The sequence below is a fragment of the Ascaphus truei genome, chromosome 6, assembly GCF_040206685.1.
Source record: "Ascaphus truei isolate aAscTru1 chromosome 6, aAscTru1.hap1, whole genome shotgun sequence".
NCBI lineage: Eukaryota > Metazoa > Chordata > Amphibia > Anura > Ascaphidae > Ascaphus > Ascaphus truei.
This window is the reverse complement of record NC_134488.1, coordinates 61598918-61887275: the sequence shown is the minus strand read 5'-3', so window position 1 is coordinate 61887275 and position 288358 is coordinate 61598918. Positions and strand designations below refer to the sequence as shown.

General features: G+C 44.1%; 6 protein-coding genes, 1 long non-coding RNA gene and 1 pseudogene across 24 annotated transcripts; all 8 read left to right on the top strand.

The window, feature by feature from the left end:
• Positions 1 to 14294: 14294 nt before the first annotated feature.
• THRAP3 (thyroid hormone receptor associated protein 3) lies at positions 14295 to 53524 on the top strand. 8 transcript variants are annotated; one of them, XM_075604539.1, is made up of 14 exons: positions 14367 to 14419; positions 14862 to 14946; positions 20116 to 20185; positions 27934 to 28002; positions 35794 to 35949; positions 39810 to 40670; positions 43610 to 44251; positions 45172 to 45344; positions 47325 to 47436; positions 47886 to 47994; positions 49421 to 49608; positions 51569 to 51770; positions 52273 to 52422; positions 52690 to 53524. In XM_075604539.1, exons 5-14 carry the CDS (start codon positions 35822 to 35824, stop codon positions 52909 to 52911), a joined length of 2787 nt encoding a protein of 928 aa, XP_075460654.1. In that variant the 5' UTR covers positions 14367 to 14419; positions 14862 to 14946; positions 20116 to 20185; positions 27934 to 28002; positions 35794 to 35821; the 3' UTR covers positions 52912 to 53524. The 8 variants fall into 8 exon arrangements, with proteins under 8 accessions (XP_075460659.1, XP_075460658.1, XP_075460657.1 ...); XM_075604544.1 differs by lacking the exon at positions 14862 to 14946 and having other exon boundaries at positions 14295 to 14419; positions 47910 to 47994; positions 52273 to 52416; XM_075604543.1 differs by lacking the exon at positions 14862 to 14946 and having other exon boundaries at positions 14295 to 14419; positions 47910 to 47994.
• A 9772-nt stretch (positions 53525 to 63296) lies between these two features.
• LOC142498108 (olfactory receptor class A-like protein 1) lies at positions 63297 to 66107 on the top strand (annotated as a pseudogene).
• Positions 66108 to 68354: 2247 nt separating this feature from the next.
• Positions 68355 to 134221, top strand: SH3D21 (SH3 domain containing 21). 4 transcript variants are annotated; one of them, XM_075604534.1, is made up of 19 exons: positions 72435 to 72453; positions 72809 to 72934; positions 77596 to 77756; positions 79442 to 79508; positions 91675 to 91787; positions 95322 to 95412; positions 96098 to 96180; positions 98397 to 98439; positions 102222 to 102340; positions 102874 to 102972; positions 104039 to 104084; positions 107692 to 107787; positions 118732 to 118849; positions 120883 to 120944; positions 122159 to 122274; positions 122822 to 122905; positions 125142 to 125332; positions 126150 to 126213; positions 133890 to 134211. In XM_075604534.1, the coding sequence occupies exons 2-19, from the start codon at positions 72922 to 72924 to the stop codon at positions 134028 to 134030; spliced, it is 1707 nt and encodes a 568-aa protein (XP_075460649.1). In that variant the 5' UTR covers positions 72435 to 72453; positions 72809 to 72921; the 3' UTR covers positions 134031 to 134211. The 4 variants fall into 4 exon arrangements, with proteins under 4 accessions (XP_075460650.1, XP_075460649.1, XP_075460648.1 ...); XM_075604535.1 differs by lacking the exons at positions 72435 to 72453; positions 72809 to 72934 and adding an exon at positions 68355 to 68427 and having other exon boundaries at positions 133890 to 134221; XM_075604533.1 differs by lacking the exon at positions 72435 to 72453 and having other exon boundaries at positions 72589 to 72934.
• A 7032-nt stretch (positions 134222 to 141253) lies between these two features.
• CSF3R (colony stimulating factor 3 receptor) lies at positions 141254 to 203271 on the top strand. Its single transcript, XM_075604532.1, has 18 exons — positions 141254 to 141800; positions 144658 to 144709; positions 156428 to 156561; positions 172378 to 172473; positions 174516 to 174812; positions 175167 to 175290; positions 176432 to 176619; positions 177625 to 177779; positions 180834 to 180987; positions 182593 to 182678; positions 184435 to 184645; positions 188048 to 188227; positions 188823 to 188924; positions 194327 to 194473; positions 197550 to 197690; positions 198126 to 198222; positions 199011 to 199089; positions 200481 to 203271. Exons 4-18 carry the CDS (start codon positions 172413 to 172415, stop codon positions 200949 to 200951), a joined length of 2493 nt encoding a protein of 830 aa, XP_075460647.1. The 5' UTR covers positions 141254 to 141800; positions 144658 to 144709; positions 156428 to 156561; positions 172378 to 172412; the 3' UTR covers positions 200952 to 203271.
• Positions 203272 to 205451: 2180 nt separating this feature from the next.
• MRPS15 (mitochondrial ribosomal protein S15) lies at positions 205452 to 225276 on the top strand. Its single transcript, XM_075604531.1, has 8 exons — positions 205452 to 205662; positions 215497 to 215550; positions 215979 to 216054; positions 216889 to 216937; positions 221950 to 222034; positions 223233 to 223291; positions 223514 to 223705; positions 224695 to 225276. The coding sequence occupies exons 1-8, from the start codon at positions 205548 to 205550 to the stop codon at positions 224782 to 224784; spliced, it is 720 nt and encodes a 239-aa protein (XP_075460646.1). The 5' UTR covers positions 205452 to 205547; the 3' UTR covers positions 224785 to 225276.
• Positions 225277 to 226025: 749 nt separating this feature from the next.
• On the top strand, positions 226026 to 238397 carry LOC142497129 (uncharacterized). Its single transcript, XR_012802184.1, has 5 exons — positions 226026 to 226169; positions 226981 to 227091; positions 230055 to 230191; positions 235297 to 235390; positions 238173 to 238397. It is a non-coding gene; the product is annotated as an uncharacterized LOC142497129 (long non-coding RNA).
• Positions 238398 to 238701: 304 nt separating this feature from the next.
• OSCP1 (organic solute carrier partner 1) lies at positions 238702 to 264629 on the top strand. Of its 4 annotated transcripts, none has more exons than XR_012802183.1 (11): positions 238702 to 239882; positions 241551 to 241580; positions 245847 to 246001; positions 248367 to 248534; positions 250083 to 250163; positions 251787 to 251890; positions 252206 to 252334; positions 252556 to 252625; positions 252720 to 252796; positions 253324 to 253463; positions 253958 to 254021. XR_012802183.1 is itself a non-coding variant. In XM_075604529.1 (11 exons), the coding sequence occupies exons 1-11, from the start codon at positions 239771 to 239773 to the stop codon at positions 263087 to 263089; spliced, it is 1161 nt and encodes a 386-aa protein (XP_075460644.1). In that variant the 5' UTR covers positions 238703 to 239770; the 3' UTR covers positions 263090 to 264629. The 4 variants fall into 4 exon arrangements, 3 of the variants coding, with proteins under 3 accessions (XP_075460644.1, XP_075460643.1, XP_075460645.1); XM_075604529.1 differs by lacking the exon at positions 252720 to 252796 and adding an exon at positions 262973 to 264629 and having other exon boundaries at positions 238703 to 239882; positions 253958 to 254012; XM_075604528.1 differs by lacking the exon at positions 252720 to 252796 and adding an exon at positions 262973 to 264629 and having other exon boundaries at positions 238705 to 239882.
• Positions 264630 to 265544: 915 nt separating this feature from the next.
• Positions 265545 to 284348, top strand: LOC142497124 (antizyme inhibitor 2-like). 5 transcript variants are annotated; one of them, XM_075604526.1, is made up of 10 exons: positions 265545 to 265564; positions 276879 to 277041; positions 277471 to 277644; positions 278607 to 278779; positions 280642 to 280776; positions 280989 to 281154; positions 281801 to 281963; positions 282167 to 282273; positions 282561 to 282775; positions 283024 to 284348. In XM_075604526.1, exons 2-10 carry the CDS (start codon positions 276943 to 276945, stop codon positions 283151 to 283153), a joined length of 1362 nt encoding a protein of 453 aa, XP_075460641.1. In that variant the 5' UTR covers positions 265545 to 265564; positions 276879 to 276942; the 3' UTR covers positions 283154 to 284348. The 5 variants fall into 5 exon arrangements, with proteins under 5 accessions (XP_075460641.1, XP_075460638.1, XP_075460637.1 ...); XM_075604523.1 differs by lacking the exon at positions 265545 to 265564 and adding an exon at positions 275700 to 275796; XM_075604522.1 differs by lacking the exon at positions 265545 to 265564 and adding an exon at positions 276109 to 276198.
• The last annotated feature ends 4010 nt before the right edge of the window (positions 284349 to 288358 follow it).

Genomic DNA, 288358 nt, shown 5'->3' with positions numbered 1-288358 from the left:
CCCGATCATGACAGTGATGATATCAATCTATATATAAAATTGAATTTTGTGAGGTTGGTGCTAGATGTGGTGAATCCGATTGGTCCGTGGGTCTGTCACAGCCTCTGGCCAATCAGATTGGTCCGTGGCCTGGCCCCGCCCCTGCACGCCTCTCATTGGCTTGCTTGCTTCTATGACCTCACCCAACCACCCGGCCACTATCCTCTTCTCCTCCTCACCCCGTGGCCTGCCACCCGGCCACTCTCCTCTTTCCTCCTCACCCCATCAACCCCCCTCACCCGCAGCTCAACTCCCCGCCGGCTCCCCCCCCCCTCCCCCTCCCCATCACTCCCCCCCTCACCCGCAGCTCACCTCCCCGTTACCTTCACCCTCAGCTCTACTCTGGCTCCCAACCCCCGCCGAGGGCGCTCCCCCCTCCCTGACCCCCGCCACAAAAGACCATTCGCCAAATGGCACAAGCCTCTCAGTGGTAGCTCTGCCAGCCCCCTCTCCTCCTCTCCCCACGACAGCTCCAGCGAGAGGCAGGCAGTGAGCAGGAAGCATCAGTGTCACTCCGCAGAGTGCGTTCTGAGGAGCACATTCACAGCCACACCAGCCAGTAACACAGGCTACTCCCGCCCCCCAACGCTCCCCAATACTCCCAGCAGCCACAGAGGCGGAAGGCCAAAACGTGAGGAATGTGCACACACCAGAGCTCGCTGCATTTAACCCCATGGGGAGAGCCCCCCTCACAGACTGGAGGGAGCCACAGACAGCACAGGCAAGAGACTCCAAATGACTGCACTGTGTGTGTGTGTGTGTGTGTGTGTGTGTGACACTGTGTGTTGCGCAGGGGGGGGGGGAGGACCAGAGCTGCGCAGGGGGGGACCAGAGCTGAGAGACCCGGCGTTGCCCGGGATTAAAATTTCCCGCTCCCTCCTCACTCCACTCCCCGTCTCTTTCTCCGCTCCCCCAGTCTTTCTCCGCTCCCTCTCTCCGCTCCCCCCCCCCCCCTGCGCATCTCCGGTCTCCCGCCCCCCTCCCCGCAGCTCTGTTCCCCCCCCCCTGCGCAGCTCTGGTCCGCCCCCTGCGCAGCTCTGGCCCCCCCCTGCGCAGCACAGTGTCACACACAGTGTCACACACACACACAGTGTCACACACACACACACACACACACAGTGTCTCACACACACACACACACAGTGTCACACACAGTGTCACACACACACACACACACACAGTGACAGTCATTTGGAGTCTCTTGCCTGTGCTGTCTGTGGCTCCCTCCAGTCTGTGAGGGGGGCTCTCCCCATGGGGTTAAATGCAGCCAGCTCTGGTGTATGCACATTCCTCACGTTTTGGCCTTCCTGCCTCTGTGGCTGCAGGGAGTATTGGGGAGCGTTGGGGGGCGGGAGGAGCCTGTGTTACTGGCTGGTGTGGCTGTGAATGTGCTCCTCAGAACGCGCTCTGCGGAGTGACACTGACGCTTCCTGCTCACTGCCTGCCTCTCGCTGGAGCTGTCGTGGGGAGAGGAGAAGAGGGGGCTGGCAGAGCTACCGCTGAGAGCCTTGTGCCGTTTGGCGAATGGTCTTTCATGGCGGGGGGCAGGGAGGGGGGAGCGCCCTCGGCAGGGGTTGGGAGCCAGAGTAGAGCTGAGGGGGAAGGTAGCGGGGAGGTGAGCTGCGGGTGAGGGGGGGAGTGATGGGGAGGGGGGGGGAGCCGGCGGGGAGGTGAGCTGCGGGTGAGGGGGGTTAATGGGGTGAGGAGGAAAGAGGAGAGTGGCCGGGTGGCAGGCCGCGGGGTGAGGAGGAGAAGAGGATAGTGGCCGGGTGGTTGGGTGAGGTCATAGAAGCAAGCAAGCCAATGAGAGGCATGCGGGGCGGGGCCAGGCCACGGACCAATCTGATTGGCCAGAGGCTGTGACAAACCCACGGACCAATCAAATTCACCACATCTAGCACCAACCTCACAAAATTCAATTTGATATATATATAGATTAGTTTTGACTAAAGGGATGATGGGCCTATTAGTGTATTATTTAACCCTGTAAAGAAACCCCATATAGAGAAATACTAAGTTTCCTGCCTTAATCTGGAACATAAGATCCTACGCTGTGACGGAGACATTACAATATAATATAATATATATACCGTATTTCCTCGATTCTAAGACGTACTTTTTTTTCCCTTTTTCACGTGTCTGAAATAGGGACTGCGTCCTAGAATCGATGTACTCAAAAAAACACACACAAAAAACAGCCAGGGGGCGCTGCAGAAGCCACAGCAGCTTTCAGCGTTTGCCCTGCGTTTCTGCCACCCCCGCCCCCCCACACAGAGGAGTAGTGTGTCCCGTTACATGCCCCGCGACTCTGCCACCAAAACCCCCCCTCCCTCCAAGTGCCGGTCCCCAAAGCAGCAGTGTATGATCGGCTGCATGTCCAGCGCTCCCCCCTAGCTTGCTCCAAGTGCCGGTCCCCAAAGGAGCAGTGTATGTTCGGCTGCATGCCCCGCGCTCCCCCCCTTGCTGGAATTACCGCCCCCACACAGGAGAGATTGATTCAGCAGTGTGTGGCTGCATGCCCCAAAAGCCCTCTGTCTGGCTCTGCTACTCACAAGCCCCCCCCCCCCTGCTCCAAGTGCTGGTCCCCAAAGGAGCAATGTATGTTCGGCTGCATGCACCATAAGCCCCCCTCCTCCCCCGCTCTGCTCGTTGGAAGTGCCGCCCCCACACAGGAGAGATTCATTCGGCAGTGTGTGGCTGCTGCATGCCCCACGTTCCCTCTGTCTGCCTCTGCTACTCACAGCTGTGCTGCCGGCACCACAAGCCACCCCCACCCCGTGTCTGTCTCTGTCTCTCTGTGTTTGTGTGTGTGTGTGTTTTTGTGTGTGTGTGTGTGTGTGTGTGTGTGTGTGTGTGTGTGTGTGTGTGTGTGTGTGTGTGTGTGTGTGTGTGTGTGTGTGTGTGTGTGTGTGTGTGTGTGTGTGCTTTCATTCTCTCCCCTCCCCTCCCATCTCTCTCCCACTTCTCTCCTTTCTCTCCCCTCCCCCTTCTCTCCCCCACTCCCCTCCCCCTTCTCTCCCCCACTCCCCTCCCTCCCCCCTTTCTCTCCCCTCCCCCTTCTCTCCCCCACTCCCCTCCCTCCCTCCCCCCTTCTCTCTCTCCTCTCTCCCCCCTCTCCTCTTTTCCCCTCTCTCTCTCTCCTTTCTGCCCCCCTCCTCTCTCTCCTCTCTCCCCCCCTCTTTCTCCTCTCTCCCCCACCCTCTCCCTCCTCTCTCTCTCATCTCCCCCCTCTCTCTCCTCTCCCCTCTCTCTCTCTCCTCTCCCCCTCTCTCTCTCCTCTCCCCCTCTCTCTCCCTTCTCTCCCCCCTCTCTCTTCCCCCCTCTCCCTCTCCCCCCCCTCTCTCTCTCTTCCCCCCCCTCTCTCTCTCTTCCCCCCCCTCTCTCTCTTCCCCCTTCTGTCTCTTTCTCTCTTCCCCCCCTGTCCCTCTCTTCACCCCCCCTCTCTCTCTTCACCCCCCCTCTCTCTCGCTTCCCCCCTCTCTCTCTCCCCCTCTCTCTCTCTTCCCACACTCTCTCTCTTCCCCCCAACTCTCCCTCCCACCCCCCTCTCTCTCTCTCTTCCCCCCTCGCTCGCTCTCTTCCCCCCTCTGTCTCTCTTTCTCTCTTCCCACTCTGTCCCTCTCTCTCCCCCCTCTCTCTTCACCCCCCCTCTCTCTCGCTTCCCCCTCTCTCTCCCCCCCTCTCTCTCTTCCCACTCTCTCTCTTCCCCCCAACTCTCCCTCCCACCCCCCTCTCTCTCTCTCTTCCCCCCTCTCTCTCTTTCCTCTCTCTTCCCTCCCCTCTCTTCCCTCCAACTCTCCCTCTCCCTCTCTTCCCCCCCCCTCTCTCTCTTCCCTCTCTCTCTCTTCCCCCCTCTCTCTCTTCCCCCCAATTCTCCCTCTCTCTCTCTCTTCCCCCCCTATCTCTCTCTTCCCCCCCACTCTCTCTCTCTTCTCTCTCTCTTCCCTCTCTCTCCCCCCCCTCTCTCTATCTTCCCCCCCCCCCTCTCGCTCTTCCCAGCTCTCTCTCTCTTCCCCCCCTTTCTCTCTCTTCCCCCTCTCTTTCTCTCTTCCCTCTCTGTTCCCTCTCTCTCTCTTCCCCCAACTCTCCCTCTCTCTCTCTCTTCCCCCCCCCCTCTCTCTCCCTCTCTCTCTCCCGAAAAAAATTCTGCACATTTAATATAGTGGGATTTTTTTCCTCAATTTTTTTTATTAAATCAAGGGTGCGTCTTAGAATCGATGGCGTCTTAGAATCGAGTAAATAGGGTATATAATATTTTAACTTGTGCTTTATGGTCAGGGGCATTCTTAGCCCAATGGCCTCTACTCTAAGGCTAAGTTCCCACTGGAGGCTGCTGCATGCGTGCCTGGCTTCGGGTGGCGCATGCACAGCTGAAAACCGCAACCTGCGGTCTGTTGGCAGTGATCGGAGGTGTGGGGGCGTGGCCTAAACGGGATGGGTGGGCGCGACCATGACGGGGGGTGTCAATACTTTTTATTACAAACGGAGAGTGCCGATACTTTTTAGTTACACGTTCAGAGTACTTATACTTTTATTTGCACTGCATTACGAAAGCGATTTATCTATGAAAGACTCGCCCCCTTTCTGTTCCCTAGTATATAACTCTGAGCCCGTCTTTCGCCTTTTCAATCTTTTCCTCTCTAACTCCCTACAGTTGCTGCGCTCCCATTGGCTCAGGCGATCTCCCCTCTTGATTGGCTCACAGCGCACCATGTGACAGCGTTGCCGCACGGGAACACAATCTTGTTGTATTCTCTGCTGGCTGACGCGCCACAGCGCCTCGTGAGCCTAAACAGGAGACAGCAACAGAGGTTAGTAACTGGTTAGTGACTGGTGTGCGGTGTGCACACCGCCGCGCACGCTTCCGTCACCACCGGGGACCTAGTCTTAGGGAGAACCCTCCCAATGAAATAGAATATATACATATTACACAGTAAATTATGACACTGCGCCCTTATACATTTCCAGTGTCTAATGTAGCAGCCAAATAGGCCAATGTTAATGCCAGCACAGCGTTGGAGCTGTTATCTTAAGATGGTGTGTAGTCGTGTTGCAGGCTTGTTAAGGATGGAATATTTGTGAGATGATCGTGTACATTCACAAAGGATACTTAAAATGGGACGAACCAGCTGTCTGTTATCTGGCCGCGTCTTAACAGCTTAGCAAATATCCGCTTTACAGCTTGTGAAGGGACTTCTTCTCTCAACGCCCTCACTGGACCCTAAAATCGTGCTGGCTGTCTCACATACTGTCAGACTGTCACTAGCTGTCTCCCTTTGTGTCTCTTAGGCACGTTCTATAGTGCCGGGCGCGTGCGGAATTGTAGTTGCCTGACGTCAGTCAGCCTTTCTATAGAAGGGCCGCGCGCGCACGGCAAGGAGAGGGGAGCCGACAGACAGCGGCGAAGATGAAGAAATTCATCTTTTCGCGCCGCTACCGGCTATGTATGTATGTATGTATGTATGTGTGTGTGTGTGTGTGTATATGTATGCATGTATGTATGTATATGTATATGTGTGTATGTGTGTATGTCTACACAAGTATGGTAAAAATAAAAAATGTATTAATGGTTTTTTTTTTTTTAATAAATTACACAAACACACACGCACACCCATATACATACACATAAACACACACAAACACACACAAACACACTCAACACTGCATACACTCAACACAGTATACTCACGAAAAGCAGGCAGCACGTGCACGCGCGTTCGCATAGGCACGCGCGGCCGCACGCTGTATATAACAGCCCTTAGACTATCACTAGCTGTCTCTCTTTATGTCTCTCATGTCTCTCAGACTGTCACTAGCTGCCTTTCTCTGTGTCTCTTAAGTCTGTCACTAGCTATGTTTGTGTGGATCTCTCAGACTAGTTGCTCTCAAGATTCTATCTGTTTTTCTTCTATTAGTTGCCCCCCCCCCCTCCCCCTGCCTGATGTAATCCTAATCACATTACTTTTTTTTAATTAATTGGTAAAACATGACAAATTTTATAGGTTTGTTTTTAAATAAATCAGCATAGTTGTATAAGATAATACTGACTGCAATTTCTTTTCTTCCCCATCCTCTCCTTGATCCTCTGCCCCCCCCCCCCATCTCCTTCATCTGCCCCCTCCTCCTCCCTCTTCTGGGTCAGACCGCTGGGGCGTGCTCCTCCCCGGCCGCCCTGCTCTGCCTCCGTGCAACTCTTAACTCCTCTGCCGGCTGTTTCACTCTGGTGGCCTGCCGCCACAGCGTAATATTTTTCCACCGCCATCATCTCCCCTCGTCTGCCTCTATCACCACCCTGCTTCACTCTGTGCCCCCCCTGTAAAATTTTGCACCCCCCAGTTTGCGCACTCCTGGTTCACAGTATACATATATTTGTAGCAGGGCAAAATGGCTGCAAGGTGAGGGCTCGCTCCATCTGGCCATAGAAAGTTGCAGTGTCATCGGGTGATAACAATGTGACTTTCTGTGACCCCTGCGGCCTTGTCTGTATTTTTTTTTGTGCCAAAACCAGCACAAAAAAAACTACAGATATCTTGGGAACCAGGGTGTCCACCGATCAGCTCTGGGGGACACCCAGTTTAGGTCAGGTTATAAAATAATAATTTTGTAGGCGGACTGCTGCCTTAATAGTAATAATAATAATCATTCTTAGATTGCAAGCTCTTCGGGGCAGGAATTTCCTTTCCTATTGTCTGATTTTGCTGCACTTATTGTATAATTATAATTCCCTGTACTGTACTCTTTGTGAAGCGCTGAGTGCACTTTTGGCGCTATATAAATAAAGACATACAATACAATACAATTCTGTTATATTGCCTTGATGTGTACACAGCGCTGTATATAGGTGTATAGGACCTTTCGCTGCCGCCTAGCCACCAGGGTAATGTATACCGTAACCCCCTAACCTTACACTAAAAAACCCTATCCTTAACCCCTTACCCTAAATCTCCTAATGCTAATCTTCACCCTAATAACCTTAACCCTTACCTTAAAACCTCTAACCTTAACCCCTCACCCTAAAACCTCTAACCTTAACCCCTTACCCAAAAACCTCTAACAACCTAAAACCCATATAGTTAACCACTAATGCTAATCACTTACCTTAGGGGTGCAACGGCCGGCGGCTGACTCCCATTGGTGGCTGAATGGCAGCGGTGGAGTACGGAATAATGTGTCATCCTCCAAGGACCACAACCAGTGAGATTTGTGGGTTTTAGGCCAAAACAATTCATTTTAATGAAAAAGTGTGGATTATATCAGCGGGATGCCATTAAAGTCTCTGAGACGCTGATGCTAAAAATCAGTGAGACTGAGAAAATCAGTCAGCGTTGACAAGTCTGTGTATATAGAATTTCACAGACACACTGAGTCTCTAACATTTGGTGCTTAAGGTACAGGGAGATAAGGTTGACAGCAGAATTTGCACCCACTTCAAAGGCAGTGACGTTACCAATGCTTCAAAGGGTGCGTTCCCCCCATTACATTTCTTAATGAGGCAACATCATGCTTTCTGAAGTGATTCTTTCATTTCACAATGTAATACTGTCCATATCTGCTGAGAGATTTGCAGGCTCCTGTCAGCTTTCAAAATGGCTGCCATTCCTCTCAGACAAATTATGGCAATGACTGAGGCCTTCTTTGTATCAAAATGGCTGCCATTCCTCTCAGACAAATTATGGCAATGACTGAGGCCTTCTTTGTATCAAAATGGCTGCCATTCCTCTCAGACAAATTATGGCAATGACTGAGGCCTTCTTTGTATCAAAATGGCTGCCATTCCTCTCAGACAAATTATGGCAATGACTGAGGCCTTCTTTGTATCAAAATGGCTGCCATTCCTCTCAGACACATTATGGAAATGACTGAGGCCTTCTTTGTAATGCGTTGCAGGCCTCTCTGGCAGCACAAGTTTTAGGGTTTGCAATAATAGCTTTTCAAAAGTTAATATTATTTATTATCACATTAATAACATCTTATTAAGATGTTGTAGACGCCCATGGCTACAAAGGAGAATTCATGTAACTTAAGTCAGGGATGTATGCATATGAGTTAAGGATGCTGCTGGGATTCCAGTCTTGCAGTCACTCTACTCTTTCCTAGATCTGTCTCAGCATCTCCCCTCATGAAATCACTCTCCTGGCTTCCGATCAAATCCCGCATCTCACACTCCATTCTTCTCCTCACTTTTAAAGCTTTACACTCTTCTGCCCCTCCTTACATCTCAGCCCTAATTACTCGTTATGCACCATCCAGACTCTTGCCTTCTTCTCAAGGATGTCTTCTTTCTACCCCTTCGTATCTAAAGCCCTCTCCCGCCTTAGGCCTCGTTCAGGGTGCCAGAGGCAGGAGTTGGAGGGCGCACGTTCGCGTGTGCGAGCTGCAGTCTGCTGGGCGATGTGTGCACATCCTCCCCAGCAGACTTTTTCAAGAGTTGAGGAGGCGGGAAGGGGGCGGGGCTACAGACAGCAGCTTAGGGATCGGTGTTGCTGTCTTGAAATCAATCTCAAGAATGATTTCATTGGCTGCCGAGGTACCAGTGACGCTGCTGCAGCTTTAAAAACAACTTGGGTTGTAATTGAAACTGTAGCCAGCGTCAACTCTGTACTTCGGAGACAGGGCAGCTGCTACACTGACAACACCAATTCACTTTAATACATTGTTTCTGACGGCCGACCGCACGTAAGCACGCCCTCCCTCCGAAGCCAGCACCCTGAAAGAGGCCTTAAACCCTTTTCACTGACTGCCCCACACCTCTGGAATGCCCTTCCCCTCAGTACCCGACTAGCACCCTCTCTATCCACCTTTAAGACCCACCTTAAGACACATTTGCTTACAGAAGCATATGAATAGCACTGTGGATATTCTGAACACGATACATAAAGCTTGGCCCCCTGCAGACGCACTTACCAGAACTCCCTCCTACTGTCTCTGTACGTTCTCCCTACCTACCAATTAGACTGTAAGCTCCTCGGGGCAGGGACTCCTCTTCCTTAATGTTACTTTTATGTCTAAAGCACTTATTCCCATGCTCTGTTATTTGATTACCACATGTATCACTACTGTGAAGCGCTATGTACATTAATGGCGCTATATAAATAAAGACATACAATACAATACAATTAGGCCTGGATAATGATATTCATTCAGGGCGGCAATATTTTATAGGCCCTTTAATAAAACTATTTGAGGGGGATATTTCTTGTGGTGCTGCAATCTGCTGTAGGACTTCACTTTGTAAGGTGTGATTAGAAAAAAAAATATTTTTCCACCGCCATCATCTCCCCTCGTCTGCCTCTATCACCACCCTGCTTCACTCTGTGTCCCCCTTGCAAAATTTTGCACCCCCCAGTTTGCGCACTCCTGGTTCACAGTATACATATATTTGTAGCAGAGCAAAATGGCTGCAAGGTGAGGGCTCGCTCCATCTGGCCATAGAAAGTTGCAGTGTCATCGGGTGATAACAATGTGACTTTCTGTGACCCCTGCGGCCTTGTCTGTATTTTTTTTTGTGCCAAAACCAGCACAAAAAAACTACAGATATCTTGGGAACCAGGGTGTCCACCGATCAGCTCTGGGGGACACCCAGTTTAGGTCAGGTTATAAAATAATAATTTTGTAGGCGGACTGCTGCTTTAATAGTAATAATAATAATCATTCTTAGATTGTAAGCTCTTCGGGGCAGGGATTTATTTTCCTATTGTCTGATTTTGCTGCACTTATTGTATAATTATAATTCCCTGTACTGTACTCTTTGTGAAGCGCTGAGTACACTTTTGGCGCTATATAAATAAAGACATACAATACAATACAATTCTGTTATATTGCCTCGATGTGTACACAGCGCTGTATATAGGTGTATAGGACCTTTCGCTGCCGCCTAGCCACCAGGGTAATGTATACCGTAACCCCCTAACCTTACACTAAAAAACCCTATCCTTAACCCCTTACCCTAAATCTCCTAATGCCAATCTTCACCCTAATAACCTTAACCCTTACCTTAAAACCTCTAACCTTAACCCCTCACCCTAAAACCTCTAACCTTAACCCCTCACCCTAAAACCTCTAACCTTAACCCCTCACCCAAAAACCTCTAACCTTAACCCCTCACCCAAAAACCTCTAACCTTAACCCCCTCACCCTTACCCAAAAACCTCCAACAACCTAAAACCCATATAGTTAACCACTAATGCTAATGCTAATCACTTACCTTAGGGGTGCAACGGCCGGCGGCTGACTCCCATTGGTGGCTGAATGGCAGCGGTGGAGTACGGAATAATGTGTCATCCTCCAAGGACCACAACCAGTGAGATGTGTGGGTTTTAGGCCAAAACAATTCATTTTAATGAAAAAGTGTGGATTATATCAGCGGGATGCCATTAAAGTCTCTGAGACGCTGATGCTAAAAATCAGTGAGACTGAGAAAATCAGTCAGCGTTGACAAGTCTGTGTATATAGAATTTCAGACACACTGAGTCTCTAACATTTGGTGCTTAAGGTACAGGGAGATAAGGTTGACAGCAGAATTTGCACCCACTTCAAAGGCAGTGACGTTACCAATGCTTCAAAAGGTGCGTTCCCCCCCATTACGTTTCTTAATGAGGCAACATCATGCTTTCTGAAGTGATTCTTTCATTTCACAATGTAATACTGTCCATATCTGCTGAGAGATTTGCAGGCTCCTGTCAGCTTTCAAAATGGCTGCCATTCCTCTCAGACAAATTATGGCAATGACTGAGGCCTTCTTTGTATCAAAATGGCTGCCATTCCTCTCAGACAAATTATGGCAATGACTGAGGCCTTCTTTGTATCAAAATGGCTGCCATTCCTCTCAGACACATTATGGAAATGACTGAGGCCTTCTTTGTAATGCGTTGCAGGCCTCTCTGGCAGCACAAGTTTTAGGGTTTGCAATAATAGCTTTTCAAAAGTTAATATTATTTATTATCACATTAATAACATCTTATTAAGATGTTGTAGACGCCCATGGCTACAAAGGAGAATTCATGTAACTTAAGTCAGGGATGTATGCATATGAGTTAAGGATGCTGCTGGGATTCCAGTCTTGCAGTCACTCTACTCTTTCCTAGATCTGTCTCAGCATCTCCCCTCATTAAATCCCTCTCCTGGCTTCCGATCAAATCCCGCATCTCACACTCCATTCTTCTCCTCACTTTTAAAGCTTTACACTCTTCTGCCCCTCCTTACATCTCAGCCCTAATTTCTCGTTATGCACCATCCAGACTCTTGCCTTCTTCTCAAGGATGTCTTCTTTCTACCCCTTCGTATCTAAAGCCCTCTCCCGCCTTAGGCCTCGTTCAGGGTGCCAGAGGCAGGAGTTGGAGGGCGCGCGTGTGCGAGCTGCAGTCTGCTGGGCGATGTGTGCACATCCTCCCCAGCAGACTTTTTCAAGAGTTGAGGAGGCGGGAAGGGGGCGGGGCTACAGACAGCAACTTAGGGATCGGTGTTGCTGTCTTGAAATCAATCTCAAGAATGATTTCATTGGCTGCCGAGGTACCAGTGACGCTGCTGCAGCTTTAAAAACAACTTGGGTTGTAATTGAAACTGTAGCCAGCGTCAACTCTGTACTTCGGAGACAGGGCAGCTGCTACACTGACAACACCAATTCACTTTAATACATTGTTTCTGACGGCCGCCCGCACGCAAGCCCGCCCTCCCTCCGAAGCCAGCACCCTGAAAGAGGCCTTAAACCCTTTTCACTGACTGCCCCACACCTCTGGAATGCCCTTCCCCTCAGTACCCGACAAGCACCCTCTCTATCCACCTTTAAGACCCACTTGCTTAAAGAAGCATATGAATAGCACTGTGGATATTCTGAACACGATACATAAAGCTTGGCCCCTTGCAGACGCACTTACCAGAACTCCCTCCTACTGTCTCTGTACGTTCTCCCTACCTACCAATTAGACTGTAAGCTCCTCGGGGCAGGGACTCCTCTTCCTTAATGTTACTTCTATGTCTAAAGCACTTATTCCCATGCTCTGTTATTTATTTGATTACCACATGTATTACTACTGTGAAGCGCTATGTACATTAATGGCGCTATATAAATAAAGACATACAATACAATACAATTAGGCCTGGATAATGATATTCATTCAGGGCGGCAATATTTTATAGGCCCTTTAATAAAACTATTTGAGGGGGATATTTCTTGTGGTGCTGCAATCTGCTGTAGGACTTCACTTTGTAAGGTGTGATTAGAAAAAAAAATCTTTTTCCACCGCCATCATCTCCCCTCGTCTGCCTCTATCACCACCCTGCTTCAGTCTGTGCCCCCCCTGCAAAATTTTGCACCCCCCAGTTTGCGCACTCCTGGTTCACAGTATACATATATTTGTAGCAGGGCAAAATGGCTGCAAGGTGAGGGCTCGCTCCATCTGGCCATAGAAAGTTGCAGTGTCATCGGGTGATAACAATGTGACTTTCTGTGACCCCTGCGGCCTTGTCTGTATTTTTTTTTGTGCCAAAACCAGCACAAAAAAACTACAGATATCTTGGAAACCAGGGTGTCCACCGATCAGCTCTGGGGGACACCCAGTTTAGGTCAGGTTATAAAATAATAATTTTGTAGGCGGACTGCTGCTTTAATAGTAATAATAATAATCATTCTTAGATTGTAAGCTCTTCGGGGCAGGGATTTATTTTCCTATTGTCTGATTTTGCTGCACTTATTGTATAATTATAATTCCCTGTACTGTACTCTTTGTGAAGCGCTGAGTACACTTTTGGTGCTATATAAATAAAGACATACAATACAATACAATTCTGTTATATTGCCTCGATGTGTACACAGCGCTGTATATAGGTGTATAGGACCTTTCGCTGCCGCCTAGCCACCAGGGTAATGTATACCGTAACCCCCTAACCTTACACTAAAAAACCCTATCCTTAACCCCTTACCCTAAATTTCCTAATGCTAATCTTCACCCTAATAACGTTAACCCTTACCTTAAAACCTCTAACCTTAACCCCTCACCCTAAAACCTCTAACCTTAATCCCTCACCCAAAAACCTCTAACCTTAACCCCCTCACCCTAAAACCTCTAACCTTAACCCCTTATCCAAAAACCTCTAACCTCTTACCCTAAAACCTCTAACCTTAACCCCCTCACCCTAAAACCTCTAACCCCCTCACCCTAAAACCTCTAACAACCTAAAACCCATATAGTTAACCACTAATGCTAACGCTAATCACTTACCTTAGGGGTGCAACGGCCGGCGGCTGACTCCCATTGGTGGCTGAATGGCAGCGGTGGAGTACGGAATAATGTGTCATCCTCCAAGGACCACAACCAGTGAGATTTGTGGGTTTTAAGCCAAAACAATTCATTTTAATGAAAAAGTGTGGATTATATCAGCGGGATGCCATTAAAGTCTCTGAGACGCTGATGCTAAAAATCAGTGAGACTGAGAAAATCAGTCAGCGTTGACAAGTCTGTGTATATAGAATTTCACAGACACACTGAGTCTCTAACATTTGGTGCTTAAGGTACAGGGAGATAAGGTTGACAGCAGAATTTGCACCCACTTCAAAGGCAGTGACGTTACCAATGCTTCAAAAGGTGCGTTCCCCCCCATTACGTTTCTTAATTAGGCAACATCATGCTTTCTGAAGTGATTCTTTCATTTTACAATGTAATACTGTCCATATCTGCTGAGAGATTTGCAGGCTCCTGTCAGCTTTCAAAATGGCTGCCATTCCTCTCAGACAAATTATGGCAATGACTGAGGCCTTCTTTGTAATGCGTTGCAGGCCCCTCTGGCAGCACAAGTTTTAGGGTTTGCAATAATTGCTTTTCAAAAGTTAATATTATTTATTATCACATTAATAACATCTTATTAAGATGCTATAGACGCCCACGGCTACAAAGGAGAATTCATGTAACTTAAGTAAGGGATGTATGCATGAGTTAAGGAAGCTGCTGGGATTCCAGTCTTGCAGTCATTAGGCCTGGATAATGATATTCATGAGGGCGGCAATATTTTATAGACCCTTTAATAAAACTATTTGAGGGAGATATTTCTTGTGGTGCTGCAATCTGCTGTAGGACTTCACTTTGTAAGGTGTGATTAGAAAAAGAGTGTAATTGGAGTAACATTTTAGCAGACATTATACATGCCTGCACCTTGAGGCACCACAGCAACCCCTAGTGACAACAGACAAGCATTAACCCACAAGCCCCTGCGCGTCCCCGACGTAGAGCAACCTGGGAGGTGTAGTCCTTGTTCCCGCCTCTCTACTCGCTGCTCTACCACGCTGCACTACAACTCCCAGAAGCCCCTCGCACAGTCCTATGTGTCTACGCCACGTTCTGAGGAGATGCGCTGTTTCCTCTGAGGTAGAAGGCGGCAGCCGAAGCAGGTGAGCGGAGAGCTGGGTCCTGGGTTTTGGAAAATTGCACCGGTGCATCTTTTCGTTCGTATCTATCTATCGAGCAACGCAACCCATAATTTGCGTCTGCGACACAACCAGGCATACGCCATTTTCTCTATCTTCCCGGGCTTTCCCCGCTCTGTTCGGCCTAGGGGCGGACGCCGAGCCTGCGCTAGAGTTTGGGGCTGAGGTGAGAAGCGATCGATGGGGTGACTGAGTCTACCTTTTAATGCGTTGCCGGCCCCCTCTAGCAGCGAAAGGATTCAATTAATGTTATATAGCGCGATTCTATTTAATTTTAATTGCGGGATTCAGACATGTATGGTCTGCAAAGGCCTCTCAGCCCTGCCATCGTTTTTCTCATCTTTACATTTATACAAAACTTTATATAGTTAATATAATCGTATTGTTTTTCTCTCCCACACGTCAGCAGATGGTTAATGAGTTTTGTAACCAGGTCTGCCTCTGTCGTCTTGTTAAAGCGAAAACATTGTGACTGGTGGAGCGCCTCTGAGGTACAATATATTCAGTAAATAATGTCAGTAAATAATGTCACAATAATTGAAGATCAATTCAAACAATATGACGATCTGGTTTGGTCTTTGTCCTGAATCCAGAGGACTCCACGTGGGTGATATCAAAGAATATTCAGGGCAGGTGGAGAAAGGAAAGACATGGTGTAATACCGATGGAACAATTGGGGTACAATGACAATTAAGAGAAATAGAAGGGGGATGCTTCAGATAGTCTAGGAGTCTCGGATAGATGAGTGAAAAGAGTACAATTTATTAAAAATAATGCATATAAGAACAAATGCTGTGCAGGTGGTCGCCCAAAGAGCAACCATTGGAATCCTACTTATAACAAGTATGTAGGTGATGCGCATGTAGCATAGTGTCGTTCAAAGACTATTCTGATGTTTGGCTGCTGGGGGAGGCGTCTAGCGTCCCAGATTGGCCCGTCCGTATAGTTGCTGGCCGCGGATTAAATCTTGCTCGCTGTCAGCAAACGGAGCAGGTACCTCATTGGCGCAGCACTTGAGTTTATATGCATTGTTTTTAATAAATTGTACAATTTTTCACTCATCAGTCTCCTATATTATCGGAAGGATTCCCCACTCCTATTGTTCTCATTGCACCCCAATTGTTACACTATGTATGTCTTTCCTTTCTTCACATGCCCTGAATATCATTTGATATCCCCCAAGTGGAGTCCTCTGGATTCAAGACTCCGACCAAACCAGATCGTCATATTGTTTGAATTGATATTCAATTATTGTGACATTATTTACTGTATGTATTGTACATATGAGATGCTGCACCTAACCCACTGACTATCTGTTGCACTTTTCTAAATAATTGTTTCAGTTGTTACCACTAAGTTCTTTCATAGCACATATTGTATTAGTAGCACTATACACGTATTTTCTTCCTTTTGTTAATACACTACACTTATTACAGTAATGTTATTACGGTTGGCATTATCGCATTCACATGTTATGATGAACATGTTAGATGCCATCACAGGCTGTGAAGTTATTGACCTCTGTGCTCAGCTCTTCCGCTTCCTTTATCTTGTATTGTTTTAATTACTATTAGCATTAACCATTATTTGGGTAATGTGTTTTATGGACACCCCGCGGGCATTAAATTGGTGGTTACGCTTAGTCTCCATGTCTTCCACTGCTGGTTACGGCTTCCACATTCTAATATAGTTTTGCATTTAAAGGAATATTTGCTATACAAGGAACAGCTTGTCTAGCTGTTTAGAGGTCAAGGAGTCGTACACCCACAGGGTGCAGGGCTAAGTTATAACCATTTTTTTTTTATATGAGTGGGAAAACAGGTGGTCTCTGTAGCAGAATTGCATTGATTTCAGCTTCAGGGATGCCCCCTGGTCCCTGTGATACATACCATGAAATGTGCTGCCAGTACTTCCTTGTGTGTAAATCCATCAGACCAATACAGCTTCCTATTACCCTGTGGGAGCTTGAAACCGCCATTTTGTATACCTTCGCTGGAATGTACTAGTGCTACCTTCAGTGATAAATAACTCGGGAACATGGAGCTAAAACATTTCCAGCTTTGAAGACCCGCTGCTTTCTAACCATGAAAATTAAAAAAGGGTGGCGGACAAAGAAAACCTGATAGGGAAAACAACACTGACAGAGTTAAAATATAATTTTGCTATTAAAGGAATATTCTTTGCAGGCCCCTCTAGCTGTGAAGTCGGCATTCCTCCCAACAACTGGAGAATTTTGCTGTGAATAAGTTAACAAATCTGAATTACGGCAATAATACATATCCAGTAGGACGACACTATTGCAAGTTTGCTAATTTGAATGCTTTTTTCCATGGCTATCTAATTCTAATGTACTAATATGAAATCTATTCATTACGTAATATGCGGTGTGAAGCAGTTTTTTGTCCCCTTGCTTGGGACGATTTCTGCTCTATATGTACTAATGAGACTTAAATCTTTTCAGTCAGATGGAAGATGGCTGCACAGCATATAAATGGCCCTTATGAGTGTGTAAAGCTCTCTATGGTAGTCGGGGCCTTCCACAGAGTGTGAGGAGGATTTAGCTGGTTGATCAGGGATTACTAGTTCCCTCCCCCCGCAGTTGTTTTTAGGTTTATTATGCAAAGATAAATGGGTTAAGTGCCATTGGGACGTAGAAACTAATAATAATTTTTCGTCTTTAATGTGACAATCCCTTATTAGTTTAACTCATAATATTAGTATTTTGCGTCCTGCGCATGTCCTGATTTTTTTTATTTTTTTACATCCTGATTTTTTACTTCTGAGGTTACCGTGGTAACTTTTAGACAGCAATGGGCTCTGAGGAGAGGTCAATTTTAAACACTTCTTTCCAGAACGGAATAATCAGATTTAAAAAATAAAAAGCACTTTGGAAAAAGCAAGAAGAGATCTCTTAAAGTGAGTAAAAAAATAATGGTGATCAGTATGGACACGGTTTTAAAAGTTCAGTTTAGGTCTAAAAAAAAGTTGCCCATGGCGACTTGTAATACAAAGTAGAGAGAACTATAATCTATCTATTCCAATCTTAACTCCGTTGCAGAAGGGCCTCTCTGGCAGCAAAGGGGTTAACTGAAAGTTTGCTTTAACCTTTGAACTGTAAGGATCTGTTTGTTCTGTGCTGTTTGCAGCTCAATGCAAATATTTAGCAAGTAGAGAACTATTTATGCTCAAATTTGTCTGCCAGGAAAAACAAAAGAGATTTATTTTTGAATCGGTTTAATTTACTCCTCTCTGGTGTATTCCATTTAATTAACAGCCCAAAGGGCTTCACTGATCCCAGTTTGTTTTGTTTTAATTAAGTGCTTTTCCACCTGATAAAGTATACTGGAAGATGCAGTGAGGTAACAACTCGGCATGTAAAAGTTACTTGCAATTTAAAAAATGATCATAATGTTTACAAAGCTTCGAGGCCATTGTTTGGGGGGGAGGGAATGAATGCAAAGAATCAAGGCAACGCATACCACTAAAGTAATCCATACTTATTTTTATTATATTTTCATAACTATATATATATATATATTAGCCGGGGTGCGCAAACTGGAGGGTGCAACATTTGGGGGGGACGCTCACAGAGGCCCCACGCTCCTCCCCAAAGCATTTAAATAAAATGCCGGGGGAGTGCGTAAGGCCTCTGTGAGTTCCCTTACTGTTGTCTCCGGCGGCTTCTGGCTGCTCGTCCCCATGGCAACGTGGGATCACATAACTACGTGGCGTCAAACGCCAGAGGTAAGGGGGGGAGGAGAGCAGACGGGGGCGCATACGAAAAGTTTGCGCACCTCTTCATTAAGGCACCAGAAGGGCTGAGTAAATAAATATTTGAGGTTGGTATGAATCAATATGCTTCCGAAATATGCATTTTACAGTAAAGTGTTTGATATGGAACATACAAGTAATTTATGGGGAAACCTGATATAGAAGGCATGTGTGGGATTACACTAGTGGTTTTTCAACCTTTTATTTTTGATTAGGGAACCCCAGAATTCGATTATGAAATCCTTGGTTACCCCAACACTTGCCCCCCCATCGCTCCGTCTCTCTCCCTCCCCCATCGCCCTGTCTCTCTCCCACCCCGTCTCTCCCCACCCCCCCATCGCCCCGTCTCTCTCCCTCTCCCCCATCGCCCTGTCTCTCTCTCTCCCCCCCCCCCCCCATCGCCCTGTCTCTCTCCCCGCCCATCGCCCCGTCTCTCCCCACCCCCATCGCCCCATCTCTCTCCCTCTCCCCACCCCCCCCCCATCGCCCAGTCTCTCTCCCCACCCGCCCCGTCTCTCTCCCTCTCCCCCCCCCCCCCCCATCGCCCTGTCTCTCTCCCTCTCCCCCCCCATTTCCCCGTGTCCCCCCCCCTGGTTTAAAATCACTTAATTTCTGCCTCTGTAGTTGTCAGTAAGAGAAAATGATCCGTGCTTACATGAGTTTTCTTGGACGGTAACTTTTAGAGTCACATCATTGAATGCATATAGCACATGGGTAATTGTAAGACATATTTAAACCCTGATTAATACAGAGCAGTTTTAGTGACATGTTTAAATCCTGTCAGCACTAGAGCTGATTGCAATTCAATAAGCAATTCTTTGCAAGTTTTTTTGCAGCACTGACATGTTTGATATAACCCTGTTATTGTAGCGGCTGTTAATTGCTAGTATGTATATCTATATTTGGATGTCATACTTTTTAACAAAATTCATCACTCAGCAGTAACTTTTAGTTTCTGTGAGGGGGGTGATACCTGCAGCTCTGTTATCACTCCTCGCATGTAAGAATATTAACAATTTGCTGGCCTTAAAGCCAAAGTTCTAGCGTCTTATGTACATGGAGCGCAAGGAGACGTGAACCTTGCCCGAGCGATCCGTGAACCTTGATGGGGAGGTGTTTCCGTGACGTCACCAGGCTGGTTCACCCTCATTGGCTGAACCGCTCACGTGACCTGGCCGTCCTGCGAAAACCCAATTATTTGTTGCTTAAAAATTCTGCCGCGCGGCCGCTATTCCTCGCATTCATGGTCGCGCGCACTATGGCATACCTGATAGATGCACTGTATTTTGTGTGCGCGCGCTATAAACGCAGCCTAAGGCGGCGTCCATGGTTCCTGATTGCGTGCGGAGGCTGAGGGAAAGCGGGTGCTTTCCCTGGCCTTAGACCGCGCGCCGTCGGGGGGCGGGCCAGTGACGTCACGGAGCTGGTTCGCCCTCATTGGGCGAACCGCTCACGTGACCGGCCCTGCGCTCCGGCAAGCGCGAAAATATAAAATTTCGCTAAGACTTACGCTTGCGTAAGCGAGCCCCTGCTAAAGCCGCTCTCATTGCGGCTGCAGGGGTTAAGTGCCGAGCGTAAGCGCGCCTCACACTGGCCATGTCCGAGGCCTAAGGTGTGATGGCAGCAGAAGTGATGTTAGTGCTCTAAAGGTTAAACTTGTTAACTTTTTTTTCGATTTTATAGCCCATTTTCAGCACAGATCTTATTCCTATTCATCACAGGCTCTTAAGAGTGATTGGATAACTTGTTTATTTTATAACAAACTTAACGTAGGTTCATTATTGAAAGGTTACTCTGCTCCACTAAAACTTGTTATTTAAGTTTAAATACTGGACTTGAATTCATATAGCCTCAACTTACTTAATTTTGTGTTTTTTCCCTCTTTCCAGGAGCAAATTTATCTGGGAAATAGTATTGAGTTTACTTGATGTTTGTTTTTCATCCCAAGACATTGCTTAGGTAAGTAAACATTGCAGTGTTGTGATGTTTTGGATCCTTGACAAAATGTTAAGGATCCACAGGTTACAATTAGAACCTGGTTCAGCTGTAGCTTTGCACCGATCACATGCTTATAATGATGCTTCTCAAGTTCCGCCTTCTATGCAAGGGTTTTAGGTGGTAAATCGGCTCCTCTTGCAGATTCTTTCTTTGACAATGATTAATTAAATCGCTCCATGCGGATCTATATACACTTGTTTTAAAACAAATTATTAATTGAGGGACGGCATTTAAGGTCTTAAATAAAGATGAATGCATTTTTATTCTATCAAATTTATTCATCTTCACTTAAAAGACAGCGCTGTCCTGTGTTTTTTTTATTTGTTTGTTTTGTAATTTTTGTACCTTATTGGTCTGGCACCGGGGGCCATATGACGACAACATGGCGTGCCTGGATATATGTATGTATACGTTTATTTGTAAAGGACCAACATATTCCGGAGCGGGATACAGTGTAATATATATTATATAAACAGGACATGACAAATAAGGACAAAGCACAAACTGATACAGAAGGTAAGGAGAGAGATCTAGAGAAGAAATAGATGCACACTGACACGTGTGTGTGTGTGTGTGTGTGTGTGTGTGTGTGTGTGTGTATATAATATGTGTGTGTTGTGGATACATACATATTTACACTTATTTATGTGCGTATGCATCTACATGCTAAAGTAGCTTAGTGGGAATGTCCCTGCTTATTGAAGCAAATTGGGAAATGCTGCACACTTATAAACACAAAACAAAAATTGGATACAACTACCGTTGCTCCTAGTCCAGGGATATGTGTGTTATTCCAAATCTATATGGATAAATAGAAGCAGGGGCACTACGGATTTAGATAGTGAATTTAATGCCAATAAATCGACGTTTCGAACTCAGCAGGCCTTTTTCAAGAGTGAGTATCAAGATGAATCTCCTCACCAGAATTTTATTTTTGTTCCTCAGTCCCGCATCCCGGTCCCGCATCGGGAAATTCAAGATTTACAGTCCCATATAAAAAGGAGTTTATGTGGAACAACAAGAGACCTAGAGTGGCCAGAACCGTTCTCAGCCAATCCAGACTGAAAGGTCTGGCTCTACCGTGCCTACTCATTATAAAGCAGCTCAATTTAGCCAGATTTTCGCCTGGCACTCAGATATAGGAGTTAAGGGAGTGCTGGAACTGGAGGCGGAGTTGCTGACCCCCTTGGAATTAAGATCAATGTTGTGGTCCCCTAAGATCTCCCAAAAGAAAGCAAGTGTCTGTTTACCCTCTATCTCACAATTTGAGTTTGTGGAACAAAAAACAAAAAAAAACTAAGCTCACTATCGATAGATCAGGGTTGACACCACTGTTTCTTAACCCAGAGTTTTTCCTGGGTATGGCGGGTCAATTTTTGAAGCATGGAGATCGAGGGGGATCCATTGGATAGTAGATGTTATGGACATGTCCATGGTCCTTTCTTTTGCCACCCTCAGAGACAGGTATGATCCCCCAAGTGGGACATTTTCAGGTACCTTCGGATCCATGCTTTTGTGCCTAGCTCCACCTCTTGACTTTTTTCAAGTCACTGCCGCAAGACTCCAATTCAGAGCGTCGACTGATAATTTATTCCTCAATCTTTCTCCCCTCTCTGAAAAAATAATTCCCTTTTATAGCCCAGTGGGAAAGAGACCTAAACCAAACTCTGGAACCAGAAATATGGGGGGAAATATTTGAAGAAGCAGCAGCCACAAAATGTATATGTACACAGATCAAAGAAAAATGCTTACAAAGTATTATATAGGTGGTACCTAACCCCGGAGCGTCTGGCCAAGATGTTCCCGGGAACGTGTCCTAAGGGCTTTGGCCAACACGCCTCGTTTATTCATATGTGGTGGCTGTGTCCCGGGGTGGCGGAGATCTGGAAGAGGGTACATAGGCTGACGTAGAGAGTTCTGGGTATTGACTTCCCTCTTGACCCATCGGTATGTCTCCTAAACAAACCTCAGGAGGATATGGACAGATACCAAAACATACTTATTAGCCATATGACAGCAACCCGCGTTGCCATAGCAGCAGCATGGATAAGCCCTAGCCTGGTGGTTCTCAACCAGATAAAAACAAGACTCGGTATTCTCTTAAAATGGAACGACTTGCTGGGATTCTGGGTGACTCTTGCTCAAATTTCAGAAAGTATGGCAGCCATGGCTGATTTATGAGACTCTGAACACGCAAGGATACCCCCCCCCCCCCCCCCCATAAACCAGTCCAACATTATCCAGTGAAGACCTCTGTTTTCGAGGCAGACAGCCAAGCAAAAAAGTATAAGACATCAGGGTATAATTTAATTTGAAGTATATGTATGTTTATATTTACTTATTTTTGCCATTGGTCATTCATTGTGTATTTTTCTAATGGAATATGTGCTCGTCGGGAATGTTGCACCATTCCTCCCCACCCTCCATCCCCCTCCCATTTTGATTTCTGTATCCCCCTCCCCTCCCAATTGTTTGAAAAACTTAAGTATTAAAAAAATAGGCAAATCAATCTTTAAAAGGTGATACTATAATGCAACTTCAGTGTATCTTGCATGAAGGAACAGGTGATATGCAGAGAAGGGGTTAGTAATTATCACAGCTGTTCAGCCTTGATGACGGAAGCAGGCTTATAATGATGCTTTTCAGCTGTTGCAGATATAATTTATTTGTTGGGGTTGGATCAGTCACTTTAAATGGTAATCTGATTGCATTTTAACATCTTGAAATTAACTTCACTCTTAAGCACTAAAGAAATGAATCTTCACAGTTTTTTTAAAAGACCAGGCCTGCCTTCCTTGCATGGAAACATGGCCCCCCCACTGGCTCCGGCGTCAAATGATGCTGCAGGGGTTATGTGACGTAGCGTTGCCATGGCAATGCTACACCATATAACCATAACGACACGTTGCTGGAAGGTAAGTGAAGTTACAGAGTTACTAGTCTTGAACTTTCTCCATTTGTAGACTATCTTTCTGACGGGATTAGTTGGGCCCCAAATCCTTATAAATGTTGTTTTAACCCTTTTTAGACTGATTAGCATCAGTAATACAGAAATACAAAAAACACAGCGCACAACGCTCATAGTGCATTAAATGATAATTTTAGTAACCGAGGTAAGTAATGTGCGTACATTTAAACAAAATTAAACAAGCATTTCAGGGTTATTGTTACCCAAACACCAACGGACGCTCGTGATGGTCTCGTGGCTCTCTCCTTCTCACTCCAAAACAGCCTCGGTGTAGGGCCTGGATAATCTCCACTCCAGTCACTGGTGTGCCAGCCCCTTGCCTCAGGGTAGGTCTTCAGCAGTCTCACGTTTATGGTAAACAGCAGTCCCGTTTATTTTGCGCAATGCCCGCTACTGCACAGGTCCAGCTGGCAATCGAGCAGCAGAGCGCACGCTGTTTGGCGTCCTGCTCAAACACTTCCTGGTCTGTGACGTCATGCAATCGCGAGAGTTCGCCGCGAGTCTGCAAATCACCGGACCGGTTCTCTGGGAGTGCTGTGTTGTAGGTGGCTCGCAAAGGTCTTACAGTTCTTTAATCCAATGCGTTTCGAGACCACATGGTGAAGACCCTGATGAAGAGACACATGTGGTCTCGAAACGCATTGGATTAAAGAACTGTAAGACCTTTGCGAGCCACCTACAACACAGCACTCCCAGAGAACCGGTCCGGTGATTTGCAGACTCGCGGCGAACTCTCGCGATTGCATGACATCACAGACCAGGAAGTGTTTGAGCAGGACGCCAAACAGCGTACGCTCTGCTGCTCGATTGCCAGCTGGACCTGTGCAGTAGCGGGCATTGCGCAAAATAAACGGGACTGCTGTTTACCATAAACGTGAGACTGCTGAAGACCTACCCTGAGGCAAGGGGCTGGCACACCAGTGACTGGAGTGGAGATTATCCAGGCACTACACCGAGGCTGTTTTGGAGTGAGAAGGAGAGAGCCACGAGACCATCACAAGCGTCCGTTGGTGTTTGGGTAACAATAACCCTGAAATGCTTGTTTAATTTTGTTTAAATGTACGCACATTACTTACCTCCTTACCTTGGTTACTAAAATTATCATTTAATGCACTATGAGCGTTGTGCGCTGTGTTTTTTGTATTTCTGTGTGCTTATAGGGGGGACCAGAGCCATCCCTGGTGTCACAGCTGCAGGCGCTCCCTACATTTCAAGTTATATTTATGGTCACCCATTTATTTTATATCACTTTATCACGTCACTTAAAGTATTGTAGTTGCGCACCTTTACTCTGTTCACCTTTTTCACCTGATTAGCATCAGTACCTGCTTTTCTGTGGACCTCAAAGATTTCTTTTGTTCGTGGCATGTGTTTTCACACACCTGTATGGTGAAGACCAAACTCACAAAGTTTCCGATCTTTATATAGGGTGGGGCCTGCCAAACTCTCACCTGAAGATGTACCTAATTATTTAAACACTTGATTCTAATGATCCCTTTTAATTTAGCTGGTAACACCAGGGTTTTGCTTACTTTTGCACATAACCTGACTCTTAATTACTAATTCTTTGTCTAATTCATACATCATTTTGTTTAAAAAGACATGTAATAAGTTAATATAAACACTATTGGATATTTAAGAAAAGACTGGTTTTGATTCAAGCAGTAGGGTACAGTAATTAAATGCGCGCTGGGCGTTGGAAGTTTTTCTCTGAAATCCCTCTTCAGTGCTGCTCCCCGTCTCCCGTGATCAGCGGGGCTAGAGAAAACTCACACATAAACAGACAAAAGGATGGGGGCGCAAAAAAGAAGGAATGAATCACTAAGTGTTCAAAAAGTATATAACATTTTATAATGGCATAAAAAAGTACAAGGCTTTACAATAAAATGAGGATCTAGTTGATCCAAGTTCACCAGGCAGGTAAAAAACACAACAGGAGCTCCGTAGTCCAAACCCCCCACCCCCCCTCCGGATCGCAGATGGTATGTGCCGAGGGGAAGTTCCAGACCGGCATCTGCTGGTAATCTTCCCTGCACTTGTGTAAGCAGAGCTGGGTCTACAGCATCATCACGTTCATACCCAGCATGCAAATGGCTCGCCTACGGGTTTCGTGTCACGTGGGACACTTCGTCAGGGCATATATTTAGTTTGCTCCAATGAGCATTGTGGCTATGCCCTGACAAAGTGTCCCACGTGACACGAAACGCGTAGGCGAGCCATTTGCTTGCTGGGTACGAACGTGATGATGGTGTAGACCCAGCTCTGCTTACACAAGTGCAGGGAAGATTACCAGCAGATGCCGGTCTGGAACTTCCCCTCGGCATATACCATCTGCGATCCGGAGGAGGGTTTTTTTTGGACTACGGAGCTCCTGTTGTGTATTTTACCTGCCTGGTGTACTTGGATTAGCTGCAATTTTATTGTAAGTCCTTTTTTATGCTATTATAAAATGTTATATACTTTTTGAACACTTGGTGATTCATTCCTTCTTTTTTGCACCCCCATCCTTTTTGTCTGGTTTTGATTCAAAGGTTATCATGGAAAATCTATGTAATTTCTGTAATTATCATTGGGGTTCACAATTTTTGTCACCACTGCATCTGAAAAGATTACAATAGCACTTTTCCCCTCCTTGATAGGGTGCTTTGTAGTCTGAATGGACTCTGTTCTACCTGGTGTAGTGGATATGTGAAAATAGGCATAGTTTACCATGTAAACGCTACTCCAGGCCTTTGTAAATGAAAATACAACACATGGCCAGAAATAATAAGGCTGGTGATCTGCTTTTAAGGGGCATCATATTGAGCTCATTTTCAGGATAGGTCATTTTTGAGGGGCATTGCACCGTTGTCATACATACTCACAAAAGGCATTCATCACTATGATTAACCTAGATCCATTAAAACCTATATATCACCTAGCTTGCCTGTGGGGGTATAATGTTCAGTCTTAGACTTGTGGCAAGTCATTAGTTATCCTGTTTCCAAGTGAGGTCCAAACAACCCCTGGCTATGGACTTGAAACAAGAGGTGCAAAATACCCTAAACGACAGCTGCTATTCCAGCCAGCCTCACAGCACTATAAATCTTGAGCGGAAAATGTCCCACTTCCGTGTTCAGCTGTGCAAACAGACAATCAGTGCTGGTATTATTTTAAGGGTACTAGTGAGTGGCAGCTGGCTTTCTGTAGGTCAGTGGAAACTTATGGTAGCTGATGTCAGATGCTATTCCATAGTGATAAACTGGATACGTCGGTATTTCCCTAACACACAACCCCCACAAGCCTCTAACTTTGACAGTGACAAAGCTGCTTGTTTGGATCGAGCTTTGTAGATCACTTGCATACTTCACCCCTACCATAGAATTACACATTATCCTTCGCTAATCATACTACTGCTGTGCCATTGTATTTCAGTTAACCTGTTACATTTATTTTGTTGACATAAAATGTAACAGATTATCAGTGTAAGAAGATGAAGTATCATGGCAGAATGTTGACAAAGCAGACAATGGAAGTAGTTTATATCTGTGTATATAGCACTGTAATTTGAATACACGTTTGCATTGAAGTTGCTATATTTTTTTTCTTACATCTGAATTTGTTGGTTTGGAAATGTGCCCACAGCTGGGAAATAACGTCACTTTCTTATAGTTTTTTTATTATTTTTTTCGGCATACATTTTCCCTTCTTGCTTTGCCGTCTTATTTCATAGAAAAAGTACATGGAAATATTCATAGAAACATCTTGAGATGTTTGAGGAAAACAGCACACTTGGAGATTAGAGATGGGGGGGGGAGCAGCTTTCAGAAAATTGATATTCAGCCAAATTACCTCGATTTTAAAAAAAAAAAAAGTGTGTTCAAAAACTGTCCATCACATTTAAACTATGTATTTATAGTCTGTGGCTAAATGCTTTTGTAGCACTGTCTAATTGTATTATACATCTTTCTGTTTTTGTTTTTACCTCATTTGGACATTGGTGTATATGTGTGTATGTACAGGCAGTCCTCGGTTATCCAACACAATGCGTTACTCAAAATGGCGTTGTAAAGCGAAACTTTGTAAAGCGAAACACGTTTTCCCATAGGAACACTGTTTAAATGAAAGGTTCCGTTCCTGAAGGCATTTTTAACACTAAAATACACCAAATATTTTAATGCGGCAATAAGATATGCAGCACACACATAAATTATATAATGTATATACTGTATTATATAACATAATAAATAATATATTATATAGTATAATATTATATATACGCTCTTACGACGCTTTGCAATGTTGTTTATGTGAATGTGTGTGTATATATATATATGTGTATATATATATATATATACACACATACACCCACACACAACGTTGCAGAGCGTTGGATAAGCCATTTTGGCGTTGTAAAACTGAATATAGGTATGCATTGCATAGCGTTGGATAAGCCATTCGTTGTAAAGCGAAGCGTTGTAAAACGAGGACTGCCTGTATATGTTTTACTTCCACTTCATTATTTTTTGTTTTCGTTTTTAAGGCAAAAATGTTTAACAGGATATGGAATCAACACTTCCATTTTCTTCTAATACCTTTTTATAATTGTATTTATATTGGGCACAGTTCTAAACCTTTTAGGTTGGAGATGAGCATATACTGAAATGTTGCATTTCATGGTGCAGAATTTCTGTTCCTCCAAGCAGAAAACAGTGTTGCTGTTCTGCAAGTATCTTACTGACTTTTTTTTCTTTCCCTCTAGATTTTATTTGCAGAATACGGCTTGCTAGACATCTTAAGGCCTGTTGGGCTCATTCTGAATCCTGATAAGGTAATTTCATATAAAAGGAAAGCACACATTTAAATCTCGAGAGAGAACCAAGTTCTGTTCAGCTTGGCTATTACATTTCTTTAACAAGACACCTTTCCTATCACACCTAATGTTTTACTCACTACTTTAGTCTTCAGATGCTTGTTTTGTTGCCTGATTAATTTAATTATTTGGCCCTATTAGAATATTACAGTTTCGTCTAATCGCCTCCAATTCATTAAGGACATTTTTGTGTGTTTTCTGAAACGGTGGGGACATTTACTAGAGCCCTATTGGATACCAGAAACTGAAACAGCTATTCTTGTTACCAGACACCAGCTACTCAATGTAAAGTTTTTAATTTCAAGCAGCTTGTTTAATTAAACTAGTATTTATAGGGTCACTGTCCAACCTTGACTAATGTGTGTTGGGAAGTTAACACCTCCTGTTAGCTCGTGGCCCATGGAAAGTTCTCATGCAATATAAAGTACTCCTTTGTTTCTAGAAGTTCAGCACAGCATTAGGGCAGCTGGGATTCTCTAGACAGCTCTGTGTATGGCTGACAAGAATAGCCCACATTTTCTAGCACTTTTCTTGCATGTAATAGGTAACTTTAGCTTATTGCGCTGATGGTGAGGCGTGGCACATGTTCTATGCTGCAAGAAAGGCATCTGTTGGGGTTTTAGCGGCAATCCAAGCGATGAGTTTTTATTTAAAAAACCGGGAATGTAGGATGATGAGGTCTCCGGAGCTGTACCCCGTTAATTTAATCTGCGGGGACCCCATGCTTCCTGAGATTCCTACCTGCATAAGTGATACCAGTAGCAGCTCTGGCTGGGGTTCCCGTAATGGCGACTTCAAAGCTCCAACGTAACCAGAACCTTTAAACAGGCCAGAGATACCAGCACCCCCTTCGGAGACAAGTATCTCTGGAAGCGGTGGGTCCCTGGAGCAGAAATTAATGGCGTTCAGCTCTGGAGACCACCTACTTCAATTCTATTTTTTAGAAAAACGCATATCTTGTACTGCTCCTTTTAATACTTGCAATAAAACATTATCCCCCTATGTCTTTTCATACACTTTTTTAGACTGTCTGTGAGTGCTTCTTTACATTGCTGTATTAGTGTTTAATTACTTATTTAAGGATTTCTAAGGAGAATGTGAAAAAAAGATCAATATTCTCTGTATTTTTAGTAGTACTTTGGTTTTCTGCAGGGAGTTGCTTGAAATGTAACACAATATTCGAGCCTAATTAGTTGAGCTGTTTGCACATTTTATAGAACCAACATTACCATCCAGTAGTTACATTTATATTAAATTATTATTTATTAATCCTTTTCTATTGTTTCTTGCTTATTTTACCAGATTGTTGCTTGTATTTCCTCTCAAATAAGTCGTTAGCCAGTTTAGGTGGCTCAATGTGGATTATAATGAAAACAAACATTTAGATTGAAAGTGTATTATGTTTATATATAAATATATATTTTTAGAAGGGTGAATATTTGAACAAGTTGCACGTGTCGGAGATGTGAGTAAATGATGGCAAATCAGATTAGTCTCAAAAGGCATGCAGTTTTACCAAATTAAATGGGCACACTAGGGATTTCAAAACCTTTGGAAAATATTACCTTAAAATTGATATGGATGAGTTAAATCTCACCTTGCATGTACTTATTCAGTGTTAATGGAATAAGAGAACACCCTTATGAAGTGTCTGTTGTCCACCAGTGATCTTTAACCACAGTTTGAGAATATTGTTCACATTTGTTTTTGTGCAAGCTTATATTACATTTCTGTGAAATTGGTTTCCACAGTGAGGTTTGTAGTTATGTAACATATTATACAAACACATTTTAATTGCATTCTTATTAAATACAGTCTTATATTTGTTATATCTATTAATGTATTTAATATCACTTGTGAAGGTTTACAGGTAAAGGGTATTTTTAACTTCTTGCTGCTAAAAGGTACTGCAATCAAAATTGTGCGCTATGGGAAAATACTGAACACAGCTTCAGGGTTTAAACAAATATGCCCAATCCTCTGAAAGTGCATGACAAGCTGCACCTGTTCTTTCATAAGGCCAGTAACTCATTTACAGAGAAGCACTCTCCTTAACTACCTCACTGCCAAAACACACCACTACCCAAATCACCATTGCAGTCAGTACAGCTGTCTTTTTCTAACAAATAAAGCTACCTTCAAATGTATATATAGCATATACTTTGTTACATTTGCAATCAAATATTTTATTTCTGCTTTTGCTTTCATAAAACCGACACTGATTACCGGTTATGTGTATGTTGACAATCTCGCTGCGCAATCAATAATGCAACAATATATTAATATATATGGTCATATCAAATCTTTCATTGTTGGACGTTTGTTTAAAAAAAAAAATTTTAAATCCATGTTTCTGTAGCATAAACCATATACAAAATAGATCATTACAAGAAATGTCACACGTGCTTTTTCTCACATTCATATTTTCAGTGGTTCGCTGTAAAATAAAAAAATGCTGTAATTAAGGAGCCTTCTTGCCTGGTAGACCAGGTTATAAATTCTGGCACAATGTCATCTGTTGTAAAATGATCTGACCGTTGAGTTGCAGGTTCCTGTGTTATCAGAATAGTTTAAGGTGGCATTTGAATATTTTTTTATTATGGCGTCTTTAATCTTTGGACATTGCAGCATTACGGATATTGAGCCTTGGTGCCATTGTACTGTGGAGTTGTTATTTATCTCTGCCAGCTTGTCTGGGCATTGACATAGCAATGTTGCTGCAGTACAATTAACTTGGTAACTATGAGTCAACAGGCAACATATTAAACCTCTCAGAAGTAATTGGAGGCCCCCAAAGTGAGGGCTAGAGGTCGGCTATATTAAAGCTATTAGTTTTCTAGGTGATGGTAAAATCTTTAATTCTGCTTTCCTAAAATTTTTGCTGCATTCAATGAACATGGTGGATCTTTGCATCCGACTCCCCCTTTCAGGAAATTAACATCTTCAGTGCCAGAGATGCCAGCCTCGCAATGTAAACCACTGGCACCAAAGGAATTAATGAGCAGGTTAAACGTGTATATATTTGGTTTCTTGCTTAAACCCAGCAGGGTGTTGCAAATAACGGACAGTGCAACAGTGAAGGTTGCATTGTTTGTTCAGTTGGAGACTACCCTCCCTCCTGAGATAATGCTCGACTGTATAATGATACTGTTAAACTCTAAACCTCCAGAGGGCCCCCCCATATGCCTGCTGATGTGTCATATTTGCCATATGTTACCCCCTGCTGCAGCTCCAACTCTTCCTAATAACCAACAGGAGCATGTGTCTTCACAGTAAGAGGGTTATGGGCGGGTGGGTTGAGGCTTGGGGGGTAGGCAGTGCTGTGAGCAGCTGCGTTTTTTTTAAAACATTTTTTTTTTGCTGAAGCCTGTTATTTTTAATAAAAGCATCCAGCAGTTGAAAGCCATACACATAATTGTAGCTTGTTGTACTTTTTGGGGGTTTCAGGAGGGCCAAGGCAAATGATGAACCCTTCTTGTGCTTTCCAAGTTCCCATGTGAAATCACGTCTGTTCTCAGACGCTGGTTTTCTTAGAGCGGGCTTACGAATGGTAATATCACTTTAATAGACCAGTGAGGGTGGAGCCTAGGCCCTAGTGATTTGCAAAAAACATTTTGTTGAAACCAGGAAGGAAATTTAACCTTTCTGGTGTGGCTGGTGAAGAACTCTCCCGCGCCTCGGCACACTGTAAGTTCTTTCTCTGATCTCTTGACACTTCCCCCCCACCCCCTTGCTGAAATATGATTTTGTTACCAGCACAATTCAGACTATATTCTAGTATTTATGCTACAGTATCGCATTGTTCTCTTTGGGGGGGATTTGGATTTCCCAGGCAGCAAAAGCTAGAGTCCAAGCAACCGGCCACTCCCAGTTCTTAGAGCAGCTTTGATTTATGAAGTGTAGCTGTTAAATATGTGCAAAGATACTTTTGCAAATGAAGGAATAAAATGCTTATTATTTTGGCTAGGATTGATTATTGGATAATATATCACTTTACAGGCTAATTAATGAGGTGGTTTCCAGTTTTTGCACAATTGTCCCAACCTCTCCCAAAAGCAAATGTTTTTGCCTTTGGGATCCCCATTCTCGTACTGGTGCACAAAGCAATGTGATAAAGATTTTAAGGGATGGGATCAAAAAAAAAATCACATTTAAGAGACCGGTATTTGTTGTTTTGGTTTATTCATGAAGGGAAACTATCTTTCTCGGTCACTTGTCATTTATTTGTATTTTTTTGTGTTTCACGCTTCTTTTCTTCAGTTTGCTGTGTGTCCCACCTGTTACTTTGGGCTCTGCTAAATAAAAAGTCCCTTGAGCCCCCTGGTTGGGAAACACACTGCCTTAAGAAAGCAAGTTTCCTTTTAAAATGCTGCCATTTCCTTGATCCTTTTTCTTTCAGCTAACATTTTCTATACATATTTAATGTAACCCCTTTTTCGGTTTACGAGGACTAAACTAATAAGGGAGTTTATATAACCAAAGCTCTAGATGAAATGGTTCAGTTGTCTAGAATTAGTTGCCGTTTATAAACTAATGCAAATTAAAAATGTTAGGCATTTGTGGTTTGAACAGTGTCCAGTGTTATAATTAATTAAACTTTGCTAGTGGTCTCTGTTGACTTTACAAGTCACATGTAGTTAGTTAGCTAACAGAGCTTGTAAGGTTTGTAGACTTTGAACCAAGTATCTGTACCAATGGCTTCCATGCTGTGGCTGAATTTCAGTTGCCACATTATTGCAATTGTGTTGCAGTATTTTTGTGGAAGGCCACATCAATTTCTGTAAGAAATAAAAATTTCAATTTCTACTAGCACTATATCATCAATACTTGCTTGTGTATACTTAACAAAAAAAATTCTAGGGAATAGTTTAAACCTTTCACTTTTTGTTCAGCCTTTAGAGCAAATGGAAGTGTGGATCTTTGTCTTGATTTTGACTGTGCAGTGTTGAAGATGTATATAAAACATGTTTAACCAATGTGGAGATGACATCTACAAATTGCTACTTTAATAAATTAGCAGAGATTTGCAAAAGCACACGTTCCTTATATTGTAACTGTTTCTCAATGTATTGCTGACCCCGATAGCCATGAAAGGGTTAAAGTGGCAATCTTTTCTAAAATATATTGTTGATCTTATATTAATGCATTTATTAGGAAATGCCCATTGAAGACCTACACACCTGTATTATACCCTTTTTGTGTGTGTGTGTGTGTGTATATACACGCACCACAGTCCCTGAAATCTCGCTAAATACCTTGTTCTGCACTTATTTAATGTGACAGTACGTAGCACTGTGTTGTTGTATGTAATCCACAAAGCCTCAGGCCATGTCAAGTTGTTTGTTCTACCCAATACCCTCAGGGGGGTGGAATCTGCGTTCTCCTGGGTATCAAAAGGATAAACAGTTTTCAATCTTTCACCTGCTGCTTTTTTGAGTGCCAAAAAACTTTGGAGAGCAGCAGAGTTCTGGAATAAAAATACTCTTGTTAGCTATTCTGGAAATATCTGTGCAGGTGTTAATGGTTCTCTCCGATCCAGTTTTGTATCTGTGACTGGCGTTTAAGAGTAAGGCAAAATAATAGGCACAAAATTTGTAAAGAAAGTGTTTTTAAAAATGTAATTCCCATTATTTTGTTAACTTTCTGCGCTTCCGGAAGTCAATTTTTACCTTCTATTTACTGTTACACTAAAAAAAGAATTTGGCTTTTTCCAAATCTTTGACATCGGTCAAAAGTTCACATCACTAGTGAAGGGGCTGAAGAAGATTGTGTATTTTTGTCAAAGAAAGTTTTAATCTTCACCTATTGGGGATGGGCAGGGGGAGGGTTCCCTGTGATATCACCTCATTCTTGCCTTCGCAATCAAAGCCATTGCATATAGTTCAATTACAAATCTTGAGGAGTTGATCAGTGGCGTGCAAGTATTTTATGGCACAAAACATGTTTCTGAGCTGGTGCAATACATTTTTGGGAAAATAAAGTAATATGTTTAGTTTTTTTTTTAATATGTGTGTGTGTGTGTGTGTGTGTGTGTGTGTGTGTGTGTGTGTGTGTGTGTGTGTGTGTGTGTGTGTGTGTGTGTGTGTGTGTGTGTGTGTGTGTGTGTATATATATATATATATATATATATATATATATATATATACACATATATACACACACACATATATATATATATATATATATATATATATATATATATATATATATATATATGTGTGTGTATATGTATATTTTCAGTAAGGATTAACATCTTCTCACCATTAATAAAATGGAGACGGAAAATGGGTATTTGTACAGTTTCATGAAGACTTTGCAGCACATCTGAGATTCAAATTAAGGTTGTATTTCCTCATAAAATAATGTTGGCAAACAGCTGCCATCTCTCAGCTTTCTAAAGTTTCATTTGCCTTGCACTGGGTATTTTAAAGCACTGTAGTTAAATCTATTTGCAGGTTTTCTCCTATGTATCTGGTTTGAACTCTGCAGTGCCGTGCTTTTCTGCTGTTTTTTGACAGTGGCGTTACTGCTAGGGTATTGGCTACAATTACATATAATCCTTAATAAAAGGGTTGTTTGATGACTACCAAAGGTTTAAGCAGCAGCAGTTCAAGCAATATCCTACATGTTTTTTTAATAAATCAGTTCTGTACTATGAGAAAATACTTTTAGCATTTTAAAAAAATGTTAAAAAAAAAATGTTTTAAAGACATTTTTAATGTTTCTAATGTAGGAAGCATTTCTAAAGTGACAGCCCCTCCCCCTTCTGATAGGCTCTGGCTCTTGAAACCATCCCTCTCTCTAGCAGTGCACCAATTGTATCTAGTAACTTACCAGTCAATCATGTGGCAGGACTACATTGCCCACAATGCTGGGCAAGAACTGAATTAAATAGCCCTGAGCAAGCGATCGATTACAGGAGAACGGATTGATCTGCAGCTTAGCTAATCACTTGTCAGTGTGCAGATTGTATTGATGCACATATTGAATGGGGAAAAATGTATGTGTGATTTTTATTTATTTTTTTAAATTTATTTTAAACACCAACTTGAACTGCCAGGGCTCAAAACACGCGGAAAGGCTAAAAAAATTTTTTTCTTTTTTTCCAGCAAGTTAATACTTTAGGAAACATGGCTTATTGGGTGATTACTTAAAATGTGTAGGAAACTTGACCTATTTCCGCTTTTTATCAAATAATAAAATTAAAATCCTGTAGTCACTGACTGCATATGCATTGATAGTTCTCTGTAATTCTGTTTTATTGGAATGTAATTAATTTGCTTTTTGTTTATTTTGATTTAACATGTTAACCCATAAACTAAAAATAAATCAACGTGCTTTACATAAAATTCAGTCTAGACTTCATTTTCTTGCTGAATATTTAAGTTGGCAAGAATGAAGAAAAAATATAGCAAGCAGAATAAAATCTGGTATAACAGATCTAGGACCAATTGTGTATGTTCTTAATAACAAATCTATTCGTTATTGACTCTTACAGTAGAATGTTTCCCATTAAAGTAATTGGCTAATATCACATTGAAATAAGGAAAACTGTTCAAATTCTCTTGTGAACTCAAAGGTCAGAGCAAATCGCCACACTTGTCATATCGTTAGTCATGTCAGAATAAGTGGGAAAGCAGACGCTGCACATTCAATCCCTTTTTTTGCACCTTATAACATATTGGTTTAACAGGCAATTGCCTTGTATGATCAGGGGCTTTAAAACGCGTTCTCTCATCCTTTCCACAGACGTGCCCACAAAGGAGAAGCCTAGGAAATGTCCAAAAACAAATCCAAGTCCAGGTCGGGCTCATCTCGCTCCATGTCGCGCTCTCGGTCCCGTTCCTTCTCAAAGTCGCGGTCCCGTTCCAGGTCTCTGTCGCACCCACGGAAGCGTCGGCACAGGTAAGACGTCTCCCCAAAACCCTCCAAAGCTTGTGCCATAAAAATGTTGCATTTTGAAACTTACTTCATAGACTTTATTCGTGTTCATTTCTATAAAAAAAAAATTAAGTTGTCTATCTGCTTTCTTTGGCTAAATTTAAACATGCCACTGTGTTTGGTTACTTTCGTCCTTGGCAGTGCTGCCCCTTTAATGAGTTCATTTTTGTGCAGGAAATTCTAAAGCGCACGAAATTCTAAAGCGCATCCTCATTTAGATAGAAACTGGAATTGAAGAAAAAATTTCCCTTCAGTTAATAGCTTTTTCTGCTTTGTTCAATTCGTGTCAAGAGCCTCCCCCTCTTAGTGCCACTGAAGTACACATATGCGTAATGACTTTTGTAATAGCGGTGAGCACGGAATCACTGCAGCTTTATGGGATGATTGTGTGATCTGGTGTTTTCTGAAGGAAAATATTAAGGAGACACGTTCTCTTCACTGAGGGATCCTTTTTTTGGACTGGTGTTTGCTCTTGTATCAAAGCGGCAAATATTTTGTTCCCAGCCTTCCTTTGCACTTTATCAAGTGTAGCGTTAATGATTAGTTATACTTGTTCTTTATACAGATAAGGGAATATTGTATATTGTGCTGGTGGCTTATAGACAGTGAATAGATGTCGCCTTCTGGGGTCCAATTCCAATGGCCTCAGGCGAGGTGAATTTTGCTTGTGCAGACAAACAATTTCCTCAAAGTGCAGGTCTCCGCTAAGGCTGCGCTTCTAGTGTCTGGCGACGGTGACGCAACTCCAAAACAAATGCATTGCCGTCGCAAGTGCTTATAGGAAGCGCAACGGGAGCGACGTCGCGACCAAAAATATTGGTAGCCGGTCAAATTTGATTTTTCAGAGGCTGTTGCCACATGTGACAGCCTCTGAACCAATCAATGGCCAGGTCGCTAGCGACATCGCTGCAAAGCAAAATTCAACTTTCGTCAGCTGTCGCGGGCACTATACGCGCGGCCTTAGAAATACAAAGCAGTGCTCTACAGTACTCACAAGTTCATAATGAAATTCTCCTATTAATGTGACAACCAAGAACAGGGGGAAAACTGTTTCAGGTCCCACATGGACCTTTCATCCACCTGATGAAAGGTCCATACGGGACCTGAAACGTTGTCTTTCCCCTGTTCTTGGCTGCCACATTAATGGAGAATTTCATTATGAACTTGTGAGTAGACCTCTATATCTCTCTCTTTGAGGAAGCTCCTATGCTGACGGGGTTAATTTTTTCTTTAGCTTAGAATGTGTCCACCGAGAGGCTTATAAATATAATTGAATCTCCCAGGTGGGAGGTACAGTTCCATGTGTGGCAGAAGTGATTTCAATTAATAGTTGGTCCCTGTCCCATGAGGTATCAGTCATCCCTGCTGCTCTTTCCAAGCAACCTAACTCTTCATTTCTCTATATTGTGTTACTCGTTGGTCGCACCGTGGCTGTTTGTTCTTTTTTAGCAATATCGGCAAACAGCCCGCCATTTTCCAGTGCTCGGTATTTGCCTTCATATACGGTTGCTGCCCTATAGAAAGCGGGTTTAATCCTGAATAGATGTTCTTATGCACTGTGTGTGTGCAGTTGTTTGCAGTAGTAATCTATTCTCCCGGGGAGTGTAGGATGAGCAATGCTCCTCTTGGTGCATTTCGGATTGCCTTGCTCACGTTCGTAGTATAAGTTTTTAGTTCCATTCAACAGTCCAATTTAGCTGCGCTCGCTCTCCTTGTCTCTCTCTCTCTCTCTGATATTGTTTCTACCTCCATTCAAATGAAATCCAAGAAAAGGTAAGGAGTTCAAATCTTGGCTCTTCTGTGTATTTTACACATACTGTATATGCTTTTGTGTGCAAATTTCCTTTAATAAAGGACAACTTTGTTCTCACTCTTAATTTTTTGTTTGTGTATATACATACACTTTTTATTATTTTTGATGAAATCTTCCATTTTGACTGCTTCTAAAAGTGCAGCTTTCCAATTTTTGCAATTGTGAAAATTATTTGTATATATTGTTGCCTAGAAACTTTTTTTTTTTTTTTTTAATCTGTCAAGGTATGTTGTTCTTGTCATGGTTTTCGTTTGTAATTTAAACATTTCTAAGTTTCTTTGCAGAATAAATACAAGCTTATATCAGGTGTTTGCTAGACTGTAGCGCTAATAAAAAATAAACTGCAATGTCAACAGCTTAAGTTTTTCTTGCTAATCTTATTTGTTTTGATTGATATTTTATTGATTTGGCGTTGGTTGCATTTGGTTCTTTGTTTGGAGTTTCCCGAACAGCTAAGATTAAATGATATTATTTAAAAAAATTATATTTTAAAGTTAAAAGATTACATCCCGGATCCATCTTATTTATGATCAGCATTTTGTATTATATGTATTTTTATTGTGGGAAATGTGGATAATTTTGTAAACCCAGTTTTCTTGAATCTTTAATTCCTTAGGATAAATGTAAAAGTACGTTTTAAACTACAACATTTTAATTGAAGCCAGATAGTTACACAATTCCCACCGGTTGGTCTCTGGCTCCAATTAAAATGTCCTGGTTTCTCTCGTAATTACTGCTTTGGGTACCTTAATATTTATAGTTTGAGATATGTAGCATTTCATCTGAGAGGGAGTGTTAAGTTAAATATAGTAAATGTGAGTCCTGAAACAGTTGCTGTTACTTCCAAAGCCTTGTGTTTTCATTTGATACAGCTGCTTTAATATTCCTTGCACGACAGATTTCTGATTGAACCCCCACCCCTTCACCCATCCCCCATTCACCCATCTCCCATCCATTCTTAGCAGTGACGAGCACCTTGAATATGGGTCTTGGAGGGTGAGGGGGATTTTATATCTTTATATCTATCTCAGCAATCTTGCTGTCTCTACTTCATTTTTTTTTTTTTTTGAAGGGGAAAAAAAATTGTCATCAATTATAATGCTGACCCCTGTCCCCCACTCCTCCTGTCCCCCTCTCCCGATTGCTTTATAAGATCTAGAACTTAGTGCAGCATTCCTGACTGGGCATTTCCATAACTGTTTCTTACATACGTGAGCCAGTAGGTCCTCCGCTGCTGAATATCGATCTTTCATCAACTGGGTTCCCCAGATAATTCCCAGTATAGGGCACGGGCTCCCTATTTGGGATATAATACGGATGCCAAATTTTGCATAGCCACAATGTCAAATGATGCAGCTTCACATTGGTTGACTCCAGCAGCCATTTTAGATTATCCATGAGCATGCACCGAACAACTTGACATGAATCAGTAGTTTTTGTCTCTGAAATTGGCACTGTTAAGCATCGGAGGATCACTAGACTAGTTACTTATATAAATACATTGGATTCTTTAAGCAGCCACAGTTATCTTGAGCAATAGTGCCCTCTGCTGACTGGTGAATTAAGCTGTTTAATGTGCATATTGTGTTCTATTTATTAATACAGTTTTCATTATTAAAAGCAATCTTAAATTAAAGCACAATGTTTGGAATTAATTTCAAAATGACCAACTGTGTAATTGAGCTTATTAGACGTTACTCTTAATTCGTAAAGTTTTATTTATTTTTTAGTCCATATTTTAGACAACCTTACTCTAGTGATGGGCCCCAATTTCCATGATCTCTGCCGTGATTCTGGGATGTAATTTGTGATTTGGAGAGAGTTAAATTATTGAGAATGTTGTGACCAAATACAGTTTTTCTGACTTCTCAAAGTGCCGGACCTGAATAATGAGGTGCCGTGTAGAAAATGGAAGGGATTGCACTTTGCTAAGAGATATATAGTTTTTAATATACATTGCTTCTCCCCCCACCCCCCTTTTTTTTTTTTTGTGTGTGTGTGTCTTATTCAGTTCTAGATCTCGCTCAAGATCGTACTCTCCCGGGTATAACCGAGAACGAAATCACCCCAGAGTTTACCAAAATCGCGATTTCCGAGGACACAACAGAGGTTACCGGAGACCCTATTATTTCCGAGGGCGTGGAAGAGGGTTTTATCCACGAGGCCAGCATAACCGTGGAGGGTATGGAAACTACCGCCCCAACTGGCAGAATTATAACCGTCAGCCATACAGCCCTCGCAGGGCTCGGTCTCGCTCCCGCTCTCCAAAGAGGAGGTCCCCATCTCCTAGATCCAGAAGCCACTCGAGGAATTCAGACAAGTCCTCCTCGGACCGGTCTAGGAGGTCTTCCTCTTCCAGGTCCTCCTCCAATCACAGCCCAGTGGAATCTTCCAAGCGTAAGTCCAGGAAGGAGAAGAAGTCTCATTCTAAAGACCAGCGAGGCTCAACGCTGGCTGCAGATGACGACTCAAAGGATCTGTCTGTGCCTGGAGCAGCAGACTCGGGGAGCAAAGCTGAGGGGTCTAAAGCATGGCAGGATATGGAGGCTTATGACACAAGCCCCATCCCACAGCATAGCCCTGCGGAGCGTGCTCCAACACTCAAAAGCTCTGTGCAGTCTGTAGTGGTGAGGCGCTGTTCCCCCCGGCCCAGCCCTGTGCAAAAGCCCAGCCCTCCCTCCCCCTCTGTCTTGCAGAGCAGCGCCTCCTTCCGGGGATCCTCTCGCCATAGCCCATTTGACCATAGTTTGAGCCCACCAAGGAAGAGCCCCCTTACCAGGAGCCCACCCTCAATGAGTTCATTGTATGGTAATCAAAAGGAAGAGGGCAGATCTGGGGAGATGTCGGCTCCAATAGGAACTGGGTATAAAAGGTACGTTGCTTCACGTATACTGTGTAGTATAGTTATTCTGCCACCTTGACTCCATGCTGGCATGAGATTTGCCTGGTCCTACTTTTCCCACTCAAATAAGAAATTGGAGACTTTAAGCAGGCGCATGTACTTAAAGGGGAAGTGGGGAAAGAGACTGGTGCAAAATGTCATGAGGACGTGGAGTTAAGTGGATGTTGCTGGTATTGTGCAAAACCTCTGCATAGTTGTTTTTCAGACATATTCCTGATCTGTAGGCTCTCCTGGGCAAAGACTGGCCCTCATTTTCTAATCGGCAACTGCCTTTAGCAGTCATTAGTTATGTCCTAGACATCGCAAACAGCTTTTTCCATTCTGTAAGAATCCTCCTTTGTGCACTCATGCAGCCTTAATTTCTTTTGAAATCACCTTAGTGTTTTATCTGTAAACCACACTTGGAGTGGGTCATATTAGATGATCACTGCTTCAGATGGTAATGGAGTGCTGTATCCTACATTTAGAACAGTTTATTTTCTGTAGAGTATTTTATACTTTGATATCTGCTGTTGTAAGGATGCTCTTTCAAAGTCTGTATCTAGAGATGAAAGATCAGGTTCCCCTTAGAATGTTTACATTAGAAATGGTTAAATGTTCTATTTTCCACTGTTCAATGTCTTGGATTACAACTATATGCAGACTTTGTATCTATATTTAAGGTGCTGCAGTACTAATGACTGCAGTATGTAAACTGAAATTTAAAACGCAGCATAACTACCTTTATTTTTTTTCCCCCTGCTAACTGGCATGTATTTCCACTTGCCATCTGACATCGTTTTGTGCTTGAAAGCAATGCTTGTTACTATACAATCAAGCACAGATAATGTGCACTTTGCCAAGCATGCAGTACAACATTATTCACCTTAAGGGTTATTCATTTGAGCGTTCAGCAAGTCCTACCATGTGATATTTCCCTTCATTGCAAAAAAATGCTACTCACCATCCCATTTTGGCTATATAACTTAATGGTGTCTCTGAAACTAACATGAATTGCTAGTAGCTGAAGGAGGCAACTCTGCCACAATATTCTAATGTGTGAACAAGTGATAATTGTATTTATATGGAGACTATTTAAGTAAAACAATATACTTTGTAAATCAGAAGCCTCTACGGTATAGTATAAATAAGTCCATATGAAATGAAGACACTCCGCTTGTCAAGATTTATTGTGGAAAGATAGTGCCTGTTTCATATACTAGATATAAATCTCTTAACTTTGTAACTGCTGGATACCGGTGCCAGATGCCAGTGATACCGACCATAGCTGTTTAACGCATGCAAGCCATAAACATAGATATATCAAGACTAACACATTCTGTTTCCTCTTGAACATTTTGTTTTTTATATATATTTTTTTGTGTTTTTATTTTGTTTACAGTGTGCAGACAATTTTTAAATCCTCTAGGAGACTTGCATCAAAGTGTTGGTGTTTTTTGCCCGCTGAGGCTTTGTTTTCGTTTGTGTTCTTTTAAAGACAAATGCTTCGAAGCAGAGGAAAAACATTATGATCTTATAAATACAGACAAAATAAGCTAATCAGATAAAAAGCACACTCAAATGCCGTTCTGCCAAATGCAGGTTGGTAAAGTGACCGCAGTAGTTTGGATAAAAGCATAATTTCGCGCTCAGATCCAAAGATAAGTTTAGGACAAGCAGTGGTAAGTAGCTCTGTTTTTGATTGCACTGGGACAGGCTTCACAGATATCCCTTCACCATCTTTAAGTCTTAAAGCAGCAGTTCTACCACTTAATTTATTAAAGCAAAGTTAGAAAAGGAAATTTTTACATATACAATTAATGGTATAGGTCAAAATGGAACCAAGTGTATATTTCAGAGGAGATAACTACAATAGATTGTTTAATGTGGAACAGACAGTGCTGGATGGCCCTTGAAAGACATTTTTATATAATTTTCAAATTTGCTTTGGACAATTAGCTACTTTAATGGCTAAGCCTGCAGGGGTTTAAAAACAATGACAGTATTACTTCTGCATTCTGTTAATTTTCCAGAATTTATGAACAGATCATCTACATGTTTTTCTTTCCTTTGGAAATCTTGACTGGTTATATTATGTAAGAAAATTGAAGTGCCTTTTGTTCATTATCCACATTCTGTGGTAACCTCACTTTAACATTTCTGACATTAGTAACCCCAGAGATGAGTATAAAAGGTTAGGGTTTGATTATAACCAAAGGCACACACCCTTTATTTCTAGGACGTACAATCAAGAGCCATAATGATATTAACAAAATAGGTGAAATATTACAAGCCATGCATATTTCAGATTAGGCAGCCTATAGCAGAGCCTAGAATTAAACAGCAGAGGTGCTATTTAGAAGTGAAATGTGTGGAGTGCACATGTGGAAACTGCTGCTTTCAATTCATTTGTCCCGGAAATAACCATCTAATACATGTGTTTAACCCATCCCTGCACTGCATAGTAAAATGTTGCAGACCTCTTATCAGGGAGGGGTTTCACATAAAAACCTGTGCCATCCGAACACTTCTCTAGAGTAGTGTCATTGTTCCATTTCACATCTGTATGTTTCAGCCATTATTATAAATATTGTGGGGAATAAAGAAGTGCCTTAATCATTTCACAGACAAGGTTTCTTGGATCAGTGGATATCCTTTTGAAATGTAAAATGTGTTGTCATGCTCTCAAGTATTTCAGTTATTCCCAAAACCTGCTGTGGTTGGTGTCCCTTCCAACCCCAGGGTAGGTTTGAGGACCTCTGTTAGTTTTGTTGATTTATAGTAGCCATTTCCACAAGAATAATTAATAGACCAAAATGGGTCTCTAAGCTGCCTAGTTACAAACATCACGTTCAGTGGTGAGATCTCTTTAACACTTGTAAGACCACACTAAAACCAGGGATAACAATCTTTAATCTATATCAACCCAGGTTCATGGAAGAGCAGAAGAATAAGGCTTCCGAACAAGAGAATGGGAAGGAAAAGATGTCCAGCCTGGAGAAAATGAAAGACCGGAGCAGCCCCACAGATTTTGCCATGAATGAACTGGAGAAGGCTTACCGTAAGAGCCAGTCACCAAAACGTTACAAGATGCGTGAGGAGTTGGAGAAGATGAAATTGGCAGAGTTCCGCTTCGCCAAAGAGGAAGCGGAGCAGGAGAAAAAAGGCCGTACCAGGAAGGACTCGGACAGCGACTCCAAAAACCAAGATCCATACGACCCTGCCAAGTGGGAGGAACTGTCCTTTATACCGAGCGCGAAGGAGAAGCGCAGAAAATCTGAGGACATGGAGGACGATCCATACACAGAGAGGCCCAAGAAGGAGGAGAAGGCCTCCAAAAGAGGGGAATCCGCTCACAAAGGGTTCCTTCCCGAAAAGAATTTCAGAGTGACAAGTTTTAAGGCGGTTAAAGATAGGAGTGAGTCCCCTCCTCCCAGGAAAGCTGCTGAGGCCAGAGAGAGAGAGAAAGTGGCAGCCAAGGAGGACCTGCCCTTCCCCAAATCCACATTCTGTGTTAGCCGGGACACAGGCCCTAGTGTCCGTTTGGATTCTTTCGATGAGGACCTTGCACGGTGAGTTATGGCCAATATTTGTTTTCCCCAAAACAGTTGGTGTCTCCCAAGTCTCACACACTCCATTGGTTATTAATGACTGAGCTAACCAGGTTCTGATTTATTACACATGAGACTTTAATATGTTGCAAAGCGAAATATATGGTAGCACACTTGCTTTACTAAATGGGTCTATACCTGGTATAGTATATAAAAAAAAACAGCAAAACTACCCATGGAGATGGATTGCAGATACTGTACAGTGGATCTTTTAAAGAAAATGTTAGACCTCGTTTTAGAAAGGGACGGTGTTCAGGGATTTGCCAAAGAAGTTAAACAGAAGATTGTTGAACCAGGGAGAAACTGGATTGCCATTACTAGTCGGCACAATTTGTATCCCTTATGGCAAATATTTGATTGCTTTCCTCTAGATCAATAAAACTATTAATATAGGAATATTTTGCCCAATTAGAACTAAACAAAGGTTGATCTGGGATGGTTTTTATTTTTTTTTAACCAACCAAAGCTAATGTTAAGTTAAAATACATTAATTGTCCATTAGGAAAAAAACAAAACATGGAGAATGTTGACTCTTAAAGGAGCACTACAGACAACACTGAAGCAGGTGGTCTCCATTGCTGAACCACTTTGATTTCAGCTCCGGGGAGCCCTTGCTTGGAGTGTTTTAATAGATGAAGGGCTGTTATGCATTTTATCTGTGCTAGTGTCAGCGGATACTCTGGCACTGATATGACTTGTAATGCCTCCATCTAGCGAACTGTAGTTTGCAGAGCAGGGCTTCATTCATTTCATCTACTTTCTTATTTTGCTGATAGGGTTGAGGAAGATTAGGGATTCCCACCATTTCATCCTAACATAGCATTTGTTTGTAACTGAGATGTTGCTTGGATTTGTAACAAGTTTCCTTTTCACTCTTTCAGCCCAAGTGGTATATTGGCTCATGAACGTAAGCTCTCCCGGGACCTTGTTCATAGCAACAAGAGAGATCTGGAGTTCAAGTCTATTTTCCAGCATATACAGTCTGCACAGCCTCAGCGCAGTCCCTCAGAGTTGTTCGCTCAACATATAGTCACCATCGTGCACCATGTGAAAGGTACCATGTCAGACATTGGTTTCTGTTTGCCAGGGTAGCTTCAATGCATCAGATTTGCTAACAATTTTCATTTATTTATAAAAATGTTTTACCAGGAAGTAATACATTGAGTTACCTCTCGTTTTCAAGTATGTCCTGGGCATTTTTTCCTTCTCTGCAAGGATACCTTTTAATAATGAACGGTGGTATTGACTTATTTCAGTTTAGTAACCTAGTAAATTTGTTCGAACCCCGTTGCTGCCGGAGCGTGATGGACCTTTCTTAACGCCACTATTTAATTGGCAGAGTTCCACTTCGCCAAAGAACTGCATTGCATGTCTGACCCATTTTAGCACCTTGGAGATTGCAGTAAGCACAGGGGTCAACAAAGTTTGTAAAGGTGTTTTTTGGGGATTTTTTTTTTTTTAAACCTTCAATTTTTTTTGTATTTTTTTTTTTGTATTGGAAGGATGAACTGCAGCTGCTGTTTTATGATCCAAAGTTGCATTCATCCGTTTGGATAATAGTTCCCATAGAACTGTATATTACTGATATTTACAATTATACTTCAGCTGTAGATGCAGAACAACTTCTGTTATTCAGTCCATAATAACCCATTTCTTGTGGCCTGCTCCGCTTCACCATCTACAATGATACAGTTGGTTAAACTAAGGTGAAGCAATTGATGTCATGACTTGGGGTGTTTGTGTCCTCCCTACTAAGCCACTACTGCTCTATGCTTAACACCAAGTAATTCTAAAGAAAAAACATTTATTCACACCGTGAAGATTGTACATACTTCTCATGCAAGACCATACTTTCTCATAGAAACCCAGGCCTTCATATCAACTTATCCATGTAAAAAAAAAAAAATCAAAAACATTTCAATAGTTAACGGTGTACTTTTGAAAGGACCAACTGCATACATTTCAGATAATATTTCACGGAGGAAATGCTTGTGGGCTTAAATATGCCCCAGGTGGTAAATTCAGACCACCGTGTAAGAAAAAACACTGAAGAGGGATCAGACGGGCATACAATGCGTTATCCTCTCTAGTTTGAGTCCCAGCTTATATGCAATATACTTTCCCAGGTTACGTACTGAAATGTTAATGAAGTAAAACATTGTCTCCCGTCGCTTTTCTAGCCAGTCATTGGTTTAAATGGGAAACAAGGTTATTTGTCCTGACCGTTATTTACCCAATTTTTCATTTGAAACACTTCCACAACAAGCTACAAAGTCTCTACCTGTTCTGTCGACTGACACCACTCCGCACCCTTTGATTTCAGATTATAAACCATTTTTGCAACAATCTGCCGCACAGCCGGCCACGTCTGCTTTTTGTGATTGCTTAATGGGAAAGATAAAAGGAGGACATAAACCAATGCAGATATTCTGCGCAGATTGCTGAATTCAATAACTCAAGTCGAAGAATACTGAATTGGACCTGTGGATTGTGAGGCCAAGAGTGCACGTCCTGCTTTTATTATTTCTGTTCAGAGAGGTTGGAGATGAGAGGTTCTCCTGGGTATTTGTTCTTTAATCTGGAATTCTGTCATTTAGAATGCACATTTGAGCAGTTGTATACTGTGGAATTTCAGCATTACTTTGCTACATGAGGTGCGTGCACTGCAGTTAGAGGAACATCACTTACAGGCCAAATGTGTGGTACCATATTGCAGTACATCACTTGCCTCTCAAGGGTTAACAGAATTGCTTGTGGAGCAGTTTTGCTTGATCTGTGCTGGCAAACCTTGGCTTTTATAGGCTTTTAAGATGTCTTATAATTGGTGTAACTAATGGTAACACCTCACTTGCAGTGCAATAGGACTACTAAAACCTTGAGTGAATAAAGTGGTTAAATCCACAGCCCAAATTATATTTGAAAATTGTATATATCAGCAACCATAATCCTAGAGCTGTCTTCGACACTCTTACTTGTTTGTGATTTATCAACTCTGTGTAATTACAATGTCATGTATGTCTTTGGCATCCAACAGAGCATCATTTTGGCCCTACAACAATGACATTGAGTGAGCGCTTTACTAAATACCTAAAGAGAACAAAAGACCAGGAATCGTCGAAAAGCAAGAAGAGTCCTGAAATTCACAGGTACATTCATTGAAGGTCTTACTAAATTTGTGTTCAGAAAGCATTGCCATAGTATAACTGGGTATCAGTTTTTCTTCACCAACCCTAATGAATTTGTTTATACAATGGTTAATGGCTTTAGTAAGTAGCTGTTTTGTTTTTAAACCCCAGCTGCCATGGCTTCAGTTAAATTATCTTTAAAATGTTTATTTAAATTAAGTTTGCAGGGGAAGAAGGCAGGTCTGTTTTTAATTCCTTTGCCTATTTACAAAGCATTACATACATGCCAAAGTATACATTACAAAGCATTACATATTTATCAAAAAGTTAAAGTTGTTGGGTGCTCACCACTCCAGTGTGTCAGAGCGATTCACTAGCCTGAGGAAAAATAAATACTTTAACAAAACGTTTCGGAGTGCTTTTTCAGACCTTCATTTTTGGTGAAGCTACCTTTGTCGTTTCTCTAAAAGCTTTAACTCTGCTGTCTTGCGCAGGAGAATCGATATTTCTCCCAGTGCTTTTAGGAAACATGGATTTTTGCACGAGGAGGCCAAGCACTCAAAGGAATCCAGCCACAAGGTAAACTGCTACTTTTAACTTCATTCAATGACCGTAATTAAGATAAAACCCTAACAGAACTAAGTGGGTGTATCTTAACAAGCCATGCTTCTCTTGCTCTCTACTTAAGTTTGTGTTTTTCTTTTAAGGATGTGCAATAATTCTAAAAATGAACTACAAAGGGTTAAATTTTTAATAAAAACACTATATATCAACAACCTTTGTGAAGTGGTTAGAATATGGTAAAAATGAAATCACCCCAAGGTCTATTGTGGTTGAACTTGAGACACAATAAAGAGGAATTTTGGATCACAAGTGCCCGTGATGAGAGACTCGCCCTAATGGGTTTTTGTTTTCTGCTCGTAAGTATCCACTCTATTGTATACCAGACATTGTTACACAATGTGTTATGACAACCAATTGCATGTCACAGAAGAGCAGGCTCATGAATGCTGTGTGTCATTTGACGTGATGCTTATTTAACACAGTTACTGGTGGAGAGGCCTCTGACGCATCTTGGGACAATGCACCACAGGCCCCTCCATCTTCACAAAGGTTAACATTGTGTGGCTGGTATAAAGAAGAGACCAGTGGTACAGCTGCCAAACACAAGCATACTACCTGGGTTTCTATGCCACACGAGGTACAGTTTTTGGCCGTACTACCTCTGACCTAGTAGACATACCTTTTTTTTTTATATATTTAATTATAACCAGGTGCCACTGTTCAAGTAGTCACACAGTGTTATTTATTAAGCCAATTATCTCAAACTGGCCTAGCGAGTGGTATAAATCTGTACTGCATTATTAGATGTGTAGCATTAATTTCATGCTTTTAATGTGAACTGAATGTGTTAATATTGCATTAGTATGTCAGAAACTGATGGCATAGAAACCCATTTTATACTTGTGAATTAATCTGTCATGTGAATTGTCATTTAACCCATGTGCTGTGTATAGCATTTTCCTCAGTGGTACTTGCCCTTATTACTTACCATGGGTAAATGCAATATTCACTTGATACTTAAATGAAAAATGCCTATCGAGTAATAAAAAAAAGAAGGCATTCCTTTTTAAGAATGGAGTTTATCGGTTATTAATTTTCTCAATACCAGCAATGTTTTTTCTTTCACAGTTTTCTGAAAGTTCAATAAAATATCCAGGTTCTGTAGGACACTAAAGGTGGTTTTTTTTTTGTGTGTGCACGCCCTCTGAAATGTAAACCACTGCTGTGTAGTAGCATTATTCTGGCCGTTTTTAAGCATTTGTATTGAAAATGACCTCTTTGCCAGATATGCCTTCAAAGCATTGTTTGCAGTAAGTTGTAGGCTCTGGCAGGAGACAAGTTAAGACCATATAGCGGGACGGAGGTTTCCGAGATGTATTGGAACTCTGTAGGGTTAACCTTTTCAACGGCCCAGCCTGATTCTTACTTGCCATCATTCCAGGGAGAAGGAAAATACAGAGAGGAGCCCTCTGATTTGCGGCAGGACATTGAGCGACGCAAAAAACACAAGGACCGCGATTCCAAGCGTGATCACTCACGAGACTCTGGGGATTCCAGAGACTCGAGCCGCTCACGAGAGAGATCACCTGAGAAAACTGAGAAGCCGAGGAAATCCTCCAAGAAACACAAGTATGTGAAGTTTGCCGAACTCACAGCAGACCCACTTGGTCATTCTCCTGCCTGATCCTAAACCCTATTTATTCCATGACCTTTCCCCATGTTTGAAATACTCATGTGTGCTTTTCAAGCATTTTTAATTTGTCAATTTCTTTCTCGTATAGCATGGACTGTGTATGTAGTGCTGTACGTAGAATTTTGCATGCATGTAGAGTCCCTGCACCATGGAGCAAAGATAGTGGCTTGTACATGGTCATAAAGGAACTGAGTTCAGGATTTAAACAAGACTCGCTCACTTAAAAGGCCACATCCTTTCCATTTGGATACTACTTCAGCCCTATATTTTTACTTCATAGTTTCATTAAAGGCAGCTTCATTCACACACACTGCCTCCAGTAAATACTTCCTTACTTTTTGTCCTTACCCACCCACTCTTGAGCTTCAGTAAATGACCACTTGTCATATGGGCAAAAGGAGTAACAAAATTTCAATGTCCCTGCCTTAGAAGTAGGTGAAACCAGTAAGAATCTCTACTCTGCTTGTGGGCATGTCACTTTATATACTTATGCTTCAGGCAGTAAAATTAGATTAGAAGTTCTGCAGGTCAGTATTTGTGCACAAGGGATAACCGGGCGCTCTCTTTAATCAATAACTCAATTATGTGGTGTGAAAATTAAAAATATTACCAATCGAGGGAACCCATGTGCCTCCTTCTTGGGAATGCACTTCCAGGGATCCCCCGTTTGCTGCTCAGACCCTTCTTGGGAGATATCCTTATTCTCCCATACAGAAAACAGAAAAGACAAGGGGAGCGCAAATACACATGAACCAATAAGCAAATAATACACTTGTTGGGACTGAATATATCAAATAGATAGTTAGAACACTATGTACTCACACGGGCCTGTGTGAGTTGATACCCTACGGGGTTAACTCTGTAGAAAATCTTGTCCTCTGAGTTCTGTCCACAGATGTCAATGGGCACACGAGTCCTCGATTTGGTCAATCACCCCTAAGTGGAAAAGAGGTACCACAAGGATATCAGTATAAACACTGATAGGGACCAATGGGGGGGGAAATATATATATTTATTGAGCAACGCGTTTCGATTGTCTTGAAATCTTCCTCAGACTAGATAGAGACAGAGGAAGATTGCAAGACAATCGAAACGCGTTGCTCAAACTCCTACTGCTGTCGGCGTTTATTGTATGATAGGGACTGATGGACAGCCGACAGCAGTAGGAGTTTGAGCAACGCGTTTCGATTGTCTTGCAATCTTCCTCAGGCTCTATCTAGTCTGAGGAAGATTGCAAGACAATCGAAACGCGTTGCTCAATAAATATATATATTATATATATTTCCCCCCCATTGGTCCCTATCAGTGTTTATACTGATATCTTTGTGACCAAATCGAGCACTCGTGTGCCCATTGACATCTGTGGACAGAACTCAGAGGAAAAGATTTTCTACAGAGTTAACCCCGTAGGGTATCAACTCACACAGGCCCGTGTGAGTACATAGTGTTCTAACTATCTATTTGATATATTCAGTCCCAACAAGTGTATTATTTGTTTATTGGTTTATGTTGATTTGCGCTCCCCTCGTCTTTTCTGTTTTCAGGTCAGTTTGTGCCTACAAAAGTATATATGTACAGTGCAGTATAAACGGTCTGCACTATTTAACAAGCAATATCCCTTTTATCTCTTGGTAGCGACTCCTTTTAAACTTTGCTGCCAGAGGCACCTGCATTACATTCCTCAGTTTATATATTGCAGGCCCCTCTTGCAGAGAAATGGTCAATGAACCACAACTTTCCTGTCTGTAGTACTCCAAATGAAGATCTGGAAAGACTTCACATGTGATGTGTGTGGGTCCATTACAATGTGTAACCATCTACAATGTTGTGCTACAGACACCTACAACTGTAGCATCACAGTGCTGCAGGTCCTTAATTTTGTCTATTGTTCAACAGGAAACACAGAAAAGTACGTGAGCGTTCTCGCTCCTCTTCTTCCTCCTCTCACTCATCCCATTCCCAGCGGGGGCCAGCAGCGGAGGAGTACCCCGCAGAGGGCGAGGACAAAGAAGAAAGCGCTGCTAACTTCGACAAGTCACGTTTGGGCAACAAAGATTTTCAAGGACCCAGCGAGAGAGGGAGAGCCCGAGGGAACTTTGTAAGCAGCCATCTTAATAAAGAAACTTTTAGTGAAGGTGTTATATGCATAATGCTGTAATTCACTGTAGTGAATGGTGATACCAGATGCTATTCTGCTGCTAGAGTGTAGGGAATGAGGTCCTTAGTGGGTTAAAGAATTGTTGTATGATTTGGTAGCTACCTTTCACAATTTTACCTGTTATGTTTCCTGTGTCATACGTTCAAAATAATGCTTTGCAACTTAATAGTTTTACTTTCCCATCAAAGGAAATATAGGGAATGCCTTTTTAGTTGAGTTCTTCTTTGGTACAAAAGTGAACATAGCGTGAGGACTCACAGGTCTTTTCGTGTACATGTGTAACTGTAGCAGTACAACGGGAAGGACTATTATAGTACAGATGAGCAAGATGTTTCCACATTACATCTAGAAACTCTTGTTGTTCCATCAAAAGATAACAACCTGACGAGCATCTACGCTTTGAACTTACTAAAGGTCCCTTATCTTTCTAACCCTTTCACAGCAATACAGGGCCAGAGGTACCAGGGCATGGGGCAGAGGTGTCTTCCCCGGGAATAACAACAATAATAATAATGATTTCCAAAAACGCAACCGAGACGAGGAATGGGATCCAGAGTACACACCTAAGAGCAAGAAATATTACCTGGTACAAGTTCCTATTTTCCTTTTTCCCTCGTCTTACAACTCTTAAGGGTCTATTATTTTACTTTTGAATTGACTGGCATTCTTTTCTCTGTGCAGTAATCTGTAAAGGGGGTGATTTTTGCTTTTTATAGTGGCATTTTCATGTGCAGGGGTAAACTCTTTAACACGTAGTCAATGTAAATTAGGGATGGCTTAAATCTACCTACAGTTGCCCATTCATTACAGTGAATCTCTGTATATACTCCCATCCTGATCTATTTGCGTGTCTCTGCAGCACGACGACCGGGAAGGAGAGAACGAGGAGAAGTGGGTAAACCGCGGTAGAGGCCGTGCCAACTTTGCTCGGGGCCGTGGCAGGTTCTTGTTCCGCAAACCAGGCACCAGCCCCAAGTGGGCCCACGACAAGTTTAGCGGAGAGGAGGGAGAGATAGAGGAGGATGAGAGCGGAGCGGAAAACAAAGATGACAAAGGCAACAACATGTCGACTGTGGAGTAGTGTGATGCGCGCTTCTCGCACATATGAACTCTGCAGGTTTGAGAGGGCTTCCTGCCCCAAATCCTGTTTTAGGATGTCCTGAGCAGCAGCGTTCACGTTCCATTAAATCTGAAACTGCTGTTTAAAATGAGCTTGTTATACTCTTTTTCCCTCTTTCCTTTTGAATCTCGGCTGTAGCTGTTTTCTTTCCAGGGGAGGAGAGCATAAGAAGCGGTTTTGCAGAGAGCTGACCGTGGGGAGTAATTGATGAATAACTGGGGCCTAGGAATTCAGATATCGCCCCCTCCCCAGCAATCTTCTATGACTGAAATAAACACTTCTTGTTGATTTGTGTGTAAATCCCCCCACCCCCCAAATCAGATTTCCCCTTCTGTTTTTTCTAACTGTTATGGTTATGACGTTTAAGTTGTGTGTTTTTTTTTTTTTGCCCTATTCTAAAACAAAATTTGTGCTGAGTTTTTTTTTTTTTTTTTTTTTTAATCATTACCTGTTTTAAGCGTATGTAGTAATACCAGTTAAGATACCGATGGTATCATTTTTAGAAAAATATTTTCAAGACTTATACCATAGATGGAAAAAAGCACGTTGAAATAAACGTTTAAATGGGACCAAACAGTTGTGTTTTTGTGATACTAGAGGGTTGCTTTGTTATAGTAACACAAAAAGGGCCTAATGTGGTTGCAATTAGATCTAGTCTACTCTACCTCACCTGAAGCTAATGTCCTGTTCCTAACTTTGGGAATTACGCAAAATAACCAAGCATGAAATTCCGGGACTAATTCTTCACTTTTTACTGACAGATACGGTAACTACGGCAGCATTGTATACTATAGCTGCAAATGGGGTTAAGTGTCCTTTTATTTTCTAGAAATATTCTGTTTCATCCTGATGACATTAGGGAATCTATGCAATAAAGTTCCATAGATCTAATAGATCAATAGCTGTTAAAGTGACTAGCCGTAAGTGAATTATGCATTTGGAAATACTTTTAAATTCTGGTTCTGTCTTCAGTGCTTGCACTTCAATGTAAGTTCAGTATGTTTCTAAAACCTTGATTCAATATGCTGTGAAGTTCAGCGCCATCCATTCAAATGAATTCTTAAGACAAAGTAACAAAAGGAGGTAAACACTGGAAATATAAACTTCAAATGTGTAAATCCCACAGGTACCAAGTCACGTGATGCACCAAGTGATACAAAAGTGATTTAGAAAAGTGTTTCTTTAGTATTAGTGAAAAATTAAAAGGATATAATGGGTGATTGTGTTAAAATCAAATAATGGAAAAAGTGTCGGTTAAAAAAACAAAACAAAAAAGGCAGCTGCCCAAACTAGATCTCCTTAGGGTCCTCTTCATAAACGTACATAAATTAATTGAGCCTGGCATAGGAAAAAATAAAGCAGAGGAAGAAAATTGTGTAGTAGGGTGCAGATGCCAGGGTTAGGAGGTATAATTTCATGTAAGCACAAGTAAAATCTTATTGACACCCGAACAATTCCACAAGATCTTACTTGTGAGCATAAAACTATTATCCGTTTCCTAGGCATCTGATTAAACCTACTACTCCAAGGGTAGACCACTCTGTCCTCAAGGGCCACCAACAGGTCAGATTTTCAGGCTATCGCTGCTTCAGCAAAGGTGGTTCACGGTTGAAAACTGTACTAGACGATAGTAGTCTCCCCCAAAATCCCCTATATTTGTGTCTAAATGTATATCCTATGTAAATTCAAATGGCTATCTGCAGATTTTCCCAGCACAGGGAAGCGGCTTGTTGAATGGAACTACTCCCCGTGCATTGTCAGAAGAATCACATGGTACATTTTTTAATAAGATCTATTTATATATTTTTGTTTTTCATTCACAAATCATATTCATCTGCTATCCCTAGTGTAAACTCTTGCTAGTAAGTACTGTGGAATAAATAAAGCATTTTTGTCTGCTAGCAAATGGCCCATTATAACTAACAGGTCTGTCCCAACGGTTGAGACTTCTCAGGTTCACATTGTTCAGTCAACATAAACAATGTGCTTTTCAATTGAAGCTACTTCAATGTTCTGGGTTTCCCTGGACAGTCCCGGCTGGCGCGGGTCTTTAGAAAAATTGAAGATCTGCCATTGAGGCAGCATAAAATGGATTAAAGTAAGAAACTTTTTTCCTTTTATTGTTATAGAATATTTTTACAGCAAGTTGCCATTGTTCTCTAGTGCAGGGGTGCGCAAACTGGGTGCCATGAGATTTTTTGGGTGGTGGTGGTGCGGCGGAGTTTACAGATGCCCCGTGCTCTGCCTCACAGGATTAATTTAAATGCCGGGGAGCGTTTAAGGCCTCTGTAACTTACTTACCTTGGCTTCGGGACCCCGCCATGGCAACGCGTTAAATGACGCAGCGGAGTGATGACACATGACCCCATGGCGTCACGAGGCTGGTTCCTAGGTAAGGGTGGCGGGGGGGAGGCGTGAGCACTAGGACTGAGTACGCAGGGTGGCACAGCACAACGTTTGCGCACCCGTGCGCTAGTGTAAGGCTGATTCATGTAAACTCTTTCGGTGGCATTGTTTTAATGCATGATAATTTCATTTCTGGTCCCATTGGAGGAAAAAGCGGTTTAACAGTGCAATTCCTCTTGGCGGCAGTCTGTGGCATAAGAAAAGTTGTTTTAATATAAGCAGCCTTTGATTACCTTTATGGAAAATAAATAACCTAAGCTGCCAATTGGTTAATTCTGTATTTGATCAGCAAAGATCCTGCTTACCAGTTCTCACTAAATGACTGGAAACAATGGCGGATTCCTAAAGTCTCACTAAATGACTGCCTTTCCGTTTCAATCAATCCTTCAGTGTAACTCAGTAATATAAGGCTGCGTCCATGGTTAGCGTTATCGCGCAACTGGCTTGATCAAAATGCAATTAGTGTGGCCATAGCGTGGCACGAGTGCGATGTAGCGTCTGATACTTTGCGCGACAATTGTTTGAATTTGCTGTGCAATGGCCGGGTCATGTGTCCGGTTCAGCCAATTAGCATGAACGTCATTCTGGGAGTACCCCTATAGCTCCACCCTCTCCCAACACTGCTCACAATTTTCAATTTGTCTCAGTATCCGAAGAGATTACACAAGCGCTCCTCAAATTAAAACTAAGCAGCCAATGTGGACCTGACCTACTGCAATCTAAGTTCCTAAGACTTGGTGCACCAGCCATTGCCAAACCAATTGCTTCCATAGTCAATTCTATCCTATTGGCCGTGCGCGGCACTTATATTTGCTGTGGTTAGTCAGCCTTTTATAATGGTGCCGCGTGTGCACACGGCAGTGAGCGTGGAGCCGGCTGACGGGGGAAAACAGGGAAAAGAGATTTTGTGCCGTGTGTGTGTCAGTTGAATAAATAAAAAAAATTATTGTGCAAAATGTTTTTTATTTTAAAAATATTTAATACATTGTGTGAGTTAATCTACACACCGTACCTTCGCTCACAGCATACACACAAAAAGCGTGTGTCACATGCACAGGTGCGCGTGCCCCCGCACCTACTATAGGACAAGCCTAATATCTGGAAAACTGCCAGAGTTGTCCCAATCTTCAAAAGTGTGAACAAAAACACTGTCTCAACTACAGGCCAATCTCTCTTCTCTCAATACTATCCAAAGTCATGGAAAAATTTATTCACTCCCAATTAAGGCATTACTATACCAAGACAAGTTTCCCTAGCCAATTCCAATCTGGCTTTTGCCCCAAACACAACAGTAACTACCCTGCTAAAATTTTGCAATGAAATCCAGTGTGGAATGGAACTGGGACAACTCAGTGATGCAATATTCTTAGAGTTTGCAAAGGCTTTTGATACTGTTATCTTGCTTAAACTTTAGTGCTCTGGGATAGGTAGGCATGAAACCAGTTTAACGCATGCTTCCCTATCAGGTAGAACCCAATGATGTATCCATCTACCGCTCTAACTCTAACCCCTTGGATATCACCTGTGGTATCCAGCAAGGCTCTGTTCTGGGGCCCCTACTCTTCTCAATGTTCATCCTACAGCATGTAAGGGAGCTTCAATACACATGTATGCAGATGACAATCTTGTATGCACACAGCCCTAGCCTCTCTGACCCTGAACACATACTTCAATCTGACATTTTGAGACTTGAAATTGGATTCCCCAAAACAAACTGTTTTTAAACACTGACAAGACTGTAACAATGGTATTTGGGACCAAGGCTACATTTTTAAAGCTTCAAATGACTGAGCTCCAGATTAGAACCACTGCTAATACCACCCCAACTCCTGTTACTAGTTTTAAATACTTGGGTGTATGGTTTGACTCCCATTTAACATTTGGAATGCACATTGATACCCTGACATCCAAAACCTATGCCAAACTAGGTGTAGTTTACAGGAACAAATCCTCCCTAAGTCTGCTGGTCAAAGTGTATCGCATAGCAGATCCTAATACCAATTATCGATTATGGGGACATAGTATATGGCTTGGCACACCATACACATCTTAGCAAACGTGATACCCCTCTACAATTCAATATACCGTTTTGTTCTACAATGCAACTAAAACACATCACTGTGAAATGCTCAAAGAACTAGATGGAAAGTTCATCTATCCTGTCTTCAAATACTTTCTGGGCAAGCTACCAGTCTATCTGAACAAGCTCCTTGCCCCTACCACATGCAGCACTTATCATCTGAGATCTGACTCCAAAAGACTGTTCATTGTCCAAGGTTCAGCAAAGTATCCTGCCGCTCCACCTCTTACCGTGCACCCCAAAACTGGAACAATCTACCAGAGACTCACAGCCACCACCAGTCTATGGCCCTGCTGGAGGCTGCTGCACGTGCGCCTGCCTGGCAGTGCGTGCACAGCACAAGACCGTGGTCTGCAGGCAGAGTTCTCAGATGTGGGGGTGTAACCAAAACAGCACTGGGCCATGACGGAACCACAAGCACAGCTCACCAGCCAGATTTTATAAGGCAGAATAAAGTTTTAAAACTCATCTGTGTCCTGCAGTTTTTCCAATACACACACCCCGACTTTATTTTATTTTAACCACTTGTGCAGACCTCTCTCCCCCACTGCTCACACTCCCCCCCCCCAAATGAAAAACCTGCAAATGGAAAGCCACTGCATCAAAGAGATCACAGGGCTCAAGAAGCTGAAGAGGAGTATTCAAAGTTGATGAGGTGATGGGAGGGGCAGGAGCAAACCACCTCTCTGGCTTCCTGGCGCACCATGTGACGCTTTGCCGCTTGGGATCACAATCCTGTTGGCTGACGCGTCGCAGTGAGCCAGGAAGCGAGGGGGCACTGGGGACAGCTAGTGAGGAGGTAAAGGGCTGGTGAGAGGTGCCCGTGTCGCCGGCTGCAGCAGGGACCTAGCCTTAGTTCTTTCAAAACTAAAGCCGTCTCACATTTTAATCTGGTGTGTAACTGTTAGATATGCCTATAACATATATTATCTCTAACTGTGCATGCAATGTCTTGTATATAATGTATACCCTGTTCACTTAAGTAACTATTTGTAACCATGCATTATTTGTCATCTTAACTCTATGCCCAGGACATACTTGAAAATGAGCGGTGACTCTCAATGTATTACTTCCTGGTAAAACATTTTATAAATAAATAATTAGGGTAAACCGCTCACGTGTCGTCACAGGAACAGCTCCTTCCATGCAAGCCTGCAGGCCACGGATCACTTCTAGTACAGGCGCGCGTGATGTCATGCGCTCCGTCGCACGCCTGTACTAGATCCGAGGCCTAAGAATACATTGTAGCTGCTAGTATAGCTATTGTCACAGTTTGCAGCTTAAACTGCTGGGAATATTGGCAACAAATTATCACAAACCAGAAAGTGTTACAAAGATCTTGCACTGCTGGGGGAATTATTAAAACCCGCAATAGAAATCAAAGGATGCTCATTAAAACTGGTATAACGAGTTAAAAAAAATGTAGCAAGTATTAGCTAATACTACAGAACTGATTAATAATTTTTTTTTTTTTTAAACATGTATATGTTGCATGGATCGCACCTTTTAAGCACAGAACTGCTCCTGCAGTTAAAACTGGGTAATAAAGTATCTTATGGCAGAGCAATACTTGGTGTATATGGGTCTCGATGTCTTGCAGCTACTTTCTTGTGTGATACTGGTGTCTTGAGCTGTGGGAAACACCTTCTTTAATAAGAAAAGTTTCCTCCATTCCAAAGAGTCTCAGCCAAACCCTTCATTGTTTGTTTAATGAAGACCATTTCAAGTTTTACCATTTTCTGAGTTAATAGGGCAAAAATAAACTAATGGTAGTGACATGTTTAAGAGGTTAAATCTGGATGATTGACAACTTGACAAATACCAGGCACCTGTAAGTATTTGTAAATCGTTTGTAATCATGGTGAGATGAGACTTGGGAGGGGTCTTGATTTCCTCTGACTGATCCCTTTTGTCAGATGTCACTGTTCAACAAGCATTTGCACAGACAAAGCTCTTTTTGACATCCTTCTCTCAACAAAACTTAACATACATAGCGTATTGTATAATATCGTATAAAATGAGTTATATATTAGAGTACCGCATGTACAATAACACGTTAACTGACAGCATTGATACTAATAAAAATAAAAAAAACACAAAACCAACAATCTGACGTTAATAAATTATACGATTAGACCAAGATAAAATAAAAACTAGAAACAAGTAAATCTCATAAATAGTAGTCCGGGTTATCATTATCATTCTCACTATGGCAAATGTGTCCACTTTCAAATCCTCTCACGGTGTTCTATTAGCAGTAAACTCTGACCATGGCAGCCAAGGGCGTTCAAATTTTAACCGAGTGTCAGCGGTTAGTCCCATACACTCGGCTCCCATTGTCCCATAGTGGATGCCTCCAACTTTTTCCAGTTGGCAGCGATGGCACATTGTGCTGCATTTAGAATATAAATAGAAATTTCCTAATTCTGTGCCCCTTGACCCCTTCTCTGTTTAGCAATATAATACTCAGTTCTTTTGGGATTCTAATCTTGGTAATAGTAAAAAATTGCTCTAATATCATATCCCAAAACCGCTCTGTTATCTTACACTCCCACCAGATATGAAGCATTGTTCCCACAACCTCACAACCTCTCCAGCACTTATTGGAAGTTCCTGGGTAGTATTATTTCAGTTTTTCTGGTGTGTAATACCACCTGTACATTATCTTATATACATTTTCCAGAATATTCATTGATAGCGAGGAAGAGCTGGCATTACTCCACGTGTCCACTCGAGTGCAGAGTATTCCCTACCCAGCTTTTTCCCAGGCTAGTTCAAACCCTAGTTTAGTTTCAATAATTTCTAGTAATGCTCTATAGATGTACAATATATTGTGCTCGCCTGCACCCCGCAAAAACAGCACTGTTTCAAAAAGGACTCCGCACCCTTAATATACAAAAATATACTTATAATGAAAAATGTGCATATATTGCCATCTTTCCCCTTCTTTAAATTCAAACTGGTCCTGAAAGTGTTTAAAATATCTGGTCTTACCCGTATCCATCAGGTCTCCCAGCCTAATTACACCCGCTTGACTCCATTTTTTAACTATTCCGGAGTCGAGCCCTGTGGGGAAATCAGGTTCCCACATATTGGAGTTAGAGGGGAAGGGAACGTGGAGATTCTCTCATCTTTAGAAATGTTGTCCCAAGCACTTAGTGCTGCGCCAATAGTGGGGTGCTCGTACAGACCTCAGGGGCGATCTGTCTTCCTAAGCCATGGAGCCTTATTTGTATCTATTTCTTTGCTATATTTATTTTCAATTTCCACCCAGAGTTTATTTCTAGTCTAATGAAACCATTCAAAAACGGCATTCACTGGTGTAGCGAGATAATATTTGTTGATGTTTGGTAACCCAAGTCCACCTTGTGATTTATGTCTTTGCAATGTTTTCGTATTGGTCCTTGGCTTTTTAAATACCCAAATAAATTTAGTAATTTTACTTTGAAGCGTTGTAATATATTGCTTGGAAACTTTCACAAGGATAGTCTGGAACAAATACATATGCCTCGGCAAGATATTGTAACGATGCGCTCACCACAAACAAGGCGTGACCGCGAGGCCGAGGTGGGGATTTGATAAACGCCAACCCACATCCGCTTGGGCGCGTCTGGAGTGTAGATAGGTCGAGGTAGCCGGGTCAGGGTAGGAGAGGTCGGGATAGTCAGTGATACTCGCCGAGGTCTGTGTTGGAGAGGTACGGATCGTTGCAGGTACGTTAGCCAAGGTCAGGTTTGGAGTGGTGCAGATCATCATGGGCAAGCCGGGGTCAGGACAGGAGAGGTACGGATCATCGTTGGTAAGCCGGGTCAGGAGCGGAGAAGTGCGGAATCCAAAAAACAAGCAAGGTCAGGCAACACAGGACAAGACTGCAGTGAACACAGCACACATAAACAAGGTTATGCTCAGCCAATGTGCCAGAGAGAAGGCCGAGCATATAAAGCAGAATAGTCCAATGAGCTGGGAGCATACTCAGGAGTATGCCTGGCTGTGGTAGGCCGAGAGTGGAGGCACAGGTGTTTCCCTTTAGACAAGAGAACGGAGGAGACTCTGCGTCTGTGTGCAGGTGCTGCGCACAGCGGGTGTGCGCTGCGTGCTAATGACGCCACCGCGTGAATGAAGCCCGGAGGCGGGGCCAGCAAGAACGGCACTTAGTGCCGAGTGTAGTCTGCGCGCGCCCCTAGAAGGAACGATGGCATTCGCCAGTCTGCGTGATGCACCGCAGGAGGCAGGACACCCGATCGCGGGTCTAGGTAGGCTGAGAGCGCGCAGAGGGGGGCGCAAATGATGATCCTTACATATATTAATTTTAATACAATGAATTCTACTTATCCCTGAGATAATATTCTACCAATCATTTTCTATTGTTTTTGCTAATGGAGTATAATTAGCCTGGAACAGATCTTCTACTTTTGGTGTTATATTTGTAACTAGATATTTTATACTCTTATTCTTCTACTTGAAAGGGAAGTTTTCTTTAACTTGGGCCGCCAACCCTGCTGGAAGACTTATGTTTAGGGCCTCTGTTTTTGTTAAGTTGATTATAAAATTAGATGCTAAACTATATTTGCCCAGAACATTCATTATACTTGGCAACGCAACCAGAGGGTTTGTTATTATTAGAAGAACATCATCCACATATAATGCGATCTTATGTTCTTTCTCACCTATTTTAACTCCCACAATATATGGATGATTCCTTATTGAATCTGCTAATGGCTCCATTATTAGTGCAAAAATCACCAGGGAGACAAATGGCATCCCTGTCTCTAACCATTTAATATTTTAAATTAGTTTGAAACATGCCCATTTACCTTGGCCTTTGCTGATGGATTACTATGTAATGCCTTTATATACTGTCTAAACATATCTCTGGTTCCTATACGTTCCAGCATTTCAAACATAAAATTCCATTGTACTCTATCGAACACCTTTTCTGCATCTAGAGATAATATAATAGCTTGAGTCCGTGTTTTATTAATCTGGTTCAGTATATTTATAATTCGTCTAATGTTATCCTTGGCTTCCCTTTTTGGTATAAATCCGGTTTGATCACCATTCACCAGATCCGACAAATATTCATTAAGTCTGTTCGCTAAAATTTTGGCAAGAATTTTGACATCTACATTTATAAGTGACATTGGGCGATAGCTTGCACAATTTAATTTATCCTTATCTGGCTTAGGGATAACCGTTATATAAGCTTCTGACATATATGGGATACGTTTCCAAAGTGTCTTAAAGTGTTAAACATGTCCTGAATGTGTACTATAAGAGAGTTAGCAAAGGTTTTATAGTATATATGTTGTAGTCTGTCATGGCCTGGACTTTTCCCATTAGGTAGATCTTTCACCACTTTTTCTATCTCCCACGTTATAACCACATCAAGTTTATCTCTCGCCTCAGGTGTAATTGTTCTAGTTTGAATATCCTTCATAAATAACTCTATATCTTCCTCTATATGTTCCTTCTTCCTATTTTGCATGGCTTATATATTGTATAACTTCTCATAGAATAGTCTAAACTCTTCTTTAATAACTTTTGGATCCTGTGATACTACCTCATCATGCTTCCGAATTTTGCAGAATATTATATTGGCTCTTCTTTTGCTTTAACTGATTGGCTAACACTCTATCTTATTACCTCTCTCATAAGATTTATGTTTAAGCCAAATCAATGACTTTTCTATTTTTTGAGTTGCTAACAAATTGAATTTTCCTCTAGCTTTTATTCATTCCGCCAATACAGCTCATCCCCATTATAGCGCAATCTGCTACAACGCGGATCCGCTTATAACGCGGTGATAACGTGGCTCACATTTTTTACATTGTTACTCATTACAGGCATCAAAGGAAGTATCATGGACCAAAATCTCCTTTTTAAAACCATCGGTTTACTCCTTTTGGTTGTGATTGGTATACCAGGCAATGTTTTTATTCGGTTGCAGTTCACATGTTTGAGAATAATAGAGAAGCTTCTCCCCGCCAACATTATCCTGATGGTCCTCGCTTTAATGAATCTCTTCGTTATCCTCTCCCGTGGTATCCCCCAATCCCTGAAAGCCATAGGACTAGAGAATGTACTAGACGACACACAGTGCAAATTTGTCATATACACCTACAGAGTGAGTAGGGCCATGTGCATTTGTGTCACCAGTTTGCTTAGCTGTCACCAGTGTGTACTGATCTCCCCAACCACTAGAATGTGGGTTTATCTCAAGCAAAGGGTGACTCATAATGTGTCAAACATAATTTTTATCATATGGCTTATCAACCTCATCATTTATCCCTACAGTAGTTCAATAGCACTTGCCAAAGGATATTTTACAACATCCCCATACACATTGCACCTGATGTACTGTGATATCAACTTCTTGATTTTTTTGTCTCTTATACTCTTAATGGTTCATTTTTGGCCTCAATGGATTTCATTTGCATGGGGTTGATGACTCTGGCGAGCACTTTGTCACAGTAACTTGTGATAGGATATAATATACACCAAATAACTGGGTTGAACTGAACACGACTTAGATATAATAAAGAGAATTTATTCCTTAAAGAAGGTGAACACACAAGATAGTACAAATAACAGACAAGAAATACATTTACTTAGGGATTGGAATGAAGAAGTAATCAGGAAAACAGGATTAGCAATTCAACAGCAATCAGGCATCAAGTAGTTGGTAAAATGAAGACAAAGGATATAGGGCTGACACCAGGTTATATGCAATTCCAGTCCTATACTTATCATTGAGTGCAGGCCATTGGAGAATAATTACCTGCACACAATCTCTAACGTGGGAACATTGATAACCCATGCCCCCAGCTATTTGGCACATGCGTACTTCTGACCCTGGAGGTCTCATTTCTTTAGCCCCACACAAAAGTCAGGGTGCCGACATGTCTACCAGACCTGGATCTGGTCAGGAAACACTTTGTCTGTAGGTGTGAATTATAGCACTTACAGACCACTCAAGCCCTGCATTTCTCCGCCCTAATGTATACAGCTAGGGTGGCTGAGCCTTTGACCAGGGGGTCTGTTGTAGACAATAGGTCGCCCCCCTGAGCATTTACATTCGCCAGATTCAGAAATCTTCGCGGGCTTTTATCCCCGCTTCGAAATACAATCTAGTTTTTAATATCAAGACATATTAAAATAATCTGTTCTGTTGGGCCGAGCAGGCTGAAACTTACCAGTCCCCCAGGCCGGGGGTGACTCTCCATGGTGTCCAAGTTTCAGCTCGCTGCGACCTTCCAGACCGGAGATACACAAATACAGTTTAAAACTCTTATTACTTTAATGTAGGATTCTCCACTCTAAAAATGAATCTCTGCTTTTCACTCTTTCCCATTAAAATCAACGGACTCCGCCGCTATAGGCTTCCAATGGAGCAACTCCGCCGTTGAAGTCAATGGGCTCCGCCGCTATAGTCTTTCAATGGGGCAACTCCGCCATTGAAGTCTATAGGGCTCCTCCGCCATAGTCTTTCAATGGAGTAACGACGCCATTGAAGTCTATGGGGAAAGTCACACTTCTTTACAGTTGCCTATACTCCGTCTGGTTGGTCGAAGATGGCTGGAACAGTGACTACATGCGACCCAAATGCCAGCCCTCTGGTCCTCCCAGAACCAGAGATATGGGCTTACACATTTGACTCTTTCGGACTTAGCCGTTTTCTCGCGCTGCTCTTCCCTCCGCCATTGGAGTCAATGGCGCGACCCTCTTGGCGGGTGCGACCCTTTACGGGGGTCCTTAATCTTCGGACCCGGTGGTGGTCGAGTGTGTGGGTTCCTAGAATCTAGGGGCAAAAAGAATTTTATTTCTGGGTGCCCTAGAACCTAGGGTTCCCACGCCAATTGTAGTTGACCTTGAACTAATGTGATAAAAGCTCTTTTTCAGACATTGTATCCGCTTCTGCGGTTTGCGGTTTGGATGGCTGCCAACCCGTTCCTGGAGGTCGGCGTCGAGGAATCCCCATTGAAGTCAATGGCTCCATTACCTTACAATGGGAAACCGCCGCTCCTCCTCTCGGACGCCACCTGCTGGTGTTCGATGGAAACGGGCCCAAACCGCCGGATTCGCCATAGGTTTCAATGGAGCTGCAATGGCGACCTATGGGAAACTGCAAAATGGAGCCTGAAAAGGCGGGAACATGGAACAAAGGGCTATAATACTTCCTAACTATTAACCCTTCTCCTCCCGAATGGATCTCAGTGTGTGTGTGGTGCAGACACTGAAATGGTGACAATACATTATAACAGAGGAATACACATTTGGATGTTGCAGCAAGGTAAAAACCACATTCCTGGACCGCAGTCCAGTTAACCCCTTGAATCCCTGGTGAGGTCAGGGGGTGGCTATATGGGGTGCAACCCCTTTAATACCGGGCCAATCCCCCTCTCCCTCTACACACTTACATTGTGTACATGTTGTTCAGTCATAAGAAAACTATAAAAGGAACACGGAGCTCGAACAGAGCAAAAGGGAGGTCCGTTGAGTACAAGACTTCTAGAGCCGTCATCCTGTTGGTTGCCTTGTATGTGGTGTTATTTGGGTTTTATAACTGCATGTGGATCTACCCCTAACCCTGTCTAATGTGACTCCTGACATGAATGATGCCAGAATAGTGCTAGCTTGCTCTGTAATCATCATCGCTACCAAACCCAAATAGCAGAAGAAGGTAAAATGTTCACAGAGAATGAGTTCTGTGGACGTCACAGAATAAATATGGAGAAAAAGAACCTGTGTACACAGTATCAGCAAATAGCACTATGGGGCTTTCCAAATATGTGTGTGTAACACATACACACCCCTACCTGTGGTTTCATTTGGCCCCCTCCTCCCCTGTGTGGGGGTGCCGCCGGGATCCTTGATCGCGGCGGCCATTTTTTCCCCTCTACTATTCAATGCTTTATTGCTACCTACACACGGAGACACACACACGGAGACAGACACACCACCCCAACCCTCCCCCCCCCCATGCACGATGGCTGACCCGTGGTGTCGGATCCCCACCACCCTGCTCCAGGACTGGTAAGTCCTGCGTGGGAGTGCCCTTGGGTCCCCTGATCGTGGCGCCAATTTTTCCCCCCCGTGATCCCGGTTAGAATGCGGTTGTATCGGGTGGACCCCAAGGACCGCGTTATAACGGGTCTGCAGCCTTTTTTTCTTTTTTTTGTAGTGGGCATTCTTTACAGTTCTACTGCTGCCTTGCATGTCTATTTTGTTTTACTTAGCTTTTGGGCAGATTTCATTGATGCAGTTAGTGCATAGCTATGTGGTTATTTTGTTTGCCTCACGTAGTGCTTCCCTGTGGTCACAGTACCTTATTCAGGCAGGTGTCCCGTCCATTGCCTGCCCCATCTCCCCTGGGCTCCCTTACTCCTCACTTGCAGGCGGCAGCCATCTTAAGGCATGGGGCTGGAGCTAATGAGCATGGGCCAGCCTGCGCGTCAGACCTCACCTCCACGGTCCTCCAGCAGTGCCTCCGGCCGGAGTAGTGCCTGTTCTGCCCCTCCACTCAGTGGAGTGCCCACTCTGGAGAGATGGGGGGGCTGAATCCCCAGCACTCCGGGAGGACTCTGCGGCTGAACAAAATAGCCGCCACACGATTTCTCCCGGTAGCATGGCCTCTATCCGCCTGTTTTTCTCTCCCTCACCCCTCGGATGGTGAGGGGGGGGCGGTTATCCCTTGCCCCCGTCAGCGTCCGGTCATCTAGGCGGCCGGATAGCCCCGCAGATCTTTCTGCCTGACGGAGCTCAGCAGACCTGCGTCTGCTCAGCTCCAGGCGCTCTGCTTTAAAGGAGCAGTTCATTGTTTTTGGGAGAGGGTGGGTGGGGCATTTAATCCATTTTTACAGGGTGTGAACCAGCGGCTCCTCCGAGTTAAAAACTATTTTCAGTTTCAGAGCTACCGGTAAAATTATTGTGTTTGTCTCAGGAGAAACAAAATGCCTACCAAATGTTATACAGTAGGTCCCCATTTCTCACCGATCCGCAAATACGGCGGTACCGAGAAGGGGGCCACCTTTTCTGTACATGCGTAGAAGGGGGTACAGCCGAGGTCGTGCATGCGCAGAAGGGGGAACGGCTGAGGTTGCGCATGCACAGAACGGGGGAGCGGCCAAGTTTGCGCATGCGCAGAAGGGGGCCATCTGAGCCTGCACATGCGCAGAAGGGTAGGAAAGACGGAAAATCGCCAGTGGACATAGCAAGTGCTATGTTCCGCTTTCCGGCGTCGGCCTTGAACGGAACCCACCGTATAATTGGGGCCCTACTGTATCAATAGGAAGCTGCAACATCAATTGAAGCTTCCTGTTGGATGACCATTCAAATGCCGTTTAGAAACCAGGATGTACTACCAGTAGTATCCCAGTATCCAGGGGATCCAGGATTGCTCCTCTAATGTACAAACTCTAGTCTTGATAAGAGTTAGTCAGTACAAATGAGTCACTTGCAACAGGTTAGTAATAATCATCTGACCCATGAGGTGAATTCCTGACTAGTGAAAAGTTGATAGCCACATGGCCATAAAGTGACTCAATCCTGTTGCATCTTGCACGTTCCAAACCAGCGTTTGTTTATTGGCACTGTGACTCCTCTCTCAGCCGTTCTTATTACGAAGCCTATGTATAAACTGGTCACAAGTCACCTGTCACAATCATTCCTGCACAACCAGAATAACAGGTTGATTTGTCAACACAAATGCGGGGAAAATATTTCCACTGCATGATCATGAGGATTTGCGCTGTTTCCGTGTGTGTGTGTGTGTGTGTGTGTGTGTGTGTGTATATATGTATGTATGTAGCACCATTAATGTACATAGCGCTTCACAGCAGTAATACACGTGACAATCAGATAAATAACACAAAAAGGGGAGAAGTGCTTCAGACATAAAAGTAACATTTAGGAAAAGGAGTCCCTGCTCCGAAGAGCTTACAATCGAATTGGGTGGTAGGAAGAACGTACAGAGACAGTAGGAGGGTGTTCTGGTAAGTGCGTCTGCAGGGGGCCAAGCTTTATATATCACGCGTATAGTATTAGCCATGGAGCTACTCATATGCTTCCTTAAGCAGGTGTGTTTTGAGGTGGGTCTTAAAGGTGGATATAGAGGGTGCTGGTCGGATATTGAGGGGAAGGGCATTCCAGAGGTGTGGGACAGGCAGTGAGAAAGATTTAAGGCGGGAGAGGGATTTAGATACAAAAGGGGTAGATTGAAAACATCCTTGAGCAGAACGCAAGAGTCGGGATGGTGCATAGCGAGAAATTATGTGTTCATTTGAGCTGCCAGTGTGTTTTATTATTTATTTATTTATAAAATGTTTTACCAGGAAGTAATACATTGAGAGTTACCTCTCGTTTTCAAGTATGTCCTGGGCACAGAGTTATGATGACAAATACATGTTTACAAATACAGTTACATAAATGAGCAGGGTATACATTATATACAAGACATTGCGTGCACGGTTGCGGTGATGTGTACGTATCTGTGTGGTTCTGAAAACACATTGTAATGAGATGTATCAGATGCTGCATCTCTGAAATTCTCTTCTCCTTTTTGGCCTGGCCAACGATCTGCGCCAAGTAAGAAAACTGATGAACAAGTTGACACCACCACAGTAAACTTTACATTGGCTGAGGACATGGACCTCTTAATGTGTTAACTATATTTAGAAGCGTCGAAGGGATTGAAGACAGCGGCAGTGACAGACAAAAGTGACAGTCATGAGGGGAGTGACAAATGACAGGATATTTTGTAATGTCAGTGTTTTAGTTATGAAATTGATTTTTATCTAGGCTTTTCATGCATTTACATTGAGATTATTCTCTTCCCTTATTGCTTCAGCATCCTATTTCAAACTTTTGTTTCCACTTAAAATGGCTGCCATGCAAATATAGCTTTATTTGTAGTTATTGAAAATGAAACTACATGCTTTAAAATGCTACTGTACACTTGAATGCAGTAAACGGTGAGTTGTAGCAAAGGCAGACCCTTAAGGCTGCACTTATACTGCCGGCGACGCGACCGATGACGTCAACCGTTACCATTGCGATAGTTGTGTTTAAAGTTTAGGCGACGTTGCTGGCTACAAGGCCAGTGACGTTAGAAAAGGGGAAGGTAGAGTGACGGAGAAGCTCTCCGATTGGCCACAAGGGGAGACCGTCGCCGAAAAAAAATCAAATAACAATGACTACCAGTTTTTTTGGTAGTGCTGTCGCTTGGTCGTGCCGTTGCATGTGACAATGCATTTGTTTTGACGCGACGTTGCGTTGCTGTTGCCGGCACTATAAGCGCAGCCTTGGACAGTCTCCCAATCATGCTGTACCCTCCCTGCTCCTGTCCAATAAGCCAACGTGGACTAACATCAAGAAACGACAGACATAGCTTCATCTGCTCCCACCCTGCATCTTTGTGCTCTGGGTGTCTGGTCGCTGCTCAGGTTTCTTCACTGCACCTGACACCCTTAGAAAGAACACCTGTTACAGGAAAGGCGGCACCCGTACACTGACCCCCCTGACATTACTGCTGCTCTGATGTTGCACTCCGGTAAAATGTTAGAGCTGCATGAAGCCTCTCCACCTTCACACATTACCTTGCTCTCACAGCTCTTCATCAAAAACCACCATAGGATACAACTAACCCGTTGACAGATATATAGAATCCAATACGTGGATTCTTAAGAATCTGCCAACGAATTGGATTCTACAAACTCGTCTACGGTTGCAGAATCCGTGGAGTGTATTAGTAACAATAATAAAAAAAATATGCCAAACGCAAATTGCCCTTTTTGATTTTGATCCGGTGAAATCCATGGACCGAAGGAACCAGCTGATCTGCTCCAGATCCAAATTCGAGCCCCCCCAACCCCACGTCCTCTGATGCAATTGCGCTGTGTTGTGGAATATGTCATAAATAAATTATCTCTTATTTTATTTGTATGGTGCCAACATATTCCAAAGCGCAGTAAAATGTGGGAGGGAGGACAATAGCATTGTATAACAAAACAGTGCATGTTTTGAAGAAGGAGTGGCTCAGTGAGTAACAACACTGACTCTGGCACTGAATTTGAATCAGGGGAACCTGGTTCAATTCTGGTTCAATTCCGGGTGTCGGCTCCTTGTCACCTTGGGCAAGCCACTTTATCTCCCTGTGCCTCAGGCACCAAAAACATAGATTGTAAGCTCCACGGGGCAGGGACTGTGCCTGCAAAATGTCTCTGTAAAACTAGCAGTGATATACAAGAACTTGCTATTATTATTAAGTATATTGAGACAATAGGAAGGAGGCCCCTGGCCCAAGGAGCTTACAATGAAGGAGGTTAATAATATGTTTAATGGTTTAAGTGTAAGTGATTGACAACTGAAAAAAACAAGTATTTTAAAAGTTTCTCTAGCAGTGCGATGCTTTCGAAGGTTTTACACTTTTCCCCTTTTGTGAGTCGTTTAGGCCCCTGTTCTATATGCTATGACTCTGCTTCCCAGCGCTGGGGAAGAGTTCCACTCACTACTTTCAAATGAAAGGGCATTTCATTTTCTCTCCAGCATTAGGCCTCGTTCAGGGTGCTGGCTTCGGAGGGAGGGCGTGCTGCCGTGAGAAACAAAGTATTCAATTTGAATACTGGTTGTCAGGGTAGCAACCGCCCTGTCTCCGAGGCCAGGAGTTGAAGCTGACTACAGTTTCAATAAACGAAAATTTCGTTTTTTGGAGCTGCAGCAGCGTCACAGGGACCTAGGCAGCCAATGAAATCATTCTTCAGAATGATTTCATGACTGCAACCTCGATACTTACCCTGCTGTGTGTAACCCCGCCCCCTCCCCAACGCTGAAAAGTCTGCTGGGGGATAAACACAGATCGCCCAGCAAACTGCAGCACTGCCTCCCTCCCGCCCTCCCTCCGACCTCCCACCCTGAACGAGGCCTTAGCGATGTGCTGCCCTTTTTGCACGAGGTCACGAACAATGCAAAAACTTGCCCTTTTTTCAGTCCGCGCTGATTCACCGACATTTGGTCAATGTGCACAGCAATTTTATTTAGTATACAAATTGGCTACATTTTCTAAAATCGCTAGATTCGCTTGATGCTGAGATTATAATTAGGGCACACCCATCATGTGAGGTTTAGAAAGCTCTGTATACTTGAAGAAGAGACCTGTGAGGTCTGGAAAGCTCTTTACACTGCAATTACATCTATAAAGAACCCTAATGTTGTTCCCCTAAAAGGTATAACAACCTACAAAAAAATCTAAATTTCTCCAGGACCAATACGGCTAGTAAAAGTACACTTTATTGTTGAGTGACTGGTCCCTGTTATATTAAGGTATCTTTGAAACAGTGTACTGTAAAATCATTTTCAAAGCTGTAATGCTAACCTAGGTGTTTCCACCCTATGATACACACATTCCGTCAAAATTGGTACTTTATACCCTTATGGCTTATAAGGCCTCGGCCAGAGTGGCGCTGAGTGGGCGGGCGCGCTCACGCCGGCCGCTATGAAACACATTGAGGCAATGTGTGTGGCCAGCGTGAGTAAGCGCCTGCTCGGCGCTTAGCTAAATTTGAATTTGTCGTCCGCAAGCGCGTCACGTGAGCGGTTCGCCCAAAGAAGGCGAACCAGCTCCATGACGTCATGGCCACGCCCCCCGAATGCAAGCGTGCGCACTTAGCCGGCCACAAATCTCCCGGCCGAGCAGGGAGCATGACGTCACCGCGCATGAGTGCCAGCGCGCTCGCTCCCTGCCTGGCCGCAGCCTAAGTTAGTTGAGGGAGAGGGGGAGAGAGCCAATAAGAAAGCACAGAATTTTCCGTATGGTACCAACCACACATTAAATAAATGACAGAGGGTTAAAAAGTGACTCTACAGACCTGTCCGAGGCATGTGAATGTGCTCACAAGTGACATACCTAAGGGGCCTAACCCTTTTTCAGCAATACAATGTGTTTGTGTAGCACTTATGCATCACACCGCCTTTGACCAGGGGGAAAAAAACAAACCATTCCCACACGACTGCTCAGTCTGCACGTGAGTGTTTAAGTAAACTCCGACCCAGCTCTCAATCTCCTGCACAATCACCCGGTGAACATTCCTTTCCCCTTAGCAATGAATACCAGGCTGCCTGAGGAATACCAGGAAGCTTGTTTTATATTCTGCGGCTGCGCTTGTTAAACCTGCTCGCTCCTCTCCTGCTGTCATGGAAGGACATCATACTGTGTGTGCCCTATCTTATTCATTCCTTTAACTCGCCTTTCCTGTTTCCCACCAACCAATCCTTTTGCTCGTGTTACGGCAGGGTTTTTATTATTTTTTAATGAGCTACAGGATTAAGGAACTGTTGCTTCAATAGTTTTTTTTTTTTTCTTCACTTTCTACAAACCAGGAAGCAGGCGCTTTCCATAGCACTGCAGGGTTGTATCGCAGGCAGTGTTGAATGTGATACTAAAGAGAGCTAGTCCTTTTCGCTCTGTACTGTCCGTGACAGATTTGCGCACCATGAGCACACTGGGTGAGTATTTACAGTATGTTTTTATTTACAGTGAGCGCGGCGTCCTCAAGGGAAGGGGAAGGAAATAATGATTGACTCGTAGGATACATACATTGTGACCTCCTTGGAACAGGGATCTTCTTCCTACTGTCTCAAACAAACATGTACTCGTTTGTCATACCATGTTATTTCCACTTTGTACTGCGCTGCGGAATATGTTGCCATCATACCAATGAAAGGTGATGTTATTAATAATAATACTATTACTACATCAGCCTCACAGCAGGGGTTGTTGAAGTTGATGCATTCATATAATTCTAATATAGTTGGTATAGGCAGAAGAGGGGTAACATTTTGATGCATGTATTTCTGGGGCCAAAAAAAAAAGCACCAGGGAATAAGTCAGATTGACAGGCTGCAATAAATTGTATTTCAATGATATAGCTGACACAGCATTTTTGCATCACATTTTCATCGATGCATAGAGGGTTCTTCATTAAGCTGAGATAGTACCTTGATCTGCACTATCACATGGAAGCACCGATTGACTTGAATGTTAGCATCCTGATTATTAGTTGCGCAGTTTGATGGAGAGTCCCAATAAGCCCTTAAAATGTTACAGTAAGGGGGTGGGTGGGGGGAGGCGGGTATGGGGGTTTGATGTACAGGATATGGGGATTCAAGGACCCTTTCTATGCATCCCTATTCTAAAGTGTTTACTTTAAGATTGTAAGCCTGGGCAGTGGCCTATTAACCCACCTTATCATTATATCAACATTTAATGACATTTGGAACCATATTTACTCAGCAGTGCTATTCCATAAGGCACCTTCCAGCGCTGGAAGACACCTTTATGCCCCGTTCCCTACAGGTTTGCCTTCTTGCTTAGGAAATGTCTTATGGCAATAACAAATGCTTAGTATATATGGGTCTTTTGCATGTCATGTTATGGTTTCTCATCATTGTCACGTATGTGCTAGTGTCTCTTTACATCAATTATAATGATACATTTGAATACTTTTACTTTGTCCTCCGGCACATGGGCTGTGATAAGGTCGCAGGATGGAAATGGTTTAGGGACCTAAATGAGTGAGACTGAAAAGAAGAAAAAAAAGATGCTGATGACTTTTTGTATGTCTTAGTTTATATAACCACAGAACAGATGTTGCAATACAGGCAATTTAACGCAACCAGACATAGAATGGCACATTAGGAATTGTAATCCCTGCGCTGCATTTCTTATAGTCAAACAGGCTGTCATGTTACTGAAAAAGTTTAGACTTCAAAGAGCGCGACTCTAATAAAGTGTGTGGGGTCCCTGTGCGAGGCTCCCGGGGAGTAAGGGTGGTTGTCATCTAATTAGTGAGCCTGGCTTCCAATGTGTGAGACAGACATTTAATGAGGGATATAATAACCCTTCCAGGGAGAGAGAGACTGTTATGAAATATGTGAGACTGCTATTGAATGAGTTGGACTGGAGTTGGGCGATATACTGGAGTTGGGCGATATACTGATATGATAGTAATATCGCGATGGTGATAAGTCGATATCGGAAATGTTCGGTTATTACGATCAGCAGTCGGAGTCATTGATGTTTTACGGACAACTCGTGACTTGCAGCTGAAGCCTTCAGTACCGGAGGGGCCGGACGCCAGAGTGCCACATCCCCCTTTGATACTTCGTGATCATGTGATCGATCCTAAAGAATAATCATGTGATCGCTGGTCACTGATGATGGAACGGAAGAGGACTCTTCCATTCCTCAGCCGGACAGATTGTGGTCACCGCCCCACTAGAGTGTAGAACGCCATCTCGCCTAGGAAATGGGCAAATAGCATATGACGTAGCTACTGCATCATAGGGCCCTTGGAGTGCCAGACCCGCTGACGTGACCTAATTCTCTTCCTTGCCACCATATCTGATGCCCAGAGATAGGGGGACGTATAGGTATTTTATTTATTTTAAAATGTCATAAATGTAAAACACAGCGACATTTTAAATAAATGCAAAAATAATTAACTTCCACATCCTTTGAAAAACTTGTTATTGAAGAAATGCTTTCAAATTAATTAGGTTACTAATGTCTTCTATTTTATTGCGTGCTTAGTGTTCTTTTCTATGCGTCCTACCCAAAAGATATTTATCATGATAAAATATCGTTAATTATAATTATATATTTCTTATAATGTCGCTATCATGGGAAATGTTTTGTTATTGCCCAATCATAAGTGAGACTGCCTTCCAATCAGAAATATTGCCTTTCAGTGAGTGAGGCAGCCTTTCAGTGAGTGAGACAGCTTTCCAGTGAGTGAGACAGCTTTCCAGTGAGTGAGACAGCCTTCCAGTGAGTGAGGCAGCCTTTCAGTGAGTGAAACAGCTTTCCAGTGAGTGAGACAGCCTTTCAGTGAGTGAGACAGCCTTTCAGTGAGTGAAACAGCCTTCGAGTGAGTGAGAAGCAATGGAATGCATGAGTCTGCCATTGAATGAGTGAGACTGCCCCATGTTACTAAGGTTCTCTCACATCTACAACCCTTCTCTGATTCTGCCCCTACCTCTGAAACTCGCCTCTCAATGTCCGCCAAGCACCTTCTGTCTCTAACATCCAAAACCCATCTAAAAACTCACCTGTCAAATGAAGCATTTAAATAACCCTGGGTGACCACTACCCACTAAATTATAGTATGCTCTTATACACAATCTGCCCACTGCACTCAATTTTGCATTGGTTAGAGCAGGGCTGCGCAAACTCTTGGGGCTGTGCCCCCCTGCCTGCTCTCCTCCAGTGCTCGCGTCCCCCCTTACCTTTGTGCCAGCGTCATTATGATGCTGCGGGTCATGTGACGGTTGCCATGGTGACCGGCGTCAAATGCCGCCGTGGGGTCATGTGACATTTCATTTTATGCCGTGTCGCCTGAAGCCGGCTGAATCAAGGTAAGTGAGTTACAGAGGCCTCTTGCGGTCCCCCGGCATTTAATTTAAATGCGTTAGTGAAGAGCGTGGGACCCCTGTAAGTGCCGCGCACCCCACCCAAAAAAACCTGGCACCTCCCAGTGAGCGCCCCCCTGAGTTAGAGTATTTATAAGAAACAATGTTTGTTTCCCCACATGACGATTAGAGTGTAAACTCTTTGGGGCCGGGACTCTTTTCTCCCAATGTTACATGTATGTCTTGATGCACTTACCCCATCTGCATTTTTATACTCCCTGTAACAGGTTGTAACGTTTTGTAAAAAAAAAATCAAGTGCTATACACCTGGTTGGTGCTATAATGAGGGAGACTCCCTAAAAATTGGCAGAGCAGCCTTCACATATTCCCACGCTTGAGGCTTAAAGCCCCGTTATTTGCTTTGTTTCTCTGGACATATAATAACACCCATACAGTGTAACCTGAAATTAGAGGCTATCATAAACATCTCTTGCAACAGTATGTTTTCATTTCTCTTGTGCAAATTTGTCTAATGACTTCATGGAGCTGAAACAACTTGTTTTATTAATGGCTTCAGTGTCCGTGTGGCGAAGCATTCCTGTCATTCTTCCTCATTTCTCTGGCCCTCTCATTTTCCTTCTCTATTTACTTTCTTACGCTTTTATTATTCTCTTTTTTTTTTTTAACCTATATGGTGTCAACATATGCCAAAGCGCAGTACTATGTGGGGGTAAGGACAAGAACACACTCTTAAAATGCATTACACTTACTTAAAACCTAATGAAACAGTAAGCTAATTACGTCACATGACCCGCAGCGTCATTTGACGCTTGATGCAAGTTGAGGTTGCGCGAGCAGTGGGGGAGAGCAGTCAGGGGGGCGCAGGACAAAAAGTTTGCGCACCCCTGCTCTATACTCCTTCTCTGTGCCTGCCCCTTTTTGTCTGTCACCTTCCTCTGACCTTTTTATTTCTACATATGGGGAAAGCCCAGGGAGACTGAAAATAATGGCTATGGGTATTTTGTAGGATTTTGTTTGTTGTGGGATGGAGATAATGGGCTTATTTCCCCACATGTCTGGAGGTTCTAACACACAGCCAAGCCTCATCTGTTGAAAGTTTAACCATTTCAGTGCTGAAAGGATTAGGATGGAGTCTGGACAGATAGAATAGATGGAGACCGACTAGGAGATGGTTACAGTAGTCCAATCAGGATATTAAAGTGCATTAATTAGAGTTGTGGTGGATTGTGTGGTGAGGCAAAGGGGCATTTATCAATGTTTCAGAGATGAAAACTACAGAAGTTGAGGTCATGAATGTGTGGTATAAAGGAGAGGGCGGACCCCAGTAGTGTGACACCCACACATCAGGCATGTGGTATCAGAAGGATAGTGGAGTTACCTATCGTCAGCGAGAAGTCAGGCACAAGGTTACAATTAAGAAAATGATTGGTTCTGTTTTGGTTTTTGGGAAATGTTAAGTTTAAGCAGTGGTGGGTGAGTAAATAACGGGAACTTAATTGTGACACAAGTCTGGAGAGAGTTCAGAAGAAGACAGATACATTTGGGTGTCATCGGTATACATCTCTTCATTTCTTCTCCGTGTTTCCTCTCCAACTCTCCCTCATTCTCTTTCCTTTCTTTACCTTGACTCCTTCCCCCCCCCCCCCTTTATCTTTTCTCTTCTCCCCTCCTCTCCATTTTGTTCTCACTTTTCCATACCCTCCCTTCCACTCATTCCCTCTATCTCTAAATTTCAGGTGACATGTTGGTCCTGGTGGACTTCCAAGGGCAGCTTGAAGATGAGTTGAACGTCAAAGCTGGTGACATCATAGTGAACGTTAAGAAAACAGTAGAGGAAGGTTGGTTATGTGGAGAGATCAACGGGAAAAGGGGCTTCATTCCCCTTCAGTATGTCAAGGTGAGGAAAACACAGGCAACCTCTGTACTCTTTATTATACTCCACATTGCATTGATCATGTAGAGATGTATCCAGGTCACCCAAGACTGACCTGGATAGATCCCCACGGAAAAGCAGATAATTATATTTCTAACCACTATCATATGATTTCACTGCCATTGTAAATTTAACATTTAAAGGGTAATTGACTTCCTCTTCTGAAACAGGCTTTGGCACACCGCTTTTTGAGCCCTGCCCTCTCTCTAGCATTGCACCAATTGTATCGAGTGACTGCCTGGTCACATGATCTTCCCCACAGAACTTTGCATCTTTGGTCCTCTTCTGCTGCACTGAGCGCCATTTAGTGAACCCTGGAGCTGAATCTTCACCGATCGATCACAGGAGAACTAATCGATCGGCAACTTAGCTAATTAATTATCATTGTGTGGATTGTATTTATGCACATATTAAAGGGGAAAAATTTAAAATTAAAAACAGCAGCTTGGACTGCTGCTTTAAGACAAGAGACTAAATACATGTTCAACAACTATATTTTTGGCTCATCCGGGACAGATTCCCATGAAGTTACGATTTATTGGCGATACAGTTGGTGTAACATCAAACGAGTGCAGCTTAAACGTAGACAGGGATCGCTTGCTGTTTCATTATTAAATTTTATTGCCCTCTCTATGTAAATGATTAATAAGATCTGCTGCTTTGACGCTGCGGAGGGTGAAGTCACATCTGCCCTCTTAGTTGAATGTGAAGTAAAGAGAGAAAGCACTCTCATGGATCTTTACAAATAGTGATTTAATAAAGCATGGTCAAGGTTTTGGACCTAACCTAGGACCTTTCTCAGGAAACGTTGACCATGCTTTATTAAATTATTATCTGCACAAGTCTGCACGAGGGCTTCCTCTCTTTATTTCATATTCAGCTTGGTTTTTTCAGTCCGAGCCCCAGTCAGCACCCGTGGCAGTTTCTGTAAGTTTGCTTGAGAACTCCATGCTCTTTTTTTCCCTCTTAGTTGAATAACCAGCAGTCACCCTGCTGACAGGTATATGAGAATAACATGACCCGATCATTGGTATGTAGCTGCTGAGTGAGTTGTGACATGTTCTTTAACCAAACAACCAGTGCACAGGATGTGCCTTTCTTCCAGCACTGTATTATTGTTATATCTTCACTGCCACTTATTACCTCCAGTTAATGGTTTTAAATAACTGTTTCCTTCGAAAAATTTAATTGCCGTTAAAGTAAACTGTTTTATTTAGTTGCATCTTGTGACAATTGAATATCTTTCTTCAGTATCTGTTTGATAAACAAAAGCGTCATAATTCTTTGCAAATAAAGAACAGAGCAAAAAGAACTGGGTCTTTCACTAGAGACTCCAAAATAAATTGATATCACCCAGTGCCTGAATTTAGGATGTCTTATTAAGCGAAGAAAGCTCTCAATATAGTCTACTAAAGGTTTAGGTTATATGTGTGTGAAGTAAAAACAGAAAGATTTAGTTATGACCCTTTTCCAACAATTGTTTCTTCAAAAGGAAAGTGTAATGTCCTAACATAATAACATTGTAGCTTAGGTTGAATAAGATATATGTCTACAGAGTTCAACATTGGTAAAGTATTGGTATTACACCTTGCCCTTTTAAACATTACTACACGCTGGGCTCAGTTACACATTGCATGTTTTCTCCTCAGGAAATTCCCTCGGTTTTCCTAAACGACACCAGTCAGAGGTTCCCAAGGTCCATCAGGAAAAACAATGGTAAGAAAACCTTTGGTTATTTCAAAGGGGCTTATTGCAACCAATAACAGATCAGAACCACTTGGGTCCACCAAGTCTAACCCATACGTAACACATATTCTTACCTGCTGTGAAACCGCAGATCTAATCCGATCCCTGGCTTTCTTTCACATTTAGCATACCATTGTGTCTATCCCAACAGGCTTAGACATTCCTTTACTGTCTTAACCTCCACCACCTCTGTCTGGAGGCTGTTGCATGAATCCACCACCTTTTCATAGTAACTTTATTTCATATAGCGCTTTTCTCCCAATGGGACTCAAAGCGCTTCACCGTTACAGAATAGTTTGCGGTACTCAGCACCTAGGAATGTTACAGGCACTGTCCCTGATAAGATGAGCTTGCAACCAGTGGCGGTCTTTGTTGTCATGGCGATGTGTTATGGCAATGCGGCGCTACGTGGCATGTGGCATGTGGCATGTGGCATTGTCATGACAACACAACGCTACAGGAGAGGGTAAGACACACACACACAAATAAATTGCCAAAAGAAAAAATTGCTGCTCTAGGCCTACTCAACTTAATGGGGAATCCGCCACTACTTACAACCTATGTGGTGCCTGAGGCGCAGGGAGATAAAGGGACTTGCACAAGGCTGCTCAGAGCTTGCAGTGAAAATTTTCCCCTGAGCCTCCCACCCTCCAGCTTCAGACCATAACCTCTTGTTCTAGCACTTCTCTGTCTCTGAAATATGCTTCCCACCTGCACCTTGTTGAAATCCTGATTTATATTTGAAAGTTTCAATGATGACCCCCTCTCCCTTCTCTCTACCAAGCTGGACCTGATGAGGTCCTTTAGTCTTCCCTGATATGTTTTATGATGTAGACCAGGGGGGTTCAACTCTAGTCTTCAAGCTCCCCCCCCCCCCAGACGGGCCAGGTCTGGTTTGGTTTTTATGATATCCCAGCTTCAGCACAGGTGGCTTAATCAGAGGTTCAGATGAAGACTGAGCCTCTGATTGAGCCACCTGTGCTGAAGCAGGGACTGTTTGCGCCACTTGTGCTGAAGCTAGGATATCCTGAAAACCTGACCTGTTGGGGGGGCTTGAGGACTGGAGTTGAGCCCTCCTGATGTAGACCATGCACCATTTGAGATGCCCTTCTTTGCACAACCTCTAATTTATCTATGTCCTTTTGGAGATATGGTCTACAGACCTTTAAAAGAAAAACAAAACAAAAAAACATTTATTTATTTTTTATGAAATCAAAATGATAACCATTTAAAAAAAATAGTAAAACTTTGATGTATTTTACGGTGCGGGAAGTTCCAGATGTCATAGACATGAATGTAATGTCACATAACTTTCTATTCTCCTTACATGACAGGACGATACAAATGATCTATATGAGCTAAATGATCTTGCTGCATAGACACTTCTAACACTGCGGATACGTCACTGCTAATGAAACTCGCTCTCAAATGAAAACGGCATATTAAATCATCCCATTCTTTTCAAACAACCCCTCTTGCTGCTACCAAATGGTCCCTGTCACAGCTATAAATGACATCACAGGAGGTGACAGCACAGAGACGCAGAACACTGAACAGGGCGACACACAGAGGGAAACCATGGAGTATATTACTTGGGATGATTACAACTCATTATTATATTGATATTTAGTACTTTCTTGATATATGAAACACACAAAGTTATTAACTGACATGAGCACCTTTCACGTGACAATTTTTCTTTATTGGGTGTAACGGTGCAGTGCTCGACATATTGAGTTCAGAGGGAGAGAGTTGGCTTATATAGACGTTGCCAATCCCCCAGCTCCTGGCAGATTTCACCACATGGACATGATGTGCTGAGAGATTTATGGTGCACGTGGTCAGATCTGTAAGCAAAGTGTTATATAGACACGGGCATGTAACAGCTGAGAGAGCCCCTTCCCAGGGAGGGTCTGTGAAAGCCGTGTGGGTGGCTAAGCAGCGATTGGGAAATGCTTCCTACCTAGTGCTTAACTACTGTAGAGCCTTACCTATTTAACTCCTTCCCTGCTGAAAAGCTACCAGTGCCAGAGGGGCCTTGCATTGCATGCAGACAGCATTGTATCACTAAAACCCATACTTTCTGCCAGGGAATGAAACCTTTTAAGGGAGGCATACCCTTGAAGTGGGTGAACCCACGAATTAGCTCCTTGCATGCCACATTGCCTTTTCAGGCCCCCAAAATTTGATTGTAAGGTTTGCAGGGCAGGGACTGGTGCCGGAACGATACTGTGTACAGTGCTGTGTATATGGCAGAGCTATAGAAGAAAACAGGGGGCTGCACTAATTTTACAAGGGAAATGATTGGCATCAAAACCCTCTGTGCTTCTATCTGCCAAAGACAGTCTCTGGCCCAGACACGGGGGTTCCCTGATATCAGCTCTCCTGGCTGCTGGGTGTCCAGTATTTCACATACATCCTCCGGACGTGTCCCCCTCACTCTGCACTTCCTTCTCAGTTTAGCTGTAGCATGAGCCGTGTTTTGCACCAGGATATTGCATCTAGGGGGTCAGTTAAGCAATAAAGTGCTACACCATATACTTAATAAGCAGCTTGGAGCCTCCAATCTGAATCTATATACACAGGGCTGCTGGAACTATTTTTGTGACTGGGGGTGCTGTGGTCCGTGGCTTTTACAGACATGCATACCCCAATCTGAAAAAACATGGGGGGCATTATGCTATGCGATGACTGAAATAGCTTATTTTAAAACCTAACCTGCAGAGGAGCATGTAACATGTAGTATGATAAAGACACAGGGACAACCTTTTCCATTTGTCATACATGTCGCCTGAGATGTCGTACCTATGTGTTGATCATACTTCTGTATGGCATGAAGGTCTCCATATTTATGAACTATTGCTTTTTTTATTGATTTTTAACAATTTCGTTTTTTGCGAAACCTTCAAATGCAGAATATATAAGTGTAGCCCTTGTTCCCCCGTTCCAGGGCAGGAACTACCAATGCTGCTATTACCTGTTGGCAACCAGGAGGCCTGAGCCTCCGCCACTGGGAGCCTGGGGGGATTCTGGTTCGTCTTGATGCAGCGCCTCTACCTCTAAGGGTTCCCAACATGGTGGGATAGGCCCCTTAAAGGAACAATTATAATGATACAGGTATATAACAAGAACCTTTACTGGACGCAGACCCCGGTACCCTGTACCACTCAGTAATATAGGCCCCAACCTGATGCCACCAGTGAGTGTCCCCAAAGGACATTGGGTGCCAGGCACCAATACCCTGATGTCCCTTCCTCTCAATGTCAAGGCCCACCCAAAGTGTTGGAGATAGCGTTATCCCTCGTAGTGTTGGTGCACTTAGTTGGGTACCTGCCCGGGGCTCCAGCACCCGGGTGATGCAGAAGAGCAAACAGGATCCGTCTGATCCAACGTTGTCGTCCGCTTCCGCGTGGGGGGAATTCCAGCCTGGATAGTATCACCTTACAGTCTATAACATAGAGATGAAAGGGAAGGGGAGGGTTAATTCCCACTTGTGATGCTAACCAGGAGTAGGCAATGTTTGATCATGATATAAAAATATAAACATCTTCATAGCATAGGATAAAGCGTGGGATACCACGGGAAACGCGTCAGAGTGTTCTTTTTGGCTGTTACTATGCCCTAAAATAAATTTTTGCACCTAGGATATTTTGTGGTTTGCAGTTTGTGGTTTCCAATCTTCAGCAGCAGCAGCAGATGCACCGCCGTTTTCCCTGTACTCTCTATAACATAGAGATGGTCTGGTCCCAGACCACAGGCCACAGTCACCCTATGGGCTTTCCCTATAGCAGCCACAACCTATTGTGAGTTGGGGCCTAGGGGGGGAGAAGATCTGGCCTAGTCCAGGGAAGCACTGCTCCCTGGACACTTCCTGCCGGCAGCCTTGCGAGGCCCACCCTCTTTCTCACCTCTTCGCTCTCATCTCTTATTTTTCCTCCCCCTTTCTCATTCACACACTCCCCCCTCCTCTATCACTGAATGCCACCCTCCGCTCACTCAATCCTCCACTGACCACACACACACACACACACACACAATTCCCCCCGCACACACACAATTCCACCACTCAAACAATTCACTCCACCCCAAAAACACACAATACCCCCACACACAATTCCACCCCTCCCACACAAAACACACTTTTCCACCACCTACACACACACACAGACACACACAATTCCACCCCCTCCACCACCACAATTCCACCACCCTACACACACTTCTACCCCCCTAACCCCCCACACACACTTCCACCCCACACACTTTTCCACCCCAACTATTCCACCACCACCCTGCTCACACACACACACACACACACACACACACACACACACACACACACACACACACACACACACACACACACACACACACACACACACACACACACACAATTCAATCCCCCTCCCCCACACCTACATAATTTCCACCTCCCAGATATTTCAACCCAGCCACCACACACACAAATTTACCTTGGGGGTGGAAGGCCCTTGCAACACTGGTCCAACGCAGATGCGGAAGTTGGGCCCAACTTCCGGCGCGAACTGGAGGGGGAAGCAGCAGCCACAACTAGGGCAATCAGAGGCCTGGCAGCTGGACTCAGAAGTTGGGTCAGACCTCTGGCCAGGCCCAACTTCCAAAACCAGCCGGGCCACCGTAGTATATATGTGTGTGTGTGTGTATATACACAAAACAAAACATTGCAGCGTCAATTATTAAATGTAGATTAAATAAAATAGAACAATCAATATTAGGGACAGATATAGCCCCTGCTATAATAATTATAGATTGTGCCAATTACAAAAAAACATAAAACCAACATACAAACAACATATTAGACAAGGAAAAATGGGACAGGATGACCTGAGGAAATGGACAAATAGGAAAAAAGGGGGAGGGAAGGATGCAGCCGAAAAATAAAAACCTTGAAAATAACAATAAAAACACTGGTACTTCCAAGCAGCTTTGAGGTTTCAGTAGCTGGCAGTAAGTTCACTTGACAGAGGCTGTGTCTCTTTAAGAGTCTCCCCCTCCTCTGCTCTGATGACAATAGCAGCTTGACTGGAATGGGGCAGAGGAGAGAGAGTAGCCGCTTGCGCTGGGGGGAGGGAGAGAGAGGGGCTGAAAAGCCAGGGGGGGGGGGGGGGTTGCAATTTATTTGTGAAATATAAAAATTTTAACAAAGGAAGTTGCATCTTTTGATAACATACATACATACATGCTTCATTCATTTAACCCTTTCAGCACTTTCACATATCTCCCATGTTCCCTTCTACCTGCTCTTGTAAATATGTTTAGTCCACAGGACAAAGAGAAATATGATGTATTTAGGGTATGTACCTGCTGAAATTGATTTAGTACCGTGACGGGGTTAGCGGGCTTAAAGGAGCAATCCTGCGACACATTGATTTTTTTTTTAGGTTTGAAGCAGGGGGGTCTACGGAGCTTTAACTGTGTTGATTTCAGTTCCGGGGTCCCCCTGCTTACCGAGATACTTACCTCGGTAGGGGGCGCCGGTATCTCTGTGCAGTTTAAATGTTTCGCATCATGTCGGCCAATAGGAAGCAGCAAGGGATGAGGTCACGTCTCCCTAATGGCCCGCAGGACAATTAAAGCCGCCATATTGATAGCCCTGACTAGCCCTGTGGGCTGCTACCAGCACCCCCTTCTGAGGTAACTATCTGAGGAAGCAGGGGGTCCCCAGAGCTGAAATTAATACGCTCCAGCTCCGTAGACCCCCTGCTTCAAAACTTTTTTTTTAAACAGTGTCACCACGAGTGCCTCTTTAAATAATGTTTTGATCAAAAGATTCAACTAATAGACTCCTTTGTTAAAAAAAACTTCGGATCAAAAATATCAAATTTCACTAATAAATTCCAACCTAATTTGAAAAGAAACGCAGTTTTTTTTTTATAAATATTTGTTTCCCAGAAATGTATGGTCAATTAATTTTCCCTAGCAGCATACTGATGTATTTTCAGGGTCTGCAACCCTGCCTTTCACCATTATCACCCAGCATACAGTGCTTCCAGAGCAGCAAGGGATTATGGGAAATGACATGCAAATGAGCACACAGTGCGTCAAAACCATATGACATGGTCCCCTATAAGCGTGTGTTTGCTGCATTGCACAGCTTTTGAGCACAGCCTGGGTTAAGATGCATAGCCAGTAAACCTACCCACAGACAGCTGTTTCGACCTATAGGGTCTCATCAGTGTGAGGCTGGTTATACTGGCTTTGCAAAATGAAGCTGGAGATAGGTTTCACCACACTTAGTTAAGTTATGGTGGGTAAAAAAAGTGACAGTGACAAAAGCCCTCCACAGTAAAGCATATAGCAAATGGAAATATTACTGTGTGCTCACCTCTGGACCTGCCTGAAGGAAATGGCCACACCACCACACCTGACCGAACTCATAAGATCACTCTATCAAGACCAAGAAGCTACAGTCGGAACGCCATACGGAGACATGGATTGGTTCAAGATCGGAAAGGGCACATGCCAAGGATGCATCCTATCGCCAGAAGCTTTCAACATGTACGCAGAAGCTGTCATGTGACGAGCAGGCCTGAATGAGCCCAAGATTGGTGTGAAAATAGGCGGCAGAAACATCAACAACCTCCGATATGCCAACGATACCACCCTGCTGGCTGTAAACAAGAAGGATCTCGAACATCTGATCATGAAAGTCAAAGAAGAAAGTGAGAAGATTGGAAGGCGCCTGAACATTAAGAAGACAAAGATCATGACAACAGCAAACAATGCGAACGTTAATATCAAGATCAATAATGAAGAAATTGAAGTGGTTAAAGATTTCATCTTTCTTGGCTCCAACATTGATTGCGATGGCGACTGCACCCCTGAGATCGAGAGACGGCTGAGACTTGGAAGAAATGCGATGGTCAGTATGAACAACATCTGGAAGAGTAAAGACATCAGCCTGGAAACCAAATGCAGATTGGTCAGTGCGATAATTTTCCCAATAGCAACATATGGCTGCGAAACTTGGACTCTGAGAAAGGCAGACAGGCGAAAGATCGATGCATTTGAACTGTGGTGCTGGAGACGTCTGCTACACATTCCGTGGACAGCCAGAACAATGAATCAAGCAGTCGTGGAACGGATCAAACCAAAAATCTCACTGGAGGATAAGATAACAAAGCAAAAGCTCTACTACTTTGGTCACGTCATGCGAAGCAAGTCGCTTGAGAAGGACATCATGCTTGGAATGACTGGTGGCAAAAGAGGAAGGGGCCCGCCCAAGAACTCGCTGGCTACACACTCTCTGTGGTGTTTTTGTGGTGGTAAGGTGCTCAAAACTTGAGCTAAACACAGTATTTATGTCTAAATTACAATAAATAATTGCGCTCTAGGTGTGGTGGACAAACAATGTTTTCACACCCAGTTAGTATTACAGCCGCATTCTTAGTAATTTTATAATCATTACACGGAAAAGTTGTTGATCCCATAAAAATAAAAAATAAACCATAACTCAGTTTCCCCTCAGAAATATATATATATATAATTGCAAAACAAAAGACAGCGCAGCCTCCATAGCGTAATTCGGTAAAACAATTTAATGAAAAATCAGGATAAAAGCAGACCACTCACAAGGATGGACAGAACTTGCGCATAGAACTGAAATTGCATCAAGGTTCATCTGGGTGGAAGCAGGAACTCATCTGGTAGCTCTCCTGACAGGCAGCTGGATCCTCGTGGTGAGAGGGGGAGGGGGTGGGGCGTGTACACTCGATTACAAGGTGCTCCAAATCTATGTGCTCACTTTGCCTTCCCCCGGCACACCAATACTGCGTCCTCTGGTTCCTCCGATCAAAAGCTCCGTCAGTGTAATGTATAAATTACAATATAATGTATACATTATATTTTAGTTTTTATATTTTACCTTTTTAATATACAGCAGCTATGGGTTTCATGTCTCTCTCTGGAATTTTGGTGTTGTTTCCCATGTAATGTACTTGTTGTCTGCCTATGATCGGCAATCACTTCACATACCTTAATGCAGCGGTGCGCAAACTGGGGGGGGGGGCGGGATTTTTCTGGGGGGCCCCGCACTCTTCCCCGAGGCATTTACATTAAATGGTAGGGGACTGCGCGAGGCTTCTGCAACCTGTACTTACCGGGATTCAGCAGGCTTCTACTCACGCTGCCTTGACAACACGCGTCAAATAATGCTGCCCTCTGCGTCATTTGGTGCCAAGTCATTTGGGGAGGGGGGAAGCACGAGCGCAGGGACCGAGACACAGGGGGGGCGCAGCCAAAAAGTTTGTGCACCCCTGCCTTAATGGGTTAAAATTAGACCATTAATTAATTAATTGACTATGGACTATATAAGGGCCCTTACTCCCTCTATTCTGTAACCCCTGATGAAGTCGCCTACACTATTGCGATGACACGCATAGGGTTGTATTGTATGTCTTTATTTATATAGTGCCAAAAGTGTACTCGGCGCTTCACAAAGAATACAGTACAGGGAATTATAATAATACAATAAGTGCAGCAAAATCAGACAATAGGAAAGGAAATTCCTGCCCCGAAGAGCTTACAATCTAAGAGGTTTGATGGGGAATTTACAGAGACAGCAGCTGAGGGAATAAGTGCTGTAGATGGGTGTGCTTGTTCACAATGGGTGGTAAGAGTGTGGGATGGTAACCATGAGTGCAGGCTATGGGATGCTTGATTTGTGGGGCAAGTTTTAAGGTTAGTCAGTATTAAAATGAAAGGGATAACACACTTTACAGCGAAAGAGATGACAGGGAGGTATGGGTGAAATCAGGTGTGTATGTCTGGCTTCAGGCTTAGGGGAGATCCCCAGCAGCAGGAAGGAGTAGATAGAGGGTGTGAATAGAGGATTTGTGTTGGTGTTTTTTATTGAGGGGTAAAGAAGTTGTTGGGAGAGAGGTGTATAAATAATGGTGCCGTGGGGAGTGGGGAAGTTGGAGAGAACAGAGACGTTCACAAAGGAGTGAGGAAACAGTAAAAAGCAAAATCAGTAGGGAGGGCATAGTGAGATGCAGGAGGAGAGACTTCCCGGGTACTGGGGGATAGAAAGAGTACAAAGAATCACAGCTTTTGGAAAGGTCATTTCTCACAGTTGCAAAGTTTTTGGGCAGAGTCCCGATCTTCCTCAAATCTTAACCTCCAAATTCAACTCGAAAATTAACTCTGCCAGACACTTAAGGTGTTACACAGCCACATGGCTTCACAGAATAGCTGGATGGTCTTAAGTACTCTAAAATACAGCAGCCACTTTTAACAATTAAGGGAGGGGTTAGCCTAATCAACTCTCACAGACATACTGATTCAATTTTCAATTTTCTAGCAATTGATGGAAGAAATTCAGCTCAGAAACATACCAATTAATACATTTTAAATTCTGTAGCAGTTGATGGAAGAAATTCAGCTCAGAAACATACCTGTTTGAAGAAATAAATCAGAATGTTAGTCCAGATATTCAGCATGCATCCATGATTAAATATATAGAAAGAAAACATCCAGAGATGATAACTCCAAAATGAACTCTGCCAGACACTTTAGATGTGACACTTAAGATATTACACACAGCCAATAGGACTGTGCAAGGAATCTGATAGGATGAAAGGCTGTTACACTGACAGAGCCTTTTATCAGAGGAACCAGAGGACGCAGTACGGGTGTGCCAGGGGAAGGCAAAGTGAGCACACAGATTTGGAGCACCTTGAGTTCAAGTGTACACGCCCACCCCACCCCCTTTTCTCACCACGAGGATCCAGCTGCCTGTCAGGAGAGCTACCAGATGAGTTCGTGCTTCCACCCAGATGAACCTTGATACAATTTCAGTTCTATGCGCAAGTTCTGTCCATCCTTGTGAGTGGTCTGCTTTTATCTTGATTTTTCATTAAATTGTTATACCGAATTACGCTATGGAAGCTGCGCTGTCTTCTTTTGTTTTGCAGTGAATCGTTGGAGGTGGTTGATCCTGTGCACAGCTGCACGGCACATCCAGTGTTTATTTTTATACTTTTCGCATTTTATACTTTTGGCAGTAACCTCTTGATTCTGTCCTCCTTTTCCCTGTTCCCTTTCCCTTGTTTATGTTCCTTGTTGTTTTTTATGGTTGTTTGTCTGTTTGTTTATTATGTTGAGCTTCTCATGGAATAAGCACTTAGCCATTGCTACCTCTTCATTAATTGTGACCCTCCCTATATATTGGCGCTGTATATTTTTTTCTATATGCGTGTGTGTGTGTGTTAAAGAAGACGAACGAGCGGCTTATGAATAGGAAGAAACATTTCATCGCATTCAATCAAGATGATGGATCAACAATGACAGAATGTGCACATATAAAGGGAGTTGATGACTTGTACAAGAACACAGATAATACATTATATAATCCAACAGAGGATGAGCTAGAAGAACCTACCAGCGATGTATCGTGTCCTTCCATCAAAGCAAAGGAGGTAAAATCCATGAAGAATGGGAAGGCTCCCGGGAAAGATGGAATTACAACTGAAATCTTGAAAGAAGCTGGGGAAAAAGTAGAGAAAATCCTTGCAAAACTCTTTACATGTTGCTTGAAAAACAGGAAAATTCCAGAACAATTGAGAAATGCCATAGTTATCCTCATCCAGAAGACAGGAGAAAAAGACCTTAAAAATTATACACCAATCAGTCTACTTCCAATCACTTACAAGATTTTTATGAAGGTTCTCAACAATCGGCTACAACAGACACTGGACTTCACTCAGCCTAGAGAACAAACAGGATTTTTCAGTGGCTACAATACAGTGGACCACATCCAAGTTGTACAAGAAGTGATTTCCCAAAGTAAGGAATTCGATTTAATCTCTCGGTTTAAGATTCATAGACTACAAAAAATAATTTGATTCTGTCTGCACCTCAGCTATTTTAAATGCATTGAGAAGTCAAAATGTTGAGGAAGCGTACATTGATATTATCAGGAACATTTACAAGAATGCTACATCAACAATTAGACTACATGAAGATACAAGCATAATAAGTATTAGCTTGGGGGTGTGACAGGGAAACACCATGTCACCAAAGCTTTTTACAGTAACACTTGAATTATTGTTCAAGACAATAAATTGGAAAGGAGGAGGAATCAAGATCAACAGGGCACATTTGGAAAAACAAGAGAATCTTTCAAGGGAAATTTCCCCTGTGCCTTAAGACAAAAGCTTTTGACAAGTGTATTCTGCCCGTGCTCGCGTATGGATGTGAAACTTGGAACTTTTAAATGTGAAGATAATTTAGAAGCTTCAGACCACTCAAAGAAGTATGGAGAGATGTATGCTGAGTATTATTTCTAGAGACTTGAATCTCTTGACATCAGACAAAAGTATGTGACATTATTGAAAGGGTGAAGAAATAATAAAGGCTGGACATATTCCAAGAGTCAATGACCATTGTTGGACAAAGATGGTACTTGACTGGATTCCAAGGGATATCTAAAGACCAAGATGACGACGAAAAGTAAGATGAGAGGATGACATTTGGAAATTTGTTGGAGCAACATGGAGAAGAGAGGCTTGCAGTACATGAAAGATCAACGGAGTGGCCTTCATCCAGCAGTGGATCGACAAGCGATTATGATGATAATATATGTATAGTTAGTGTTGTACTTGTGGGTGTGGGTGTGGGTGTAATATATATATATATTCATATTTAAAATTATATGAAATTCTGTCGTTTTAGTGCCACTATCTTTGAAGTGGGTGAACCCACTTTCAATGTTAATGTCAATTCCTTGTGAACTTTGCCGACCTTGTGATCAGAGCAGAGACTCTGTAGATCATACCTGTTCCGTTCTCCATTCACAGCTCTCTCTAGCCAGAAAGCATTGTTATTAGTGTCTGATATGCCCCTTGTAAACTCAATTTGATCGATTGACAATGTCTTTGTGGTTCTGTCTCATGATTTATTACAAATATTGCAGTGCTATGCAACAAATGAATAATCCAAACTTGCCTTTTTAGTAATTCGTCAAACAAATCTCTCCTATTTTATATCATACGGGCTTGCACTCCATTGGGTTAAATGCGGATGTATTTACACTCTGAGTTTGTCATTGTTCAGCTTCCAAATCCCTTTTTAACAGGGATATCCTATTTTTTTCCAGCTGTTATTCAGAAGAAGCAGCAGCGTTGGTGCAAGGCAAACTATTCATACAACCCATCAAAGCAAGATGAGTTGGAGCTAAGTGCAGGGGAGATCTTCGAGGTTCTGGAAGAGGTGAGATTGCTAGAATGAGCTTTTATACGAATAGCTAGAAAGTCAGGAATATCATTGCATAATTGTATTGTTCATGAAAGTCATTCATTCACAGACTGTCAGCTGTGATCCAGTGGATCATATGACCTCTATTCCACCAACAGTAGAGCTTATTGTTCAACTTCAATTTTTGTACATTGCCAAACATAGAACTCACCAACTGCGAATATATTAGTATTAGAGTACCGTGATCCCAACGATTGTGAATATTTTGTGAAAACAGCTGTAAGAAAATACTGATGAATATTGGCAACATTTGGTGAATATTCACATAGATACATTTAGTCGTACTTATTTTCAAATGAGGAAATCCGTAAATGGCCTACGCTCCATAATTTCGCGATTTTGTTTATTTCTTGACACGTTTGTAAGGGGCTTTCATGAATGAAATAGAAGTAGCCGTGTTAGTCCAGTTGCAATAGTGCAAAATAAATGAGTCGTTCAGTATAATTTGATATTTATTTATAAAATGTTTTACCAGGAAGTAATACATTGAGAGTTACCTCTCATTTTCAAGTATGTCCTGGGCACAGAGTTATAATGACAAATACATGGTTACAAATACATAGTTACATTAAGTGAAAAGTGTTATACAGTACATTATATACAAGACATGGCATGCACAGTTAAAGATCATATATATTATAGGCATATATAACAATTACAGACCCGATTAAAGTTTGATACCTGATATAGTATTTATGTGGACTAAAAATTTTTGGGGCCAAGCCTTGGAGATTTCTACTTTCTTCCTTGGATGCATCAATACTGATTTTATAAACGTTTCTTTGAGTTTAACACAAAAGATCAATTATTAGGCCAAATAAAAAAGGTATCGCCTAATACTGAAGTACTTATTCATATTGTACCAAGAGCTTTCACAAACACAGCGATGTTCACACATCTCTAACCAGAAGTATTGTGATCATACAGTATAAGAAGCTGATAAAAAAAAAGTGCTGCGTTACAAACTGGTAATTGATACAGAGTATTGATTTAATAACTGACTTGGTACTTTATTGACAATATGGCCAAAATGTAGGGATATTCACTCAGTGTCTCCTAAAGAAATTGGCTGTGTTTGTTAAGCTCTTGAAAAATAACAACCTTTTCTTCATCAGATGGTGGAGTTTTGTTTCCTATTTTGGTCTAGTTCTAGATGCCATATCTTATTCATAAAAATGTTTTACCAGGAAGTATAGGCTAAAGCTGTTAAATTCCGGCCAGTATTGAAACCCCTGCTCTCTGATTGGTTAAAATTCTGGGCATTATCCATTCAGCACCCTGCCAAGTTTTTCAGCCAATCAGCTTTCAATTTTCATCCACACAGACTGAGAGCAGCTCTCAGTCAGGGGAGGTGATTGGACAGGAGGCATCAGCAAGGCACTGGCTCCTCCCCCACCCTGCCTGCAGAGAGCTCCGCACAGGAGAGTGAGGAGAAAGGGGTGTGTGTGCTGTGTGTGTGCTGTGTGTGTGCTGTGTGTGTGTTTTGTGGGTGTAAAGGGGGCCAGCAGAGTGTTTTATTGGTGTGTGTGTTCTGTTGGTGTGTGTTTTGTTGGTATAGAGGTGACAGCAGAGTCTGTTTTGTTTGTGTGTGTCTGAACTGTGTGTTTTGTGGGTGGAGGATGGCTGCAGAGTGTTTGTTGGTGTGTGTGTCTACAGTGTGTGGGTTTACAGGGGGCTGCAGTGTGATTTGTGTGTGTAGAGGGGGGTACCAGTCTGTTTTGTTGGTGTGTGTGTGTGTGTGTCTGTCTGTGCTGTATGTTTTGTTGTTGTGTGTCAGCAGTTTTGTGGGTTTACAGGGATGTGTTTGTGGATGTAAGGGACGACGACTGCTGTGTGTTTCTCTTCTGTGTGTGTTTTGTGGGTGTAGAGGAGGAGGGAGGGCTGCAGTGTGTGTAGGGAGGGGGCTGCAGAGTGTGTTTGTGTATGTAGATGGGGGTTGCAGAGTATGTGTGTTTGTGTGTGTAGAGGGGGGGACGGGACTGCAGATTGTGTGTGTGTGTATATAGAGGAGGGCTGTGTGTATGCACAATTTCATTTTGATAAACACCTGCCGTAAAAGCAAAAGAATGTAGACAATCATGCTGATAAAAATCAATATTACTACAAAAGTGTTTGTCTTTTTTATGAAAAATGTAACAAAAAAACATTTAGCCTATAATGATAAAATCCCCTCAGAACAGGGCATTACTGGCCAATAATGCCCTGGCTGGGTTAAATTCCCTCAGCTTCGCCTCGCGCCTACAACTAATCAACATTATTGGCCAGTAATGCCTTGTTCTTCTGTGATTATTACTTAAATAATACTTTGTGAGTTACCTTTCATTTTCAAGTATGTCCTGGGAACAGAGTTATGGTAACAATACACGGTTACATTAAATGAACAGTGGTTATACATTCAATTTACAGACATTTCATGGACAATTAGAGATAATATGATTATGGGTGTAAGTAACAGTTACAGACAAGATAAAAATGGGAGACAGCTGCAGTCTTGAAAGCACTTATACTGGTGGCGGCTTTGAGAGTCTGGGGTCCGTTGTACCAAACGTAAGGTGCACGGTAACAGAAGGAAGAGCGACCGATTTTATTTGTTGAATCTTGAGACCGCATAGTCAGATCTAAGGCTGCGGTCCCAGTAATGTCTGTGACATGCGCGCCCGGCGGGGGGGGGGTGCGGCGCGTGCACAGCGCTAACCGCGATCTGCGGTCTGTGAGGGAGAGAGGGATCTTGCGACGGAAGGAGGCGTGGTCGGGGATTTGCGGGGGCGTGGCCATTACGTCACGCGGCTGGTTCGCCCTCATTGGGTGAACCGCCGGTGGGGGCGTGGCCACGCCTCTGTCGCAAGGTTTGAACTCAATTTGATTGAGTTGGAAAAAACCTTGCAGCACGGCGCGGCTGCACCTTCAGCCTGACGGTGCGTACTGGGCCCAGCCCCATTGAGGGGCGGTGCTTACACGCACAGCGCACGCTGCGCCGTGCGCACAGGCTGTTACTGGGACCGCAGCCTAAGGTGATAAGTGCATCTGCAGAAAGACATAAGAAATATAGGGGGTGTCCAGGGAAGATTAAAAAAAACCGGTGCATGGGTTGCATCAAAAAATGTATTGGAAAAGGATAAAGAACCTTTACATGTTTAGTGTAAAGGAAAGGAGGGGTGAAAGGTCTTAATAGAGGCTGTGAAATGTCTCTAGTTCATTGGCAAGGTACAGAAGGGAAATATTTTTCGGAGAAAAAACAGCTAGAACAAGGAGTTATCCATTGAAAATGGGGGTTGACAGACATAGATGAATAAAGAAATATAGGAAAAATGGAAAGGTAATGGGTGCATGGAACAACGTCCAGTAATGGCATTTAACAATGCCAGCGATAGTCAATTCGTGAATCTAAATGAAAAAGAAGATGGAAATCAAATAGGGTATGTGGTTATGAGGGCCAGGTGGACATGATCAGCTGACCAGCTTCTATCTTTCTACTCCTGACCCTTGTAGATTGAAGATGGTTGGTGGCTGGGCAAGAAGGGGGCTCTGGTTGGAGCCTTCCCATCCAACTTTGTGCAAGAAATTACTGAGCCGCCTCAAGGTAAGAGTGAGAAGGGGCCATGTTTAAAGGTTCCAGCTGCATTTATTTCCATGGAGGTCACAACATCAGTTTGCTTCAGCAAACAAGAAAGCAGTTTTGTCTCATTGGTTTGGAGTCGGCCTCACTGATTTCTAGGATCAGTGTTTGAGTCCTTAATGGTTGATATCTTAACTGTTTTTTGATGGTTTAATAAGAACCGACTTTTCTTGTACTATTTATAATATTAGAAAAGGCATGTTTTGAAAAAATATATAAAAGAATAGAATGAACTTGCACTCACCCTGTCTTATCTAACTTAGATAGATGTGCTAGGATCCTGCATCGATACCGCTGGGTACATACAACGACAAAAAAAAAACACCATATTGGATCAGCATTTCAAAAAGAAATGATTTATTTTTTAAGTGCTGATCCAATATGTTTTTTTTTTTTCCAAAACAATATAGACGTGCAATAAAAACTATATGTGGCCTGGAGAAGGTGTAGCTTAGTGGTAAGAACACTGCCTTTGAAGTGGGTGAATTGAGTTTGAATATCCCATTGTCTCGTTGTCAGCTCTCAATATGACCTCAGGGAAGTCACTTTATCTCTGTGCCTCAGGCATTCAAATCAGATTGTAAGCTCTTTGGAATGGGGACTTAATGTTTCATGAGAATATAATTATCATTCATTACTTTTTGTACAGATAAGGTGCCAAAGCCCAAGAAAAATAATAAACAGCGACCGAAAATGTTGGATGTCAATTTTAGTTCCAATGATGCAGAAAAGGTGAGATGTATGAATACTAAAAAACTGCAGATTTGAGATAAACAGCAATGGTTAGCCAGCAATAAAATGCATGTGGTCTACCCATCAACGTAGAGAAAAGTGTGTTCAAATGCACTGCTCTGTTTTTTTGGAGTAGAGCTGCGCGATACATAATAGCAGTTCCTTACATCTGATGCAGAATGTTAGAACTTCAGATACAGATACGGAGGATTTGTTATGGCAAATAAAAGTGAAAAAGAATAGTGCAGAGAGACACAGAATGTGATACATCTCATCATAATCTGTGCATCATATAACTCCTCCCCAACTCCTCCTACTGACTCTCCCCAAGGTGCAAACTGGGGCAGAGACACAGAATGTGATACATCTCATAATCTGTGCCCCATGTAACTCCTCCCCAACTCCTCCTACTGACACCCCCCAAGGTGCAAGCTGGGGCAGGGACGCAGGATGTGATACATCTCATTATAAACTGTGCCCCATGTAACTCCCCCCAACTCCTCCTACTGACGCTCCCCAAGGTGCTTGTTAGGACAGATGGGGCAAAATGCTTTGATACATAAGTGCAGGGGGAAGACGACCCGGTTTTGATACAAAATTGCCTTATTACATAGATCCCTAAATATGTATTATCTGTATTAGAACTCATTTACCAATTACTATGGCCCCTCTTTATGCACTGCCCCATGGCACTTAACTGTGGTGGCCGACTCCTTGCTGCCACCCTGCTTCTCCTGAATCGCAGCGTCAAGTGACACCACGGACGTCACCTGGCCATGGTAATGCGACGTCATGACGTCATTTGGCGACGCCGCGTTGCCATGGCAATGAAATGCCATGTGACATCACGCGGCAATTCGAAAGAAGAGGGAGGGCGGCAGCAAGGAGGCGGCCACCACAGCCAAGGGACTTCTTTCTGTTGAGTCACTGAAATTGCAATTATACTCAAAAGTCTTTCATTCAATCAAAAACATCAAAATCAAACAAAGAAGTTTCACTTAGTACACGCGACACACACATCCTTTGTTTGGTTGTTGGATGGGTTGCAAATGGTTTAATAGTTCAAGCTGACATGACTAATCTTTATTACTCTTTATGGTGCATGTGCATGCGTGCGTATGTGTGTATATATGTGTATGTGTGTGTATATATATATATATATATATATATATATATATATATATATATTTAATCAAATGGAAATACTACTGTGTGCTCACTTGCATGTCTTAGACAGGTCTTCAACCCTGCCTTTCACCATTATCACTCAGAACACAGTGCTTCCACTGCAGCAAGGGATTCTGGGAAATGACATGCAAATGAGCACACAGTGCCACCTTTTGCTTCAAAACCACGTGACATGGTCCCCTATAAGCTCATGCTTGCTGTATTTCACAGCTTTTGAGCACAGCCTGGGTTAAGATGCATAGCCAATATATATACACACACACTATATATATATATATATATATTTATATATATATATATATACACACACACACACACACACACACACACACACACACACACACACACACACACACACACACACACACACACACACACACTATAGCAGGGGTTGCTTGGCTTTCATCACCTTGACAAAGGTCCCGTTTGAGGACCGAAACGTTGGATATGATGTTTTGTTGAATAATACAGGATTTTTTGATATTCATTTGGAGAGCTGCCTCTGATATTCGTCCACGTGTGGTATCGTATTGCCTATATATATATATATATATATATATATATATATATATATATATATATATATATATATATATATATATATATATACACACATACACACACATACACACTATAGCAGGGGTTGCTTGGCTTTCTGATGTGATTGCTTTTGGATGCTTGGTATCCACACCCGAAATACAACTCCCAGCAGGCAGCTGGTAACTTCCGGTTTACTTACGTTATTATTTTCGTGACAATTTTCAGTTTTTTTCCCTATGAGATTTTTGTGGATGGTACTGTCACGAAAGAAATTTCACTTCAAAAGGCATCAATCACAAAGATTTAAATTGCTTAATGTGACTGTCATTGGGTCTCTAACAAGGGATAGTAATTATAAATCATTATTGGACATTCATCACTAGCTATCACACTGCCGCTTCATGTTATAATAAGTGGCTCTTGGGTACTTTCAGCTTCTGTCTGTAATCTCGCATTGCATGATTATTTCTCCCCCACCTTTATTACAGACAACACAAGATGATAATCCCAGAGTAAAGAACCATAACAAAGGTAAGCAGTCCAGGTGGGAAAGACCCGATTCCAACATTTAGAGGTGCAATCCCTGGTAGCTGACACCATTTACTAAACAATAAAAGACAAAAATACCCAATGCTATATCCAATGTGACAAAATACATAGTTCAATACTTCAATGTTAGTATTCTCATGAGTAAGGGTCATTTAGTTAAACCCTTTGGCCAAAGCGTTCATTATAAGCCTGCAGCCACTTCACGGCATGACCAGTATGCAGGTCCTAACTCTACCTGTGAAAATTCTCATTAACCTCTGCAGTGGGGGGAGAATGGCCTCAGTGGACCTGTCCTGCACAGTAACATGGAAAAACCTGCTACTTAAAAAGTGGGGAGGGGCGAGCTTAAACCCCGGGAGGAGGGGCCACTAACCTCCAAACAACTGATACCAGTTGAAAATTAAAATGAATGAATGACAAAAAATAAAAATATATATATAATGTGGTGGGTTATAGGGGTTACAGCTTGCAGGGACTGTGTTCATTAATTTAGTGAATAATGTAACAATGTCATTATCTGCCTAAGGCCTCGGACATGGTGCCGCAGACCGTGCGGACGTGAGCGATCAGACTGCCTTAAGGCAGTATTCGCATCCATGCGGCGTGCGGGCGGAAGCGGGAGGGAGCGCGCGTTGCGTGAGAAATCAGTTAAACTGAATTCTCAGCGCGTTAGACAGGTCACGTGAGCGGTTCGCCCCATGGGAGCGAACCAGCTCCGTGACGTCACTAGGAACGCCCCACCACGGCCCGTCTAGCATGACCAGGGAAAGCACCCGCTTTCCCACAGCCACAGCACGGGAGAAGGCACCATGGCCTCAGCCTCACAGAAATGTAACCGTGCTTAAAGCAAACGATTTGGCTGCTTTTGTTTATCTGAAAAGGAAGCAAAATCAATTTTCTTAGGGGCCTCAAAATGGGGGGGGTGGAGAGGGTGTATGCCAATCCCATGTTCTCTTTACTCTTATCCCACCCTGTCCTTATCAGAGATCAGAGAGACAATAAAGAATAGGCAGAGTTGCAGAAGGGGTTCTGCCTGTGCAAACTCCTGTAGAACACACACTGACATCAGGCACAAGGGAACAGCCAGAGGAAATCTAAGGCCTCGGGCATGGTCAGCGCTTATGCGCTGACCCGTGCTGAGGCGTGCTGCTGCTCGGCACTGAGCCCCTGCAGCCGCAATGAGAGCGGCTTTAGCAGGGGCTCGCACACGCGTCCGCATGCTTGGGGAAGTGTGTGTCTGACGGACTCTTGAGATTTTCCTGCTTGCCGGAGTGCAGGGCCGGTCACGTGAGTGGTTCGCCCAATGAGGGCGAACCAGCTCAGTGACGTCATTGGCCCGCCCCCAGACCCGCCACCGACACGCCCACGGACGGCGCGCTGTGTAAGGCCAGTGTGAGCCTCAGCGCGCCTCCGCACTGTTAAAGGCACTATGTCCCAGGCCTAACCCTCCCAAGTCTCAGCTCAGCATGCTTACAAACGAGCTTAAAAAAAAAAAAAAAAAAAAAAAAGATTGCGAAATAGTTTAGGTGTCAATTTTTGGTTTAAAAATAGTGTTGAATGGGCAAAAAGAGATCTCGTAAATTAGGTAAAAAATAAAATGCAAAATAAAAAGTGGAGCTCGGTGCAGAGTCCTGCTTTAAAACCACATTTTCGTTTTCGCTGTTTTGTGCAAAGTAATTATATACTGCCACCATTAGGTAAACATATAAAAGTTGTGAGTGATTATTATGGGGTAAGATTATTATTATTATTACACTGTGTTCGGTGAAAAAACTTGCTACATTTTCACAAGGAACAAATAAGTAAACCTTTCACTTTAGGGGCTTTTCCATGTTTCCAGGGAAACTGATCACATTAATACAGTTATTTATTTGTCTGTAATATAGGGCTGACCCTTTAAATCCTCCTCAATGCCACAGACACCTGCCTCGCATTGCAAAGCAATAAAGCATTGAGGCCCACATTCGCTAAAGAGTGCTACACTTTAGCACATCACAACTCCCATGCAAAGGAATGGGTGTAAAGGCGTGCTATATCTTAGCACCCTTTACTGAATATAGGCCTGAAAGTTGTAAGTATGAGGACACGCTTGCAATGTGAGCGCCTTTGTGATTACAATCAGAAAGCAATTTCCTGGAGGTGTTTTTCACATCCTGGGGAGGTTTTGCTGAATTCTTTCTTATCATCTTGCAAACATTGGTGGCTGCCAGCTTGCAACCAGCAACGTGCTGCCAGGGCCTCTCGCAGCCAACCGGGTATTTATTTCGAAACCTCTTTGTTGTTAGAAGGGCCAGCTTGTGCTGTCCTTCTGGCATTGAAGAGGTTAAACACGCTCCCTCTTTTATCACGGGTTAGCTTGTGTTGGCTTTATCTATAAATAAGATGGGCTGGGTGTGTAGGAGAGTCTGTCTGGCTTGGAAGGTAAAACCAGAACAGCTGTGATCTCACCGTAATGCTATGTAGCAAGTACAGACACATACCCGAGTGGTCCCATAAGCTTGTGCCAGATAAACCGTACAGATGCCATCTCTGCAATGTGCACATAGGTGTAGCTCAAATCTGGATAATGTACATAGTGCTTCTGCTTGCATACAGTATGTTCATGAAATGCAGTGATAAGCACACATTTTAAGTGGGCGAGATGCTCAAACTCCAGTAAATGACAAGAGAGAGTGTAGGGAACTTCCACATTTGAATGGCGGTTATACATAGATAGAGGACACAGTTAGAGATAGATAGATACACAGACATAAAGATCATTCGCTAGATACAGACTCCGATAGACAGATACACAGACACAGATAGATACACAGGTAGAGATACATAGGCACAGATAGATAGGTAGGTAGATAGATAGATACATAGTTACACAGATACATAGATAGATACAGAGACACAGATCGATAGATATATAGATACAGACACATACATAGACCGATTGATCGATAGATACAGTAGATAGATACACAGACAAATAGATCGATCGATAGATACACAGACACAGATAGACACATAGATAGAGGACATACTGTAGATATATAGACAGATACACAGCTAAATATGCCCATATAAAATATGCAGTGAAGCCACTTCCCAGTGCTGAGATCAGCTCTATCCAAGTGAACTGAACTTAAAACGTTCTAGAACCCTATTCAATATGTTCCGAAGCCACTTTCCTGCTGTAAAGTAAATTTGAGTCCCACTTAGGCTATGGCCATACAGCCTTCACCCGCACTGAGGTATGTGAAGGCTGTGACGTCACCCGCGTAAAGCAGGTGCGTTTTCGGCCCATGGTAATTGCGCCGTGCGGGGCGCACCTGGGGGCGTCACAGAGCTGCTTCGCCCTCATTGGCCGAAACGCTCATGTGACCTGGCTGTCGTGGCGAGAAATCAGTTTCAACTGATTTCTCGCGCAATGCGCGACCCTCCTGCTGCCGCCCGTGTGTGCCTGCGCGGTCTATGGGCGCGATCAATGCCTTTAGGCAATGTGATCGCGCCCCGCGCGGACACCTCCGCACCTGGTCTGCGCCAGTATGGGCCTGCCCTTATTTAAATGTAGCTGATATTGTCTCCAGCACTGGGAAGCAGCTCCACTGATAGGCTTTACATTTTTAACCCCTTGCGTTGCAATGCGTTGCATGCTTTGGCAGCATACGGGAGATATATAGCTGTATTTATATTAAGTCTGTGATCTGCATCTTTACCTGCCTATGGTATAATATCCTGCTTTTTCCTTAACAATGTCTTTGGCTTTCTGTCCCAAGACAACTCCTCTCCACCGCCCACCGTCAAAGAGTTCTGCAAGATCATGTTTGACTACATCCCATCTATGAAGGACGAGCTGGCTGTTAAGAAGGGAGACGTGGTGTTAATTCTCAGCAAGGTATGGAAGGGTGGGCTCAACCCCTCTCAAAATAAGGGAGGGGACAGGCATGTTGTAAAGACTGTTACAATGTCATCATCGGGGAAAGTCTCCACAGACTTACAATGACAGGAGCAAGCACAGAGAAAATAGCGTCAACTTCTAAGTATGAAGGACATTAATATAAAACATTCCAGGAGGTGAAATTTATTCCGATTTGATACCCAATGCAGGAAGTTTTTGAGGGGATATCCCATGAACGTCTATGGAGAATATCACTTCTTGTAGAGGGGAATCCCATAAGAGTTTATGGGAACAAATGATATTTTGTAGAGGTAGGAGGTGGTGGGGGTGGGTGGCCGTGAAAGTCTATGGGGATTAATCATTTCTTGTGCAGTGGTAAATCGTGAGATTATGGGGACAAGTCGAGGGTTCAGAAGTTATCTGGTCATCAGTAGAGGAAAGTAGCCTTGACCTGGGAAGCCACTTAGGGCTGGATGGGACCCCATTCTCTCCCATCCCAAGGCCTGTCTAATTCAGGTTCTATCCTTTAGGAAACAGAAGATGAAGGCTGGTGGCGAGGAGAACTTAATGGGGAAACAGGCCTGTTCCCAGACAACTTTGCTATATTGCTGCCTCCAAAGTCACACATTGTAAGTATCTGAAGGCGCTCCCTGTACCTATCGTAGCCTGTGGGTGGTGATATTATTGGCCAATTTGTTCGTCACTGTGGTATTTATTCCACTTTACTGAGTGTAATCAGAAGCAATGTCAAGCTCAGCTGCCATATATACTTCTTAAAATTAAGGGGCCTCTTTATTAAAGTCTACTGAGACAAGGAGCACCAGATGTAGCAAAGACAAGGAACTCAATTGATAAGAGTAATACAAATGTTTTGCTGCGGATACTTTGATGAGTAAACCCCAAAGCGCTTACAGTCATAACATTTACAGCTGCAAAGTGTGACTGATGTACAGTATTCAAAAAGCAACAGCACACGTCCTGACCCTAAACCGTAACACTGCTACTGCTACTGAACATACTGTAACTCTAAGTGCTGTATCAAACACTGCACTACAGTAACACATCACACATCCTGTCCCTCAATACTGCATTACACACTGCGATCCATTATCACAACATAATTCTAAAACACCATGAATTACACTACTGAATAGCACACTCTCTAAGTATTAATATAACACAATAGTTATGCACTCACAATAGTGCATTACACGCTTCGATACATTAATACAACACAATTCTAACACACACTGACCTACAATACTGCATGGCAACTGCTATAATTGAACAAAAACACAATATTAATGCACTCTGACCCACAATACAGCACTGTATTACACACTACAATATATTATTACAACATAATTCTAACACACCCTGACCTACAATACTGAATTACACACTACAGTACATTAACAGTACACAACACAATACCAACACATATTCTCACCCGCAATACAACATTACACACTGCTATACATTAACATAATACAACACTAGTACACGCTGACCCACAAAACTTAATTACACAATGTAGTACGGTGTAACACAACACTAACACGTCTTGACTCACAAATTCTCTTCTATTTAAAATTGAAAGTAAAATGACTGGAGTTGCCAATAATTAGACATGCGGCCTAGTTCTGCCTGTCATTAGTACCCGTAATCTGACCCACTTGTGTTTTTCTTTTCCAGAAAACCAATAAACTTCCCACACGGACCCCAACTGTGAAAGGACCAGGTGAGGTTAAAGCCGGCATCAGGTTTATATGTCTCAATTCCTATAAAACCTCACAATAATATTTGTTTCTTGCATAACGCTGACAGCATACACAGCGCTGTACATTGAATTCTCCAGGTACAATGTGTCCTTGTTCCAAAGAGCTTACAATCTCATGTTCATGCCTGAGGTACAGGGAGATAGAGGGACTTGCTTAAGGTCACAAGGATTTGACACTGGGTTCATCTATTTCAAAGGCAGCGACATTATCACTGAGCCACTCCTTTGGCTCCTACAGATGTAGCCAACGATATTGCAATGCATGGCGTGCTCCTGTGGGTGAAATAGTGAGAGCCCCTGTCACGTACGGCACCCCTGTGAGCACGTGTCTAGCATACAGGACAAGGGTTAATACTCCACTCACATGTGGACTATTATATATATATATAAATACAGTTCTTGGATTATAAAAACATGCAATTACAATAAATGCAGAACAGTTTCTCAAAATAACAGGATAAAACAGAGATTAGAAAACCCTATACATTACCCAAATGTCATAAGTTTTCTCCCAGAGAGGTCACTAGTGCAGGAATATGAGATATCACGTGTTTAGTCCAAACACACCTCTGTTGAAATCTAAATTTGTAATACATTGCTATTACTTGAATACATTCTTTTTCCCCATGGAAAAACATAAGCCCATCTCCGATGTAAATCAATGTTTAAACCTTTCTTCACTATCTGAATGCCCTCATAACTTTCCTTAACTAATACTTACACACACGTGAGTCACATCAATATATTCAGGCGCTCATGGCAGACGCGACAAGACTAAGCATGACCGTCTTATCCCTAAACTTGAGCAACATTTGAATATCTGAACATGCGATTCTGTGACACGATTACAGATTTGTAACTCTTATTATGAAGAGGAGATGACATCACATAATATTCTCATTTTTAATAAAGTCACTCTAATGTTGAATACTTTCTTAGCCACGCCCCCTGAACCGTGCAGAACCTTTCAGAGAATGCCTTTGAAACTAGCTCTAAAAAGATCATGTTTAGAAAGTTGTCACAAAGGGCATATTTTATTCCCAGCTCTGTCAAAACATATGTTATTATTTCTAGATTCAAATGATTTTTTAACACTAGGCCTGCCTAAGGTGTTACCAGGCCATAACCCATTGCTTTGTATTTTTAGCACTCAACTTCAATCAAGCCCCTTTGAAGCTCCCACAGATTCATGACAAGTCATAAACGCCAAATATTGTAGTTTTAAACCAAACTGATTGCACCATTAACACCTGAAGCACCAGATGGATTAAAATACATAATATCTCATGATATTATCACGATAAACCCCGTCCCTTCTCGCACGCGTTGTGTATGTCCCCCTGCAGCGCACAGTGGGTTGGGAGCAACGTTGGCTACATCTGTAGGTTGGGGCTCACTTCATAATGAACAAGAAAATGACACTAAAATGTACATATACGTTTAATTATATCATATGCACAGCGTATTGCAGAAAATACTTTACAATAGAGCAGTGATTCCCAACAGGGGGCTTGCGAGGTGTCTCCAAGTGGTTCTCCCCCACTAAATATTTAATGGCGGGTTTCAGGCAATATAGTGGGTTCCTGAGCCTGTGTGGGGACTGCACACTTGGTAAGGCCCCAAGCGGTTCCTTAGTGTGGGTGCTAAAGCTGTCACTTACAGCAGACGCTTCCAAAGTCGCACCCCATAATGCTTTGCATCCACATTGGAAAAGGCATTGTGGGGCGTGACTTTGGAAGCTCTCGCAGTGACTGGCAGCTATACAGGTACCACCCATGCTGCCTGCACACATCGAGGAGTAGTTTTGGGTGTTATTAAGCGTACCAACAGCACCTAGCCAAATACAATTCTCCCGTAATCCCTGTTTCGGTGCGTGTAAGCTCTTTTCTGTGGCTCCGGCCGAAATAAATACACTTTATTGTCCAATGGCCTGACAGAATGTTCTTTATTTTTGGGCATTAGTTACTGAATGTGCCTATACATTTTAGATATTTATATTAGATATTTGTCAAGCACCTCCCCTTTCAACATTCAAAGCCAAGCTGAAAACCGACCTCTTCAAGGAGCATTTTATCATTAAAATAAATCAGTTCAGTAGTATTAGATAATACTTACTACCTTTTTTTAAATTGTATTTTTTAAATTCAACTCAATGCCATTTTTAATGAGTTTTAATATACTGAGCATCCATTGATTTCTATAGCAGGTTTTAACACACTTCCCCAGAGATCTTTGCAACACTTTCCTGTTTGTGATCATTTGTTGTCAATATTCCCAGCAGTTTGAGCTGCAAACTGTAACAAGAGAAAATGTTACCGTAGTAATATAAGGATACATTGTAGCTGCTGAGTTACACCGTTTGAATGATTGATTGACAATGAAAAGCAGCCATTTAGTGAAGCCTGGGAAGTAGGATTTTTGCTGATCGATCACGGGTGTACGAATCCACCGGCAGCGTAGGTAATTTGTTTTCAATAAAAGTAATCAAAGGCTGCATATATTAAAAGGAAATTATTATTATTATTATTTCAAAATGGTTTTTTAAAGTGCCACTTGGTTTGCCTCTTTAAAAGTATCTTATAAATTGTCCTACACCTCTAATATGACCTCCAGATGCCCTTGACCTCCTTAACCCTGATCACTTTTAATAATGCACTTGTTCTCCAACTGTGTCTGTAAGCCTCACAGCACACCGCTTCGATTGTAAGCTCTTAAGGGCAGGGTCTCCCTTTGTCTTATGCCTTATGTTGCCATATGTGGCCATTTACTTGATGCGCTTATCCCCGTTGTTTGTACTTTATTTAACTCGTATTGTAAATTTGTAAAGCGCTGCGTACTTGGCACTACATAAAATTATACATACACAATGCCAGAATACTTTGGACCATGCATCATGCCCTGCTATAAGGCATGTTTTGGAAGAAGAAGTAACTGCAAGGTTAGAAAAAAATAACAACACTGACCTTTGAAGTGGTAGTGTCCAGTTAGCATGTTGGATGATAGAGCTTAGAGCCGCCCTGTACTACACTGCACCTGCAGCAAATTTCCTGAGCCAATCATAAAAAGTTCCACACACAACGCTCTATTGGTCAAAAGCCAGGACCCTTTGCAGAATGGAGCATTCTGATTGGCCATTGCCCAAGCCTTTGCATTCTAAAGGTGCATGTGGGTAGGCAACGATAGAGGCAAATGTATCATGTTCACACTTTTTGCAAGTATTTTTTTCTGCACCAGCAGCAGCTTTAAAACCCACACAGGAAGAGACATGAGCACAAGGAAACTGACATTCAGCTTTACATTTCCACATGCTCCATCTCTGACTGGTGCAACCAGGTATTTTAAAAGATCTTTCATGGGGGCAGCATACAATTTGTAACCACCTATAGAAGGCAGCAGACAAAGCATGGGCCTGAGAGTAACCCCCTATACTGCCAAAGGCACATGCTACTCACTTTGCTTCTCGCTCAGATATATACACATGTGATGGGTGTGAATTTTTGGGTTGGTGCTGCTCTGTATTGGAAAAGAGTTGAGGGATTTGGGCACATCTTCTCATTACCTTTTCTAGTCCTCCTTTCAGTGGTTAAAACTGACCTGTCGGTGATGGACAAGAAGATTCCAGAAGTCAACAGACCAGAGTCTCCTGCATCTAAGGGCCAGAAAGGTAAGTAAGTGATGCTAATCTGGAAGGGTCTTAAGAAAGCAGTTTCTGCTCTGTTATCCTTAACTCCTTGACTGCCAGGGGAGCCTGTAACACATTGTGGAACATTCTGTGGAAGGGTTCAGTAATGTCATAAAGCTCTGCGTCTCTTGTTAATATATGTATGTAGTATGTGATATATATTTTATTATATTTATTATATAAAGTTAATACTAAACGGTGTGCATACTTTTATATAGTGGTAACCATTTAAGCAGTGCACTACTACAGAATACACAAAATGCACCTAAGCAGAACGTTTAGCCCTACCCAAAAGAGCTTTTTTTTACTATACATACATACATTATACACACACTGTGTTCAGGACAAAAAGGGACCCCTATGGTTTTTCTTTATATCTTATATATTTCTCGCTCAATCCCCATGAAAAATGTCCTGAACTGTAGGTCTGTTATGTAGATTAACGCTATATAAGAAGCACAATGCAGGCAATCAACTGGTGCTAACAAAATTGGTGTCACTTATTATGTCAGCAAGTACCAGATACACTGCGGTAGGTTCATGTTCATTAAATAAGAAATAGAAGTTTTTGCTTCATAGCTCGTAAATGTGTTAAACTTTTATAATCTAACCTGAAACACTAAGATTACTATAAAGTTTCAGTTAAAAGTGTGTGCTCAAAATGTCCTCCTCCTGCTGAAACACCCGAAGATGAGAGCGCCGCTGTCTGATTGCATCATTGATAACGCGATAAAACAGCTGCTCTCACTCCTGAACGATACGTTCTTTTACAAATTGTTTTTTCAGTCCTCCTAGTGACCATCGTTTACAAGGAGACATTTTATGTAAGAGTTCGGGGCCATAATACTTTCTCTGTCTCAAGCACAGATTTAGGAAAGAGTAGAGTGATTCTCTGTCTCAAGCACCATTTTGTAAGTAGGCACTATGCACTTGATTATTTATTAGATTATCAAATAATTCTTAAATGTAATAATCTACTGTGACAGACCAGTAATTGCTCAAATTTTCATAAAACTTTAGTGATTGTTTTCTCAAGATATGCTGAAAAATAAAAAGGGCTCGTGTTTTTTTCTGTACCCAGGGTACACACACACACACACACACACACACACACACACACACACACACACACACACACACACACACACACACACACACACACACACACACACACACACACACACACACACACAATATTAATATACACACATTTTTGTGTTTATGCTATTGAACAAGTCTATAGTTTGTCAGTGCAACCAATACAGTAATTGTAAACTCCTGCTTTTTATCAATATACTGCACTATTTTTTGTACCTAGAGAATTTGTTGATGACACTGAGAAAATGTATTTCTGGGATTTTGGACTCTTGTGGCTGTGTCTATAGGGAAAGATTTAGAATTATTTGTAAGGTTATATTCTTTGTATTGAATTCTTTAAATTTTATATATTTAATATGCCACTTTTTGATTTTTATATACACATTTCCATTTTAGATGTAGGTTTATCTTTTTTTGCGCTTTCCCGTCTTCTTTTCACTTTATTTGTAGTGTGTGTATGTACAGTATGTATGTATATATATATATATATATACATATGTATGTATGTATGTCTTAATTTATATAGCGCCATTAATGTACATAGCGCTTCACAGCAGTAATACACGTGACAATCATATAAATAACAAATAGTACAAATAACAGATCATGGGAATAAGTGCTTCAGATATAAAAATAACATTGTAGAAGAGGATTCCCTGCTCCGAAGAGCTCACAATCTAATTGGTGGGGAGAAAGTACAGACACAGTAGTTGGGCATTCAGGTAAGTGCGTCGGTAGGGAGCCAAGCTTTATGTATCGTGTATAGTATTAGCCACGGTGCTATTCATATGCTTCTTTAAGCAAGTGTGCCTTAAGGTGGGTCTTAAAGGTGGATAGAGAGGGTGCTAGTCGGGTACTGAGGGGAAGGGCATTCCAGAGGTGCAGGTCAGAAAGTGAGAAAGGTTTAAGGACGGAGAAAGCATTAGATACAAAGGGGGTAGAGAGAAGATATCCTTGAGCAGAACACAAAAGTCGGGATGGTGCACAGCGAGAAATTAGGGCTGAGATGTAAGGAGGAGCAGAAGAGTGTAAAGCTTTAAAAGTGAGGAGGAGAATTGAGTTTGAGATGCGAGATTTGATAGGAAGCCAGGAGAGGGATTTCATCAGGGGAGACGATGAGACAGATTTAGGAAAGAGTAGAGTGATTCTGGCAGCAGCGTTTAGGATTGATTGTAGAGGAGACAGGTGAGAGGCAGGGAGGCCGGACAGCAGGAGGTTACAGTAATCGAGACGGGAGAGAATGAGGGCCTGAGTCAAAGTTTTAGCAGTCGAGTAACAGAGGAAAGGGCATATCTTTGTTATATTGCGGAGCGACAGGTTTTAGATATGTTTTGAATGTGAGGAGCGAATGTGAGAGAGGAGTCGAGTGTGACCCCTTGGCAGCGTGCTTGGGCTACTGTGTGAATGATGGTACTTCTAACAGTAATGTGGAAGGAGGTGGTAGGGCCAGGTTTGGGAGGAAGTATGAGGAGCTCTGATTTTGCCATGTTAAGTTTAAGTTGGCGGATGGCCATCCAGGATGATATTGAAGAGAGACATACAGAAACTTTGGTCTGTGCAGCAGGTGTAAGGTCAGGGGTTGAAAGGTAAATTTGTGTGTCATCAGCATAGAGGTGATATTTAAACCCAAGAGATGTGATTAGGTCACCTAGAGAAAGTGTGTACAGAGAAAAGAGAAGAGGTCTCAGGACAGAACCCTGGGGTACCCCCACAGAGAGTTCGATAGAGGAGGAGGCGGTGTTAGCAAAAGAGACCCTGAAAGTACGATGGGAGAGGTAAGAGGAGATCCAGGATAGAGCTTTGTTCCGAATACCAAGAGTATGGATAATGTGAAGGAGAAGAGGGTGGCCCATGGTGTCAAATGCTGCAAAGAGGTCGAGTAATATGAGCAGAGTGTTATCACCTCTGTCTTTGGCAGCATGGAGGTCTTTAGTTATTTTAGTGAGGGCTGTTTCAGTGGAGTGAGCAGTGCGGAAGCCAGATTGTAGAGGGTCTAGGAGAGAATGGGTGTTGAGAAAGTGAAGCAAGCGAGAGAATAGAAGACGTTCAAGAAGTTTAGAGGCAAAAGGCAGGAGGGAGACAGGTTGATAGTTAGAAAGACAGGTAGGGTCAAGCTTGCTGTTTTTGAGTAATGGTAGAACTGTTGCATGTTTTGAAGGAGGAGGAAAGGTAACAGAGTAGAGGGAAGATTTAAAAATGTCTGTGAGTGTAGGGATTATAGTAGGAGCAAGAGGTTTTAGGAGATGGGAGGGAATGGGATCAAGAGGGCAGGTGGTAGAGGGAGAAGAGGAGATCAGCAGCGACACATCCTCCTCTGAGACAGTGGAAAAGGAGTCAAGGAAGGCAGAAGGAGAGTTAGGAAGAGGTGTAGGATGGGAGGAAGAAACAGAGGGAAAGTTCTGACGTGTGGATTCCACCTTTTCCTTAAAATAGTCAGCAAAGTCCTGAGCGGAGATGGAGGAAGGAGAGGCAGCTTAGGGTGGTTTGAGTAGAGCATCAAAGACAGAGAAGAGTCGGCGTGGGTTAGACTTGTGCGTGTTGATTAGTGAAGAAAAGTAGGCTTGTTTAGCCTGAGAGAGGGCAGAGTTGAAACAGGACAGCATACATTTTTAGTGAAGGAAGTCTACGAGAGTATGAGATTTCCTCCAGAGGCGTTCAGAGGAATGAGTGGAGGAACACAGCATGCGCGTGTGGGAATTTAGCCATGGTCTGGGGTTAGAAGGGCGAAGATGGCAGAGAGAAAGCGGGGCATGTAGATCAAGAGAGGAGGCTAAGGCAGAGTTGTAGTTCCTGACCAGGTTGTCAGGGTCTGAAGCAGGGCTGAGAGAGGAGAGGGAGGAGTGTAAAGTGGAATCAAAAGCTGGGAGGTTAATAGAGCACAGGTTTCTGCAGAAACGAGGGTGAGATGGAGAGGGGGAGAAGCGAGGGAGAGAAAATTATATGAGGTGATGGTCAGAGAGAGGAAAGGGGGAAATAGAGAAATCAGTGAGAGAAAAGTTTTTAGTGAAGACCAGGTCTAGAGAGCAATATAGGGGTAGCACCCGCTCAACCTAGTGTGACCGCTAGGATCACTGAATCAGACTGGTGCAATAGGGCAAGGAGACTAATCAGAACACAGAGAACACTGTATGATGTAGAGACACAGAACATACAGATAAGGCCCTATTAATGCACTCAAAATCTGAGGGGTAGGTCACCCTAGTAGAAAAGCAACAGCACAGGAATAATCTGAACCAAACCTATAAATAGTGTTTTAGTATGCTTTATTAATGTTGGTTAAAAAATGGTACCAGATTAAATGGTGAATAGAATGAGCCGAATACAATTGGTGCTATTTAGGGCAAATTGCCAAATAGTTAATCCAAAATAATTGGAAAACTAAACATAAGCACTATAATTAACAGATAGCACATGATCAATGCCTATGGTATAAGGCAGTGAAGGCTAACTGAAATGGATGACGTCACTGGAGCACTATATAAAATATATACATCCACTAGAGGCAATTCAATGTGTGTGAACTCTAGCTCACTGTAAACCATACATCAATGATGGGGTAGAAGGTGAATCAGTAGCAATAGTGATCATTAGTAACACACATAGATATTAGTACAGCTGACATACATAGATCGTTAGAACAATGGTGGTGTGACCCCCACAAAACTTGTCCCTGCTAGTTAGTAACTACACATAGGGATAGAAATGAGGGAAAGGGGTACCCTACACACCAATATATGTTGACCCTGTGAGGAGAGAACAATACTGCAGGATCGTGTAACCCACTACCTCTGACCCTCAATAACATACCCCTACAGCACACGGGGGGGAGAGGGGGAGGTTGGAGGACAGAAAAGAGGGAAAGATAGCCCTGTAAACTTATCTGTGCTGGCCCTGGGTACACGATCCTAACGGTCAGCCTGGGAAGGTGCCTCGTGGAGTGCGCAGCTGAAGAGAACTCTGGCGTGGGCACGATGAGGTCTGCTAGAAGCTGCAGGCATCCATGCTTGAAAGCGTCACACGTCACGCTTTCAAGCATGGATGCCTGCAGCTTCTAGCAGACCTCATCGTGCCCACGCCAGAGTTCTCTTCAGCTGCGCACTCCACGAGGCACCTTCCCAGGCTGACCGTTAGGATCGTGTACCCAGGGCCAGCACAGATAAGTTTACAGGGCTATCTTCCCTCTTTTCTGTCCTCCAACCCCCCCTCTCCCCCCCGTGTGCTGTAGGGGTATGTTATTGAGGGTCAGAGGTAGTGGGTTACACGATCCTGCAGTATTGTTCTCTCCTCACAGGGTCAACATATATTGGTGTGTAGGGTACCCCTTTCCCTCATTTCTATCCCTATGTGTAGTTACTAACTAGCAGGGACAGGTTTTGTGGGGCTCACACCACCATTGTTCTAACGATCTATGTATGTCAGCTGTACTAATATCTATGTGTGTTACTAATGATCACTATTGCTACTGATTCACCTTCTACCCCATCATTGATGTATGGTTTACAGTGAGCTAGAGTTCACACACATTGAATTGCCTCTAGTGGATGTATATATTTTATATAGTGCTCCAGTGACGTCATCCATTTCAGTTAGCCTTCACTGCCTTATACCATAGGCATTGATCATGTGCTATCTGTTAATTATAGTGCTTATGTTTAGTTTTCAATTATTTTGGATTAACTATTTGGCAATTTGCCCTAAATAGCACCAATTGTATTCGGCTCATTCTATTCACCATTTAATCTGGTACCATTTTTTAACGAACATTAATAAAGCATACTAAAACACTATTTATAGGTTTGGTTCAGATTATTCCTGTGCTATTGCTTTTTTACTAGGGTGACCTACCCCTCAGATTTTGAGTGCATTAATAGGGCCTTATCTGTATGTTCTGTGTCTCTACATCATACAGTGTTCTCTGTGTTCAGACCAGGTCTAGGTAGTGGCCATCCTTGTGGGTGCTGGCTGCAGTCCACTGTTGAAGGCCAAAAGAAGAGGTTAGAGAGAGAAAGCGGGAAGCCCAAGGGAGAGAGGGGTCATCAATGTGGCAATTGAAGTCCCCAAGGAGAAGAACAGGGGAGCCTGAGGAGAGAAAGAAACAGAGCCAGGATTCAAAGTGAGAGAGAAAGGCAGAAGGGGGATGAGTAGAGGTAGGTGGGCGATAGATGACCGCCACATGGATAGGAAGCGGAGAGAAGATCTGGACAGTGTGAGCCTCAAAGGAGGGAAAAGCAAGAGAGGGAGGAATAGGAAGGGTTTGGTAACGGCAGAAAGAGGAGAGCAGGAGCCCCACGCCTCCACCCCTGCCATCAGGGCGCGGAGTGTGGGAGAGAGAAAGGCAACCATAAGAGAGGGCAGCTTCCAGAGCAGAGTCAGACTGAGTGAGCCAGGTCTCAGTTATAGCAAATAGGAGCAGAGAGCGAGAGAAAAAGAAGTCATGCACAGAGAGGAACTTGTTAGAGAGGGAACGAGCATTCCAAAGGGCACAGGAGAAAGGGAGAGATGAGGGAGGGTGTAGGGGATGGGTATGAGGTTGGAGGGGTTGACACCAGAAGGAGTAGAACTTGTATGTGAAAGGAGAGGACGAGAGCATGTAGAAATAAAGCAGGGACCAGGATTGGGAGAGATATCCCCAGAAGCAAGGAGGAGAATCATGGATAGAAAGAGGATGTGTGAGGATGATTTGCAGGGGTGTGTTTTAGTGCTGGGGGTATAGCTGTGTAGTTTCAGAGGGCGCAGGTAAGAAAGGAGTTCATGTGAACTGAGAAGTGGTGAAGAAAGGAGAGATGGAGATATATGAATACAGTTAGAGACATAATGAGGCTGGTGGAAGGAAGTGCATAATTTGAAAAGTAGTGAGGTCAAAGCAAATATAAAAAGTAAAGGTGGCATCACAGCAATAGTTAAGTGTTGATATGTGCAGTCTGGGATAGATAATATCCTCCTTTCCAGCATAGGTCAAATGCATATACTGTATATAGTGTGTATATAGTCTGATTCTCCCTGCACAGGGACAGAGAGTGACCTTAACAGGATCACACAGAGAGCTGGGTTACAGATTACAATCAGAGTATGACCACAAGACTACTTTTTGCTAGACCATGGTCAAAGTGAGCTAATACCCGGGGGAAATGGGTCCACGAGTTTGTCATTCGCCAATTTACACTTTCACTTTTATTTAGAGAAACTAGATCTGTCGTTTTGAAAAAGGTTTCCTTCTGTTAATGATTAGGTACACAAATCCATGCCCTTTTATTACCCCCAGCAGTGCAGGGGTTAACCAGTGTTGTGCTTTTCTGCATTCAACCACGGTACTGCTAGTTTTTATATGTACTACGATACAGGCTTAAAGGGGGCAGCCCCCACTTGGGCGACAGTGAACTAACAGTAGTGTCATATTTAGTGTGAGGAAAACAATAACAATAGCGCTCAAAACAAACCCAAAATATAATAATAATGACCACTATTGTGACAGTGATAGTGTGATTAATACAATCAGTGACAATGGAAAAAATCAGTGATAGTGCACGTGCCTATTTAAAGTGCATGTAGGGTGAAAAAAACCTCAAAATAAACTACAACCCTTGAAAAAAGACTGTTTCACTTGTCTTCTCGTGGATAATTTTCAAAGCGTCAGGGGAGTTCGTCTCGAAGTCATAGAATAGAAAAACATATCATAGTGCAAAAATGTTTGAACAGTGAAAAAAGTGAAAATTCATCCAAAATGACTACTCACATTTTAAGTAATCAAATTAGACAGTCATCCAACTTAAGAGGTGGATGCGCCCTATGTGTAAACAGCAGCCACCAATCACAACCTCCAAAGGAGAAAAAAGAGAGACCATATAGTGTAGAGGTAAAACAATTGTAATGTCAAAACATGATTCAAGGCTTACACTTCATACGGTCGATGTGGGCACTCATAGGTAGCGGTTGACGGATATCCCTGGGGCTCGCGATTCCTCTGGGTACTCGGTCACCTCCGCTCTCTCTGGAAACACTTTGATCCACACCGGAGCTTTCGTCCCTTCACTTCCGGCACGCCGAGAGCCTCCCAGGCTCCCGGTGCGCCGAGGATTTCCGGATCGGATGGTTACAGTGGAATTCTCATTTCCCCCTTCTCGTGGCTGTTGGACTGGAACACTCTACGCGTTTCGTCGCTCTCTCTGGCGACTTCCTCAGGACTCCTGAGGAAGTCGCCAGAGAGAGCGACGAAAAGCGTAGAGTGTTCCAGTCCAACAGCCACGAGAAGGGGGACACGAGAATTCCACTGTAACCATCTGATCCGGAAGTCCTCGGCGCACCGGAAGTGACGCAACGGGAGCCTGGGAGGCTCTCGGCGTACCGGAAGTGAAGGGACGAAAGCTCCGGTGTGGATCAAAGTGTTTCCAGAGAGAGCGGAGGTGACCGAGTACCCAGAGGAATCGCGAGCCCCAGGGATATCCGTCAACCGCTACCTATGAGTGCCCACATCGACCGTATGAAGTGTAAGCCTTGAATCATGTTTTGACATTACAATTGTTTTACCTCTACACTATATGGTCTCTCTTTTTTCTCCTTTGGAGGTTGTGATTGGTGGCTGCTGTTTACACATAGGGCGCATCCACCTCTTAAGTTGGATGACTGTCTAATTTGATTACTTAAAATGTGAGTAGTCATTTTGGATGAATTTTCACTTTTTTCACTGTTCAAACATTTTTGCACTATGATATGTTTTTCTATTCTATGACTTCGAGACGAACTCCCCTGACGCTTTGAAAAGTAGTGTCATATTGGTTGATTTTAATTAGGTGATTGACAGCAGTTAAAAAAAAATAATCTGATAAATATATACGTATTTTTACATCATTTTAAAAAAACATTTTGCTATTCCACACAACACTTTCCAACCCCAGCAACACAATAGGGTCTTTTCACTGGATGAGCTTCAGTATAAGAGGTCTTCCAGCGCTGGGAGATATCTTAAGGAATAGCACTGTTTAGTAAAACTGAGCCACTAATGTCATTGTTGTAACTGTATCTAATCTCATCGTAATAAGACTGTTTGTAAGCGGTTGTGTGCAAGGACAGGTCCATACTGCTGCAGACCTCCACGCGGGGCGCGATCATGTTGCCTAAAGGCATTTAAAACTGATTTCTTGGAGCGCCAGGCAGGTCACGTGAGCGTTTCGCACATTGAGGGCAAACCAGCTCCGTGACGCCCCTAGGCACACACCCCACGCACATCCAGCATGGCCACTAAACGCACCTGCTTCAAGTGGGTGACGTCACAGCCTTCGCACGCATCCGAGCGGGCAAAGGCTGTACGGCCTTAGCCTTAAGAGGTAAATTGTTGATCCTTTTTGGTTAGTTTGTGAAAACTATGTATTTTGCCGTCATGCGCCAAAGATATGAAGGCAAATAGCAAAACTTATACACAGTAAGTCTATACAGGCAGTCCTCGGTTATCCGACACAATGTGTTACTCAAAATGGCGTCGTATAGTGAAGCGTTTAAAGCGAATCACATTTTCCCATAGGAACACTGTTTAAATCAAACGTTCCGTTCCTGACGGCATTTTTAATGCTAAAATACACAAAAAAAAATTCTCAAACAATTAGATACGCAGCACACACATACATTATGATGTATTCTATTTATTGAATTCAGAACTGTATGATAAAACGGTTAGACATGGTTAAAGGCCTAAATAACCACTGAACCTTCACACAGACTGATCTGGATGATTTCCCTGATGGCAGCCTTCTGATTGACATAATGTTGCAACTTTGCAAAGCATCGTAAGAGCGTTGGATAAGCCATTTTGGTGTTGTAAAACCGGCCATAGGGATGCATTGGACAGCGTCGGATAAGCCATTCGTCGTAAAACGAGGACTTACTGTACGTGAAACATCTGTCTCTTTGTGAGCCGTAAATATTGATATTGTGAGCTGATTTTATTCTGCAATGTAAAAAATGTCGTTTTCCATGCACTGCGCAGTAATATGGATATTCAAATGTAGCCCCTTCCCCCATGCACATGTACGCATGTATACACCTGCACCCTGATGCACGCGCGGCTTCACCCTGATGCACGCACGGCTTCACCCTGATGCATGCGCGGCTTCACCCTTCATATATAGGTACACTGATACACAGTACATATACATTAAAACATTGTATCTAAAGCCCTCTCCCGCCTTAAACCTTTTTCATTGACTGCCCCTCACCTCTGGAATGCCCTTCCCCTCAGTACCCGACTAGCACCCTCTCTATCCACCTTTAAGACCCACCTTAAGACACACTTGCTTAAAGAAGCATATGAATAGCACTGTGGATATTCTGAACACATGATACATAAAGCTTGGCCCCCTGCAGACGCACTTACCAGAACTCCCTACTACTGTCTCTGTACGTTCTCCCTACCTACCAATTAGACTGTAAGCTCCTCGGAGCAGGGACTCCTCTTCCTTAATCTTACTTTTATGTCTAAAGCACTTATTCCCATGATCTGTTATTTATATTATCTGTTATTTATTGGATTACCACATGTATTACTGCTGTGAAGCGCTATGTACATTAATGGCGCTATATAAATAAAGACATACAATACAATACAATACAATACAATACTGATACACACACCCACACTAATATACACAGTACACATTAACACACTGATGTACACCACACACATACATAAACATGATCAGACAAATCATTTCTCGTAGAGCGGGATCACATGAAAGTCTATGGGGACAAATCATATACCAATTGGGATGTCAAAAGTGCCAACATAAAGATGTGTCTTATTGGGTACTTAATCTGTCAAACCACTGCCCCCTCTTTCAGAGCCAAGAGAGACAAAGACAGACCCTGCTCCCAAAGTGATCCATCATCCAGCGAAGAAATCTGCTCCGCCCCCTCCCATTGCAGCCAAGAGCAAACCCATTGCCATCCCTGCCAACAAGTGAGATGGGCTTATCCTTACATTTTTGCTACCTCCAGGCATAGTGACACCCACACAAAAGAAATTATGTACCAAGCATCACCATCAGTGATTTTGTTGTAAAACAGACACACAGAAGAATAGCAAGTTAGTGCGCCAGTGTATATAACCAATTTGTATCTGGTGTGCGGTGTGTGCGTCAACCTAATAAAACATTCTTTAAATGACGGTAGGAGTTGGAGTTTGAGGCAGAGTTTGGAATTTTCAGTGGCGCAGATATGTAAATGCTATATAATAATAAGCTTTAAGTATGCAGCACTTTTGTGTACGAGAAATGCATCAAATTTGCCCATCAAGCTTTTCTTGGGGTAAAGACAAATGCAAACCCTTCTTGATGCATTTATATGTATGAAGATGACGCCTACCATGCAAAGAATAAGAAAACGTGCGCCAAATCAAAGAACACGAATACAGATTTTAGGGGAGAAATTTCATTTTTTTAGGCAATTCCCACTTTCAATATGTTTTCAAAAAACTTTTCTTTATCCATAGGCCCAGAGTATTTACAGACCAGAGCAGGGCTAATCAGTCATAATAATCTGTGCTGCTACTGACAAGTGCTCCCGGTGCAGGCCAAATGGGAAAATGTGATTGGTTCAGGCATTGGCCATGGATACACAGAACCCATCACTGCATTCACTGGTTGACCCCCTTCAGTGGCTGTGGGGGCTGCTCTTCATTGCTCTATATTGCGCTGCTGTGCATCCCCCTCTGGCACCAAGGAGGTTAACAGATCTGTTTGTATGTAATTTGTGGGATACTGTGGATTTTACATGTCAGCTTGAATACATTTTCATATTAAAACACACATATATTTGGGCTCTCCCTTAAATTGAAACTCTCATTATTATTACATCAATAGGGTTGATGACCTTCTTGTGCCTTTATGCTCTGGTTTCACTCTACTCTCCTTGCCCTTCCGCTCTGGTTTCACTCAACTTCTTCTGCTCTCTTGCTCTAGTTTCACTCTACTTCTCCTGCCCTCTCGCTCTGGTTTGATACCACTTCCCCTGCCCTCTTGCTCTTTTTTTCACTCCACTTCTCCTTACCTCTTGCACTAGTTTCACTTCACCTAACCTCTCACTGTGGTTTCACTCCTCCTTTTCTGCTTCTGGTTTTACAACCCTTCTCCTGCCTTCCATCTTGCTGTGATTTCACTCCATTTCCACATCCCTCTTGTTTTGGCTTTAAACCACTTCCCCTGCATTCTGGCTCTGGTTTCACTCCCCTTCCCCTGCAATCTCGCTCTGGTTTCACGCCACGTCTCCAGTCCTCTTATCTTTTTGGCTTCACTCTTCTTTACCTAATCACCCTCTCTGGTTTCACACCCCCTTCCCCTGCCCTTTCGTCTGGTTTCACTCCCCCTTCCCCTGCCCTTTCACTCCACTTCCTATGCAATCTCTTTCTAGCTTCACTCCGCCTCTTCTTTTTGGCTTCACACTTCTTTACCTAACCACCCTCCCTGGTTTCACTCTTCTTGCCCTGCCACCTAACTCTGGTTTCACTCCTCTTCTCCTGCCCTTTGGCTCTGGTTTCACTTCCCTTCCCCTGCCATCTCTCTCCAGCTTCACTCATCTTCTCTTTTTGGTTTCACACTTCTTTACCTAACCACCCTCCCTGGTTTCAGTCTTCTTGCCCTGCCACCTAACTCTGGTTTCACTCCTCTTCTCCTGCCCTTTGGCTCTGGTTTCACTCCCCTTCCCCTGCCATCTCTCTCCAGCTTCACTCATCTTCTCTTTTTGGTTTCACTTTTCTTTACCTAATCAACCTTTATGGTTTCACTCCTCTTCATCTGTCATCTTACCCTGGGTTCACTCCTTCGCTTCTACCCACCTATTCTGGTTTCACTCCACTTCCCCCTTCCCTCAAGCTCTGGTTTCCAACCTCTTCACCACCCCACCCCCCCTCTCTGGTCCCATACTTGCTGGCTCCACTCCTCTTCTTGTGCTCTTTATATCAGCCCTTAGAATCACACGCCTGTTTTTTCTCCCCAGGCCTAGCACAGAACCTCCGATTAAGTCGGTGGAAAATGTGAAGGAAAAGTTTAAGGAACCACGTAAGTTCCAGCTATTAGTAAATACACACCAAACATTTTGATGACAGAAAAGATCTACGTGGCCCACCCGGTCTGCCCATTTTCTTACCTGTTGAAACCGCAGACCCTATGTGATCCTATGTGATCCTTTCTTTCATATTTAGGATCCCCTTATGTCTATCCCTATAATTCCCTTACTGTATTTGCTTTGACCACCTCTGTTGGGAGGCTATTCCCTGAATCCACCACTAGAGATTTTGATTGACTTAATCTATAGAAAGCCCTTATGATGTACCTGGTACAGCCAGCGCAGCCCCTGGGAGGTTATTGCCCAAAATGCTAATTTTACATGGGATGATCAGGCTAGCAGAACTTTGCAACTTTTAATAAAAATGGTAGTAGAGGACGGTATATAATAAAGGGCCACATGACCTTAAACAAAGTCTTTTACTGCTTGCCAATCATCATTTTTTTTGCAAAGCTTGTCGATGCTGTGAACATTTTAGCAATAAAACTCTTCCAGCAACTTTCACCTGCTTCCGAACCGAAATAATTTTCATATTTCTATCCACCACTCTCTCCCTGAAGAAGGACTTCAAGTTTCCCCTCCCCCTGCAGCCTCAGGGCATGACCTCTTGCTCTAACACTCCTCTCTCACTGAAACATGGATCTCTCCCGCACTTTGTTGACCCCATTGATGCATTTGAAAGTATCTATCATAACCCCCTCTCCCTCCTTTCTCTGTCATAACCCCCTCTTCCTTCTCTCCTCCAAGCTGTACATCTTAAGGTCCTTTAGTTTTTCCTGGTAAGTCTTAGGCTATGGCCCCAGTCACTGCGTGCACGCGAGCGTCGGAGCGCCTTGCGGCGCGTGCACCAGTTTAAGCCGCGATCTAGGGTCGCAATGGGACGCGCGTCCAGAAGATTTTGGGTGGGGGCACGGCCATGACATTACACGGCTGCTTTGCTCTCATTGGCTGAACCGGCACCGTGACGTAGCCAGCGCTCGGCCGCCTCGCCAAAAGACAAATTTCTTGTATTTTGGCAAAGGTGGCCGCGCATCGCACTTCCTGCAGGTGCGCACAGGCAGTGACTTGAGCCAGCCCCATATCTTGTTCGTGCCACGCACGCCGTAGCGCTAGCAGTGGGGACGAGACCACATGATTTGTCGTTTGGGTTATGGGTCTCCCCCTGTGGGTTACAATTTAATGAGATCCATTCTGCCTTCTAACACAGGCTCCTCCAGTTTTGACGGGCTCAAATTGGCCTCTACGAAACTGTCACATCCCACTGTCGATAGGCCAAAGATACAGGGAAAACGTCTACCAAAGACCAAGACCACGGAACCCGAGGTGAGCTTGGGCTGCTCCTTCCTTGTCTCCTGTATGTGTGCAATGCATTCCTAGACCTTGTCACTGGTTCAGTTCCTCCAACAAGTAAAAAATATATACATCATTTTATTTATTTAACCTTTAAAGGGATAGTTCCTTTTAGGATAAAAAGTAAATATTGGCATGCAAAGCTAAATCTGTGATTATATCTTTGTAAAGTAGATTTTTTTCATGGTAAACAAAAGCTTTGCAGGGGATTTACTAATATATGTATGTGTGTATAAACAAATACGTTAAATAGATATTTTATGGGAGTTTGAGTCTTTTAAGGAAGCCAATTACGTTGATAAATTGCTTTGTTCATTTTTATTACTTGACATGTAAAACCATTTTTAAAACTCCACGAAAAATAAACAAGGGTCACAATTTAAAAAGGAAATAATATGCAGCATGTTAATTTTACTTGATGTGCTTTTGGCGCGGGGGGGTTGTTTTCAGCCTTATACATAAAATTAAATGTTAACATTACACTGCTGTTTTTTAACTTGGTGTTTTCTTATTTCTGAAGAATGCAGAAAATCTCCCAGAACCTGTTTTCAAAAAGGAGGAAGAAGCAGCGAATTCCCATCGCAAAACCCCCTTACCTGCAGAGGTAAATATCAGGAGCAGTTCCTGCTAGTGAGTTCATGGTCGGGGCAGTGCTCAGAGCCTGTGTTGTGCTACGAATGTACATGAAGAGACGACAATATCTGTTACAGGGGTGTTAGTTAATTAGACAGGTCCATGAGCCCTAAACCACTAATTGGAAGGAAGCATCACTAATTGGGAGACGGCGGCCTCACTAATTGGGAGACGGCAGCCTCACTCATTGGGAGACGGCAGCCTCACTCATTGGGAGACGGCGGCCTCAATCATTGGGAGACGGCGGCCTCACTGATTGGGAGACGGCGGCCTCACTCATTGGGAAACGGCGGCCTCACTCCATTGGGAGAAGACGGCCTCCCTCATTGGGAGAAGACGGCCTCCCTCATTGGGAGAAGACGGCCTCCCTCATTGGGAGAAGACGGCCTCCCTCATTGGGAGAAGGCGGCCTCCCTCATTGGGAGAAGGCGGCCACCCTCATTGGTAGAAGGCGGCCTCCTTCATTGTGAGAACACGGCCTCCCTCATTGGGAGAAGACGGCCTTCCTCATTGGGAGACGACGGCCTCAATCATTGGGAGACGACGGCCTCACTCATTGGGAGAAGATGGCCTCCCTCATTGGGAGAAGACGGCCTCCCTCATTGGGAGAAGACGGCCTCCCTCATTGGGAGAAGGCGGCCTCCCTCATTGGGAGACGGCGGCCTCCCTCATTGGGAGAAGACGGCCTCCCTCATTGGGAGAAGACGGCCTCCCTCATTGGGAGACGGCGGCCTCCCTCATTGGGAGAAGACGGCCTCCCTCATTGGGAGAAGACAGCCTCCCTCATTGGGGGAAGACGGCCTCCCTCATTGGGGGAAGACGGCCTCCCTCATTGGGAGAAGGCGGCCTCCCTCATTGGGAGACGACGGCCTCACTCATTGGGAGACGATGGCCTCACTCATTGGGAGACGACGGCCTCACTCATTGGGAGACGGCGGCCTCCCTCATTGGGAGACGGCGGCCTCCCTCATTGGGAGACGGCGGCCTCCCTCATTGGGAGAAGACTGCCTCCCTCATTGGGAGAAGACGGCCTCCCTCATTGGGAGAAGGCGGCCTCCCTCATTGGGAGACGGCGGCCTCCCTCATTGGGAGACGGCGGCCTCCCTCATTGGGAGACGACGGCCTCCCTCATTGGGAGACGACGGCCTCCCTCATTGGGAGAAGACGGCCTCCCTCATTGGGAGAAGACGGCCTCCCTCATTGGGGGAAGACGGCCTCCCTCATTGGGGGAAGACGGCCTCCCTCATTGGGGGAAGACGGCCTCCCTCATTGGGAGAAGACGGCCTCCCTCATTGGGGGAAGACGGCCTCCCTCATTGGGAGAAGACGGCCTCCCTCATTGGGGGAAGACGGCCTCCCTCATTGGGAGACTGCCTCACTCAAACCTCCCTTCTTTTTTTTGCAGCATAAATATTGCATACATCTTTCTATAATACAGTCCAAAGAGTCTGCAATATTTAGTAATAAACATATACATGTTGAGAAAGAAATATGTGAATAGTAAAGTTTCGATTTTTTTCCCCTCGTAATTGTGCACAGTACCACTACTTTATTTAAATGTACTTCTGAAAAACAGCCATTCACTTACAGTAAATAATCATTATGTCGCATAAATGGCTGTCATCCTGTAAAGAAAAGCGTGTCGCATCCAGAGGCGGATTTCCCATAAGGCTGCGTAGAGTGGCAATTTTTTGGGGGGCGACAATGTGTGTGTGTGTGTCCTACCTTTTCCGGAGCAGTCCCCCTCCTGTAGCATCGTGCCATCATAGCTACGTGACATCACATGATGGTGCGTTGCCATGACATTATGACGTTATACGCCGGGGAGGAGAGCCACCCCTGAACCTACACTTCATACATTGTCCTTGGCCCCTTGCAAACTCATTTACCAGAACACCTTCCTACTGTCTGTACATTCTTCCTACTTAGCAATTAGATTGTAAGCTCTTCAGGGCAGTGACTCCTTTTCCTCATGTTACTTTTATGTCTGAAGCGCTTATTCCCATTATGTGTTATTTGTATTATTTGTTATTTATATTATTATTTCACGTGTATTACTGCTGTGAAGCGCTATGTACATTAATGGCGCTATATAAATAAAGACATACAATACATACATATAAAGATAAGTCCGCCACTGGTTGCATCCTAATTGTTCTGTGCAATACCGTGCTGCACACACCAATGTTAATTATATTTACTTCGCAGGCTTCTCCCAAGTCTTCCACGACATCCATGCAAGAGCTCCATCCAAACACAAAGACCAGCACGCCGCCTCCTTCAGCCACCCAGATGCCCAAGCAGAGCTCGGAACCTGCGGCCGCCGAAAAAGTAGAAGAACTGATGATGGAGATTAAATCGCTCCAACTCATGATGGAGATAATAAACAACAAGCATATGTAAGTGCAGCCTCAGGCTACAGCCCCAGGGGTCACGGCTGCATGCGCGCCGGAGCGTCGGCGGCGCGTGCACCCATTTCAGCCGCAACCTGTGGTCTACGGTTGAAGACCAGGAGATCTGAAGGGGGAGGAGTGGCGTGGCAGGGGTACGACCATGACGTCACGCGACTGGTTCGCCCTCATTGGCTGAACCAACGCAGTGACGTGGCCAATGCTCGGTCGCTGCGCCAAAAGACTAAAATCTTGTCTTTCGGCCAAGGTGGTTGCGCATCGCGGCTTGTGCGCGCACGCACCCACGCCGACTGGGTCTTGCCCCATAGATGGCTGTGCCTTGTGTGCGGCACGCACACTGCCATGGCCACTGGGGACCAGGCCTTAGTGCCCTGTGGGCGGTGATATTAGCCGGGTGCAGTCACAGTCTTTAGTGTCAGAAAAAACGTTGCAATTAGTGATTAGGTAAGTTACAGTTATATTGAGTAATAGGAGGAGTAATAGGGAGGGCTTATATGGATCAATAGGAGGAGTTATAGGGAGGGGATATATGGAGCAATAGGAGGAGTTATAGGGAGGGGATATATGGGACAATAGGAGGAGTTATAGGGAGCGGTTATATAGAGCAATAGGAGGAGATATAGGGAGGGGTAATATGGAGTAATAAGAGGAGTTATAGGGAGAGGTTATATGGAGTAATAGGAGGAGTTATAGGGAGGGGATATATGGAGCAATAGTAGGAGTTATAGGGAGCGGTTATATGGAGCAAGGATACCCAGCAGATAAGGGACTGACCGTCATTCTCTCTCCTCTGTTCTCTTTGCAGGAAAGACATGGCAGACATTAGAGGAGAGATTGATGAAGAGAGAGCCAAGCGGACTGCGCTACAGGTGAGCTATAGCACTGCGCTATTTCACGGTAAATCCCCATTGAACTAATTGTGACGATGCTAAACAGCTGCACAATGGCCTAGCTGGCACCTTTGGGTTACTGTCACAAAGTACTACTATTTTATCTATCACAAAGGTAATCTCTCCTACAGAGATGGGCGAAGGTGTCGAAATTCAATTTGCAGTTTTGTTTTTTAATTTCCGGAAAAAAAGAAAATGATCAGACAATTTAACAGCTGTCTGTGAGTAGGTTTACTGGCTACCCACTTCCTTATCCCAGGCTGTGCTGAAAAAGCTGTAATGCTGCAGGGTATACATTTATACGTGTCCATGATAAAATGGATTAGAAGTAAAAGGTGACACTGTGTGCTCATTTGCATGTCATTACCCAGAATCCATGGCTGCAGTGGAAGCATTGTATGCTAAGAGATAATGGTGAAAGGCAGCGCTGCAGACCTGTCTGAGGCATGTGAATGTGCTCACAAGTGGTATTTGTATTTGCTGTACACTATATGGTGGGGGTTTTTTGTCACTTTTTACCCAGCATAACCTGTTTTGTGTCGAGATAATTTAAATATTTTTCTCCAGATTTCGAATGTCCAAATACTATATATTTTTTGGAAAGTGCCAACTTTTTTTTCCGAATTCCCCCCTATGAGAGGGCTATATTGTGTTTTTTTACCACTGAATGTTACAAGGCACTGCCCTCTGACCGGCCGACATCTCAATATAAAGCAGGCGTTGCTGCTCTGCTAAATCGTTTGTGTATTTTGCAGATGGAAGTGGAAAAGCTGAAGAAGCTGTCATCGTCTTAGTTTCTCTGTTCGTCCAAGAATCGGGCTGGTCCCAAGCGTGTGTGATGGTCACCGCCAGTGACACCCGCATGCGACACTTGGGAATAACAGATCCAGAAACGGATCTATGCATCTAGAGCAGTGTTTTTCAACCGGTGTTCTAGGTACCCTTGGATTCCCCGGACGTCCCTAAAGGGTTCCCTCAATTTTCAGGTTATTTAAAAATTGGACCAAATACAGAAGTATTTACAATACATCTGATCTCGGAAGTGCTATCAGAGAGGGTTGGGGTTCCTTACTATGCATCTGATCTCGGATGCACTAGTAGAGAGGGTTGGGGTTGCGCAGAATTTCACACTATAATTATAGGGTTCCTGTACCAAAAAAAGGTTGAACACCACTGCTCTAAAGACCTCACTCACTGTGTGCATTGCTGCTAAGGACAGACACACTTGCTGGACGTATACTAAGAAACATTACCGGGAGATAATGGGAAAGCCACCCTTTTGCCTACAAAATCATAGATTCTGCAAGGCCTCTAGTGTCTACCCCAAGCATTCTTGAGTTCTGTTATTGTACCTGCCCTGACCACACCTGTTGGAAGGCTCTTCTGTGAATCTACAATTTCAGCAAAGAGCCACTTCTGCATCTTTCCTCCTAGTGGTACGGGCAGATACGGTTAAAGAATTCCAGAATGCTTGGGGCAGACACAGGGTGATAGATAGGCTAAAGGAGAAACGTGGTGGTAACAACACAAGGTTAACCCTGGTTTGAATCCCAGTGTCAGCTCATTGTGACCTTGAGCAAGGCACTATCTCCCTCAGGCACTATCATTAGATTGTAAGCTCTTTCGGACAGGGGCTAATTGTAACTGCAAAATGATATGTACAGCGCTGCGTAAACTGCCAGTGCTATATAAGAAAGAAATATTATTATTAACGTATGACCCCTGGCACTGATGTATCTTTATCTCTGGTAGATAATCCGTTCTTGCTCACATGCCATTAGCACGGGCCTGTTTAAAATGACGAGGAGCTGGTCTTTGTAACAGGACATACTTGAAAACAAGACTGATATCTCAATGTATCTTTCCTGATCAAATATTTTATAAATACATTTATTTTCTCTAGTCATCTCTGCAGCAATAAGGCACTCAGGTGTGGGGTCACCGTTAATATTGAGGGGCAAATTGCGTCCTGTGCTACAGGTACCAACATTTTTAGTTTTTTCTAGGTAGTTAGGTAGGTAGGTTTATTTCTGTATAGTGCTGATTGTGTGTGCGGTGCTGTACATAGCTACAATAAATAAAGTGATTTTCTTATTGTAACAAGCAGACGTGTGTCTGTTTTTCTATGTACAGTGGAGCATCTACTCTCAAAGCTATGTAAAAATAAAGGGTTTGTTGCATTGCAAGCCTGTCTGGTTGAAGGGGTTAATGGTGACTGTGGCCTATTGTACAATGCTGTGTAAACTGTTAGATCTCAGGTAGAAAACAGCAGAATAAAATCATTTGCTATCTGGGGTCAGATCTCTCGCTGTCGCTGCAAAATGTGCAATATTTTCAATAAAGATACAGATATTTATTCAGATATGGTGTTTTCTTCATCCTGTTAGCTGGCATGGGGCACACAAGGTGTTCAAAACAAATGTCAGCCCCTTATTGCTGCAGTTCTGCATCCCCTTAAGGTAGTACTGTGTGGGGGGATTGGAGAGGGTGTTTAGCTTGATGATTTATCTTATTAATAATTAAACGCAGCTTGAATTTGAAGCTATTCCCAATGTATGGAGTTGGTTGGACCTTACAAAATTTAGACCTATATTTCCTAATTGGGGCTATCCCAGAAGACTCCTTCCAAGGCCGGACATCACCTCATGGTCCATTTGAATAAATAGCCTGTAAGGTGTTATGGGACAGTCCTGATTTTAGCAGGTACTGTATCTTCACTAAGCAGGTTGAGGTGTTTCATTACTGAAGTTCCCTCAATATTTCACTTCTCAGCATTACACTAACTGTCAGCCCATACACCATGAACCCTTACCCCTACCCCTAACCAATTTACATTTCCTTTTCTGCATTTCCATGTTTGTCACATAACAGGTTACCTCACTGCCAGAGATTCCCGATCTGTGCCCTGCCAAGTTTATGTCCACTGCCACCAAAGCTTGTAGAGTAGGTTCTACTCTTAACTAGCCCCTAGCCATAAGATAAGCTGCACAGGGTCCCAGGATTTATTATTTGCAGGGTACAGCAACATGGAAAGCCAACACCACCAGCACACATACAGTATAACATGAATGGGCAAATATACACACAAACAGAGCGAGTCCACTTTCCCTTCAGCACGCCACTGAAGTTGGGCGATCCTGGGCACTACAGTCCATGTAGGATGGCTCTAGTGAGCCCAAGCTACAGTCCACACAGAAAACAGTCCACCGGCCACTTTCCCTGAATGCTAAAGGGATTGTGGCTAGTTGCCTTTGGGCTAATTAGTCCATAGTGGTTGGTAGCATCCTGGCTACCCGCCGAAGCTGGGTTCCCCAAATGGATCAGCTTCCGTCCAGAGAAACAGGGAGTAAAGTGGCCAGGAGCCTCCTGGACCGCAACGCTCACGTATTTATTTTATGCTTGTGTTTGTGTCATTTTCTTGAGAAAGGCTGTATGTACATCAGCCGAAACATCGACTAACGATGGTGAAAAAATAAATACTTTTCACACAATTTGACATTGGTTCTTTTAGGCGCAAGGTGTTGATCCAGGAAATACTGTATGTAACAATGAGAAGAAAAGATAATATAGTGTAATACGTTCAAATATATGACACACAATCTTGGTTAATCTTCTGAAGTTTGAACTCACACTCTCGAATTTTATGCTTGAACCGCAAATGTTGCGGGAATTCTGTGGGGACTCAGCCCTGTCATTATACTTAACCAGGATCTGAATTTAATGGGAGGAAACAAAAGAACAAAACAAGGCACGTCTCGCTGTCTGTTTTCGATGGTCTAATTCTTTATTCACTCTGTTTGACTATCAGCCCAGATGAATTAACCTGTTTTGTGGTTCGAAATCCATAGGGTGATTTTCAGTGTGCAGGAGGGCTGAAGTGGGATCTAACGGATGGAACTGAACCAGTGACGTCATTAATTGAAGACCAACAAGGGATAAGTTCTCACACAACAGCTGAGAGACGCTGTATGAGAAGAACTGCCAAGAACTGCTGCATTTCAGCTGGATCATCTCCCCTTCCTAGAGAATAAGCGCCAGCAATGACAGACATTCGTTTATCCCTTTTAGAGAATTCCAGTCTGATTTTAGTTTTTTCTGGATAGTTAGTATTTCTTCTGTTTTTATTATTTTACAACATGGCTTTTTTTCCATTGATTGCTTTTGAGGGCCCTCCATCCACGGATTCACTACCCAAGGAGGAGTCCTTAACAGATGGATCACCACTATCCCATACATGTCTTTAAAGAAGACACTCTACATGTGAGTGCCCATCTTTATTCACTCTGTTTTCCTATTGAAAAACAGACAGTGAGACGTGCCTTGTTTTGTTCTTTTATTTCCTTCTCTGAATTCCAGATCCTGGTTGAGTATAATGACCGGGCCCGAGTCACCACAGAATTCCCGCAACATTTGCGTTCAAGCATAAAACTCAGAGTGTGAGTTCAAACTTCAGAAGATTAACCAAGATTTGTGTTATATATTTGAACGTATTACACTATATTATCTTTTCTTCTCATTTCCACATATTTCCTGGATCAACACCTTGCAACCAAGAGAACCAACGTCAAGTGTTGTTTAGTTTGGGTTTTGAGAGAATCCAGGTTTTTTTAGGCTGCAGGACACTGTTTTACCTAGAGACATATCCATGGACATTTATTTATTTGTGCATATCATTGTCATTCAGTATTTTGTCACATCACAGGGGCACAAGCAACTGTTAGTGCTATTTGAATGCTATTTTTTCCAACTTTTCACACAATGTTTATGGAAATTTTAAGGTAAGGAATAGAATATAAAAATGGGAAACAAAAAGGGGTAGGGAGGGAAGGTTACAACCATAAAACACATATAAATCTGAATATAATAAATAAAGCAATTACCACTTAATAGCTTAGACTAGGTACTGTTACTATTATAAGAGAACAGCCCCCCCAAAAGGCCTGGTTAAATAGTTGTTTCATGAAGGTCGAAAGGATGACCTTCACTACGTATTCTCTCTTGCTAGCTATCTATTTATCCATGGATTCTAGATTTTGTAAAAGCTTTTCCCAGATGTCTTAAAAACGAAGTGAGCTTTTCCATCAACATCACCTCAATTCTGGCTGTAACTGCTCATCTAGTGGGAGCTGAAGAACACTTTCAGGAGGCTGCTATAGAACATCTAACCGCTGTTAAAATGTAAGAGATTACATTTCAGCTTGATGGGTGGACATTTTCTATGGATTTGGATCATAATTTCCAAAATATTTTCAATTAACTTTATAATCATTATTCTGAATCTCTAGATTACAGGGTAAAACCACCATACATGTGCCATATCTCCTATCTGGCCACATTCCCTCCAACGTTGATTTGAGGAGCCTGGAAACATCATATTTAATCTTTTAGAAGTTAAATACCATGGGAATAAGATCTTGTAGATATTCTCCTTGATTGTGGTGGAGATTGATGTTTTTGAAGCATAGTCCCATATATCAACCCAATCATCATTGGAAATATTGTAGAGTAATTTGTATTTTATTTTATTGTAATGTGCAGTACTGTACTATATATTTGAAAGGGCAAAAGCGCTATTAGCCATATTTGGAGAATGGGGCTTTTGCCCATTCCTGTGTGGTGGGGTTGGGGGTGAGAGTTTCTTGGGGATAGAGGGGGTGGGTGAAAGGGGTAGTTGCCTGGGGTGGGTGGTTAGGTTCCCCGGGTGGGTAGCAGGAGGGTTTAACCCCTTAATTACCTTAGCGGTAGTAACCGCTAAGGTAATGTAGGGATTAACTCCTCCTGTTACCCTCCCGGTAGGCCTAACCACCCACCCTGGGGCAACTACAATACACCCTTCACCCACCCCATAAAAATACCAGGGGGGAGGAGGTGGTGGTGGGGAGGAGGGGGTGAAAGGAGGGATGAGAGGGGGTGATGAGGAGGGGGGAGGGTTGAGGGATGGAGAGGAGGAAGGTGGGGGTGGAGAGGAGAGGGAATGGTAGGGAGGAGGGGTGGTGAGGAGGGAGGGAGTGGGTTGAGGGATGGAGAGGAGGAAGGAAGGGGTAAGGGGTGGAGAGGTGAGATGGCAGGGGTAGAGAGGAGTGGTGGAGACTGGTGAAAGTAGGCCGGTATACAATAAGTGCCGGTACTGTGTACCGGTATGAATTAGGGGGGATTTTACTAACCTGTCTCTCACTCTGTCTGTCTGTCTCCCTGCCGAGACGGTAGTGAGACAGCCTCTCTGCCTCTTTCTCTCACTGCTCTCTCTGCATCTAAGCCTGTCTTCTCACAGAGCCAGTTCCGGTCAGTGATGTAGGATGCCCTAATGCCAGGACATACTTGAAAACGAGAGGTAACTCTCAATGTATTACTTCCTGGTAAAATATTTTATAAATAAATAAATAATATGGATAAACCATATGGATATGCCCATATTAGGGCATCTGTGTCACTAAACCGGAGCCGGCTCTGTTGGGGAGATACGCAGAGAGACAGTTGAGTGGGGGGGAGAGGAATAGTGAGTGCGGGGGGAAATGAATGAGGATGAGAGGCGGGAAGAGTAAGTGACAGAGGGGGAGAGAAATACATGCAGAGAGAGGGGGAATAGTGGGAAGTGTGAAAAGGGGTCTGTGAAAAGCCCGCCAAAAGGGGGGGGCGGTGGAATCTCAAGTGTTTTAAATGCCTCGGTGAGTACCTGTAAGAATAAAAATCTACTTTCACCACAGGGTGGAGAAGACCGGGAAGAGGCGATAGAGAGAGGGGAGGGTGAAGGAGAGATCGAAAGTGGGGGAGGAGGCGAGAGAGGGGGAAGGGAGAGGGGTAAGAGGAGAGAAAGGGGGGGAAGGAGAGAGAGAAAGTGGGGTGATAAGGCGCGAGAGATAGGGAGGAGAGGGAAGAGGAGAGAGGGGGGAAAAGGAGAGAGGGAAGAGGCGAGGGGGAAGAGGAGAGAGGGAGAAAGGTAAGAGATAGGGGGGAGAGAGAGTGAGGGTGAAAGAGGAGAGAGATTTGTGGAAAGAGGCGGGAGAGAGATAGAGGGGGGAAGAGAAAGGAGAGAGAGTGGAGAAGAGGAGAGATTTCCCATCCCCTTTATTAATTTGGTGGGTCTTTTCTGCACTTTTCTAGTTCCATAATTTAGTTTTTTGGCGGCCAAAACTGTACTCCATATTCAAGATGTAGTCTTACTAATGCTTTATATAGTGGCATAATTATGCTTACTTCCCTTCCAAGTGTATATCATATATAAACCTTTCATAAAATGAAGTCAAAAGAGCATTGGGCCAATGTTTCACAGATGTATACGTTCTTTAAATCAGGCACAGCAGCGCTGCGTTTTTAAGGCACATAGACCACTGGGGAAGTGTGTTTTGAAAAAAAATGCTTTGACAGTATAAAAATGCATTCGACTACAACAAGGAGATGGAATTAGTGCCTTGTTTGCTCCATGTCAGATTGATTAACACTCCAGCTGTGAGCATTATTCAGGTATGGGCAGGAGAGAAGTGAGATGTCTAGAAGAACAAGTTGAGACTTTCAGTGTTAACATCTTCACTGCTACTTAAATCCAATATTTCGAGGTAATCCAGCGGAGAAAAACTGCCTGTGTTCCGCTTTTTCCCAGGGCTAGAAGGGGAAGTGGTTTCGGGCAATGACTGTGCATCTCTTCTTGCCTCAAACAGATTGCAAAATACCCAGTGTTACTCATCGGTCAGATCCACATGGGCCATGAGAGGCCCTGGACAGGGGACAGGTGCATCAACACAGACATGTTTGCTCAAATGCACCCTACCAGTTTCTGCCGGTGGCTGCGTCAAATATAACAAGCATCCGTTAATCACGGATCTTCCACATGCAGCGGATAATTAGCCGGTGACATTTTTGCCAACTGGCAGAGTTGTTGAAATTGGAGAAATAAAGATGTAGAACTAGATATATCTGATGGTGCGTCATGTCATTCCTCCTATTGATACTCCCAAAACACTGGGCATTTATCAGGTACCTTGATACATTGCAACAAAAAGTAAAAAATGAGAAGCGCAGTCAGTGGGGGTTGTGATTAAACTAATGTTCTTTATTAAATGAACTTGTCCCAAGGAAATCCCTCTAGGACAACAATGATGAAAAGTCAATACATAAATGGTAGTTAAAAATAGTGCAGATAGAGTGGGTATACGGTAACACTTGGTTGGTCTCCAGGGGATTGAAAACGGGAATAGCCCGATGGATAGTCTTAATCCTGTAGGTTGTGCACTGCCTGGGCAGGTATTGGTGAAGAGGGGTACCCCAGGGTAGAGACAATTTTGGATACGCTCACCCTTTTAGTACTGTAGATCCTTGGCGGTCCTGGTGTCCCTTAGGTCACGAAAAACCGTTCCGGTGCACACAGCTTGAATGTGCTGCAACTCGCGATACCACGCAGCCCTCCGGGTGTCCGGGTCTGATGTCACTTCCGGCTTTGACGCACAGACCCTTCCCGGTAGTCTCTGGGCTCCGTCTCTCAGCGCTCCTCCTCCTGATGGTTACCAATGACCATATAGACAGCCCAGCAAGTGGTATTGTCCGCTCCTCTCAAACGCACTGATGGCAAGCAAACACCTTATTGCTCCTCCTCCTACGCGTTTCACCAAAAGGCTTCGTCAGGGAATGTATTTACCTTGATACATTGACCTAAGATGATGAAATTGCATGAAATTCGCTCAGTTGCCTTCACACACAGAAGCCAATGTTTATCTCTGCATTGCAAAACTATTCACAGATGTTTATATTTGTGACCGTATACATGCAATTATTTATATATATATATATACAGTATGTGTGTGTGTGTATATCTACTATATATTTGTGAAAGTGTTTTATGTGTCCGTGTCTGTATGTGTCTCCCTGTGTCCCTCCCTGTGTCCCTAGCGGCAATCTCATTGGCTCCCTTGGCCCGCCCCCGCACACCTCTCATTGGCCGGACACACACATACACTCACACAGAGATACACACACACACACGGAGACACACACAAAGATACACACACACTGAGACACACAGATACACACACACACACACTGAGATACACAGACAGGACACACATATACAGACAGAACACACACACATACACACACACACACACACACACACACACACACACTGAGACACACACAAAGATACACACACACTGAGACACACAGATACACACACACACACACTGAGATACACAGACAGGACACACATATACAGACAGAACACACACACATACACACACACACACACACACACACACACACACACACACACACACACTGAGATACACACAAAGATACACACACACACACACACAAAGATACACACACACACACACACTGAGATACACAGACAGGACACAGATAGACAGACAGGACACACACACACACACCACCCCCCCTCCCCTCCCCCCCCTCTGTCCGTCCCCCCTGTATCAAATTACACTATCAAAGGGCTAAGTGTAATCAACACTGGATCTCGCTCGTACTACAGAAAGGGTCTGACCCTTTCTGTAGTACGAGTGAGATCCAGTGTTGACCCGGATTGGATTGTCCAATATTGGATTGGTACGACCTTACTGGTGTATGTACCAGTCAATTTTAAACGTATTTTTGCCTCTTATCTGTTTTAATCCATATCAGTGGATGCTTATGCCCACTGTCTTATTTCACCAATAAAGTGCCTATATCCCTTAGTGCGCCTGTCTGTCAATTGTTTTTCTACACTGTATACTTTATTATACTTTTATACTACAGTATGGGAGTGTCACTGAAATTAAAACATTGTAACTGAAAAATATTGTAAATGCAAAGTGACTTGTCTCTTCTGTAATATTTATATGTTGTGAGTGCTCACATTAGTGATGTGGGATTTGGTCAGATGAATGCATAAACAAAGTAGTCCCCCCTCCTCCTCTTCAATTCTAGCAAGCAAAACACCAATGGCTAAGGTCCTTTCTGATTTTTCAACCTGTCCCTCACGTGAAGAGAAACCCACTTCCCCTCCCCAGCCCAACTCCTCTGAAATTCAAATTCCAACCCAAAGACCTTCCATAGACCCGCATTTGCATAGACAAAGTATATACACACTCTCCATGCACATACAAGTTTATCGGTAGTACGTGTTCCACACAATGTAATTCATGCATCTATTTCTTCACGATTATTAATATATAATATTCTCATTTGGGAAAGTGTACAAGAGTAAGCCTGAAGAAGATGCTGGTTGAAGAAGATTGTACATTTGGAAGATCGAAGAAAATGCTATCATTGTGTTTTCACAATATCTTACTGCATTATCTCTAAAATGTGATTTATTGGAATCTAATTCTAAAAAAAATCATTTAAAAAATACTTTGTAGTCATTTGAAGTTTAGGGTAATAAATGGTGGATTACATTTAAATAAATGGGATATCCTATGAAATGAATGGGAATAAGGGTTAGGTTACATTGCATTTAGATTGAAGACATATTAGTGCCACCTATCATTACTGCATAGTATTGCAGCCAACGCTAAAACTACATTTTTCCGTTTGCAACACACTCGCGAGTCAACTGGCCAACCGAGAAAAAAAAATGGGATCTCCGACGAACTCTGCGAGACCCCGCTGAAAGTTAATGACGCTACATCTGTACACCAATACACACAGAGCACACTGACAGATATACACAGCAGTTGTCTTTTCATCTGCTGTCCTTTTTGATAATATTCATTATTTCAGCACATAGGTTGCACCAGTTGCCAATCTTGGCAACATAGGCAACCTCAAATATTCAACATTTATCTATACAATATTGGTGAGTGTTGTGGCACCTTCTTGTTGTTCAAATATACACACACACACAGCACACTGACTCAGTATTTAGATAGGTAGAGGCACACCAATTGCCAAGAAGGGAAACAGTACTGTATACTAGTCTTGGTGCAGACTAACCCATCAATGCTCCAATGTTCCAACTGAAGGCATAGACATAGTATATCACACAAACGAAGGAGGCACACAGTTTTCGTTGCAAAAAAGATTGCTGAGACTTTACTCCATGCTTGTAGCAGACCAAATTACATTTCGGGGACACAGCCCCTTCCTCAGATTATTGTCACCCGACTCAGATACACACACACACATACTCACACACACACTCACACACACGACTCAGATAAACACACACACACACATCCGACTCTGATACACACACACACACTCACATACACTCACACACACACCTGACTCAGATACACACACACACACTCACATACACTCACCTGACTCAGATACACACACACACACACACACACACCTGACTCTGATACACACACACACACTCACATACACTCACACACATACCTGACTTAGATACACACACTCACATACACTCACCTGACTCAGATACACACACACACACCTGACTCAGATACACGCATACAGTACACTGTGTAGGAGACATGTGCAGAGGTACGAACCAGGGACATATTTGGGGGAAATAAACCATGGCTTTTATTCAGCCCGTAGCTTCAAACAATACAGTTTAAGGAAAATAAATAAATAAACAAACAGCCTATCTTTTTGCAGTGCTGGGAGGATAAGCCTCTTTTCAACCTATGATCCCAAAGTCCAAAAGAGGTACCTGTAAGCAGGGGTCTCTTTCTGTCAGTCTCTGGTTTGTGTCCGTTGGGGGGATACCCTCTGGCAGATGCCAGGGTCCACTGCGACCTGGGTGTAGAGTCCCTCTGTGCTCAAGAGATCTCCTGCAGTTTAAGCAGGGGGATTTTCTACTTGACTGATGAGCCCACTTCCTTGGAGGGGTATTTAAAGCTGAAGCTCCGTTGTCCAGGACACGGTTACTTGAAGAAGCGATTTTGTGAAATGCGTATAGACGTGTTGCATTACTAAAGGCAGTAAGACGCAGGACGACCTCTCGTGAGACTTTCCATTAGCTGATGCCGGGCCTTCGCTCCTCGATCGGTCCAATGTGGCCGTGGAGCAGGTGCGGTTCTCTCCCGGCGCTCCCCCGTTACCGCTGCTGCCCGCTGGTGGCTGTTTGAGTGGGGGGAGAGGGGATGTTTGGGGGAGATGGGTGCGGTGGTCCCATGGCCTGGGTGCCACTGCCCCCACTCCATATCCACTGCCCCCTCCGCATCCACTGCCCCACCTCCGCATCCACTGCCCCCACTCCGTATCCACTGCCCCCTCCGCATCGACTTCCCCACCTCCACATCCACTAGCCTCCCTGCACATCCACTGCCCCCCTCCTGACACCACCCCCAAGGAAAGTCTGAATTTTATATGTATTGGGGTGGTGGGTGTATTTTGTATATATATATATTGGGGAGGTGGGGGTATTTTGTATATGTATTGGGGTGTTTGGTGTATTTTGTATATGTATTGGGGTGGTTGGTGTATTTTGTATATGTATTGGGGTGGTTGGTGTATTTTGTATATGTATTGGGGTGGTTGGTGTATTTTGTATATATATTGGGGTGGTGGGGGCATTTTGTATATGTATTGGGGAGTTGGGGGTATTTTGTAGATGTATTGGGGAGGTGGGGGTATTTTGTATATGTATTGGGGCCACCCACCCAGTCAGGGGTCTTTTTAAAATGTATTGGGGCCACCCATCCACCCAGTCAGTCACCCACCCAGTCAGTCATCCACCCACCCACCCAGGCAGTCAGTCAGTCACAGGCAGGCAGGCAGTTACCACCCTAAGGAGCAGGCTACACTGGAACACTCATAGAACAGAGCAGAACAGACTCAATTTGGAAGGAAGCCATGTTTTATACCAGGGCAGGGTCCCACTCCTAAGCTCCAGTAACTGGGCAGCACTTCCCCAGTGAGCCTAAGGCCTCGTTCAGGGTGCCAGAGGCAGGAGTTGGAGGGCGCGCGTTCGCGTGTGCGCGCGGCAGTCTGCTGGGCGATGTGTGTACATCCTCCCCAGCAGACTTTTTCAAGAGTTGAGGAGGCGGGGAGGGGGCGGGGCTACAGACAGCAGCTTAGGCTGCGGTCCCAGTAATGTCTGTGACACGCGCGCCCGGCGGGAAAGGGGGGGCGGCGCGTGTCACAGCGCTAACCGCGATCTGCGGTCTGACAGGGAGAGGGGAGCTTGCAACGGGAGGGGGCGTGGTCAGGGATTTGCGGGGGCGTGGCCATTACGTCACGCGGCTGGTTCGCCCTCATCCGTCGCTAGGAGTAAACTCAATTTTATTGAGTTGTGAAAAACCCTGCCGCACGGCGCGGCTGCACCTTCTGCGTGACGGTGCGTAGTGGGCCCAGCCCCATTGAGGGGCGGTGCTTACACGCACAGTGCACGCCGCGCCATGCGCACAGGGTGTACTGGGACCGCAGCCTAAGGGATCGAAGCTGCAGTCTTGAAATCATTCGCAAGAATGATTTCATTGGCTGCCGAGGTCCCAGTGACGCTGCTGCAGCTTCAAAAAACAACTTGGGTTGTTTATTGAAACTGTAGCCAGCGTCAACTCCGTACTTCGGTGACAGGGCAGCTGCTACCCTGACAACCACAATTCAATTTGAATACATTTTGTCGGACGGCCGGACGCACGTCAGCACGCCCTCCCTCCGAAGCCAGCACCCTGAACGAGGCCTAACCCCCCTGGCACATGCTCCAATGGTTTCCAGACTAGCACCTACAAACCTCAACAAATTAACACTCCAGTGGAGAGACTCACATGCTGGCCCATGTGAGAGGAATTTAACCCCAACACTGCCTGCTTTTACCAGGACTTATAATGTCTGGGCCAGAAAAAACATAGCAAGGGGCGCTGGGTTACACACTTAGGCTGTGTCCATAGAGGGGCAGACCTTGAGCGATCAGACTGCCTAAAGGCAGTGATCGCGTCTATACAGTGTGCGGGTGCGAGCGTGCGGAAGCGGGAGGGGGTGCGCGATGCGTGTGAAATCAGTCAAAACTGATTTCTTGCGCGATATGGCGGTCACGTGAGTGGTTCGCCCAATGAGGGCAAACCAGCTCTATGACGTCAGTGGCCCACCCATAGACACGCCCCTGGACGGCGCGCGTACTAAGGCCAGGGAAAGCACCCGCTTTCCCTCAGCCTCCACACGCCTCCGCACGGCTGCATTGTCTATGGAAGCAGCCTAATACACACAGAGCACACTGTCTCAGATACACACATACATACAGGTACAGCAATAGCTCTTGTTTAACGAAAAATCTCCTTTTTGGAAGAAATGTTAATGCAATAATTTCTCCTAGGCTTAAAGATGGCTGCCTTTGCAAAAAATCTTTCCTGATCTCTCTCTGAATTCTTTGTTGCATATTTTCCTCAGTTATATACAATCTTCCACCCAGCCTGTAATGGAAACTGAAGGTGCAGCATAGTGTGTGACAGTTTGTCTTTCAGTTTTCAAAGATAATAATCTTACCTTAAATTAAAAAAAAACAACAATCCACAAGATGGCTGAAGCTTTTAATTTCATTTCCTTGCGGTATGAGAATTTGTGACTACGTGGGACAGAACATTAAAAACAAGATGTTTACCAGTAAAAAGACGAGGTGTTCGGGCAGTAAACATACTGCAATACAGTGTGTAAAAATAGTATCTGTTGCTCCACTATGAGGATATGTAGTAACAGGGACTCCTGTGTGTCGGTAAACAGACTGGGAATTTGCTGGTACAAGGCAGAGATACAGAGAGGAGTGGCCATATGTATTCTCACAACCTGTCATTAGATCAAATATTCTCTGATTTATAGTGTATCTTATCACTACAATCACTGTATGAGCAGTGATTAAAGTGTGATGTCACCAGATGCTGTGACGTACCACTACTTGCTTATATTTACAAACCCACATCTTATTATTATTATTTTTTTGTAACTTAAAGTTTTATTGAGTTATCACATATTAAACATGTAACATTACATCACATTTTTCAGAAATCAACAAATAATCACAAAAAAAATCAAAATCCCCGAAGTAGGGCGGGGGGGGGGGGGGGAAGGGGGGCGGGTGTTCTCTTTTATCTCTTTGGTCTAGGCCACCCATCCTTTTTCATCTCTTTGTATCCATCCAGTGCCTTAACCTCTCCTGTGCTGTCTTAATCTCCTATTTCTGTCACTAGGGTCAAGTTTTACTCTCCTAATCTTCACTGTCTTTTAAACTGTGATTCCCTTAGTCAAAGGAGAACGTATCTATTTCTATCAAAGCAGAACTGTGGCACCGTTCACCCGTGGGATATCCATTTGAGCCAGCCACGGTAACCAAACTTTCGGGAATTTTGCGCCAGTGTCATTAACTAAACTGGCTAATTTTTCCATCTGGCAGACAAACCCAATTCTATTTCGAATTGTAGTATAGATGGAATGTCATTTTGCTTCCATTAGGCTGCGATCTCGCATCTCGTTCCTGTTGCAAAATGAGCAACTCATTTATTTTCGACCCTGGCTAATCCCCGAGCTGGTCTGTTCAGTAGGAAGAGCCATGGGTTCATAGGAATGGTGAGGCCCAAGATCCTCTGTAACCAATCTCTAATCTGCTCCCACAGGGGCACAACCCGAGGACAAGACCACATCATATGTATCAGATCAGCCCTTTCTCCACATTGGTGAGTAACCCAGAATAAATGTTGATAATTTTAGAGGGGTGAGGTACCATCTCATTAAAACCTTATATGCGTTCTCCTTTAACGTCGTCCAAATCGAACTTTTCGCCAAAAAAATCCCACCCCTATTTTTCCTCGTCCAATACCTCTCCAGAGTCTGACTTCCATTGGGACATATACTGTAACTTTTGGGAATACTCCGCTCCCGAACAGGTCAATAATTTGTATATTTGAGAGGTTAGTCCCCCAGTGTCTGTTTCCAAAATACAGAGCTTTACGAAATTTGTCAATGCGGGATGGGGTAAAGATTTGTTGTAAATTGCCCTTATCTGGAGGTATCTAAAAAAAAATCTGAATTGGGGATGTCTCTGTCTGACTTCATTTGATCAAATGTTTTAATGTTGATTCTGTTCTCCAGATCTTTAAGTCTTAAAAACCCTTATTATTTCCAAATTAAAAAATCCTTATCATTCAGACCCGGAGCAAAGCCAGGGTTGTCAAATAAGGGGGTCATTAACGAGTTTTTGGTAATCAGTGAGCACCCTAATTTAGAAGCCTTCCAATCTGCTAATGAGCTGGTCATCGAGGAGAGCGGTTCTCACATGGAATTATGGATCCTTTTAGGTAGCCAAATTAGGTTATGAGTCTCCAGAGGAGCGCACATTTTCCTCTCCACTGCCACCCATCGTTTAAGTGCAGGGTCGACATGCCACTGTGCAATTTGACATAATTGGGCCGCTTTGTAGTATTATAGCACGCAAGGTACCGCTGGTTAATTTTTCTCTATATAGGGTTTTATAATTATTCATAATCTGAACTCCCAAGTATTTAAGGGCGCGGGGCTGCCATTTAAAGTTTAAAGTTATATCTATTAATTTTTCCAATTCCTTGGGTAAATTTATATTTAGAGCTTCAGATTTTGATTGATTCATTTTGAACCCAGATATCTTATTGAATTTCCCAAGAAGACTGAACATGTTGGGCAGAGAGGTGAGGGGTCTTGATAACGTTAAAATGATATCATCCACATATAAAGACACCTTATGTTTTTGGTCATTAATTTGGATTCGTGTTATGTCTGGATTCTTCCGAATTTGGGCTGCCGGTGGTTCCATGCTTATTGCGAATAACAAGGGTGAGAGTGGGCAGCCATGTCTTGTGCCACTCGTAATTTGGAAAAGATTGTATGGAAAGCCCTGGTGTGTTACTCTTGCCGCTGGTTTGGAATACAGTGCGTCGATTGCTTTTAATATTCTACCCCCAAAACCGAACGCTTCAAGCGTAGCATTAAGATACGGCCAATCGATCCTGCCAAAAGCTTTTTTGGCGTCCAGACTCAACACCATTACTTGGATCTTTTTTGTATTAGCTATCTCAATCAAATCAATAATTTGTCTGGTATTGTCTGCCACCTGCCTACCCTTAATTATCCCACTTGGTCAGGAAGGATAAGTCTAGGCCGGATGTGACTCCGCATATTAGCCAGCATTTTGGAGTAAATTTGAAGTAACTTACGAGTAAGGAGGGGTGTAAAAACATCTGATTTGAGCCATATATGGTCGAATACGGCCATAACTCCTCTGCCCTTGGGTGGGGAGAATCCACTGGTCCTAGAGAGAAAAGAAACCAGTGACCTGCGTAAAAGAAGCGTGCAAGGTCCCAAGGGTCTTGTTTGGTAACATGGATGAGACGCACGCCACCCTTACACAGGAACATGCAAACGACTGGGGTCGTACCTCTCCTCCTCCGACCCCGGCACAACATTCTCACAAACTTTCATTAACAAAACAGCATATACGTCCGTCTCAAATTGTCTTTGACATTCAACTTTCAACTTTGAAATCAAACCCCAATATCGCTAATGTCTAACATCGAGAGTAAAATACTCATTATAGGTCCCGGTGGATCCTAAATGTCTTGTGGGAAGATAATGTACAAGCAGGGGAATGGTGAGACACAGACCCGAGGAAAAAATTTAAACTCACCGGGTTAGAGTAAAAATAAAAAAAGTTTATTAACTGCATGTTAAAAAACACAAAACTACTGTACAAACAAAAAAGAAAATCTCCTCCCACACATTTCACGCTCAGAGGGCGATTTTTCCTTGAGCCTCCTTCTCGCATCGAGGCTCTACTGATCCGTGGCAGTACACTTACCTTCATTCCAAACGAATGTTCAGCCAGTTGAACCAGAGACGGTGCATTGCATGGAGTAGCTGAAACTCCTCATTGCGAGGACTGCAGACACACATAAGGTACTTCCCAGCCTGGTTGTAACATAGAGGTAACAATTTCCCTCTATTGGCATTACCCACACCTAATGTTCAGATAGTGCATTAGCGCTTTTCCCCTCAAGTTGCTTACTTCATATCTGTGCTATTCAGCATACTTGGCTCATAAGATTCACTTACCACGGATCCCCACAGTAGTTATGTCTCCCAGATAGTACCCAGCATACTTCTGTATTATACTTTTGGACAGTCTTGTTCTACTATATATACTTATCCTTGCTTAGAACCGGCTTTTTTTCTATGTTCTTGTGGGAAGATAACCTACTCTCCTCTATAGTTGGCATCTTTTCCCAGACTTTTTAACATAGGTGAACATCCCCCTAAAATATGTAAACCCTCTCATATTGTAACCTATCCTGAACCGGGTTATATATAACAATTACTGTTGAATTTAGTGTATTTAATGTGAGATGGTACAATGCTAAACCATAATAAGCCTACAGGGTCCATGTTGCACCTAATCTTAGATAGCTCCTTTAAAATTAAAGATTTTGGTGTGAAGCTGAAAATGCAACTATGTCTCCTTAAATTGTTAATTGTCTTTAATTGGTCGCCATTTCTTTCATGTAGAGTTCCTCACTTCAGACAAGGACGACTCGGGTGAGGAAGCTGCTTCATTCTGGTGAGTGAAATACGATTTTATTCCTATTTTTTTCCAGGAATTCTTTGCTGTCCTTTAAGTATTTAATGTAGAATCATCCATCTCTATCTGACACCCTTCTCTCTGAGGAGTCTGGTGACCGGTTGTAACTGCCTGCACCTGCTTAGCGTAGTAGGAGACAAATCCTGGAAGATTTGTAGTTTAATTCCATCAAATGAATTGGATGGGGCATTTCTTGTGATTTGGCATTGTTCCTCTTTGGTTTTAAAATAATGGAACCGCATAATTATGTCCCTTGGCGGTTCCTCGGGCTGCGGCGTGTATCTCAGAGCCCTGTGACATCTATCGAGTTGTAACTCAGCTTCCGTTTTGGCGGGAAGCAGGGTGGTTAGCCATCTTGAGATAAATTCCTCAATATCTGAAACAGTTTCAGGAATCCCTCTGAGTCTTATATTATTTCGCCTGTCCCTGTTTTCAGAGTCTTCTTGGTGATCCGCGATGTCAGCAATCTGTGTTTTTAGGCATGTAGTCGTTTTTTCATTTTAACGGAGGGCTGAATCCATTTTTTTTACTCAACTCATCCGTGCGGTCTCCGATGTGGGAAATATCCCTTCTCAACTCTTTTAATTCTATCTGGAATACAGACTTCAAATTGTTAAACAGTTTATTGAGGTAATTTTTCAGATCACTTTTTGTGACCAACTCCCTGCCTGTGCTGGCGCTTCTTCCTCTCTCTGACTCGCTCTCTGAGTCAGAGTCGTAGCTGGACGCTGAGGCTCGAGCCATGTTAGGGGTTTGAAAGTAGTTTTTTTAAATCACACAGCGTTTTTGTTTTCTGAGACCTTGTGGTCATCCTTGAGATAGCGTTGTTTCAGGGCTGTTTGTGTTAATTTTCACTTCGGGGTTGAATCTCGGCTGCTTTATGCTTTATTGTGCTGGGTCAGAGTGGAGCTGGCAAGTTAGGCCAGGTCCCCGGTGGTGACGGCGGCATGCGCAATGAACATCAAACACTCACCTCAATAGTGGCAGGCCCCAGTGTCTTCTTGCGTGTTGGCTCACAAAGTGCTTGGCGCGTCAGCCAGCATTGGATACAGCACAATGTACCTATATCACTTGTGATACTTGTGTTCATTAGTTTGCGCAATTTTGTTTTTTCTATAGGTAAATTATTAGGAAAAGCTACTGTGACAGAAACCAGGGGATGGTAATAAATTCCGTATATAGGGCTCCCAGGATACTAGACAGTTTCTATCCTGTTTGGCCTGGGAGTGCAGCCTTATAATACATACACTCCATCCCACAGTTTGGCAAGCGCTGGAACTGAGGGATGAGAGATCCAGACCAGAGTTTGTCTGCTGCCTGATTTCTGTCACCTGTCATGCTAATTAGGAATCAGGTATGAAAGACTGATTTCCTGTTTGCTCTGGTCTCTCCACAAGAGCCAGGAGGCTGGAAGGCTGCTGAACTACAGAGGGGAGAAGCCTCTTCCCCAAACAGGTTCAATCTTTCTGTTCATTTGTGTAAGACTGCAAAAGTACCTTGTTTTGTTGTTGGGAGTGGAAAAGCCACTTCCAACCCTGAGTCAGGGATATCTAAGTTAAGTTATCGCTCAGGTGAGCAGCTTTTGTTTTGATCTGTTTTCTGTTGTATGCACTGTGGCAGTCTCAGTGCCTGGGACTGAATAAACCAGGCATAGCCTGTTTAAAGGAACAGTACGTGACGCCTCATCATTTAACCTACCCTAAAAGACCGTGTTCTAAACAGTCCCGGACAAACGACGGAGCCCCGGAGTAAGCCGTTTGTCACATATGGTGGAGAATGCGGGCAGAGCACTAGGGGGTCTGCGGGTTGAAGAACTTTGAAAGAAAAAAAAAAAAAAAAAAGTTTTTTTCATCCTCTGCAAACAAGATGGAAGACGTGGTGGGTGCGCTGGTACGCAATGTCGCTGCCCAGAAAGACGCGAATGAAACCCAGCAACAGCTGTTAATAGCCCAGCAAGAAACTAATGCAAACCAGCAGCAGACGAATGCAGCCCAGCAACAGCTGCTAATAGCCCAGCAAGAGATTAATGCCAACCAGCAACAGGTGAATGCCAACCAGCAACAGGCGAATGCAAACCAGCAACAGACGAATGAAGCCCTGCAAAACGCGAATGCACACCAGCAAGAGACAAACCGCTTGCTGAGAGAGGAGCAACAGCGGTTCGCTCAGGGCTTACAGCAGGAACTCGAGATCCTGAGGGGGACTATCAGTAACCTTCCACTGGCAGCGGCAGCCCCAGTTCCGAAAATGACCAGGGCAAGCCACTACCTTCAGAAGATGGGACCCTCGGATGATGTGGAAGCCTATCTTCTCACGTTTGAACGCACGGCACAGAGAGAGGGATGGCCAGAAGCTGAGTGGGCTGGTCTAATCGCACCCTTCCTAAGCGGCGAACCCCAGAAGGCTTACTTTGATCTAGAGCCAGCCGAAGCAAACGTCTATGCAAAATTGAAGTTCGAGATCCTCGCCCGCCTCGGCGTAACCACGGCTGTTCGCGCCCAAAGGTTTCACGCATGGTCCTTCACGATGGATAAAGCCACCCGAAGCCAGATGTATGACCTCATCCACCTCGCCCGGAAGTGGCTACAACCCGAGATCAACTCAGCCAGCCACATCGTGGAACGGTTGGTCATGGACCAGTTCTTGAGGAAACTTCCCTCTGCCTTACGCCGTTGGGTCAGTCGGAGTGACCCCCACAATGCGGATGAGCTTGTGGCCCTCGTAGAAAGGTACAATGCAGCAGAAGAGCACCCGCAACCCACAGTCGTGGAGCAACCCCACTACCCGAGGTTCCAGGACTCTTCCAGAGACGGTAAAAGGGTACAGGGGTTAAGGGGCGCTGAAGAGCGGCGACCCCCTTCACGCAGCACAAGCAACAGTGGTTCGCACACTAAGGGCAATAGCCAACATGGGGAGCCGGGAAAAGGCTCTAAGTGGGACACAGACTATGTACCTAAATGTGTAAATTGTCATGAGAGGGGCCACACAGCAAAAATCTGCCCACTAAATGATGAGCCCATGCAATGCAACAGCGTGGAACCTTATTCGCTGTTGTCCCAATGTATGGGCCCTAGCCCAGAGGACCCCTTGAATAACCATCTGTGGGCATTTGTAAAGGTTAATGGTAAGAGGGTTTGGGCACTTCTTGACTCTGGGAGCATGGTCACACTAGTGTCCGAATACCTCTTGCCCATTAAGAAGAAAAAGGAAATCAGTTACAACTAAACAATTGTTGGTACCACGGACATTCCGTAACGTAGTATTACACCTCGCACATAGTCATCCATTGGGGGGACACCTAGGGGTGGAAAAGACAAAAGAAAAGGTTCTCCGAAGCTTCTATTGGCCTGGGGTTCTGGCAGAAATTACGAATTATTGTTCCTCATGCCCAGAATGTCAGATCACCGCCCCGTTCAAGGCGTACCGCAGCCCATTGGTACCCCTTCCCATAATAGAGGTACCATTTGACCGGATTGCTATGGATCTAGTAGGACCCCTAATAAAGTCTGCTAGGGGACATCAGCATATATTGGTAATATTAGATTATGCCACCCGATATCCGGAGGCAGTTCCCCTACGTAGCACCTCAGCTAAAAACATAGCAAAAGAGTTAGTAGTTCTGTTTTCCCGGGTCGGGATTCCTAAAGAGATTCTATCTGACCAGGGAACACCATTTATGTCCCAAGTAACGAAAGAGCTATGTAAACTCCTAAAAATCAAGCATCTCAGAACCTCAGTCTATCATCCACAAACAGATGGTTTAGTGGAAAGGTTCAATAAAACCTTAAAGAGCATGTTACGGCGGGCGGTTGATAAAGATGGGAAAAACTGGGATTGTTTGTTACCGTACCTGTTATTTGCCATTAGGGAAGTTCCCCAATCATCCACAGGCTTCTCCCCGTTTGAACTATTGTATGGCCGACACCCAAGGGGCTTACTGGATATAGCCAAAGAGACTTGGGAACACGAGGTTACCCCTTACAGAAGTGTAATAGAGCATGTTGCCCAGATGCAGGACCGCATTGCTGCAGTCCTACCCATAGTGAGGGAACACATGGAGAAAGCTCAAGAAGCACAGAGGAATACATATAATAAGGGTGCTAGGGTCAGAATTTTTTCTCCAGGTGATAGGGTACTAGTTCTGGTTCCCACCGTGGAGAGTAAATTCCTTGCTAAATGGCATGGGCCATATGAGGTCTTGGAAAGAGTGGGAGAAGTAAATTATAAGGTAAGACAGCCAGGTAGGAGGAAACCTGAGCAAATATACCATATAAACCTACTCAAGCCCTGGAAAGATAGAGAAGTCTTGTTAACCCTAGTACCCCCAGGTCCGTCAGAGAATCAAGAAACTGACCCAGAGGTTAGCATAGCTGAAACCCTGTCTGTTCATCAGAAACGAGAGGTTCAGAATTTAGTGAGAAGAAACAAAGAAATCTTCTCTATACGGCCAGGTCGAACTAGCGTAATTGAACATGACCTAGTCTCTGAACCGGGGGTCCGAGTTAACCTTAAACCGTACCGAATCCCAGAGGCCAAAAGAAAGGCTATAAGTTTAGAGGTTAAAAAAATGCTAAAACTAGGTGTAATTGAGGAATCCCAAAGTGGGTGGAACAGCCCTATAGTCTTAGTCCCAAAGCCAGATGGTACAACAAGGTTTTGTAATGACTACCGGAAACTAAACGCGGTGTCAAAATTTGATACTTATCCTATGCCCAGGGTAGATGAACTTGTAGAGAGACTGGGCAAAGCCCGATATCTCACAACCCTAGACCTAACAAAAGGGTACTGGCAGGTTCCCCTCACAGAAAGGGCAAAAGAAAAGACAGCCTTCTCAACCCCAGACGGCCTCTTTCAGTATAAGGTGTTGCCTTTTGGCTTACATGGAGCTCCCGCCACATTCCAAAGAATGATGGATAAAATTTTAAAACCACATGCTCGGTATGCTGCCGCCTACCTGGATGATGTGGTAATCCATAGTGAAGATTGGCAATCCCACCTTCCAAAGGTCCAAGCTGTGCTTGACGCAGTCCGGTCTGCTGGACTAACTGCTAACCCCGCTAAATGCACTATTGGTCTGGAGGAGGCCAAGTATCTGGGATATTCTATTGGCAGAGGTTTACTCAAACCCCAAACACTCAAAGTGGAGGCGATACAAAATTGGCCAAGGCCAGTTACAAAAAAACAAGTAAGGACCTTTTTGGGGTTAATTGGGTACTATAGAAGGTTTATTCCCAATTTTGCAACTAAGGCAACCCCACTAACTGACCTCACAAAAGCAAGAGGACCGCTAATGGTAAAGTGGTCCCCCGAAACCGAACAGGCCTTTAGAAGCCTGAAAGAAGCTCTCTGTGCCCAACCAGTGTTGGTCACACCTGACTTCTCCAAAGAGTTCGTAGTCCAAACCGACGCATCTGAGGTAGGGCTGGGGGCGGTACTCTCCCAGGAGTCTCAAGGTGAGGAGCACCCCATCCTTTATTTAAGTAGGAAACTAAATCCCCAGGAGAAAAATTACTCCATAGTAGAGAAAGAGTGTCTCGCAATAAAGTGGGCTGTAGAGACGCTCAAATACTATCTGTTGGGGAGAAAATTCCGGTTGGTCACAGATCATGCACCCCTTACCTGGATGTGTCAAAACAGGGAAAAGAATGCTAGAGTGACCAGGTGGTTCCTAAGCCTACAACCCTTTAAATTTTCTGTGGAACACAGGTCAGGGCACAAACATGGCAATGCTGACGGGTTGTCAAGGATGCACTCCCTAATATCCATGGTCGCTCATCCCTCGAGGTCTGAGCTGGGGGGGAGGATATGTGACAGAAACCAGGGGATGGTAATAAATTCCGTATATAGGGCTCCCAGGATACTAGACAGTTTCTATCCTGTTTGGCCTGGGAGTGCAGCCTTATAATACATACACTCCATCCCACAGTTTGGCAAGCGCTGGAACTGAGGGATGAGAGATCCAGACCAGAGTTTGTCTGCTGCCTGATTTCTGTCACCTGTCATGCTAATTAGGAATCAGGTATGAAAGACTGATTTCCTGTTTGCTCTGGTCTCTCCACAAGAGCCAGGAGGCTGGAAGGCTGCTGAACTACAGAGGGGAGAAGCCTCTTCCCCAAACAGGTTCAATCTTTCTGTTCATTTGTGTAAGACTGCAAAAGTACCTTGTTTTGTTGTTGGGAGTGGAAAAGCCACTTCCAACCCTGAGTCAGGGATATCTAAGTTAAGTTATCGCTCAGGTGAGCAGCTTTTGTTTTGATCTGTTTTCTGTTGTATGCACTGTGGCAGTCTCAGTGCCTGGGACTGAATAAACCAGGCATAGCCTGTTTAAAGGAACAGTACGTGACGCCTCATCATTTAACCTACCCTAAAAGACCGTGTTCTAAACAGTCCCGGACAAACGACGGAGCCCCGGAGTAAGCCGTTTGTCACACTACACACAAGGAAAACTCCCGCACCGCCACAATGTGAACCACGTTGAGGTGCTTACTAGGTAGGTGATTAAAGTATACAAGAGAAAAGGAAACATAGTATATCAGCACTCAGTCAAACTAAATATATAATGACATAGTTAAAATACTTTATTAATAAACAATAAATAAAAAAATGGGCTTTAAAATCAGAAAGTGTGTCAAACAGCACGTGACTGTGATCATTGGTAACTTAACCAAAGGTAGTTAAGTAGTGTATACATATGGAGATCCTTTATGGATATTTAGGATCTGATGCTATGTATATAGCCTCCTATATATATGGAGATAGGTCCGTGATGTAACCACCATACACTAAATGTCAATCCTAGTGTAAATGTATATTCTCAGAGCGTGTATGTGCTCTGAATCTATGGTGACATATAAGTGGTGTACAGGTAACATCTATGCCAGACACAGCAGAATTCTGTGTGTGTCTACCTAAAACTGCTGTATGGTCCCATACAGACACTACAAGCTGCTTCCCTAATGCTGGAGAAGGCACTCTGTGATTGTAGTCCCTAGAGCCTTGTAAAGTAGAGGTCTTGAGGTATGTACTTAATGTAAGGGTTAATGCAAACACCCTTAAAGGTACTTTGAGCAATGTTAGAATAGCCCTGGAAGTACTCATGCATTCTCCATAGAGTCCTAAGCAGCTGATCGTGTGTATCCTCTGCACAGGATTTGTAATGGCTGCAGTGATAAAGGAGTGTATACCGTTACCCCACACAATCTCCCCTGTTCAAGGAATTGTGGTTAGTCAATACACCAAGTACACCCCTATGCAGCCAGACTGTGCTGGAGGTATACATAGATCATGGTATGCATCTATAACATGCGGTGGGTATAATTGCAATGGTAAGCATAGTAAATACCCAGACTCATAACACTCACCTAGTCAGGGAAGTATTAACGGGTGGTGTACAAAAGAAGCACTCCTAAATGGCTAATCCGTGAAGTTTCACGGACAGAGATCCTTAAAAGGGAAATAACCCCTTTGAGCCCCGTCAGCCCGAATAGCACACAGAGATAATAATAGACCAATAAAATGTCCTCAATAAGATAATGGTTTAAATTGGTATGGGCTAATAGTACTAAGGGTCTCTGTAAGGATCAATAAACCAGCCGAGAACTAGACTCGTGCTTCTTACCAGACCGGCATAGAACAGCTGATTGAGGCAGAGCCCCGGCGATAGGCAGATATCATGTGGTGAGGTAAGTGTAGACCGATATCCCACACGGACCTCCTAATCAGCAGGTGAGTGAAAATCATACATTTAAAAACAGGTAGAACACTAATATCTGGCAATGCATTGTCCCCTACATCAGCGCTGATCATAGGTATATCAGCGCTGATATGCTCGAGGACAAGCCTAACTATATAGTGGATAGAAAACGGTCCCTATGATCAAAAAGATCCTACTGTGTAATTGTAACACGTAGGAGCAATAGTTTAAACCGCACATGGGGCGCCAAGAGTACCGCAGCTCAGAACAATGTTAATCAATGCTGCATTAAAATGAAAGGCTTCCCGTGTGTCAGGAGTAGGTAACTAGCCGACGCGCGCGTTTCACGAATGAACGCTTCTTCAGGGCGCGTAAATTATTAGGAAAAACACATACTTAGGATGCGTAAAGCTTCAGGTGAACTAACATCAGCTCCTGAAGAAATACAGTATGTACAGTGTTTAGGGACTTTTATCAAAATCTTTATACTACCAGTGAGCAGGATGCTGTAGCTTAATACAAGTTTTTACAGGGATTAAAGTTTCCAAAATAATGAATGAAAAGCAACAAGAACTTAATGCTCCAATTACCAGGGAAGAAATAGAGGCTGTCGTAAAGAAACTTAAATATGGGAAGGCACCAGGGCCGTATGGCTTTACTGCCGAATTCTATAAGATCTTGGGGTCAGAAGTAGGACAACCCCTGCAAAACGACTTTAAAGAGATTGTAGACAGAGGGAAATATTTGGAGATCGGGAAAACAGCATTCAGCAGAATTTTACATAAAGAAGGTAAAGACCCTCTTGTGCCTGGTTCATATCAACCCATATCCTTATTAAATCAGGATGTAAAAATTCTCTCAAAAATTCTGGCAGAGAGGCTGGCCGCAGTATTACCAGGTCTGATCCATAAAGATCAGACTGTGCTTGTAAAGGGTAGATCTTCAGTGAAGAACATAAGAAAAGTATTAGGAGCCCTTTACTGGACCAAATAAAATCCACAAGATAATAGGAACAATGTAATTATTTTGGTAGATGCAGAAAAAGCCTTTGATAATGTTAGATGGGAATTTTTATTTGATATACTTCAAAGAATGCGAATATCGGGCATGTTTCTTAACATGATTAGAACTATGTATAAGGGTCCAAAGGCACGGATCATGGCAGCAGGAATACTCTCCCAGGAATTCAATTTATACAGAGGAACAAGGCAAGGGTGTCCCTTGTCGCCATTGCTATTCAACATAGCAATGGAACCATTAGCTATGTTCCTTAGGGACATGGCAGACTATAAAGGCATTGAAATAGGTAATAAGGAAGTGAAGTTGGCTCTTTTTGCGGATGACCTTCTAATGTTTGTCTCTAATCCGGAAACAGCGGTTAAAAAAATATATGAGACACTTAAAGAATATGGAAAATGTATGGGGTTTATTGTTAATGCCTCCAAAACTGAGATTCTAGTGCTGTCTCGCAACAATAATGTTAGGTGGGAGGAAGACCTCCCTTTTAAAAAGACAAGACAGCCAATCAAATACTTGGGGGTTAATATAGACCCCGACCTAGAAAAATTGTACGCAAGCAATTTTAAATCAATCCTAAACAAAGGGATTAAAGAGCTGGAAAGCTGGCAATTGAACTTAGCGGGTAGATGCCAACTCGTTAAGATGATCAGCTTCGCTAGGAAATATATACCCATTGCATATGCAGCCTATCCTGGTTTGCCACGCAGACATAAAATTGATTAATAGTGCAATAAATAAGTTAATATGGAACAAAGGCAGAAATAGAATTGCAATGTCAAAACTATTTTTCCCAAAGGAACTTGGTGGAGTGAGTTTACCTGACATTAGAAAATACAATTTGGCATGCATAGCTAGGCATATGGGAAACTGGCTAATGGACAATCTACGTGGTTGATGCCTTTGATCCATTAAACATTTTTTTATCTAATGGGACACACTCTCCTGCAGTATTTTTTCTCACTGACTACAGTAGTGCTCCAACTTTCCTACTATTTGTTAAACAGGTATCAAGACAGGAGAACAGTATATCTGAACCTAACGTCTGTAATATGTGTCTGACTAAAGTTATGTTTTGTACATTCTGTGAGTTCATTATTTAATTTAAAAATGGTGTATTTTTGTATTTTTTAGTTAAGTTTGAGCATCTGATTGATACCTTTTTACTTATATATATATATATATATATATATATATATTTCTTTTAAGTATAATTTAAACATGGAAAATTGTAAAGATGTGTTTACATCTGCCATGCTTACCAGCAATATTAGAAAATCAATAAAAAGAACAATGAGAAAAAGAAAGAAAAAAAGAGGTGGATCAAAATGATCCTAGTATCCGCAAGTCCACAGAGGGTCGGGATCCGTTATCCAGAAACCCCACGAGCTGAAAGTCCTCGGTTCTTAAAGAGAATAGACCAGCTGAAAAGATTCTATTCAGTAGCTAAATCCAAAGTTTTGTTTTTTATGTGTGTGTATTTGCCCCGCTGATCACGGGAGATTGGGAGGATCACTTTAACTCAGAAAAGACTAAGGGCTGGGACCCGCTGCGCCCGGTGGCGCAGGCGGAAGCGTGAGCGCAACTCACCATTGCGGTTTAAACTCACGATCCGGTCCCAGTCCCTCCTCACTGCCAACTGACTACGTACTGTGACGCGTCAGTCAGCAGGGAATACAAGAGAATGGTGTTCCCGTGCGGCGACGCGTCACATGGTACGCGAGTCGGCCAATGGGGAGGAGGGGAGGGAACTAGCTAGATGGGAGGCGCCATGGGCGGGGAGCAGGGAAGGAGCTGCGGTTATTAAAGTGTGAGTATGTGTGTATGTATGTGTGTATGTGTGTATGTATGTGTGTATGTATGTGTGTGTGTATGTGTGTGTGTGTGTGTGTATGTGTGTGGGGGGGTGGACGGCACCACGACCAGATCCCGCCCCCCTCCCTCCCCCTCCCGCCACTACCCACGCACCACCCGTACTGAACACCCACCCGCCGCCTCACACACGCTCACACCCTAGCAGGACACACGCCTCACATTTTCACATCACTTATGTCACCAAAATATACATTGTACTGTGGTGTGTTTACAATAAACCATTTTTATACAACATCGTATTACATTTTCTTCCATCTTTCTTTTCAACATTATTATCCAACCTTTCCAACAAATAGTCACCTATTGTTCCACGATTTATAAATAATACTACCTATTACGCATTTACATCCCGGGCAACGCCGGGTATATCAGCTAGTATATTCTAAACATAAGGTCTTAAGATATTTCATTAAGTCACATTATTGTATCATAACGTTACATTATCTTCCAATGATGTGACATTAAGTACTGTACGTCTTAGCGTTACTCCGACCCACCTCTCAAAATAGGTCTTTTGATGGAGTGGAGAGGAAGAAAAGAGGGAAATAACGCTATGAAACCCTGCAAAAGCGCTATTTCAGGGTCTGATTGGGAGTAGCGGCAAGTGTAGATAGATATGACTTAAATAACGTGCATTAACCTCACAGACATTTGTGCATAAAGGGGATGATAAGACCAGATTTGCATATCATTTTCACTAACGCCCATTGTAGCTAACGCAATGTTCTTTACAAGGAATAACATGACTTAAAGTGATTGTCCTTTGAGGATACACCATTACTATTAACATGTCGTTAACTTATGTTAGCATCACGTTACGTGGCTTATCGGAGCATTGCGCATCTGTCCCTTTCTCGGGTTATAAATCAGACTCCCCACATAGGAAGGAACTGAATGGACTCACAATTCCACCTTCTTTATTAAAATTAAATAAAATGAGCCGTTACCGCCTCCTGTATTTACTGCATATATATTACTTATATCCTTCTAATGTACAGATCTTTCTTTTAAATAAGATACAGTACGTGTGTGTGTGTGTGTTCCCCCCTCTTCCTGCTCTGTGGCATGCAGATGCAGACATGATGTTCAGGGAAGTGTTTTGCAATATCCAGTATGTTGAAGAGACAGTAACGGCATCATTATACTGGGAACTGCTGAAGGCAGAAGAAACGTATCATTACCGGAGCGCAGGTGCAAGAAAAGGCAGCGTGTGCCCTAAACAGCCGAACCTCTGCACAAATACAAGGTGGGTTTTTCATGTCACCAGTCTCACACAGCGAGGGGTTTTCAACTTATTGTAAGTGTAATCAGCTTCCCTACAAATATTCGGCTCACCTTGAAGTGAGACGTTTTACTTATTTGTTTCCTGTCTCATGCTAAAAATGAAGGTTTCCATCTTCTTCTGCTCTTGCGTAATTCTAATCTTACATCTACGTGTATCACGTTTACATATATGAACATCTAAGTGTAACATGTGTACATATATGAACATCTAAGTGTAACATGTGTACATATATGAACATCTAAGTGTAACATGTGTACATATATGAACATCTAAGTGTAACATGTGTACATATATGAACATCTACGTGTATCACGTTTACATATATGAACATCTAAGTGTAACATGTGTACATATATGAACATCTAAGTGTAACATGTGTACATATATAAACATCTAAGTGTAACATGTGTACATATATGAACATCTACGTGTATCACGTTTACATATATGAACATCTACGTGTATCACGTTTACATATATGAACATCTACGTGTATCACGTTTACATATATGAACATCTAAGTGTAACATGTGTACATATGTAAACGTCTAAGTGTAACATGCATACATTGATGAACACTTGTATGTAACACTTGTACATATATGAAGATCTAAGTGTAACATGTCTACACACAGATGTAGTGAGACTTACTGTTCTCGACGCGGCGTACGAACAAGCAAAAGTCTGTGGCACCGGGGACAGTGTCTGCCGTGATGAAGCTGTAGGGGTCCATGCTTCTGAATGGGACCCCCTCCCCCCGCAGCATTAATACTTTGGTACCGCGAAGACAGTGAGCCTGGCTACATCTGTGTATGAACATCTATGTGTAACTTGTATAGACTAACACCTAAATGTAACATGTATACCTACACAAATATGTTTGGAACACACACAAGCACATAACAACCATGTGTTAATCTTGATACAAGATCACCTATGGACCGGGTCCTCAAATTACTATTAAATTAGGGCTCATGACGGGACACTGCCAAAGTCAGGAACAGATGTTATGTTCCCTGAGGTTAATGCGTATCCTAAAACCTAATTATATGCAAAAACAACGTCCATTGTACGGTCTATCTCATTGGCACAGGCTTCATGTTATGTGATTGTAGCATAATGTTGCATTATCTTCCAATAGCGTGATGTTACGCCAGTCTTGGCGTTACTCAGAATAGGTGCTTAACTCAAATTGAGAAAGAGAGGAGAGGGAAATAACATCAGGAAACAACGTTACATTATTTAACTCATGCTTAACTGTGGCGCTACACCCATCAGAACCCAGCAAACACGTATTACAGCACCTGGGTGGGAGTAACACCAAGTTTACATATGTCCTAAATAACTTGACGTCAAGTGCCCCCTTAAACCTTAACGCAGGGGTGCGCAAACTGGGGGGGGGTGCGAGATTTTCTAGGGGGGTGGGGGAGCGGCGGTTACAGAAGCCCCGCTTTGCCTCGAAGGCATTTAAAGCTGCAGTTCAGGCAATATCCTGCAGTTGTGTTTTTTTTAATAAATCAGTTCTGTAGTAAGAAAAAATACTTTTAGCATTTTCTGTTTTTAAAAAAACAACTTTGAAAGACCAGTTTTCTTGTATTCTATTTTAACAGCCATTTGCTAAGGCACTGCCCCTTCATGTCCTGTCACAAGCCCTGGCACACCCCTTTGTCAGCCCTGCCCTCCCTCTAGCACATGTCAGTGCAGGAGTGCTCATGAATATTCATGAGCTTCCACTGAGTGACACAAGCAGAGGAAAAACATATGCCAGCTCTAATTATGTCACCAAATTTCGCCGATCAATACATGGAGAACGAATTGACTGGCAGCTATACAGTTCTTTAGGTAATTAGAGATTGCCCACATAAAACTATTGAAGTAAAAAAAAAAAAAAAAAAAAAAAAGACTGAACTGCAGCTTTAAATTAAATGCCGGGGATCGCGCGAGGCCTCTATACAGTAACTTTACTTACCTTAACTTTCCAGCGACGCATCGCCATGGCAACCCAGCGTCAAATGATAACGCAGGGTCACATGACATAATCTTGCCATGGCAATGTGATGTCACATGACCCCGCGGCGTCAAATGACGCCGGAGCCGAGCAGGGGGGCGCGCAGGGAGAAGAATTGCGCACCCCTGCCTTGAGGCACTTTTGTTAATATTTGATGTTAATGGAACACCTTATTTGCATGTCGTTATCACCAACATCCGTTATAGTTAAAGCTATTCTCTTTACGGGAGAAAACAAGACTTAACGTTACATTATGAGCCATTGAAGGTGTGCCGTTAGGCTTAAAGTGACGTTACGTTAGGTTAACTCTACGTTAAGTGACTTGACAGTGCTTTGTGGAGCTGGGCCAATAGGTTACTTTTATATACAAGATATGACACCTGTATTATGATGTTGGTGCAATAAAAGGAATTACATCTGGTAAAGACTGTGGAATGATTGTAGGAACAACATTAAGAGCTCTTCACTTGCGGGACCTTAAAAGGAAGCCCCATATAATGGCCACAATAAATTATCAATGTAACCGGCTTCCTTACAAACATTCAATCCCCCCTTGAAGTTACATTTTCACTTATTTGTTTCCAGTGTAAAAAAAGGTATGTTATTCTTTTCTTCAAGTCCTGTGTAAATTCTATTCTTATCTGATGTGTTTTGTCTTTTCAATGTATCTATTTCAAGCACATAAAGGGTTTCAACAAGGGGCAGGAGGGAGGCATACTGTATGTCAGAGCAAAAGATGTGCTATAACAAGAGGTTGTGCTCGAAGGCTGGAGGGTGGGAGGCTCAGGGGGAATGGGAGGAAGTGCTTCTAAGGCTGCGGCCCCGCTGCCTGCACTGCACGCGCGTCTGGAAGGCTGGCGGCGCGTGCAGCCGAGTCCCCCGGTCTGCAGTGAGCTGCAGGGGAAAAGACAGGGGGGGGCGTGATGGGGGGAGTGGTGGGGGCGCGGCCATGATGTCACCCGGCAGGTTCGCCCTCATTGGCTGAATCACCAGTAGTGTGGCCTAGTGCTCCGTCGCGACTCCTGATCTCAATTTTCTTGAGAGTAGGAGTTTCTGTCGGCGCAGCGGGCCCGGCCCCATTGCGGGCGCTGCAGTAGCCAGCCGGGACCTGGCCTAAACTGAAAGGGTAGTGGATTTGTGGAATAGCCTCCCAAGGGAGGGTGGTAGAGATGAACGCAGTAATGTAGTAACAGCATAACTAGTTTATATAAATCTAGGGTGTGGAATTACAATTTGTCTGTATATAGAAATAAAGTAAGTTATGTTGAGCAAAAAAGTGACCTTTTAGATGTTAAAATGGATAAGAAGCAAAAAGTGACAAATGTGGGAGTGCTCATTTGCATGTCATTACCCAGAATCCTTGGCTGCAGTGGAAGCATTGTACATTTGATAACAGACTTTACATTTTGCTTTTTCCACTGCACCGAGCACTTTCCTCTCCGGCCTTTTGGTCAGGGATAGAAGTATGATCGCAGGAGTTTTTGCAACTCCCCTGGCCTTTTGGTCAGGGGCCATTTTTTATCGCACCTTGCACAGAGCATTGCTGATTTCGCCATGGGGCGTTACAGCAAGAGTGCCTCGGAATCCCTGGGTCTGCCTAGGAGGAAGACCTCTCACAGGCATGGAAACTCAGGGAGCTTTCTGGCTGAAGATGGACCCATGAAAGGGAGGAGCACGGAGCGGCACCGAGCACTTAAAGATGGACTTTTTCCTGGCCTTTTGGCTGAAGAAGTCCTAAAGTTGTACCTGCGCACAGTTCACATTGTGACACTGTTACACTGAACTTGGGAAGCACAAACATTTTGGACTCGGCAAAAAGTAAAAAATTGGTAGCCGTGAAGGAACAGATGGTGGCACACACTTTTTTCCTTTGGCCACGGCCGAAAAAACCCAAGGTCCTACACCCGGTTTCTCTCTGCTTGGGTGGCGCCTTTACCCTGCACCGAGGCATGCGCTGTGGCAGTCACTGGGACCGCAGCCTCAGCATGCTCTCAATCCCTCACATGCTGTTCTGAGATTCATCCAAGAAGTGTGGAGAGACTATGGAGATCCTCTTCACAGTTCTTACACAATGGCAGAAATAGCTAGAGATTTCACCAACTTCACTGTACCCTGTGGTGAGACATGTTACCTACACCAACACGGCCATTAAATGATATACTGTACACTGTACAGTATACTCTGTGATATTCTGCATTCTAATGGGATACTGTATATGTGTTATCACTGGGGACAGTGTAACTGTGTCAATAGGTGCAACTGCTTTCCAATTGGTGCACAATGCTACAATCAGGTACAATACCCACCAGACAAGGACAGATGGGGAGTGTAGGGTCAGTTGACCGATATGTTCATGATACTGAACTATATGATCCAAGTTCTCTGAGCAGAAGTTAACCTGCCACCTGAAAAAGGTCATCCGAAGGACGTTTAAAGCTTTGGCAACATTAAGCTGCAAATTACTTTGCAGTGTGCCTTGGTCTTCTGGTGCTGAAGGTGTTAAATCAGCATTTACCTACTCCCCCACCCCCAAATACTATGACCTACTCCTGGCTCAACTCTCATACTCACCACTCTTTCCAGCATTGAAGGGGTTAAAATGGGTGCTACCTGCTGCACAGCCGGAGATCCAAAATATGATTTAAAAAAAAAAGTATTTCCTAATCCAGTATATTCGGTATATATGGTGTTTATAAGTGTTATCGGGAATTATTTATAATTAGTTATATAGGAAGGTATGACCAACAACTGTATAAACATGATTAGATTTGTGCATAATAAAATCCTCTATTTGAACATCTACAGTACTATTTTTTTTTTTTTTACAATATCCCGGACCTCACTGTGAACAAGTTATAACCCTCCGTTTCTTCTTTTATGGTGAGATCAGTATTTCACTTGGGAAATTCTAAAATCTCCCCCCTTCTAAGTACTGAAAGCTTTCCTGTTGTGTTTTTCCTGCATATGGACTTTCTGGTTTAATAAGAGTTATTTGACTCCAGTTATTGACCCTTAAGGGATTACGGGGTTAGTTCATTTGAGAATCCAATTTTAATCCCTAAATCCCTTTGAATAGAAGCAGATGCTAGCAAATAATGACGCACCACCAATTTAATGATCAACTTTCAATAGAATTAATCAAGAGCACGCAGACTTCAAGAAACACAAGTAAAATCATTTCTAGTTTACAGATCATTTTACCAACGCATAACTTTTTTGTAATTTTTATATTTTGGGGGGAAAAAAAACATTCATACTTTTTCAAACATATTACTGATTTTATATTTGGTAGGAATCCCAGGTAGTGTTCTACCTTGATAATGTGCCTAGGCACGAAACGCGTAGGTGCGTTTCATCTACTTTCACCATCCTGTTTGAGCTTGCAATAAATTGAGAGAAATTGATCTTTATGAAAGAGTTGCCCTGGATTTTAATTTTTTCATCTTCTGCCTGGAATCTCTGGCTGTCTCCGGCTGTGCTCTGCATTTCCCTACAGCACTTGGATTACCTCTTCAACAGACTGCACGCCTTGGGTGTCCTGGATTGTTGCAACAAGCTGACAGGTAATAGATTCTACTGTCAGTATTGTTTTGCCATGTTATAAACATTATTTTGCCACATTGGATTGGGTATTCATTGCTGTGTTGTTTTCTGTGGGTGGTCAAGTTGACACCACTAGACACAGACCCTTCCTTGTACTATATCATACATGTTATATATTGGATATCCTCTAAATCCTCAAGAATTTAAGAAGAAAATGTTTACTACACATAGAGGAGAAAGGATTTTTTCTCTTTAATAGAGCCACATGTGATTTTTTGAGCATACCTAGTGTTCTCCGAGGAACTTGAATGGTTTACTGAGCGCATTGACCTCTGGGTCCACTACATCGACGAGGTCAATGCACTCAGTAAACCATTCAAGTTCCTCGGAGAACACTAGGTATGCTTCCTACGCGTTTCGTGAGCGTTGCACTTTAACCTTGATAAAGTGCAACGTGCGCGAAATGCGTAGGAGGTCTGTTATACCTCCCTTTTCATATGGACCTAATAAAATAACTTTTTTATATCATTCTTGGACCCACTCTCTTGGTTGTGCGCTACACTTTCTACTTTTGTATACATCTACTTACTACCGGCAGCACGCCTATCAGGGGCACAGGACAAAGGCATTTACATATGTGAGTATATTATTATTACCTTCATGTGTTACTATAGCAGTTCTGGTTCTACCCCAATGAGGTCTTGAGGAGTGTGGCTAGTCCCATTACTCTTTTCCTTCAGGGTTATTTTGTGCCTTTTTGAACTTCATTACACTATATAATTCTATATTCTCTTATATACCACTAGCCGTGTACCCTGTGCCCTGACTTATGTGCCAATTATTCTATACATTATGCTGCAAATCCGGCAATTGAGTGCTTATACCACCAAAACCTTGTATCTACCACCAAAACCAACAGGTTCCTTTAAGAGTCACGGATGCAAAGCCTGCCAGTTTATAAAAGTAACTATGCAATTTACGAACTGGGGCCAATCCAAGTCATATCAGATTTGTACATTCATTAACTGTCTGAGTACTGTACAGACGTTATCTATCAAGGTATTTGCTTATGTGGTAAGATTTACGTAGGGAAGTCCAAACGCCACCTGAAGCAGCGGGTCCCAGAACATATTGGAACAATTCGGAATAAAGTGGGCAAACCTCTATCAGGACATGTGAACAACTGCCACAATGGAAATATAAACGCTATTCAATTTTGTGGCATAGACCAATTCTCAAGTGGCCAAAGGAAAGGTGACTGGGATGTAGCCCATCTACAGAAGGAAGCCAAGTGGATCTACACACTGAGCACTCTCTCACAAAAAGGCCTTAATAAGGGCTACATGTTCACTCCCTTTATCTGATCATCACCACCTTATCATAGGTCAACGAGAACAGCTTTGATCGAATTCAATATGCATTTCTGTCCAATGCTGCACCACAATTTGGATTGACATTTTACTCAATGTTTCTCACTACTCCTCTGCCATTGTTCCAGGTACAGGTTTTTCCGTATCCGAGGCATGTACATTTGTTTCATCCTAATTTCAGTGGTATGTCTGAACCCTCCACATATGCTTCAGTCATCTCAGCATATATATCTAATATATTAACAGGAGCTATTGACATAACCAATAAACTAACACAACCCACCCTTTTACCTTTATCATAGAAGGACTGTGCATTCTCCCCCATTCTAGCCAATCGACCTATATATACAGGTTGAGCCTGCCCCTCCCCCCCTCCCCCAGGCCAGCAGTGAGTTACTTTTTTCATTGACAAACTCAGTTATTATTCGAAACTTGCAATTTAGAAATAACTCTACTGCAGTAATGTCACGCTGTGCTCACCACTAACAAGGAAGGACTGCAGTGCTGAGGTGGGAATGGATATTATGCCACCCACAGCCATGGGGGCGCGCCTGGAGTGTAGAGTTGGTCGGGGTAGCCGGGTCGGGGTTGGGGAGGTGCAGATGGTTGACATACTTGCCGGGTCAGAGGAGGAGAGGTGCGGACCGTCGCATGTACTATTAGCCGTGTCTTGGTTTGGAGAGAGCAGAATCGTCGTAGTTCGTTTGCCGAGGTCAGGTTTGGAGAGGAGCGGGTGGTCGTGGAAAGCCAGGTCGGTACACAGGAAGGTAAGCAGCAAGACAAGGCAAGACTGTGGAGGCAGAGAAGAGGTGAGTGCAACGCAACAGGAACTATGCTCAGCCAAAGTGCCAGTAGCACAGCTGAGCATATGTAGGTGAGAGCGTCCAATAGAAAAACTGTAGCGTGGACGTGAGTGCAAAGCGAGGCTGCGATAGGAGGCAGGATAACAAGGCTCAGGTCAGCTCCCTGGGATGAAGCCTGTGCATGCTGTGCGCGCGTCCGTGTGCGCCTGCGAGCGTGTGTTGCGCGTGCTCCCGTCCTTGCGAAGGGACGACTTTAAGGGGCTGGAGCGGGTGCACGCGCACACCTAAAGGAAGATGGCCACTGGAGGGAACGGCAGAACACGCGGAGGTAGGAACGGGTCTCGGGGGAGCACTGGCCACCGGAGCGGGTGAGCGGGGAGCACGCCGAGGGCGACGTGGCTCCCTAACCCTTACAAGTAACTCTGTGGATGGCTAGTTTGAGTGTTTATTATGATGTAGCAAGAGCGTGTCTATTAAAGATGCAGTTCAAGCAATATCCTGAATGTGTGTTTTTTTTAATAAATCAGTTCTGTAGTAAGAAAAAATACTTTTAGCATTTTCTGTTTTAAAAAAAACAACTTTGAAAGACCAATTTTCTTGTATTATATTTTTAACGGCATGCTTGTTGCTATAGCAACCATTTACATTCCCCATATTTAAAGATGTCACCAAACTTTGCCGATCAATAGACGGAGAACGAATTGACCGGCAGCTATGCAGTTCTTTAGGTAAGTAGAGATTGCCCACATGAAACTATTGAAGTAAAAAAAAAACATAAAAAAAAACGTAGCTTGAACTGCAGCTTTAAAGTCATCGGACTGTTCATTTAGAGTGGAGCATCTCCTAAGCACCACCCACACGCACGAGCACACAAAGGGTTAACAGTGACGTTACTTACCTATGGAGCCTATAACCTACTAGCACCAATGGTACGCCCACCCCTACTGTTCATGCCTTGAAGAAGCGCTTTTGATCGCGACACGCACGAGTCGGCACTATTCACGGACATGCATGCGCAGGGGCTTACACACATCGCTTCCACTGACCTCGCACGGCGAGAAGTTGCGGCTCCCTGCCACTGGACTATACAGGTCTCCTGCAGTGTCAAGATGGGTACGAGAGACCTCTACTCGTAAAGGGGGGATTTTCCTTTAAACATTAGGATCTTTATCCACAAGATGGTATTCGTGTACCCATTCATGAATATGGTTTGCCATCTACAAGCATTCATTTAACATATGTGCTTGCTCTATCTATGGGCATCTTTCCACCACGCTGCATTTTCTTACACAGTGCTTTCTCACTACACTGAGACATTTGCTATATCCACCAGGGATTGACTATACAGACTAACTACGGCAAGGAGAAGCACAGTATCTCTGTACCCATTCATTAATATGGGTTGCTGTGCATAGTATATTTATGGTATATATCTACTTCTATGTATAGGAGATTCACCAAGCAGCATTTCATACAGCGTTCTCCTGACTGAGACATCTGTCAATTCATTGGGGATAATCATTATACATGTACCTAGTGAACAACTAGCACGGCATCTCTGCACCCATTCATGAATATGGGTTGCCGTGCATGGGAAATTAACATTGTCTTTTCAGTTGATTATACTACAGTGTTTCCTTAGTCACCTCACTGATTTGCGCATTAGATTAGCAGTTCTTCTAAATGTATACTGTTTTTACTTGCAATCACCATATTGCGTCTACTTTTGTCCCCTGGTAACCTATGCCTCTTCCCTCGGTGCACTGCACTTATCACTCAGCCGTCACGTGTCTTTATTGACACAGGAGCCGGGAGTACAGGTTACCTCAGGTCACCGCATGTTCTATTGCGCTCGATCCACCATTGGTACGGTCCGTTGTCAGCTTATGGTTTAATACTCCAATGATACACACCTATATATATATATATATATATATATATACGCAAGAGAGCAACACTGTTTACCAGTCGGTTTTATTGAAGTGGCTATTTCAGTTACTATACAAAGTAACGCACCCACTAACAGTACCGGTCATTATGACATATACATTGTATTACAATTGCCTTTATCACAGTGTGTCTACATTTGCCCACTGTGAGTGAATACTTGTCTCTTCGATCATCTGTTCTTACCATCCAGACTTTATATATGTCTTAATTGGAGTAGTGGCTCAGTGTCTGAGTAACGACACTGACTCTGGCACTGAGTTTGAAGCAGGGAACCTGGTTCAATTCCCAGTGTTGGCTCCTTGTGACCTTGGGCAAATCACTTTATCTCCCTGTGCCTCAGGCACCAAAACAGATTGTAAGCTCCACGGGGCAGGGACCTGTGCCTGCAAAATGTCTCTGTAAAGCGCTATGTAAAACTACCAGGGCTATACAAGAACAAGCCATTATTATTATTAATTGACACCAGAGCAGTGACGACAGGTTACTCTAGGTCAGCGCACAATTTAACGTGCGTGATCAACAGTATACACGGCAAGCAGTTACTAGGTGCATAGCGGGTACTTGTTCACCCTCTGGTTCATGGTGTTTAGAGCATACACTTCTCTCATTATTTCATCAGTGTCACATGAGCGACCAACGGACCTGTATATCTGTCAGTCAGCAACTTCACTGCTGGGGTCACCTCAGGATAGATTACCCGTATACAGGTGCACATACTAAGATACGTGTCTGTGTGAATCTAGAATGCGTGTATTGTATGTTCATCAGAAGTACTCTCTTGGAATAATCACAACAACACAAGTATGCAAACACGTTTTACACTTTATTTCATTCCGCAACATCGTGGTATTTAGCCAATTAGATTATTCTGTTGTCTGGTCACGTCATATTGCAGCACGGCATATTTAAGTATAATCCCCGAAGAACAGGGCATTACTGGCCAATAATGCCCTGGCTGAAAGAGTTGAGGGCCCGAGGCGAAGCCGAGGGACTTTAACCCAGCCAGGGCATTATTGGCCAGTAATGCCCTGTTCTTCGGGGATTATTACTATTATAGGCTAAATGTAGGCTTATTTCATAAATAATAGACACTTTTGTATAGTTAAATAGATTTTTTATTAAAATAAAATGGTAAATACATGAAACCACCTCTATATACGCTTACATTGCAGATATCTCTATCCACACACTGCCGCCCCATCTGTGTACACACACACAGCAGCTCAACACACACAAACTGCTGCTACACACATACAACAGCACACCACACACAACACAGCACATCTACACACACAGCAGCTCTACACACACAAGCACACCATACACACACACACACACACACACACACACACTGGAGCTCTAGACACACAACACAGCACCTCCTCTACACTCACAACACAGCACATCTACACACACAACACAGCAGCTCTACACACACACAACAGCTCTACACACACACAACACAGCAGCTCTACACACACAAACTCTGCTGCTACACACACATGCTACACCCATAAACACTGCTGCTGACCCTGATACACACACACGCACACACTGGAGCTCTATACACACAGATATCAGCTCTACACACATACAAACTGCGGCTACACATACAACAGCACAACACACACAACAGCACAACACACACACACACACACACACACACACACACACTGCAGCCACAATAAAAAATGCAGCCACTTACTAAACTTTTCACTCTCCCCTCACCCACCTCTACACACAACAAAGCACAACACAGCACCTCTACACACACACCCCAAACACACAACACTGCACCTCTATACACAACACAGCACCTCTACACACACAACATACACAACACTGCACCTCTACATACAACACAGCACCTCTACATACACGCTACACCCATAAACACTGCTGCTGACACACACACAGCACCTCTACACAATCCCCCCCCCCCCCGTGGCTGATACGTCCTGACCAATCCCCTGCCCTGTCTCAGAGCTGTTACTTCATTCAGATGAATCCCCTGCCCTGTCTCAGCTGTTCTGAAGGCTGATTGGCTGGAAATAAACACATTGAAAACTACACATTGCAAGCTGCTTAAATTCCGGGCATTACTGATTGGATAATGCCTGGAATTTTAACCAATCAGAGAGCAGGGTTTTCAATAATGCCCGGAATTTTACTGCTTTAGCCTATAATACTAGTTACAGTGGCAGGGTTCCAGCAAGGCCTGTGAGCTATCATCTCCTGTATAATACCAGATATTAATTGGTATATAACCTAGCACATATCAGTGTGAGTGTTAATTACATTGCAGCTGATTGATCCCACTCCCTTACCCTCCTATACTATTTCCCCATGCGGAACCTTTGAATTAAGGACTGCATCATGAAGATTGATGAACCACTATCGCATCAATCCTGACCCTGTTACTAAAGGATCCAGAGTACAAACTATACTCACCATTGGATCCACTGTGCGTAGTTTTAATACTCCTTATTTTAGTTTATTGTATATAATTAAAGCTGCAGTTCATGCAATATCCTGCATGTGTTTTTTTTTAATAAATCAGTTCTGTAGTAAGAAAAAATACTTTTAGCATTTTCTGTTTAAAAAACAACAACTTTGAAATACCAATTTTCTTGTATTATATTTTTAAAAGCATGCTTGTTGCTATAGCAACCATTTACATTCCCCATATTTAAAGATGTCGCCAAACTTTGCCGATCAATAGACGGAGAACGAATTGACCAGAAGCTATGCAGTTCTTTAGGTAAGTAGAGATTGCCCAAATAAAATTATTGATTTTTTTTTAAAAAACTAAAAAAAAAACCTAAAAAAAAAAAAACCTAAAAAAAAAAAACCGGGAGCTTGAACTGCAGCTTTAAGTCATCTTTTAACTTTATCATTTATCAATCAGAGCGTGAGCTTGAGTGCTCTCATTTGGGTCACTTGTCATTAATATCCGCATTCATTTTAGCCTCGGACCCCCTGTTTCCCGAGTTACAGAACTCGGTATGGGGTTCTCCCAGCATTGTTTAAATGTCCCGGTCACGTGTTCCGTGAAGAAGGTCCTCTTGGGGACCGACACGTTGGGCATATGTGTGCATTTTGGACGCAATAAACCACTTTTATCTGATAATCCCTTCTGCTGTGCCGGTATATTGGATCTCTAGGGATCCTCACAGACTGTAACTATTTACTCTTTACCGTGCACCACAATTGCCTCTGCTGAGGCTTTTTTTCAGTGTGTGCTGCCCTATTCTCTCTCTCTCAAATTATATTTATATATATATTATATATTCAAATTATTGTGCCTTTCCGTCTTCCTCCCCTAAACTTCCTCCCCTCACCTTCCTCCCTTAACCTTTTCAATGGCAGCGGGGGTTGAAAAATCCAGGTTGGTGTTGCTACAGGAGAAGCAGAACCCGGGGCAATTAGCAATGAATCGCAACGCACTGCAGCCTCAGTGTTGTAAATGACGTCACCACCAATCCCCATAGGAAGACAAGCTATATAATTTGATATACATTTTCTAGAGATCCAGGGAACTGATAGGATTTCTAATATATATATATGTGTGTGTGTGTGTCAAATCTTCCAGAGTGTGTGTGCGTGTGTGTATATATATATATATATATATATATATATAAAGAAAAAAAGAGGAGAGAGCGCACGCCCATAGCGTATAAAAGTTTTAATGAAGGGGGGAGGGGGAGAGAGGGGGGTAAAAAACGCACTTACAAAAAATGCATTAAAATCAAGCATATGTGATATACATAATCACCACCATCCGGTTTAGCTGAGACTCTTGGGGCACTCCTAAGCTCCGTTGGTAAGGGGCAACGTCACTGCAGGTTCCAGGGCTGGTAGCACCATCCGGTCAAACTGCAGGCTTCAGGGGCCGTCCCAGGCTCCGTTGGTAATGGAGCACCGTCCCAGCAGATTCACAAAGCAGGTAAGCTATGAAACTGAATGAGTGTTTAGACGTTAGTACTCTAGTCTGACCATTCCTTGGATGTCTCTTCCTGTTCTCTTCCTCTGCTTCTCATTCCATCCTTTGTCTGCATCTCCTCCTGAGATTCACCCCCCTTCCTTGCCCCCCCCCTTCCCCCCCCCCCCTATCCCACACCTCCACCCGTCTGGACAATGGATATATTTATGAAATAATTTTTATTGGCACATTTAGGTGGTCCAATTAAAAACAGGATCATTATAGGGTTGAATAGATGATAATAGGTAATATATTTTTTAATATTAATTTTCACATACACTTTTATAATTATCGTATAGCACCTATATTATATTTAATATTCATTTAAATAGGCACTCACCTTATTATGGCCATTTAGGGCCTGGATAGTAAATAATGGGGAACGATACTTATACACTTCTGTCCCTATTACTTTAAAAACTAAAAAATTAAAAAATTAAAAAAAAATTTAAAACATTAAAAATATATAATTAATTCTAACAAGCACTCACATAAGAGTTCCCCGGGACCTGGCCTTGTTTGTGGCATACAGACTCCAGACTGATGGTTTTTTAAAATGATTAGTATTTTCCTATCGGGATCATATGACTTATTGTCAATATTCAAGTCATTCACACACTCATTAGAGGCAAAAATTTGCACTTGATTATGTGTGATTGGGAATATATATATATTATTGCACTTTCTATTTTATGGTATATGATATCTTGTGATCCTTTGTTTTACAGTAACCATATGTAGTATTAGCCTATATGTAGGTCATCCCTCTCTATATATTGGGTGAAGTTAAGTATTATTTACTGATGCACCTTATGGAATATCATAATAGAATCCATACACACATTAATATATATTCATTTGAGAGGTTGTGATTTACATGTAGGCTGAATGTTTCCCTCTGGTTTTATCCCTTTAGGACTTTTGTCTTGATGAATTGGGCCTTGATGAATTATGTTATGCCAGTCTATGTGTAATATAAATCTAATATACATGCATGGATTTTTTCTTTTATTAATGAGCTTGTATGTATATGTTTTGTATACTATGTGTCATCTATCCAAAATGCAATACGATGTAGACTGGTATTTAGAGTTAAATTTTGCTTTCTCCTCCGATTCTTTTAGGGTTAATTACCTGTATTTTATGTAAGTATAAGTGTGCATATATATGTGTGTAGCAGCACGAAAAACGAATGCAGCTGAGTAGGGGAGGAGATTTTCTTTAATTACCACTCTGAGGTTGTATATATAATACCGGACCTCCCCTTCTTATGACATCCCTTTGAGAAAGTTAGCCGTGACTGACGAAACGCGTCAGGGAGCGTCGTGACGTCAGACGCAGAGACATTGGAGTCCACACCAAGCGCTGGAGCGTATTGATCCAGGCACGAGTGCTAGAGGCAGCATTACACGGGACCTCTTTCTTGGACATTTTCATAGCTTACCTGCTTTGTGAATCTGCTGGGACGGTGCTCCATTACCAACGGAGCCTGGGACGGCCCCTGAAGCCTGCAGTTTGACCGGATGGTGCTACCAGCCCTGGAACCTGCAGTGACGTTGCCCCTTACCAACGGAGCTTAGGAGTGCCCCAAGAGTCTCAGCTAAACCGGATGGTGGTGATTATGTATATCACATATGCTTGATTTTAATGCATTTTTTGTAAGTGCGTTTTTTACCCCCCTCTCTCCCCCTCCCCCCTTCATTAAAACTTTTATACGCTATGGGCGTGCGCTCTCTCCTCTTTTTTTTCTTTTTAGATACCCTGTGGACATGGTTGGTCCATACTGAGAGCTGCCGGAGACCCTGCATACCAGCACCTATACTTTTCATTGGACTATTCGAGGACTGGTTTATCCTTTTTTGCTTTTTATATTATAATATTTTATTGTTCATGTTTTTGTGGGCCTGATATCATTATAGGTCCACATTATTATTATATGTGTATATATGTATTGCTTATGTAATTAAGACATTTACATCATATCGTTATAGCACATATATTTTTTTGTATATGTTCCTTAGAGGCGCAGCTTATCTCCCTGTTGTTTGATATATATATATATATATATATATATATATTGTGGTTTTATCAATATGAATACTGATGTCTGTACTTTCTCAGACCCTAGCAGGTGATGGGATAGAAGGATCGCAGAAATGCAGAGAGACTGGGGCATCCTGCTGGGAGAAATGCTTCTTCTTCTCTTTCTTCCTGGAGGTAAGACACCCATTGGATGGAGGTATGTTTGAATATAGAGCACTAACTTACAGCTACAAATGGTGCCCTATGTATTAACCTTGACAGTGCCCTTATGATCCAGGTACGTCATGGGCACTTACTCATTTTTAGGGGCAGATGGGGCTGACGGATCCCACAGGGCGGCCAGCCGTACCGAAACAAACGTGGAGCACCCTCCACTTCTGTTTCCGGCATGCAGGCACCAGGAACAATCACATGACCGGGTCACATCTAGGTAATTTAGATCATTTTGGAGTAGATAAACTGTGTTCTGAAGCTCCTCCTTCTCTTACTGTGCACCCCAAAACTGGAACAATCTACCGGGGACTCTCACAGCCACCACCAGTCTAAGTTCTTTCAAAACTAAAGCTTTCTCACATTTTAATCTGGTCTGTAACTGTTACATACGCCTATAATATATATTATCTCTAACTGTGCATGCAATGTATTGTATATAATGTATAACCTGTTCACTTATGTAACTGTATTTGTAACCATGTATTTGTCATCATAACTCTGTGCCCAGGACATACTTTAAAACGAGAGGTAACCCTCAATGTATTACTTCCTGGTAAAACATTTTTTACATAAATAAATAAATAGCGTTGGTCAGTGTGCTGCTGTATTAAATGTAGAATGAGTTCCTTCTGGGGTGGGTTAATAGAAGCCAGAAAGGAGGTTTTGTATCCAGGTGTATTACACAGGTTTTGCACTTTGTATGTTTGTTACACTTTGGTGTTCATGTAATGTGTAGATTTTAATACATGTGATGCGCCCCACCCCAAAGTGCCCACATTTTCTTTGGGATTTTCCCTGTCCACTTAGGAAGGTTTTCTGTGTTTTCGTATTGACTAATTACTCCTGTGGTACAGTCCATGTTCTTTGATGGTGGAATAGGGGTTTTTCTGTGTCTTTCATTAGTGAGTTGTAGTGCAGACCTTGGATTTTGCACGAAATGCTGTGTTATTTGGCGCAATAAGAGGAGTTATCGGGAGCGGTTATATGGAGCAATAGGAGGAGTTGTAGGGAAAGGTTATATGGAACAATAGGAGGAGTTATAGGGAGAGGTTATATGGAACAATAGGAGGATTTATAGGGAGGGGTTATATGGAGCAATACGAGGAGTTATAGGGAGCAATAGGAGGAGTTATGTGGAGCGGTTAAATGGAGCAATATGAGTCTTTAGGGAGAGGTTAAATGGAGCAATAAAAAGAGTTATTGGGAGCATTTATATGGATCAATAAGAGGAGTTAAAGGGAACTGTTATATTGAACAATTGGAGGAGTTTTAAGGAGTGGTTTTATGGAGCAATGAGGAGGTGCAGGGAGTGGTTGTATGAGACACTAGGAGGAGGTAAAGGGAGCAGTTATATGGAGGAACAGGAGAAGTTATATGAGACACTAGGCAGAGACCATAGAAAAAGAAAAAACTACACACCAGATTGTGTGAAAAAATATGATTACTTGTTCAAATAAACTCTGAGAGACTATCTGGATATAAGACAGAATAAACGCTCACTGATTGGTGCAACCAGTGTCTATATAACAATGACACAACTTGACAATGTGACAAGTGATAAATAATAATAAACCTCATACAAAAGGCCTAAAAGTCTGCTGCTGGTCAACATAGATGGCTCAACATCTCAGGGAATAGTATGAAAAGAAAAGAGACAGCGCACGACTCTCATAGTGTAAAGATGTTAATATAATGTGACAAAGTATGGGTGGTAAGTGTTGCACGTACAGAAAATACAATCTTTAAAACATGGCATGTTTAGGGTACATGTTACCACTACAGCAATCAGTTGAATGACCCCCTCCAACAATCAGGAGAAACCCTGACATGAGGGCTGCATTTTTTTCATTTACCTTTCAGGGGAAATCGCAGGTTTGTAAGCTTTTCCGGGTAGAAAAGGGTGTTAAACAATTGCAATGGACATCAACAGTTAACACAATGTGTGTATCCTTCTCAATACTTTGCTTATTTTCCTATTATTTGTTGTTTTCCTGTTCCTGCAGGCACCCAGTCTTGCGGGGTTATTGCTGTGGAATCCCCCGTAATCCTCCTCGGGGCCCCTCTGTCCGCCTCCTGCACCCTGCGCAGAGAGAGTTGCAGAGGTTTGGAGAAAGGCGTACCCCAAGTGGTGTGGAAATTAGATGGGGATTTTATACCAGCAACACAGGTCAGCAGTGACCACGAGAGCACATCCACGGTGAACCTCCGGAGCTTCAACAAGTCCACGGGATTCCTCTCCTGCTATGCCAAAGGGATCAAAGAAATGCAACTGGTAGACAGAGTGCAGATAAGTGCAGGCTGTGAGTATCGCCTTTTGTTTTGTAGATCCTCTTAGGGTTTTCAGATACCCCATATTTCAGTACTGATTTTTTTTTTTATATAGGGAAGCCAACCTTTAAAGATTGAAATCAGTGGGATTTAATTTAGGAGTGTAGTGAGACTCCATTAAAGTCTATGAGATGCTGATGCTAAATATCCGTGAGTCACAGAAAATCAGTGGGCGTTGACAGGTCCAGGAATAACTGCAGTTGACCTGACACTAAAGTATCCTGAATTTGGTGAATTTGGTGACAATGAGGGCAGTGTACTGTGTAAAGAATTATTATTATTAAACGAATTGAAAGAGCGCATAACATCTCTCTGTAATCTTATAGACCCCCCGTCTCCGCCCTCCAAGCTCAGCTGCGTGATGAACCTCACAGATGACAGCGTGACCTGCTCCTGGGACCCTGGGAGAGACCCCCTAATCACAACCAATGTCACACTCTCAATTCACAGGCGAGTGCTGTGTGTCAGGGACTTCCCCTTTGTTTACTTGATTAGAGCTGATATCTTCTCCAGCACTGGTATATAAGGGGCATCGCCAGGCGAGTCTTCATGTTAAAATTCCCACTTCCAAAAAATGTCCCTGTCTGACTTCTATTAAAGGGGTTACACTTGGGTTATTGATGCTTATCTGTTGAAAAAAATCTAACATCTCTAACTAAATCAATAAATCATTTTTTTAAAGTTAGTTTGTCAATATGGGAAACTGACCCCCAGAACTGCTCCCGTTTGTCCTATATATCCTGAACAGGAGTTTGCACAGGCAAAGCCCCCTCTCCCTCCCACCTTCTCTTTATTGGCTCTCACTGGGACAGGGTTGGCTAGAGGTTGAGAAAACACGTGCTTGACAAGCGCTCCCCCCGTTCAGAAGCCCCAAGATTTAATTTCCACAAGTGATATTTCATTTACTGTAGGGTGGAGGGTTCTTGTAACTTTTTTTTACCCACCATAACATTTTTAATGTCTGGTTATACCCACGTACCAGCTTCACATTGCAGAACCAACAACTAACCTCACACTGATGAGCTGTCTGTGAGTATGTTTACTGGCTCTACACTTCTTTATCCCAGGCTGTGCTGAAAAGCGGTGCAATACGGCAGGCATAAACATATAGGGGTCCATGTTAAAATGGATGAGAAGTAAAGAGTGACATGCTGTGTGCTCCTTTGCATGTCATTACCCAGAATCCCTGGCTGCAGTGCAAGCACTATTTGCTAAGCGAAGATGGGGACAGGCAGGGTTGCAGACCCGTTTGAGACACGCAAATGCAGCACAAGTGGTATTTTTACTTACTTAATTTCAAAGAGACAGACAAATCTTTATGTCTATGGAAGACAATGACATTGTGACATTGTGACATAGTGACTTTTTTTTTACAAAATGATGCATTTGGATTGTAAACTCCTTGGGGCAGGAGCCAGCACCCTCTTTCCTATTGTTTTTCTTAATTTATATGTATTTGTTTTGTTATAGTCTTCCCTCCCACAATGTACTGTGCTGTGGAATATGTTGGTGCCATACAAGTGAAAGATTATGATAATATTAAATGTACTTGCATCTATAAGTTATAGGGAAATCTACCTGTGTATTATAGGCTTAAGGGGCAGTGTGGGAACTTGGGCGAGAAGAAGCTGGATTGCATCCCCATTAGGGGTCAGAGCTCATGCATCATTCCCCGTGAACAATTCAACCCGTACCAGAACATTGAAATTTGGGTCACAGTGCAAAATGCGTTGGGGTCTGCAGCCTCTATCCCTCTCTGTCTTCTCCCAATGGATGCTGGTATGTTCTACTCAAATCTAGGCTACAGTATGTCCAGAATATGGACATATTTACTAAGTGCTGCAAAGTTATATAATGTTATAAACATAGCAAAAGTGGTCTAACTCTTTGCTGCCTGTGCAGCCTCTCTTCTTAGATTGTTTTTCTTTTAATTGTATTTATGTTTATTTCTGACCCTGTCAAAATTAGGGAGACCCCCTGGTTCAGCATATATTTAATTCTGTACTTCCCTATGTCCTGTATAACCCTTTTCCTGTATTTTATTTAACCCCTGAACCAATGTGTTGCACACTAATCCTGCAGCAAAGGGGTTAAGTTAGGATTAACTAACACACCATGCATTGCTCTCTCTCGCTTATTAATTACACTTTACCTGCCCAAAAATCTTCTGATTGTGTTAGATTTGCTGGAAATTCTCCCATTTCCCAGAGTCTGCAAATAAGGTGCAAGTAAGACAGTGCCTCTTTATATAGCGTCGAAAATGCTGGGCCTTTGCAAGTGTGTGTACAATTTGAGCGACATGTTGATATTTCCCTTCACTTAATTAGCTCAGTCTGTTAATGAGCTACACACTCATGGCTATTGTAACATTGCTGTATTTTGTATGGTGGAGGGTTTAGAGTCAGTGACCAAGCTCAGACAGATGAGTCCAAACTGATAAATAGCTGTCTCTGAGTGGGTTTACTAACTGTATTTCCTTGTCCCAAATTGAGCTGTATAAACTGTGTAACGCAGTAAGCAAATGCTCTAGGGAATGTACATATTAAAGTGAATAGGAAGCTAAAGTTTGCATGTCATTACCCAGAATCCATGTCTGTGGCTTAACCGGTATATGATAGGTAAATGAAGTAGGTGTAGGGAAGTGTAGAAAACATGTAGATAGACTCACAGGTCTTGTATCTTTTCTTACTTTTAAACTTGGTGAAAAGGCCAAGTGAAGTGAAGCGATAGTGAAGCGTTAGTTAGGGTTTATTTGTCTGAACTGGGTATGTGTTTGTATTTCAGTGAAACTGGACCCTCTAACCATCCAGGAAGTGGCCTCTGTACCTTCTCGACCAGGCTGTGTCAACGTACGGTGGAAAGAAGTAAAAAAGCGGACATGGTTAGACCAACGGTACCAGCTGCGTTACAGAAGAGAAGAGGAAAAGCAATGGACAGAGGTGGGTGGCTCAGGTGGCTGTATATATATATATATATTTCAAAATGGCTGCACTCTCCTGAAAAAAAGCCCTTAGGTGCTGATAGCCTTGCTAGGTAAATGGAGAGAAAGCATATAGAGGGGTAAGTGTATATAATATACACAAAATACCGGCACCGAATCAAAAAAGTCGGTTTATTAAATCCATGGAACACCAAATATCCTGAGGTTTTGTTCCCGAGACCAACCCCAAACCAGGTATTTAGTGTATATTTATGTGTGTGTGTGTGTATAATTTCCAAGGGATATTAAAAGACAACTGGCCAAGAGGGAGAATGAAATCTGAAAATATGTTGGAGCAACATGGAGAAGAGAGGCAGTACCTGGAAAATCATTGGGGAGGACGTCATCCAGCAGTGGATTAACAAGAGCTGAAGATGATGAGAGGTGTGTGAGTGTATATCTCTCCTAATCCATAAAAAGAGGAGACAACGAAGAGCTCAAGAACCGCAGACCAATCAGTATACTTCCAATCACTTACAAGATTTTTACGAAGATACTCACTAATCGGCTGGAAAAAGCCCTGGACTTTGCCCAGCACAGAGAACAGGTAGAATTTAGCAGTGGATACAACACATTGGACCACATTACATTTTAACAAGAAGGTATTTTCCAAAGTAATGAATATGATCTACTGCTCATTTTAGGATTCATAGATTCCGAAAGATTACCTCGGCTGTTTTAAATGCATTAAGGAGTCAAAATGTTGAAAAAAAATGTACATTGATGTTAGAAGGAACATTCACGAGAATGCCACATCATCAATTAGACTACATGTGGATACAAGCATGGTAAGGATGAGAAAATGTGTGTGAACGGGGAACACCATGTTACCAAAGATTTTCACTGCAACACTTTTTAAGAATTGTTCAATACATTGAATTGGGAAGATAAAGGAATCAAACTCAATGGTGAATAGTTGAGTCGCCTACAATCTGCAGATGACTGTTATTTTTGCCATAAGTCCAGGAAACCTGCAGCAACAAATCGATGAACTCCATGGAGCAAGTAGGAAGGTCGGCTTCCATACAAACGTCAGCAAGACCAAAGTCTACAAAGATCAAAATAAATGGGATAGAAGGGGTTTTAGTGGTTAGGATAGGGGGTTAACCTAAGGGGTTTTAGTGGTTAGTTTAAAGGGTTTTAGGGTCTGGGCTTAGGGTAGGGAGTTTTATAGTAAGAGCTTAGGATACGGTATATTAGTGTAAGGGTTAACGATAGGGCGTTTTGGCCCTTACCTTTGTAGCGTAGCGGCAGGCGGCGACAGATCTCGGTGACGAGGTGTTGCAGCAAAGCGACGGCGGTCATTTGATCGCGGTCATAACGGCTTAGTGTGCCTACTGCGTGGTTTACTTGCACCCCCCTAACAAACTGAGACGACACAGTTGTGTGGAAATAAAAATGGTCACAGCTTTATTGTTTTAACAATACCTGAAAATAACTGTCAGCCATAATCTTAGTCCTTTGTCATCCCTGTTCTCGGTATCTTCCGGCGGGGGGAGCCCTCCTCCACCCGCCATAATCTACCGTCCACCAGGAGAGACACTCTCCGCCGCGAGAGACACTCTCCACGGCCCCCGTCTACCGTTCACTGGGAGAGACACTCTCCGCCGCGACACACACTCTCCACGGCCCCCGTCTACCGTTCACTGGGAGAGATACTCTCCGCCGCGACACACACTCTCCACGGCCCCTAGGTCCCCATTATCAGTGCCGCCTGGGCCTACCCGCATAGGATAGAGCCCAGCTGCCTATGATTGGTGCCAGGGTACAGCGCCTGACCGCCTGCGTTGGCGCCTCCAGCCCGCACAATCTTTTCAGGGGGACCGTTACCTGGCGGCCCATCCGCATCAGATGGAGCCCCATTTCGGGTATTCACGGTGTCCTACGATGACTGGCCTGACAGTTCCGCCAAAGCTGTAACGATGGATCTGCTAACAGATTCATAAGATATGGTTAGACACAACACAACATTACATTCTCAATGGGATGGGTGGGTGGGAAAACAGAATCAGTGATCAGTTTCTGCAAGCGCTGGGCTTAAATAGCCCGCCCCATTAGCCCCTCCCCTTGTTGATTTGCGCGCAAATCCACCAAACCTCGTGGTGGGGGAAGGAAAGGAAGGCACGTTAAGTACCCCCTGGAGGCACAGAGCCATTATTGACGCGACGGACCCATTTTGGGACCTCTGCTTCTCTTTTGATCGTGGTGAAATGGCTGCAGCCAAATGTCCTAGACTGGTTTCTGGTTATAGCTGTTTCCAGATGTGTACGCTTTTTTGTTTCTGTACCAATTATTGACGTCAGTAAGGGTACATTAGGGAGATGGGGGCTTGTGTTTGTTCATCATCATTATCATCATCATGATAAAGGTCCTACTAGGGAAGGAAACATTGATCTTTGACACCAAACCTTTTTCCTTATTTTCATCAGTCGACAATACTGGCTCCTGGATATAATATATTTACAAATTCATCTCCTTGGTGTCCTGTCCATCAGTGTGTTTGTATGTATGTATATAATTTAGAAGCATCAGAAAACTCAACGTAGGGAGAGATGCATGCTGGGTATTACCCAAAGAGACAGGAAAAAGAATGAATGGTTTCAAAATCAAACAAAAGTCTGTGACATCAGCACAAGGGGGAAGAAATTAAAATGGCAGTGGGCCGGACATATCGCAAGAAGAAAATACCATTGTTGGACAAAGATGGTACTCGACTGGATTCCAAGAAAAATTGAAATACCAAGATGACGATCAAAAGTAAAATGGGAGGAGGAAATCAAAACATTTGCTGGAGAAACGTGGAGAAGAGAGGCTTCTAACCGCAGTACTTGGAGATCAATGGGGAGGCCTCTATCCAGCAGTGGATCGACGAGCTGAAAATAAGTATATGCATGCGAGTGTGCATAAATATATAAGTATAACTATATTTACAACACTTTATTGCCATTGCAAAAACCTTTTTATCAAGTGTCCATGCATTACCTAAATGCATTGCGTCTGTATCTTTGCTCAGCCTCTAGATATGGTTAACGGCTCCATGATGACAGAACACTGCAGCCTCTTACCTGCCACAAAGTATCACTTCCAGATCCGCTGTATCAAGAGCTCTCTGAGGGGGCACTGGAGTGAGTGGAGCACAGAGAGAAGCCTGGTCACTCTGGAATCAGGTTGGTGCCTTAAACAGATAACAGCTGTTTCTCTCTAATTCAAAATATGATTGAAAGTTCACCCCCCTCCCCCACTCCTGCAGGGAAAGTCCCTCTGCAAATCCCTGCTGCTTGATAGAATTAGATGCCTATACAGACACACACAAACACACACCCATATTATACTGGGGTATTGTTTCTGGGTGATCTTAGTTCCTGCACCATGTTGTAGGGATCAGCAGGAAGCTCCCAATAGGAATAAGCAATGGGGCTGTAACACAAGTTGGGAGTGAGATCAAAAAAATGTAATACCCCATTTATTTAAAGTAGAATTATTTATTGTGGGTTTGATGTTATTTTGTATTTACCTTTTCCCTAATAAATATATATATAGATGTAGCCGAGCTCCTCGCTTACCTCCGCTGTGGGCGGGGGAGCCGCTGGCTTGTCCGGGTGCCGCCAGAGTAGAGGCGGACCCGGCTGTGAGGGGAAAGTGCTCCGGTGCTCCAGAACTCAGAGGCGGACTGCCGATTAGGGCGCCACCATCTTGGGAATGTTTGCGCATGTGTGATGGAGCTTTGCACATGCACAGTGAGTAATAGTTGCGGCGGCCATTAGGGGCAGGCTCCGCATGGGACTACAAGTCCCAGCAGCCCCAGAAGCTGCCTCCCTTTTAGCGAGACACAACCAATAGGGCTAACGGATCCACGGTGGCACTGTGTGCTCATTTGAATGTCATTTCCCAGAATCCCTTGCTGCAGTGAAAGTGCTGTGTGCTGGGTGATAATGGTGAAAGGCGGAATTGCAGACCTGTCCAAGACATGCAAATGAGCATACAGTCATATTTCCATTTGCTATATGCTATGCTGTGGAGGGTTTTTGTCACTTTTTTTTACCCACAATAACTTAAATAAGTATGGTAAAACTGATCCTGCTTCATTTTTGCATAACCAGTAGAACCAACCCCACACTGAATAGACCCATTAAGGTCAAGTCTGTCTGTCAGTCTGTCTGTCTGTCTGTCTGTCTACTGGATATGCATCTTAATCCCTGGCTGTGCTCAAAGCTGTGACCATGCAGCAAGCTTCAGCCTATAAGGGAACCATGTTGAATGGTTTTGAAGCAAAAGGTGGCACTGTGTGCTCATTTGAATGTCATTTCCCAGAATCCCTTGCTGCAGTGAAAGTGCTGTGTGCTGGGTGATAATGGTGAAAGGTGGGGTTACAGACCTGTCTAAGACATGCAAATGAGCATACAGTCATATTTCCATTTGCTAAATATATATAGATAGCTAGATAGATATTATATATATATATATATATATATATATATATATATATATATATATATATATATATATACACATATATATATACAGAGTAACAAAGAGACAGCACACCGCAATATATTGCGGTGTGCTGTCTCTTTGTTACCTGGATTTCCCTGGTTACCCTGTACATGTTTCTATATGGGACGAGCATCTGCCTTCATTTGAGAGACCGTGAGTGCAAACTATTTTTTCATTGACTATATATACACACGTCTATGTATTGAAGCTAGGAATGACAGGCAAATAAGTGACATAAATGAGAAACAGAGGTTATTTTTAAAATATATTTTCTTTAGCTCCCACAGGAAAGCTGGTGACGTGGTGGAGGAGACTACATGCCACAGACACTGTGCGGATGGCGGAGTTTCAGCTGTTGTGGAAGGTACATCATTACAGAGAGACCCTGCGAGGGCCCGCCACACGCAGTGGGACACTCTCTCCCACTCTGTGTACAGATCATATACAATCTAAATTGTGGGCACTAGTCAATGTCATCAAAACTAAAAAGAATAACACTACATATCTTCATGGGGTGTCAGCGAACGAACCAGGAACACCTCATCAGTTCAGAAATATTCCATATAGGAAAAAGTCCAAAAAGTCTTCAATAAAACGACATTTTAATACATCCAATATAACATAAAGTTAAACTGTGCTTTATTTTTTGTTATATTGGATGTATTAAACTGAAATTTTATTGAAGGTGAGTGCTGTTGACTTTTTGCTATGTGTATAGATCATAAATATATTATTATTAATACATCTATATACAACCATGGTTCCCTCTGAGTCAATCCATGGTGCTTTCTCCACTGGTCAAGAATACTTGCTTGGTGGACAGAATATGGCCGCCAGAGTCAACCTTGCTCCGGCGGCCAACAGAAAGTTGCAATGTCATTGGGAGATCACGTTATGACTTTCTATTGGTGACGCCAAGGCCATATATATTGTTTTGTTTGTGTCTCACACTGGCACAAAAACCTATGAATAATTGGATCAGCTCTGGGGGACCCCAGATCAAGTACATTTAAAAAAATTAAAAAAGCAGGCCTTGCTGTATTAAAATGAGCACTGAAAATCTTTTCTCCAGTCATTAACAGGGTTAGAACTTCTGCAAATCCGTCACAGTGCCACTACTTTTGTAAAGCTTTTTCACGTCTGAATATACAGCCAGTGGCGGATTTATACAGCCAGTGGCGGATTTCCATTGGGCCCGATAGGCCCTGGCCTAGAGCTGCAATATTTTTTTATTTTTTTATTTTTTACCCCATTTGCAGAGGCCCCGCTCTCTTCCCCACTGATGCCCATAGAGGCCCTGCTCTCTTCCCCACTGATGCCCATAGAGGCCCCGCTCTCTTCCCCACTGATGCCCATAGAGGCCCCGCTCTCTTCCCCACTGATGTCCACTTCATGCCATCCTCCTCCTTCTGTAGTCTTGTGATAACAGGTTGCCATGACAACGTGGCATCACATGGCGTCACGTTTTCATGGAAACGCAGTGTCACGTGACATTGTGGCATTATTTGATGCCACGGTACGAAGGAAGAGGCGGCACAAATGGTAAATGCCTATGGGCGGCAAAATTTTAACTCCGCCAGTGGATACAATGTATTTTATATTTATTATGCATTTTACCCACTGTCCAGGCCTAAAGTTAATTCAACACACCGCCATGTATGCAGCAACTTGTTCTAATTCTAAACCATTATAAGATGGGAATGGGTGGGACTGAGAATTTAACCATTCACTGCCAGTACCAGGTTACCAGGAGGCTTCTCCAAAAATACTGAACACAAAGGTGAAATATCGGCTGCATACCCAGCAGCAGCTCATTAGGATGGATGAAGCTTCCCAGCCCTCTAGCAATAGCTCTGCTCTCTCCCCGCTCGGGGAAATCATGTGGCCGCCCAAGCCGATCAGGTCACTATGTCCATTCACACACATATCCAGTATTACCTCTAATTTTTTACTGGACAAAGTGTCCCAAATACAGGATAGTCCAGTTCAATACTGGACACCTGGCAACCTTAAGTCATTGCCAGACAGGGCTTCAATGCTTTGCAGGCCCATTTAGACAGTGTAGGGGTTAATATACTGGGCTGTGACCATGTCTAAGCCAGACTGTTGATGCCACACAGGCGTTGAAGAGAGAAGACGCAAACGCCGAATCCCTGTGGTACGTGGTGAGCGCCTCCCCCGGAGCGCACAATGATGACATCATGATCTGCAATACCACGAGTCTCTGGTGCAGCTTCACCATGCCTGATGGGGTGAGAGGGGTTTCCGTCAGGGCTTATAATACGGCTGGACATTCCCCCGAGACAGATGTCATCTTCTCCAACAGGAACGGTGAGAGATGACAGTAACATCCCTCTTACTTGTATGTATCATGTTATTGATATAGCGCCCCAGTTTACGCAGGGCTTTACAAAATTACAACACAAGGTAAATAAAGTGCAAACCATGGAGGTACGCGCAGGTAACATAAGGCAAAGGGACGTCCTGCATCGAAGAGCTTACAATCTAAGGCCCAGGTCCACAAAAAGGTATGAATGGGAGTAAACGCGTGCTAACGCTCAGCACCCTTTGGTAGATCTGGGCCTAAGTGAGATAGCTGCATGTTAAAGGATTAGAAAAGCTTAGTAAAGACTTGATAAAAGTGAGTGCAGGACAGTGACATGTTGAAAAGGTTATTTGAGCTGATTGACACCATTTACAAGCAGCAATGCAGGGGCAAGCAGCATACATGTAAAGCAGCCTATATTTAAAGTAGCCACTTTTAAAGTAGCATGTACAGTAGTGTGGAGTTGAACAGGGAGTTCAATAGGAGTGAAACAAGTGGACAATACACCTACTGCCCCATAATCCTGGATTTAGAACTACGCTGGAAAGGAGGATATTATCTATCCCAGACAACACATCTTAGCACTAAACTATTGCTGCCATGCAGCCGATACTGTTTCTATTTGCTTTGACCTGACTTATTTTCAAAATATGTGCTTCTTCCTACCAGTCTCATTATGTCTCTAACTCTATTCATATATCTCCATCTCTTCTTCCTTCACCACTTCTCAGTTCACATGAACTCCTTTCTTACCTGGGCCCTCTGAGACTACACAGCTATACCCCCTGCACTAAAACACACCCCTACAAATCCTCCTCACACATTCTCTTTATATCCATGCTTCTCCTCCTTGCTCTCCCAACCCTGTCTTATTTCTACATGCTCTCGTCCTCGCCTTCCACATGCAACTTCTACTCCTTCTGGTGTTAACCCATCTAACCTCATACCCATTCCCTGTCACCCTGCCTCCTCTCTCCCTTTCTCCTGTGCCCTTTGGAATGCACGCTCCCTTTTTAATAAGTTCCTTTCTGTGCATGACTTCTTTTTCTCTCACTCTCTGCTCCTCTTTGCTATAACTGAGACCTGTCTCACTCAGTCTGACGCTGCTCTGGAAGCTGCGCTCTCTTATGGTGGCCTTTCTTTCTCCCACACTCCGTGCCCTGATGGCAGGGGTGGATGCATGGGGCTCCTGCTCTCATCTATCTGCCCTTCCTATTCCTCCCTATCTTGCTTTTCCCTCCTTTGAGGCTCACACTGTCCAGATTTTATCTCCTCTCCCTGTCCACGTTAATCCTGGCTCTCTTTCTTTCTTTCTTTCCTCAGACTCCCCTGTTCTTGTCCTTGGGGACTTCAAGTGCCACATTGATGACCCCTCTCTCCCTTGGGCTTCCCGCTATCTCTCTCTAACCTCTTCTTTTGGCCTTCAACAGTGGAATGCAGCCAGCACCCACAAGGATGGCCACTACCTAGATCTGGTTTTCACTAAAACCCTTTCTCTCTCTGATTTCTCCAATATCCCCCTTCCTCTCTCTGACCATCACCTCATCTTCCCTCTCTCACTTCTCCCATTCTCCTTCTCCATCTACCCCTTGTTTCTGCAGAGACCAGCACTCTATTAACCTACCGTCTTTTGATTCCACTTTACGCTCCTCCCTCTCCTCTCTCAGTTCTGTGCCAGACCCTGACAACGTGGTCAGGAACTACAACTCTGCCCTATCCTCCTCTCTTGATCTACATGCCCCACTGTCTCTCTGCCATTCTTGCCCTTCAAACCCCAAAATTCCCACAAGCGCATGCTGCGTTCCTGCACTCGTTCCTCTGAACGCCTCTGGAGGAAATCTCATACTCTCGCAGACTTCCTTCACTACAAATGTATGCTATCCTGTTTCAACTCTTCCCTCTCTCAAGCTAAACAAACCTACTTTTCTTCACTAATCAACACGCACAGGTCTAATCCACACAGACTCTTCTCTGTCTTTGACTCCCTATTCAGACCACCCTCTGCTGCCTGTTCTTCGTCCTCCATCTCACCTCAGGACTTTGCTGACTATTTCAAGGAAAAGGTGGAATCCATATGTCAGGACATCCCCACTGTATCCCTCTTGCATCCTACACCTCTTCCTAACTCTCCTCCTGCCTTCCTTGACTCTTTCTCCGCTGTCACAGAGGAGGATGTTGTTGCTGATCTCCTCTTCTTCCTCTACCACCTGCCCTCTTGACCCCATTCCCTCCCATCTCCTAAAACCTCTTGCTCCTTCTATAATCGCTACACTCTCACACATTTTTAACTCCTCCCTCTATTCTGGTACCTTTCCCTCTTCCTTCAAACATGCAATAGTTATACCATTACTCAAAAACAGCAAGCTTGACCCTACCTGTCTTTCAAACTGTCAGCCTGTCTTCCTCCTGCCTTTTCCCTCTAAACACTTTGAACATCTTGAATTCTCTCACTTGCTCCATTTTCTCAACTCTTATTCTCTCCTAGACCCTCTACAATCTGGCTTCCGCACTGCTCACTCCACTGAAACAGCCCTCACAAAAATAACTAATGACCTCCATGCTGCCAAAGACAGGTGTCATTACACTCTGCTCATATTACTTGACATCTCTGCAGCATTTGATACTGTGGACAACCCTCTTCTCCTTCACATTCTCCATACTCTTGGCATTCATAACAAAGCTCTATATTGGATCTCCTCTTACCTCTCCCATCGTACTTTCAGTGTCTCTTTTGCTAACAGTAAAATGGAGGGCATAAAGTGATTGTGCCCCAAAGAAAATTCACTTAAATGCACACCACTAATTAAAATATAAACTTTTATTTATTATTACATAAAACATATATTACCGAGTGTATATATAACTATGTTTAAAAATAAATTAAATCAAATAACAAATGCACCAGTGTCCCCCTCAAATATAACAACTCCTACTCAGAACATAGTGATAGGGTGATGGGGGTTAAATGGTGCAATCAGCAGAGGTGGAAAACCACCATATCAGTGGATAGCACAGATAGTGTATTGATAGTGTTACCAGTGCAGAAATTAGTGATGGATATTAAATCCCTATTTTGTTTCACCACCAATAGAGTACTTAGTATTTAGTATAGTGTACCACAATGCCAGGGTGCTAAGAGGAAGTAACTAGTAGGCACATAAGTATCATTAGATACCTTGTAACATTGCTCACACTGCACTTAGGAGTAATAAACATGTGTATCTATAAATTTACAGCGGAATGATGCAACTACAAGTGAACACAATGTGTTTCATCGCGGCCAGCGTGAGCATGCGCCGCCCGCTCAGCGCCACCCTGGCCGAGGCCTTAGCCTAAGGAAACATTGATAAAGTGTTTCGAATTTGAGGTGCACTTTTAAGACCAGAGCCCTGTCTTATCATTTGCAGGACACCCAGCCTCTGGGATCCAGGCTTCTCCCCATGGGGATCACAGCCTTCGTATAGACTGGGAGCCGCAAGCTTCAGCCTCAGGCTATGTCCTGGAGTGGTGCAAATACTCCCAGCATCCAGACTGTGAGATCAGCTGGAAAACAGAGCCAGGAAACAGCAGTGGGTCAATCCTCCAGGGTAAGACACTAGACATGGGAAGCTAAGCATTCACTGAACAGCAGAGACGTGGAAAAGACCCATGCACGTTTGTTCACTTGGCTCACCTCATCTACCCATTTTTTTGCACTTGTTGTAAAACCTCAGACCCTATGACCTCAGATTTCTATCATATTTAGAATTGCCATACAGTATGTCTGTCCCAAGCATTTTGGAATTCCCTTCCTGTATTAGCCTCTACCACCTATATTGGGATGTTATTTCACAGAATCACCACCCTTTGGGTGAAGAAGTCCTTCCTCACATTTCCCCTGAGCCTCCCACCCTCCAGCTTCAGAGAATGACCGCTGGTTCTAGCTCTTCTCTCTCTTTGGAATATGGAATATATTGGATGTTCATATAAAATGTCAACATGCACAAAAAAAAAGGACATGACCAGTAATTCTGCAGCGTAGTACAATGTCAAACCTAATGAAACAATAGACAATAAGGTCTCTATTCCAAGAAGCTTGCAATCTAAAAGGACTGTCTGGCCCAGTGGTAGACTTAAAGAGGTTGTGCTAAATTTATAGCCACTGTAGTGCTGGGACTGACCTGACCCCTTTCTATCTGGCAGACAACATTGAACCACTGCAGCTGTACACCGTGTGGCTGTACCCTCTGTATGAAGGCAGCGTGGGGTCCCCTGTGCAGACTGAAGCTTATTCCAAACAGGGAGGTAAGTGCATGACCCCTGTGTGTAGTGTTCTGTGCCTCTGTTAACCCCTTTGTTGCTGGGAGAGGAGAGAGTACAATAAACAAAATATTGTGTATCTCTCTGTCTCTCGTACAGACATTAGATGGCAAGCTCTTTGGGGTGGGGCTCCTTTTCCTAATGTTGACTGTTGTGTTTGACGTGTGTATTCCCCTCATGCACAGTGTATTACACCCTTGTTATATTGCTGCGTCTAATGCTGCTGTGAAGCTCTATGTTCATGGATGGCGCTTAAGGTTGCCAGATGGCTTCTCCAAAAATACTGGATACAATGGTGAAAGGTGCGACACGCTCGACACGCTCGACACACACTCACACACCTTTCTCTGCTCCATGCTGTTTCCTCCTCTCCTTGGCCGCACCCCCCCCCCCTGATTGGCTGCATTACCCAGCAGCAGCCAATCAGGGTAGAGGATGCTGCCCAGCCCCCTGGCAGCAGCCCTACTCTCTCCCTGCTCTGGAAAATCCTGCGCCCCCCCCCAGCCTGTCAGGTCACTATGTCCAGAGAGGTAACATCGGTATACACATACATGTCCAGTATTACCTCTCATTTTTTACTGGACAGTGTCCAAATACAGAACAGTCAGGCTCAATACTGCACCCCTGACAACACTAACATTGGCACTATACAAATATATATATATTATATATATATATATATATATATATAATGGGGGAACTTGAAGGAAATCAGCCCCCCATATATATAATGGGGGAACTTGAAGGAAATCAGCCCCCCATTCCTCTTTATCTACAAATCAGCAAGAACTGCCATCGGTGTTTTAGAAATGATTTTTTGGCCATTTCTTTATGCAAGGATGGATTATTTATTGTATTGTATGTCTTTATTTATATAGCACCATTAATGTACATAGCGCTTCACAGCAGTAATACATGTGGTAATCAAATAAATAACAGATAATATAAATAACAGATCATGGGAATAAGTGCTTTAGACATTAAGGAAGAGGAGTCCCTGCTCCGAGGAGCTTACAGTCGAATTGGTAGGTAGGGAGAACGTACAGAGACAGTAGGAGGGAGTTCTGGTAAGTGCGTCTGCAGGGGGCCAAGCTTTATGTATCGTGTTCAGAATATCCACAGTGCTATTCATATGCTTCTTTAAGCAAGTGGGTCTTAAGGTGGATAGAGAGGGTGCTAGTCGGGTACTGAGGGGAAGGGCATTCCAGAGGTGAGGGGCAGTCAGTGAAAAGGGTTTAAGGCGGGAGAGGGCTTTAGATACAAAGGAGGTAGAAAGAAGACATCCTTGAGAAGAACGCAAGAGTCTGGATGGTGCATAACGAGAAATTAGGGCTGAGATGTAAGGAGGGGCAGAAGAGTGTAAAGCTTTAAAAGTGAGGAGAAGAATGGAGTGTGAGATGCGGGATTTGATCGGAAGCCAGGAGAGGGATTTCATGAGGTGAGATGCTGAGACAGATCTCTGGAAGAGTAGAGTGATTCTGGCAGCAGCGTTTAGGATAGATTGTAGGGGAGACAGGTGAGAGGCAGGAAGGCCGGACAGCAGGAGGTTACAGTAATCAAGACGGGAGAGAATGAGGGCCTGAGTCAGAGTTTTAGCAGTCGAGCAACAGAGGAAAGGGCGTATCTTTGTTATATTGCGGAGGAAAAAGCGACAGGTTTTAGAAATGTTTTGAATGTGAGGGGCGAATGTGAGAGAGGAGTCGAGTGTGACCCCAAGGCAGCGTGCTTGGCTACTGGGTGAATGATCGTAGTTCCAACAGTAATGTGGAAGGAGGTAGTAGGGCCAGGTTTGGGAGGAAGTATGAGGAGCTCTGTTTTAGCCATGTTGAGTTTAAGGCGGCGGAGGGCCATCCAGGATGATATAGCAGAGAGACATTCAGAAACTTTGGTTTGTACAGCAGGTGTAAGGTCGGGTGTTGAGAAATATATTTGTGTGTCGTCAGCATAGAGGTGATAATTAAACCCAAAAGATGTTATTAGGTCACCTAGAGAGAGTGTACACAGAGAAAAGAGAAGAGGTCCCAGGACAGAGCTCTGGGGTACCCCCACAGAGAGATCAATAGAGGAGGAGGAGGTGTTAGCAGAAGAGACACTGAAAGTACGGTGGGAGAGGTAGGATGAGATCCAAGACAGAGCTTTGTTCCGAATGCCAAGAGTATGGAGAATGTGAAGGAGAAGAGGGTGGTCCACGGTGTCAAATGCTGCAGAGAGGTCGAGTAATATGACCAGAGTGTAATGACCTCTGTCTTTGGCAGCATGGAGGTCGTCAGTTATTTTAGTGAGGGCTGTTTCCGTGGAGTGAGCAGTGCGGAAGCCAGATTGTAGAGGGTCTAGGAGAGAATAGGTGTTGAGAAAATGGAGCAAGCGAGAGAATACAAGATGTTCAAGGAGTTTAGAGGCAAAAGGCAGGAGGGAGACAGGTCGATAGTTAGAAAGACAGGTAGGGTCAAGCTTGCTGTTTTTGAGTAATGGTATGACTGTTGCATGTTTGAAGGAGGATGGAAAGGTTCCAGAGCAGAGGGAGGAGTTAAAAATGTTCGTGAGCGTAGGGATTATAGTAGGAGCAAGAGGTTTCAGGAGATGGGAGGGAATGGGGTCAAGAGGGCAAGTGGTAGAGGGAGAAGAGGCGATCAACAGCGACACATCCTCCTCTGAGACAGTGGAAAAAGAGTCAAGGAAGGCAGGAGGAGAGTTAGGAAGAGGTGTAGGATGGGAGGAAGAAACAGAGGGGATGTTCTGACGTATGGATTCCACCTTTTCCTTAAAATAGTCAGCAAAGTCTTGAGCGGAGATGGAAGAAGGAGAAGCCGCTGAGGGTGGTTTGAGTAGAGTATCAAAGACAGAGGACAGTCAGCGTGGGTTAGACTTGTGCATGTTGATTAGTGAAGAAAAGTAGGCTTGTTTAGCTTGTGAAATGGCAGAGTTGAAACAGGACAGCATAAATTTGTAGTGAAGGACGTCTGCGAGAGTATGAGATTTCTTCCTGAGGCGTTCAGAGGAACGAGTGGAGGAACGCAGCATGCGCGTGTGGGAATTTAACCAGGGTCTAGGGTTAAAAGGGCGAGTGCGGCAGAGAGAAAGCGGGGCATGTAGATCAAGAGAGGAGGACAAGACAGAGTTGTAGTTCCTGACCAGGTTGTCAGGGTCTGTAGCAGAGCTTAGAGAGGAGAGGGAGGAGTGTAACGTGGACTCAAAGTCAGGTAAGTGAATAGAGTGCAGGTTTCTGCAAAACCGGGGGGTAGATGGAGGTGGAGAAGGGGAGATGCGAGATAAAGAGAATGAGATGAGGTGATGGTCAGAGAGAGGAAAAGGGGAAATGGAGAAATCAGAGAGAGAGAAGTTTTTAGTGAAAAACAGGTCTAAGTAGTGGCCATCCTTGTGGGTGCTGGCTGCAGTCCACTGTCTAGATCAGGGGTGCGCAAACCGGGGGGCGCAAGATTTTTTTTTGGGGGGGGGGGGCAGGGCGGTTGCAGAGGCTTCGTGCTCTTCCCCCAAGGCATTTAAATTAATGCCAGGGGGTTGCGTGAGGCCTCTGCAACGTCCCTTACCTTGTCTTCAGCGAAGCATCGCCATGGCAACATGGCGGCAAATGACGCTGCGGCGTCACGTGATGTCACGTGACCCTGCAGCGTCATTTGATGCTGAAGACAAGGTAAGGAGGGGGCGCGAGGAGGTAGGGAGAGCAAGCAGTGAGGTGCAGCGGGGAAAGTTTGTGCACCCCTGGTCTAGATATCAAATAATTTGTCTTTGCCTATGTGAAGAGGGATAGAGATGGATAGATCAATAGGCAGATAGATGAGTGTGTGTGTGTGTGTGTATATATTTATTTATTTATAAAATATTTTACCAGGAAGTAATACATTGAGAGTTACCTCTCGTTTTCAAGTATGTCATGGGCACAGAGTAAAACAAATAATACATGGTTACAAATACAGTTACATAAATGAACAGGATATACATTATATACAAGAGATTGCGTGCATAGTTAAAGAAAATATATATAGATTGTGTCTCCCCTACAATCTATCTTTAACGCTGCTGCCAGAATCACTCTACTCTTTCCTAAATCTGTCTCAGCGTCTCCCCTGCTCAAATCACTCTCCTGGCTTCCTTTCAAATCCCGCATCTCGCACTCAATTCTCCTTCTCGCTTTTAAAGCTTTACACTCTTCTGTCCCTCCTTATATCTCAGCCCTAATTTCTCGCTATGCACCATCCCGACTCTTGCGTTCTGCTCAAGGATGTCTTCTCTCTACCCCCTTTGTATCTAAAGCCCTCTCCTGCCTAAAACCCTTTTCACTGACTGCCCCACACCTCTGGAATGCCCTTCCCCTCAATGCCTGACTAGCATCCTCTCTATCCACCTTTAAGACCCACCTTAAGACACACTTACTTAAAGAAGCATATGAGTAGCATCGTGGCTAATACTATACACATGATACCTAAAGCTTGGCCCCCTGCAGACGCACTTACCAGAATTCACTCCTACTGTCTCTGTATGTTCCTCCTACCAATTAGATTGTGAGCTCTTCGGAGCAGGGACTCCTCTTCCACATTTGTTACCTTTATGTCTGATGCCCATGATCTGTTATTTTTACTATTTGTTAGTTATATGATTGTCACATGTATTACTGCTGTGAAGCGCTATGTACATTAATGGCGCTATATAAATAAAGGATATACATACATAACACCGTTCTCACCCAGCAATTCCCTCCATGCTGGCATAGCATACCGTAGCAAAACCTCGTATATAGACAAATAGGAACGCAATAGTGTATTAAAGTTTTACAGTACTTATAAATAACACACAACACAGAGAGATAGATAGATAGATAGATAGATAGATAGATAGATAGATAGATAGATAGATAGATAGATAGATAGATAGATAGATAGATAGATAGATAGATAGATAGAGTAGATAGATAGATAGATAGATAGATAGATAGATAGATAGATAGATAGATAGATAGATAGATAGATAGATACAATAGATAGATAGATAGATACAATAGATAGATAGATAGATAGATAGATAGATAGATAGATAGATAGATAGATAGATAGATAGATAGATAGATAGATAGATAGATACAATAGATAGATAGATAGATAGATAGATAGATAGATAGATAGATAGATAGATAGATAGATAGATAGATAGATAGATAGATAGATAGATAGATAGATAGATAGTTATTCAATAAACTGTGATAGTGCCAATCAGGGCACTATTGCATGCAAACTTCCATTGACTTAAGTAGGGGTTTCCGTGCAATGGTGCCTCAAGAGGCACTAGCACAGATTAATTAAAAAAAAAACATAGAGATGGGATAGATATAATATGATAACCTGCCTGTCGATTGCTGATTCGAACATCTGCAGCTCCAGCTTTCTCCCCCAAACTCACGCTAAGGAGTGTCAGCAAGTCACAGGCAGAGTTAGCCTGGGAGCCGGTTCCTTTGGAGAGACGTCATGGGTTCATCACCAGCTACACTGTCTTCTGGGCTGACGAGACGGGAAAAGAACATTGTAAGTGACCAAAGTGTACGACTCAGGCTCTGTATGAATAATATGCAGAGCCTCTCGGCTCCCGGGTTCTGTATGAATGATATGCAGAGCCTCTCGGCTCCCGGGTTCTGTATGAATGATATGCAGAGCCTCTCGGCTCCCGGGTTCTGTATGAATGATATGCAGAGCCTCTCGGCTCCCGGGCTATGTATGAATGATATGCAGAGCCTCTCGGCTCCCGGGTTCTGTATGAATGATATGCAGAGCCTCTCGGCTCCCAGGTTCTGTATGAATGATATGCAGAGCCTCTCGGCTCCCGGGCTCTGTATGAATGATATGCAGATCCTCTCGGCTCCCGGGTTCTGTATGAATGATATGCAGAGCCTTTCGGCTCCCGGGCTCTGTATGAATGATATGCAGAGCCTCTCGGCTCCCGGGTTCTGTATGAATAATATGCAGAGCCTCTCAGCTCCCGGGCTCTGTATGAATGATATGCAGAGCCTCTCGGCTCCCGGGCTCTGTATGAATGATATGCAGAGCCTCTCGGCTCCCGGGCTCTGTATGAATGATATGCAGAGCCTCTCGGCTCCCGGGTTCTGTATGAATAATATGCAGAGCCTCTCAGCTCCCAGGTTCTGTATGAATGATATGCAGAGCCTCTCGGCTCCCGGGCTCTGTATGAATGATATGCAGAGCCTCTCGGCTCCCGGGTTCTGTATGAATGATATGCAGAGCCTTTCGGCTCCCGGGCTCTGTATGAATGATATGCAGAGCCTCTCGGCTCCCGGGTTCTGTATGAATAATATGCAGAGCCTCTCAGCTCCCGGGCTCTGTATGAATGACATGCAGAGCCTCTCGGCTCCCGGGCTCTGTATGAATGATATGCAGAGCCTCTCGGCTCCCGGGCTCTGTATGAATGATATGCAGAGCCTCTCGGCTCCCGGGTTCTGTATGAATGATATGCAGAGCCTCTCGGCTCCCAGGTTCTGTATGAATGATATGCAGAGCCTCTCGGCTCCCGGGCTCTGTATGAATGATATGCAGAGCCTCTCAGCTCTCGGGCTCTGTATGAATGATATGCAGAGCCTCTCAGCTCCCAGGCTCTGTATGAATGATATGCAGAGCCCCTCGGCTCCCAGGTTCTGTATGAATGATATGCAGAGCCTCTCAGCTCCCGGGCTCTGTATGAATGATATGCAGAGCCTCTCGGCTCCCAGGCTCCGTATGAATGATATGCAGAGCTTCTCGGCTCCCGGGTTCTGTATGAATGATATGCAGAGCTTCTCAGCTCCCGGGCTCTGTATGAATGTTATGCAGAGCCTCTCGGCTCCCGGGCTCTGTATGAATGATATGCAGAGCCTCTCGGCTCCCGGGCTCTGTATGAATGATATGCAGAGCCTCTCGGCTCCCGGGCTCTGTATGAATGATATGCAGAGCCTCTCGGCTCCCGGGTTCTGTATGAATGATATGCAGAGCCTCTCGGCTCCCAGGTTCTGTATGAATAATATGCAGAGCCTCTCGGCTCCCGGGCTCTGTATGAATGATATGCAGAGCCTCTCGGCTCCCGGGCTCTGTATGAATGATATGCAGAGCCTCTCGGCTCCCGGGTTCTGTATGAATGATATGCAGAGCCTCTCAGCTCCTGGGCTCTGTATGAATGATATGCAGAGCCTCTCAGCTCCCGGGTTCTGTATGAATGATATGCAGAGCCTCTCGGCTCCCGGGTTCTGTATGAATGATATGCAGAGCCTCTCGGCTCCCGGGTTCTGTATGAATGATATGCAGAGCCTCTCGGCTCCCGGGTTCTGTATGAATGATATGCAGAGCCTCTCGGCTCCCGGGCTCTGTATGAATGATATGCAGAACCTCTCGGCTCCCGGGCTCTGTATGAATGATATGCAGAGCCTCTCGGCTCCCGGGCTCTGTATGAATGATATGCAGAGCCTCTCAGCTCCCGGGCTCTGTATGAATGATATGCAGAGCCTCTCAGCTCCCGGGCTCTGTATGAATGATATGCAGAGCCTCTCAGCTCCCGGGTTCTGTATGAATGATATACAGAGCCTCTCGGCTCCCAGGCTCTGTATGAATGATATGCAGAGCCTCTCAGCTCCCGGGTTCTGTATGAATGATATGCAGAGCCTCTCGGCTCCCAGGCTCTGTATGAATGATATGCAGAGCCTCTCGGCTCCCGGGCTCTGTATGAATGATATGCAGAGCCTCTTGGCTCCCGGGTTCTGTATGAATGATATGCAGAGCCTCTCGGCTCCCAGGCTCTGTATGAATGATATGCAGAGCCTCTCAGCTCCCAGGCTCTGTATGAATGATATGCAGAGCTTCTCAGCTCCCGGGCTCTGTATGAATGATATGCAGAGCCTCTCAGCTCCCGGGCTCTGTATGAATGATATGCAGAGCCTCTCAGCTCCCAGGCTCTGTATGAATGATATGCAGAGCTTCTCAGCTCCCGGGCTCTGTATGAATGATATGCAGAGCCTCTCAGCTCCCAGGTTCTGTATGAATAATATGCAGAGCCTCTCAGCTCCCGGGCTCTGTATGAATGATATGCAGAGCCTCTCGGCTCCCGGGTTCTGTATGAATGATATGCAGAGCCTCTCGGCTCCCTGGTTCTGTATGAATGATATGCAGAGCCTCTCGGCTCCCGGGTTCTGTATGAATGACATGCAGAGCCTCTCGGCTCCTGGGTTCTGTATGAATGATATGCAGAGCTTCTCGGCTCCCGGGCTCTGTATGAATGATATGCAGAGCTTCTCGGCTCCTGGGCTCTGTATGAATGATATGCAGAGCCTCTCGGCTCCTGGGCTCTGTATGAATGATATGCAGAGCCTCTCGGCTGCAGGGCTCTGTATGAATGATATGCAGAGCTTCACCAGCTTCTGGGCTCTGTATGAATGATATGCAGAGCCTCTCGGCTCCCGGGTTCTGTATGAATGATATGCAGAGCCTCTCGGCTCCCGGGCTCTGTATGAATGACATGCAGAGCCTCTCGGCTCCCGGGCTCTGTATGAATGACATGCAGAGCTCTTTGCTCAACCTCATGCTGCTTTAAGTCTGAGTGACACAGGCACCTTGTCTCCTATAGATGCAGCTCTGAATGGCTCATCAAGAAAGTTTGTGATCAGGAACCTGCATCCTTTCAGCACCTACAAAGTGCTCCTTGGAAGCTTCACGGCTGGTGGGAGCGTGAATGGAACAGTTTTGATGCTGCATACGACTCTACTGGGTGAGAGAGGGAAAGAGAAAGAGGGAGGGAGAGGTAGGAGAGAGCGTGAGCAAGGGGAGGAGAGAGAAAGTAGGGGAGAGAAAAAGGAGGTAGATGGAGATTGATTAATGACTGCAGTAGAGATGAAGGGTCAGTGGGATGGTACAGTATAATGCTGCATAACACTGTATTGGGTAAGAGAGAGAGAAAGTCAGGGAGATAGAGCAGCGGAGAGAGAAAGGTGAGGGATAAAGGTAGCACCAGTTATACGGTTGTAATGATTGATAGTGGGAGAGAGACAGAGGGTGAGGGAGTTAAGGGAGAGAGGTAGAAACTGGAAAGTGAGAGAGATGTGGAGAACCGGAGGAGGAGACATGTAAATAGGAACAGAGAAAAGTGAGAGTGAGAGCTCCTATATTAATGCTGCACTTTGGGTGGGGTTGGCTTCTCTTCCAGATGAGGTGGAGATCCACATGCTGCTCATTGCTTTGTGTCTGGCCTGTGCCTTGGCGATAATAGCTGTGTTCACCTTGTGCCTAAGGAAACATGCCAGGTAAATCCTGGGGTAGTGTAAGGGGTAAAATGATAGCACAATGATGTATTGGATCATGTCCCTGGGGGCTGTGTGCCTTAAAGACCCCCATCTGGCAACAAAGGGGTTATAGCATACTAGCGCTGGAGATAGTATCACAGCAATACTAGCAGGTGCTGGCACTCCTAAATCCCAATCCAATAGTAGATAGCCAACGATAAATAGTGTTACTGAATTCAGTTGAAATGTGGTTTGTTAGACCTCAACGTTTAGGTCTAAACACAGTCAACATTTCCAATCCATATAACTCCCCTTATTGCTCCATATAACCAGTCCCTATAACTCCTCCTATCGCTCCATATAAACTCTTCCTATAACTCCTTCTATCACTCTTATAACCGCTCCTTATACTCCTATTGCTCCATATAACCGCTCTCTATAACTCCTCCTATTGCTCCATATAACCGCTCCCTATAACTCCTCCTATTGCTCCATATAACCGCTCTCTATAACTCCTCCTATTGCTCCATATAACCGCTCTCTATAACTCCTCCTATCGCTCCATATAAACTCTTCCTATAACTCCTTCTATCACTCTTATAACCGCTCCTTATACTCCTATTGCTCCATATAACCGCTCTCTATAACTCCTCCTATTGCTCCATATAACCGCTCTCTATAACTCCTCCTATTGCTCCATATAACCCCTCCCTATAACTCCTCCTATTGCTCCATATAACCTCTCCCTATAACTCCTCCTCTTACTCCATACACCACCCTGTACTTTACCTTTGTTCTGCGCTCCACAGAATGAAGAGACATTTCTGGCCCAGTGTCCCAGACCCAGCCAACAGCAGTTTGGGGCGGTGGAGCCCTACGTTACAAGAGGTAACAACAGCGCTGACAGTCTGGTGCTTTTACATTTATTCAGATACATAGGGGGATATATGTATTGTTAAAACAGGTACAATCTGTCATTGTGACTGCGTCACTTTGTATCAATGTGCATTGCTCCAACTTTAAAACAGAGACGAACTTTAGGTTTATAAAAAAAAAAAGAAAGTAGTGTTCACTAAGTAAAAAAAATGGTACCTTTGATCAATCATCATATTTACAAAATATCTACACCCCACTAAAGTACTGAGGGGTGGAACCTCTGGAAAGTGGAACTTAATTAACTTAACTGAATATGCAATTTAAATTAACCTAATTAAAAAAACAGCCAGCAGTTCATAGAAAGCAAAACCTCTAAAGTTTAGAGTCTAAACCCCCCCAAACCAATTAACAAAAATGATCAAAATGAATGTATTGTATCTGTTCCCCATGATTAATTTATTTAAAAACTCCCATACCCACAGGTTGATTCAGTTGATTGAAAAAAATTATACCCATAACATACAATTCATACATAAAAAAATGTACGTTAATAAAACTTGATCATATTAACAAAACGGTATTATAACAGTCCCACAAACACAATATTAGAGCCTAAAGCAGTGGGTGTTAAATCCTAAAGTGCTGTTTAACATGTGCTGATAACTATTGAGGCTTGAATTTTGTCCCCACACCCATAAATTCCATTCAGTATGTGCATCAATACAATCCACACACTGACAAGTAATTAGCCAATTTGCCGATCGATCCGTTCTCCCATGATCGATCGGCGAAGATTCGGCACGGGGATTCACTAAATGGCTTTCAGTGCTGCAGACGAGTACCCAAGATGCAAATTTCTGTGGGGAATATCATGGAACCAGGCAGTCACTAGATACAATTGGTTCACTGCTACAGAAAGGGCAGGGCTCAAAAAGGGGTGTGTCAGAATCTGTTTCAGAAAAGGAAGGGGGTGTGACTTTGTAAATGATTGCTATGCGAACCAAAAATGCTCGTTACATTATAATACATTAAAAATGTCTTTAAAAATTGTTTTTAAAAAAATGCTACAAGTATTTTGTCATTGTACAGAACTGATTTATTATTTTTTTTAAAACACACACACATAGGATATTACTTGAACTGCAGCCTTAAGTCCTCCAATGAAAATGAAATGATAAAAGCTTTAACATGTGAAAGTAGTGAAAGACAATTCTCTAATGGGTTTCCTCTGAAGAGAGTCATAAGTCATGGCACCTGCAATAGGGCCGTGACCTCTTTCATAAGTTCTTTTTGCACAGGGAAAAGTTGAGACAGTTCATGAGACTGGACCACCGATGCGTTTTGCTCCCCTAGGGCGAGGAACTTCTTACCGACTAACCAAATCAATGGTTTTCCTTCTGTAGAACCCCAAGATGGCTTTTAACATCAAAGACGTTAGTCAGATGATCACGAGCGATGTGACAATTTTGGAGGGGTGGACAGAGAAGAAGCTGCCCCTTGCAGACCCCCCCAAACGCTTCCCCATCATCCAGAAGGGTTATTTTCAAGAGCACAGCGTACAGCCCCTCTCTACCACCCATGACATTGCTTCGCTAAGGTCCTACATCAATGTTGCAGACACTGTCCAGTACGCCAAGGTGATTACAGGAGGCTACCGTGGGCAGAGCCCCCCGTCTTCCCTATACCTGAGGTCTGACTCCACACAGCCCCTGCTCTGCGACATGACCCCCAGCCCCAAACGTTACGAGAACATGTGGTTTCACGAGACCAATCAGGATGACAGTGTCTTCTTGGTCGGAGAGGAGACCCTGAGTGAGTTCCCACTCCTGCAGGGGCTGAAGATCCAGGAGGAAGGAGAGTCACTCAGCTTCTAGGGTAGAAAGTGAGTGACCTCAGAGAGATATAAGGTCAACAACCCACGGCAATGTATTGGGTGTTTTAAGGATGAGTTTATTTTAAAGTAACAAGCCCCTCTCCCCCTCCAAAAAGATCCATTGCAGCAAATACCCACTACTTTTTGAGATAGTAACCAGAGGTGTCTGTAACTTACTGCAGCGCCATGCGTTGCCGGTCCCCACGGCAGCTACAGGGTTAAATTAATCAGGAAACTAAATCCCGACAATGGATACAAAATTATTCTTGTCCGGTGGGTGATACCCTTAATATCTCCTGTAGTTACCTCTCTTAGGCCGCGCTTATAGTGCTGGCGACGGCAACCGATGCCGTCGCCACCAGCGAAAGTTGTAATTGGATTTTCCGCGACTGTCGCCAATGACGTCACCAAAGGGGGCGGACCGCGGTCTCTCATTGGTTTAGAGACAGTCACATTTGGCGACTGTCTCTAAAAAATCAAATGGACCCGGCTTCCAATTTTTTTGCCGTGCCGTCGCGCTTACTACAAGCGCTGGCGACTGAGTCAATTTATTTGTTTTCGAGCAACGTCGCGTCTCCCGGCACTATAAGCGCAGCCTTAGCTTTACACATTACACGGGGTATTATTGCCATGACCTCACTATGTGTATATATAACTTCAAAGAGATGTGTCACACGTAAACTGCTTTCTGTTTAACACTCTCATTTTCACTCGGTGGCTTAAAAAAAAAACAAAAAAAGTAGTGATCCTGTGTGTATACTATAGATTCTAGATGTGTTTAACATCAGGGGGAAAACACTCTGCCTTTTTTTTTTTTTTTTTTTTAAATGGTTTAAACGATATCTACACTTTAAAAGATGAAAAAGGTGGAGGCCCCCCTAAAATAATGACATTTTTCTTAAAATAGAAAATGGAGCTGTTGGTAAAAATGAAGTGGTACTTTGCGGATGGTAAATTCAAATGTTTAGAAACATTTAGTAATCTATACCTATAAATAACCAGGCCTCATACTAGAAATAAAAGAAGTGGCCACAAGGTGGCGCCCGGAATCCAATATACCTCAACCCCATGAAAGTAAAAACACAATTCAAGGTGCATTAAAAAATGATGCATCTTCCTGAAGGAACCTTCCGGTCCCGGCTGCTTAAATCTCAGCAAAATTATCAGCAAGACCCCGAAAAAATGTTTGTTTTTTTACCATACCTAAAATGGGAGAGGGTGTCCATCAGAGGGGACGCATGGCCCCCCACCTCCAGGGATGACCCCATGACCAGTAAAACAGGTTTGTTGTACTTTCCATAAACAAAAATGATAAATATGGCCACGGGGTCAACAATAGAAAGTTGCGATGTTCTCTCCCAGTGACAGTGCAACTTTCTGTCGGTCGTCGGAGGCAGCCCCGACAATGCGTTTCGCCTGATGGCTTTGTCAGCCCGATGAAGCCATCGGGCGAAACGCGTAGAGTTGCAGAGCCTGTCATCACCTGATGACGTGGGAGAGGTGTTTTGGAGGTCGGCAGTGAAGTAACAGCAAATCAGCCACAAACATCGTGAGGCACGAGACCCGTGATGTCACCAACCAGGAAGTGACTGCCTAGTGAGCAAGCCAGCGCTCCTATGTGTCCTTCCAATACACGGAGCAGGGAAAGGCTAAAATGGACACTCTGAGGGACCACCAATGCCAAAGAACCCCATACAAAGTCTGCATTCTGAGTTGTAAATGTGAGCTTACATTTTAAAACGCTGTTCTTTGACCCAATATACTTTTATGATCTGCACCATTGGATTGGTTTGTCTTCTAATTTCTATGATCCTGGGAGGAAGACTGAAACTCCTGGCAAAAACACGAAAGAATTTTAAGCAGCATAGGGTTTAATATCATCTTTTATTCACATATCACTTGAATTTATGCATTTGGAGTATTCACTCAACTCACATAATGCACAAAATCTGCACTTACTCATTTGAGCGCTCCCCAAGTTTTTCTATCATTTGTGTTTTGGCCACTTTTTTACATTTGTACATAACCCCCAAATGTTACTATTTTGCACATTACATTTATAAACACGCTAAACTCTGAATAATGTCCACATACAATTATCTTGATATACATTATTTTGTTGTAATTTTTAAGTTCTCACGTTTTCGATGTACAGTATTACACGTTGTCACAGTTAAGCATGTATCTGTAATGTTGTGTATATTTGTGTTGCGCTGGCGTGATCTTTGTATCTTTAAGCTAAATGCCTTTATGATACTTTATATGTATACTCTAGATGTGGTGTATTTACTGTTTATTGATAATAAAGATCCGTGTCTGTCTGTCTGTGTCGGTCTCTGTACTTTGAAGTGTTAACATGGATCAATGTACATGGAGAGCTGTTACAGTTAATCCTGAGCAGAGGGGATGCAATGCACAGCAGTGAGTGAGACTCACTATAAATCAGTGGGACACCCTAGCAAAGAAGGGTGGGTGGCCGTGTTGGAAGAAAGGAACATGTAGTAATGGGAGAGGGAGTGGGTGATATGATACAGCCATTTGGAGTAAAATGATCAAATATGCCTCATCCAGGGTGAGAGTGCGCTGTGCGATTAATCACATTATGTCAATGTGCCTGTGAGCGTTCCATGGTGAGCAGCTTGAGGAGACAAATTATTTTGTATTTGTCGCCCGATGACCTGGTTACGTGAACGGTTCGCCCAACGAGGGCGAACCAGCTCTGTGATGTCATGATCATCCCCCCACACCCCCAAAATGCCCCCCGCGTGCGCAAGAGCACATTTCTAATGGCAGGAATCGCCCCCGCTTCATCAGGGCGTGACGTCACGGCGTTCGAGAGTGAGCGCACGCGCATCCAGCATGGACAAGGCCTTAGGAGTGAGTGTCACTCAGCGGGCAGGGTTGCTCAATGGAAGGAAGGGCTGTGAGTACAGACGCTGACACTGAAGACAATGACACTGAGTTTGAAGCAGGGGAACCTGGTTCAATCCCCGGTGTCGGCTCCTTGTGACCTTGGGCACGTCACTTTATCTCCCTGTGCCTCAGGCACCAAACACATAGATCGTAAGCTCTATGGGGCAGGGACTGTGTCTGTAAAAATGTGCTGAGTACTGCGCACTATACTGTAATTGTGATGCGCTTTGAGTCCCATTGGGAGAAAAGCTCTATATGAAATAAAGTTATTATTAAGTCATGCTCATTGATTAGCATTGAGTGTCATTCATTAGAGGGGAGTGCTGATCATCTGGAGTCAGACTCATTAATTAGGAGTGTCACTCAGGTCAGTACTGGGACTGCCTAGTAATGTGTGAGAATTGATACAAAGTAATTTGCAGGGAGTGAGACTCACTCCCAAATAATGAGTCTGACTCCAAATGATCAGCACTGCCATATATTAAGTGACACTCAATCCTAATGAATGAGTCTGAGTTCAGATGATTAGCACTCATCTGAGTGACAGTCGCTGCTAATTAATTAGTGTGCCAACCAATGATCAGCACTGCCTTCTAATGAATGACACTCCCTCCTAATTAATGAATCTACCTCCAGAAAATCAGCACTGCACTCTCTGTGTGACACTCAATGCTAATTAATGAGTCTGACGTCAAATGATTAAGACTGCCCTCCGAGTATCACTCCTAATGAATAAATCTGACTCCAGATTATCAGCAATGCCCTCTGAGTGACACCAACTCCTAATTAATGAGTCTGCCGCCAGACTATCAGCACTCTCCTCTGAGTGACACTCACTCTTAATTAGTCTGACTTAAAATGATCAGCACTCTCCTCTGAGTGACACTCACTCTTAATTAGTCTGACTTAAAATGATCACCACTCCCCTCTAATGGGTGACACGCACTCCTAGTTAATGAGTTTGACTTCAAATAATCAGCACTGCCCTCTGAGTGCCCTCATTCCTAACTAAGTCTGACCCCAGATGATCAGCAGTGACCTCTGAGTGACATTCATTCCTAATTAATGAGTCTGACTTCAAATGATCAGCACTGTCCTCTAACAGGTGACAATAACTGCTAATTAGTCTGACTCCAGATGATCAGCACTCCCCTCTAATGAGTGACACCCAGTTCTAGTTAATGACTCTCACTTCAAATGAGCAGCACAGACATCTGAGTGACTCTCACTCCTAATTAAGTCTGACCCCAAATGAGCAGCACAGACCTCTGAGTGACTCTCACTCCTAATTAAGTCTGACCCCAAATGAGCAGCACCGCCCCGAGTTACACTCAATGCTGATTAATGAGTTTCACTCCATATGATCAGCACTGCCAGCACAGTAACACTCACTCCTAATGAGTCTACCCCCGATGATCAGCACTCTGACCACTGAGTGACACTCAATGCTTATTAATGAGTCTGACCCCCAAATACTTCCCTCTAATGAGTGACACTCACTGGTTGTGTTTTAAGGTCCCAATCTACAGTATCCCCGCCCCTCACTGACTCCAGATTTGATTACTCCCGCCTGGTGGATGTGTTCTTGGCTGTTCTGGTCTGATCCAAGATGTCTGCGCCCATGTGAAGTGTTGTGCCCGCTGTGTTGTGCCCGCTGTGTTGTGCCCGTAGTGTGGGGCTCGCGATGTTGATCATGCGGAGAGCGATGAGCTCGGCCTGGGCCTGGGGCCGAGCATGTGCAGCAGGGAGCCGGTTTCCTGTAGGGGGGCAGAGAGGCCAGGGAGCCCCGGAGGAGACACGTGAGTGAAAGCGGACAGCACATGACCGCACCAAGGGGACAGGCGATATAGATGTATATACTCATATAGTGAGCAGTAGTATATTGCTCGGCCTATGGAGATATGTATAATATATATTTTTGATGGTTTAAATATACATTTTCTTCAACTAACCTGGAGTGCTTTATTCTTCCTCTGAATCCCTGATGTATGACTTTATATTACTGACTTATGATAGGTGAACATGCCAGTACATCATTAATACAGAAAAGGTCATGTATGTATATCTTTATTTATATAGCGCCATTAATGTACACAGCGCTTCACAGCAGTAATGCATGTGATAATCATATAAATAACAAATAATACAAATAACTTGTGATGTACCTGGTAATTATCCTTTACCTGGCGCATGGCGCTGGAACCCGGTGCCGGGTACTTCAGCAGAAGAGGACAGCAGCTGCTGGCGGAAAGAGAGGCGGATGTCAGCCGGCAGAAGACGACCGCGTGTGGTGGAGGGAGAGAAGGGCGGCAGCCTCAAGAGGACGACAGCAGCCGATGGCAGAGGGAAATGAGGATGGCAGCCTGCGGAGAGAGCGAGAAGGATGACAGCCGGTGGGAGAATAGGACCATATGAGCAGGAGCAGAGCGGCACAGGAGGACAGCCGGAGAGGATCTTTGCTGTAGCAGCGGCAGACACCGGAAGTGAAAAGACCTCCGGACTGCTGGGGCCACACTGCTCCTGCTCACATGGTCCTCTCCCTCCACCGCTGCTGTCATCCTCCTCTCCCTCCGCTTCTGGCTGTCGTCCTCCTCTGCAGGCTGCCATCCTCCTCTGCAGGCTGCCATCCTCCTCTGCAGGCTGCCATCCTCCTCTTCTTCTGCCGCCGGCTGCTGTTCACTCTCTCAACCGCCGCGGTCGTCCTCTGGAGGCTGATGTCCTCCTTCTCTACACCGCCGGCTGCTGTCCTCTTCCCCCTCCCCTCAAACACGGCCAGATAATTTTAATTTTTTTCCCTGGGTACCCGGTGTTTTTAAGGACCAGGTACATCACTACAAATAACACATAATGGGAATAAATGCTTCACACATAAAAGTAACATTTAGGAAGAGGAGTCCCTGCCGTGAAGAGCTTACATTCTAATTGGTAAGTAAGAAGAACGTACAGAGACGTTAGGAAGATGTTCTGGTAAGTGCGTCTGCAAGGGGCCAGGGTCGATGTATGAGGTGTATAGTATCAGCCACGGAGCTACTCATATGCTTCATTAAGGAGGTGTTTAAGGTGGGTCTTGAAGGTGGATAGAGAGGGTGCTACTCGGATATTGAGGGGAAGGGCATTCCAGAGGTGTGTGGCAGTCAGTGAGAAAAGTTTAATGCGGGAGAGGGCTTTAGATACAAAAGGGGTAGAGAGAAGACATCCTTGAGTAGAAGGTAGGCGGATGTTGTATAGTGAGAAATTAGGACTGAGATGTGAGGGGCAGAAGAGTGTAAAGCTTTAAAGTTGAGGAGGATCGAGTATGTGATAGGAAGCCGGGAGAGGAATTTCAGAAGGGGAGACGCTGAGGCAGATTTAGGAAAGCGTTAAATGATTCTAGCAGCAGCGTTTAGGATAGATTGTCAGACGGGAGACGGCAGGAAGGCTGGGACAGCAGGAGTTTACAGTAGTCGAGACGGGAGAGAATGAGGGCCTGTGTCAGAATTTTAGCAGCAGAGCAACAGAAGAAAGGGTGTATCTTTGTAATATTGCAGAGGAAAAAACAACAGGTTTTGTCTACATTTTGAATGTGAGAGAAGTCAAATGTGACCCCTTGGCAGCGTGCTTGTGATACTGGGTGTATGATAATGCTTCCAACAGTAGTAATACTGTAGAAGGAGGTAGTAAGGCCTGATTAGGGAGGAAATATGAGGAGCTCCGTTTTTGACATGTTAAGTTTGAGTCGGCGAAGGGCAATCCAGGATAGTATAGCGGCGAGACATTCAGAAACTTTGGTCTGTACAGCAGGTGTAAGGTCAGGGGTTGAAAAGTACATTTGTGTGTCATCAGCATAGAGGTGATATTTGAACCCAAGAGATGTGATTAGGTCACCTAGAGAGAATATGAAAAGAGAAGCGGTCCAAGGACAGACCCCTGGGGTACCCCCACAGAGAGATCGATAGAGGAGGAGGTGTTGGCAAAAGAGACACAGAGTACGATGGGAGAAGGAAGAGGAGATCCACGATAGAGCTTTGTTACGGATGCCAAGACTATGGAGAATGTGAAGAAGAGGGTGGTCCACAGGATCAAAGGCTGCAGAGAGGTCGAGTAATATGAGCAGTGTCTTTGTCTTTAGCAGCATGGAGGTCAGTAGTTATTTTAGTGGGGGCTGTTTCAGTTGAGTGAGCAGTGCGGAAGCCAGATTGTAGAGGGTCTAGGAGAGAATAGGTGTTGAGAAAATGGAGCAAGCAAGAGAATGCAAGGCATTCAAGGAGTTTAGAGACAAAAGGCAGGAGGGAGACAGGATGATAGAGAGACAGGTGATGCGTCCTGTTTTTCAGTAATGGTATAACTTTTGCATGTTTGAAGGAGGAGGGGAAAGTATTAGAGTAGAGGGAGGAGTTAAAAATATGTGTGAGCGTATGGATTAGAGTAGGAGCAAGAGGAGATGGGAGGCAATGGGTCAAGAGGGCAAGTGGTAGAGGGAGAAGAGATCAGTAGTGATACATCCTCCTCTGTGACAGCGGAAACAGAGTCTAGGAACGCGAGAGGAGAGTTAGGAAGAGGTGTAGGATGGGAGGAGGATACAAAGGAGATGTCTTGACGTATGGGTTCCACCTTTTTCTTGAAATAATTAGCAAAGTTCTGAGGTGAAATGGAGGATGAAAAACAGGCAGCAGAGGGCGGTCTGAGTAGGGAGTCAAAGATGACGTGTGTTAGACTTGTGCGTGTTGATTAGTGAATAGTAGGGTTGTTTAGCCTGGGAGAGGGCAGAGTTGAAATAGAATAAAATACATTTCTAGTGAAGGAAGTCTGTGAGAGTGTGAGGTTTCCTCCAGAGGCGTTCAGAGGAACGAGTGCAGGAACGCAGCATGCGCGTGTGGGAATTTAGCCAGGGTCTGAGGTTAGAAGGGCTTGAACGGCAGAGAGAAATGGGAGCATGTGGCAAGAGAGGAGGATATGGCAAGAGTTGTAGTTCCTGACCAGGTTGTTAACTAAATTGATTTCACTGTATTATGTCAACAAGTTTTTCCTTCGTAGCTTGTTAATGTGTTAAACTGTTGTAATCTAACCTGAAACACTAAGATTATTATAAAGTGTGTTCAAAATGTCCTCCCGCTGAAATGCCTGAAGATGAGAGCGCCACTGTCTAATTGCATAATCGATACCCGGTTGATCCAGCTGCTCCCGCTACTGAACGATATGTTGTTTTACGAAATTTGTTTTTTTAGTCCTCCTAGTGACCATCCTTTATCAGGAGTATTTTATGTATGAGTTTGGGACCATAATTCTTGCTCTGTCTCAAGCACTTTTTATAACGTGCTTATCTTCTTCGCTAAACACCATTTTCTAACTATGCACTTGATGAGGTCATCATGCCGTCACCAATTCCAAAGATTATCAAATAATTGTTCAATGTAATAATCTACTCTGACAAATCTTTAATTGCTCACATTTTCATGAAAAGGTAGGGATTGTTCCTGTTCCCCATGGCAGTGGGCACTGTAGGGTTAAATTCATCTTTAGCTTAAGTAGGACAGGAAATTGAATTCTGCAGGTAGTACCATAAAATGCCCCTCCCACTACCTGCAGATAGTCTTTTTCCTGTTCTGCAGCTACGAGTAGTGTTTTTATTTTGTTAAAGGACTCACCTCTAACAAGTGCTAGTGAAATTAATACATGGGGTTGTCGGCCTCTCTCCTCCTGCAGCTCTGATGCACCGTGGAGGGTTTCTGTTCAGAGACGAATGTGATCAGGCAGATCTCGGATGCGCCACAGTATGCAGCGGGAATAGAGCAGATGCTGGGACATGGCTGTCATGGCGTCCCACATGTTTGAATAGCGCGCGCCTGGCGGTGCAGAGATACCTTCAGCGCTCTGATTAGGCAAACTGACGATGACAGAGAGGTGACGGAGCAATAGCCTCAGAAAATGTAAAGCAATCTGCAGCATGGAATACTGTGCGGAGAGGAAGTCAAATCAGCTACAAGAAGCTGACAAGATTGCAGAAATCAGCACTGAGGCTGTTGCAGGCAAATGGTAGCTTCCTAAAACAGGGCGAGTTTTAATGTAGAGGAGAGAACTAAAGAGAGTTGATTATGTAGAACTAAATGCATGTTTTTTGTCGGGTTAGTTCCTCTGTGACACAGTCAGAATAGGGAACTTCTAAAGTGGCAATGGAGGCTCTGCATGAGAAAACTAACATTTCTAAGAAAGCTCAATTGTGGGCAGCATGTGATAAACCTGCATTAGAAACTAAGAAACTCTGTGGAGATTGTCTTAAAGCAGCAGCAGGTGATCCAAATGAACAGATGAATACTTTTCTGTCATGGATTAAAGATACAGTAACTCAGAATGTTGAGTCAGCAGTACAAGCAGCGACTAAACCAACACAAAAGAGATTAAGTTTGAATAAAGTGAGGGAATCCTCATCTGACCAATCAGAGGTACAATATCCACATTTCTCTGATGCAGAATACTGTGATTCCTCAGAGCAAGAGATTCAGACAGAATAATTAGAATTCTATCTAGAAATGGTGGATAACCTCTAATAAAAGTAGAGGGAAACATTGGAGTTAGAAGATAAAAAAAGTGCAGATACATTATTTGGGGGAACCCAAAGAAAGACCAGGTGTTCTCCGATCCATCAAGTGTTTAAGGATAGAGTACAAGCCTGATAGAAAATTGATGATTCCCAAGAAGTTCAACAAAATGTATCCTTTTGGACAAAAGGACGTGAAATTCTGGGAATTAACTACAAAAATTGATGCAGCAATATCTAGATTTACAAGGAAGACCACCCTACCAGCTGATGACGAAGCATCATTCAGAGATGTGTCGGATAGAAAGATGGAGTGTTCTGAGAAAATCGTACCTGGCGGCAGGAACAGTGTGCTGCAAACCTGTGATAACCACGTCCGTATCGAGCTATGCGCAAATGGATCTCTAATATTGAGGAAGCATTAGAGGAAGAAGTCAAACGAGCTTCAATTCTAAAAGATTTATCAGAGATCAAGTGGGCAGCCAACTACATTGCTGAAGCTCCACTTGACGCAGTGGCATTAGCAGCCAGATCAATGGCATATTCTGAAACCACAAGAAGAGCAACTCCTTCTTGTGGATCAGGCAGTAGATGGCGGATTTAGCAAGTGTAAAAAAGTTCAAAATGTTCTCCGTAAACACCATTATTCAGGAAGTAAAACCTTACAATTGGGTGACAATCAATAGTTCTCAAAGACGCCTACTTGCACATTCCAGTAGCAAAGAAACATCAGAGGTTCCTCAGATTCTCAGTAAATCAAGGGCTTTACCAATATATGTCTCTTCCATTTGACCTAACATCGCCCAGAACATTCACGAAGGTGTTGGCACTGTTGATAGCGGAATTAAGAAATATGGGCATACAAATATACCCTTACTTAGAGACCTACTGGTAAAGTCGCAAAGGAAAAAGCATTTATTACAAGACAGAGAGGTATATTACAGAGGGAACTCAAAAGAGATGGGTTCAAAGCACCCCACTATTTGCACTCATTACCAAGGTAATAATTAGATGCTCCTTTATGCCAGACAGTCGGATCCCTTGCAGGGAACTGTGAGCGACGAAAAAACAAAAAAGTTTTTTATTACATAAATAATTATACACTCAATAGTTAAAATGATAAAATTCCCCACAGAGGAGTAGTGGAGAAGAGAGGAGGGATTTTCTTTTACTGAGTTGCTACATTAGTGTCAGCAGTCAGAGAAATCCCTTTCTTCCCCTGCGGTTAGTATGGTCATGCGGTATCCACCGTCTATTGTCAGTGGGAGTGGACAAGGGCTGGACATATCGGAGTACAGACCTCCTTATAAATACTTACGTCAGGGTCTGATGAGTAGACTCCTCCCCCTAAACAAGCGCGTAGAACGCGCGAAACATATGTTGGGCTGAATAGGACATCGCGAGAGTGACGTCACACAGGAGTGCATGCGGTTGATGCAGATCATACACACACGGCTTGTATACCATTTTTTCCACTGCTCGGGTTCGCTGTAACCCTGTGTTGCTCTGATTTATCTACACTTTTAGTGGCTGCAACCAACTTGGTATTAATGTACAGGCTAAGTGTGTGTATTTTGATATGACAGAGTGATACTATGAATCAGTAATACATTGCTGGTTTGGTTGGTATATATCAGCAACACAAGGCTTGTATACCTCTTGGGTTCGCTGTAACCCTGTGCTGCCCTGTATTTATCTACACTATTAGTGTCTGCAACAACCTTGGTATAAATGTACAGGCTATGTTGATATGACAGTGATACTGTGACTTGTTAACACATTGCTGATTTACTCTCCATTAAGATCTCGTGCCATAGACAGGGTTAACAACTTACCTTGATCCTGGGTAATAAGACTGTCCCAGTAAGGGAAATTCATAGTTTGGTATAAACTATACCTTAACAACAGGCAACAATAGATTGCTACTTATTATTACCCATCTGCAATTGAATGTATTAACATTCCCACTGACAATAGATGGTGGATACCGCATGACCACAGTAACCGCAGGGGAAGAAAGGGATTTCTCTGACTGCTGACACTAATGTAGCAATTCAGTAAAAGAAAATCCCTCCTCTCTTCTCCACTACTCCTCTGTGGGGAATTTGATCATTTTAACTATTGAGTGTATAATTATTTATGTAATAAAACTTTTTTGTTTTTTCGTCGCTCACAGTTCCCTGCAAGGGATCTGACTGTCTGGCATAAAGGAGCATCTAATTATTACCTTGGTAATGAGTGCAAATAGTGGGGTGCTTTGAACCCATCTCTTTTAAGTTCCCTCTGTAATATATATTGTTTACCTCCCTTGCACCTACCCTTCCACAATTAGGACTAAGAATATATAGGCGAGCAGTTTTATTTATTTTTTCAAGACAGAGAGGTAGTAATATCATTTCTACAACATTATGGCTGGGTTGTAAATGAAAACAAGAGTCAACTAATTCCAACACAATCTTTAAAATTCCTGAGACTATAATTTCATACGGCAGAAGTTTGTTTGCCTCACTCAAGGGCCCAAGACATTGGGATCCTGACGCGCACTCAGGACAGCAAGCATCACTTCTGCGGCAGATTGTATGAAACTCCTGGGAAAATTCACGTCAACGCTAAATGTGGTAAAATGGGCAGGGCTTCATTTGAGGCATCTAGAACAAAATTACTTGCCGCAATTGAACGGAAATCCAAATGATATGACACAAGAAATATACCCATACTCAGGATCAACTGAGAATGCCCAAAATCTGATAAAAGGACATACGCTACACCAAGTGCATTGGTTAACGATCCTCATAGACGCCAGCAGCGCAGGTTGGAGAGCACAGATGAGAGATCTAGTGGTGGAAGGTACTTGGTCAGCAGAAGATCAGTATTTACCAGCAAATCTGCGAGAACTCAAGGGAGTTCAGAAAGTGCTAGAAGCATTCCAAGGTTACATAAGATGTGGAAACATACAAATAAGATCCGACAATAGCACCGTGGTAAAATATATAGCCAAACATGGAGGAACAAAGAGTGAAAGACTGAAATTAATATCAGAAATCCTGTCATGGGCAGAAGGCTATGTCACAAATATGACAGCCATACATATACCAGGGACACAAAACAAGACTGCAGATTCTCAGTCGCAACAAAATTCACCCTGGAGAATGGGTCTTAGACAGCCAAGTATTTCACGAAATAGTGAAGTGCTGGGGTTAACCCAAAGTAGACCTGATGGTCACATACCGCAACAAAAAAGGTGGACTGTTCATGCACAAGGCGATTTCATCCCTGTGCAATGTAGACAATGTCCTTAGTTTCAAATGGCAATTCAAACGGGGATATTTCTTTCTTCCAGTCCCTCTTATTGCAAAATTATTGAGGAAGATAAAAATCTTGCAAGCAGATAGAAGACCATGATTTGCCCATCTAATAAACATGGTTACTAGATCAAGGCCCGGTGAGACATCCAAATCCCAGACAATTAGCTCTGGTGACTTGGAGATTGAGTGGAAAGTCCTAAGGCCGCGTCCATAGTCACCGCGACAGCGCACAGCCGTTTTTTTTCCGCCGCAATTTTTTTATTTTGTCGTGCGACGGCCGGGTCACGTGCGCGGTTCAGCCAATGAAATCGAACCGCTCACGTGATGTCACGGGCACGCCTCCGACATGCCTCCCCATCGTATCTCCTCCAGATCCCGCAGGCCATGGATCGCCACTGCAGCAGGCGCGCACGACACCATGCACTCTGTCGCACGCACCTACTGTACTATATCCGTGGCCTAAGAGACAAATGATGTTCAGATGGGACAGTACGGACTGTTAGAAGCAAGGACAAAGTTTACATCGACTGTCTACTATAGAATTTGGCTTTGTTTCAGGGACTGGTGTGTAAAACTGAAGACAAGTTCTCGCCAACCTCGGTGACATTGGTAGAAGGATGTGACAGAGGACAAGAATTTGCATTATTAGTACTATTAGAGAAAAATCTGGCAGCTGAAAGGCTCATCATTCGTTTCTTGGAAGCAATCAAAAGATTAAGGCCACAAATCAGGAGTAGAGTTCCTTCATGGGGCTTCTCGCTGGTTTGGAATTCTCTGACGGTACGTCCTTTTGAACCTATACATCAAATATCGTTGAAGCTACTGTCATGGAAGATAGCATTCCTCAAAGCCATAATTTCAGCAAGGACAGTGGGAAAAGCTACAAGCTATCTTGCAAAGAACCGTTCCTTATCGTTCACCAGGATAAGGCAGCCGTGCAACTAGTTTACCATTTCTTGCCTAAAATGGTATCTCCATTTCACCTTAACCAAGAAATTGTCCCATTTTTCCCAAATGCGGGGAATAAAAACGTGGAAGTATAACACAATCTCGATGTGGGGAGGTGTTTGAAAACCTATATCAACCGGGTGCAAGGTATCAAAGTCGGATAGGCTGTTTAAGTACCTTTAAGTCTAAAGGCTTATTCAACAAGGGCCATGGCCACATTATGGGTGTTTAAGGCACAGGCATCACCTGCAAGGCAGCCGTATGGTCATTATTTAACAGATTTATGAAATACTACAGGCTGGAAATTCAGGCCTCAGCTGAGGCAAGCTTTGGTCGCAAAGTACTTCAGTCTGTAGTACCCAAATAAATATGCGTTGAAACTGATATTGGTGTTATTTATTATTACCCTCCCTTATTGTATTGGGAACGTCCCTACAGTGCCCACTGCTATGGGGAACAGGAAAAGAGAAAATGTCTCCAACTTACCGTAAGTTTCTTTTCCTGGAAGCATATGGCAGTGGGCAAAGAGTGCCTGCGGGTAGTAGGAGGGGCTTTTTTATGGTACTACCTGCAGAATTCAATTTCCTTTCCTACTCAAGCTCAGGATGGACTTAACCATACGGTGCCCACTCCCATACGGTGCCAGGAAAAGAAAATTACGGTAAATTGGATACATTTTTTTCTTTTCTGCAAGACCTGACAAAATAAAAGGGGTCTCGTTTTTTCTGAACTGTGTGTGTGTGTGTGTGTGTGTGTGTGTGTGTGTGTGTGTGTGTGTGTGTGTGTGTGTGTGTGTGTGTGTGTGTGTGTGTGTGTGTGTGTGTGTGTGTGTGTTTCTCACGTGTTTTCTCATGTCCTTCTTTTAGGAACATGCCTTATTCATGCGGTTAGAAATTATGCCCGGAGAAGAAAGAGACAAGGTAAATGCTTTAGAGCTGATTGAATTACATGTGTGTATAATGTACTCAATATCTGTGGGCCCCGCAGGTTCCTGAGATTCTTACCGTTAATGATACTGATATTACTTCCTATTTTCAAATCCCATGCGTCATGCGGGCCAATAGGCAGCCATGACAGAGTACATTGTGTTTCCACTGAAACAGGGTACCTTTACCCTCTGTAAGTATCTCTGGAACGGGGATGTCCCCAGAGTTGTACATCGTGCAGTTCAGCTCCCGGGACATCCTTTACACAAAGGTGGGCGTGCCAAATGAATAACCGCGATTGCTGCCGTAACCCCTCTGATGGCAGGTGGCACCGCACCGCATTGCTGTGAACTTTTTTTATATATATATATATATATATATATATATATATATATTTAATTCTATTATCTAATACTTTCCAGAAATTCAAAGCCAGCTAGATGACCTGCCACCCACAATGCTGAAGAAATCTTATATCGGGATACAATTGCCAGACGCGTGAGTGAGGACTTGTGGGAAAGTGGCGGTGGTGTTAAAACCATCCCTATTGTGGAATTTGGGGAGGGAACTGCTTTGTATAACGCCACAAAGTATATCCCAAATTTTCCAGCTTCCTCTTCTAGGAAATATTATACCAACGTTTGCTTCTCCTCTGTAACCTTGACATAGTACGCTGAAGTTTTGCAGGCACTATATGTGACATTTTAGAGATTTAATAAAGTTTCCCTCATTTTAAAGCAGCATTTCATTCAAAATCCTATTTTATTTTTTTAATATTTTTTTATTTATTCTTTAAATAAATCATTTGTTGTATTGGATAATTCTGTATTTCTCTTCCATTCTTTATGTCCTTCTTAATGATTTTGAATGTAGTAAGCTTTATTTGGTTTCTATAGCCACTATTTAGGATGTCACACCCACTTCCTTTTTTGCAATAGGCATCCATATTGCGTGCCCTGGGAAGCAGGATCTTCATCGATCAATCACGGAAGGACGGGTTGATTGGCAACTTAGATAATTGCATTGACTTAAATTTAAGGAACTGCTGCGTTTATTAAAACAAAACAAAGCGGACCAGGCAATGCCGCTTTAAACTGTTGGAATCGTGATTGTTACATATGCACTGTGTACACACACCACTGCTCTTATAATGCTTCAGAGCCAATTTGAGCAAGGTATCAAAAATTGACAGCAAGACTCATCATTTTTTGCTTATAGGAGATGCTTACATTTATTTTACAAAACATTGGCTGATTGAATCTGCAATGCTGTGCGTTTATTTTGGGGATAGGTAAATGTGAAAAGCTGACTCGTCCTTTTCCCCCCCTGCAGTGTTGATGATGTTGTTAAGCGGCTTCTGAGTCTAGAAATGGCAAGTCAGGTGAGTATCTCTGCGCCTGTCTATCCTGTGCTGCCGGATGGGATGAGCATGTGATGGAAACTGAAGTTGGGAAAGTGGCAAGATACACAGAAAAGGCATAGAGATTCACTAGGAAAACGCTCTAGTTTATACCGTGTTGTGGGATGAGCGATTTTAAACCTAATAGGACAAAGGTTCATAACACGGGCAAAACAAAATTTGAAATGCCATCAATTTGTGGATTTTGTCATTAAATTGTTCTAGTGTTGTCAAATTTCAGTTAAAACGGTAATGTCTGGCCAATTAAATTCTCACACTATTGTGTGGTATTGTACGATATTATAAGTAAGCCTGGTTTCCACTGGCAGTCCAGGCATCGGCAACAAAGTTGTCCAGAAAGGCCGACTATTGTCTATCACAGGGGTGGGCAACCTACTTTTCAATGTAGCCACAGGTGTGGCGAATTAGAAGTGAAAATAGCCACACCATGTAAAAATGGAGGTATTATGTTGCGCATGTGAAAACAAGTTTATAAATTCCCAGGCCCGTTCTATAGTGTGTGCGCGCGTGCACGTGACACATGCTTTTTGTGTGTATGCTGTGAGCGAGTGAGATACTGTGTGTGTGTGTGTGTGTGTGTGTATATGTGTGTGTTATAAATACGTTTGAAATAAATAAATAAATTCTTTAATAAATTATTTATTAACATACACATACACACACATTTCAGCGGCGGTAGCAGCGCGAAATCTTTCTTTTCCTCATCTTCCCCCGTCGGCTGGTTACACGCTCACTGCCGTGCGCACGCGCGGCACCATTATAGAAAGGCTGACTAACCTCAGCCAACTTTAACTGCCGTGCGCACGCGCGGCACCATTATAGAAAGGCTGACTAACCTCAGCCAACTTTAACTGCCGTGCGCGCGCCCGGCGCAGCAAGCGCACGCACTATAGAACGGCCCTCAGACCGCAAACTCCCTCATCCTCTCACCCCCCCATCATCCTGCTCACGCCACCACCACTACCATCATCATCATCATCTCCTCACCCCAATCATCATCATCTCATTTAATCCCCCCTCATCTCCCCCAGCACCCTTGTCCTCTCCCAGCACCCTTGTCCTCTCCCAGCACCCCTTGTCCTCCCCCCAGCACCCTTGTCCTCCCCCCAGCCCCTTTCAGAAGTCCCCCTCATCATTATCAGTCCCCCTCCCCCATTCCTACCAGATCGCGGCACAGAGGCGATGGAGGCAGTGGTGGAGGGACGGGGGGGGGAAGCGCAGCAGCACGTCACCTTCAGCTGGAGCCGGCTCGGAGGGGAGCGTGGGGGTGAGGGAGGGGAGTTCGTCACACCGCTAGAGCGCGCTCCTTCCCTACCAGGGGAGGAGAAGGGGGGGGGGGGGGCGCACAAGAAGTCCCGGCGGCCCTGTTCGCCACAGTTTCAGTGCCAATTCGCCACAAGTGGCGAATGGCGACAGAGTTGCCCACCCTGGGTCTATCACAACAATCAAGCACAGTCTTGAAGTCAAACAAAAATGTAAATACTGAATACCCCTTTAACTCACATTATTGCAATTTTGAGAATAAATACATGTAATCAGAAATGGAAAAATCCAGAGTGTGTAAAATTTCCACCCTGGCACCTGTGCACATTGATGACTGACTTGTCAATCACCGCTGCGACATCAAAGCCAGATCTGGCACGCTGGGACCAGCAGAGCTAAATGCACAGTGTGTGTGTGCGCGTGCGTGTGTGTGTGTGTGTGTGTGTGTGTGTGTGTGTGTGTGTGTGTGTGTGTGTGTGTGTGTGCGCGTGTGCGTGTGTATTATATATTGCTCAGAAAAATGTTAAAGAAATGCAAAAAGGGAAAACTATATAGCGTAATATGTTGGTTTTTTTTTATTTAAATATTATTTTTCAAAAATGGTAAGTATTGCATTGCATGTGAGTGCAATACTTACTGTCTTTGCCTTTTTTCTGCAACATTTTTCTGAGCTATATCTTGATTATTGTTTGTATATGTAACTGTGTGTGTGTGTCAGTTGTGAGTGTGTGACATACGCATGTGGCAGAGATGCGGTATGAGTGTGTCCCAGATACACACTGTCTCACACAGTGAGACAGAGCCACTGATGGGGGTTGGGGGGGAATGCCGTCCCCCTCCCCTCCCACTTAATAAAACACTGGCTCCTAAAAAAAATTTGTCCACCCCCCAATATCACAAATGACAATATAATTAGCAACAAACCATGCGAAATTTTAAAAACACAAAATTCCTTATTCTCAGGAAGGCCGTGATGTATATGAATAATCATAAACATTTTGCACAGTGAATAATTATCACTGCCACCAGGATGACAAAGTAAAGCTACAGGTTCTTGTTGTACAGTGTTGTTTGTTACTGCGTTTACCAATTTATTTTCATTTAAAATATTTAATGTCTCTGAAATCGTTAAAGCAAATTGTCTTAAAATGTAGTACAAGCTGCAAAATAATACATTTAATTTTTTTGTATCAAGAATCCTGTTGGAGATGTACTATTTTTATTTTATTTTTTTTATCACTTCTAAAAGACATTTCCAAGATGGGGGCTGCACCGATTTGGTTGAAACGTCTGTCAGATCTAAGTTAGGATGGCTGAAAGGTAGCCCCAAAATTATTACCTGAATCGGTCAAGATGTTCGGCCTGTGGAGAGAGAAATAGAAATGTCAGGGATGGCGCTCTCAAACAAGCAATCTCGGTGCACCTTAGAGGAGAATAAGTGCATGTGAATAGTGATCACAAGTCAAAGTGAACAGTGTATAAAACAGTGTGCAAATATAAACAGGGATATAGAGTTGGGAATAACCGATCACTAAGAACCAAAAAAAGTTTCCAACCAGAAAAATGACCCGGCACACTTAAATGCATAAAGTGAATAAAACGAGTCCTCCACTTAACCTTCAAACAACAACCGTTTCCCAGTTTCTTCATAAGCATTGGTTCCAAGGAGATGAGGGAGTGGGGGACATTAATCATATGTGAAAAAAAAATGTATAAAAACACCATAGAGTAGTATTGTAAGGACTGATATGGACAAGAATTCAGAAAAACCTCCAGCACTTATACTCACATGCTCGAGCTTGGATGTGTTTTTAAATTGGGAGCCACGTTCAAACCGTGTTATAAACGGATCCGCGTTGTAGTGGATCGCGCTATAATGGGTTTGAGATGTATATGGAGTTCAGAATAAGTAAGCCTAAGGCACCTACCTAATGACTGTAATTGTGTCAGATCCAACAGGACTAGAACCCACAACCACTGCTTTTCAAATACGTGAATCAAAGGAACCGCCCAATCTGAGGCGGATCCAAATTCGCAAAAAAAATATGCCCATCTCTAGTTAAGTCCCACCCTCTAGCTGAGAGAGAAGAGGAAAAAACTCTTCACTTGTAGGAGATCCTATAATTAGCCACACATTTCCAGGCAGTCCTTTTTTTTCTGTCCTACTAGCTGGGGTAGAGTTTATTTATTTTTATCTAGAAATTTTGCGGCTTACCTGACTGCCCTTTTCAGCCTTAACCATGGAAGTTTTCAGTCTCTCTCTCCCAGTGAGGGCCTGATATTCTCAAACCTGGGTACTTGCTTAATGGGGGAAGCCAGGGCAGCAAAAGACAACCCTCCTGCATGGTAAACAGGATGCGGGCATGTTTTATTAACAGAGAATTGATGCGCAGCTTGCCGCCTGTACATGCAGGCACGCGCGGCGTCTGCCTAAGCTTGGGAAATGTGTGCTTGGATGCCCGCGAACGTGATGTCACGCAACCATGTGACCAAACCAGGAAGTACAAGTGGCAGGCAGCATGGAGCATACATGGAAGTCCTGAATTGAACAAGTTGAAAGCTCACAGAATAAATTTGAAGCTAATAATAATAATATATTTTCTTGTATAGTGCTGCTAGTTTTATGTAGCACTTTACAGAGACATTTTGCAGGCACAGGTCCCTGCCCCATGGAGCTTACAATCTGTGTCTGGTGCCTGAGGCACAGGGAGATAAAGTGACTTGCCCAAGGTCACAAGGAGCCGACACCGGGAATTGAACCAGGTTCCCCTGCTCCAAACTTAGTGCCAGTCAGTGTCTTTCACATTCAGAAAGTGAGATCGACTCTTCGTTCTCCCGTCGGGAGCAAGAAAGGGACAAATGGCATCCCAGGCAACCATAGGGCACTGGTTAATAATGGGTATTGCCAAGGCTTATTCTGTTCAAGCAAATCGGGCTCCAGAATGTCTAGGAACGCATTCTACCAGATAACCGCTTTGTGGGCAGTGAACGATCGGGCAATGCCCACTGAATTGTGCAGGGCAGGAGTTTGGTCCTTGATGGATCTGTTTTATAAGACTATCATTTAGACATTGAAGCATCAGCAGATGCACGTTTTGGACGCAAAGTCCTGCAGTCTGTTGTGACTATGAATAAATAGTCATGTTTTGCGGTATTTGTAACTTGTGGTGTACTTTATTTCCCTCCCTTTATTCTGGTACTGCTTATGCACTTCCCACTACCATGGGACAACTAAGGAAAGTGGAAATGGATATCCTACTTACCGTCATTTTTATTTCCTGGATAGTCCCAACTGCCGTGCGCACCAATCCCATCCCTTGATTAGGGGGAATTATATTAATATTGTAAGATTTATATTTTTGAACTTTAACACTACAAGACTACCTGGAAAGGAGAGGTATAGCTAAATATAGTATCTGCCACAAGTGGAGTTTTTTTTTTCCTGTCCCATCTCAGCTAGTGAGTGGAATTTAACCCATCGGTGCGTACGACCATGCTGACTATCCAGTAAATTAAAATTACAGTAAGTGGGATATCCGTTTTCATATATATTTTAATATTCGTGTGTAATATATGAGACAGTGAATTTCTTGAAAAATTCAAACCGCACAAGAGGGGAACAGCCCTAATAAATAGGACGAGTTAGTCCATTGGCCTAAACACCGAGTCAGCGTGATCTGTTCCTATCCGTTTTCTTCTTTTCCTTGTAGAACGAGAAACTCCAAATCAAAATACAGCAGCTGATTGACAAGGTGAAGAGAAGCCCTATTGACACTGGGTCCACTGAGGCACAGAGTGAGTATATCATTCATCAACTGAGCAAAGATGTGCGCACAGTGAATCCCTTTAGCTTAGGCTGCGTTTATAGTACTGGCTACAGCGACGGCTTGCAGCCGCAAAGCAACTCAATGTATAGTCCGTAGCGATCAGCCATAGTGGGTACGACGGCGACGTGAGACGTCACAGCTACCAAAATCGCTGTAGTCAAAATAATTTGAGATTTACAGAGACAGTCGCACCACGTGACTGCAGCAGCCAATCACATAGCCCCTTGCCCCCACGACATCGCACACAAGTGTGCAACTTCTGCGACGACGATGTGTGACATCACGGGTAGTGACGCTGTAGCCAGTACTATAAACGCAGCCTTAGACAGTCTAATGCTAACATCTTGTATTCATAAAGTCTTACGTGCTTATTCTTTATACTGTGGGTGTTTAGCAACAGCCATTCATTTACACACAGCTGGGGCACCCATCTTCCATATGAAGAGGCAATTGGTTGGTTCTCCCATAAACCTTGTATGGCTGAAAGCCCCCGAGGAGAGGTTTGAGAACCGGAAGCATGCTTGAAGCCACCTGTGGTGGAATGCTGGCAGGACATTTGTACTGATGTGGCCTTGTAACATACCGATTTTAAATATTAAGCTGTTAGCTTATTCTTTTCTAAGTGGGACAGTATCTTTAAGAAGTTAAGTGTCCAATTTCCCTAACCACGATCAGTGTTTTGCTGGAACTTGCACTATCCCATGTGCCTGATTGCATCCGTTCTTGTGCAAACTTCTCTAACAGTAAAAGGGTTTGGTGAGGGGAGAATACAGTACTACTGTAATTGAGACTTGCAGGATTTTGAAATGTTTGTTTAAGCTCCTGCACAATTCATCACTAGAGGGGCATTTAATTATTTTCTAAAACGGGCAGTTATCGTGACTGTCTATAATCATTACAGCTGCCAGCCTTATTGTGAACCTATAACTAAAGCGGTATGGTCAGGAGCTTTGTTGTGGTGCAGTTAGTTAACCCCTTTGCGGCCAGCAACAGATTTCTCAGTCGCAGTGTACAGTGGTATAAAATTATGATTAGAGTCGCTGGGTCCTGCTAACACTTTGTGTGTGTGTGTGTGTGTGTGTGTGTGTGTGTGTGTGTGTGTGTGTGTGTGTGTGTGTGTGTGTGTGTGTGTGTGTGTGTGTGTGTGTATGTGTCTCTCTCTGCAGTTGCTATCCTGACGGCCAAGATCCGGAACTATCAGGAGCATATTCAGAAGCATCACAAGGTGAGCTGCCTGCAGCTGTGGGGGAGTGTGTGGTAAACTGGATTATGTAGGGGCATCGGTGGACAGGAGAAGACAGGCTGCTGTTTGGGGGGGGGAGGGGGAGAGAATGTTACGCTCACTTTCTCACACTCCTTTTGTTTCTCTCTCAATCTCCCCTCTTACACTGTTATCTTTCACACCCCCTTCCTCCTCCCCCCGTCTTTCACACTCATGGTTTACCAGGACATGGCGAACAAGCGCAAGATGCTAATGGCCATTGACCGGCGCAAGAAGATGCTGAAATACCTGCGCCGCACGCGATACGAGACGTTTGAGCACGTGTGCACGCAGCTGGGCATTGAGTACACCTTTCCACCGGAGTATTACAGGCGGGCAACCCGCAGGTGGCTGGCAAAGAAGGCATTCTGCATAAAGGTGTGTGTGTGTGTGTGTGTGTGTGTGTGTGTGTGTGTGTGTGTATATATCTATCTATATATCAACTGTAAATATTACTGTATGTTCATTTGCATGTCTTAGACAGGTCTGCAACCCTGTCTTTCCCCATTATCGCCCAGCATACAGCGCTTCCACTGCAGCAAGGGATTCTGGGAAATGACATGCAAATTTGTACGTCATTTGCATGTCATTTCCCAGAATCCCTTGCTGCAGTGGAAGCGCTGTATGCTGGGCGATAATGGTGAAACACAGGTTTGCAGACCTGTCTAAGACATGCAAATGAACATACAGTAATATTTACAGTTGCTTTATGTTTTACTGTGGAGGGTTTTTGTCACTTTTTTTACCCACCATAACCTTAATAATTGTGGTGTGTATGTATATATATATATATATATATATATATATATATATATATATATATATATACATATATATATATAGTAATATTATACTAGAAATATAATATATATATATTATATTATATTTCTAGTACAAATTACTTTTAATTCTAAATTACACTTAATTACACAAAATTACACTTACCACACCATGGCTGTCCTGTCCAATATTATTCAAAATAGTTCATGGTGTTTAAGTGTATTAATATACAGATTACATCTAGCCATCTCTATCTATTCTCTTCGTGCTGGTGGATAATTTTTTCAAATCTCAATAATATTATTTAACACAAACCAGCTGTTTTTAATATTCCACTTGCCCACAGTGCACAGGGAGGTGACTTTGCGTCTTGCCTAAGCACACCAATGTTGCTGGGTTTCTATTGATCTCCTGATTGTATGAGTGATTAGGGTTAGTGGGACATACATATACTCGTATGTTAAACAGGCTGACACCATCGCTCAGTTTCTCAAGTCTGGGATTCCACCGCCTGAAGTGTTATTTTTTTATTTTATTTTTTTATAGTCTGGACAGAGGGTTTAACCTTTTTTGGTATTTTAATTCAGGTGTTTCACGAGGTGAAGAGACTGCGGGCTGCAGGACTACTAAGGAAGAAGAGACCAACACGAGTGAAGACGCTGGGAACGCCAGTGTGAACAGGACGTCCACTGCAGGGAACGCCAGTGTGAACAGGACGTCCACTGCAGGGAACGCCAGTGTGAGCAGGACGTCCACTGCAGCCACTTGGCACTAAATCATTACGAAGGATAAAGGCCACTCTATTAGCACTGCACATCAAAATCCTGTCACTCTTCTGTGTCGCGTGATCTATTAAACTGCAACTATCAATTGTATTCAAAATGTGCCGCTGTCAATCTGTGATCTTCCTCTGCAAGCAGAAAACACCCACAGGAGCGGTCATTGCTGATACCACTGATGACCATCGATAACCAATAAAAAATCAATACAATACCTAATTATTTTCTTGGTCCAACACTTCTGAAAGCCTGACACGTGATTATACAGCATCCCCAAGAGCAGATCACATTTATTTTTTGTTAGAATTTTCCATCGTCTTTGCTGGCCTGTTTTATTATGCTTTGTGCAGCTGATCCGTGTGTCCTTGTCAGATAAATTTGTCTTTTGAACATCGTATTCTTGTGTTTTTTATTTCTGTCTTGACCGGGGATCCTTAACAGGTGATGGCTTTCCTGTAATCTGCGCTGAATACTTGTATTGTCTGTTTCTGACAGCAGACCAAGTGCAATGTATTCCCCCCTCTGTTCAAAGCACTAAAAATATTAAAGCAAAACACTAATTGTTTTACATATTTAAACACTATGTGAAAATAATTAAGCGTTTGTTTTTACTTTTGCTGTTCCCTTTCACCTGTTGTATGTTCTGGTAATTAATAAATACAGAAAAATGTATAGCACAATACATTTGTGCAGCAGAGACTAGTTTGTAAATATAAACCGCACTTTTTGCTTAAGATATTTTGCTGGGAAATATGCATTAAGATCTTCTTGAAAACATTCTGGCAAAGCATTGGGAATAAAGTGATCTGCCTAAGATCATGCAGGAGTGTAAATGTCCCATGTGAGAATTGAACCCACTGAATAATGGAAGATCCAAGGCACTGCGGATTTGAGAATATGACATTTATTATACTAAGCACAACGTTTCGACCGCCTATCAGGTCTTAGGCAAGATGCCTGTCACTTGAAAAACTTCTGTACTGGAGGCTTCTGAGTAATATATAAAATGGATACCTGTGGGGTGATACCCCCCTTACCCTACCAATATATTTCTAGCCCCTCTAGCAGCAAATGGGTTACATATAAAGGCAGGTTTGTACTGTTCCATAAGAAGCTGAAGTGAGACTGACACAGACTAATCAGAGGAAGGACTTGACATGTGAAGGAACTTCGCTATTAACTGTCCCAAAATGTTGTGTAACCACATTGCTTCCTCATTCGCTGGTCTGTTAAATAGCTCACATCACCCAACCACCTTTACAGACGCAAGACTTGGAAAAACGGTGAGTACCTTGTATCGTCGCCTTTCTTGACACACTAGCGTGGGTCTCAAAAATGACCTCTTCTGAACCTGAGATCCATGCAATCCCTTTCAAACCAGATTACAAGCCTTATTTTAATTTGTATTATAAAAGGCCTAAAGCCTACAGTAGTGTCCACACAGCAACTCCTGCTGTTTATTCCCAGTTGCTCCACTCCAACAGGCAGCACAGAGCTGTTTCTATGCAATCAAAGGGTCTTATTGGGAAACAAATATTTTACTCTTCTCAGATTAAGTTATTTGTGATCTAATGTCATTAAGTGAGAAGGACCGAGTAGCCATATTAATGTACGTTTGGGGCTCATTGTTTAGGAATAAAATGCACCGTGCACGAAGTGAACAACTATAGAGTGGTGAAATCTCACCGTACTGTACAGTACGGGGGAGAAATCCTTAAAATTAACAAGGGGGGTGGAGGGGTGGTACCTCTTTAACTGCCAAATGGCACAATGCCTGACTGGCCTCTTGGGCAACAAAGAGGTTAATTTTAGTGGCCAAAATTAACAATATGTTTAAAATAGGTTATTCCTAGTTGGTTATCTGACATGCAGGGGATGTGCTAATTTACACTGACCTTTTAATCCATTTAACATCGCTGTTCTCACTTATAAGGTTCACCTTGGACATACATGGTGCTGACCCTTTAACTCATTAAACACATCTGTCATTAGGTCATTTTGTTCCTACAATGGGCTGACCCTTTTTATGATTGCAACAGGGACTCATTCCTTTCCTGTGCTGGCACTATGTTTGTGCCTGATGTTTTTCTGCAGGTATCATGTCAGTGGTCACCCAGCAGCCCGGGTTTGCCCCCTCTGGGGCTATGTCTCCGACAGGGGAGTGGAGCACCAAGATGTGTGACTGCTTTGACGACTGCCCCATCTGTAGGTACACGGTTATACACAGATATATGTATTCACACACATACATATGCAGATACTGTATGTTCCAGTGAGAGAAATGCATTAAAATAGTGTAATTGTACCTGAAATATTTGGAATCAGGCTCTTTTTATGTTATTTTAGAGTGTAAACCTGGCATATCTCAGCATTGTGCAAGTCCCTTTATTCCCCTGGGCCGTTGAGAAATTAGATTGTGAGCTCTAAGGGACAGTATGTATATCTTTATTTATAGAGCGCCATTGATGTACATAGCGCTTCACAGCAGTAATTTACGTGGCAATCATATAAATAACAAATAATACAAATAACATAATGGGAATAAGCGCTTCAGACATAAAACGGACATTTAGGAAAAGGCACCCCCTGCCCCGAAGAGCTTACAATCTAATTGAAGTGCCACTGGTCAAAGTGTGGTGATACTAGATTACAGAGTATCGCTACTTACATTTTATACACACGACTGATTCAGTTATACAAACATACACTGATACACACTGAGCAGCCTGACTCAGAGAGAGACACACACACACACACACACACACACACACACACACACACACACACACACACACACACACACACACACACACACGCAAGCAGAGCACACTGACTCAGACACATTAAATATGGTTGCCAGGTGTCCAGTATTGCACCGGACTGTCCTGTATTTGGACACTGTCCAGTAAAAAATGAGAGATAATACTGGACATGTATTTGTCCGGTGTTACCTCTCTGGACATAGTGACCTGACCGGCTTGGGGGACCACAGGATTTCCCTGAGCAGGGAGAGAGGACTGCAGCTAGGGGGCTGGGCGGCTTCCTCCATCCTGATTGGTTGCTGCTGGGTAATGCAGCAGGAGGAGGTGTCAGGAGTCTGGTGGTGGGGCCAATAAGAGGAGGAAACAGCATGGAGTGAAGAAAGGTGAGAGTGGTGTGTGTGTCTGTGTCTCGAGCGCATCACACCTGTCACTATTGTGCCCAGTATTTTTGGATAAAGCATCTGGCAACCCTAGCACATTTACACAGAGCTGACTCAGATACACACATACATACACACACACACACACTGATACACACAGAGCACACTGACTCAGATACACACATACACACTGATACACACACATACACACACTGATACACAGAGCACACTGACTCAGATACTCACATACACACACTGATACACACAGCGGCGACTCAGATACACACACATACACACTTTGATACACACAGAGCACACTGACTCAGATACACACATACATACACTGATACACACAGAGCACACTGACTCAGATACACACATACACACACTGATACACAGAACACACTGACTCAGATACACACATATATACACATAGCCGACTCAGATACACACACACATACGCACTCTGATACACATAGAGCACACTGACTCAGATACATACACTGAGACACAGAGAGCACACTGACACAGATACACACACTGATACACACAGGGATACACACACAGAGCACACTGACTCAGATACACACAAACACTGATACACATAGAGCACACTGACTCAGATACATACACTGAGACACAGAGAGCACACAGACACAGATACACACACTGATACACACACGGATACATACAGAGCAGACTGACTCAGATACACACATACACTGATACACAGAGAGCACACTGACACAGATACACACATACACACAGGGATACACACACAGAGCACACTGACTCAGATACACACATACACTGATACACACAGAGCACACTGACTCAGATACACACATACACTGATACACACAGAGCACACTGACTCAGATACACACATACACACACTGATACACACAGAGCACACTGACTCAGATACACACACTGACTCAGATACACACACTGATACACAGAGAGCACACTGACAGATACACACACACACAAACGCACACAAATAACTGATTCAGCTACACACACAAACACCCACTTATAAACAGAGAGCAGACTGACTCAGATACACACACGCAGGGTCAGCTGGTTATTTTGTGGGGCCTCTTACCTGGTCCGGTGCAGCATCTCCTCAGACAACGCAGCATCATGACATCGCGGCGTCACTTTATGTGTAATGGCAATGCAACACCATGTGACGTAGCGATGCCATGTGACATCACATTGTCATGCCAACGCAATGCAATTTGACATAGCGGCACCATGAGACGGGATGCTGAAGGAGGGGATGCCGCTGGACAGGTAAGAGACAGTTCCAGAGGCCCCGTGCTCTTCCTTGGCAATCAGCAATGGGATGTCACATGACATACACTGATACACACAGAGCACACTGACTCAGACACACAAACATATATACACACAGAGTGCAATGAATCAGATACACACACACACATATATACTGATACACACACAGAGCAGACTGACTCACACACACACAGATACACACAAAACTACTACTACTACACACACACACACCAAGCTACACACACATTCTGATACACAGAGCAAACTGACTCAAACACACACAGAGCACAATCAGATACACACCCACACAAAGTGATGCGCACAGGGCACACTGACTCATACAGAAACATACATACACTGATACACAGAGCACACTGACTCAGATACACACACACACACTGATACGCGTTGACTCAGACACACACACGCACACAGATACACACGCCCAAACTGCAATAGGAGATTCAGCTACTCTCCGGAGTCTACCCAAGATTTCGGGAGACTGCTGGTCATCCCAAGGCACCTTCGGCCAGTCTGGCCTTGAGGACCCACTGCGGATATCCCCTGGTACCATGAGGCCAGCCCCAGCCTAAACAGCTGGATTTATTTTAGAATAGTTTCCGCCTCATTTCTGTCTTCAGAGTATTTATCCCAGGCTGGGGGCTTGTGCCTGAAATATTTAATCCCCAGTCTCTGAGAAACAATGTCTTTTTATTCCTCCCAGGCCTCTTCGGTCTCTGCTTCCCAACATGCCTGGGGTGTTACGTGGCTAATAAATACGGAGAAAACTGCCTCCTGCCCTGTGCTCCGGGAGGAATGACCGCTATGCGCACACACATGCGTCTGTCCTATGGTATACAGGTGAGTAAACACTCATTTGTTTTTGGGGTATCATTCACAGACCAACTCACTCATTTTTACTGATGTTTTAGCATAAGCACCTCATAGACTTCAATGGAGTCTTTTTGATAGAATTCAGACATTCTCCATTACAATGCAAAATTTGGCTTCATAGTCCATTTGAAGGTTGGTATCCCTACATGGACCATTGCAAAACAGAGGTTAATTCTGTGGTTCCTAAAGCATCAAGGAGATCCTTACTGATGAAGTCGTTTCATCCCCCCCTAGGGAAAACAATATGGCGGTGTCAATGTCGTATGCCCTCCGCCTTGGAAATGGGGTAGCATAAGAGAAATGTGTAAGCTCTTCAATAATAATATTCCCTACGCATGCTATCTTTCAATATCTCCAAATCAAACACTTTATCCTCCATTTAACACCAAAGCCTCAACCCACCAAATATCTAGAGAACTGTCCCGTCTTGAATCCCCCGGTTTAAATGAACCGACTTAAAAGGGGCTTATTTCTGTTCTACACCAGTCATTTTCCAACAGTGATTCAGATAGGCTTGAATGCCCTGAAAAGTTATGGGAGACCGACTTCAACTCTAACCGTGACTTAGAAGGTTGGCAAGATATATGATTCCAAGTCTCGAAAATTTCTGTTATGTGTTCTAATGAAAGAAAATGCACGTCAAGTATTATTATTCAAGGAGTATCTAGCTCCTCCAAAATGAAATACAATCTACAAAACGACCTCCCCTACTATGTTTGAGAAATTGTGGTCAGATAGTATCATTTCTTCACATATGGTGTCCCTCCCCTTTTACTGTTACCTTTGGATAACAGTTAACAGTTTAATCAAATAATTGCCAGACGTGAAACTTGCTTGGGACCCCTGAAATGTTTTATTGTGTAAGCCTATAGAAGGCATTACCCTTACACACATCCTGAACACTAATAAATGCTAATAGCTAGAACCTGGAAAGGTCCAATCACTACAACGGCTGATGCCCTCGTGGTCAGAATCTGGTATGTGATATCCATGGAAAACATCACAAGCTTTTTTCATGCTTCCCAAATTTTCATAGTCTGTGTTAGAACCGGGTACTTAGTTATTTTGATGTTAAAGTGACAATCCAAGCCGGCGGGTGTTTTTGCAAATCCAGAGATACTTACCTCCAAAGTAGGTGCTCGTGCTCTCCTCGGCTACCAGGGTTCACAATATGTGCGCTGTTCAAAGATTTCATGCCCTGCAGACCAATAGGAAGCTGTGACATCATTGGTGTGGCTTCATTTCGGACAATGTGACGCAGGAGCTTTAAACTTTAAAGCCCGGCTTGCTGAGCCAGAGCAACTACTGACACCTACTTCGGAGGTATCTCCAGAAGCAGGGGGTCCCCGGAGCTGAAATGAATGGGGTTCAGTTCCGGAAATCCACTGCTTAGAGTGACCAGATGTCCCGGTTTATCCCCCTGGTGGGTGCCGATTGGCACTTGCCAGCTGCTCGTGCGCATGCGAAACCGACAAGCTCCGATCGCACATGCGCATGAGCGACCGGCAAACGCCATACACGCATGCACAGTTGGCAAGTGGTCACCCTACCCCTGCTTCAATTCTATATATAATTTAAAAAACTTGACCAAAAAGTTCGCCAGCATGGATTGCTCCTTTAAGGTAGAGTCTCTAAATTACCCCCACTCTCCATTTACTCTTATACACACACCGAAGGGGACAATCAGGACTTTTTCATTCTGAAAATGTCTATTGAAGTCTGTGGAGATTTTGGCTGACAAAACGTACTGAGCGTCCACTTTGGCATGTACAGAATTGCCCCGTCTGCTTCATCTCTAATCTAATCTCTCGTTCTACTTCTTTCCTTGAATATATGTATGTATGTCTTTATTTAAATAGAGCCATTAATGTACATAGCGCTTCACAGCAGTAATATACGTGACAATCATATAAATAACAAATAATATAAATAACACATAAAGGGGAGAAGTGCTTCAGACATAAAAGTAACATTTAGGAAGAGGAGTCCCTGCTCTGAAGAGCTTACGATCTAATTGTAAGGTAGGAAGAACGTACAGAGACAGTAGGAGGGTGTTCTGGTAAGTGCGTCTGCAGGGGGCCAAGGTTAATGTATGAGGTGTTAATTATCAGCCATGGAACTACTCATACAGTATGCATCCTTAAGAAGGTGTGTCTTAAGATGGGTATTAAAGGTGGATAGAGAGGGTGCTTGTCGGATATTGAGAGGAATGGAATTCCAGAGGTGCGGGGCAGTCAGTGAGAAAGGTTTAACGCGGGAGAGGGCTTTAGATACAAAGGGGGTAGAGAGAAGACATCCTTGAGCAGAACGCAAGAGTCGGGATGGTGTACAGCAAGAAATTAGGGCTGAGATGTAAGGAGAAGCAGAAGAGTGGAAAGCTTTAAAAGTGAGGAGGAGAATTGAGTGCGAGATGCGGGATTTGATAGGAAGCCAGGAGAGGGATTTCAGCAGGGGAGACGCCGAGACAGATTTAGGAAATAGTAGAGTGATTCTGGCAGCAGCATTTAGGATAAATTGTAGGGGAAACAGGTGAGAGGCAGGAAGGCCAGACAGCAGGAGGTTACAGTTGTCGAGACGGGAGAGAATGAGGGCCTGAGTCAGAGTTTTTGCAGTCAAACAGCAGAGCAAAGGGCGTATCTTGGTAATATTGTGGAGGAAAAAACGACAGTTGTTTGCTACCTTTTGAATGTGAGAGAGGAGTTGAGTGTGACCCCTAGGCAGCGTGCTTGGGCTACTGGGTGAATGATAGTACTTCCAACAGTAATGTGGAAGGAGGAAATAAGGCCAGGTTTGAGAGGAAGTATAAGGAGCTATGTTTTTGCCATGTTAAGTTTAAGCCGGCAGATGGACATCCAGGATGATATCGCAGAGAGACATTCAGAAACTTTGGTCTGTATAGCAGGTGTAAGGTCAGCGGTAGAAAAGTAAATTTGTGTGTCATCAGCATAGAGGTGATATTTGAACCCAAGGGATGTTATTAGGTCACGTAGAGAGTATAAAGAGAAAAGAGAAGAGGTCCCAGGACAGAGCCCTGGGGTACCCCCACAGAGAGATCGATAGAGGAGGAGTTAGCAAAAGAGACACTGAAAGTACGATGGGAGAGGTAAGAGGAGATCCAGGATAGAGCTTTGTTACGAATGCCAAGAGTATGGAGAATGTGAAGGAGGAGAGGATGGTCCACAGTATCAAATGCTGCAAAGAGATCAAGTAATATGAGCAGAGTGTAATGACCTCTGTTTTTAGCAGCATGAAGGTCATTAGTTATTTTAGTGATGGCTGTATCAGTGGAGTGAGCATTGTGGATATATCACTGTTGTATCTGCTGAACCCTTATTTTGTGAAGTATCCTGTATAACCTGCATTTTTTATCAATACAAAGTAAAGAAAATGAATGTATTAGCCAGGTCCTGCACACGTCATAGCGGGGTTACATGCCTTGCAGACCTCTCTGGTGCTGAAGGTGTTATTGTTTAAACAGATTTGCCACAGAGGGTAGGTGACACAACATAGTGACTGCAGAATGCCAGTTTGTCCTTGTTGTCCCATGTCGTAATGTTCTTGACACAGGGTTCCTACAACAGGAAAACGTTAGCACAGTTGCAACATAGACTTTCTGTAACTGGTGAGGAACCAGTTGGTTTGCAATATTTTTCCCACTGACACATTCAACTAACCACGTCCTATAACAGAGCAGCTAGTCACAAACACGACACTCAAATTTACCCCAAATAAATACTAAAATTATCTGACAAACGATTATAGTTTGAAGAATTGGCTGCTGTATCAGGGACTCTGTTGTTGCTATTCGCTCTTCCAGAATCCCCTGCTTCTCTCGCCCTCGCTGCTTGTTAGCTTCTCCCTCCCAAGTGAGGGCAGGGACATCATCAGACTGGAATAAAAAGCTTCATATGGTTCTATGTGCCATGTTATTCTATCCCTGTCAGCGGGGATTTTCACAGGGGCTTTCTCCCAATTAGAAAGGGTGGAGTTTCAGCTTTAAAGCAGCATCCCCCCTCAGTAGCCTATATTAGTTGAACTAATATATTGTTAGCAGGGCTTTTTTTTGTGACGGTACGTACCGGTACAGTGTACCAGCACCTTTTTCTCTTACCCTTTCCTGCTCCTCATCTCCGGCGGCATCTTTTTGTGACGTCACATGGCGCTGCGTTGCCATGACAAAGTGACTCCGCAACGTCACAACAACGCGACGGAGATGAGGAACAGGAGAAGGTAAGAGGCCGGGTACCGGCACCTATTATATTACAAAGAAAAGCACTGATTGTTAGAAACTTTCCCCTGCACATGAAACTTTTTTTTGTTAAAAATCATGAGTTTCTTCATCTGTAGATTGTAAGCTCTTCGGAGCAGGGACTCCTTCTCCTAAATGTTACTTTTATGTCTGAAGCACTTCTTCCCTTCATGTGTTATTTGTTATCTATATGCTTGTCACGTGTGTTACTGCTCGGAAGCGCTATGTACATTAATGGCGCTATATAAATAAAGACATACAATACAGCTGGAGCACCTGCGGTTACCATGGTAACCTGTACACTGCACAGGGCTCCATTTTAACTTTCAGGGCACTTAATATTTTGGAGCATCAGATTTATAAAATAAAAACAGTTGTTGGAAAGTACAGGAAGAAATCTCTTAAAGCGGCAATCCAAGCCGGCAAATGTTTTAATATGGGATTGAAGTAGGGGGTGTCCCGAGCTGAACCCCGTAAATTACAGCTCCGGGGACTCCTTTTTTCCGGAGATGCATACCTCCGAAGTGGGTGCCACTTGCAGCTCTCCTCAGCTGCCAGTGATCATGTAATAGCCGCTGTTTAAAGATCGTGCCCCCTGCGGGCGTAAAGGGGGCCATGACATCATCAGTGCGGCTTCCTATTGGCCCATGTGATGCAGCTTTAAACTTTAAAGCCCAGCTAGCTCAGCCAGAGCAGCTACCGCCACCTACTTGGGAGTAAGTATCTCCGGAAGTAAGGGGTCTTCAATCATATATATTTGTGCCATGTGACCATGTGACATTTATATAACCATTATGTTGATGTATATGCCTGTTTCCTGCAGGGTACGATCTGTAATGACTCCCTTTTGATGTGTTTCTGCGGCTTGTGCGAAATCTGCAGGATGGCTCGGGAAGTGAGACGTCACTCCCATTAAGGTGTGTCTTAAATTAAAACATCTGTGTACTGTACATGTTTATGTCTTTGTGTCAGCTTGTGGGGTGTGTATGTAGTGTGTTTTTGTCTCTGTTTGTGTGTTTGTGAAATTCTATATTTCTGTCAGTGTGTGTGTGCTTGTTAAGTTGTGTATCTGTGTCAGTTTGTGTATGCTTGTGAAGCTGTGTGTGTGTGTGCTTGTTAAGTTGTGTATCTGTGTCAGTGTGTGTGTGTGTGTGTGTGTGTGTGTGTGTGTGTGTGTGTGTGTGTGTGTGTGTGTGTGTGTGTGTGTGTGTGTGTGTGTGTGTGTGTGTGTGTGTGTGTGTGTGCTTGTGCTGGTGGAGTTGTGTATCTGTGTCAGTTTGTGCGTGCTTGTGAAGCTGTGTGTGTGTGTGTGTGTGTGTGTGTGTGTGCTGGTGGAGTTGTGTATCTGTGAGTCAGTGTCTCTCTGTGTGACACTCAGTCCACGTAAATATTTAATATTATTACTGTTTATACGGTTTCCTTTGCATTAGTGACATTTTTTTAGTAGCTGAAATTAGGTTTTAATACCTTCCAATGAGTTTTTCTTAGTTGTGCAGAGATTCATTTGTCACAAATGTTCTGGGAATGAAAAAACACAATATACAGTACTTGTTTCATTTAAGAAACAGCATGTCAGGAAAGATACACAGAGGTGTTTATTTGATCAAAAATTAACAATGATAGAGTGCAGAGCTTTCCAAACCTCACCGGTCTCTTCTTCATGTGTATAGAGCTTTCCAAACCTCACAGGTCTCTTCTTCGTGTGTATAGAGCTTTCCAAACCTCACAGGTTTCTTCTTCATGTGCACAGAGGTTTCCAAACCTCACAGATCTCTTCTTCATGTGCATAGAGCTTTCTAAACCTCACAGGTCTCTTCTTCATGTGCATAGAGTGCACCATATAGGATCCTTTCAGGTCCCCTTCTAGGGACCTACCTTGTTAAAATTGACTTTTCTTCATGTGCAGAGCATATCCAAACCAAACAGGTCTCGTCTTCATGTCCCCCTTATTCTGATTGATGTTTGCATACATTTATGTGACTTCACTTATTTTTATTTATTTATGTATAAAATGTTTTACCAGGAAGTAATACATTGAGAGTTACCTCTCGTTTTCAAGTATGTCCTGAGCATAGAGTTAAGACAATTAATACATGGTTACAAATACAGTTACGTAAGTGAACAGGGTATACATTATATACAAGACATTGCATGCACAGTTAAAGATAATATATATTATAGGCGTATGTAACAGTTACAGACCTGATTAAAAATGTGAGACAACCTTAGTTTTGAAAGAACTTAAACTGGTGATGGATGTGAGTCTCCGGTAGGTTGTTCCAGTTTTGGGGTGCACGGTAAGAGAAGGAGGAGCGGCCGAATACTTTGTTGAGCCTTGGGACCATGAACAGTCTTTTGGAGTCAGATCTCAGATGATAAGTGCTGCATGTGGTAGGGGTGAGGAGCTTGTTCAGATACAGTAGATGGGTAGCTTGCCCAGAAAGTATTTGAAGGCAAGACAGGAAAGGTGAACTTTGCGCCTAGACTCAAGTGATGACCAATTTAGTTGTTTGAGCATTTTGCAGTGATGTGTGTTGTAGTTGCATTGGAGAACAAAACTGCATATTGAATTGTAGAGGGTGTCAAGTTTGCTAAGGTGGGTTTGGGGGGCCGAGCCATATACTATGTCCCCATAGTCGATAATTGGCATTAGCCTCTGCTGTGCGATACGCTTTCTGACCAGCAGACTTATGGAGGATTTGTTCCTATAATGTACACCTAGTTTGGCATAGGTTTTGGATGTCAGGGTATCAATGTGCATCCGGAATGTTAAGTGGGAGTCAAACCATTTGCCCGGGTATTTAAAACTAGTAACAAAGTAAACAAACAAAGTATCCGGCCGCTCCTCCTTCTCTTACCGTGCACCCCAAAACTGGAACAACCTACCGGAGACTCTCACATCCACCACCAGTTTAAGTTCTTTCAAAACTAAGGCTGTCTCACATTTTAATCTGGTCTGTAACTGTTACATAAGCCTATAATATACATCTTCTCTAACTGTGCATGCAATGTATTGTATATAATGTATACCCTGTTCATTTATGTAACTGTATTTGTAACCATGTATTATTTGTCATATTAACTATGCCCAGGACATACTTGAAAACGAGAGGTAAATCTCAACGTATTACTTCCTGGTAAAACATTTTATAAATACATTTTATAAATAGTATGATGGAGCCTTTCACCATATTTTTGACACTTTTCATGTCTGTAGCACTGTAGTGCTGAGCTAGAGACATCATACTGTAGATTGTTCCGTGCTTCTACCTGTTCCCTCACATTCTGTATGCAGTGATTGAGGTTTTGTCTGTATCTATATATGCAATTTTTACTTATCAGTAAATGCACCATTTTTTGGTTTAAAGCATCTTGGTATACGTGTATTCTATTTATGAGTGCGGGTAGATTTCAATTCATTCTACATTTATTTGGGAATGGACAGGGATTCCCTATCTCACCAGCACCCTAGGTGGTGCTGTCTGACATATTTGTATTTCTCCTTCATGTGTACAGAGCCTTCCAAACCTCACAGGTCTCTTCTTCATGTGTACTATTGCAGAAGTGTGAATAGAAGCCTATGTAAGGCAGGGACATGATGAACTCTGCTGGAATTTTATATGTGGAGTGGGCAGAGAATTAGCAGGTGCATGTATTAATATATATACAGTAATATAGCATTTTTTCTGTTTGTTTCAGGCTGCAGACACAGCAGGAAGGGATCAAGGGATGGAGCTGTTTTTAGCAGGTTGTAGTACCATTGCACCCCCTCCTGGCAGCGTATAGATTAAAAGAATAAGATCACCATGCCGGGAAGTTTCTGCTAATATTTTGATACCTGGAAATAAAGTGTGCAAAATGAATGTGTTCTCTGTATGCGAGTACTACTTACTTTGAAGAAATAAACATGTATAGAGAAAGATATACAGTACTTGTGGTTTTATTTAGCATTTAGAAATCTTTACAGTTCAGTGATTACATATGGAAACCACCGATCATCTAACTATTTGGGCATTTTAAAGAAGGGTGCCTCTTTCGTCAAGATCCTGTTGGGGTGATCCCATTGAAGTACCCTCTGCATCCCATTATAATCCCATAAGAAGGGAAGCCATGCATTCCATGACTTCACTAGCATAAATACAGCATCCAGAGGCAGCAGCAAGGCACGCTCTGATTGGCTGATCCGGCCCAGCCCGTGACCTAGCAACGGAGCTGTGGCGTCTGCGGCCTATAAGCACGAAGAGTCTGGGGGAGGCCTGACCGGAACCAGGGCTGAGGGGGGAACCGAACACCGGGGCGAGACAAGAGGGGCCGGGAACTTAGGGGGGCTGTACTTCCTGCCCTGTATCCCCTGCTCTCTCTGTCACTCCCTGCCCTATACCCTCTGCGCTCTCTGTGTGACTCCCTGCCCTATATCCTCTGCTCTCTCTGTGTGACTCCCTGCCCTCTGCCCTCTCTGTGTGACTCCCTGCCCTATATCCTCTGCTCTCTCTGTGTGACTCCCTGCCCTCTGCCCTCTCTGTGTGATTCCCTGCCCTGTATCCCCTGCTCTCTCTGTGTGACTCCCTGCCCTATACCCTGTGCTCTCTCTGTGTGACTCCCTGCCCTATACCCTGTGCTCTCTCTGTGTGACTCCCTGCCCTATACCCTGTGCTCTCTCTGTGTGACTCCCTGCCCTATACCCTCTGCTCTCTCTGTGTGACTCCCTGCCCTATACCCTCTGCTCTCTCTGTGTGACTCCCTGCCCTATATCCTCTGATCTCTCTGTGTGACTCCCTGCCCTATACCCTCTGTTCTCTCTGTGTGACTCCCTGCCCTATACCCTCTGCTCTCTCTGTGTGACTCCCTGCCCTATACCCTCTGCTCTCTCTGTGTGACTCCCTGCCCTATACCCTCTGCTCTCTCTGTGTGACTCCCTGCCCTATACCCTCTGATCTCTCTGTGTGACTCCCTGCCCTATACCCTCTGATCTCTCTGTGTGACTCCCTGCCCTATACCCTATCTTCTCTCTGTGTGACTCCCTGCCCTATACCCTCTCTTCTCTCTGTGGTACTCCCTGCCCTATACCCTCTGCTCTCTCTGTGGTACTCCCTGCCCTATACCCTCTCTTCTCTCTGTGGTACTCCCTGCCCTATACCCTCTGCTCTCTCTGTGGTACTCCCTGCCCTATGCCCTCTGCTCTCTCTGTGTGACTCCCTGCCCTATACCCTCATTTCTCCCTGCTGTCTTTGTGTGATTCCCTGCCCTGTAACCCCTGTTTTCCCTGTGTGTATCACTCCCGTCCTATCCCCACAGTCATGTCTCTGCGCACACTCCCCCTGCTCTTCATAAACCTGGGGGGAGAGATGCTTTACATCCTAGACCAGCGTCTGCGAGCTCAGAACATCCCCCCGGATAAAGCCAAGAAAGGTGCGTGCGACAACATAACCCTGATACCTCCACCCCAAAAAACTACTACGAGAGGCCGTACACGCATGGAAATGCCTCCCGGTAGATGCGGTAGAGTGGAAACGACATGGTATAATCATAGGGACACTCAGAGGCCTCTGGGAAGTATCTAACCCCTCCTTAAACTCCTCCTTACCTCTAGCATGGAAGGGGTACAATTGATATGTCCACCCAACTTCAAATGCATGAAGCTCGTTAATCATGTTTCTTACATATGATGCATGTGGCTAGGGAGAAGTGAGATCTAAACTTTGATATTGTTAATATAATGTACTTAAATTGTGTCAACATGTTCTGTAGTGCAGTACAATGTGTGTGAAGACAATAACCATGAAATTACACATTAACATACACTGGTATAGTAGGTAAGGAGGGTCCAACGCCTAAAAGCTGACAATTTATAATGTGTAATTTAACATCTTGCTCCATATAACCGCTCCCTATAACTCCTCCTATTACTCCGTATAACCGTTCTCTATAATTCCTCATATTGCTTCATATAACTCCTTTTATTAACCTCTTCCCTATAACACCTACTGCTCCATATAACTCCTCCTATTTCTCCATATAACTCCTCCTATTTCTCCATATAACTCCTCCTATTTCTCCATATAACCGCGTCCTATAAGTCCTCCTGTTGTTCCATATTCATGTGACCTACAACACCTCCTTATAGGAGTTATAGGGAGCAGTTATATGGAGCAATCAGAGGAATTATAGGAAGCGGTTATATGGAGAAATAGGAGGAATGGGGTGGGGGGGAGTTATTTAATACTCCGTCATAATTTCATTTGTTATTTGACTCTTCTCCATCTATGAAAAGTCAAAATAGTTTCTTGCAGCTGACACTGACTGAACAAGCTATGTGTGATGTGATACATTTCAGGAACATAATACGTGATGTTGGGGAAGAATGAGTGAAGGCAAATGTAAGGAATGTTATACAATATATCTAAAGGCCAGTTACTGAGGGATCAGCGCTCTCATCCCAAGAGCATGGTCATGTGTGTGCTCCAGATGCTACTATCAGTTACTGGGGAAATTGCTTCTCTTCATTAGCTATACAGCAATTACCATTTTCAACCACAAGCATTGCTAAAAGCTAATTAATGGCAACTTTTGTGCCTTTTAGACTTTTAAAAAAGAATTGTGTTAAAGATCAAGTTAGGAAAGTTTTTATTTTATGTAAACAATTTGCGTTAACGTTATTACAGTAAAAAATAACTGATCGTTCCATCGATAAAACCTTGTGTACTTTTACTTCTGAAACCAAAATCAGAGCACGTTTGGTTCCCTTGCCACAAAGTGTACTGTATGTTCTCGGAATGAAAAAAAACAACATAATATACAGTACTTGTTTAAGTTAAGAAAGAGCATGTCAGGAAAGATACACAGTGGTGTTTATTTGATCAAAAATCAACAATGACAGAGTTTTCTTGACGGGTGCAGCTTTTGAGAGAATCGGGGAAGCCATTGCAGGAAGTTGGAATTCAGGTCTGCAGAACATTACACGTCTACACATTAGGGTTCAATCCATTCAGTAATACGTTCTTGTATAACACTCTTTTGAAATGTTGATGTGATATTTTGTTTTCTCGTATCAACCTCTGCTTTGTCTGCTCCTCGTAGACGATTGGACAGACCAGGACAGAAAACGAGGTACTGTGCACCTTAGACGAGATAAGATGACGCCTCTATAACACTGGGGCCTTGTTGCCTTTTCCTCATGCTTTTGGCACTTTAGGGGCATTGCTGTGCGGTTTCAACACAAATTCATCAGTTTAGGTTATAGGAGAAGCTAAAGGGATATGTCTTTAATATTAACCCCTTCGCTGCCATATACAGTAGTTGAAAATGTTTCTCAGCATAATTTTTTATATAAAGGGTTCTTGCTCATATCTACAAAGCAGTTCCATAACACACCGGTGGACACCTTACAGCCTATTCACTTGGCGCTAGAAGATGGAGCAGCACTGCTTTGTAAATATGGGCTTTAGTCCCTTAGTTTGTACATAACATTTTAGGCTTTTAGGATATTAGATTTACAGCTATGTGTGTAGCCCATGTTTTCAACTACATCTGTAAAGAACATTCATGATGGCCCAATACATTATTACTGCCTGTTAAAAAAAAGCGTGTGTGGTGAGCACCCGCATGTTAAGTGAAACTTCTATGTGTATGCTCCAATACATCTTCCTGTGCTAGAAGACATCTTAAGGCCCATTTACTTGAATGTGCCGTCTGGCCCTGGAAGAACAACATCATTTTGTTTACCTCATGTAAATGTGCGTCTTGTAAAACTGAATGTAGATGACACCTTGCTGGTCAATTTTTGGACCAACTGCATCCAGAGTCACAACTGATGAGAGAGTGAGGCCATATTGAGGGCTGTTATGAAGACAATAGAGGTAATTAAAATGTACAATGGAGGTAATTAAAATGTGCAATCTTGAAGACTGCAGGGAACCAGCGTACCATGGAACTCTGCCAGAAACACTGGCCCAATGTAAAAGAAGACTGTGAAGAAGGGGTTTCCTGTAGTCAGGAACCTGGACCCCAGAGCTTGCCAGGACAACACAATCATCCATCACCTCATTTAAACCCATTAAACATATCACCTTTTATTAAATTGTACTCATGTGAGACTTCACATTTAACACCTTTCATGCCATTGGCTAACACTAATTGTGTGTGTGTGTCACCTTGCTTCTGCACATGCGCGCCGGAGGTCTCTGCGCATTCGCGCCAGCCCCGGCAGCTGCTACGCATGAGACAGACCCTTTTGCCCACAATGACGTCATTTTCTTTACTCTACTTCCGGCACCATGAAGGTAATTTGTGTAAGTGACATTTTTGTAGGTGCCAGCAAATAACTTTCACTTCAAAAATCAGATCTAAATCCCAGCTGAATCAGATCTAAACCCCAGCTGGAATTCGTGACTGGTGAAAGGGTCTATCTGCCCATCGGGAAAACATATAGACCTTTCCAGTGGGGATAATGCTAATCATTTACTTACTAGTAATTCATTACACAGAGTCACTGAACTTAGAGCAACGTTGAAGCCTTGAATTATATACAGACATGTTAAGCCTTTAAAGCTAATTCTATGAAAACTTTAAAGTAAATAAATATTAATGTAATAAAAACGATGTAAGAAATATGCAGAAATATATATCATTTCAGACTGAAAAAATATGCTTTACAAAGAGATTAATATGAAGGGGAAGCTGGCTTCCATTTCTGCTTTTGCCCTTTCCACCTCTGCTGGTAGGCTGTTGCATGTGTTCCACTACCCTTTTGGTAACGAAAGGACTTTCTCACTTCTCTCTTGTGTCTGTCTGTCCGCTATGTACAGTATAACACCCCTAACGCTTTCCTTCCGTGGCCTCTTTTAGACCCTACATACACTAAGCTTGCTTTGTTATGAGATGGAAGAGGTAGATCACTAACTAAGAATTAGGAGAGGCCTTGCGATGAAGCCATTTACCATTGAAGTAGGATATCCCTGGTACAGATCCAGAGGATGTTCCCTGTGACATTCGGCATGTTATTTGATCTCCATAAAATAGATTCTTCTTAGGGACAGGGAATCATTGTGTAGATTGTACCTTGTATAGCGTGACTAGTGTTACTTACTTGGGTATTCAATTGGTGCCACTGGATGGTTTTCTTTGGTTATAACATCCTGGATGAGGGCTATTTACTGTAGCTTTTGCCAGTAAAGATAAGATTTAAAAAAAAAAAAAATCTCAGTTTTTGGACACTGGGAATTTGAGATGCTCCAATAACTGGTGTCAAGTCAATGGCAACTAATGCTGAATGAACTCCGATACCTGTTATCGAAGCTTTGTGAATTCACCCCTTGTGGGTCTTTATATATTTGCTCATTACTGTGATTTGACTATAAATTGATGTCAGTGTTTTACATGTGCCAGTTCACCATTTAAGGATCAGTTTTATGGAGCAATGGGAAATGTTACCATCTCACCTTCTATAATGGGATGTAATGCTTTTTGCTTCCCTGTCTGTCATTCCCATTCCCTTTATTCTACGTTAATAAACTCTGGTATAAAGTAGCGGCTTAGCTGTAGTGTCGCTGTCTTTTGAAGTGGGTGAGCTTGTTCTGAATCCTAATGTCAGATACTAAAATCAAACTGTAAGATCTCCAGAGCTTACTGTGATGCAACAGAAAAGTGAACAAGCGCAAAAAAAAACACCTTTTAAAGAATCTATATCTCAAACTTAGTGTAAACAGTGAAGTGAAACATCTTAAAGAATATACTATATAACCCTCGGGACAACTACTGCTCCTTAGAAAGGGGCGTTGAAGGATTTGGCAAACAATTCTCAGAAAATCTTCAGCACAAGAGAGCCCCAGGTATATACAAAAATAGAGAGAGACTATAGTACAGATCTATATGAAAATAGAGAGTGAATGGATAGACTATTTTGTTCCACTCTTGATGTGAGAAATATTCCAGCGGTTTAGCAAATTCTTCGATGCAATTAGTGGGTCTTCTGAGCTGCTGGAAATCAAGGGTCTTCCATATTCAAAAAGACAAGAAGAAAGGCATACTGTAGTACAATATCGTTTATAACATGTTAAATGGATAGAGAGTTGATGTAAATGCCCTCACACATTCACAATAGAAATCTCAGAAATAGACCACTCAATTTGGTCAGAGATGGGACACTGTTGCTCCACTCCCAGCTGGTGCTGATGACAAAGCTCCCTCACCGGCTCTCATGACATCACTTCCGAATCCTTCTGTCACTCAGGGGGCGGCGTGGTAATTCTCTGGCTCCAGCTGGTTAAGGTCCACAGTTTAGGAAGTTCAATGGTCCTGTGCGTTTCCCTCTGCAAGCTTCGTCAGGGGCTGTGGGTTAACCTCGGATATCTCCATCCTTTAATACCTTCACGGTACGATGACGTCACGACGAAGTATTTAAAATCCATAAATAACAATTACAAAAACCTAATTAGTATCTCATTGCAAGCCTAAACTAGTTAAATACTGCAAAAACAAGAAGCAAAAGCTTGGGTAAGCTAAAACAATTGACTAAATCCTTTTTAAAGCTGCAGTTCAAGCAATATCCTCCTACATGTGTGTTTTTTTGTTTTTTTTTAAATAGATCAGTTCTGTACTATGAGAAAATACTTGTAGCATATAAAAAATAAAAATAAAACAATTTTAAAGACATTTTTTAATGTATTCTAATGTAACAGGTATTTTTCTTCCTATAGCAACCATATACAAAGTCACATCACCTTCCCCTTCTGAAACAGCATCACCTTTTTGAGCCCTGCCCTAACTAGCATTGAACCAACTGAATCTCATACCTGCCTGGTCACATGATCTTCCTCACAAACCTTTGTCTGTCAGTGCAGCAGAAGATTACCCAAGATGCATTTAGTGAACCCCCAGCCGAATTTCAGCGATCGGTTACAGGAGAACGGATTGATCAGCAACTTAGCTAATCCCTTGTCAGTGTGAAGATTGTATTGTTGCACGTATTGAATGGCATTTTGTTAAATGACAGCTTGAACTGCAGCTTTAAGGGGGAGTTCTGCTTCAATCTATATCTATTTTGTTTAATTTACATGTAATTTTGAACCTTCTAGCAGTGACATACACAGACATACACAGCAGTCAAATAGTGTGTTAAGTAAAGCAAGTAATGTAATTAATATTAGATATTGCGCTTGACTCAAACATTCCAGCAAATTGCCCTAATTTTGCTACTACCCCTTTTATTTCCACTAGATGATTTGTCCCTTAGACTAGAGTATCCATATTCATACCTGCAGAAAATGCTTTACAAAACCTGGCCTTCTTCCAAGATTTCCCTAGCACCACTATAGAAAGAACAGAATCCCGTGTCCTGCTGCTTCACCAGTGACCACTCATGCTCTCCTCTTCCAGTTATGAATGACATCATCACCACAATGTTCAATAAGAAGTTCATGGAGGAGTTGTTTAAGCCACAGGAGCTGTATTCCAAGAAGGCTCTGAGGACCGTGTTTGATCGGTTGGCCCACGCTTCCATCATGAGGTTGAACCAAGCGAGCATGGACAAGGTACGTAAGGGGCCTGAAGAAGCTGGGTGTTCAGGGGTTTTCACCATTGTATAGGGAAGTGATTCATGGACAACCCTTCAGTAGAAGCGGTCAAGGCAAAAGGGACTTAAAATGTGCAAACGAATAAGGACTACTTAACCCACCTAATATACTCATCTTAAACTCCTGCAAAGCCTCAGACACTATTTTAACCCCTTCCTTTCTCCCCCGTATATGATATCCTTATGTACTTCCCATAAATATAAAGTATTGTTATTTGTTTACTAATACAGTACACTACACATCTGAGAGGCTGGTCCATGCACCCACTATTTTGGATAAGTATTTCCTCATGTTACCCTGAGTATCCCATCCTTCATCTTTAGCGCATAACCTCTTGTTCTAGCAAAAATGCTTCCCTCTTGCCCATTTGATATACAGTATGTGAAAGTTTCCCTCATATCTCCTCTCCCACCCTTTCTCCAAGACTATACATGTTGAGTCTCTCCTGATAAGTTTTATGCTGTAAAACATGCAATATATTAGTTGCTAATGGCTTAGAAAAAGTGGCACCGTGATTGATTTAAAAAATAAAAAATCCACATTTATTAAACACTGGGACAAAGCTATCTAACTTACATTTTTGAAAAATTTCTTAGAAGATTTAGTCAAACAGATAGGGGGCTGGTGTTTCTAAAATAAACCCTTTCTTAATTAAAATGAAATTAGAACTTTTGGTGTGTAAATTAAAAAGTAGTAGTACTCCAAACCCACCAATACTACCGCATGTTTACCGCCGCTAGTTACCTTTACTTGGGTTGCTTCTCTTGATTATTTTTGCTTCTAAAGCTTAGAACCATAATTTGGTGGAATTTGATGATCAAGTAAAGTTTTACAGTAAGTAGGGAAAATGAACAGACTGAATAGGCCACACGTTTCTTATATCCTGGTCATAAGGAGAGGGTGGGAACGCGTTAAACCGTAAAAGAAAAACGGTCTCCTAAAAATCCCTGAAAAAAAAACCAAATGATGGATGTCACGGGAGACCAGGTTTATCAACACATTTATACCGGGATCATATGATTGAGCAAAACAAGGAGGTAAAATAAATTGTCTTTTATTTCTGGAAAAGACAAACACACAATGTAACACAATTTACACTAAAAATACACTTACTTTGGAAATCTGGGGTAACACAAACTACCTTTTCTAGTTGTAGGGGCTTATGACCAAGCTTACCCTTGTAACCATTGCAAAACAAACAGCAAAATAATCTAGGCAGCTTTTCCTTCAAGTAGCCTTTTCTGCTAGAGACTTGTAATTGGACACTTAGCCGCTGAGAATCTTAGATGACTTACTCAGAGCTTGGAATTCTTGGAACACACATTGAATCACACCTCTGGGATGGAACTTGCTGTCTTATACACTTTGGGACAGGCAGTCCCACAGCTTGTCCACCAACCCTTGGTGTGGGAATTTCATCGCTGACCAATTACACAATTTGCCAGGTTTGTGAAAGCTGGCACATATGGCTTCAGAAAAGTAAGAGGGCATGTGCGCAGATCGCCATCTTGCTCACTTACTATTCCAAGCCCCCCGCAGGCTCAATGCCCAAAAGTCTGGGGCAGGTGACAACTGGCCAGGATAGCTTGCCTTCATCCCATGATGCTAGCACTTAACTTGGCTATCCTGCCCATCTGGCTGCTCACACCTATTGCACAAGTGTTACTTTGATCTATGGGACTTCCAGGAGACGAGCTGGCACCAAAACCTGGGGTGGCCAGGAGTTCTCCTTTGATCCCGAGATGAAAAGACCCTGCCTTATGTTACATGTATAAAGTAAAACATATTTTCTTAAATCACTGCTGCTTAATAAAATATACTTCTATACACGCTTCTGTTAAAATATGTTACAGTCTTTTGGTGTATTGAGCTAGAGTGTAAGCTAACCTGCTTCCTTTACACTAACCTGTATCCCTTACACACTGCAAGGCAACACATGCGCAATACATGGGTCCAAGAGCTAACACTCTAAGACCCCAAAACACAGTTCAGGGGCAACCAAGTGGGCTTAACCTTTATTAGTGAGCCTGGTTACCCCCTCAGCGTCACAATGGATAAAGAGGATACCTTTTTAAATGTGCAGTCTCCCCTTCTCCCATAAGACACCTTTCGTCAGTAGAAAAAAACCTTCCAGCATATTGACTTGAATGAGCTGCAAGGTGTCTTCCAGCGCCAAAAGATGCCTTATGGCAGAAGACTGCTTAGTAAACATGGCCCATATCCTTTACCCTACATTTGCTTTTGTTTTTCGAAGGTGCAGTAACACGGATATAACTCTTAACCTCCTCCTTCCTTATATTGATCTTTCGTTTTGTGGATTCAGCTGTATGACCTGATGACCATGGCCTTCAAGTACCAGGTTCTGCTGTGCCCACGCCCCAAAGACATCCTACTGGTCACTTTCAACCATATGGATGCCATCAAGGATTTCATCCGAGACTCTCCCAGCATTCTGAATCAAGTGGACGAGACCTTCCGTCAGCTTATTGACGTAAGGGCAAGGCGTTGATGCTTAAAGTTGTTAAGGCAAAGCAGAACATTTTTGGATATGTAAACCCTCCACTACTGTTAAAAATGCACTGATCGAAATTTCCCCGCCCTTCCCCCCCCTCCGCATTCTATTTTTTTTCTTGCCTTTTCCAAGGCTGCTTTTATTTTTTAAATCTGATGCTCTGTTCAAGATATATATATATATATATATATATATGCACTCTAAAGGTCACCATGGTAACCTCAGAGGCTAGAGATTAGGGAAGACATGATTTATAACATTTATAACATTACTAAAACATAAACAAAGAGCAGGACTTGCTCAGAGGGGGATATACTAACATTTATATATGAGTTAAACTCATACAGGCTTCAGGGCAGATTACTGCTTTAATTATAGGCCTGTCTGGTGGCAAAATAATTATTAGCCGTTTTTTATTTAACATTTTTTGTAGACTTATTAATTTTATTTAACATGTTTTAGGTACTATTTCATCTTATATTTAAAATGATTATTTCATTTTATAGTGGTCCTATCAATACAGAAATTTAGTGACTTATTTACACACAGCAGATAACTAATATTAAATTGGGTCAAGAGTACAACAATTCTACACTTCGTAATAAATTAGCTGTATAGTTCCACTCCTACATAACGGCTTCTTAAACAATAAGCTATTGGACTTTACACTCTAAAAAAAGCAATATGAAAAGGGCTTCCACTCTTTCAGCCACAATGAAGAAATGCATCCATTTTTAAGAGGGCCCATGGAAAATCTTTTACAGCAATATTTCTACTAAACATAAAAGTCCTGGAAGATTTGACAATAAAGTTTATGCTCCGAATACAAAATCTTGGGAGTTGTAGTTTGGGGTGTCTGCTGGACATCTGCTCTGGAACTCTGCAGTTTTTCAAAGTCCTAGTAGAGTTGGTCCTAGAGAAGTGTAGGTTTAGGCCTCGTCCATGGTTCCGGCGGGCGTGCTGAGGCGCGCTGAGGCTCAGGGAAAGCGGGTGCTTTCCCTTGCCTTAAAAAGCGCGCCGTCAGGGGGCGGGCCAGTGATGCCACTGAGCTGGTTCGCCCTCATTGGGCGAACCGCTCATGTGATCGGCCCTGCGCTTCGCCGAGCGCTGAAATGTAAAATTCTGGTAAGACCTACGCTTCCGCGCGCTTGCGGAAGCGTAGACGAGCCCCTACTAAAGCCGCTCTAATTGCGGCTGTAGGGGCTCAGTGCTGAGCGGAAGCGCGCCTCCGCCAGCAAGCAGCAACCATGGACGAGGCCTTACATGGACCAACATACTGTAGGAGAGGGCCTCAGATACATTTATAGTATACAGAGCTTTCCAAACTTTACTTGTCTCTTCATTATGTCTATGCGGGTCAGGAAAGATTCCTCTATGAAGAATTCTCATGTTGGTGCATTCAAATCTGTCACAACCCAAGATGAAAACCTTTGCATAAATGAGAATGGGAAAGAACATTATACGAAACAAAAGGATTGTTAAAAGGCAGCATCAATTTAATATGTGGATTTGTTTTTGCTCCTACAGATGTATAACTGTCTCCCAGCCGGAGAATTTCAGCTTATTCGGCAAACCCTGCTTATCTTCTTCCAAGATATGCACATCAGGGTAGGTGTTCCTTGTGGACCTCTTCTCTAGGAAAAGGGCCTTTTAACAACAGCTTAATTAACACTGTATTGCACACACATCCAGCGATTAATAAGTGCAAGTGTTTTACCAGGTATTCTTTCCTGCACGCCTCACTTCCCCCTCAGTATAAATGTGATCATCTTGTTCAAGATGTTATTTGTCATAGACCTTCATGGGAACCGCCTCTACAATAGTGTACAAAATAAAGCATACTCGACTCGGTAAAAATATATGCACCTGGATGCAAAACTGGTTGATAGATAGATTACAGTGAGTGGTCGTAAATTGAACTTTTTACGGTTGGGCTAAAGTTGTGAGTGGAGTGCCTCATGGATCGGAACTGAGACTCATGCTTATTAACTGGGTTATTAATGACTTTGAGGTTGGCATAGAGAGTAAAGTCTCCACCTTTGCTGATGACACTAAATTGTGTAAGGTAGTAGAATCAGAGCAGGATGTAATTTCTCTCTAGAAGGACTTGGAGAGACTGGAAACTTGGGCAGGTAAATGGAAGACGAGGTTTAATTCGGATAAATGTAAGGTTATGCATTTGAGAAACAAGAATAAACAGGCAACTTACAAATTAAATGGGGATAAATTAGGAGAATCCTTGATCGAGAAGGATTTAGGAGTGCTTGTAGACAGCAGGCTTAGCAATAGTGTCCCAAATCAGGCAGTAGCTGCAAAGGCAAACACGATCTTATCTTGCATTAAACAGGCAATGGATGGAAGGGAAGTAAACATAATTATGCTCCTCTATAAAGCATTAGTAAGACCACAACTTGAATATGGAGTACAGTTTTGGACACCACTCCATAAAAAATTACATTATGGAACTAGAAAAAGTTCAAAAAGCCACCAAATTAATAAAGGGGATGGATAATGTGATTTATGAGGAGAGGCTAGCTGAATTAGATTTGTTTACATTAGAAAAGAGGCGCCTAAGAGGGGATATGATAACTATTCAAAAATGTATTCGGGGACAATACAAGTAGCTTGTACTGCCCAAGGTCAGTGCAAACAACACATAGTCACCCCTTTAAGGTTGTAGGAAAGGAGATTTCACCAGCAACAAAGGAAAGGGTTCTTTGCAGTATGGGCAGTTAAAATGTCTTCATAATAAGGTTGGACATCTTTTTAGAAAGGAAAGGTATGCAGGGATATACCAAATAAGTAAACATGGGAAGGGTGTTGATCCAGGGAGTAATCTGATATCCAATATTTGGAGTCAGGAAGGAATTTATTTTTTCCCTTATGAGATATCATTAGATGATATTTCACTGGAGTTTTTTGGTTGCCTTCCTCTGGATCAATATATTGTAAATACAAATATACGCCAAGTATCTGTTGTCTAAATTTAGCATAGGTGGAACTAGATGGACGTATGTCTTTTTTTTTCAACCTCATCTACTATGTAGCTATGTAATAAGTGATTTCTCCCCATAGACTTTCATGGGATACCCCTCTACAAGAAGTGATTTCTTCCCATAGATTTGTATGGGATCCCCTTGTACACAAAATTCTTTGCCCCCCATGGACTTTCATGGGACCCCCCTCTACAAGAAATGCAGTATTTCACGCTCTCTCTCTTTTTCTCTGCAGGTTTCCATCTTCCTGAAGGACAAAGTCCAGAACTCCAACGGGCGCTTTGTGCTTCCCACATCCGGGCCCGTCCCATGGGGTACTGAGGTTCCTGGGCTCATCAGGTGAATCTTACATAGCTCTGGTACAGAGACCTCCTTAGCATTGCTATTTTGTAAAGGGCAGGCAACAGCTTTGTTAGGATACATATATGCAACAAAATATCATCGCACTCAAAAATATAAAAAATAAATAAAGACGAGATGTCTTCTTCATCAAAAGAAAGACATTCACATAAACCAATTGGAGAAAACTTACACTGCTCAAAAATGCTGTATACACTCAGCGCTATCATGACAGGTACACATAAATAATCCCACAAATGCGATCTTCATTACATGCAAGGAAATCGATCCATTCTCATGCAGCTCTTCCTTCAGGGTGTTCAGTTACAAAGGAGAGGAAGTGAAAAGAGTGGAATTTCAGAACGGTGGGAATTACATCACTCCGCTCCGGGAGGGATCCTACGATCTATGCGGAGACAGAGTGCTCAAGCTGGGGACCAACATGTAAGTTATATTTGCATACGCATTACACAGAGGGTTGAGGCTGGGAACAAACCCCACACAACCAACTTCAGTGTTCGAAGCCTAAACCACATCTCCACAGGAAAACAAACTGTTTTAAGCAACTTTAACATAATGGAAGATTCAGTTCAGCGGAAGAATGCAGGCCACTGCTGCATTAAACCTGGTTATAAGATGTGAATTTGGCTGTTCTGTATCAACAGGTACAGCATAAGCCGCTCTGTGGAAACTCACATGTCTGGGACATTGAAGAGTTCAGCATCTCACACCAAGGTTAGGCCAACAAACTGAAGTGCTGTATGTTTAATGAGTGGTTTCATAAGCAAGGAATGATTGAGAACTACATACTCGTTTATGTTTCAAACAGACAATGATAGAGGCAACATACCTAGAAACCGAGTGCACTGCATGTTTCAGGAGAGGTTTAGAAAGAGAATCATACAGGTGACTTACTCAACAAACGATATCCATGTATGTTTTTTTAGACACGTATAAACAGAGTGATGGGAAGCATTATACTGCACTGAGATTTTGATTCTAACCAGACGGAGAATACAACCTGTCGCAAACATTTAAAATTCCCGTGATCCTTTACATACTTACTGTATGCCACAATCCATACATGGAATGTATTATTGCTATATCTCTACTTGCATAGTAGGTAAAGTTAAAAAAAAGACCTATGTCCATCAAGTTAAACTTAAATATTCCCCAGTGTTCATGGAGGGAAAAGCATAGGGAGTATTTAACTCTGGGCCTTGAACTATTTATTTAGTCACCAGGGTCATAAACTCCCCACCTGGCCTGAGAGATTCGTGAAAAATTGAAAGTTCCAATGTGTAAACAAACTTTTGTAGGGTTATTTGCAGGGCTGACATTTCCATGCCACTCTATGCATTGTAAACATCTGTCTAGGATGAGCGGAGCTCCCTGTCTCTGCCCTAATACTGAATCTCCCTTTATTTCTGTAGGAGAACGTTGTGCCGAACCCCCTGGCAAAAGAGGAGCTTAACCTTCTGGCACAACTAATAGGGGGTATGGAGCTAAAGAAACCGCCTGGCAGTGATCACGGCTTCCGACTGAACCTGTTTACGACCGACAAAGAAGAAGAGTAAGTGTCAAATTGGGGACTACTTATCAGAGGATACAGATGCTCTTCATGAAGAATATATATTTCTTAGGGGCTGATTCTATATGTGCCGTTTTATCTGAAAACGGTCAAATCGACCGCTTGAGCACATATAATATAGAGTCAGCTCCTTAGACTCGTATTCAATACAGTAATAAACGGGTAAAACACACTATCATTGTACTGAATGCAGCTTGTATATTCTCCCGCTTCTCACTATATTGAATAAGGAGTTAGGTGTTTTTATTCTGCTATATATCAATCTTTTCCCCCAAAAAAATCTCACCAAGGAATGACGTGACAAACATATATAACCACCCTTCTGATCTAACCATTGGCAAAAAAAGAGCACATCATCCTCAGAGTCAAATATTACTTTACGGTTAATAAAGTCACTCCAGAGACTGGTGAACTTGCAACTGGCTGAGATCATCCTCTTGAATTAATGTCCTATTTTGTTTTTCCCTTTTAAAAAGGCATGCAGCCCTCACACGGCCGGATGAACTCTCATATAAAGTCATCAACATTCAGGCGAGTGATGTAAGTGGAACATGTTCATTAAAGAGATCTCGAGTCTCTGCCCTCTTCTTCCACATTTATGTAGGCAGAGTAAAAAGAAGCATAAAAAGTAGTGGCACTCCGGTGATCTTAAAAATAAACTATGAGTTTATTATAGAGAGATCGAAGTTTCACTCCGCTTGCGAACCTTGATCAAGCGGACCGCAACGTCGATCTATGTATAATGAACTCATAGGGCCTCATGCTATAAGCAGCAATAAGCCACTTATCGCCAAAAAAGCCTACAGCGATTCAGTAAGGCCAGATTAGCCGGCGATAAGAGGCAAAATCGCCGGGTTTTTGTTTGCCGAGGTGGGGGGGGGAAATCGCCAGCCGCTCTAGACAGGAGATTTCCTATGCAAATCATCCTGCCACAAAAAGTTGGCAAGAAGGTGGGGAGAAGCTGCCGATAAGCGGCGAGACAGCACTTAGAAAAAAAATGCATTTTCCTGCATCGGATTGATGCCGGGAGACTCCGGAGCGGATATCCATTAATATCAGCACCGAAGACCCCCGGCATTAGTCGAATGCATGAAAAATGCATTTACAGGCAACTTCATTACCTTAGCGGCTAACCGCTAAGGCAATGAAGGGGTTAACCACCAGTGTCATGCTTATTGTGGGTAGCGGGTGTGGGTAAAGGTGGTATTTGGCCCTTGGTGGGTGTTTAGGCCTTGCGAGGGTGTTGCGGGTGGACTTAACCCATTCATTACCTAAGCAGTTAATACCGCTACGGTAATGAAGGGGTTAACCCCTACCGCCACCCACCCGGTAAACCTAAACATATATCCTTGGGGCTACTACCCACAATAAACCAAAATACACACAACAGCCCTACTACCCACCTCCTAGGCTCCCAATAACCATAACAATATTTAATAAACACCAATACACAACCCACCCACCCCCTGTGCCCCCACATAAAACCATTTTTTTTTTAAGACACAGGATTAATACCCCAGGCTGGCGGGCGTCCTCGCGGGTGTCCATGGGTCCCACAGGGCACCCCGGGGGGTTCCCACAGGTGTCTGAGGGCCCTTGGGTTGTCCCTGCGAGTGTCCGTGGGCTTCCAGGTGGTCCCCGCTGGTGTCCGAGGGCCCCAACGGGATCCACGGGTCATCTCCACAGGTGTCTGGTAGCCCCGGGTGGTTCCCACGGATGTCTGGTGACCCTCGGGGGGTCCCCATGGGGCCCCACTGAGGTCGCCGTGTCCTCCCCTCAGGTCTCCGTGGGTCGTCAGGTGGTCCCCATGGGCGTCCGGGGGTCCTCGAGTGGTCCTCGTGGACGTCCGTGGGTCCTCGGGTGGTCTCCGTCTGTCCCTGCTGGCTTGCGGTACCATTCCTGTATTAAAAAAATAAACATGGCCTACATTTCAATAAATACACTTCGGCCCCCCCCCCCAAACACGTACAGTAATGTGCAAAATAACTATTATCCAGATATGGATAATAGATTATTTGTCCATTATTAAACACAACATTAGCTAGGCAGCATAAATAAAGTAAATAAAAACCGTTCTACTTACCCTTGCCAACATGAAGGGCGTCCTCATCAGCATACTGAAGGGCCATGTCCTCCGATGCCAGCAACAATACATAAAAAATACAATCTAATAGCCCCTAGTCCCTTAATCACCTTGACGATTAATAACCACTGTAGTAATTAAGGGGTTAGCCCACCCTCCCCTGCTACCCACCCGGGAGGCCTAACCACCCACCACGGACCCACTATACCCACTCTGTACCCACTGTGCCATAATACTGTGAGGATTCTGGAGTCACGACGCTCACGGCGTGCTCCTCACTTACCTGCAGCTCCGTCTTGGTCCCCCGCGGCTCACATGGACTCCGGAAGCAAGCCGCCGATCTCCATTGCTCCTATGCGCGCGCGCGCACGTCTGCTTCCCTCTTCTGCCCTCGGATCAGGGCGTGGGTCCGCGCACGCAGCCACTGGTGCTGCTACACGGAGGCGCGGCCACACAGAGGCGCCCCCGCCTCTTAAAGGCACAGCACCCCAAACTATTGCTACGATTAAATGCAGTCAGACTACTGGGCTTTATGGCTCCTTCCCTGGGACTCATTCTGGACCTATCCCTGCTGTAGCCTGGCCCTTCCACATACCTCCACCTTGCTGCACTGCTATTGGACCCTCTCTCCTATATATACCTTGCAGAGTCACTAACTCATTGGCTGAGCATAGAACCAGTTGTTCTCATCACTCTCTGCCTCCCTAGTTCTATTTTGCAGACTTCCTCGTGAACCGAACCGGCTTCCGCTACATCTTCCTGTACCTCTGGCATCCCGAACTCGGCATACGGCTACACGACTCTCCGCACCTCTGGCATCCCGATCCTGGCTTACGGTAAACGACAACGTCCCTCTCTCTAACCCTGGACTTAGCAAACGGCCTCCACTACCAACCGTACCTCTCCTACCCCGATCCGGAATCCCAGACCAATCTACTCTCAAGACGTGCCCTCGTGGCTGTGGGTGGCGTTCTAACCTTTCCCACCTCAGCACCGCGGTCCCGTCTCGTTTGTGGTGAGCACATCCTTACATTATGCTCAGCCCTACAAACATGGACCCCGCTGAGGTGGAGCGCACTTTAAATGCCCATACTGCTCTTTTTACCAGACTAGAGGCTTATCTGGACCAAGCAGATAGACGAACGGATACGTTGCAGCAAAGCGTCCATGCCTTTACTCTTCAAGTTCGAGCCCTCACTCGGCAACCTCCACCCGTGGCACCCTTTGCACCGGCTAATCCTTTTCCGACACCTCCGTTCGCTCCGGAACCACTTATTCCGCCTCCCAAACACTATGCGGGGGATCACCAAGGATGCCGGGGTTTCATTAACCAATGTCTCGTCCAATTTCGTCTCTCTCCCTCTCGCTTTGTGTCTTCTGTCTCCAGGGTTGGCTACATCTACTCCCTTCTCACCGACCAGGCACTGGCATGGGCGCTCTCACACAGGACATCGATCTCTTCGTCGAGGAATTCCGAAGAGTCTTCGATACCCCAGCACGGAAGTTAACGGCAGCTTCTTCTCTCCACCACATAACCCAGGGAGATCGTTCTGTTGCCGTGTATGCTGTGGAGTTCCGCACTCTTGCTGCTGAGACGGGTTGGAATAATGAAGCTCTATCTTCTGCGTTCTGGCAAGGTCTGTCTAAAACCCTAAAGGATGAGCTCGCCGCGCGAGATCGTCCCACTAACCTAGAGGAGTTAATCGCTTTGGCTGTTCGTGTGGATCAGCGCCTACTGGAGCGGAAATACGAACGTTCTCATTACCGTCAACGGGTTTCAAGAAGTCTTGCTCCCTCCTTCGTGGCTCCGTCACCTTCTTCCGGGGACATTCCTGAACCAATGCAGTTGGGAGGCAACAGGCTGTCTCCTGCTGAGAAACAACGTCGGCGCAAGGCCGGACTTTGCATGTACTGTGGCAATTCCAGTCACGCTTTACCCCAGTGTCCTCACAAACCGGGAAACGCCAGCTCCCAATGAGATACCGGAGAGTTTCGTTGGGAATACTGACACTTTCTCCCATCGTCAAAGACGTCCTTCCCACCAGGATAACCTTGCCTATAACACTGTCTGGAGAGGGGTTTCACACCCGGGCACGGGCGTTCATTGATTCCGGTTCTGCAGGTAATTTCATTGATGAGACTTTTGCTAGACAGAACAATATCCCATTTATCAACAGGAGGACGCCTGTAGGCCTGGAGGCCATTGACGGTCGACCTCTAAAGCCGGCATTTATCACGCTACAGACGGTGCCTCTTCTACTGCAGTTCGTCGACGTCCATACGGAGATCATTACCCTCTATGTAATCCACACTCCCTCTGCTGAGCTGATTTTGGGTCTTCCTTGGCTTCAACTTCATAATCCTCGCATCAACTGGACGGATCGGGAACCCGTTCAGTGGGCTCCTTCTTGTGCCAAGACATGTACCAGGGTTTTCCAGAGCATTGGTGGAGTGTCTACCATATCAGAGAAGATCAACTCCTTACCTTCTGTGTACTGGGAATTCCGTGACGTATTCGACAAGGCACGTTCCGAGGTTCTACCTCTGCATCGTTCTTTTGATTGTCCTATTGACTTACTTCCTGGCGCACCTCTTCCCAGGGGAAGATCCTATCCTCTCTCTCTCCCAGAGACAAAGGCCATGAACACTTACATTGCTGAGAACTTAGAAAGGGGTTTCATCAGAAAATCTTCCTCCCCGGTCGGAGCAGGCTTCTTCTTTGTCAAGAAGAAGGACGGTTCTCTCCGTCCATGCATAGACTACCGGGGTTTGAATAATATCACACGCAAAAATCGCTACCCTCTGCCTTTGATTCCGGAACTCTTCGACCGCCTCCAGGGAGCAACTATCTTTTCTAAACTGGATCTAAGAGGTGCCTACAATTTAGTAAGGATACGAGAGGGGGACGAGTGGAAGACTGCTTTTAACACCCATGACGGCCACTACGAATACCTGGTTATGCCGTTCGGTTTGTGCAACGCACCAGCAGTTTTCCAGGATTTTGTCAATGAGATTTTTCGGGACATTCTTAACACATTTCTTATTGTTTACTTAGATGACATCCTCATCTTTTCTAAATCCGTTCAAGAACACCTTAAACACGTTCAACAAGTACTGTTACGTCTTCGGGAGAATCATCTCTTTGCGAAATTGGAGAAATGTCAGTTCCACCTCAAATCAGTGGCGTTTTTGGGTTACGTTATCTCGGACTCCGGTTTCGATATGGATCCAGAGAAACTTAAGGCTATTTTGGATTGGCCTCGTCCGACCACTCTCAAAGCCGTACAACGCTTTTTAGGTTTTGCAAACTATTATCGACGTTTCATCCGCAATTTTTCTTCTACCGTATCTCCCATAACTGCCCTCACTAAAAAGGGTGCAGATCCTTCATCATGGTCGGAGACCGCCATAGGGGCGTTTGATATGCTAAAGAAGGCTTTCGTGTCTGCTCCCATCCTCACCCACCCAGATCCTAAACTCCCTTTTACCTTGGAGGTAGATACATCGGACATCGGGGCTGGGGCTGTCTTGTCCCAGAGAACATCTCCTTTAGCCAGACTGCACCCATGTGCATTTTTTTCGAAGAAATTTTCGTCCGCAGAACGGAATTATGATGTCGGGAATAGGGAGCTTTTGGCGATCAAATTGGCTTTAGAAGAGTGGAGACACTTCTTAGAGGGTACTGAGACACCCATTACCATTCTTACGGACCATAAGAACCTCCTCTACCTAGAAGGGGCACGTCGTTTGAACGCTCGACAAGCCCGCTGGGCTTTGTTTTTTTCACGTTTTAATTTTCTTATCTCCTTCATTCCTGGCTCCAAGAATCTAAAGGCGGACGCCCTATCTCGACAGTTCCTTGCGGAGGACAGGTCTGAGGAGCAGCTTGAGTCTATTATTCCCTCTAGTTGTATCCTGTCCGCTAACTCCTTTGATATCATGGGCAAGATTCAATCCGAACAGTCACAGACTCCTGGGGGACTCAAGGTTCCGGAGGGAAGACTCTACACGGCACCCCAACACCGCAAAAAGGTTCTCGAGTGGTGTCATTCCTCTAAATCGGCAGGACACCCAGGGATACGGAAGACCAACGACCTGGTTCAATGTACCTTCTGGTGGCCAGAGAGGGCTAAAGACGTGGTGGAGTTTGTCAAAGCATGTAGCATTTGCGCTCGCAACAAGGTACCTCGAGTCAGACCTGCTGGGCTTCTTCTTCCTTTACCCATTCCAGACCGTCCCTGGAATCATATTTCTATGGACTTCATTGTAGAGCTTCCAGACTCCAAAGGAAAGAATACGATTCTGGTGGTCATCGATCGTTTTTCCAAACAGACGCACCTTGTTCCTTTGAGGGGTCTTCCGAATTCCTCCAGGCTGGCAGATGTCTTCATCCAGGAGATTTTTCGTCTTCACGGAGTACCTTCTACCATTGTCTCTGATCGTGGGTCTCAATTCGTGTCAAGATTTTGGCGTGCCTTTTCCCAAAAATTGGGGATTTCACTTCAGTTCTCCTCAGGATACCATCCACAGACCAATGGGCAAACGGAGAGGGCCAACCAAAACCTGGAACAGTACCTTCGATGTTTTATAACTGATACGCAGGAAGACTGGGTGGATCTGCTTCCTTGGACTGAGTTTGCTCTGAACTCTCTTCGCAATGACTCTACCCAAGAATCTCCATTCTTTATAAATTATGGATTTCATCCTTCCCGGTCACCCTTCTCTTCGCTATCCTCAGGGGTACCAGCAGTGGACAAGCACGTCTCCCGCCTGAAGGTCTTATGGTCCAATCTTCAGGAGAACTTAAGGGTAGCTACAGGGAGACAGAAACTCCAGAAAGATCGCCTTCGACGCCAAGTGCCGGAGTTCGCCCCAGGAGACAGGGTGTGGCTTTCGTCTAGGAATATCCGACTGAAGGTTCCCACCATGAAGCTTGCTCCCAAGTTCCTCGGTCCCTTTCCCGTGGTTAGGAGGATTAATCCTGTGGCTTACGAGCTACGCCTTCCACCTTCTATGAAGATACCTTCGGTCTTCCATGTGTCCTTACTTAAACCAGTGTTTCGGAGTCCTCGCTTTTCCAAGAATACTTCTTCTCCACGTCCGATTATGATTCAGGGTCAACAGGAGTACGAGGTTCAGTTTGTCCTGGATTCGAGAATTTCCAGAGGAGGAGTACAATACCTGGTCCACTGGAGGGGGTTCGGACCAGAGGAACGTTCTTGGATTCCTCACCGGGATCTTCACGCACCTTGGCTTCTCCAGGCTTTTCATCATAGAAATCCCTCCAAGCCTTAGCATGGTCGCCCGGAGGTCACCCCTGAAGGGGGGGGGTACTGTGAGGATTCTGGAGTCACACCGCTCACGGCGTGCTCCTCACTTACCTGCAGCTCCGTCTGGGTCCCCCGCGGCTCACATGGACTCCGGAAGCAAGCCGCCGATCTCCATTGCTCCTATGCGCGCGCGCGCACGTCTGCTTCCCTCTTCTGCCCTTGGATCAGGGCGTGGGTCCGCGCACGCAGCCACTGGCACTGCTACACGGAGGCGTGGCCACACAGAGGCGCACCCGCCTCTTAAAGGCACAGCACCCCAAACTATTGCTACGATTAAATGCAGTCCGACTACTGGGCTTTATGGCTCCTTCCCTGGGACTCATTCTGGACCTATCCCTGCTGTAACCAGGCCCTTCCACACACCTCCACCTTGCTGCACTGCTATTGGACCCTCTCTCCTATATATACCTTGCAGAGTCACTAACTCATTGGCTGAGCATAGAACCAGTTGTTCTCATCACTCTCTGCCTCCCTAGTTCTATTTTGCAGACTTCCTCGTGAACCGAACCGGCTTCCGTTACGTCTTCCTGTACCTCTGGCATCCCGAACTCGGCATACGGCTACACGACTCTCCGCACCTCTGGCATCCCGATCCTGGCTTACGATAAACGACAACGTCCCTCTCTCTAACCCTGGACTTGGCAAACGGCCTCCACTACCAACCGTACCTCTCCTACCCCGATCCGGAATCCCAGACCAATCTACTCTCAAGACGTGCCCTCGTGGCTGTGGGTGGCGTTCTAACCTTTCCCACCTTAGCACCGCGGTCCCGTCTCGTTTGTGGTGAGCACATCCTTACAAATACTACATCATGCCCATATAATATGGGCATGATAAGCTACTATAGCAGTCAATGGTAACCCCAATACCAAAGCATGAATGTTCAAATACACAAGAATAAAACCTAAAGCACCTAAATCCCCAGAAACACAAATTACAAGCACTAGCCAACCAATCGGTTACCTAAATAAAACCACTAACAAATCGCATCACTAGCCAAAAAAATAAATGTAATAGCTAAAAGCACTAACCAACACAACAATTAGTTAATCCAACCACTAGATAACGCCAGTTTAAACCAGTAGCCAACAAAATACATCAATAAATAAAAACGCAAGGGGATCTCCGGAGCAGAGCCGCGTTGATTTCAGGTCCGTGTACCCCCTGTTTCCCGAGATACATGCCCCGTTATGGGGTGCCGGCATCTCCTATGCATGTAAATGTCCCACGTCACGTGATCGGGAACATTTCCATGCAATAGACATCCCTGGCACCCCATAACGGGGCCTGTATCTCGGGAAGCAGGGGGTCCTCGGACCTGAAATCAACGCGGCTCTGCTACGGAGACCCCCTGCTCATCTACACTAGTGATAAAATTTAAATAAAAAATAATTTCAGAGGGCCGATCATCTCGTCGCCGGCTCCTCGCCATTTTAGCAAATTTTGCTATCACAGGTATCCGGGTCTTTCTGCATACCGTAATAGCAACGCTGGCAAAAATGGCCATTTAAAAATCGTGGTGATTTTTTTCTATCAGAGTTCACTTCATGAGTCCCATCGTTTCTTTTGAAGATCAGCAGCGTGCCACTACTTTTTATTCTTTGGATTATCGACAGTTTGTGTGATTACACTGGACTGCTTAGCACCTGTGGCAGCTATTTCAAGTACCGTGAGTGCACCTCTCCTTGGACTACAGTAAATATAATGCCTTTTTTTACTAAATGGTGCTAAGCCATAAGACTCCTTAAATTACATTCAAGTGAATTGGCACTATCACAGTTTATGAAGGACCTCCTATGACCGATTGTATATGTGTGTGCATAATAATGCCTACGATCCTATGCTATGACTGAGCAGACACTTGCAGGTAGCTCGGGTGTATTGTGTCAAGACCAACTAGACTATGTGCTATTGTACAGAATAATAGAACACATGGATATTGCATGCTGATGTTGTGTGACCGTGTACTCGGGTCATTGTGACAGCTCTATTACACAGGCTGGGTCTGTCCCATCAGCCCCTGTGTAGCTTTAAAGCAGTCTGTATGTATTGAAATTCCAGGTTCTCTTTCCCTTCAGGATCAGGAGAGGAACAAAGAGTTGACTCGAATCATGGGGGAGTTCAGATCTGAGGAGCAGAGTGTTCAGAGCACCAGCAAAGGAGATGACCTGTTAGCCCTGATGGACGGACTGTGAAGAGTCATGTGTAGCTATGTTACCAGAGAAGGGTTTCTGACCCCAAAACTTACTCATACACTTTACAATCCACATCTTTAGAGCTGAGCTTTTGGCCACTTCTAACCCCTTTAGTGCCAGAGTCACCTGCTTCCTTTGTCGGGACTCACTGGCAGTGAGGGGGTTAAAGCTGAGATTGCCACTCACTTTTAAAATGAGCAGCTTGAACAAACTATTTATACTTTAAGCAAGTCACTTTATCTCCCTTTGCCCCAGGCTCCAAAATTGGAGTGTAAGCTCTTAAGCGCAGCGAATAATGGTTCCTGAAAAAAAATCATTTACACATGTGTTCAGCTCATCTTCTCTCTCCCTCAATGGTGTGTGTATGTGTATAATTTGGGGGTGTGGGGTGCACTGTTAATCAGTATACAGGAACGGATACTGCGGAATAATAAAATGCCAATAAAGACAGGCACTTCCAAATGAAGCGGTTTCACCCTTTGAGTGCTGAAGGGGCTGCGGCACTACGTGATCGCTCCATCACCCCTACAAAAACGAGCCCCTGAAGTGCCAGACCCCATGACATAGTAGTTAATGAAGTCAAAGTTTTGGCTTCAAAAAGAGCCTTTGACAAAGGAATGGAATGCTTGTGTCCTCAATATGGGTTTTGTATAATACACTTCATTGCTCTAACCTTTGCTCTAACCTGCTGGTGGTCTCCCTTAGTATATTTATTGCTGCCCCACAAGCTTTTAACGCCTTTCCTGCAAGGGAATACTCTGCCCCCCTGGCAGCACAAAGGGGTGAAATGTTGACATTTCCCATGTGCTAAGTTTTCAGCCTGTGCCTCCTCACCCGCTGCTCTGCATACTTTAAACTACATTAGAAATGTTGATACGAGTGTGTATTTATGACACGTTGTTAGCATGAAGTGGCTGTATTAGGTGGTATACATGTTCTTATCGTGTCCCGCACTGCTTTGAGTCTTGGTTCTACGTAATGTCCTATCCATGCCTTACCTCTTTGCTCATGTGTTACACCCTTGCTGAACATTACAGGATAGATACAATTACTCCAAAGGACCAGTACCTGGCAGTCGTGTTAGTCTATCCCTGGTTGCCGGCAACTTTGGAGACTTATCCAATTGATTTAAGAACAACTCTCTGCACTGCAAGATTAGAAAGGTTACACCATCAACAAATATATGTATTTTACAAAAATGACGTTAGATGATGCTTTATATGCTCTTATGCTTTATAGTATTTAGTGTAATGATGTTTTAACGCAGATACCTCAGTCGCTATTGCGACATTCACTTCTCTCCTCTCCTGCTTGGTGATTTCTTGTTATTAACTCTTTCAGTGCCTGGGGACCTGCATAGAATTACTGGCCCCTGGACCATTACAGGACCTGTGATGTTAAAATATGAATGTGTTTCCCCCCCCCCCCCCCCCCCCACTCTCTCTTAAAGCTGATTTTAAGTAAAATACAAGCAGATTTACGAGGTATAGTGTATTTTCAAAATTGTTTAAATAATTGAAAAAAATTAAAATAAAAATACTGTACAGTTCGGTCTACTTTGTATTTATTATGTTTTTAACATGTTATGATTTTCTGCAAGTCTCACTGATTTATTATTTTTTTTTTTAGCATTTGAGTCTCCAACTTCAATGGAGTCTCACTATTAAAAATAATCGGCACCTTTTGATTTAATATAACTGTATATTACATTCATTATTATAATTTATATAGCTCTCAAAAGATCAAGACAATGACCGAAAGTGAGATGGGAGGATGAAATCAGAAAATGTGTTGGAGCAATGTGGAGAAGAGAGGCTTGCAACTGCAGTAGAAGATCATTTAGAAGGCCTTCATCCAGCAGTGGATCAACAAGGGCTGCTGATGATAATATCTATATACCTATTTCTCTAAGGGTGTCTGCACATCCCTCTGTGATAGGCTGAACAGTCTGTCACTCACCCAGCGACAGCCATTGAGGATACACATCCCTCCCCCACTGTCATAGGCTAAGCTGCCTGTCACTCACCCAGGGACAGCAAGTGAGGTTGCACATCACTCTCCCTCTGTGATAGGCTGATCGGCCTGTCACTCACCCAAGGACAGCCAAGGAGACTGCACATCCTGTGTAATGAGATTGCACATTGGCTGTGTAACATCTTAAGTGTACCATATGAAGTGTCTGTGGAGTTCAAATTGGAGGTGAATAATACAAGAACTGGACTCTGCGCTTCATCATCAACCATGCAACTGTGAGAACTTTAAAAAGAAAACAAGAGTGCTATATAGACCCAAATATAACACTATTGAATATAGTAATATTAAATATATTGTAACCAAATATGATAACAAATCTAAAGTGCGTTAGTGCAAGAAACCTTTTACAAATATAGCAGCCAATGTTTTAAAGGAGATATTTCCACATCTCTCCAAAGAGACAATAGAGAAAAGAAAAAAACATGTGGTGCATACAATTAGGTAATATGCGCTGATATAAGTTCAGAAGGTTGTGGAGGGTGTAACCAGTCACTTATTTAAAGTCTTGAATGTGCACAAATATTGTACTTAGCTTAATTTGCTTGATGTTCTTTCACACTTTGATGGATGTCTTGGCTGCTGATTGCACTCTGCTCAGTTTTTTGCCGATTCTTGATTAAAAAGAATATAGAAGGGTACATAGCATAATAACATTTATTAAATAAAAGAAAAAAGAATGTGTAGAATACACTCACAAACGGCGGTGTTAGATGGGCAGTTTGAATAAAAGACTTTCCAGCAATATGGTGTCTACTGGTCACTTCCAGACACAGAATCTTATTGTCCTCGATGGGTGCCTGCAGTTTGAATGGGGCAGGGGTATGAGGCCAGAATCCTTGACTTCTCACAGCCTGTCAGAGGCTGTCCAATGGGTCTTTCAAGAGGAATGGCTCCCGCTGCGGTAACCATAGCCTGCGAGGTAGTCTCCCTCTTCCTACTGCTGGAAACTCTTCATGCCGAGTTCCGATAGTATGGGGGCCTGTGGAGGTCAACCTTACGCGTTTCGCGAAATCTGACTTCGTCAGGTTATGCTGATACTTAGCGTGCCTGCTAGTTTGGGCTGAATTAAGAGGATCTTTGCCGGTTGGTGTAAGGTAAAGTCAGCGCTAACACGTGCTACTGCAAACAGGCACACATAATGTGTTTTTAAGCCTGGAGGTGCGGTTCACTGACCACATCTAACCCAGGGACAAACAAAAACAAATAACACTTGACTTACTAAAACAAACAAAGAGCGTAACCACAGCCTAAATTGATGATGGCTGTGGTATCATGTGATGACCAGTTATGCAGCCTTAGGCCTGGGTCCCACTGCATCCGGCCGGCGATCTCTTTGACAAAGGGCTGTGAGCCCGAAACATGTTAGAGTACCGCTACAGCGTCATGTGAACCCTGTTTGTCTTGTTCCTCAATAAAGAAGCTTATTTTTATTGCACCTGATCCAGCCACCGTCGCATCTTTTTTCTATATGCACCTCAAAGCAGTGCACTGCTGTAAGGAATCCACTCCTGGCATTGACTATAGCCTTGCAGACCTCTGCAGTTGCAAGCTTCCTCTGGCAATCAATGGCACATGTGCTGCCTTTCATTGCAGCTTCTGCCCTGTGCCCTATCATTGGAGGAATGCTCCCACACCCTTCCCCTGTGATTGGATCTCCGCCCTTTATATGTTGGGCTTTAGCTCTGAATCAAGGCCGAGCATAAATTCTTCTCTGGACATTACTGTCTCTGCCACAAGCCGCCCAGGCTTGTCTCCTTGTGTACTAACCTCTCTAGTTCTCATCCCTAGTTCCTAAGTTCCTGAGGCCTGCTGCTAGTTCCATGCAGAGGCCCGTTCCTGACTCCTGTGCTGAAGCGTTGTTTCCAGAGGCCTGCTGCTAGTTTCACGCAGAGGCCTGTTCCTGACTCCTGTGCTGAAGCGTTGTTTAGCCAGCACTGGTACCTGCTGCATTCTCCCCTAGAAGAGGTTACCCTTCGTTTCCTGAGGCCTGCTGCTACTCTTCATGCACAGGCCTGCTTTGGACATCTGTGCTGAAGCGTTGGTTTCCCCAACGCTGCCCCGCGGTGTACTTCGGCCAGCCTGCTGTCTCCCTCTGCTGAGACCGGTGTCATGGGCCGAGGCCGCTCCTCGCGCAGAGGCCACTCCCGCGCTCACGCTCCTAAGCTGAAGCGGGGAATTCCTGACTACCTGTTGCCGAACGCCTGCTTGAATAACGACGATGCTGCCTTCTCCAATCCTGACCCTGCTACGTACGACTATGAACTGCGCACTCCGGATCAGTCTGCGCAGACTAAGGTCGGTGATTAGGCACCCCTCATATAACCCCACCTCAGCCCCGCGGTCCGGTCCCGGTTTGTGGCGAGCACCGGCGTAACAACTGCCTGCACGTCCCCTCCAGGGATACACCCTTCAGTACCTAGCTTGCAGCTGCACGCTAAACACAGGACTTCTGGCAACATTGCCAACATTGCCAAGTGTGAGTACGCTTTATTATTTTTCTTCCATGGATCTTATCTAGTCTAGCTCCAGGGGAGTGTTATCCTGCTTGGGATTACTAGCTGGGGTCCCACTGTTCATTTATTTGAAACCTATGTTGTATTTCCCTATACCTCCCCATTGTGACGATGACGCATTATCTTTGTCATCAATTAAAGGCAGGTTGCCCGGCAAAGTAACCCCTGAGTCATCAAATATTTGTTTAAAGTGGCAGCTCTGCGGTCTAGGGCTGACTGCAGTTTTATAAAGGCTGCTAGCCTGTGTTGAAGGGGTTAATTGGAGAAGTATGCTTGGGATGGGGAAGATACCATTTAAAGCCCAGATCAAAAAGCTTATCCAAATAACAGTATAACTTTCATTAGGAATGTCCTAGAGTTCTAATTTTTTGTATGCAAACGATTAGGAGAGAGACATGTAGACTGTTATGATTTTATTAATGGTAACCTGCTAGTTTATGACCCACCATACTAAGGGGGCAGGTATGCATAACCGAATCCCTGGCTTCTAAGGGACCCTGGGGAGATGCACTCCAGGATGTACAACCTACCAGAGACTCTCACATCCACCACCAGTTTAAGTTCTTCAAATCTAAAGCTGTCTCACATTTTAATCTGGTCTGTAACTGTTTCATTCGCCCATAACATATATTTTCTTTAACTGTGCATGCAATGTCTTGTATATAATGTATACCCTGTTCATTTATGTAATTATGTATTTGTAACCATGTATTATTTGTCTTAACTCTGTGCCCAGGACATACTTGAAAACAAGAGGTAACTCTCAATGTATTACTTCCTGGTAAAATATTTTATACATCTTTTATACTATATTAGTGAAAGCACTGTATGTTTGCCTGCCTGCCTGGATGTCCGGTGTCCCTAGGGGAAATCTCATTGGTCCCTTGGCCCGCCCGCCCCCGCACACCTCTCATTGGCCTGAGGCGGAGTGACGGGCCAAAGGACACACAGGGACACACACACACACACAGGGAACACAGGGACACACACACACACAGGGAACACAGGGACACACACACACACAGGGAACACAGGGACACACACACAGACACAGACACAGACACACGGACACACGGACACACGGACACAGACACAGACACACACACACACACACACACACAGGGACACAGGGACACACACACAGTGACAGACACACACACAGTGACACACACACACAGTGACACACACACACACACACACACTGTTACATACATTAGCGGGGCTCACAGTGTTAGCAGCACCCGCGCGCACCTCCTCCTCTCCCCGTGTCTCCCGCGCTTTCACCCCGACCCCCCCTCCCCCGGCGCCGCTACAGTCAGCGGGACACACACACTATTATTACCCCTTCAGCGCCCCCCCCCCCACCCAGTGTCAGCGGCCGTGCGAGATCCCCCCTCTATATCTCCCACCTCCCCCCCCCCCCCCCACACATATACATGCCCCCCCCTCCCCGGCGCTACAACTCACCCCTCCCCGGCGGGGGAACAGCCAGTGGCCAGGCAGGCTGCCTCGCGGCGCCGAGTGCCCAAGATGGCGGCGCCCGGGACACAGCGGGGGAGCGGCCACAACACGCTGCCTCCCGCCTCAGATCCACGTGGGACCTGCCGGATGGGTGAGTGAGCGGCCTTCACCTCCCCTCCACCCCCCCTTCACCTCGCCTCCACCCCCCCCTCCCCTCCAGTGTCAGTGTCTCCCCGATACCCCCCCCCCCCCGGCGCCGCTACAGTCAGCGGGGGAGCGAGCGAGCGCCCGGGACACAGCGGGAGAGCGGCCACAACACGCTGCCTCCCGCCTCAGATCCACGTGGGACCTGCCGGACGGGTGAGTGAGCGGCCTTCACCTCCCCTCACCCCCCATCACCTCCCCTCACCCCCTTTCACCTCCCCTCACTCCACTTCTCCCTTCCACCCCCCTTCACCACCCCCTTCACCACCCCCCCTTCACCTCCCCTCCACCCCCCCCCTTCACCTCCCTTCCACCCTCCCTTCCACCCCCCCCTTCACCTCCCTTCCACTCCCCCCCCTTCACCTCCCCTTCACCTCCCCTCCACCCCCCCTTCACCTCCCCTCCACCCCCCCACCTTCACCTCCCCTCCACCCCCCCCTTCACCTCCCCTCCACCCCCCCTTCCCACCGCCTCCCCCCCCCCTTCCCACTGCCCCCCCCCCTTCCCACCGCCTTCCCCCCCCTTCCCACCGCCTCCCAGCCCCCCTTCCCACCGCCTCCCAGCCCCCCTTCCCACCGCCTCCCCCCACCCCTTCCCACCGCCTCCCCCCACCCCTTCCCACCGCCTCCCACCCCCCCTTCCCACCGCCTCCCCCCCCCTTCCCACCGCCTCCCCCCCCCTTCCCACCGCCTCCCCCCCCCCTTCCCACCGCCTCCCTCCCCCCCTTCCCACCGCCTCCCTCCCCCCCTTCCCACCGCCTCCCACCCCCCGCCATCCCACCGCCTCCCACCCCCCGCCATCCCACCGCCTCCCACCCCCCACCATCCCACCGCCTCCCACCCCCCGCCTTCCCACCTCCTCCCACCCCCCGCCTTCCCACCTCCTCCCACCCCCCGCCTTCCCACCTCCTCCCACCCCCCGCCTTCCCACCGCCTCCCACCCCCCGCCTTCCCTCCGCCTCCCCCTTCCCACCTCCTCCCCCTTCCCACAACCTCACCCCTCCCCCCCTTCCCACCACCTCACCCCTCCCCCCCTTCCCACCACCTCCCCCCCATTTCCACCACCTCCCCCCCCTTTCCACCACCTCCTCCCCTTCCCACCACCTCCCCCCCCTTCCCACCACCTCCCCCCCCCTTCCCACCACCTCCCCCCCTTCCCACCACCTCCCCCCCTTCCCACCACCTCCCCCCCTTCCCACCACCTCCCCCCCTTCCCACCACCTCCCCCCTCCCCCCCTTCCCACCACCTCCCCCCTCCCCCCCTTCCCACCACCTCCCCCCTCCCCCCCTTCCCACCACCTCCCCCCTCCTCCCCCTTCCCACCACCTTCCCCCTCCTCCCCCTTCCCACCACCTTCCCCCTCCTCCCCCTTCCCACCATATCCCCCCTTCTCTCCCTTTCCACCACCTTCCCACCACCTCCCCCCTTCCCACCACCTCCCCCCTTCTCCCCCTTTCCACCACCTCCCCCCTTCTCCCCCTTTCCACCTCCTCCCCCTTCCCACCACTTCTCCCCTCCCCCCCCCCGCTCCCCTTCCCCCCCTCCGCTCCCCTTCCCCTTTCCCCTCCGCTCCCCTTCACCCCCCCTCCGCTCCCCTTTCCACCCCCCCCTCCGCTCCTCTTCCCCCCCCTCCACCTCTTTTTCCCCTTTCCCCTCCCACCCCCTCCCACACTTCCACCCCCTCCTCTAACCCTTCCCCCCCTCCTCTAACCCTTCCCCCCCCTCCTCTAACCCTTCCCCCCCCTCCTCTAACCCTTCCCCCCCCTCCTCTAACCCTTCCCCCCCCCTCCTCTAACCCTTCCCCCCCCTCCTCTAACCCTTCCCCCCCCCTCCTCTAACCCTTCCCCCCCTCCTCTAACCCTTCCCCCCTCCTCTAACCCTTGCCCCCCTCCTCCACCCCTTGCCCCCCTCCTCCACCCCTTGCCCCCCTCCTCCCCTTCCCGCCGCCCTTCGCCTTCATGCCCGCCTTACCGCCTCCCCACCCCCGCCTCTGCCTTTCACCCGCCCTTACTCGGCCGCCTCTGCCTTTCACCCACCGCCTCACAGCCGCTGCACGCACTCAACAGACACCCGCCACACTCGACACATACCTGCCGCCACACACACCTGCTGCCTCCCGCCCCTACGCACCGACATCACTGACCCACCGCCTCACACCCTAGCAGGACCCCCACTCACAGACAGCACTCACAACCCACGCGCCAGCCGCCGCCTCACACCCTTGCAGGACCCCCACTCACAGACAGCACTCACAACCCACGCACCACCCGCCGCCTCACACCCTAGCAGGACCCCCACTCGCACACAGCACTCACAACCCACGCGCCACCCGCCGCCTCACACCCTAGCAGGACACACGACTCAGATTTTTACATCACTTATGCCACCAAAATATACATTGTACTGTGGTGTGGTTACAATAAACCATTTTTATACAACATCGTATTACATTTTCTTCCATCTTTCTTTTCAATATTATTATCCAACCTTTACAACAAATACTCACCTATTGTTCCACAATTTATAAATAATACTACCTATTACGCATTTACATCCCGGGCAACGCCAGGTCTCTCAGCTAGTAAATAAATAAATGTATACAAAAAGTCAGAGCTTCAAAGGGATTAACAGCTGGCCAGCAACTGCGGGGATTCTCTGACAAGAGCCAGATATTCTGTCACTGAGCAAAGGGGGTTTGGCATGCTAAGTGGGGGGACGTGGGTGAAACTTGTTGCCCGGTTACCAATACTACTGGCAATCTTGTGTAGCCATGCATAATAATGGACTGCAGACATCTTCCCTGTTGGCAGTAAGCCCTGGTAAGTACAGGCCTGCCAGCAGTAGTTATGGAGGTTTTCCCTCACACCCTGGTGAGGTGCCCTATGTATGGATGGGAGTGGCTGCATGCTCTGAGTCCCTGGATAGTGACATCAGAGATGTGCCTGCCCCCTGAGGTATATAAGGCACAACACTGTCAAGTTAGTGTGGTTGTTGCTGATGTGTTTGGCTCCTGTGAAAGGGATTGCAGGATATCTTTGTGACCCTAGTGCTGTAACTAGTGGCACGAATATTCCAATCAAGCTTGTCTAGGCCACACTGTGTCCAGGGACCTGGCACAGGGGTGATCTTCCTACGGGGAGAGGGGATCCCACTCCAATTAGGAGGGCAGTACCTGGCAAAGGGACAGCATGGAGAAATGTGCAGCTAGAGCTGAAAGCTGCATGGGGCAGTCTACTACCTCAGTATCATCAATAAAGATGCCCTTGTTAAAGATACCCCCACTGTGTGAGATTACTCTACAGTGGCAGTCACCACCGAGAAGGAATTCCTCACCAGGACCATCTCCCTGCGGAAGCATAGACCCTGATGAGGTGGAGGCGATGCACATGATGTAAGTTGGACTCGCACCCACTACCTCAGCTACCTGTCCTGATGACATCCCCTAATACCATCAAGCGGGAGACTCAGGAGTCCTGTTACTTGCAGGTGCACCACCATACACGATCACGCAATGGGGACCAGTTAGACCACAAGGGCCAATGTGAGATTGGGTGGGTCAGACTAGGGGGTCCACCCGTTACATTTGGAGGCGCTGCTGAGAGACCTGTCAACAGGACAGGCTTTTGCTAGGCACACTAGGAAACAGGTAGAGTGTCTGCTGCCACTTTGTGCTGTGTGGGACGGAACCAGGCGTAGTCGGGGAGCTGCTGGAGCTGCAGACCGCACAGATGCCTTGGGATCCTGCAAGGGGTTAGTGGGTCTGGAGAAGGGGGCTATTGCTGTCCTAGTCGCCTTGAGGTAGCGCTGGTGGGGGACGCCTGAAGGGGTAAACTGGTAACTTGGGGCAGGAATTCTGGAAGGGTCCGCGCTAGGCTAGCCAACAGTAGGTCGACGCCCAAAGTACTGCATGGAAGAGCCAGAGTACTCTAGTCTCCATTCCAGACCACTTACCAAGAGAGGAGCACAGACTGGGAGGAAGGAGAAACAGTAGACACTGAGAGAATGAGCCTAGCCTGAGGTAGTGCAACATCCCCTAATACCATCAAGCGGGAGACTCAGGAGTCCTGTTACTTGCAGGTGCACCACCATACACGATCACGTAATGGGGACCGGTTAGACCACACGGGCCAATGTGAGATTGGGTGGGTCAGACTAGGGGGTCCACCCGTTACACTTGCAATAGGGCAGAATTTGGCTCCCACGCCAAGATTGGTTTCCCATTACCCAGATAGGGTTTTGAAGGTATTATAAGCTGGTGCAGGCTCATGGGGAGGGGTTCTCTGCGGTAACATCAGGAAGGAGCGGGCGGGGGTTAAGAGGAGTTTTATCACCATCACAGATTTGTACCCCACTCAGGATTTTGTTAGATCTAAGGACTTGGAAACTAATTCTGCAAGGGCAGAATGAAATTCTTTTATTTGGCTGAAATATAGGGGTGGCAAGTTGTGCCCTTAGCCAAAAGACTGTCCGGTTGCCTGAACTTTGAGTCCAGAAACCTGTTATTTCATTGAAATATGTGTTGATTTGTGATATTTTGGTAATTCAAGCTGTGTGTGTTCTTTATGTGAATAAACCCAATTTATTTTATTTCATGCTTTTATTCAATCAAAGGATCCAGATGGTAAAAGGTGTTAAAAAGCTTGGTCTCCCGTGACACCCATTATAGGAGTATTATTTGACTACATCTGCTAGCAAGTCATTATTGGATTATTGCCTGTGTTGATTAGGAAAGCGATATGAATTATTGGATGTATTACTGGACTAAGTGATACATGCATTTTCTCTGAGCACAGATACAGAGCTTGTCTCTAATATTGCCTAAATTGTAAGGTGTCTGCAATATAAAATAACACCCCTCCCCCTCTCTTTGACCTATCTTTCCTATAAATGGAGTATCCCTGAATGGCGATATTTCCATCGAGGGTTTTAGGGGTTAGCCATCTGTCTGAGAACGATGGCTTTGGGTTTATGCATAAAGCACCACATCCTTAGTTCATCCAGTTTGGGCAGCAGGCTTCAGATATTTATATGGTGAATGAAGGTGAAGAACCGGCGCCACAGCAATCAGTCAGTCAGGATCCAAACGAATCCGGTAATATGATTGCTGTGGCGCCGTTTTTTCACCTTCATTCATCTGCTTATCTTCATCGGGATGCACGCAACGGAACGTGAGTAAAGAGGGCAGGGACCCAGGACGGATGTGCGGACAGGTCAAAGCTTAGTGCCCCTGTGCCCCGACCTCTATTGTGGCCCCCTTCCGCGCCCTCCGACGATTGTTCCCTCTTGTCACATCACTGACACTTTGGTGTCATTTCTCTCAGCTGTTTGCCTGAGCGCATGACAGCACTGGATTTTGCTTCAGATATTTATTTATGTGGGCGACAGATAGACCTTTTTGGAATTTGAACATGGTATTCTCAGGGGTATGGAACAGAGGTGAGAAGGGAGGGTCTGGGTTAAGTTCAATATCACCTGCTAAAGAGAGTAATAGTATGAGTAGAATTTTGAGTAACTGTTTGCAAGTTTTAAATTTGAGTTGTTTGCCATTGAGTAATAGCTATTTAACACATGAAGCCAATATTACATACATCGCAGTGCTATACCATAACAGTATAAACAATATGAAACTTATTAAAATGAAATATAAGAATGTTATAAAAGTTAACCATTTGATTGGTTGGTATACCCTATTTATGGTTCGTCAGGAGGTCACGTCAGAGGTCACCAACACCTGGCGGAGAGGGGATGGGGGAGAGGGGAAGAGTAGAGTGGAGGAGGAGAAAGGGTAGGGGGGAGAAGAGGGTGGTAGAAGGGAGGGAGGGAGAAGAGGGGAGGGGGCAGAAGAGAGGAGTGGGAGGAGAGGGGGGATAGGAGAGGGGACGGACTGGGGAGGGAAGGGACGAGGAGAGAAGAGAGGGGAGAGCAGAGGAGTGTTGGGGGAGGGAAGGTTGTGAGAGTGGATGGAGGGGATATGAGAGGAGGGGGGAGAAGGGAGGAAGGGGAGAAGAGGGAGGGGGAGAGGAGATGGGAAGGACTGGGAAGGGAAGGGGGGAGAAGAGAAGAGAGGGGGAGCAGAGGAGGGTTTGGGAGAGGGAATGGTGGGAGAGTGGAGGGAGGGGAGATGAGAGGGGGGAGATTAGGTGGGGAGAAGGGAGGGAGGGGAGGAGGCGAGAGAGTTGGGGGAGACAGGAGTGGATAGAGAGAAGAGTAGTGGGGAGGACAGAGTGAATGAGCAGCGCCAGTAAAGGCATGGAGGGGGAGAGGGGGAGGAGATGGAGGGGGGAAAGCGTAAGGAAGGGATGGAGAGGGGAAGGGAGAGGGAGAGAGAGAGGTTACGATTACCTTGGTCAAAGTCTTATTTACATTACAAGTGGAATTTACCCCGCCAGCCAGTACACATGGATACAAAAACACCTATGTTTTCTGAAACGCTTTCTGAGGGGAGATACTTACTAGACATTTTAGCTGACCTCCCTCCAAATATCGTCAAGAAAAGGTTTGGACATATTTTTTAGAAAGGAAAGATATACAGCGATATAAGTAAACAAGGGAACGATGTTGACCCAGGACGAAATCTGATTGCCATTACTGAAGCCAAAAAATAATTTATGTTTCCCCATATGAGACATCATAGGATAATGATTCACTGGGGTTTTTGTTTGCCTTCCTCTGGATCAATATACTGTACAATATTGACTGCACAGCCAATGGAGTCGTAGGATAAGTATCTGTTGTCTAAATTTGCCTGGTGGGAGGGCACTGCGTTGCCTGGAGATGGCATTGCATCACGGTGTGCCCTGTCTGCAATATATAAGGTGGGTCCTGGAGCAGAGCTGCTCGGACCAGAACACTGCGGTTGGGGTTACACACAGAGGCACTTCAATGGGCGGGATTCATGGTCAGCAGCCATGTAAATGTGTGTTACAGTATGCTGGTTGGAAGAGAACAACAAGATTATGGGAGTTAGGGGGCAGGTGGGAAGAGGTGACACCGGTCGGGCTGTGTTCCCAGTGAGATAGTGGGAGGGGGGCTGTGGGGTGACAGAGTGGTTCATTATTTAAAATTTGCTATTTTTTCACTCGATTTTTGGGAGAGTGTGATCAGAATCAAACATGCAATGCTCATTGATGTGAACTTTTGAATCAATGCAAACGTTTTCGCTGGACCAAAAAGTTTAATGCATGCATAAAGTTGGCAAATCTCAGCTGCTGAGGTTATCCCCACAGTGGCATCAAGATGCTATTGGCATAAATAGTCCCTATGTATATTAGAGACATGACTGCTTTTATGGAGTGCTGTCCTTATACAGAAATTTTTCCATACACTAGCAGCACCGTGCTATCTGCATGTCTGTCCTCAAAAGCTCCCTCTCACTTATTACCTACTATACAAAGATAAAGTATCAGACACACACAGCTGCACCTGGATCCCTCACAACTTGGCCCTTGAAGTTATTTCAGGATTTTCTGCCCTAATCCAGTATTTAGCTTTTCCTGCAATCTCCCCTCGTTCCCTTGTTTTGCTGGTTTAGTATTTGAGCAGATTTTCTGACATATGTCCTGATTTTTACTCTCGCAGATTGTCGCATACGTAAATACTAAATAATTTGAAGAGTACACTTGGACCCCACTAGACCCTCACAATGCCAGAGTACATCCAGGAGTCGGATTTTATCATGGTGGAGGAAGGCTTTGTAGCCAGAAACCTGATGGAGAAAATCATGAATGATGTTTCACAAACTGTAAGTACCCAACACAATGTACTTAAACCTGTCTTCCACTTACAAACCTTCACACCATAGCTTCTTAATAGTTTTTCAACCTCTTAAAATCTGAGTCCTCTCAAAATTACTTCTCTCCCTTGGATCCCGAGCCTACCTATTATCTGTACCTAATGTCTCTTTATTTAAAGGATATAGTATTGTATTATAATATTGTCTGTTACAATATTTGTGTTCTGGAAACCCTGGTTCTTTTGTGTTGAACCAGAGGGCTCCACTGAACAAACGATGAGAAACGTAACTATCCTTGCACTACATACACCATGAGTGAAATGAAGTGAATTGTTCCTGAAAGATCTGAAACCAGCTTCCCTCGTTCAGTTCTCCTGGCTCTGCATTGTTCTGCATACTGTGCTCACACCTCACCCAGTGATCTCTCCTCCTTCCCAGGATGACAGGGATGCCTTCTTCGTGGCTGATCTGGGGGATGTGGTGAGGAAGCATCTGCGCTTCCTGAAAGCCCTGCCCCGCGTCAAGCCTTTCTATGCCGTGAAGTGTAACAGCAGCAGGGGGGTGGTGCAGATCCTGGCCGAGGTGGGAGCCGGCTTCGACTGTGCCAGCAAGGTAATGATGGGGGGTGTCTAGGTCCAACAGTGCTGGAAGGGTCTGTTACAGGGCTCTCCAACCACAGAGACGGAAGCGGTCTAGGACATTTGGTTGTGGCAAATCTCTGCAGGTGTTTAGAGATGCCACTTACCTAGCTGCCGGGAAATCTCTCCACTGGCCGCGTCGTCGCTAAGGTAAGCCCCTAACCTTACCCCTTAACCTAAAAAAACACTACTTTTAACCTGTACGACTAACGCTACCCCCTACTCTAAAAGCTTTAACCCTTTACCCTAACCCCTTACCCTAACCCCTTACCCTAGAATACCTTATTTGTTTTATATATGATATGTATTACTACTGTGAAGCGCTATGTACATTTATGGCGCTATATAAAGACATACAATACAATACCCTAAAAACCCTTACCCTAAAAACCTTAACCCCTTAGGCTGAGACCCTAACCTAAAAAAGAAACTTGTTACCCTAAGACCCCTATCCTAAACCTCCTACCCCAAGTAGTAAAACCCCTTCAATTAACTTACCTTATTGAAGAAGCGGCAGGCGGCTGAGTGTCCAGCGGCGTAGCGGCTGCGGCAAAGGGTCCCTCTGCAACCAAATGCCGGCAGAGACTTGGTCGCAGAGAGTAGTCAGCGACCAAATGTCCGATTCCGCTCTAAGGTGGGAAGGGAGGGAAAGCAATGAGTGCTATAAAGCCCAGAATATTTAACTGGGTATTTGTACTTAACACATAACAAATGGTGCAGCGTTTGGACAGGGTAGAAATGATACGTTTTGATGGGCAGCGGAAGTGTTCAGAAATGCGCCCTGTTCCTAAGCACAGAACTAAAGTTATTACACACTGTGCATTAAAGCATCAGATTAACTGATGTAATAGTGACCTCTAATTTGTTTTATCCCTAATGAAGCACACTAATCCTCCAGGTGAGATTAACTCACACATCCCTCTTGTTTCTGTGCAGACAGAGATTGAGATAGTCCAGGGCATTGGGGTACAGCCTGAACACATTATCTATGCCAACCCCTGCAAGCAAATCTCCCACATCAAGTTTGCAGCCAAGCACGGTGTCACGATGATGACCTTTGACAACGAGGTGGAGCTGTCCAAGGTATCGCGGAACCACCCGAAAGCCAGGTATGGGGCTGTGGTGGGGATGTGGCCGGCACATGCCTTTATAAAGCAGCTAATGGGGTCTGAACACACGAGAGCCCAATAACTTGGGAGTTGCTAAAATCTTTGTGTGACTTCTGAGCTCTCCAAATCCTATTTATAACACCACTATAAGACACGTAAAAAGCTCAGACCACATACACTGTTCCATGAACGTTCAGACTGTAACGGGCAAGAGTAATCAGGCTTTGTAATAAAGGTTACACTGTTTGCCCTGTGGGGCCGTGGCAGCTACCTAGCACTATAAGCCAGGGGTCAGGTATCTTTACATGAAAAGGTAAAGTGACCCTGCTTTTTCCACTTTCCATGTTCCCTTTGTGCCAGACTCATGAAACTTGCTGTGTGTAAGTTTTAGGTGGGGTATTGGGTGAAGAATACCATTATTTTGTTTGCAGGAGCTCAGGGGCCGGAGCTACCGGTAGTACCTTAATTCTACCCGGCGAGCAGGCATGATTTGCCGGTAAATTAGAAGAATTACACCTGGGCTGTCCAGCGTCTCCCAGACCCCTGGTTTTCGAGCCCCGATATCTCAATCCTAAATCCCTCACAGTCATGAGTCTCCCCAAGGTCCCCCATGTATTAAAATATGTTTTCCAATGTTTGATACACTTAATGTAAGGCTCTATGCAGTCTGCCATGGCATCTAGTTAAGGTGCCATCAAGTCTGCATAGAGTCCGTAGTTCAAAGAGGAGAGGATGTCCAGAGGTGTGAAAACGTTTGGTGGGCAAGGAAAGGTGAATTGCCAGGTCCGGACTACAAAGGGCACCCCATGGGGACACCTTTTGTAGTTGCCAGACTTGGAGCCGGCCCCGCGGGTGGCAATGAGTTTGCCAGGGAAAATTCAGCCATAGAGTCTTCTCCCCTTGGCTAAAATCATATTTCCCGCTCACCCGGATTTTCAAGCCTGCTTGGCACGCCTACTCCTCTGACGTTAGCCAAGGGTCGAGCCCCTCTTTCTATTGGCTGGCGGGGAGGGATTCCCACACTCCGATTGGCTGCTCCTTCCCCCTCTGTTCTGGGGATAGCACAGCGGAGTGTATGTAAGATGCTGACCAGGAGAGTGAGTGTGCGCAACCAATGACTTGAGTCGATGAAGCTAGGGCGGGCTTTTCAAAGTTGTTCTGCTCTAAATAACAGAGAAACCGGCTTCGTTTTGAAGCCTGAAAAGTTTGCCTCGCAGAGACAGTCAGACACGAGGACCAGGTTCTCATTTTAGAACGCAGCAGTCGTGGCTGCGAACTGAAGCCGAAAAGAGGACCAGGAGAACCGGGTGTATATCCCGGTCAGGGTAAGCTCATCGGCGCCCTGTACGTAGGAAAGCCTAGATTCCCCCCCCCCCCCCAGAATCCCAGTAAGTGTATTTTTAACTGTTTCTTGTGTAACTCTTCTTGTTGTACGTGTGTTTACCTAAATAAATTACAATTTGTTTTTACTATCCTGTTTTGCCTAATGAATGATCCCGGTAATATATAAATGGTGTAAAAAGTACCTGGTCTCCCGTGACACAGACTGTAACATTACATTGGGAAGGAAGTCGATAGAGAACGGGCTCATGGAAGAGATAATTCAGCGACCATGAGAACCTCCCACAAGTTAAAGCTGGGAATAAGAACCGTTATGAAAATAAAGAGCTGGCTGATGCAGATATTTAGTATTTATTGAAATGTTACAAATAACATTAAGCTCAAGTGTACAGGAAGCGCTGGATCATTTACTTCTAGAGTCAGGCGGGTGCACATACCAGAAAACACATCCTACAAACCCATCCTGCAGAGACTCCATCCTGACGGTGACCCTTTTTCTTTAAAAAAAAATTTCCTTGCAGGATGGTCCTGCGCATAGCTACAGATCACTTTAGGTCTTCAAGCCATCTCAGTGTAAAGTTTGGGGCTCCCCTCAAAGCCTGCAGGCGCCTCCTTGAAGTGGCAAAGAACTTAAACTTGGATGTCATTGGTGTGAGGTAAGTGTCGGACTCGTCCCTCACACCTGCTACAATGCAAACAAATGTGCTGCACTTTAGAATGATAGTGTATGTAACCACCTCCCACCAACGCTGCTTCTCCTTAGATAACCTAAAGCAACCTCCATGCAATTACTTATTTCCAATGTAATGTCATTACAAGTTTCCTAGTGCAGTCACAGATTCTCATTATGAATAATCCTCCTATATAGCTTTCATGTGGGCAGTGAGTTCATCGATCCCAAGGCCTTCGCTCAGTCTATTGCTGATGCCCGGTTGGTGTTTGATATGGCGCCTGAGTTTGGGCACAAGATGCACCTGCTGGACATTGGAGGAGGATTCCCTGGAATCGAGGACTTCAGGATCAGATTTGAAGAGGTGAGGATGTTTTTACTCAGATTTGCAGGCAGAGGCGGAACTAGGGGGGGGGGGCAAGCAGGGCAGCTGCCCCAGGTGCACAGGGTTGGGGGATGTAGGCGGTTGTGCCTGCGATCGGAGTAGAGCGGACAGCGGTGGGAGCATGATGGCTACGTCGGCAGGGGCAGCAGAGGATGTAGCTGCAAAGGAGGGCAGAGGCCCGCCCTAGCGGTCCAACCCGGAAGTCAGTCACAACTTCCAGTGTCTGACGCCAGGATGGACCTCACCGCTGCTCCACAAGTACAGACTTGGGTGGGAGGGGAGTTGAGAGAGACTGTTTGGGGAGGTTGAGAGACTGTGTGGGGGGTGAGAGAGACTGTGGGGGAGAAGATGAGGGGGAGTGTGTGAGTGGGAATTGTGTGTGAGAGAGGGTGGAGGGATTATGTACGGGGTCGATGACTCGCAGGTCTAATGATGGGGAGACTGAAACCCCATATTTCCCCCCCTCACTCAACAATCTTAATTCCTGCAGTACATGAAAAATAGGATTTTGGTGAAACTTGCCCCAGATGCAAAAATGCCTAGTTCCCCCTCAGCTTGCAGAAGAGGTTGAGCTTGTGAAATGAGTCTCCAAGACTAAAAATTACTTTCTGTCTCTCTACACCAGGTTGCAGATGTGATCAACCCAGCCCTGGACCTGTATTTCCCAGAAGGCTCTGCTGTTCAGATTATTGCCGAGCCAGGAAGATACTATGTGGAATCTGCTTTCTCGTTGGCCGTGAATATCATTGCCAAAAAAGAAGTGTTGCTTGAACAGTCTGGATCAGAAGGTACGTCCTAACTACAGTGTGACACAGTACTGACTTTTTATCGACAGGGAGGGTGCAAAACTAGAATAAAAGGATTTAGTGGAACATTACTTTTGTAAAAATGGTAGTGCAGGAACATGTATTTAGATACATAGATTTAGAATTTTGAGGACATTTTTGTAGTTGACCGCTGGATATTTAATTTTTTCACCTTTCAAATGAAGAAAACAGTCCCAACAAGAACATCATGTATTACATTAATGATGGACTTTATGGATCCTTCAACTGCATCTTCTTTGATCGTTCTCCTCCCAAGACCATCCTTCACAAGGTACCCAGAACTTAGCTGATTCTCTGCAATAAGGCTCCTGCCCTGCACACCACTGGCTGAATAATAATCAATAACATAATTATGGCAGATCAAAAATGAGTACTGGCCTCTGTATAGCCCATTTACACTTATAATCTGACTCCCTTACAGTAGTTGGACAACCCTGGCAAAGTGGTGGTTAACCCTCTGGCTGCCAGAGCAATTCATTGCTCACAGGATATTTGAAGCCAATATTTAAATTGGATGCTGTATTTTCTTGCTCAATATCTCAATGTTTCCCCACTTAGAAGCCCTTCCCGGATCAGCCAGTGTACAGCAGCAGCCTCTGGGGCCCTACATGCGATGGTTTGGATCGGATCGCTGAGCACATCCAGCTGCCCGAGCAGTACGTGGGCGACTGGCTCCTGTTTGACAACTTGGGGGCCTACACCGTGGCAACATCATCCACCTTTAATGGCTTCCAGCAGTCCCAGATCCACTATGCCATGCCACGGGCTGCCTGGTAGGGGATACATTACCTTCTGTATAAGGGAGGGTGGGGGGTTTACTTTGCTAGCAGATACAAGATCTAGATTATTATTTTAGGTCCCAAAGTACAAACTGGCTTGAATGCATAAATTCTTTATAAGCATGAAGTATACCTTCCAGCCCCTAAAACTGTTCAAGCAATTACTGCATTTCATTCTCGTTCCTGTATACCAGGGATTTAATGTTGTTAGAGAGACTGTGACAACTGTTTCTCTCTCACAGGGACGCTGTGCATCTGCTGCACCAAGGGTTACTGCAAACTGAAGCAAGTGAGACTCTCTGCACCCCTATGTCCTGCGGCTGGGAGGTTATGGGCCTCATGTGCTCTGCTCCTGCCCAGAGGAGTAACTAATTGTTTCTGCATGACTGCGCCCGACCCACCAGTACACTGACAGACACTGAAGCTAGGGTGGCCAGATGTCCCGGTTGAGCCGAGACATTGCTGATTTTTAAGGCTCTGTCTCGACTTTTTTGGGTGCTGTCCCGGTTTTTGGACCCCCCTGGCGAGCACTGACCGCACCTGCACGATCAGCATTTGCTTGCGGCTCGTGCACGATCGAAACTTGTCAGCTGCTCGTGCGCATGCGAGAACGGCAAGCTCCGATTGCGCATGAACAACCGGAAACGGCCATTCGCTTTATGCGCAGTCGGCACACAGAATTAGGCCTCGTTCAGGGTGCAGGTTTCGGACGGAGGGCGTGCTGACGTGTGAGCTGTCGTCAGAAACAATGTATTAAAGTGAATTGGTGTTGTCAGTGTAGCAGCTGCCCTGTCTCCGAAGTACGGAGTTGACGCTGGCTACAGTTTCAATTACAACCCAAGTTGTTTTTTGAAGCTGCAGCAGCGTCACTGGGACCTCGGCAGCCAATGAAATCATTCTTGAGAATGATTTCAAGACAGCAACACCGATCCCTAAGCTGCTGTCTGTAGCCCTGCCCCCTCCCCGCCTCCTCAACTCTTGAAAAAGTCTGCTGGGGAGGATGTGCACACATCGCCCAGCAGACTGCCGCTCGCACACGCGAACGCGCGCCCTCCAACTCCTGCCTCTGGCACCCTGAACGAGGCCTTACATAGCACTCTGACACAGACAAGGCATAGATTACCACAGCAGCACATAGTAACTCCTCCCCCTAACATCATGGAGAGCAGGGGGCGGGCAGGGCCCTGCAGCTATCTGCCTCACTCGTGCCCCCAGCCGTTGCCTCGTGCTGACTACTCGGCCTCACTGACCCGCGCTGCCACATCTCACAGCACCTGTTTCTGCTTTCATGTTCCCCCAGCTCTGCTGAGGTTAAGTCCCGCCAGGGGGGATTTCTGTACCCCTATCAGGGGGTGCCCGGGGCAGCTGCCCCACATGCCCGCTCTAGTTCATGCCAGTCGGAGCAAAAGCAGAACGTAAACCCCAGACTCTGCACTCTGTAAGTGGAAGGACAATGCTTCACTGCTCTAAATTACTGTCATTTTTTTGTCCTGCATGAGGGACCAATATTTCCTTTGTCTTTGTTTTGAAGTACTGTATGCAACATAAAGTGTATTGTTCAGTCCCAGTATAGCAGTTTTTCTGTGTCCTGCTGCTCTGGGATGGGTTAACCTATTTATTTTTAATTTAAAATCAAATATTTATCATTTTTACTTTTTATTTTTGATGTGCAGTTTGTTTGTTTAAATATTTGCACCAAATAACTTTATTTGGGGCTGATGTTTACACCCTTAACACACTTGCACTTTCCATGATTACTCTATTTTTAAAAGTAGTGTATGATGAAAGATATAAATGGATTTACACTGTGGTTTCAGTGTGAGTCCGGGAGTCATTCTGCATGTTGACTTATTAGCAGTGGTTGACAAATCACCAAAAAATCTACTCGCCACACAAAAAAATCTACTCGCCACCTAGTACCAAACGTGTGCTGCTTGGGCCAATATTTACTCGCCCGGGGGTTAAATCCACTTGCCCGGGGCGAGCAAATGTATAGGTTTGTCGAACACTGCTTATTAGGGTCTATTCAGGTAGGTTCAATAAATGACTCAATGCTTCTTAAGTGCACTTTCCAAGTGATATTGCATGTGTAGCTATTCAGAAAGCTTCGATAACATGGCAATGTCGCTTGGAAACGCAGCGCTAGCATTTTTTTTGCCAGTAACTGGTATTCAGGTATATTCTGACTCCTGCACACTGTGGCAAGTGGTAGAGACAGGTTTTTGTTTTGAAAATTCTTTTATTATGCAGCAAATCTTTACAACAAGATTATAACAATACATAAATCATTTTCCAAACTAAAAAAAAACCTGTGACTTATACAACGGCGCAGTGCATAACCCATCTCATACATTAACTTTTATTACTGTTTCCCAAAAGTTGAAAAAACTGCGACAAGTACACTGGCGCAGTGCATTACCTATACATATGTCATGTATTTTGGTCAATACATGTTATACATACATCATCTCAAACTTTATTTGCACAGAAAAAACTTTTTTTGGGGGAGGGGGTGTTTAGTCCTCCTCCTCAGCACCGTCAAAGATGGAATAGTCTTTGAGCAGGCTGCGAAACAGCCTGCGACAGTCCTGTACCGACATCCTCTTCTTCCCCTTGGTCAAACGTTCCTTGGCGAATAGCTAAACGTCCTTGAAACAACACATTAGACGCCAGCCGGTTTCGATTGTGTCCTCCGTGTGTGTGCCTGAAAAAAGTCAGTGGAAAACTGAGTAGTACATAATGTATTTTCTCGGTATACAATCCCTCAGTTCAGAGTCCAGACCTCGAAACAAGGCCTGCGCAAAGGGGCAGATCCAGGGGCGGTGAAGAACAGTTTCCTCCACTGGGTTGCACATGGAGCACTGCCTCACGAGGCTAAGTCTCCTTTCATACTTGTCTGCCCTCACGGGGAGTGCCCCGTGCATGGCCCGCCATGCAATGTCCGTATGCTTGTTCGTTATCTTTTTGATGCCACATTCCTCCACACCGTTTCAAAAGTGTTGGGGTGAAGGCCTGGGACCGATTCCATGATGTCCTTTGCCCTGATCATTTTATAGATGACCCTGGGCTTCCACAGATCTGGTTTTACGCCCTCCAGTTTGTTCTGCCACATGAACTTCCTCACGTCCTTTTAGGGCATGTGCCAGTTGTAAGGTAGGTTAGATGCACCTGAGTCTTTCTTTCTTGTTGTTCTTTAATTGTAAAGGCAAACAATAACAACAAAGGAGGGGAACTGGGGTAGGTGACATATGTTAGGGAGAGGTAAATTAAGATGCTTTCTACCAGGAGATGTGATTACAGATTGCTCCTAAAGGCTGCTGGCTCCAAAATAAAGCACACGTTCCTCTCCAGGCAGGAACAACCAAAGGACTATACCTTTTAATGAAACATTGCAGGGGAGTACAGCCAAACCAACTGAAGTTTTAGCAGATGGCGGTTGCCAGGGCAACAGGCATGGGGCTATGGGAAGGCTACATTGTAGCAACAATGTTGCAATTTACACTGGGGAGTGATGGCAGCCTCAGAACAGGGAAACATGCAATCTTGTTCCAGGGCACTCCTCGTCTGGTATCAGTAGATACCACTATATCTAACAATATATGCGGAACATATAAAATACATATAATGAACAATGAAGTCCATATTACACATAGCACGTGGTACCGGCCAGTACCACTGGCTCCAAGATCCCTTTGGCGAGGTATGCCAAGTAGGTGTACCAGTCCAGGATGGTTGGGTGCTCCTCAATGTCTCTTAGGAGTCCATAGAATGGGTTGGACTCATGAATGATAATAGGGATATCCCAAGTGATTATGCCCCTATTGGGTAAGAGGGGATTATGTTGGATTTTGGACTATATGACCCCCAAAACAGACCACCATAAGAGATACTGAATAAAATGATGAAACGGTGCAAGCATGAACCAGCAAGGGCTGGGTTAAAGTTTGAATGCAGAATTGGGTTAGTGTGAAAGTCAGCAAGATTATCTACAGACGAATACAGCTGCAGGGAGCTTTGAAGAATTTAATAAAGTCTATGGACTATTGATACAAAAGAAAACTACATGTAGGGCTAGTCAAAATATACTAATATCAACACTAATATCATGCAATATAACAAATCTCCAATAATAACTATAATAATAATAACTAGTGAAGTCAAAATAAATTATAATAAATAAAAAAAAAAAGAAATACTGTTCAACAGTGTTCTTCGCAGCTAATGAGATGCAGCAAAATATTCAGCACACCCGCTGCAGTTTGCCCTCCGCTTAAAGCTGCAGTCTTCTTTTTTTTTTACTTCAATAGTTTCATGTGTGCAATCTCTAATTATCTAAAGAACTGTATAGCTGCAGGTCAATTCGTTCTCCATGTATTGATAGGTCGAAATTTGGTGACATAATTAGTGAAGGGATCTGTTTATATTCTGCTTGTCTGTCAGTGGAAGCTCATGAATATTCATGAGCACTCCTGCACTGACAATTGCTAGAGGGAGGGCAGGGCTGACAAAGGGGTGTGCCAGGGCTTGTGATAGGACATGAAGGGGCAGTGCCTTAGCAAATGGCTGTTAAAATAGAATACAAGAAAATTGGTCTTTAAAAGTTGTTGTTTTTTAAAACAGAAAATGCTAAAAGTATTTTTTCTTACTACAGAACTGATTTATTAAAAAAAACACATGCAGGATATTGACTGAACTGCAGCTTTAAGGCAAGTCCATGTATCCAAAAAAAGTTCCCAAGTACAGCATAGTGTGCTACTACCCCAAAAGAAAGAAGAGGGGTGCAACATGGCATAAAATCTTTTATCTTTTCAGCAAATTAAAAACAAAATAAGAAATGCACTCAAATGATTTAAAAAAAAAAAGACTTATTTCTAAAACTGCTGTTAGTCTAGCCCGATGGGGGGGATCCGTCTCCTCTTTTCTGATGCTAATTCTGGGTGCAAGGCAGTGTGGGGGCCGATGTACTGTGGCAGTGGCAGACAAGGCTGAAAGTCCGTGTTTGGCCGCACAGTTATCTCCCGTATCACAGGGATGGGTGTGCTGATGAGCTCAATCTTACATGTTTCACCACGTTCCGTGGCTTCCTCAGTCTTTGGTGCAGTTTCTCCTTATCGTGAGGAGCTGACTATAGTGAATACTGTTCTTCCATGATGGCAAGTGGTTACTCTTTGAATCCAAGTAACTGTTGGAGTCTACTGTTTTGAAAAAAGTTTTTGTCAGGACTTTGTCATCTTCACTAAATAAAACTAAATCAAGATAGTCAATGGATTTTTTTTATTATGCTGGGATGTACATTTTAAATGTATCTCATTCGTATTGAGAGAGGCTAAAAATTCTATCAAAGTGCCCTCGCTTCCCTTCCAAATAAAAACGAGATCATCTATGTGCCTCTAAGTAATCTAACAAGTATTTTTAATCTGTGCTCTCCTCTTCCAAGTAAAGATCACACTATCGTTTTATCGTTCTGTTCTCCCACGAGTGGTCCAGTATTATTTTATCTGTTGATAGATTGTGGTGGCTGGGGACTCCATTATTAGGGAAATAAATAGGGCACTCTGTTGCCATGACCACATGAAC

What these genes read in the sequence shown, in the direction of transcription:
- MRPS15 (XM_075604531.1), top strand. Translation starts at nt 205,548, where the DNA reads ATGTTGATCATGCGGAGAGCGATGAGCTCGGCCTGGGCCTGGGGCCGA. An exon ending in GGGATACAATTGCCAGACGC is followed by an intron (nt 216,055 to 216,888) that starts GTGAGTGAGGAC and finishes CCCCCCCTGCAG; the next exon opens with TGTTGATGATGTTGTTAAGC. An exon ending in TGGGTCCACTGAGGCACAGA is followed by an intron (nt 222,035 to 223,232) that starts GTGAGTATATCA and finishes CTCTCTCTGCAG; the next exon opens with TTGCTATCCTGACGGCCAAG.
- LOC142497124 (XM_075604526.1), top strand. Translation starts at nt 276,943, where the DNA reads ATGCCAGAGTACATCCAGGAGTCGGATTTTATCATGGTGGAGGAAGGC. An exon ending in GCTTCGACTGTGCCAGCAAG is followed by an intron (nt 277,645 to 278,606) that starts GTAATGATGGGG and finishes GTTTCTGTGCAG; the next exon opens with ACAGAGATTGAGATAGTCCA. An exon ending in GCCATGCCACGGGCTGCCTG is followed by an intron (nt 282,776 to 283,023) that starts GTAGGGGATACA and finishes TCTCTCTCACAG; the next exon opens with GGACGCTGTGCATCTGCTGC.
- CSF3R (XM_075604532.1), top strand. Translation starts at nt 172,413, where the DNA reads ATGCAGAGAGACTGGGGCATCCTGCTGGGAGAAATGCTTCTTCTTCTC. An exon ending in AGGAAAAGCAATGGACAGAG is followed by an intron (nt 177,780 to 180,833) that starts GTGGGTGGCTCA and finishes ATCTTTGCTCAG; the next exon opens with CCTCTAGATATGGTTAACGG. An exon ending in CAGTGGGTCAATCCTCCAGG is followed by an intron (nt 188,228 to 188,822) that starts GTAAGACACTAG and finishes TCTATCTGGCAG; the next exon opens with ACAACATTGAACCACTGCAG.
- THRAP3 (XM_075604538.1), top strand. Translation starts at nt 35,822, where the DNA reads ATGTCCAAAAACAAATCCAAGTCCAGGTCGGGCTCATCTCGCTCCATG. An exon ending in CATCGTGCACCATGTGAAAG is followed by an intron (nt 45,345 to 47,324) that starts GTACCATGTCAG and finishes GGCATCCAACAG; the next exon opens with AGCATCATTTTGGCCCTACA. An exon ending in AGAAATATTACCTGGTACAA is followed by an intron (nt 52,423 to 52,689) that starts GTTCCTATTTTC and finishes GTGTCTCTGCAG; the next exon opens with CACGACGACCGGGAAGGAGA.
- OSCP1 (XM_075604528.1), top strand. Translation starts at nt 239,771, where the DNA reads ATGTCTCTGCGCACACTCCCCCTGCTCTTCATAAACCTGGGGGGAGAG. An exon ending in TCCAAGATATGCACATCAGG is followed by an intron (nt 250,164 to 251,786) that starts GTAGGTGTTCCT and finishes TTTTCTCTGCAG; the next exon opens with GTTTCCATCTTCCTGAAGGA. An exon ending in GTTCAGCATCTCACACCAAG is followed by an intron (nt 252,626 to 253,323) that starts GTTAGGCCAACA and finishes TTATTTCTGTAG; the next exon opens with GAGAACGTTGTGCCGAACCC.
- SH3D21 (XM_075604534.1), top strand. An exon ending in TCTTCGAGGTTCTGGAAGAG is followed by an intron (nt 91,788 to 95,321) that starts GTGAGATTGCTA and finishes TGACCCTTGTAG; the next exon opens with ATTGAAGATGGTTGGTGGCT. An exon ending in CCAAGACCACGGAACCCGAG is followed by an intron (nt 122,275 to 122,821) that starts GTGAGCTTGGGC and finishes TTATTTCTGAAG; the next exon opens with AATGCAGAAAATCTCCCAGA.